At 37.4% G+C, this 279,112-nt stretch overlaps 4 protein-coding genes across 17 annotated transcripts; 3 read left to right on the top strand and 1 right to left on the bottom strand.

Annotated features, from left to right (window-relative positions):
• Positions 1-4,740: 4,740 nt before the first annotated feature.
• On the top strand, positions 4,741-31,304 carry LOC128015854 (RING1 and YY1-binding protein B). Of its 2 annotated transcripts, none has more exons than XM_052600065.1 (5): positions 4,741-5,102; positions 5,737-5,862; positions 24,498-24,764; positions 24,848-24,943; positions 27,902-31,304. In XM_052600065.1, exons 1-5 carry the CDS (start codon positions 5,077-5,079, stop codon positions 28,149-28,151), a joined length of 765 nt encoding a protein of 254 aa, XP_052456025.1. In that variant the 5' UTR covers positions 4,741-5,076; the 3' UTR covers positions 28,152-31,304. The 2 variants fall into 2 exon arrangements, with proteins under 2 accessions (XP_052456025.1, XP_052456024.1); XM_052600064.1 differs by lacking the exon at positions 4,741-5,102 and adding an exon at positions 5,163-5,373.
• A 30,861-nt stretch (positions 31,305-62,165) lies between these two features.
• LOC128015156 (toxin MIT1-like) lies at positions 62,166-66,113 on the top strand. The gene is made up of 3 exons (XM_052598837.1): positions 62,166-62,454; positions 63,792-63,917; positions 63,987-66,113. The coding sequence occupies exons 1-3, from the start codon at positions 62,383-62,385 to the stop codon at positions 64,110-64,112; spliced, it is 324 nt and encodes a 107-aa protein (XP_052454797.1). The 5' UTR covers positions 62,166-62,382; the 3' UTR covers positions 64,113-66,113.
• Positions 66,114-67,717: 1,604 nt separating this feature from the next.
• Positions 67,718-69,944, bottom strand: LOC128015853 (probable G-protein coupled receptor 173). Its single transcript, XM_052600063.1, has one exon. It carries the CDS (start codon positions 69,479-69,481, stop codon positions 68,366-68,368), a length of 1,116 nt encoding a protein of 371 aa, XP_052456023.1. The 5' UTR covers positions 69,482-69,944; the 3' UTR covers positions 67,718-68,365.
• A 15,845-nt stretch (positions 69,945-85,789) lies between these two features.
• Positions 85,790-258,099, top strand: LOC128015851 (forkhead box protein P1-B). Of its 13 annotated transcripts, XM_052600055.1 has the most exons (22): positions 85,812-86,105; positions 104,758-104,861; positions 116,231-116,267; positions 121,932-121,971; positions 140,923-140,987; positions 147,846-147,986; positions 161,973-162,139; positions 194,384-194,479; positions 215,733-215,870; positions 216,899-216,991; positions 222,797-222,938; positions 229,211-229,403; positions 233,782-233,889; positions 240,771-240,858; positions 242,175-242,258; positions 244,516-244,720; positions 245,111-245,187; positions 245,919-246,020; positions 249,231-249,352; positions 250,570-250,639; positions 251,310-251,476; positions 255,047-258,099. In XM_052600055.1, exons 7-22 carry the CDS (start codon positions 161,984-161,986, stop codon positions 255,189-255,191), a joined length of 1,986 nt encoding a protein of 661 aa, XP_052456015.1. In that variant the 5' UTR covers positions 85,812-86,105; positions 104,758-104,861; positions 116,231-116,267; positions 121,932-121,971; positions 140,923-140,987; positions 147,846-147,986; positions 161,973-161,983; the 3' UTR covers positions 255,192-258,099. The 13 variants fall into 13 exon arrangements, with proteins under 13 accessions (XP_052456014.1, XP_052456013.1, XP_052456009.1 ...); XM_052600059.1 differs by lacking the exon at positions 147,846-147,986 and having other exon boundaries at positions 85,811-86,105; positions 216,902-216,991; XM_052600052.1 differs by lacking the exon at positions 147,846-147,986.
• The last annotated feature ends 21,013 nt before the right edge of the window (positions 258,100-279,112 follow it).

Genomic DNA, 279,112 nt, shown 5'->3' with positions numbered 1-279,112 from the left:
GTCTGCTAGAAGAACTTGAATCATTTGCATGGTTCCCAGCATCAAAGGTATTTTTATGAGGTAAACTGCTTATTTACGTAACATTATACTTCATGTTGTTTTCTAAGTTTACCTGTGAAATGAAATTCTCGTATTACTTGTGTTGTATATGGACATGAATTATTTGCACAGTAGTATGTTATTTTATCATCAATTTCACATGTACCCACCCTTAAATGGTATGTAAAACAAACTGTGGTTGGCCCTAATGTCATTCAGACAGTTTAATGTCTAGCTCTGCGAGACTCAGGTCTCCTTGACCACACCGGGTCATTTACAGTCCTCTGGATAAACTGCTCTTGTTAGAAGTACCACATAAAAGCATTACAAAGTCCCTCAACCTCTCATGACTTCAGCTAAAGGTGGCCTGTTCTCAAAGAGCTTGATTTGAGTTTTCTTCTGATAGTAAATGTGCCACAATTCTTGGTCTGTCATGCTTTATTGTTTTCAAGTGACTTTGATAAACCTTTTAGGAAGGTCTTTAACTGTGAAGAGTGACAATTTGAAAGATAAGCAAATGCTCTCCTTTTCAAAGAGAGAAACGACATCTGAAAGTGAGAGCGGCTGGCAGCTGATGCGAAGCGTCTCGTTTTCGTATTTAATGTTACAGTGCTCCTCTGAGTTAACAAACCATGGGATTGAGCCTCCCCATCATGCTGCCTGTGTGCATATGCATACTCCCCTGCACACACACTTAGCTTGCAGGCCTTTGTTCTGCAACCTTTTGTGAAGCTTGCCCTGGATTCAGCAGAGCTCTGTAGAATGAGACTAAAGGAGTCTCTCTCTCTCTCTCTCTCGTTCTCTCCCCCTTCGCTCAGTCTGGCTCTCTTTGTCATAATTTTTTCAGTCTCTTCACCTGACTTTAGCAGTCTGCCTCTTGCTTTCTTTCTCTAACAAATAAAACGCTCACACTCTGTGCGTTTGCCAGCATTTGCTTGGATAATCTACCTTCCTGAAGATTTGGCTGCACTTCTCCTTATCGCTGTGGGCTCATCAGAGCATAAGCAGCTCTTGGCTCTCTACCAGAGTGAGAGAACCACTTTCCAAACAGGAACTTATGGAGACATTCCTTGTGTTAAAAGGAAATCATGTCTTCCATTTCCCAAACATTCTCCCAGCACACACACATACAAAAAAATGCCTTGCTCTTTGACTTGACATCGCTGAGAATCTGACCACCAGTGGATATTTAATATTCAGAAGCACTTGTTGTATGAACTTTATTACTCTGAGTGTGTATATTAAAACATATGTACATTGTAAGAACAGTCCATAAAATATATTGTATCCGTAGTTTGATTTATTGTTTTAGGGTTAAAGAAAAAAAAAAAAAAAAAAAAATATATATATATATATATATATATATATATATATATATATACATATGATAAATGAATTAGGTAATCAAAAAGTAGTCTGATTACAATATCTTAGGTAGTTATAATGGATTACATTACTAACTGTATTTTTTGTCACATAAATTGGGACCAGAAATGCCTTTTTTAAGTAATCTGCCCTGCACTGCTGTAATAAAAAAAAGTCATATTTAGAAATTTACTAGCTAGCAATGTCTGAGTGAAAATTCCTACAACGTAAAAACTGAAGAAAAAAAAACTTTTGCTTCTCTAATCTTTAATCACTATTCTGAGTCATGGGTGATAGTGTGGGATCTTAAAAGAATGTGCATTTTAAGTACGCCCTTCGATTGAGCCCTTCATTTGGTAGCGTGCCAGCTGAGAGCTCAAGCAAGATTTTGTGTCAGTGCCAGATATGCATAAATGGTCAGCCACATCTGTCTCAAGAGAGAACACGGATTGTAAGTCACTCAAATGTGTCACCAAACACTGTGTTTACTGATCAGTGAAAACATGTTTGAAGTCCAACACAAGCACATGCATACAAAGAGTTTGCCAACAAGAAGCAGCCCTAGGGATGGAATCCAGATGTGTTTTATCTGTAAGGTTAAATGTCAAGTAGAACAAATTGCATAAACTCATTCCCAGTAGCATGAAAACTATCCACAGGGCTGCAGATATGCATCTGATTCTTTTTTCAGGCTTCAACAACATTAAAAACTGAATTAAAAGGCCTTACTTTGCCTTATCACGTCTCTTTTTATAGTTTATACCAATAGAAAAGAAAAGTGCAGCAGTGTGTTAAGTGAGATGGGTATGAAATTGACAACAAAGGTCAGATGTACATTAGAAGTAATTGTTCAATTATTCGTTTGAAACTAATCGGGAAACATGAAACCAAACACAAACAAAATGATAGAAATCTAGAGGTCACCCGATTTGTCCCTGAGGAAAGCATATAGTGCTTTTTTATTTTTAGGATAAATTGGCCCCATCTGATTAAATTGATTCAGAATGTGTTTTATTTACTCTGGAAACACACGAGAAATCATGAAATAAACCATGTTCTTAGTTTCTATTTAATCTGTTTGCTTGATTCTCAGTTCTGATCACTGCGCTCATCTGAGAAACCTAATTCACCTCCTCCCACATCACATCTCATCATCTTGAGATAGCATGTAAGAGCTAAAAATCTGTGATTTCAATCTGGTACCACAAAGGTGACAACCAAATGCACTGTTCTAATTTTAAGACGTCACAGGCCTGCTCATCTAAATTAAGGATCTGTCAGTTCCTTACAACTTTTATCCAAGTTCTCCAGTGTTCATAATCAGACAGAGTGTGAACTTAGTTTGTAAGCTCAGGTAATCAGTGCTGTGTAATATTTCATATTTAGTTTGATGTGATTAAAAACACTTTGACAGCGTCTGTGTTGTATCTTGCATTTACAATTGTGTGATTCTTGTACAATTTTCTACATTGGCCTTTGAAGTTCTTGGCTTTTCCGAACCTTAGATGTTTGTATTCTTAGCTGTCCTGGATTTTTAGGGAACCATCTGAAAAGAGTTCCAGAACAAACCTCCTGTCAACATCAGCAGGTAATAAACTTAGGAGTCTGTCATGAAGTTGCAACAGAGACCCAGCAGCACATGGAGAAAAAAGGGGGCACAGAGGGGCTGGAACCCCGGAGAGCCGCTAATGATTCACATTTCATATCCCCCACAGAGGGGCCCTTGTGTCTGCCATGAGGGGCCTCTTCGAGGGTTTGTTTTCACTATGCAATTCAAAATAAATGGAACCCGCAGATGAGGACTGGACACTTGAGAAATTGAAATCATGAAGTTTGTAAGACAAACAATAAAAACACTCATATCATCGTGTTTTGCTCATTATGTGTGTGTGCTCCTTTCATAATCTCTTTGGCTGTGTGGTGATGATCGTGTGTGTTTCACACCACAAAGCCCCTTTCACACTGCCATTCCGGCAAATACAGCGGTAAAGTGTTCCTGTAATTGTTCCCTGGTCGCTAGATTTGGCACTTTCACACAGCCAGTGATGACCCGGTATATGTGCGTGCTTTCACACACAACCCCTGAAGATCCCGTAACGACACGTGACATCAGCGCGTGACGTGTAATGTACGAGTCGACAACGCTTGGCACGTTATACTTTAACTGAAGCAAGCAAACGATCTCTGCGTCAGCGCGGAAAGTGAGGAACTAACTGATCTCTGCTTCATTACAGTTTGCACATGTGTTTTCGTCGCGAATGTTGATCTTCCTTCAAAACAGCCGGTAAAAGAGTCGCGCGATAACGCGCGTCATCACTTCGATACCGAATTAGATCTGGCTTTTGTTCACACAGCGCTCGTTCCGGATCGATTACCGCAATGTTACTATGTCCCCGACCCGGGTTCGATTCGGTAATCAATTCCGGGACGTGGTTGCTTTCACACAGAAGGCGACCAGGCAATGTTACGGGAATATTGCGGGTCCGACGTGCAGTGTGAAAGGGGCTTTAAGAGAAACAGATGAGGTAAATTGTGTTTATACTCAGAACTTGTTGTATCTTCCATAAGACCACAGTTTATTTTGGCACAATTTAGCCCCTGATCATGCTTGTTAAAGCAGATAAAAAGCCATGACTTACAAAATGTCAATATGTCAGTGACAACAGAATACCATTGCTCACATTCACAAGTTCAGCAAGTTGAGGTCAAAGTTGCATTAAATGAAAATTTGCCCTATTGTTTTTTTCTGAATCACTCTTATTGTGAACGACTGATCCATGTGTTTAATTTTTACTTCAGTGTATGCCATGGTTACAGAAAATAATAACTTAAATAATTAAATAATGAGCCAAAGTTGAAAATAAATTTGTGTTCTTTTAGATATCCAAAACAACTTTTCATAATAATGTTCATTTCATTCTTAATCTATGGGTAATTTATCAATAATCAAACATAAAAAAAATACAACTGGTTCTTCATAGGCTACCAGTTAACACTTAAAATGAAAATGAATAAATATGGTATTGGAATGAATAATAAAATAACTGTTGCTGGTAAACTTGTTGCACAGTGAGATCAGACGGGCATTAAACTGTGGTTATGTGATCATTCAATCCCTGAATTTCAATTTGTTTGGTTTACTTTAATATGGCCAAATTATACTATGGCTTGAGATGGTGAGCCATAAGACAACGTAAACGCCTATATTTTAGTCATTTCAGTGCTGCGATGTCCCAAGTTGAACTTGACTTCTCTTCCCATACAGCCCAGTCAGACGCACACTCCCAGGTGCTGCTGTTGATATATAGCGGAGTCATTCGGTCATCGAGTCAGTCTTTCACAACTGCTTTCTCTCAGCTCGACATGCACACAGCCTAATTACGTTTGGCAATCGGAGAGTAGTGTAGTACTATCACTCTATCCGTGCCGATTATTTCTGGCGAGACTTTTAATCCGACGACAGCGGTGATTGGGCGGCGCAGTCACGGGGTCCGCAGTCTCTTCGCCCTGCCTAGAGTCAGTCAGTCAGTCGGGGGAAGGCGAGTCTGCCTGCAAGCGCTTCTCTCTGTGTGGATCCACCATACACACACGTACACACTCGCGCGGGCATTCACACATAATTATTGTTAATTACTGAGCCCCTTTCGGTCTTCTGAGAGTCTGTTTTCCACCATGGGCGACAAAAAGAGCCCAACCAGGTAAGAAAGCGTCAACAGACGGTAGTTTCCGAGGCGATTTTGGTGTCCGCGCGGCTGGTTTGTTTTTTCGCTCGGTGGATATTCGGATGCTTTTCTCGAGGAGTGTTTCTCCTTTCTCTCAGAAACAAGCGCAGCTATGGCGGCTTTCTCTTCTTCACAGAGGACTCTCAACACGACTCAGTGCCACTCAGACAAAGAAATTGTCTTCCTACGGGATACGACTGGCCTCTTCGGAAGGGGTTTTTAATCGAAGTTCACTGTTAAATGGACGGTTTGTGACATTCAATTTCACGGCGTTTACCGACGCGATATCTTTAGCTCACTGGCTAACGCTAGCTGCAGTGCCAACGGACACCAATCTAGAACCTTAAAGTGTATTATTATATCTGTTAAGCCCGGTGACTGGGAGCAGTAAAGAATAACAGTGGCTGGTTAGCGTGAATTTCCAGTATTTTCCGGTTCTAATAAACCGTCCTCGCACGTCATGGCTCGGATTTTCTGTCACTTTTCTGTGCCACTTAGGTTATGTTAAATGCGTTCGAGACAGCTTAAGTCAAGGTGTAAGTTAGGATGTTAGGGGGACAGCATGTAAGTTGACCTTAATAATTTGGGCTTTTTGTTGTTTTTATTTAAGACCGAAAAGACAAGCCAAACCGACAGCGGACGACGGATTTTGGGACTGTAGCGTGTGCACTTTCAGAAACAGTGCCGAAGCCTTCAAATGCAGCATCTGTGATGTACGGAAGGGCACGTCTACCAGGTATGGGCATTTACACTGGACTTCTGCAGCATTACAATCCTGATCTCATCACTGATGCAGCTGATGTCGATGCTTTACTTCTTGATTTGCTCTTTAAGATTCAGAGAAACGTCATTCTTCTCCTCCAAGTTAAATGTCATTTATTCAGTCTGATGACTGGCACTAGATTGAGTGTGGCAGCCAGCCTGTGCAGTCATTGCAGTGGCAGGCAAACTTTCTTTGTTCTGCATTAGCTTGGACACAATTTATTGCATTGGATTTGCCTGCAGATGCTTGGACTGCAGCTCCATGATCATGCATGCCTGCAGATGCATGCTTGCTATTTATTGCACTGCTGCAGTGATGGCTCCAGTCAGATTTCACATTAAATGCCATGGATGGCATTTGTTGGGTTTGATCAAAGGCATTTAATGCCTGGGTGTGTTTTTATGCTGTCAAGCTTTTATAGATACATTTGCTGTTCAGATTCAGATCAGGAAACACATTTTCTTGGGGTTTTTTGGCATTTTAACCTGGTTAAAACCTTTAAATGTCAATCAGGTGTCAGAAATTCTTCTAAATGTGACATTTATGTTGTAACAGGCCTGCAAGTGAAATAGTTTCTGCTTGTTTTAAGAATTAAAGTAACATGCTGCCCATTTGTAATATCTGTTTAGCTAAAGCAAAGAAACCAACGTTAATGTTGTCTTTCTGGTTTGTCTAATTGGATGATTGCATTGCTCTCATGTTTGTGCTGTTCAGTTAGAAGCTGTCACTAACACGTCTGGGTGTACTCACGAAGCTCATTTAATCATGCGGTTCTCATTCTTTGTCCTGGAAGACTCTACGTTTTGGAGGTCACCCTTATTTGACCCCTTATTTAGAATGTCTGGTTGGTTTTTAAAAGCAGCACAGATGCATCCTTCGCTCCCAAGAACGTAATGTAACGATGAGGAACAACTTTAATGATACCTACAGCACTTTATCACTTCCTGGCTTACAGTTCTCTGCCATTTTGCCATTTAAAAGGTTTTGAGCTGTTCATGGGATATTCAACTGCCTACTGGCTGCACACTTCAGTATCAGTATTAGGCCTACATTTCATTCTGTTGTAGATTTTAAAAAATAAAGGTTCTTTATTGGGAACTATGGAAAAGCTTTAACATTCATGGAAGGCTTCCATTGTAAGAAAGGTTCTTTGAATTTTTTTAATTTTCTTGACATTCGTCGCATTTGCTCGCTGTAAGGTTTTTTTTGGGGAACCAAAATTAATTCTTAAATGGCATTGGCTTGAAAATCCTTTTTTTATTTTTATGACTGTACTGTGTTTTGCCTAATATATTGCATGGGAAATATGTCAATAGCATTTTAAATATGTTAAATAAGTGTGGAGTGCTGGGGTACTCAAGAACCAGGATTGAGAACCATTGATTAAATCAGCAAATGACTGTGTTCGGTTTGCCTGAAATGCCATTGTGGTCATATTCCTGTAAGCGAGTGTAGCTGTGTATCCTCGGTTACTTATGTTCTACGTCTGTCTGGGCTGCACTGCACTTTTTTTTTTTTTTTTTTTTTTAATGTGTGAACCCGCCAACACTTCTCATTAGCTGACTGATGTGGTGTGAACTGATGAGTAATATGTGACTGCACACAGTAATTCATTTTCTCTTTTACATCCAGTGCTTTTCTGACATTTGAGGGAAAGATAGAGTTGTTAGGAGAATTCAGACAGGGCGTATTTGTCAATAACGATTAGTGCGTTTATTCCCTTCGAAACCGAGCACAGCTCATGGATCTGTTCGGAGAAAGCAGGCGTGTAACGTTTGTGGTAATGACAAAAAAAAAAAAGATACCATGCATGTCGGGACGGAAACCCCTCGTCTCACTTTCACTGGCAGCAGTCCAGCTTCTATCAGTCTACTAAATAGAAAACACACGATATTGGTGATGAGAGCTGCTCTGTCTCTGTTTGATCTACACTGTCAAGCTCTGATGGATGCGATTGTTTGCTGATGTAAGAAGCCTGACTCCCTTTGTAATGAGGACTAATTATCCATCTTGTCCATGTTTGATGTATTCCAGTGGTGCACAGGAGGGAGCGTGGGGCACTCACGGAGAAAAGATGCGCTCCCATACAAGTGTGCAGTGGTTTATGCTCCCATCTCAGCACCTTTTATCTCTGTTTCCCCTCAATGAATGGGTCTTTGCGGTGTGATAACACATTCCACTCACCAATTATGTCATCTTTGTTGGTCTTTGGAGTTCAAAGAATGCAGCAACCCCCTGTGCAAGGATGTTTGTAGATTAGCAGTAAATGTTTTTTGTCATGTAAAGAAGGTCTGTTGAAGGCACCATCATGATTAATCTGATTACTGAGCACATTGGATTAGAGCTGATCGATTGTTTTCATGCCGCGTGAACTTGGCCTCTGTGGACTTTTGTAATGATAATTAAAGACAACTTTTTGGGAAAAATGTTAATTAAGCACAAGAGTCTCTTTTGCCCAATTGACTCCCTAACAGATCTCATAAAGGTTTGGGTGTTTACTTGTGGACTGGGCAATTTGATGCTTGACATTGTGCTAATTAGGTGTTGAATGAATTATATGTGTTGTTGCTTTCATGCTCGTGTATCCGCAACTTGCAGGATTGTATGATTTGGATGACATTTTTGCCGGAGGGCATGTCTCTCACTTTTTTTTTTTTTTTTACACACAGCAGCTGCACACTTCATAGACTCATTCAGTGTTTGTTTCCATGGCAGTAGAGGTTATCTAGGGTCATGCTACTGTCAACCTGGCAGAGTATAATAAACGATTATTTTTTCGATGCATCGATTAATCTAACGATTCATTTTCAGACCGATTCAATTTCGATTATCTCCCCATTAATTGAATACTAACAATTTATACATGTTGATTTACGTATCTGAATGAAAAAAACATGAATTCCTTAACATTGCAATATATGTTTATTGGTCTTAAAATTACAAAATAAAAGACTGACTAAGAATGCATTACTTTGCACTTCTATAGAGATAGCATTCAATAAAACCTTGAAGCCTTGAAAACACATAGCTTACTGAAACAAGCTCACTGAACACATAGGGCCTAGCTTACTGAAAAAAGTACTTTCAGATGAAAATAACAACAACTTGATGTCTAACATTCAATAAAAATGTTCACCCGAAATACTTTAGAGCAATTGAAGGAATACAGTAACCAATGTAAACTTGAGGGCTTTAAGCTAATACAGAGAGTGCTTTTCCAAAAAAATAAAATAAATTAACACTGGGAGCCAGCAGCCTGTCATGGAGAAAAAAAAAATCTCAGAATGCTCCATGTGAAACTTTGGTGTTTCGCCCTTTTTGTATCGTGTTTAATGATTTTGATTAATATGCACAAGGGAGAGAGAGAGCAAGAAGCGCTCGTGTTGTTTGAAGACTGTGAGTGCGCGCGCAGCCGGTGCTCTCTCTCTCTCTCGTACGCGCCCTGTCATTCTACATCACTCACCGATTAAATAAGGCTTTGACAGCCGGCAAAAAAAAAAGCTCAATGCAGGAAAACTCTGGATTGGTTATATAACGTAGGACAGAATGTTGATCCGACCATCGCGTATATTCAGCGCACATAAGGTAAACGTTTTGCAAACGTTTTTTTAGAGAAATAAAAACAGGTCGACGAATCGATGCACATATCTTGCGTCGACGTATTTTTTGCATCTACGTCATCAATGACCTCGACACGTTGTCCCAGCCCTATCCATGATATGTAAGAAGTGCGGTCTCTGAGCCCGTCAAAATCAAATTTCCTCAAGCAGCATTGCTTACAGATCTTAAAGCTTCATGTTTTAATATTACATTGGAACAGGAGTGAAGAATACGACACCTTAGTTTCAGTATCAGATTCTGTGGTTTCTGTGTTCCAAGATGCATATCAGTCACCCACAGGTTAGAGGGAAGAATCCATTAGGGGATTCTTAAGTTGATTGATGTGCCGGATCAGGGGGGACTGCCATTTGGCCTTTGTTACCTTGATCTTTAGAGCGAGTGTACTTTTACTAACCCTGAAGCTCCCTGCCAGGTTCCAGCCAAAGTTTTTCCTCCTTTAAACAAGTGTCCAAGTAGTTTTTTTTATAATCAAATGCAAAGCCACACAACCCTCTACAGACACACAGGCAATTAAATCACCATTGGTTAGTACATTTATTTTGTTTGTTTACTCGCCAGACTGATGTACTATATATGGATATTTATATTATATATTTATATTATTTGTATTTTATTTTACAAACACATACACATATGTTTGTAAAATGGCACAGCTTATTAAATATCTGAAAGTACACTTAACATCAGTCAAGCATTATAATATGATATTATGATAATCAAGTATCATTTAATGATAGAACTTTAGTAATTTGACTTAAAACTTGGTAACCATATATATGAATGCATATTAACCATTTTAACTAAACTTAGTGCTGGTGCTTTTTTGGCCTTTCTGTTTTTATCTGTAAAAAAATTATAATAAATAAAATAATAAAAATAATAATGATATGAATTCCACCTATAAGAACAATATAAAACGCAATAAGGATTAATGAGCTGCTGGATTTATGAATATTAATCAGGTTGTGTGCATTCTTTTAAATTGATTTGCTCAAAACAGGGACGATAATAGGCGAGCACTCGCCAATGAGATTGTCATTTTCGCATTATTTCTGCCCACTACCAGAGAACCCGGCAGTTCTTAAAAGCTGAAGTATTTTGACAGGAAAAAAACAATAAAGAATATTGTTTACATATAGCTTGTCAATTCTGCATGTTATATAAGACACTATCGCTCGGTCTCTCTCTTTGCATGTGAGGGTAAAAAGCAAAGTGAATGAGAGTTGTGCGCCTTCACAATAGAGTTTACTTAAAGAACTGATTTTGCTCTCTTAGATTTCCCTCTCAGTTTCTCCTTGGTGTTTTGTCCAGTTTTCTTATTAAGCTTTTTATATTTTAACACACTCAGCAATAGTGCTGGGGAAAATCAATTCACAGATGCATTGCAATTCCTTTGCGGTTCTGAACTGGTCTGCATTAGATTATTAAATTATAAAACATTCTGTTTATTGAGAGCTTACACAGGACAAAATGTTAGCAGCCTGTGTACTTTTATATTTAAAGGGCATATATGTGTTCACTTAGTGCATCACATACTCAGTAGTTGATCTACAGAAAACAAGACATACTGATTACCATAGTTTAAAGTCATTCTGATGTATTAATTTACACTGAATTAAAGGTTGGAGACCTGCCACTTATCGTATTTCGAATATTGATTGGTCTGACCAAATATTTTACTATGGCTTTTTTACAGAATCTTTTCATTGAATTTGACATCTAGTCTCTTTAACTCACCAAAGCTTTTACCTTGTTGAATTATTTTCTGAATGGTCACTGAATCGAAATTGAATCTAAATTGTGAGATGTCTTAACATTGCATGTTCAACAAGTTTCAGTTGTTGACTGTCTCTCTCATGTGTCATGTACAGGGAGGCACATTGAGCAAGCAGATTGATTATTAAGTATGTCACAGCACAAAAAGTCATAGATCTGTTAAGATGTTCTGGTTCTTTCCTGATTCGATTGGAAATTGAGGTTTTAAGTGCCTTTTTTCTGCTTGGAAAAACATAATATTGTCTTGACACTATTGATTTGTGAAATCAACAAGGATGGCTTAGATTCGGTGTGTGTAATTGAAGCAGAGATTTACAATCTAGTAATTTTCTCTGCCATTGCTTAGGTGCAGATTGTTGAGGATAATGAAATTACACAATCAGGCTCTGCTAACACTGTGTCAAATTCTTCCGTGCATCAACAAATGCATTTAGACACACTTTTCGTATCCACAGTTATCAGCATTTAGACCTGCTTTATACCACAGGCATAAGCTTTTAATCTATACTAGTGTGTTAACTGAGTGTTTCAAACTTCTTAATGAGATTGTAGACATTTAAGTGTATTAGCACAATAGTTGTCTTTCAGTGAAAATAAGAGATCTGAATACACAGATGAGATTTTGTATCTTTAAGAGTTTAGATAGAGGTAATGAATAGTGGTGGATTATTAATATATTTGCCAGGCTGATGTCAAACAATATTTGGCCATTGTGTTATTTGGAATTGGCAGTTTTATGAAGTTGTATGAAATGAGATCCAAAAGTCTGAGATCACCAGTTAAATAGCTTATATAATAAAAAAGCTTATAGACGGTTTCAACTAGGGATGTCAAATTTCGATTATTTCCATGATCGATCGTCGTTTAAATTAACGATCAATTAATCGATTAATCGTTAACCATAATACTGCAAAATGCGTCTATTGCAGGCACGCAGTCAGCGGTATGACAGGATGTGCAAAAGCCACACACACACACAAAACGCTTTCTCACTTGAATTAAAGAGGTTTTAGTCTGAATAAAATGCTAGTAGCAGGATTATAAAATGAATAGATGCGATTATGATCATTTGATAAAATGAAGAGAGCGTGCCATACTTTTGAGGTCATTTTACTTTGTTGACAGTTTCCAATCCCGCACGGAGAACGCTGAACGCGCATCTTTAAATGGTTTTGTGGTGCTCGTTGTTGTATTTTAAAGCACAATTGCAATGTTTTCAACTGACATTATTGTATAAAATTATCCGAAATGTGGAGCGCGTGTGACTGCGCTGCACATTAAGTGAACTACATCGGCGCTGCTGCACCAAAACACAGTTGCTCACATTAATTTGATCCTGCTGGATTCTGTCCTAGAAAATGTCAGATTTTTAAAAATCCGGCATACAGCGCATTAAATCGTGACAGTGCATGCGTGCAGACGAGGATGAGCGAGCGCGGCTTTGGCTAGATTTATTTGGAGGTTATTGCTCATGTCTCATTCGGCACAAATCAAAATGTTTCCATATTCGCAATGTATTTGAATGTTAAACTATTATTTATAATGTAAACTAGGCTTGTACTTAACACGCATTCGCATATAGACGGAAAAGATGATCCTCTTCATATGAGCAAAAACGCGCCCACACTTCTGTTTTAAATCCGTTAATCTTAATTAGCCTATTTAAGTCGGATATATTTCGTATAGCCGATTTAAAAAAAAAAAAAACATGAAAACAAATTGTTATTTTTATTTTGGGCCTATTACTTAGTAGGCTATACATTTTCCTTAAAGCATCCCATTTTGTCCCAGGGCTTAGAACCTGTGCCCTAGTCAGGTCCATGCAGAAACTTGTGAACGATGCTCGGCGTCATCGTTTAGTGACAGCAGTGAATGCTCCAGGAATGTGTCGGTCACAGCGCCTATTAATCGCTGTTTTGAATCCAGCAATTATTTATTTAGAAATGATAAGATCTGATTATGACAAGTGTGGTATAAAAGCTTTGTTTATTAGAGGAATAATAGGTTAACTGGAAAATGTTAGATCGCGACCATGCTTTTGGACCCCAAAGTCTTCATTTACGCGGCTTTGTTCTGGTTTGCCGGTTGGTCACGAATTTCCACAAATTCAGTATATTTAGGCATTGTTTCTTTTCCTAAATCTTCATAGTCTAACCCTCTAATTTCCCAGGTTTATTTTATTATCTTTCGCTTTTAATAACTGTTTTTGCATCTCTTACTGTGGTAAACATGGGAAGGGAAATTAAAGATTTCATGAATTAAGAATTCGTTCGATTTATTAATTTGTTCCCTTATTTCACTTAAATCATGGGTTATTTAGGGAACAAAATTAATGAAACATGGACAATTGCCACATTAATAATTCGTAGGAATGAATTAACAAGTTGTAGGAATGAATAGACTACCTGTCCTGTCACTGTGCCCCGCAGCCCTGCAAAGCGCACGATATAAAACAGTTATCTGATGAAATGATTAGTAACTACATTTCTATTGCATTTAATGTTGAAGAACTTTTATGTTGTTTCTATTTTAATGTACTTTAAAGTTTAAATCACATTAAAAGCTTAATTTGTACATTGTGAATGAATGATGATGCTTTTATATATCGTCACCGTCACTCACAGCCGCTCACACGTGTTGAGTGCGCATGAGCCGCACGCAGCCCAACATTGAATCGGTTAACCGACCATCGACAGCCTTAATCGATTGCATCTCTTATCGACAATTAATCGATCATCGATTAATCGTTGACATCCCTAGTTTCAACGGCATCAACATAAACAAACGTTAATGCGCGTGAGCACTTTTGTGGACCTAACTTAACTTCCGGTAGACACCAAATAGAATCAATAACAACAGTCAAGTCCCTCTAGAGTAGATATTTTTTGATAACAAACAAAATATGTTTGCTGCGTGGATCAGGCGGACTTAATGAAAATGCTAATTCATTATTTGCCAGCAGGAGATGTTTAAAAGCATAGACATAAAGCGCGAGAAATACAGGTTTCCCCAGTAACAGCTGTAAACAAAGCAGAGCTGGTACGCTCATACGCTGCTTTATCAGGCATATAACATGCAAGTCCTACTTCAGAAATACAGCGATATAAAAACAACTGTGCCTAGTTTTGATTTTTAAACATAAATGTAAGGAATTATTATTATTATTAAACGTGCAGTACGTTACGTAATGTTACGTCACTCATGTTTATTTAACGAAGCCTTTTTGAAAATCGATCAGTTTTAAAATTGTGTCGAGTCTCCAAAAATAAATAAATGTATGGGAAGCACATCCCGCAGCACAACCACCTGAGCCCAACTTCAGTCTACTCATCACCTTGGCTTTAACTGCGTTTGTAGATGGCACCGCAGCCAGACCGATATAACACAGACCGGAAGTTAACTTACGTCCAGGCGCGTGCGCCCGATGAAACAGTCTATATGACACCAACATTTTAGATATTAATTGTATTAAAGAATTCTAGATTCTAATTTCGATACCACAGCAAAAACTGCTTCCCCCCAGTTTCTGAAAAGGCTTAAGCCTTGTCCCAGACTAAAATGCATGTGTGGACTGTTTTAAGTGAAGTGAGTGAAGTGACATTCAGCCAAGTATGGTGACCCATACTCAAAATTTGTGCTCTGCATTTAACCCATCCGAAATGCACACACACAGAGCAGTGAACACACACACACACACACACTGTGAGCACACACCCGGAGCAGTGGGCAGCCATTTATGCTGCGGCGCCGGGGGAGCAGTTGGGGGTTCGATGCCTTGCTCAAGGGCACCTAAGTCGTGGTATTGAAGGTGGAGAGAGAACTGTACATGCACTCCCCCCACCTACAATTCTGTCCGGCCCCAGGCTAGAACCTACAACCCTTCGACTGGGAGTCCAACCCTCTAACCATTAGGCCACGACTTCCCCCACTAAAATAAACTTACTGAAAGTTTAACTTACTTAAACTTTTAACTGAAATAAACTTACACTGACATAATTTAAAATATGTTAGTGTCATTGTTTTGTCTCAAGATGCACACCAGTGATGTTTTTTTTTTATGGCACATTTATAATGTACTATATATTTATACATTTATAACAGATAAGGGATGCAATAAGAGATGCTCTTGATATACATTGCAATACAGTTCTTGTAAATTCCTTTTTGTTCGTTGTCTGTCTTTTCAAAGCTTAAGTTACATAACGTTTATTATTATTATTTTTTTTAATTTGCCTAACTATTGACCTGACCTTTTTTTATATTATTATTATTATTATTATTATTATAATGGTGAGCTTACACAGTTGGCTAGAGCAGAGCTGATTGGGGAGAACGGAGGTAAACTCACTCTATTGGTTAGTAAGACTGTCACTGAAGGCTGACAGTCATGCATATGCTCTGGAACAGTGTAATATCGCGTCCACATTGCAGGCTTTTGCGATTAGCAAATTGCAACGTCTCAAATCATGATTTCGATTAATCGCACAGCCCTACTGCCCTCTGTTAAAGGCTATTTACAGACATTGTAAAATTTCCACACAAATCACATTTTGAAAAATTATTGTATGCTTTTGTGCAAATCTGGAACAGAGATCTATTGAAATAAAACAAAAAATGGCCAGTTGACAAGTGCATCTGTACTCCACTGTTTAAATTAAATGGAGATGAATCATTGTTAAAGTTACAAAGTTACTGGCCAATAAGGATATTTTGGCAAACTTTTGCATTCGTCCATTCAAGCTCTGTTTGCATTTCCATGGTTGTACCGAGTAGAGTTGTCTTGCTTGAATGTTTTAAAATCTCTAGAATTTTTTTATTGGTAAGGCTTAAAAAGACATGCAAATGATAAACTTTTGTTACGATACAGCAGTGGCCCGATCGGCCAGTGACAAATTTGTAAACTGTCCTATGCATCTTTCACACTGGGCCCGGAGCCATTGGGCAGTTCTTATTGTCGAGCCCTGCCACTGAACCCCATCCTCCCTACCCTGGTTGATGCTTCGTATTGAGTTTGAACCGTGTGTGTGTGTGTGTGTGTGTGTGTGTGTGTCTGTTTGAGTGGGCTGAAATTGGCCTGAAAGTGATTTAACGAGAGAAATTGCTGGCCATGTGATTCTGAAGGGAGGTAGATGCCAAGGCAACAGGGAGGAGATAAAAAAGGAACCAAAAGAATGGAGAGAGTGAATGAATGTGAGTGTGCGTGTTGTACGTGTGTGTGCTGTGAGGAGGGGGTTGTGGGCCACTGCATGCTGAGTTTGATGGACGGCTCTGTTGGGATGTGCTCACTCAGCCAAGAGCCTCTCAGAGGGAAGGCAGAATGGAGCACATCATTACCCAGTGCAGGGAAGCACTGGGCTCACCCTCATTCAACTCTCTCTGTCTTCCTCCTCCTCGTCCGCCACATGTCATTCAGTCAGTGGAGCAGAGGAGGCTGCCGTTTGCCTGACTCATGCATATCACGTAACCACAGTCAGTGACGTTCGGTGACCACACTTAATCAGCTAACTGAGTAGGAACTGAAGTTGTTTCGATTGAGGAGCGCTGACTCACGGTAGTCTGCGAAGCCGAGCGCTGATGAAGATGGTAAGGCAGACAATAGAAGCCCGACGTGACTGACAGCTCGTCGTGATATAAGCTGGAATCTGCTTTTGCCAGAGGAAATATACAGCCTTTCCAATCTGCAGCTCTGGTTGTAAATAGATGTTAGTGCTAAGAGGATTATTCCGCTTGCTTTATTGCTTGCTGATGTGTTTTTCTATGACATATTGAAATTCTTCAGAGCAGTGAGGGCATGGATTCACAGATAACGTATGAAGGTGATTGCAAGGGAACGCTTCATGTGAAGCTTTTATTTTACAACAGCATGGTCTTCTGGAAAACATGGTCACTTTAAATCACATGCAAAATATCAAATCAAGCAACATCTGCAAACAAATCCAGCCTCCAAATATGATTTTTTTTAAATAACATTTTCAAAATTTTCACACTTATTTTCTTTTTAATGCAGTTTTCTTGGTTTTTCTCTCAGTGCAAGAAGTCAATCACAAAGGAGTAGTTCAGCGCCACAGCGTGGTTTTCTATTTGAGCGCTTAACAAAAAGTGCTTCATTGTTGCATTTCCCCTTATTAATTTAGCAGAGCAGACTAGTCTAGACATAAATATTCAATAAATTGTTGTGTTGAAAAGGGTGCACATTGCACAGACTTTAACTCATTCATACTGAATCGAAAAGTGAGCTGTAATTATACAGGTCAGAGGCAAGGCAGCACTCAAGGGAGAGAATTGGATAGAAAAAGGATCACTCTTTAAGGCCGTTATGTGAAAAGAAACATGACAAGCCTGTGCTGATAGATAGATCCTTATGTGGGCTAAACACAAACATTACACCTGGGTTTGCAGTGTGAGTGATGAGGGCAATAGTGCGGTTTCCTTTGGTGAAAGGTCAGACAACACAGGAAGTCTTCTCTTGGATGGATCAAAAAGAGAAAGAGATGTTTAGACAAAAAAAAGTTCTTTTTATCGCTCTTTTTTTTTTTTGCTACTTCTAGACAGGCCCACACAGAAGCTGTGCCCCATTTCCAAATCCAAAATGCTAGTCATATTTTTTTTAAATGACACTGGAGGAACAAATCCCTTGATTGTGTTGAGGAAAAAGCCCTGTTACTTGCAAATATCTTTCTTTTTCTTTTTTTCTTTTTTAATTTAATTTTGTTAATATTCATTTTGATGTCTATTAAACAGTTTGTGACATTTTTTTATTTTTAAACATTGCTTAGAAATTGTATTAATGTATGAAATTAATAGAAAATTAAATTTACAAACTATTTAGTTTGACCTCCTGAGGGGTGATCAATACTTTTCTGCTTTCTGCTAAAATAAAATATCCCACAGATTGCATTTGTTTCACTATTTGGTGCTTTTTATTTTATACACTATGCACTCAGCTAACTGCTGCGTTTTCATATTGCAGTTCACGTCCATGTCTAAGGAGAGCAGTTAGATATCATGGCTAGATTTTTCACCACAGCTGAAATCTTCTCCCCAGGGAGCAATTTCCTCAGGGAAGAGAGAGGGCAGAATCCTTCCAGAAGGTGGAGATGAATGTTTAATGTCCTCCACCCAGTCGAGAGCGACAGAACAAGAACCCAGGGCCTGTTCTCTAGGTGCTCGCTTCGCTATCTCCGTTCTGTACAACAGGCACAAAGCCATTAATCGCTTAGTAGAATGGCTTATGGGAGCCCGGTCCCAGAGCTTGTTCAACACACGCACACATGGCAGCTTCATCATCCCCCACCAGCAAGACACATAATGCTGCTACGCCAGAGGATCAAGGCACTCTGCGAACTGTCACTGCTCATAACTGTCGCCTTTGCCATGATGTAAGAGGTGAATGATGTTAAATCTAGTGGAGAATCTCACGAATGCTGTCAGGAAATGTCGAAAAAATGTATAGAATTTTTCGGACAAATATGAGTGCTTTGCATTTTTTACATTCAGAGTCCTCCATCTGAGATTAATTAAATCCATAGGCTCAGTATAGAGTCTGGGTTCAGTTTAAATAGACTTGTCTTTTAAATGACAACAGATTGCTCTTTAGATTGTAGTCTGCCTGTACAGCCATACATAAGTAGCAGATATGTATCCCATTGACCCGATTGTCCTCTCTCCAGGCCACTTTGTGCCCCCATAGCTTGTAAGAGTCACTGACAGTGATTGCCTGGTTATGCTGCACTTGAAATGGAGAGCTGTGTTAATTGAGCACTTTTTTTGTAGCCTCTCTTCACTGGAGCGTTCTCTCATTCTGTCTTGCTTCTACAAGCAATCTGTTTTATTTAACGCCACTGTAATTTACTGCACCGCTAACATTTGTGTAACTGAAGCCTAGACTGGAGTCTCATGGAAATGCCAACTGCTCCAGGAATTAAAGAGCCTCCATGTGCGGTGTTATTAATTACTTTTCAGACCAAGGCTTGTTTTTGCGCACTCCTACATTTAGAAAATGATCAATTATATCATGTAATCAAGGTTTAGTTTGGAAATACGATTACATCTGAGTAACACATTCTTGAATATTCAGCAGAAAGGGCAATAGCTGGTTCCAAAAAAACATTTAAGCAAAGAAAACCCTACATGATAACCTTTAGTTTTAAATAAAACAAATTATTTTGGCTTAAGGGGCTGGTTGCAACTGAGCCTGGATATTTTGCAGCGAGAATGTTGTGAAGGGTTTCTGACTTCTAATGACCCATGCATTTTCACTTGGTTTAATCTTGAAGTTGAAGTTTCCCTTTTACTCGTGTTGGTTTCTGTCGAGGGCCGGTTGAGCATGAGGACTATGATTGGAATGGAATACTAGCACCATACTCGCGGTTTACTACATAATTAATGCAAGTGGCATAATTAATTTATCTACTGGAAAATGAATATTTCACATTTTAAATAAATTTTTGTATAAATTATTAGGCTAAGAACTAGATTAAATGAATCAAGGAGATGTTGTTGGCTAAATCATGATGTTTCTATCAGTTTCATGGTCAAATGGCAGTTACATGGCAGGACAAGGCAAGTCAAGTGCATTGCACTGCAATGTGGGATACAGTATTGTACAGTGTTCTATATTGAACTGCATATTTTGTCAAATGTAGGTCATCTGGGTGTTCTATGTTTAAATGTACTTTGTACAGTATACTATACTGGAAAAATATGCATCATTTATTTTGATGCAAATGAAAATAAGCCTGTGAGGGAGAGAGATGCCATCCATTCAGTAGCTTGCAATATTTGTCTTAATGTGTAATTTTCACAGCACGTGTTCCCTGTGCTTTCTAAATGATGGAAACCGAAGCATACAACAGTGCATTGTCCCTCACAGCCTTATTTTCATTCAAGCCAAATTAAATGTGACATATGCCCTGATTGATCCATAGTAAGAGTAATATGGTTTTCCAAAACAACCACAATGGCCTGTCTCACCAGCTTCATTTAGGTTTCCCTCGACTTGGCATCGTCTGTTCGGTAATGTGAGTTTGGTCAGTGTCCATCTCAAACTGTGTGCTGTTCCACTGGAGGGATGCCACCTGTGTTCATACACGAGAACCAGTCAACAGGACGAGGTTGGGATGAGGCGGTCATGTGTCGATCAGTAAATAATGCATTGTGTGGTTTTTGTCGTGCTTAGGGAGTGTTGACAGCAGGCCTCACATGCCAGTGAGCTCTCGTGGCTGAGTTACAGCTGGCAATGAGTCGTAGCTCAACCGCTCGGCCTGTTTCTGTCTTGCTGTACTGCCCTTGATACAAATCTCCACTGAGGGGAGGTTAATCAAATCAATCACGGGCCTGTCCGGCGCTAGACTCCAGGGCTAACCTCAAGTTAGAAGGGATTTTTGGATCCCCCTCTGAAAGTTAAACTAAGCCAAGTCCCTGTTAAGTGGAGGAGTGTGTGCTTTTGACAAATCTCTGGTCTGGATTAGAGCGAATTCCAACAGCGCTCAAGGTACTACAGGTGATGGACGGATGTCTGTGGCTTTCAGCACTGGTGTGTGATGAACTGATGATTCTCGTAGGCCTTAGTCGGGATAACAACTTTATTATTTTTGACAGGAATGAAAATGAGACCGTGTAGGATTAAAATACAGTCCGTTCAATGGATTTGTTTTTACTGTTGGTTGACAACATATAGAAAGTTCTGGTGACGAAATGTCTTTCTGAAATATTTCAGTAGACAAAAACTCCATAAAACAGTTTCAAAGTTGGGAGTTGTGAAAGTTATGTGACTTAGGACTTTTACACAGTGCATGTCATTGTAAAGACTGTAGGTCCATCCCTGACAAACCCCTTTACATCCACATTATATTCAGTATGGTGTCTAACCTGATTAAGATCTATACAGTTGTTAACTAGCTAATAAATGTGTTGCCAGAATAGTTAATTCATAGATACTGGCAGATATCTGTGACATCCATCAGACACCTAATTAATAAATATTAAGAGAAAAAAAAAAATATATATATATATATATATATATATATATATATATAATTATTGATATAATACTATTTATATAATTTATTAAATTAACATCACTCTTTTTGCCCTTAATGAAAGCAGTAAGCCATGATAAGCTTTTCATTATGGTAATTTCTTATCATGGTAAAGAGCATTTTAGACAGTACTTCATGGCAAAACCATGGGGGGAAAAACACTTTAATGCATGACCTCTCGTGGCTTAATTCTCTATTACCACTCATGGCATGATTTTTTTTCATCTTCTGGATTGGAAATGTTGCCCGAATAGCATAAATTTAACCATGTATATTTCCACTTTTTAAATTGTTTACTTTTCCTCTGTTATTCTGCAGTGTGATAGTTCCTGATCTTTGTTTTTCTTGCCTTGACCAGCACAGACCCAACACATACTATTCCCACATGCTCTGAAAGATGCTGTGCAGTATCTTTTGCCAGCGGGCCCTGAAGCTCATCTAGATTTCTCACAGAGGTTGTATTGATTGTAGTTGTGCTGGCCTCATGAACATGATTCCCCATTATGAGGGATAGATTGGCTTCACTTTGGCCGGTCTCTTTGAGAAAGGCGGCTGTATCCCATCAGTCATAGGGAGTGAAAGAACCATCGCTATCTAAGGGCCACAAGTTTTCTTAAAACCTCCAGTAGACAGCTGGGTCATCTATTGGTTTTGAGTAGAAGGGCATCAGCAGGACCAATGGGTCTTGAGATCACTAGAGCGGCTTCAATCAGTACTTCCAACTGTATTCTGATTTTTTTTTATTCTGTGACCACTTACGCTGGTAGCCAGGTACAACATGACATGATTCTAGTGACAACCTGTTGCGACAAAGGCTGTGCTTTGTCATCACTTTCCAAAATGTAAGAGCATGACTTTCATTGCATTCTCAGCCTTATTTTCAGTGGTTAAGTACACACAATGGCACAGTGCAATGCATTGGCCAAGCATGTTTGTGCACTTGTATAGATCATGTGTCTGGCCTTTATCTTTCATTCGTGAGTTTTAGAAGTCTAACCGCAATCTAAACCGCTAAACATTCACAACTGTGATTGATCTGAAATATTGAGGTGAAGAGGACTCCCAAGTCTAAATGTTTAGACAAAGCAAAAACACTCGTGGGCTTTGGCTCTTCCCCTATGATCGAAATCCTGTGTTACCCCCAGCTGCTGCCAGATGTTGGCCATTATGCTTGAGGAACGTGAGCTGGCTGAGGCTGCGTGGTGCTCTGCCTCAGATCTCAGACACAGCCCCTCGGCTTTTAATTAACTCCACACCACACTGAGGAGAGAGAGACTCCAGCGCGCAACCATTATAGAATGTGTGTGTGAGCACAGAAGCACAAGAAAGATTTCTTCAGCGACATAGATACTATTAGTAAAGGTTCTTATACATCACTTTGTAACTGGTAAATGGTGTGTTTATGGTGCATATGAGAATAGATGAATATATTGTGAAGTTTCTTCTCAGCCTTTGTTTCAGGTTTGTGCTTTTTGTAAATAAAGTTCAGACACTGAGAAAAAAAAAAAAAACAGTTGACCCGTCACAAAGACCTGCCATCTTAAGACTGTTTCTATGTCCGACAAGCTCTCACGCCACACACCAAGTTCTCACGCAGTGAAAAATACATTGCGGAGCAAAGAGGAAATTGACAGACAAGACTTACCTCAGACCTCAGTACAAGCATCACGTGGAACGATCATCTCTTCCTCTTTACTAGTTATAGCACTGTCAATCAATCTCCTGGGCGAAGGGTCAGTTTACACTCAGAAATTGCGAGTGAAATAATTACAAAAAGAAAGGGCATCTAACAGTTTAATTAAACGTGATATTTTGAAGTTGAAAAACTGATAGTATTTTCTTGTAGAACACAGCTATATTAAAAAATATTTTTCATGTGTATCATGAAATCGACAAGTTTGAACTTTTAAATGCATAAAGGTTATCCGAAAATAAGTAAATACCTGATATAAATATATGATTTCAGTAAACGGCTTATAGTTGGGTCTGATCCGCACACAAAGCTATCGTATTGCTTACGTAATACTTGAGATCAAGTCATATTGACTGTTTTTATGGCTTTTTATGACAGCCTGTGAGTGTAAAACGCTAATAATAATGATGTTTTTGACCATTTGAGTAAACTTTTCCCCCTCTATGCGAGTTTTGATGGGGCTCGGCTTGTTTGTTTCAGAGGTCTATTGGATTGAAAACCGCTTTCTTTCTGGTTTGTGGCAAATGAGGCCAAACCTTCTAACTAATCTGATTAGTCCCTGTCATGCTGCAAATGTCCCACCCTATGATCCTCACAGTCATTTATTAAAGGAGTAGAGTAATGAGATTACACATTCAGCAGTCCCACACAGCTGGCGATGGGTTGTCATCACATTCAGGAGACCAGTGAAAGGGGTTTAGTCCCTGAAATGCTTCCAGAGGGCTTTATCTGGCTAGGTATGTCTTAATGCCCTCACAACAATCCAGAGAATCTGTGCTTTAAAATGGTTTTGTGTAAACACTGGCTGAGGTGGATTACATGTAGATGTGTGATGAAGAGCAGACGTGTTTTAGTACTGTACATTATTCCAGTGAGAGGTGCTTGATATGACAATTTGAGTGCATTTGAATGAAGACTTGACCACTAGTTAGAAACTTTGCTGTGATCTGACATAGATTTTGATTCATGAATAGTATGTCATCCAGTATTTTTTTCAAAAACAAATAAACAAGGTTAGTTTTCTTACCTTTTCCAGTTGTTTAGTGATTATTTATCTGTTCTAGATGAATGAATATCTAGTTAAACGTAATACAATTCTGTAAGTTTGCTCTAAGCAAAAGAGCCTCTTTCTCTTTCAGTCAGTTTTTAGTGGTTTATTAAAAGCATGCATTTTGATCACTCTAATGTTCTGTTGACATGGATAATTTGAAGAAACATGGCTATACTTTCAGAAAATTTTGTATTTTAACGTGTATCCTTGCTGAGTGCATTTCACCATAGATTTCTGCATTACTGTAAATGCATTGTTTTGCAGAACAGAACATTAATTTAAAAAGGATACATTACATTACTTCAGACTTAAGATATTGCATTTCTACTCCATAATCTCCAGACTCTGCGGTTAAGTGAAGAGTTTACTTGTTTCAGTGGAGTTAGTGCTGCTCTGGTACTGACTATTAACTCGGTTCGCCCCACAGAAAACCCCGGATAAACTCCCAGCTGGTGGCACAGCAGGTGGCCCAGCAGTACGCCATTCCTCCTCCACCAAAGAAAGACAAGAAGGAAAAGCCTGAGAGGCCTGAGAAAGATCGGGCCGAGGGGGAGCGTCCTGATAGAAATCCGCATGACAGCGAACACACGGACATGGACAAGAGTGAGAAGGAGCAGCCTGACAAAGAGAAGAAGGACCGAGAGAAAGAAATCACCCCAGCCGTCATCAAGAAACCCAACAGCAAAAAGAACAAGTATGTTAGTCACCAATAAGAATGTGAGAAATTCAGATGTTCTGCTTTATGGCATTTGTAACCAAAAAAGTTTCTCTTTACAGACCCAAGTCAGACAGCCATCAAAGCCCACCCAGTGAACGCAACAGCATTCAGTCCGGCAAATCCACAACCAAGACCAAGAACTCCCACATCTCCAGGTATCTCACCTTTATCTTTGTATGCATTCTGTAATGACAAATCCGCACTGTCTCTTTCTCACTGTTGAGAAAAATCCTGAAAAAACCTGTCGACTGTAAAGTTGTTTAGTGTGTGTTGCACAACACAAGATGTATAAAATGAAATCATATTTGTTAAATTCCCATCAAGTTGAATTGAGGCTGTTCTTGGCTAATGCTGTAGAAAGGCTGGTATTGTAAATTCATATTTTCTAATGTATTTATCTATTTTTACTCTTTTGCTCACTTTCTTTTACTCCCTTGTTCTTTCACTCTTTCATTCTTCCTTCCTACTTAATACCTACATACCGACTTGCCTACCAGTCAACCAAAATAATTTATTTTTACACATTCCTGCTCTCTACTAATAGTTTATCAAATTAGTGTAACATGTACATTACAGTTTCAAATGTTTGTAGTCAGTATAAATTCTTAAATACTTTTATTCAACAAGAACACTTTAATTTGATCAAAAATGACAGCACAGACATTTATAATTGCACAAATAATTTGTTTCAAATAAATGCTGCTCTTTTGAATTTTCTATTTATCAAAGAATAAGGATAATAATCTGCTGTTTTAAATTCTCAAGCTCATTATAGCAGGATTGATTCTAATTGGGTGTCAGTGTTTTTACGGAGTGTCTATTTACACTAAGTGCAAAGAGCCCGCCTTGTTGGTTGAAGCTATCTGCACTAACCCCGCCCACCAACACTGCAAAAGTCAACCGATATTCATCAACTCCAGTGGCACAGATGGTAAAATGTGTGACGTATTCATTTTGATGCGGTCGATCTGGGTTCAAATCTGCCTTTTGGCAAACTTTTTTTCTCCCTTTTCAAATTTCAAATCATATCAGAAAAGCATTTATTTTCAATGAAAATGAAGAATATATTCAAAAAGTTGAAAATAAAGTATTGGGTAAAATTACAATTTACACTCAATAAGTTAATATTGAATCTAGAATCTATAGCTATTTACACTTAGTGCCGCTGCAATGTTTTTATCATTTATCAGCTGGAAAAAATCATTCTGAAAGTGATTCCAACGATATTGTTCATCTGTGCCTTTATCGATATAGCTGTGGTGTGGACCAAAGTCCTTTTAGGCAAGTCGTGCCACTCGGCCATCATCTTGGCATCGCCTCCGGGCAGCTATTTCAGACTAACAAGACCAGGCTCCTATCTAAATGAATGGGCATAGAGTCAGAACTGCACTTTCACTGGTCACCGGGACATAAAAACTACATGTATAGAAACAGCAGTAAAATATGATAAAAATTGCTGAAAATTTTTGATTACTTTGCCCCAAAATAAGGTTTAAAACGCCATTTTCCCCACAGGTTATACTTTTTCTACGCATGCGCAAGAGTTCCTCAACTGTGCGCATACATCAGTAGAACCAGACGATAGGCTTAAATGTTTCCCAGCTTGACTGTTAAGAGCAGATGATTGGCTTTCCAGCGGGAGGGGCGGGACATGTGCATACAAGCGCCATCTTTGCCGTTACGGGTTTTCCTTATAATATAAGGAAAACCCGTAACGGCAAAGATGGCGATTGTATGCACATGTGCACCAGTGAAAGTGCAGTTCTGACTCTATACCCATTCATTTAGATAGTTGTATTGAGGATTGAGGAAGTGGAATGTCTCTTATAAATTGTCTCTGTGTGGACTCAACAATGTTTGGAACTATATCTTTATCCTTCTCTTTATAGTTATCATCCTTGGTTTGAACAGGCCTTAATCCTTGTAGCGTTTTGGACTTGTGGATCATTCATGTTGGCTCCCTACTCCACAGGGATCCAGACTACAACAACAAATTTGCCAGCATTAATTTTGTTACAGAAAACAACTGAGAGTATAGCTTTCTGTGGTTTAATTAGTCATTTTGAGGGTGCTGTTCAGGTGCTGGTTATTATTTCTATTAGCACTAGTCACTTTCATACAGATTTATAAAGATGCTTGATGCAGTCATTTAAAAGCCAGAGTAATGGTATTGCAATAATAATAACTGCTTTTGAAGGTCTTGCTTGAGAATGTGTTGTACGTCACACTGAGAGTGAACAAAGCTGGCAGACAGCAATGACGAAAGTCACTGCAGAAAGTGCTCTGATTTCACAAATGCCTTTCTCTCTCTGTCTGCATGTCTCTCTTTCTGTCTGAATGAGCGAGTCGTGGGCTGATCTCAAATGAGCAGCACAGTTTTACTCCCACACACGCCCTGTTGGCTGCCGTCCCACCGTTCAGTTTCTGTCTGCTTCTGCCAGCAGAGCTCACTGTGTCACATTGTCTTGGTGGCATACTAACAACTAAGGCTAATGCCAATCAATGAAATTTAGCTTTGTGCTTTTGCCATGCACACAACCCTGGAAATATGTCTCCATTTTTTGACTGATTTTGAGGTGGGCTTTTTGTGTACATTTGTGTCAGTTTGGGTAATATGTAACGTATGAATTTATTAATGCTGTTCAATGTTAATCTTGTTGATCATGGTTAATCTTTGCCTGCGTTCTTAGATTCTGATGTTTGGGAAAAACGTTTCTTTTCACCTCAAATTTTTGAATACTAAACCGTGTTAAGGAAATGTTATTCCTAAATGTTACTCATGTTAGTTACTTTTGTGCAACGGCCATACCCCTGTCCTTTTCAGCTTTTAATATCAAAATCATGCAAATACTGTGGAAGGTGAAATGCTGGACCTGCCCCCCATTATCCAACCATAGAATTGTTTGTTATGGACGTGACCAGAGAGAATCTGTAATGTTTTTATTTGCAGAAAATTTGCAAAGAAGACATGAAACAGGAATTGTATCTTCATTTGATAAATTGAAGCCACAAATATAAAGCCATTATCTTTTTTTTTTTTTTTTTTTTGCGTTCTTTGTCACATTACCCTCCTGAATATTTCTCTCACTCTCTCCCTATCTCCTAACCTGCAGGCCCAAGCTGAAGAACATTGACAGGAGCACAGCCCAGCAGCTGGCCATCACCGTGGGGAACGTCACCGTGATCATAACAGACTTTAAGGAGAAGACCCGCTCCTCCTCCACCTCGTCCTCCACAGTGACCTCCAGCACCGGCTCTGAACAGCAGCACCAGAGCTCTGGCTCCGAGAGCATGGACAAGGGCTCATCCCGTGCTTCAACACCAAAGGGAGACCTCTCGGTCGGGCACGATGAGTCATTCTGAGCACCTCGGACGCTGTCCAGACAGCAGGGATGTACTTTGCCTCCACTTTCCCCTCTCTTTGCCCTGAGTCAACTCGTATTCATTTCTATCACTGAAACAGGGATCTAAGGTCCTTGTACCCACACACACTCAACATACAACATACACAACATTTTTGTGAATGGTGCAACCATGGCGGACCATGGATTTTCCCTCCCTGGAGACATCCCACTCTTGTATGTATTGTTTTATATTTGTAAGTGGATGTGCAGCCGAATCAACATTTTTTTGTTTAAAAAAATATATATATGTAAATGTCTGTGGTGCACAATAACCACCAACATTTTAACTATTTTGGACCATTATTGCTCTAATTTATTATGTTGCATCTTTGTACCCTTTTTTTTTTTTCGGATGGACCGTTTTTCTCAGCTAAAGTAGCCAACAGCTCCCCTTCAGTGCTGAAATGATTTTTCTGAAGATTCCCGAGAAACTTCTCACAATGGTGCTAGATACACTGTGAAATGATTTCACACCATAGAAACAGATCCCTCTGCTCCTGGAAACAGTGGAAATATTTGTGTCCTGGTGTCAGGCTGCATTCTTCTGTTGCTTTGTTTTGGGATTTTTTTTTTTTCCTTTTTGCAACTGATCTGGACATTTGTGCACTGACGGTCCTGAGATCTGGTTTCGTCAACATACTGAACGTATGGTGTTTTGCATCTGGCGTATTATGGAGAAAACATCTGCCATTCACAAACTGCAAGGAGACATTGCAAGCTTGATGTGAGCTATGGATTTGATCGTTCTGAGGTGAATTGAGCTTTCTCAACACTCACTTGGCTTAACATCCTTGGCTTTTGTTGTCCTTTATGGTCTACATATGATGTATTTTAAAAACACTAAAAGGTCTGTAGGCCTTTAATTTTGAAGAACTACTTTTGTTTTATAGGTATTTTTGATCGAAAGATACAGATTTTAATCTTAGGGTTTTACTCTGCCTTGTTTTTATCTGAATACAAACTTTTGAAGTTTTTTTTCCCATAATCTACAGAAACTTAGATGATGGTAAGCAGTGCAGTATTTACTAAAACAATCCCAACTCTAGAAATAAGTGATATTGTGCTGAACGTGAACTGTCACTGAATGCATGGGAAATCTCGCAAGTAAGGGTGCGCGATAAATATCGTACGATAATTAATGCGCATCTCATCGGTTCTCTAATCAGCAGTAAACTCCCTCAGGTGCGTGATTTCACATAGAGCAGCTGTTACTTCATGGAGCCATTGTTAACTGAGAAGATGCGCGAATAAACGATGATAATAAACGTGGATTTGCGCAGCTAATCCGTTAACAATGACTCCTTGAAGTAACAGCTGCTCTATGTGAAATCGCACACCTGATGGAATTTACCGCTGATTAGAGAACCGGCTTTACTGACGAGATGCGCATTAATTATCGTACAATATTTATTGCGCACCCCTACTCGCAAGCATTCAGTAATAACATTTTTTTATTTGTGTCACAATAAGTTGATGCAAGCATGATTTCATACAATATTCCCGCTCCCCATTAACGCAAGATGTCTAGCAGGTAGTCCCACAAATCTCAAGGTCAGCACATCTTCCCTTTTGAAGTGTATTAAACTTGTACAAAGTATGTGTATATGATATGAGTTTTATTTATTGAAGGACCAAAGGAATTTGATATTGATGACATGCTAGACAAATGAATAATTCAAAATGTAATTACCATATGTGTGATATAACATTTTAATAAAGTCTAATATAATCCATTTCAAATGTGTAATTCTTGTCCTCTTGATATATGCAGAAGATTTGTATACTTGTAAATTCATAGAAATTCATGTCAAGTCTGTAAAGACGAAACGGACTTTTGTCACTGTACTGCGTGTTAATTCTGTAACAGCATAGAATTATTACAGTGAACTCCCATCAAGCTGTTTTTCCCTTCCACAAATTGTGCTTTTAAGCCATTGTGTTGTTTTGAAAAGAAGAGATAAATGGACATTATTATTGGCTGGCAACTTTAACGCTTTGAATAGGTTACTGTTTTTGTTAACAGAAGTAGACAGACTAAAGCATTATGTATAAATGAAGACTTCACTGGGTTGTTGTTTTTGTCGAGGGTAACCATGTGTCTTCTTTATATATTTGTGATGTTAACCAACCAAACCGGTATTGATTGTTGGATACAAAGCATTTAAGTTGTATTGATCCAATTCCAATTAGATCAGTGCAAGATTGACACTTCGTAAAATCTTCTTTTTCTTACAAGTATGCAAAGTAATAACCAGAATGGGAGATGTTTGACAAATCACAAATCAATGGGGTGTTAATTATTCTGCATTATTCTGATTACTGAGATTTTACTACATTTTAACCCCAAACGTCATCAAATGTGCAATGTATAGCATAACGCAATGTTTCGTAAAATTGTATGAATATAGCCATTTTTTCACTTGCCTTATCCGCTGTCAGAAACAGTTACCTGAATTTTGTAAAACTGTAAAGAAAAAAAAGAACAATGAATTGTGTTTAATTTATTTACATTTGAGGAGAAGAACAATTGCTGAAATTAAACCGTGCTTATGTATAATTCAAATGGTGTAAAAGCCAACGTAACGGCTATGAATGACAATGGAGTTTTTACGCGCAAGCAGCTCTGTTCTTGTGTACGACTAGTAACCTTAATTTACTGTGTAAAGATGGTTACTTTTTTTTTTAGCTTTGTTTGTCAGAAACCCAAATATAGAATGCTTGTTTGCATATGCTTTAGCGTTAACATTGTGAAATTACCGTGTACCTGTATAGTCCTGGTTTCTTAAATTTTGTCAATGTCTTGTAAAAATGCCTTTACAGTTTCCTTTTGCATAAGAAGTTTTAATTTTGTAAGCAAGAATCTATTTTTCTCCTCGTTTTGTTTCCTTGCTCCTTACTGTTATTGAAAAAATTGTGTGGAGCTCATTAATTTCATTTTTTTTAATTGATCACTGCTCCTTGTCTATAGCTAATACAAAGCTAGCATTCAACAGACTTCTGGCATGTGCACGACTTTGCTTTTAGATGCTTCTTCATCATATCCCTTGCTTCCAGTAGAAATGTCTATTGATGCATTTGCTTGGTTTTTTCCACAAATAAAATGTTCAATTTATCAATGTGTAGATTTTGGTCTTTTTCATAGTTCATTTTCAGCACACCCAGAGCTAAAATAACTGATTATTAGAGTGACTGTTTTGTATTTTATCTAATGCAATGACATTTATACATGTTAAGTGCAGCTTAAGAGTCTGGATACTTTTTGAACCACTGTAGATCTCCATACTACTGTTCTGTCCTCTGATGACATTTTGTAGGAAATAATTTGGCATGCAATATAAAAACTTCTTCCTCAGTATGTTGAGTGATGTGTGTCTGATAGTGAGTCCTGGTGCCCCGAGGGCTGCTGGGAGCTGTCTCATCTGGGATGGAGATGTCAGAATACAGCTCTCACTCCTCATGTAAAGCACTGACACTAGACCCAGAGGGGTCAAGTGCTTTAACCCAGCTGAGATAATCAACTCCTTTTCTCTTCCTCTAGTTAAATGACTCCCACAAGTGTTCCCAAATGCATTGAACTGTACATATGGAGGCTTCACAAAGCTATGGCCCTACCATCTGAACTGCATTGAGTGCACTGAACACACACTTCAATCGTTGCTGCTGACATGTGAAACAGTCAGGGATTTCCAATTTTTTAAGACTAAAATGAGACAGACTTGTATACAGACACATTTAACCTGAAAAAGTGTAATTCCTGTGACACTTGTACCACAAAACAACCAAACAAAAAATCTATTTCCAAATATGCCCCCATCAGCCATTGATTGATCCGAAAGTGTGCTGCAAAGCTGAAAGAATTTTGGCTTGTCACTGAATCAAAATGTGCTTAAGTCATAAAATAGTGTTACAAACATGTATTATCCATTTGTGTACAGCAAAAAGCATGATCTCAGTTTTTCTTCATCATCATTGTTATTCAGCACTGTGTATGACATGTGATCCATTACATACAGTAGATTAAAATATGCTAAACCTTTTCACATTTTACCTCAAAAAACACCTTTGTAAACCTAGCAATCTCATAACATCGTCTTAAGTAATGTTACCTGCAGACGCTTTTAAAATATGTCAAAATAGCATGTGACGCTTGTGTTGAGTGCTGCGTTGAGGCCCTGACAGGTGAAAGGGGTTTAATGCAGCTCTTTGGCTCTTCACACGTGATAATAAGCCTGAATAAGCATGTAAAAGTGGTCAAGTTTGACTTTGCGCCTGATTATTCACGGTCTCGAAACCACTTGTCTCCATCATCACCCAAAATCTGCCATAATCCTTCAGCTGCATTCACTAAGCATGTCTGTTCAGCACTCGTGCAGTCTTCAGTGTCTTTCATTAAAGGCAGAACCAGTTGTCATTTTAACTCCTCTCCCTGGGCTATCCGGTGACTGGCTCTGGATCGGGCCGCTGTGTCTGTCCCGACTGATGCGTTTCCAGACAAGCCCATGGAGAGTCCGGCAGAGACGGGGGAACTTATCTCTACCATTACCCGCCTTGTTCCCACTCCAGATGGGTCTCTTCTGGAACATTCCTTCCTTCCAGACCATAGGGTGAGGAATTCCATATGTTTGGGAAGGGGCTAACATCTGAACATCTGCAGGTAAAGGAAGAGCTTTTAATACGAAGAAAAAAAAACAGAAGCTTAGTTAAGAGAAATAGAATATGTGTTTAATAGAACAGTAAATAGGATTTTCAGAAGTGCTGTGGTGAAATCAATGTATTGTTTGTACGGTTTTCATATTGTATGCATGCTTTTTGATTTCTGGGGGGGCGGGGGGGTTTGGGGGGGGACTAAAAAAAAAAAAAAAAGGCTAAAAGATTGCTATTTTTGGCTCGTGTCAGTTTAAATGTCCTTCCTAATAATTTTCATAATGCATGCATCTCACATTACTCGATGTTTCTTAGATTACTCTGACTTGACTCTTGTTACAAAATTTACCACAGAAGTTGATTCATGCTGTCACAGAGTGTTTTTGTTACATCTTTCTGTAACCTGTGACATCTATGAGATGTATTTGGATTGGTAACCTATGACCAATATTCGATTGTTTACACGCACAGAAATGCACTCACAGATCTTACCAAACAGCATAATTCTCTGGCTTCCACATGTCGGTCTTCCAGCAGAATCAATAAAAAAATCATTTACTCTGATGAGTGCGAGCCAATATAGCATTGATCTCTATTTTGCAGGAAGGAATTGTTGCCTGCTTTGAATTTGAGCTTCTCTTTGTTCAGTCCGGCATGACTTCCATGGTTTGATTAATGAAAGACAATAATGTTTCAGAAGGTTTGAAAGGATAGAGGAGCAGGGGAGATTTAGACAGCTACTGGGGTTTGTTTGGTTAAGTGTTTCCATCAGTTTTATTTTTTTGCTGAGAAGCTTTTTCTCCATCCCTTGCCCTATCCATACCCTATCCTCTACTAACTTCTGTTTATATATATATATATTAGTGCTGTCAATCGATTAAAAAAAATTAACTAATTAATCGCACAATTTTTTAAAATTAATCGCGATTAATCGCAATTAAAAGACTGAAACTTTTTGGATATGTAAATGTAAAATGTAAATAATTAATGTAAACTCAAGACAAAGAAACTATTTAAATTCAAAATATGATTGTTTATTGGAATTTTTGTTTAACTTGTAACACAGATTTTCTTATATAAACAACATACCTGCAATAAACCATCAATATCCTCCAAATTAACTGTTGGCTTGAAAGCCATATTTATTACAGAAATAAAAACACAGGCATGTAAGTACCATTTGAATTTCAAAACAATCAATGCCAATAAAAAACAAAAATGATTTCCATGTTGAATTCTAAGTGGACTGCAAAAAAATTCCAAAGTAAAGTCATTGTCAGTGCTTTAAGTGGGCCGGTACGCACCTGTACTCAGTACCGCCACTTCCAAATATAGCTCTTGAGCGTACCGCCACCTCTCCGTGCGCCCAGAACGTGCTTGTAGCGTACCGGTACGCTCATTTGGACATCTGTTTTAATAGAGGTTTTAATTGAGCGCCCTTCACAATGCAAGCTTCCTAATTCATCCCACCGAGAGCAGAAACTACATTACCCATTCACCCTTAAGTTATACAAGTGAATAGCGCATGTGTCGCTTTTCCCACTGTTAAGTGTCAACAACTCGACCTGGCCGGAGAAGGTGTGTGAAACTCATTGTGAGTTATACTAAAGCAAAATCTTGAGTATTTATTGTCTGATAAACATTAAAAACTGTCTGCGGAGGTTGAGTCGTCCTGCAGCTCCCGCTGGCTGTTCATTGGCTGCAGCATCTTTTTTCTAAGTTCTAAAAAAATACCGTAGACGGCAAGGCACAAATTTAGATATTCATTTATGTAATTAATCTATAGCCTATGCACAAAGACAATATGATCTTTTTGTCCCCTTTTTGTTTTAAAGCTTGATGAAGAGAGAGAGCGCAAGTTGCTGCAGCTGAGGAGGACAGTAATGCACGCGTACAGGAGTGATTGACAGTTCGCGGCACTGTGTACAAAAAATACTCCGCTACGTTGCAGAATACGATACTCCGTTACAGAAAGGTCTGATTTACGCACTGTTACAGTCATTGTTTTTTTTTTTGTTTTTTTAAACAATGACATTGGAGTTCATGATTTTAATGTTGCTGTTTCTTGTGGCAGACTAAATGAAGAGTAATGTTCCTTGTGGCAGACTGAAGAGTAATCCGGCAGAGTTTTATACTGAAACTTTCCGTCTTCCTTGGTCTTAACCATATTTCTTTGCACGTTGAACACACATAGGCCGCGTTAAATATTTCAAATTAATCGAATGCGTTAACGCGCTAATTTTGACAGCACTAATATATATATATATATATATATATATATATATATATATATATATATATATATATATATATACACACAGTGGGTACGGAAATTATTCAGACCCCCATAAATTCTTCACTCTTTGTTATATTGCAGCCATTTGCTAAAATCATTTACGTTTTTTTTCCCTCAATGAACACACACGCCGCACCCCATATTGACAGAAAAACACACATTTTTGCACATTTATTAAAAAAGAAAAACTGAAATATCACATGATCCTAAGTATTCAGACCCTTTGCTCAGTATTTAGTAGAAGCACCTTTTGATTAATACAGCCATGGGTCTTTTTGGGAAAGATGCAACAAGTTTTTCACACCTGGATTTGGGGATCCTCTGTCATTCCTCCTTGCAGATCCTCTCCAGTTCTGTCAGGTTGGATGGTAAACGTTGGTGGACAGCCATTTTCAGGTCTCTCCAGAGATGCTCAATTGGGTTTAAGCCAGGGCTCTGGCTGGGCCATTCAAGAACAGTCACGGGGTTGTTGTGAAACAACTCCTGCGTTATTTTAGCTGTGGGTTATTGGGTCATTGTCTTGTTGGAAGGTGAACCTTCGGTCCAGTCTGAGGTCATTTTCCCCTCGACTGCAACCAGTTGTCCTTTCCCTGCAGCTGAAAAATACCCCCACAGCATGATACTGCCACCACCATGCTTCACTGTTGGGACTATATTGGACAGGTGATGAGCAGTACCTGGTTTTCTCCACACATACAGCTTAGAATTAAGACCAAAAAGTTCTATCTTTGTCTCATCAGACCAGAGAATCCTTTAGGTGTTTTTTTTAGCATACTCCATGGGGGCTTTCATGTGTCTTGCACTGAGGAGAGGCTTCCGTCGGGCCACTGTGCCATAAAGCCCCGACTGGAGGACGGCTGCAGTGATGGTTGACTTTCTACAACTTTCTCCCATCTCCCGACTGCATCTCTGGAGCTCAGCCACAGTGATCTTTGGTTTCTTCTTTACCTCCCTCACCAAGGCTTTTCTCCCCCAATAGCTCAGTTTGGCCGGACGGCTAGCTCTAGGAAGGATTCTGGTCATCCCAAACATCTTCCATTTAAGGATTATGGAGGCCACTGTGCTCTTAGGAACCTTAAGTGCAGCAGAATTTTTTTTGTAACCTTGGCCAGATCTGTACCTTGCCACAATTCTGTCTCTGAGGCAGTTTCTTTGACCTCATGATTCTCATTTGCTCTGACATGCACTGTGAGCTGTAAGGTCTTATATAGACAGGTGTGTGGCTTTCCTAATCAAGTCCAATCAGTATAATCAAACACAGCTGGACTCAAATGAAGGTGTAGGATGATCAGAAGAAATGGACAGCACCTGAGTTAAATGTATGAGTGTCACAGCAAAGGGTCTGAATACTTAGGACCATGTGATATTTAAGTTTTTCTTTTTTAATAAATGTGCAAAAATGTCAACAATTCTGTGTTTTTCTGTCATTATGGGGTGCTGTGTGTAAATTAATGAGGAAAAAAATTATCATAAATGATTTTAGCAAATGGCTGCAATATAACAAAGAGTGAAAAATTGAAGGGGGTCTGAATACTTTCTGTACCCACTGTATGTATGTATATATATATATATATATATATATATATATATATATATATATATATATATATATATATATATATATACACACACACACACACACACATATATCAATCTGGCACAGATATTATGGTATGCCTGGGTGTTTACATTTTGAAGTATCCAGAATTTAAAGTGCTTGTAATGCCTAGTTACCAATGAATGTGCCTATGATGCGTACAGATGATATAGATAGGTAGCTCACTGAGTTTTGACTGGTTTGTACATGCCTATGATGCCCAAAATGCTGTCTAGATAGGAGTGTCTCTGGGTTTTAACTGTTTGAATGCCTTTGAATGCCTTTGAATAAGTACCCACTAGTTTCGTTATAGTTTTTGATCGTACTTCTTATAGCCAAAATACTGTCTAGATAGGTATATCACTATGTTTTCATCGGGTTTACATACCTGTGCTGTCCAAAAGCCACAACCTATATATATATATATTTATTTATTTATTTATTTATTTATTTATTTATTTATTTATTTATTTATTTATATATAACAATAGGTTCAAAAGTGCCTATGATGACCCAAAATGCTGGATCTTAATTTCAAATGTGTCTATGATGCTCAAAAATGCTGTGTAAGTAAAGTAGGTAGCAGATTAGATTTTGACTAGTTTTGATCGTGCCAAAAATGTTGACTAGGTAAGCGGCTCAATAGGTTCACTAACCTATGGTGCTCAAGAATGATATCTAGATCTACCTTTTAGGTTTAGGCTCGGATTGAACAAGCATATGATGCTTTAAAAAAAATGACTTCTCCTAAGACACGGGATGTGTTTACTTTACAAGAACAGCAGTGAAGTTAACACTGTGTGCTTGGATAATCTGCCACTCTTATCATGCTGAGCAGCCAAGTGTGCTCTCTATAAACTTCATCGCTCAGTCTTTGTTTGCCTCTAACTGGGTGCTTCGATGAGCTGTGATGGAAAATGATGACTAGAAAATGTGTGCGAGTGAAAAAAGGGCCCGTGGAGAGACATCATTTGCATGACCAAAGTCATTATGTTTGAACAAGATAATGACAAACAAGGGAAATGTCTGACAGAAAGAGGAAACATAGCATAAATTAAAACGCATAGTTAGAATTTGTTCAAGAACCAGCCTGAATACTGAACTAAACCCCCATTATTAATAATTGATAACCTGGGTGCCTTTGAGACAGGCATATCTGCCGGTCTGGAGTAATAACTTGACTACTGGTCAAATCTTCATTTGTCTCACTTTGCTACAGCTCCCGTGGGCTCGTCTTTGTGTCTGCTTCAAGAGAAGACATTCTGCGTTGCTATTTCAATTCTAGAGAAGAACCTCTGGAGGCTTGCAAACTGAGCAGCTATGTTAAAGCATTTCGACTGACATTATCATAGGAAGTGATGCGTCTGAAAAAAAAATCTAAAACAACCTCAGAAACATCCACTCTGGTCAATTAGTGCATGGATATGTTTGTAGTGTATTGTGGTCTGATTTGACCTCAGCAATGTGAACTCCTTGCACGACTGGCAGGCAGAATTGTTGCTAATTCTCTTAATTTCGCAAAGAGGGACTTTGCATTTGAACCCTCTCTTTATCATGTTTAATGCAAGCGCTTTATCATTTCAAGTAATTACCATTCAGCAAACGCTTTCTCGTTGCCAGCCAGTGCAATGTGTAATCATTCCTGACCCACTCGGTGATCTGCTCCTGTTAAGTATCTGAACTGCATAATGTGAGGCCCTGGCCGCTAAATAATTAATGAGAATAAATTGCACCAAATGCAACCTCCATTTGTCTGAACGCTAATAACTTAGATTTTAACCGCCTGGCTCTAATGTCATGGCTGGGCAGCAAGTGTGTGTATAAGTCCACAGAACACACACACACACTCACTACATATTAAAATTTACCTCTTCATTAATTGTGCAAATGTGAATTCAACAGTCAGAGAATACAGAGCCACAGAAAGTATAATAATTTATCTGTAGATATAGCTGAATTAGACCATTTTACATGTGCATTTCAAGTCAGTATTTCCATATCAATAAACGACTGTATAAACTGGGAATATTTATGCAGTTTTCATTCTTGCTGCTGTGACCATGTTTTTCTTTTCTTTCTAAAACCCATTAAGAATGTGAAAGAACCTCCATAGACTTGCATCAATCATCAATATACGTAGTCAGTCTTTGGTTGCATATTATATATTTAAATGTCAAATCATTCAACTAAGTTAAGTCTCTGTGTTTATTCCTTTATTATTAATTTTACTTAAGTCACAGGGACACAAATAGCACCATTTCCTAGAGCCAAAAATCATTTTATTCTTGTGAAGCAGGAGTTGCTCTTCATTCATGTATGGTTTATCTCTCCGTGGCTGTATCAGGGCTGTACCGGCATTAAATCACCATTATTCTCACTATATCACGGCTATAGGAACAGGCAGCCCACACTATATGAGTTTCCATGTGAGTCATTTCCAAACTAAACTTCTCTGAACCTCAGCCAAGAAGGTCTCATGAGTTAGGAAAGGAGGAGGAGACAAAAACGGAAAGGACGAGGAACTGTAAGGCAACATAAACTCATTCACTCCTCCCTCAGGGAGATGGGGGTTGTTTGTGCAGCGCTTTGCTCCTGTGAGGGTGGCCTGGGCTTTGAGGACTAACTCTGTCATCTTCAAACATTTTCAACAAGCCAAGAAGAAAATGCTATCTTTTTTAAGCATTGTCATATGATGTACGAAGAAGATAAGGAAAGCTGATTCATACTACAGGTTTTCATAGATATTACGTGCAGCATAAATGAAAACTACCATCACAATCTTAAGCACCCATTCCGGTGACCTTGTCTCTTTTGTAGTTTGTTATCAGTTTTCTTCGACAGTCCCATTGTACTTTTTCTCAGTGACTTTATCTGCAGCTCTCAGGAATATGCTAATAAGGAATGTGATGGGATTTTGCCCTATGTTGACCGTATTATTCTTTGACCAGCTCTGACCTTTGATGGGAATGGCTCTTATCATCTCCAGGCATCACCTCTCTTGGGGCCCTTTAGGATTTCACAGGCATGCCAATCATCTGCTGTCCAAGGGAGGGAAGATTTAGGAGACAGTTATGCTTACAATATTGGGTGGAGAGTTATAGCTCTAATTTGTATTTGGTCTTTTTGTATCTGGTATTTTATCATCATGTTTGAGAGTCCCTGTTTATAGTTTGGAACTCATTGTATGCATCACTTATTTGAAGATGATGGCTAAATTTGACTGAATATTGATGTACCTTAAACTATATAAAAAGTATACGATTGAAGATTTTGCGTTGACATTAAATGAATATCAGATGTTGCATTCTTGCATTCTCTGAAATGATATCTGCTCCTAAGCAGTTTTGAGCCACATTGCTATTGCTCTCCAAGCTGAGAGGGGCCTTTACAGGGTCGGTTTGAAATGACATGCAGAATGGTGTGCTCATTTCTAGCTCTGTTGAGGTCCGTGGGGCCCAACAATAGTTTGCATGAGGATTTGCAGGAACTGTTGGCATGGAAGATGGCTGTCTGAAATATCAGTACCTATGAGAGCAATGTGTTATGCCAAGCTGCCAGCTGGCATGCCCACTGTAGTAGTAACTCTACAGAGTAAAAAGTTCACTACCATAACGCCCAGATGGTTGAAAAAGCATCAAATATGAATACTAAAATGTTGGAACAATATTTATTTTCATTTGATGTCAGAGTGAGCTCAGATTTTCATTTACAGGCCTACGCAGCTGCTGATCACGGTTGTACAATTCAGTACAGCATTGCTCTTCTTTCATTAATACCAGACGTTAAAAAGAAAAACATTGGACTGGATGGTCAAAGTCAATTAGTGTTACGTTGACTGATTCTTTGGGTCAGAATTGTGTTTTGCACTCTGGAGTTGCTTGAATTGTTCACATTTTTCACTTCACTTATTTATTTATTAATTTTTTTGTCACACCATCTATTTCAATATCCATGGGAATGCCATTATTCCATAAAAGAGCTGATGGAAGGCACACAGAGAAATGACCCACCTCAGGCAGAGTCTTTTCTTTCTCAATCTCTCTCTCTCCCTCTGCTGATCATGATGCACAAGAAAAAGAAAAAAAAAACATCCCCATTCCCCTCACCAAAACAGCATTAAGCGAATGAGATGTCTGTTGGCTTTCAGATAGAAATTGGCAGGGCTTCTGGTATATATTTCATCAGTGGTCCAGCCTCGCCTCCATCCCAGGAAATTAATGACTGGGATTTTCATGAATGTGAAAGCAGCACAGCTTGGTAACCACACACAGTAACTGAAGATGTGTGAGCATCTTCATGTGTATGTGTGTGTGTGTGTGTGTGTGTGGTCGGTCCTGGTATTCCCTATGTTATGGTGAACAAATGTTCCCATATGTGTAGTAATACCAGTAAATTCTGACCTTGTGGGGGCACATTTTTGCCCCCATGAGAAAAACAGCATATGAATCATACATACATGCATATATATATGTGTGTGTGTGTGTGTATTAATATGTACAAATTCAGAAGATTTTGTGTGAGAGGTATATAGGGGTTGGGTAAGGGGATAGAAAATATAGATCATACAGTATAAAAAATGTCTCCATAAAACATGGAAACCCATCATGTGTATGTGAGTCCATAAAGGTGAGAGAGAAAGGGCAATGGTGTGAGATATTCACAACAATTTTTTTTATTATTTCAAATGCTAACTGGATTTCCATAACCTGATTAAGACAACGTTGTCTTTTAGAAATCCAGTAAGACAGCTGGCATGTGGCATATTAATCAGGATGTCTGTCAGGTTTGTAAACATCTTACAATATTAATTACTTATTTATACCTGCATACTTGCTCATTCAAGTATGAGACACAAAAAAGACAAGCCATTAAACACATTTTCACAGATTCTTTCATAATTAACATTAAAATGAACATACATCAGCGTACAAATAGGTGAAAATTCTGACCTACAGTTTGCTACACTTTTAGGTGCTGTTGTCAAGAAGAATTAGTGAATCAGTTATAACAAATACATTTAAATAAATGGCTGTTCATCTTTCCACCAGAGAAAAGCTGATGCAAAAGGCTGGTTACAAGGAATACAGGAAATTTCCAAAAGCAGTGAAGCATTTTATTTAATTTGTTTTTCATTGAAAAATTATATACATGTAAATGTGGTACAATTCCAAAACTCCAAAGCGATTAAGCCAATGGCATGAGTTTTGGGAAGATGGGAGGAGTGTGTAGGAAACCTGTTTGGAAACAGTTTAGTGGCACAGAAATCCAGCAGGTTTACAGCAGTTGTAGATTCAGACTAACCAGTCCTGAAAGCGTGTACAGGCTATTATCGGTCTTTATTAACCAATAACCAAAAGTCAGTCCCCTTGTCTCACGCGAAATGCTTAACCGTAGCAAAATATAAAGATATAAGATGTAAATATTGTATTGTACCTTTAAAGGACTGATAATGATTTTAAACAGTTTAGGACGCTCCGATGCTTACGTCGCTAGATGACGTCCAATTTTCCCGTCTTCAACGTAACACAAACAAGGTAAAACTCGTTATTGCAGTTAGTGAATAAAACTGCTTTTGTTTTTTATCAGTACTCGTTTTAACTGTATTTTAGGCTGTATTTGGATGAGCAGATATGCGTTTTATTTGTGTTTGGAAATCTAGTGAAAGCTAAACAAGTGTCTGTCAGTATTACTTCTCGTGTTTCGATACTGTTGTTCGATATTTCATTTTTTTTTTTATTTTTTTTTTATTATTCTTTTAACTTTTATACCCAGTGAACGAGCTGAGGGAAAACAATATTTCAAAGGATCTTTACAGATGATGTGGCTGTTTTTTCAATGGTATTGTTCTGACATCTAGTGGTCACAATCCGCAAGTCTGTTTTTGTCGTATTCCTCTCTTTGGTTTTGGGGTCAGGTTTTTGCCTACATTGTACAGTAGTACTAAATGTCCTTACAAAAATATTAAGACCTGAATTTACCTTTTGAGGCTAACGCTACCCACAGGCAAATTAGCTTAATATGAAGACATGTATCTCTGTCTCAGTTTGTTTATAAGCACATGTATTACAGAAAATGTAGAAACACAGAAAGGTTTGTATGAGGGTAAGTTCTCTGAGTAGAGGTCAGGTTAGGGGATAGATATATAGAAGCTATAATTAGCTCAGTATAAAAACAAAAGAATTACTGTTCCCACCATCATAGAAGAACAAATTTGTGTCGTCTTGTGAAAAAGTGTGACAGTAGCCACAATCTTGCTGCATTAAATCATTGGTTGTGTCGTTCGTCGAAGCATAGTGTGAGGTGACGTGATAGCTTGTGACACTTGGAGGTGAATTTGTGACACTTATAGCTTGATTCAATTCATTTTCATCCTCATCATCATATCTGACAGTCTTCTGTTTAGCTACTGCATTAAAGATACGGCAGACTGCTTTTCCGTGGCTCCTCGCCCACCCTTAGGCACAGACAGTTCGTGAGCCATAAAAGCCAGTGTGTCTATCCTCATCGGAGCTGACATTTACATTTATATGTATTTTCTAGACAGAAATGCTAAGGAGATTTAAAAGACTTTGAGGCTAAGCTGGAAAGATGTTGCACTCGGAGATCATCAGGAGCATGGCAGCTGTCTTATCACATGTTAATTAACACCTCATGCTGCTTTAGTATATAAGAAGACCAAAGTGGTCACTTTTAGTTAGATTCTTTTGCATTGTCATCTGATATTAGTGATTAATATTTCCATTAATGCTACTACAGAATGTAACAGTAATGCATTTGAGTATATGTCAGTCATATGTACATAGATGGCGGTCAGTGATTTTGGCAGTGCTCTGAATTTGCTTTAATTGTGGAAAGTCTGTAGGTGGCGGCACTACTTTAAGCACATGAAGGAGTCTATACAAATGCTATTCCCCCCAGCATTCAAAGTGAAGTTTACTCTGATGACAAACGCTTAAAGTTACAATACACCTACTATTTTGCTTTTACATGTGACTGTTAAATTATCTGTTGTGTTGGACTTGGAGCGGTATTGGTATAAGACAATGGACAGTGACTGTCAAACTCAAAAAAAAAATAATAATAATTTTATTATTTTTTTCCTTCACTCAAATCTCATTTGCACATATCAAAACTTGCAAACTGTCTCATCCATCGAAATTTTGTTGAGTCAGATTCTAAACAATTTATTTTCAAATACATTCACTATCTCAACAAATTAGAATATGGTGTCATGCCAATCAGCTAATCAACTCAAAACACCTGCAAAGTTTTTCCTGAGCCTTCAAAATGTTCTCAGTTTGGTTCACTAGGCTACACAATCCTGGGGAAGAGTGCTTGATCTGACAGTTGTCCAGAAGATAATCGTTGACACCCTTCACAAGGAGAGTAAGCCACAAACATTCATTGCCAAACAAGCTGGCTGTTCACAGAGTGCTGTATCCAAGCATGTTAACAGAAAGCTTAGTGTAAGGGAAAAGTGTGGAAGAAAAAGTTGCACAACCAACCGAGAGAACTGCAGCTTTACAAGGATTGTCAAGCGATTCAAGAATTTGAGTAAATTTCCCAAGGAATGGACTGAGGCTGGGGTCAAGGCAGCAAGAGCTACCACACACAGAAGTGTCAAGGAATTTGCTGAACCACAGACAACGTCAGAGGCGTCTTACTTGGGCTAAGGAGAAGCTAAGGCCCAGTGGTCCAAAGTCTTCTTTTCAGATGAGAGCAAGTTTTGTATTTCATTAGGAAACCAAGGTCCTAGAGTCTGGAGGAAGGGTGGAGAAGCTCATAGCCCAAGTTGCTTGAAGTCCAGTGTTAAGTTTCCACAGTCTGTAATGACTTCATTGTCCAGCAGGATTTGGCACCTGCCCACACTGTCTAAATCACCAAAAGTTGGTTTAAATGACCATGGTGTTGTTGTTCTTGACTGGCCATCAAACTCACCAGACCTGAACCCCAGAGAGAATCTTGTCAAGAGGAAAATGAGAAACAAGAGACCAAAAAATGCAGATGAGCTGAAGGCCACTGTCAAAGAAACCTGGGCTTCCATACCACCTCAGCAGTGCCACAAACTGATCATCTCCATGCCACGGCGAATTGAGGCAGTAATTAAAGCAAAAGGAGCCCCTACATACTTTCCAGAAGGGACATGCCTTTTCCACGACATTCTAATTTACCGAGATAAACCTGTATTTTAAAATGTAATTTATTCCTGTTTTGGCAAAGCTGAATTTTCAGCAATCATTACTTCAGTCTCCAATATGCCATAATCCTTCAAAAATCATTCTAATATACTGATTTGGTGCTTAAGAAACATTTCTTATTATTTTCATTTAGTGAAAACATCATATTTTTGTGGGAACTGTTATACATATTTTGTCAGCATTCTTTGATTAATAGAAAGTTCAAAAAGACAGCATTTATATGGAATGCAACATTATAAATGTATTGCATCCTTACTGAACAGAAGTACTACTGACCCCAAACGTTTAAAGAGTAATGTATGAGTATGTATGATCTTGATGAGATGAAATGAGATAATCAAATGTTTCCTGTAAGGTCTTGTATTCTGAGAAATGTAAATGGATGAACGTGGAAGTCAACAGGACTGTCTGTGTTTGCTACATCATACTGCAGGGCCTTGCCAGGATATTTCATTAAAACGGAACAGTATTTTTAGGCTATCTGTCTGAATAATTTATCTGAAAGTTGAAAAGACTCAGGCCAAGAGCTAGCTAGCGAGACTGCACAAAGCCTGTTAACAGCAGGCCTTTCTTCAAAGGGGAAGCACAAAGCAACATATTTTAAAGTGGGGAAAATTGCAGAGAGGCTTGTGTCTCATTCATTTTATCGTCTGATTACTTTCAGTAAATGCATATTTAGGAGTTTGGGGTGCTTCAGTTTTGCCCCATGCATATTCCTCAGATGATATTTGTTATTTTTGTTCATTATTGTGTGTTGTGTGTATGTATATATATATATATATATATATATATATATATATATACATACTCATACGAAAACTGTTTAGAATATATATATATATATATATATATATATATATATATATATATATATATATATATATAGTTCCCTCCTTCAATTTAATGATTTTATTTATTACCAAAAAAAAAAAAGAAGTGATGGAACTAAATTATTATCTAATTGTCTGCAAAAATATCATTTTCATTTCATTATTTTATGATATTTTGTTAAATTTAACTCTGCCGTGAAACCTTGGTGCAGATGGTAATCAAGCCTTTGAAATTGGTCTGCGTTTGACTGTGAGAAGCACTATGCAATTGCAATATCATGAAATGTCACATAAATATTGAGTATATGCTGAGCTACGCCTGAGCTGGACAACAACAGCTGTGCTCTTACAACTTCATTCGGATCCAACTGCATCACCATAATAGTGCAAAGATGGTAATACGGCATCTGTTGCCTGGAGTCATCTCATGCTCTGACAGTTTCTCACATGTCTTTTCTCTATCTCTGTGGTATTTCTCTCGGGTCTGATCTGCCCGATGAACTCAACATATGGCTCTGAGATGAAAGAATACAGAGACGTTTCGTAAATGATTATGATATATGAAGGTGTTGCTTGAAGTGAGTGTGAATCATCTGTTGCTCATTCGTTGGCTGAATTTTTCACTGTACTGCTTAGTGAAGCAGGAAGGTTGATATCAGGTGAGGTTTCGATGGGAATATCCTCCTGTGGCACTTTGCGATAAATCTTTAAATCCCTTTTAAGCTATTCAGCCCCTCTCTCTCTTTGAAAAGCTTCTCATCTCTCTCTTATGGGAGAGCTATCAGCCTCCAGGCAAACTGTCTGTCTGATCTCCTAAAGCCAGGAAAAGCCACACCGCATCTTCAATACCTATTTGAAACGATCATTAAAGTTATTTTCATACCTTACAATTGGCAAATGTTGATGGCTGATTCAAGAAAAATGGTGAATCAGCTTGTCTGTGCATGTATGTATCTGTGTGTGTGTGTGAACATAAATCATTTTTTTTTTTAGAAATAGAGATTCTATACCCAATTTTGGACAGCAGACAAAATCTTTATTACTGAGATTTTGACTGTGAAAAAGATGATCATCTATAGCTTATATAGCATGTGTAACAGAATATATTCTCACCTCTCGTGTTAGTAGCTGGTGCTTGAGCTGCTGGGATGTCACGGTCATTCAAGTGAAAACCTTTCATTAACGCCTCGTGAGGAAGAATTCTCTCCTCAATTAAGTGCTTCAGCTAGATGTGATGCAGACGTGCGTGGTTAATGATCGTGTTCTGCTGCCCACATGCAGGTGTGGGCAATAGATAGAGCAGCATGAGGATCAAAGATTCCTCTGTGTTGAAGAGGAATAGGAATAGGCAACCTTTGAAATGTGCAACACGGTTCCCTTGGAGCATGTGTCATCAAAGAGAGCTAAATTGTAGGGGAAACCAAACCAGGCCTAGTTTTTGATGCCAGTACATATTTCTCAGTTTATTTTTGAAAGTCCGTTTCTGTCTGTATATCGTTATTGCAGAAGAAAAAAAGATTCAGTTAATTTAAGACATTCACCGGAACATGTTATCACATCACACTGAGTGAAGTAAAATGTAAAGAATGGAGACTTCTGGTTATTTAAATTTATTGAAATCTTTATAATTATACTTCAATGCTTTTGCGTTAACTCCCAAAACTCTTGTATTCCCCAAAGAAACTTTGCATCCACTTGCAAAAATCATTGAAATATAGTTTTTCTATCCATTTCATTTTATTTTCATTATTTCCAGTTCCATCACTAGTTACATTCAGTCTCAAAAGTTTTGCAAAGAAACAAAAACCTTTTGTGGGGATTGGAGAACTTTTGCAAGTGAACGCAAAATTAATTAAAATACTGTACCATTTTTGTGAAATGCAATCTAAGGTTCAACAAAAGCCATCTTCCAACATATCTGTATCATAGATGCCTAGACGGCTATTTCATTGCTTTTTTGAAACTTGATTTATAGTAATACGGCAAAACAATTATGAAACAGCAAAAATACAATACATTTTTTGTTAGGGAAACTACCTTGAAACTGAGCGCTTCTCTTTTGAACACAATTAATTTAATTAACCAAGTGAACTAATTCACTACAATGAATCATTATGTCTTTACACTTGGTAGGGTTAGATAGATTAAAACGGCGGTGATTACTTTGTTATTATCATTTGATAAGTGCAAACTCTGCTGGGCCTTGGTACACACCAAATACCCCTGAAGAGGTTGGTATCAACCCCCTTCCAAACAAACTTCGCTGATATATGAGCAGAAAGTGGACCAAACACATCTAAATGAACAAAAAAACTGAATGTGATATCACAAGATGCAACCCTAAAAAGAAGACATAATGATCAATGATAGCTCGTTCTTCTTGTCATAGGAGCTGGCCAAAAGAACCAAGAGAACTGAACTGAACACAACCTTATTGTTATGCAAAGTAGTGAATTGATTTCAACCATGAGATTTTCCAACCATAAACTAGGTGATTAAACTGATAATTGAGCTTTTGACTCTAAACCCCTGAAGTTGCTGAGATATATCCCTTGTGCCCTGAATTCTTTTATAAGAATTAATTAAAATTAAATGTCACTTGCTTACAGATATAGAGCCAGTGTTATCCATTTGAAACTTTACTGTGCTATTGTGAGTTTTAAAATATTTTAACTGACAAAAACGTAGACTACCCGTCCTGTAAACATCATTGGCATTTGCTGTTAAATAAAAGATAATAGCATCGACTTTGCGACATTGGGGACTCGTACAAAACATCACAACATATAATATTCATATCCCCCAACTGCACAGCAATTCAAGTGCATCTGAGGGCTTCTGTTTGTCATCAAACATGCCTGCCATGCCTGTTGCATCACATAAAAACAGCAAAACTGCTCTGTCGGTGCTGTTAACACACCATGATTCAGCCGAAGATATGCACAGTTGAACTCTAATGACGAGAGACATTGGACATCTGTTTGAGAGATGCATGGTAAACGGCAATATCTGATGCAACTCACAAAACATTAGCATGCTGGGAAAGCATATATATTCATTGTAAATTTAGGTTGAGTGAAAATGGATCTGGTTGTTTCGTGAGAATATAGGGCTTGAAGAACTGAGAATAGTGCTGACTATTCACTTGAGCAAAGAGTGCTGCTAAAATATTTATATGTAGGTTTTTGGTTCCGAAGGCAATGGGAAATGTAACAGTGAAATCTCAACTCTGAAAAAGATAAATTACATAAACAAAACTTGTTGTTGCTGGTCTCATAAAAAATGGATGTTTAAAAATGTGCAAGTAAATTAATGAGATTTTGAGATGTAAGTTGGGTGTGAAAAAATTTTAATTGAAGAATTTAAATGTACGCTACTGTTTGTGTACATTTTTTAAAAATAATTTTCTTCAGCATTTAAAATTAAACTGAACAAAACTGCAAGATCAAATTAAAGGTACAGGTTGTAGGACCTGCCACAAGAGGGCGCACCATCAAAACAATAACAATCACGTGGTTTGATGACGCTAAGAAGGAGCGTGGAATGATGGGATTTGTTGTCTTCTAACCAAACGCTGACGGCCATCAATTGGACGGAGGGATATATCATGGATTTAACGCGAATACAACGATTTGCGCGAGTAGATTACATACAAAGTCAATGCAAAGACGCGATCGGACTATAGATCAAATGCGTCCTCGTGCAGGTCTAGAGACGCGATGCCCTACATTTGGCCTGTATGCCCCATAATGCTAATCTTGTTGATCGTTATAATAGCATACATTTTGTAAAGATACGAATCAAAACAACTCACCTGTCGTGTAAAACACAAGCGAGATCAGCATCTCTTTCTAGTTGAACTTTGTCGCGAAGCTACTTCCACATTTGTCCACGACACTGTGGTCATGTGGTTTCTAAGTCAGTAAAGGCGGTAACAAAGGGTAACTAACGTCATTGACAGGTGACTGCACTACCCCGTGTCACTGTTTAAAATGGGAATTTTCTCATAATTTACAAGTAGTTGAAAACATTAGAGATATCGTTAGTAATCAGCTGGACAAAATATATAACACTAGCCTAGTGGTTTTTGGATATTTTACTGCAAATATCTTACAAATTGTACCTTTAAACTGAGCAAAATTTCCTTTTGCTTTGGTACTATATATATATATATATATATATATATATATATATATAGATAAATACTTAAAATAAAAGCTGTTCTTTTGAAAAATCTTTGAAAATTTTTTTTGCTGAAAAATATGGTTTCCACAAAAATATGATGCAGCAAAATTGATTTCAGCATTGATAATAAAAATAAATTACATTTAAAAAATATGAAAATAGAAAACAGTTGTTTTAAATTGTAATAATATTTCACAATATTAGTGTTTACCCTATTCTTGATTGAATAAATTCAGCCTTGCTGAGCTTAAGATACGTCTTTTTCCAAAAGAATTAAAAAACCTTTAAAACAGTAGTTTACTTATAAACTTATGTTCTTTGGCTTTAGATTTGGAATATAGTACACAAGATATGTTAACTACTTTAATAATAAAAGTCATACAGTACATGTTTGAAGCAACATGGAGGTAAGTAAATGCAGGAAGTAATGTATGAATTCAAATTGAAAGGGGGGATTTTTTTTTTTTTTTTGCTGGATCATTGCCTGTACGCAAATATGATTACTCAAAAACCCTTACAACAGTAAAAGTGTGCTACAGCTCAGTTTGCTCTCATCATTCATTCAGCAACACGCTGCATGTTTTTAACTGATAGGCCTGACAGATACAAATGCTTTGGCCACCACTAACTTTAAACACTCGACTGATATCATTTTCTCTCTTCCAAATGATATAAGCTTTTTAACCATTAAAATTCAGAGAACAAATCTGACCAAGACTGTCTTGTGTCTCATAAAAAAAGAACTGTCAGCTGGGTCTCTATTTTTAGCAAAAATGCCTTTGCAATTTAGTTGAACAGTGTGCACAAATGTATTCCGTGTTTCTATGGGCTTTGGGTATGTTTTCTCCATGAGTTTGACTTTAGGCCTCAGATGTGTGCATGAAGTGTGTGTGTGTGTGTGTGTGTGTGTGTGTGTGTGTGTGTTTTCGCCACTATATTTAAAGAACATGTCCATTAGGACCTTCCAGAAAGAATACAGAGCATTTAATAATAGCTACATCTTTTTCCTTCCATTTTTCTTTCCTGCTTTTTTTCTATTGCTGTGTCACTGAAAGATGAGTTGATTATCTCTCTCTCTCTCTCTCTCTCTCTCTCTCTCTCTCTCTCTCTCTCTCTCTCTCTCTTCCACTTTATTTAACAGCATTACTAACTGAGCGTCCTTGGGAGATTAATTAGAGGGAACTTCTGCTGGCATCCATATTTCAACAGATGTATGTGTAATTATCTTTTTAATTAGTACCCCATTACAAATCATCAGCCTTCACCTTGTGTTTAAAGACTTCTTTGTGGCTAGTGTAACGTCTTAATTAAGTGTCACATATAAGCAACGGATGAGATAAATGTATTTCAACGTTGCATTGTTTAAGATAGACTGCTTGTTTAGGTTATATTTTGGGGAGTTTGTTTACATAATTGTGTGGTTCCGAAATTTATCAAGGAGTATTTATAATGCCACTCAAAGTGGATATGAATGACATTGTAAGTAAACCCACTATATAGCACAAGACAGTGCAGTAAATCCTTAAAGAGCTGTTTAAGCAGCCATTTTTAGAGACAGATTGGAGATATTTCTCCAGATGCCTACAAAGGCTACATTGAAAAATGAGATGAAGCCCAATATCATGACATTGACTAAGAACCAGGAAGTGAGGTTATCAGCTACAGAACAGAGGTAATAAAGAAGCCGGGCCTCTGGCAGGTGAAATATCACAGAGGGACAAGGATGAAAAACTAGTTGATGCATGTGTGCATGTGTGTCCCTGTATGTGTAAAGATGTTTGAGATCGAGCGTGGGGCACCGTTCTTTCTTTTACCTGAGGTGTTTGGCCATAGAGGAGAATAGATTGTGATGCTTCATTGCCTGGCTCAAGCAAACATCCATCATTACTGCCCCATACAGGCACCCACAGGATTCCCTGGTAATATAGGTCACACACTGTGGCTGTGACTATTCAGGCCATAGATTTGCATCATTTGCAGATAGAATGACATTCGTGTAAATCATTTTAAGGTATAGTTTACCCAAAAGTGAAAATTCGCTCTTATGTCACTTCATACATACATTTCAAACAGGTATTTCAAGCCATTTCCATTGGCTTCCATGGCATGGATACTGAGGTATTCCTCAAATTATTATTTTGTGTTCCACAAAAGAAACTCATACAGTTTTGGAATAAAATGAAGGTGAAAAAATAATGGCAGAATTTCCATTTTTCTGTGGAACTATCCCTTTAACAGCAAAGATGTGAGATGGAAAGGTTTCAAATGTTAAAGCAAATGAAACGGATGCATTTGGATGCTGTTGCAGTTCCATGAGTTCTTCTAAACTGTCTCTGTTTCTGGCTTGGCAGCTTGGGATATGTCATGAAAGGACAGTGATTTATTCCCACAAATCTCAGTTAACTTCTCTCTCTTTCTCCCTTCCTCGCACTTTTTCTCTCCCTGAGTATGGTATTATTCTGCATCAGCTGTCAGGAGTGAGAGAGAGCGCTTTCCTTTGCCTGACTCAAAAGGAAAGAAAAAGGAGGTGCAGTTTTACCTTCCAGCAAAAAAAAAAAAAAAGCAAAGTGTAAATATCAGAGTTTCTGCTTCAGCAGCATTTTCTAAATTAGAGAAAAGAGCAGAGGCCTCCCCCAAAGACGAAGGTAATTTAATAATGTAACATGGAATACATTATTCTTTCACATTATTACATCTTCGTTAAGTTATTGTGGTTATGAATAATGACACTGTGAAATATGGCATATGTAAAATAATAGCTGAATCTCCTTTTTTAGCCTCAAATTAGGACTTCATGTGGTTAATTTTGCTCACTATCTGTGAGAATGAAATAAAACCATGTCATCGAGATTCAAATGAATGCAGATGCCCTACATAATATTTATGTTTAACCCAGTAAACAGCATAAAAGGTCAGATTGTCTTCCTCAGACTTCAGGCTTATGTTACAGTTGTAATATTACGGTTATGGCTTTTTAACATGTTCTAGGGACCAAGTTTTTTTGAGTGTTTTAATTTTCACACGGCTGCTACAGACAATGTTAACACACTGATTCAAGAAAAACCAACAATCACTGCAGGTATGTGTTGATGTTTGTCCAGCTAGTCTGAAAAAATATATACAATTATACAAATACTTCAAAGTTTGGGATTTTTGTAGAATGTTTTTAAAAGATGAAATATAAAAAGAGCAAATATTTAAGAACGAGTTCCCGGAAGTTCTCTCTTCGTTGATATTTCTGTGGTGCTGTTCAAGCAATAATTATCGAACATTCCTGACATTTAAGAATGCAATAATAGAATTTCCCAGACATTTTAACACGAGCTCCCAAACACAAATACATAGAAAATTACATTCATGAGCTGGCTATAAAATGAATAACATACATGCCAGTTTAACCAGTGTCACTCATAGGGAATCAGTGTGTGTATGTGCATATCTGCGTGTTTGGGGACAGTAATGTCATAATGCCTCTGGCTAACCTCTTTAATGAGGGAAGCTCCTTATTACTGCCGTATGCTGCGCATCTGCCAAGGGGGCTTGTGTCAGGGGTAAACAGGCTACAGAAGAAGGGGAAGGCACTCAAATAGAGAGATACAGGAGAGAAAGTGAGAAAAGGGATGAATCAGTTGAGTTTGATGACTGCTTTCCAGTGGAGGGATGGTGAAGCTGTGACCTCACGTTGTGAATAGTGCTGTGTGTTAGCAGCAGGCTGAGAGGTTTGTGTCCCTTTTAAGCCTTAATGGTTTCACCATCAAGCAAGATTTAATGCCTCTTTGCTTTTTTATTTTTATTTTTTGCTTGCTCTGACCTCAAAATATCAGTGCAGTGTTTTCTTTGGAGATATGATAAAATGATAATAACAAGAAAATCAATTTTTTTTATCTTTTGAAAAGAAAGAGCTGTGTTAGTTCTAAAAACACCACTGTAAGTCTCTGATCTCAAAATTAAAGTGGTTTGAGTAAGTTAAAACACATGATGTCCATATTAGGGTGACCAGATGTTGTGATAAAAGTAGGACAGTACTGTTTTTAAAAAGCCATGCCACTTCTGACGTAGTTATGGATATGGTGTGAAAATTGCATAATACACTTGCAAAATTTGTAGTTAACAACATCAGAAGTAATAACTACCAGTTTATCTTGACTCCATATTTATTTGGACTGCCAATTTTTTTCAGCAGTCATTACTCCAATCTTTCGTGTCACATGATCCTTCAGCAAACATTCTAATATGCTGATGTTGATCAAAGTATGCCACCATACTTGGCCTCACGTCACGTCACTTTTTTCATTAAAAAAATCATTAAACATTTGCAGTGTTACCGGACGCTTTTACTGAGTTGGAGTAAAGTTTAAAAAAATTCCCAGGATGACAAATAAACGTTATATGACATGTAGTTTATATCCTACTGTTTAAAATGTTCTTCATAAAGTATTGATTGACGATTTAAATAAAAAAAATTAAAAAGGCATACAGTATATACTGTGTGGGAAAGCAGCATGTTCTATTGCATTATTATTCCATTATATCTCAGTATCTGCTCTCTAAGCACGTTTGCAATGCATCATGTGAATCTACCATGAAGTTGCATTATTCCTGAACATTATAAATACATCCAGGATTCAGTAGGATAAAAAATTATATTATATTAAATTATATACCATTTATACAAAAAAAATCTACCTGAACCATAGAGACCAGAATATAATAGAGACTTAGTTATGGCCTCCTTTATCATCGCGGGAGCTGTCAATCACACAACATGAGTTCATATTCAGTGATGCAGTCCACACTGCACAATATCTTATTTACATTGTGTTTGCCACTGTTAGTTAGTTATGATGATTTGTGAAAATGCAAAACTGAGTTGCAGTGGTGAAATTGCGGCAACCTTTTTTGCAACAGGAGTAAATCTAAATATAATGCTATAATCAACACTCTCCATGATTAGATCGATAGCTGTAATAGTAAAAACATAGTATACATTTTTGACTATTTTCCACATGTAATACTTATTACATATGCAAGGATATTAGCCAATCACAGCAATGGGTGTTCCCATTGAAGTCTCACAGCAGACATGCCCCTACAAACAGAGCGTTTAAAGGGTTAAAACCACGGTAGAAAATGTCAATTTATTTCTAAATTTTGATGTAAAAATCATACAAACTTTATAAGCGTACTCCAAAAATGTTAAAAAAGCTGTTAATAAAATAAGCAATCCAATAGATTTATACTGAAAAAGCAGCCTGAACCGTATAGAGATCAGAATATCATAGTGACTTGGGTATGGCCTTTTTTGGGCCAGTAAGAATTGGAAAAATATATGAAAACTATGATTTTCAGTGAATGTTTTGTTTAAAAAAAGCTTTGAATTTTGAATTTTTGGTAGTTCTTTAAATTCAGCGAGCTTCTGATTTGCAGACTACATTGCAATTGGACAGATGCTTCAGTGCAGTCAAGGTCTTTTTGTTAATTAAAAATGTTTTGACCTTGTGGGGGTGTTGGAGACATTAGCATCATATTGAATGTCTTGGCAGCAAAAGGATAAGTTTGAAACATCTCAAGGGCGCATATTTTGTTATGTATGAGAGACTTTGTTTGGGACTTTTTTTTACATTTTGAAAGAGTGCCACAAGCCAGCCTGAGATTATTTCTACTACAAAAGTGCAAATTGCTTCACTTTCATAAGCATGGCCTTATAACATCAAGAGCATTGCATTTGACCTCCAGATTCAAGTAATTTGTACATCAAAATCTCTTTATACTCTTTAGAGTATAAAGTATGCATTTTAGTTATCAAGATATAGATCTACGTCAAGGATTATGTTGCAGTGCACATTTCATTTTCATTTTTTGATGGTGATTAAAACCTATTTAAGCCCACTGGTAGCTATAGTTGCCGTAGTTTATAGATGTCTTTTTTCTTTTGAAGGTGTTTTTCTAGACGTTATCCATGTTTTATTTTCTCAGTGACATTCAACCAAACAACCAAATATATTTAAAAAAATAATAATTCCAGGAAGCATGGCGAAGGCAAACCCTCCCAAATAAATATAATTTTTTGTTGACATATATATATATAAATATATATCTACATAATCATGAAGGTCTCTAAAATTATTCATCAAAAAAAATCTTACGGGAGATTTATAGTTTTTTGTATGCTTAGTCAAAAGTCCAAGCTGCAACTATAGTTGCCTGTGGTCACATGACTTGTAACTGCACATCAAGGGGAAATGGGGTATACTATGTTTTATTAGGTTAATAAATCAAGGTAATTGGTCTTGTTATCTGCTTTTTGCTTTCATAATATCCTGCCTAAAACATAATTTAACCCTTTAACTGACATCTCTACTGCATAGTGGACCTTAATTTAATTTGGAATAAATCTGTCAAAAGTAAGAGATTGAGAGAGCAGTCGTTCCACAGCTGTTCTGCTCCACTTCTGTGTCTGCTTTGGCCGTGGGGAGTGGAGATTTACAGTTTTCAAGTGACAGCGGCAGTTTACAAACTTCAGTCAAGTCAGTCACACAAGAGAAAGAATGGTACGATAAAAAGCTAACACATGGGATTAATTGCTGTAGATTATCTTTTTCTCCCTTTTATGAGATTATGTCTTTTAACGGGCAAAATATTGAGGCGCCTTTATCCAGTTTGGATGCATTTCATTCCAACTGGTCCAGGACCCTAATTCTTTTTATGACTAGTAGCTTATGATTCCATTATAATGTTAAAATCCAGACAAGTTCATATGGTAGAGCATTGCGTTAGCAGCACAAGGTTGTGGGTTTGATTCCCAGGGAACACATGTTAGGTAAAAACTGTTAGCCTGAATACACTGTAAGTCACTTTGGATAAAAGCGTCTGCTAAATGCATAAACTTAATTTAGACCTTTTTTATTTTATAGATGTGATATTTTCTAAATTCTATTATTTAGTTATTTTGAGTTAGATGCCAAATACTCTCCTCCTATTCAAATTTGACATTGGAGGGGTGCATACAACATTGTTGCGCATTTTGCAACATATTTGAATATGATTTTCAAGAAAAAAATTAAATAAATAAAAAACCTGGGGGAAATAAATGCAGAATATGTTCACATAGGACACTAGTAACATATGCATAAAAACCATTCAGAAAATAATTGGCCACAAATGGGTTAATAATGATCGTCTATTTCAGTTCAAGATGAACATGTGGCATTAGAGATTGAGTGCATGGCGTACTTTAATGTTCACTAAAACTTTGATGTTGCAGCTGTTTTGGAGACCTTCATGATGTCTTGTACATATTGTTCCTCTGTTATGACAGCAGAAGCCAAGGCTGTCAGGATCTCAGCCAGGAGGACATGAGCTACTACCCTTGCAGAACTAAACGTTATTTCCATGGTGGATCTTTCATATTTATGTCTTTTAAGGACTGTGGCATGTCAATGCAGGGTATAGTCTAAATCGTATCATTTCCCAAGCTGAAAATTATATTTGTTTATTATCAGTCTCATAAAGGATATATAGCACAAAACCAAAAGAGTAGCTTAAGTTTAGGGGGTGAATTAAATTACAAATAAAATATCCTCCCTGAAATGCACAGTAACATACATGCACACAAAAAGATTGCTATTGTGCACATTTTGCTTATTAAGTAATGAGATGCTAATTTTACCCAGTGTCCATTGGGTCTTCTTCTACACTTCTTTTATTTTCTCTTTAGAACAAATCTTGCAGACATTGGGTTTATTGCCCAACTAAGACAAAGCAGTATGTGTTACGAAAACTGTTACAAGATTTAAGATGGTACCTTTTTCTCAGGTCAGGCCTATACTGATAAATTGTTAATTGTGGTCTCACTGCTAAGCATGTAAATATTTGACATGTATAACAGTTGTATTAATTGTATTATATATCTTTGAATTGTATAATTTTTTTCATCCAAAATATGCACCTTGACACTGTAAAATAAATGGGCATCTAAACATTTTAAAATGAGCAGAGTCTCAGAGGCAAACTAAAATTTAATTAAAGTCAAGCATTTATTTAGGTTATTATAACTTTAACTGAATTACAAGACAAGTAAATTACTGAACCTCAGAACCATTTATAGAAAGAAGAAATTGCACAAAATATGATGCTATGATCCAAACGTAGGCCTTGTTACAGGGAGAAATAATTAGACAAGGCGACCAGGGAGCCAGAGAGCATCTGGCTGTGCTATTTGAAAGAAGCTGAAGATTTTTTTATTTCTGGATGATGCCCTAAATATCATTCAGTTAAAAGTTTTATTTTTCTTACTTTCATATGCACAAATAAGGTAAACTGTTAAATTTTAATTAAATTGTGCTCTGGAAATGAGAGAAAACTCAAAACAATATTTTTTCTGCTATTTAATTTTAACACAATGTTCATATTTTCATCAATATTTCAAAGTAGTAGAACATTTCAACATTTTGTTGTATTATTTGTAATATTAATTTGAATGCAATTTAACTTCCTGCATGTGGAGACCAAGCTTACTATGCCTATTGATTGCCTATGGGTAGTTTTATACATTAAGAAATTCACAAACATATATTACTGTATTTAAAAAAAAAAACTAAGTTACCTTTCTTATGACGAACAATTCATTTTTATTTGCAATTCAATTAAAATTTGACATGCAAAAACTTTTTAGGCATAAAAAACATTCAAGGACATAGGAGGGTAAAGTCTGCCATCCACATTTAAAACACTAAGAAGTGGGTGGAATAATTGGTGTTGGATGTAAACACATCCCTGCTGGTCTTTATTGTTTCAATCATTTCTGTGTTCATGAGGTTTTACAGTGCGATGGGGCACTCGGTAATCTGATATGACACCAAAAGACACTTCTACACTTCCTCTGCATCATTCCAACTGTCGCACACCCACACAAAGCCATTCTGATGTGGGGAACGCAGCAAAAAGAGACTGCGTTATATGCATGATTTTTTCACCCTCAGTTTGACACCTGCCGAGGGTAGCAAACCAGAACGTGATGGCATAATATTCAAATGCTTCCAGAGAAAGGTGTTTCTTTCATTGGAGTTTCTATTTTAGTTCGAGAAAAACAAAATCTTTTCAATATTTAATAAATCTGGGTTTTTGAGTCGGTCTGTGTTCATGAATTTAGTCCCTTGCATGTAGTAAGAAAACATATGCAACATAAATGAATTCCAAAATGTTCTTTTACATCCATCCATCTGTATGTTGTTTTATTGTTCCATCCATCCATTCATCCATCCATCTGTATATGTTAATCATTATATCTAGCCATCCATCTTTCCATATCCATATATTGTTTTATCATTGTGTACATCCATGTACAGTATCAGTCTATAATCCATCCATCCATCCATCCATCCGTATATTGTTCTATCATTCTAGCCATCCATCCATCCATTCATCTGTATATTGTCCCGTCAATCTCTCCTGTCTTCCAACTGTACTATATTTTGTGTTATCTGTTCATCCATTAGTCTGTATATTGTTCTGTTTATCTATCATCCATCCATCCATCTATCCATTCATATATTGTCCTGTCATTCTAGTCATCCATCCATCCATCTGTATAATGTTCTGTAATTCTAACCATCCATCCATCTGTATATTATTCTATTGTTCTATCATCCATCCATCAATCAATTTAAACATACATTTTTATTTTGTTCTATCCATCCATCCATATATTTTTATTTTGTTCTATCCATCAACCCATCCTATTCATCCACCTGTAAACTGTTCCATCCTTGCATCCATATAATACAGACCACTAGCTTTTTGAACTTTCCTGTCATGTTATAATTACAATGATAAACGAATGATCGATAAATCTGAACCTTATGTTACTCATCAAATATCTTTAAAAAAATGGATGAGTCAGAACTCTCTCTTCTTATTCTCTTTCTCATTTGAGACCTTGGCAAATCTGTTTTTTTTTTTTTTTTTGTTAGGTTTCTGTTTAGCATTAAACATTTATTCTCCCCACTAATTCTTTGTAAGTCCTTCATAGGCCACAAAAGAGCTGCTATGTAATCATCTCTACCACAGTTTGCTTAAATCCCGTCTCTAAACCATCTGCTCCGTTTACTCAAGCATAATAAAGGATTATGGCACTGGATTATGGGGGTCTTGTTAACAAACCAGGATACTACAGAGAAGGCTTTGATAAACGTGTATAGCTGAGTTTTACGATGCAAGACTGCAATTCTGGACCTCTGCTCATATGGTCCTCTTAAACCATTCTCATCACTCTTGGGCTGTAGTCAAAAAATGCCGGCACTAATAGCTTAGAGATGATGTAGAAGAGAAGCAGTGTGGGGGAAGAAGGCCAAACACCTGGCACACAAAGAGAAATAGAAAGAAAGAGAGGCACTAATGGGATATTAATAAGTCCTTAATGAGGCTGAAATTACATTACTGTGCTGGCAACAATGTCCACTATTTTGAAAGCAGAGCTGAGGTGTTTTTAAATGGACTTAAAACTACATTTTTGAACTAAATTGTGCAAACCACAAAGAAGCAGAAGGATGTGCTTGAACAAATTGCTGCTGCTATTACCTGCCTATTCAAATGTAATGGGCCAGTGGCCATTGCCAAGTCAGTTGTAAAGCAAATATTTGGTGTTTGTTTTACTCTTCAGGCAGATAGGTGTACAAACAAGTGGGTGGACACATAATTGGCAAAACTCCATAATGAAATGAAGGGGTCAGTCCATGTACAAGAGTATTTGGACACTTAAGCCAGTGTCACACTTATATGGGCACTGCTTAAACATTACAGACTTTTTATTTCCCAGGAGTTATTTATTATTAATAGATTTCATTATTTTTGCTACACGAAGGTCACTTTAAAGGATATTTTATCAGACCTTTTATGGTTGCTATACTTTTCAAATGCATATGCATAAACTTATTTTTTAATCCTTTTCCCAGCGATGCCTTGTCCCAATCTTTAAATATTAAAAACCATCATAAAAAAATGAATTATTACAATAAAACTAAAAAAGTTAAAACTAAAACTATGATATTCTAGAGAGAGTGAAATAAATAAACCATATAAATTGTGAGAAAATAATTGGTTTTATTTATATATTTATTTATTTAATAGTTTACCAAAGAGAAAGATTGAGATGAAGTTTGAAGCATGTGATGTGTGAAGAAAACTGCAAAATAAGGTAAATATTACTTATGAACAAAATATTATGGTACATAAATTCTAATCAAGCAGCAATTTTGTCAAAATATGCAAAATGTGTAGAAAATATTATTTAGCACATAAAATATCTACTGTACCATAACCCTTGACTAAAGGCTAATTTAATCATCACTGTCATTTCCAATACATCGTTCTTTTAAACACAGTTTGAGAAGTGGTGTAAAGGACACCATAGTGGGAATTTCCATGGTTTTCAGAAGATGCTGTTTTGTGTTTTTATTTGTCTATACCCAAATAGAAAGTGTATCTTTTTGGGTGCTTTCTAAATTTCCGTGATCACAATTTGACAGGCAGCTGTTTCACATTACTCACTGTGCGTAAAGGATCTTTTCAACTTCTTCTCCACCTTGAACCACCATTGTTAATGCTCAAGGACATTTCCATCTGACGTTGCCATCCCTGGCCTGGTGAACCAACACCATTCATAGCATTTTTTCCCCTCACCATTTTTCATTGCCATTTCAGCCATTCATTAGAGCAAGTATTGAATAAAAATAACTGAAAAAAGACCCCAGGAGTGGGGTTTTAAAAATATATATATTTTGTGTGGCACACATCATTTTTGACAGATTCGTGAAATGAAATTTAGGTCCAAACAGGTTTGCATGCATGGGGAAATATTGTTGCTTTTACAGGTCAACTTATTATATTTTAATATAACAGTAATTCATAAAAAATGCACAACATGCACAAGGACTTTTTAATTCTAAAATTGCGTATTATTGTTTTAAATGCAAATAATATATGCATTTAAATTGCAACAGACCAGGTTGGGACAATGGGAAATATATTATTAGGTATACAGGAATGTTATAATTGGGATGCGAGGGGTGTAATGTGTGTCAGGCAGATGGGAGTTCAACTCTATTACCTTGGATTTCTTTGTTCCTCTCTTTCGTACTCCATCTCTTTCACGTATGAAGACGTGACTCACTGATAACTCGGAATGAAGGACAGTGCTTATAAACCATCTGTCCCTCATCAGAACAACTGAGAAGCTGCCTCTATTCCCATTTTGGAGTATACAGTACATACATATACTCACATATTTCGTGACGACCATTTGTACCTGTGGGACATTGCCACCTGAAGAAAAACTATACCTTAAAGTATTTGATTGGTGTGTCTGAGAAGAAGGCAGTTTGTTGTGCTTGGACCCCCCCACTTCAGGGGAGAGAAACCTCTGACACCAGCATTTGAAGACCATGACATCCAACATTTCGATCTGTCTCTGCCTGTTGCTGGTGTCTTGTAGTTCGACTGCAGTCATCACCGGGGTGAGTGACCCTTACTTGAACTTGAAGAGCCAGTCTGGTTAACTGGATTGAAAACTATAGAACTATTACTCTAAATGACTGCTTTTATCTATTTTTTCCTAGTAGTAATGTATTTTGGAAGTCAATGATATATATATTTGATTCATATTTGATTGAATGATTGAATATTACACTTCATTTTAAGGCATTTAATTATTTACTGCATCTATAATTTATTTAGACCTCTATAAATGCCGCGCCATTTAAGTGTAATGCTTTGCTGTAGATCTTTTTTTCACTATAGCATTCTGTAGAACAAATTATAATATATTTTTTGTCTGCAATGTGGCACTATCATTGGTGTTAAACTGAGGGGAGAGTTGTTTATTATTTATGTATGTGTGTATATTTAAATTATAGTTTTATATTATATAATACATATTTGAGTATATTTTAGATTAGTTTATACATCCCTTGCAGTAACTATGTTAATTAAATTTTAGTTTAACAAAATAAGAGGCATAATATATATCTATATCTATATAGATAGATAGATAGATAGATATATTATGCCTCTTATTTTGTAATATATACATATGTGATGCCTCATGATTTTTTAATTATTATTTATTTATTTATACATTTTAATTTGGGGGGTGGGGGTTGGTGGTCTTTAACTCATACACTGCCATTAAGGGTGTAGCCCATATATTTGAATATGCTAATTCTGAATTATTCAACAGAACAAATCAAAGTCCTGCTTTATTCTTTTTAACATTACGTTTCCAGATTTTAGTGCAATCACACAATTAAATAAAGGGATGTAAAAATAAAACAATAAATGTAATATTCCAGTGCACATATGCACAGATTCTTACATGCATAAAACGGATTTTCAATACTAAAGTTTGAAACTCTCTGAGCATTTCTTAGGGTCAGTAGAGATGCCGTGCTGTTTGACATGAATGCGTTGGGATGCTGAAATGCATTTCCTCCACACCTGTCAGTACAGTAAAGCCTACAGCACTCCCAAAATATTTGAGAGTGCTGTCAGAACACCCCAGGCCTAATGGAGATGGCAGCATGGCATTTTCACACATACTGAGACACTCATCCTACACTTTCTGTCAAGGCAAATCAGTTGCCTGGATCCACAAGAGAAAATCCCATGCCACTTTTGGCCTCCTACTCACTACAGGGCTTTAAAAATATTTCAGATCGGTCATATAGTGCTATTTTACTGCATGAGGTGGACACACTGAACATTTCAACACTGATATGTTTTCTAACTAAAGTCGAAAGTAGACATGCTGTTGTATTTATAATGAGTAAGGGCCCTAAGACCTGTGTGTGTGCAGGCATGTGAGAAGGACTCTCAGTGTGGAGGTGGCATGTGTTGTGCAGTCAGCCTGTGGATCCGGAGCCTACGAATGTGCATCCCAATGGGTCAGGAGGGAGAAGACTGTCATCCAATGAGCCACAAGGTTCATTTCCTCACTTTCATTATGATTTTTTCTCGTCTTCCTGTTTTTTAATCTTTCATTTCTGTTTAGGTGCCCTTCTTTGGCAGGAGACTCCATCACACATGCCCTTGTCTGCCCAACTTAGCCTGCATCACCATAGCTGATGGCAAGTCCAAATGTCTCTCGCCATTTCCATTCCAGGATCAGTACCTGTGATGAAGATGTTTACCTGTATACCATGCAGATGTTTGTACAAAGTGTATAGTTGCAAAAGTGTTTTCTTGATTGATTTTAGATTCATTTTATTGAATTTATTTAATCTTTATGGAAAATGGAAAATAAATTATAAGTATAGTAAATAAGTAAATTATGGCAATGAGATCATAAAATGCAAGCGCTATTGCCAAAATGTCAGAATATGACCAAATAAATAAATATTACAATTATTATTTTGGTTGTTTAAAATATTATACACTACGGTAGTATGATGTAAGTATATAAGCCATTAACTGTGTTTTTTAACAGAAAGATGTGGGCCACTGAAACTTTGGTTACAGGTCGTAATAGCTATTTGAACCTGACACTAAGATAAATGCTATTAAAGTATAGCATACAGGTATGGTCAACGTGTGGTGGTTGTTTTCAGAGCGCTGCGCAACACCTCTTTGACAGTTCATTAGTCAAGGACTAAAACACAATCATTTAGTTTCTTACTGAACCCATTTTATATTTTTGATAATGTTTTAGCAACACTTAAAGGTTACATAAATATAAATCAGTTCTATTATTATCAGGTGATGTACACTGTAATTTCATTTCATTTATTATTACGAGTTATGATTTCATGCCATTTAATTTCACTAAATTGCATGCTTTCAAGAGCCTTGGTACCTTTGTAGAGGAACATTTCACACTTGCAATTTAGAAGTGGGTTTTTGAAAGCCTTCTAAGGTTAGCAGCGTTTTGGGAAAGAAGTGGCAAATGGTGATGGAAAACGCATGAGTTGGACTTAAAAAAGAGACTTATTCCATCCTTGTAATGTTCTATTCTTATCCTTACCTTTATAGTCTGAAAAGTCCATTCAGGAAAAACTAGAGCTCTCACGTAAACAATGATGCTGACAATGCAAATATTCAAAAAAGAACAGGGTTTAAGCATGTGAATTGTCATCTTATGAATAACCAGGAATCATTTTTAACCCAGGGTAATTTATGAGCATGGTGAAACAAGGTAATGTTGGAATCGGTTTACTCTGAGTTTAGAATGGCCCACTATTTCAAGTGTGGAAAAAAAGCTGTAATGATTACCATATTTATATATCATATTCTTTATATGGTATTTTAAGGTACTTTAAAATAATAGCATGGTATTAGTGTGGAGCATATACAAAAATTGGCACGTTCAAAATCATTTGTGGTACTACCATGGTACTTTTTTTTGTTGGTGCACTCAAATGTATTGAATACAATTAATAGGTATGATTTAACTACTGCAAATAACAATATATAAAATGCTCTGTATTATATAATTGTGTATTCAACTGGTCCAATATCCAAGTAGTCTCTTGCATATTTTCTGGATTACTGTGTGGGCCTGTAGAGAACATGTCAAACTACTCTACAAAACTATTCTTAAAAATGCTTATTATAGTATTCTTTTCTCACTTAAGTGTGTCACAGTGAAGAAACTGTCCTGGGAAAAGGACCACCATCACTTTATTTACCCTCTATTGCTGTACTGAAGAACATTGAGAGTGCTGGAGCTGGAACACTGTGTAGAGCCATTGTGTCATTGTTAAATAACAGGCATGCTTCTAGAGCAATTATACAAACTTTTCTCAAAGGTTTAAACAGGCTTTTTCTTTTGAAAAACCATTTGAGTCTCTGAAAGCCCAATTGCTTGAACAAAGCAAACTGCATATTGCATCCATAAGTCTGAGATAAGTTTACACTGCGCTGCATGATAAAATATTCATGGCCTGCTTTTCAAATAAGTATGTATTTCCATCAGACTATAACTGCTGTTTTAATGCACTAGCTGGAAGGAGGCCAGAAAGAAGGCAGTATGTGTGGTGCATCTTTACACAAGGCGGGAATACAGGGTGAATAATTTTTTTTTTTTTTTTAATAAAGCAAGTGCTTCAGTCTATATGTTTTCCCTGGGCACTGCAGCTACCTTTCTGATTAGTATGGCAGCAAATAAAGCAAGTCTGAAACTGTTCTAAATTGTTTGTTCATATATAATAAGGTAGTGTTAACAGCTCAGCAGATTGTGGCCTATTTCTGTCTCTCCTATGGGTCTCACCTGGATGACAAAGTACGTTCAAATAAAACACTACAATTAGCTGATGGAGGTTTTCATTATATTGCTAGATGCAGAATGATCACAACAGGGGTCAATAATGCAGTTTCTTTCTGTGAAATGATTTTACCATTTGACTTTCTCATGTCATTCCAATCCTGTATGATTTTTAAATGATGAAAGATTTAATTATTTGGTGACAACGTTCTCCTGTTAAAGGAATAGTTCACCCAAAAATGAATATTTGCTGAAAATGTAATTTGCCTCAGGCCATCCAAGATGTTTGTTTCTTCATTAGAAAAGATTTTGAGAAATTAAGCATTGCATCACAGCGAATGGGTGCCATCAGAATGACAAGCCCAAACAGCTGATAAAAACATCACAATAATCCACGACTCCAATCCATCGATTAACATCTTGTGAAGTGAAAACCTGCATGTTTGTAAAAAAGAAATTCATCAAGACATTTTTAACCTCCAACCACTGTTTCCAGCTAAAATACAAGTCATCTATCCATAATATTTCTTTGTGGAGTGAAAAAGTAAACTCTGAATTAGGAGAAAATATGCACAGGTCACTGTTAGCAAGCGAAAACTGTCCAAAACAGTTCTAAATGGATTTTGATGTGAGAAGACAATAGAGGATGGACATTTTCACTGGAGAAAGTTTGAATATGGATTATGGACTATGGTGCCTGAAAGCAACAGTTTAAAGTTAAAACAATTATGATAGATTTGTTTATTACAAACATGCAGCTTTTCACTTCACAAGATGTCCAATTTATAAGCATTTTATTTTATTTTTTTGGGTGAACACTTCCTTTAAATATATATATATATATATATATATATATATATATATATATATATATATATATATATATATATATATATATATATATATATATATATGAAATGTCTTAAAATTCTTTAAGTAACCACATGACCAGGATTGGGGGATCTAGTGTAAAAAATTCAGAACAGACTGTAGAAAGAAAAGTTTTGGTTGACTGCTAGCCTAAATATTATGGACACCTTGTCACCTTCAATATCTATGGTGGCTATGGTCTTGTCTCTTGTATGTTTTAACCCGAAATATTTCCCTCTTCAGGTTTCCCCCGCTTTTACATAGAAAGCAGCTACCCAGCATGCACTGTTTACATTAACTGAAGATAAATAATCTTATTTCGCATCTCTAGTGGCCTGCAATGCACCAGATCACATTAATGTAGAGCTGGAGTTGTGCTGAGGTTAGGTTCAGGAAAAAAGGGCTCTGTATTATATAACTGCCTGTTTGAAGGGTGGGGGGGGTTTGGGTGGAAACACAGCCAAAAATTTCTCATTGAATGAGCAAGTCTGAAACATCACATAAGGCTTAGCGAAATATATACAAAACCAGATGTTTAACATCAGTTTAGTCTGACACGACAACAAAATCCCTTTCTTGTAATGCCTCATTGGCCTTTTGCTTGCATTTGTTTTTGCATTTGATTCTTGTACTGCTTTAGCACACCAACACAGTGCATTTATAATCATTTATTTTAATTAAAATATAAATCAGTCTCCTCAACACTGACCCATCAAATCTGCTTGTGTCCACTGAAAACAAATTTCCAATAGCAATTTAAAGGGACTGTGAGAGGGACTTGGTTTATTCACATTTAGTCCATGTGATAGTAAAAAGACATTGGCCATTTTGTTCACACAAAAAGTCATAGCAAATATATTACATATCAGTTATAAAGAATTCCAGAATATAAATAAATCATATTTTTACATTATTTACATCGATATGTGGATTGCATAAATATGGATGTGGATCTTCATAAACCTTTGCCTCATAAACCTTAACTTAACCTAAACTTAAAATATAAAAGATTTATAAGGCAAAAGAATTTTGATGGAACAGTTGTCTATGTTTTATGTATGTGTGCGCGTGTAAGTGAGTGAGTCCTTGTTTTCAATGAACGTTATAGGGTGGCTTGTTAAAGCAGCACTTTTTGTGAAGAAGTATTAGAATCATAAACAGCTTTAATTTGAAGCAGACAAATATAGGAATGTAAAAAGAAAACACAGGTTTGAACACTCATAGGTCTCTTCTGTACATTTTGGAGCCACTGTATGTTTGACAAGCAGACAGAGCCAATGAAAATAAGTGAGAAAAACACTTCAAATCACGCAGTATGGCTCCATGGGTGTTTGAGTAGTCAGGCAACACGGCAAACATGCTCTGAACCTCATTCTCAGCTCCTTATTGAATATGAAACATATGATGGGATTCGCCCCCGCCTGGGCGAACGTCAACCACACGGCCGCGGTCTGGTACACCTGAGGAAGCGCGTTTCCCTTCACAAACACCCGGATGTAGCACGAGACAATATAGGGCGTCCAGAGCAGCAGAAACGCCAGCGTGATCATGTAGTACATCTTTCCTATCCGTTTCTCCATCTTGAACTCGTCCAGCACGAGCAGCCTCCGGTTGGCGTTGTGTGACGCCTGCCTGATGCCCACTAACGTCGGCGGCGTCGGACCGCGTCCAAACCCCGCGATCCAGTTGGCAGCGGCCTGGCCCGTCGCGCCCGGTCCGTGGAAGGTCCAGTTCTGGCTGATAGCCGGAACCAGTTGCACGGGTTTCATTTTACGGTGGTCGTAAACAAAACACAGCATTTTGACATACACGACGTGCGTCGTGGCCACAATCACGGCCAGCATGAGCATGAAGCCCAGAGTGTCGTTAGCTTTCACGTATCTGTGCTCGAATATGCACTGCTCTTCATCGCGGATAAATTTGTAGGTCCCGACATCGAAGACTGGGGGAAATGCCATGGCGACCGAGAGCGTCCACACCATACATATCACCGCGACGCATGTCCATAGCGTCATGCGTTTGGAGTAGAACCGGTGGTGCGCGATGGCCATGTATCGCGTTACGCTGACGCAGAAAAGGAGAAACGCGATGTGGAAGCAGAACAAGACGGCCACGAACGCGATGATCTTGCAGCTGATGATGCTGTAGCTCCATACGGAGCCGCTGTTGATGGAGATCATCACGAACGGGAAGCACACGGCCGAGCGGATGATGTCTGCCACGCACAGGTCGAGGAGGAAGTAATATGGAGCCTTGTGGAGAGAGCTGTCTTTCAGCACCAACACGGAGAGCACGGTATTCCCGAGCAGGCTGATGCAGGTGATGAGACCCAAAGACGCCAGTTTGACCGCAGACGCAGTGATGGCATAATTCTGGAGTGAGGGGATGCTTCCCCCTGGATCACTTGTGTTCGCCATCTGTGCAAGCACAACCCAAGCTGGGCTTTGTAATCCGACATTAAGCAGTCCTTGTCCCCCAGTTTGATGTACAAAATCAGCCCTTAACAATCAGTCGACTCTTTTATATGACCATACCTCGAGCCTTTTGGAGATCCAAGACATCACGTGCATCGTTTTGATTATAACAGCGTCGTACGGTTCTTCATTCTTCAAACCAGATGCTGGGTAATCCATTATTTGTCGAAGAAAAACGACGTGTATTACACAATAATAGACACATATCCGTCTCTATTAATCCGATCGCGGTCGCGTAGGCCGAAAACAATCCAAGACACTTCAGCGAAACATAATTTCTGAATAAATACCAGCCTGTATATGTAAGCATCCAGTCTAATGTGGAGGTCGCGTTGGAGCACGTAGCCGTCTTGTCTAGTGCGTTCTTGTTTTTTTTTTTTTGGGGGGGGGGGGTAAAATGGGAACCTCCGGTGACAGCAAGGGTGGGTCCGTCTTAAGGGAGAGCGGCGCGATCCTGACACCGCGTCTATACTAGAAGCGGCCGATGCCTCGCGACGCGCCGCGCCGCAACGCAACGGCTCGAGGCTGTCTACGCCGAAGCTACACGTCATCTTAAAACGTTCACTATCGCGGGCCAATCAGCTGTAACCTCGATTACTTCAGTAACGCTTAATGAGTGGATATCTGTATACAACTTTATATAGGCTACATATCATGTACAACATAAAATTGTGTGTGTGTGTGTGTGTGTGTATAACACTTCTAAAAATAAAAATAGTTTTTTAGGCTTACTAAGAATCACAACAATTTCACTCTCTATTAGTTACTTATGTTTTATTAGATTTTTAAAAGGTGTTAAAGAACCAAGTTGAGGCACACATTTCCTTTAGACATACAATAAAATTGTGAATTAAATAATTGCAACACTGAATGAAATGAAATAAAATATTTGGAGACTTAAATTACCCTTTAAATGTCTAAATGTCATTGCTTTAGATACAAAATGTCAAACCAATCGAAAGTTTAGGGCTTTTCTCAGATCTAACTTCAATTTTGTAACGTTTAACAAACCGGTCCCAAGGTGATTTTTAGTAGATGTACACCTAGGAGTATTTGCATCTACATTTACTTCAGTCTTAACACATAGTCCTGGTGGTCGTTCATGCAGTTTCACTCTGGCGAAGCGCTGTCCGTGGTGCTGAAGTGCAATCGTGACTGATAGCTGTCAATCAGAGCGCTGCTGACCTGATAAAATCACCCAACCTAAGAAATAATATTGACACGAGAGAGGTTTTCTATCTTAACAAATGTCCAGTGAATCGATGGTATTTTCATTTCCAGGCCAGAAGCAGCCCCAGTCAGTTTTGTGATGAATAGCGTCATCTAGTGTTTAGATATGGTAATGCAATTAAGGGCAATAATAATAATAATAATAATAATAATAATAAAATAAAAACCACGACAATAAAATACAGAAATTAAACATCATATTAATTATAAATACTGTATGTGTGCAGGTGAATGAGGGACCATTATTCCTAACCAAAATGGAGTGTATGGAGTGAGATAAATGTGAAAGGCTCCCTTAACACTTGGACTCTTGTGAAGCAACCGAACAGGTATCTCACAAGAAGCTTTTAATAATTAGTATTGTAAAGTTGTTTTATTCTGTGTGCTTATTTGAAACCCTTTAAAATGATTAGAAAGCATAGATTATTTGACACTACATTTAGCAGAACAAATCAAACAAACTGTTGGCTGTACCAGTCAGTAGAAGGTTAATTATGAATAAAATGTGCAGTGCATGTTATACATTCACTAAAATTCACAATTCTAAATAAAAAATAAATAAATAAATAAATAAAGACTCGGAAAAGGGAAGTTAGATATAAGAAAAACTTTACTGCAGATGCCACTTGGTTTAAAATTTAATGTAATGCAGTAACATGAAATTCATACTATAATTGTGGCAAAAGGTGTGCTTTTAGGCCACTGTAATAGCTAAAGTGGCTTTTTTGATGCACCTATTTATAAGTGTTTAATTATTGAATGTTTCATACTAATGATAACTTCATAACCTATGCTCTTTGCTTAACATAGAGCATACCATGCCAATGTTTTTGTTGTTGTTGTTGTTTGTTTGTTTTTCTTTAAGTTAGGTAAGATGAGGAGTAGGCTCTTTGCATTAACACTTGTTTGAGAGACTCCAAGGTAATTTTAATAGGTCAAAAAGTTTTAGTAAAACTGATTATCAAAAGGCTTTAACTTTATAAGCAGTAATATGGAGCCTTGTGGAGGGAGCTGTCTTTCAGCACCAATGCGGAGAGCACGGTATTCCCGAGCAGGCTGATGCAGGTGATGAGACCCAAAGACGCCAGTTTGACCGCAGACGCAGTGATGGCATAATTCTGGAGCGAGGGGTTGCTTAAAACTTATTATTAAAAGACTTTAACTTTATGATGATAATGATGGAAATATTATATATTATCAAATTTGCATAAAACATGAAAAAATGCTACAGTCTTAACCTGTAACAAAAATTTTACCTGTTTTTATATATTGTTTTTTATTTTATATTTGGCTCCACCTAGTGGTCAATTTCGGAATGAATATAACCGCTACTTTGAGTAGTTCTCAATCATAACAATGGCAGTGACATGTTAAATTTAATCACTTTCTCACTCACTCAACTAAATAAAAAAATAAAGATGTAGATGAATGGTTACAGTATAAATATAAATACAGACTTTCCCTTATATGCATATACAGTTTAGCTGAAAATGTTGTTTGTTTCTTCTCTGTGGTGTTACATGATAATTAGTCATAATTAGATGTCATACTTAGATATGCTATTAAAGATCTATTCTTTTAAATGATAAAAATATTAAGTTTAATTTCAATTCCACTGGATTTTCATAGTAGATTAGGTGTATTGTTGGTTATATGTGTTATTATATTTCATTAAACTTGCTTAATATGCTAACAGGAATGCCTTTTTTGTGCTCTGCAGCCTTATTATGTATAAATGATAAAAAATAATAATAAAAAAAAAGATTTCATCTTATTTTTCAAAGGTCAGTAGTGAAATTGTCCCACCTGTGTCATGTCAGATTGAGATAAAGGGCTCTTTGTCTTTTATACAATAGGCAAATACCAGCTATTGTTCCTTTCTCAGTGTGTTTTAAGAATCATGGACGGATATCATTTCTGAGCCAGACTTATGAAGAACAGAGTCGTCTTGTTTCATTTGCTTAATTACCTAATTAACACAACTCTAATTACTCCCCTTTTGAGCATGAGTGCATATTGAGATAATGTTACATAATGAATAGTAATTCTCAATTAATTTTTTTAAAGTGCTACTTTATCACAACAAAACCAGATCCACAGTGCATCAGAAAAGCCAAATCTGATGTCAACACAATCCAAATAACATTGCTATTGTTTTCCTTTTGAGAAACAAACTACATGTCAATCTCACATGGATTTTACTCCAATAAAGTTCTTCAGCCAATTACTGATGAGTTGTGTTTTACAGTTTTTCTCAGTTGTTCTGTCGGGCCACAGATTCTCATCTACATCACAACAAATATTTTCCCTCGCAATGCAATGTGGAATTGAAGTCAAGTGAACCATCTCACTGTCACAGTGTCTGGGTTGTTGTTCCCCGGGGTTCCACTAGATGTCCTCCTTCTCACGGTGTCTGTCCCAGATCACTTCCTGTTCCCTTATATGGTCACCTTCCTCCTTGTTACGTAATTGATTGTTCACCCCACCTGTCTCCTGTTTCCCCATTATCCTTCTGTGTATAAATACCCAGTCTGTCTTAGTCTATGTTACGGAGTCCTTGTTTAATGTTATGTATTATTCATGTCCGTCAACTCTCGTCTTGCCTTGCTCTGCCTTGCCTTGTGTTCGTGTCTTGTTGTATGTGGATTGATGTTTTGGTTTTGACCCCTGCCTGGACTGTTTACCCCTCTGGATTATCCCTTGAAATAAATCATACTTACCTGCAATTGGTTCTCGTCGTGTTTCAAGCGTCTCGTAACGTGACAGAAGGACTCCGTCACAACAGAGAACCAGCGGTATGTCTACTCATGCTTCATCCCCAGCCACCGAGCGGGACAGAGGCGGTTTTGAGGGAACTCGCCTGGTGGTTTTCCGGGGGACCAGGGGAGGTCGCCGAGGAGGAAGTGGTCGAGAGGAGACTCGTCATCGCTCTCAACCATGGCCTCCCTTTGACCCGGGGCTCGTGTGGGATGGATCAGAGCCACCCTCTCACCATGGCGAACGGAGAGGTGAGAGGAAGCACACACCCTCCATGGTAGCGCCACAACCCAAGATGGCCGCCAGCCCAGCTCCACAGCACCAAGTGGTCGCTAGCCCAGTACCACAACCCAAGAGGGCCGCTGACTCATTCTTAGATTATTTCGCTACACTATCAAGGATCCTAGAGGTTCCCAAGATGGTTCATGTCATGGCTGCTGAGCCAGCAACTCAGCACAAGATGGCCGCCAGCCCAGCGCCACAGCATAAAAGGACCGCCAGCCCAGCGCCACAGCACAAGATGGCCGCCAACTTAGAGCCACAGCACAAGATGGCCGCCAACTTAGAGCCACAGCACAAGATGGCCGCCAGCCCAGTGCCACAGCACAAGATGGCCGACTCAACGCCTGAGTCACCAGTCCAGGTGCCACCGACTCACCGTCATAGAGGACGGAGAACGAGGAGACGGGCACATACCGTTCCTCAAGGCCTGGAGAATCTTCCCGAGCGGACCGCTGTCGTCCCCGAGGACTTTCCCGAGTGGGCCGCTGCCGTCCAGGAGGACATTCACACTGTCGTCTCCGAGGCCGTGCCCGAGGCGGTGCCCGATGCCGAGGCGGTGCCCGAGGCTGTGCCCGATGCCGAGGCGGTGCCCGATGCCGAGGCGGTGCTCAGCGCTGTTCCAGAGGTCGAGGCAGTGCCCGTTGCTGTTCCAGAGGCCGAGGTGGTGCTCGATCCTGTTCTGGAGGTCGAGGCGGTGCCCGAGGCTGTTCCCATTGCAGTTACTGAGGCGGTGCCAGAGGCTGTTCCGGAGGTCGAGGCGGTGCCCGACGCTGTTCCAGAGGCCGAGGTGGTGCTCGATCCTGTTCTGGAGGCCGAGGCGGTGCCCGAGGCTGTTCCCATTGCAGTTACCGAGGCGGTGCCAGAGGCTGTTCCGGAGGTCGAGGCGGTGCCCGACGCTGTTCCAGAGGCCGAGGTGGCACCCGATGCCGAGGCAGCGCCCGATGCCGAGTCGGTGCTCGATGCCGAGGAGGTGCCCGATGCCGAGGCGGTGCCCGATGCCGAGGCGGTGCCCGATGCCGAGGCGGTGCTCGATGCCGAGGCTGTTCCCGAGGCGGTGCCCGATGCAGTTCGAGAGGCCGAGGCGGTGCCCGATGCGGTTCCCGAGGCGGTGCCCGATGCGGTTCCCGAGGCGGTGCCCGATGCAGTTCCCGAGGCGGTGCCCGATGCAGTTCCCGAGGCGGTGCCCGATGCTGTTCCCGAGGCCGAGGCTGTTCCCGAGGAGGTGCTCGATGCTGTTCGAAAGGCCGAGGTGGTGCCCGATGCAGTTCCCGAGGCGGTGCCCGATGCAGTCCCCGAGGCGGTGCCCGATGCAGTCCCCGAGGCGGTGCCCGATGCAGTCCCCGAGGCGGTGCCCGATGCAGTTCTCGAGGCGGTGCCCGATGCTGTTCCCGAGGTCGAGGCGGTGCCCGACGCTGTTCCAGAGGCCGAGGTGGCACCCGATGCCGAGGCAGCGCCCGATGCAGTTCCCGAGGCGGTGCCCGATGCGGTGCCCGATGCAGTTCCCGAGGCGGTGCCCGATGCTGTTCTGGAGGCCGAGGCAGTGACCAATGTGGTTCTGAAGGCCGAGGCAGTGACTAATGTGGTTCTGAAGGCCGAGGCAGTGACCAATGTGGTTCCGAAGGCCGAGGCAGTGCCTGATGTCGAGGCAGTGCCCGAGGTGGTTCCAGAGACTTTGGCAGTGACCACGAGGACGTGGTGGTCGTCCGCTCCGCCCTGGGGGACTCTGGCGGTGACCACGAGGATGTGGTGGTCGTCCGCTCCGCCCTGGGGGACTTTGGCTTTGACCACGAGGCTGTGGTGGTCTTCCGCTCCGCCCTGGAGGGCTCTGACTTTGACCACTAGGCTGTGGTGGTCTTCCGCTCCACCCTGGAGGGTTTTGACTTTGTCCACAAGGCCGTGGTGGTCTTCCGCTCTGCCCTGGAGGGCTCTGGCCTTGACCACACGGCTGTGGTGGTCATCTGCTCCGCCCTGGTGGACGCCTCAACATGTCCTTCATGGACTTCTGTTTTGTGTTTTTTGAGTTCTGTTTCTGTCTGTTCCCTTTAGTTTAGTCTGGCCCTCCATCCCTCCCCCTGTACCTCCTCCGGTCCTCCTCCCTCCTGGTCTCCCTGTTTTATGTTTACATTTCTGGTGTTTGTTCCCCATGTGTTCCTTTTCCGGCCCTCCGTCCCTCCCCCTGAGCCTCCACCTGTCCGCCTCCCTCCTGGTCTCTGTGTGGTGTTTTGTCTGGGAGCCGCTCCGTAGAGGGGGGGTACTGTCACAGTGTCTGGGTTGTTGTTCCCCGGGGTTCCACTAGATGTCCTCCTTCTCACGGTGTCTGTCCCAGATCACTTCCTGTTCCCTTATATGGTCACCTTCCTCCTTGTTACGTAATTGATTGTTCACCCCACCTGTCTCCTGTTTCCCCATTATCCTTCTGTGTATAAATACCCAGTCTGTCTTAGTCTATGTTACGGAGTCCTTGTTTAATGTTATGTATTATTCATGTCCGTCAACTCTCGTCTTGCCTTGCTCTGCCTTGCCTTGTGTTCGTGTCTTGTTGTATGTGGATTGATGTTTTGGTTTCGACCCCTGCCTGGACTGTTTACCCCTCTGGATTATCCCTTGAAATAAATCATACTTACCTGCAATTGGTTCTCGTCGTGTTTCAAGCGTCTCGTAACGTGACACTCACAACTTCATATATAAGGATGACGTTAGCTTCAACCTGACCAAAAGCAGAAGTCATGGTTGAAATGTCATCAGCCACAGAACTACTGTTGATTTGCCATGCCAACAGGGAGAAAATATCCATTGTTCGAATTTGTAACTCTTTTTGCAACAGATTTGTCCTTTATATATATATATATATATATATATATATAATGCTTTTCAATTGAAGGTTCATGAGATGCACCTTTGAGCCATTTCAGAGAACTGGTTTACCATTAGCTGATCTACATTCTCTTCATTGGTGAAAGTCAAGATTCACCTGAACAATTCATGGAAAGTTTACAAAAAGTAATAGAAATGTGTAGAAAATATGCTTGAAAGTTTATGACAACTAGATCAACCATTTTGCAATTATGACTTACACAATGAACTAATGCCTAAATCAGTGCTTCCCAAACTGTCCTGGAGGCCCCCCTGCCCTGCACCTTTTGTATGTCTCCCTTATCTAACACACCTGATTCCACTCATCAGCTTGTTAGCAGAGACTGCAAGAGCTAAATTGGGTGTGTCTAATTAGGGAGACATACAACATGTGCAGGGCTAGGGGTCCTCCAGGACTGAATCTGGTGACCTCGGTCTAGATGTTTTTGGGGGTAAAACGGTTGCACAGAAAACTATAGTACATTTTAAGTAACATGACATTAGCAAGTGATAATGCAGGAAGCTGCAGACAAACATACATAATCAGTTGCATGAACGCACCAAAGTAATCACAACTTGTTCAAAAGAATTAAAAAACTGCTTTTATGATGTGAACAGTTAAGTAGGTGATGTGGAGGTTGAACAAGTAGTTTTGAGAATTTGATTTCTGATCTGAGAGATGCACCAAAGTGACTATTACAGCGGTGACCTTTTGACCTCAAGCCGAACATTATATGATCTATTCATTATCATCTTAAAAAATAATAATAATAATAATACACACAGACATTGCCCCATTAAAACCTGACATTAGTCAGAAGACAAAAGTCAGCAAAAAATGTTATTTGTGTTATGTTATACCGTTGTGTCACCAGAAATAATGTCTGTAAATTCATGACAGACTGCACTAATATTAAGGTAATTTTTTAATGAATAAAATACTGATGTAATTAACCAAATTGACCAAAAATTGCTTGGAAAATCATTAAAAATGTATGCATCATTTGTACACTTTTGTGACCTCTTTTAAAATAATTATTATACCTTGATGAGGTTTTTAATGTTGCTTTTACATATTTCAGTAGATGTCTGTCACTTTCTTGAAAGAATCCTTTGTTAGCGGCAGTGGACACGAAGCAGAATAATAAGTCAAAATGGAGTATATCTCCATGATGGGTGTGTCTGTGATTGATGTATCCGTCTCATGCCTGTAGGCGTGCAGTTTTTCTGGATAAGAATATAGGCCAGTGACGCCCCTTGGTGCCCCCTTTCATACTGTGAGCAATATGACCAGGGACAAAAGCATTGCAATGCCTCTCTTTGTCAAATGTCAAAAGAGTGTTGTTGAAGTGCAGTTGCTAATGTCATGTTGCTCAAAATGCATTATACAGTTTTCTATGCAATAGTCTTACCCCTCAAAACATCTAGTCTTTAAAGGGGGGGGGGGGGGGGGTAAAATGCTCGTTTTCACTCAATATCATGTTAATCTTGAGTACCTATAGAGTAGTACTGCATCCTTCATAACTCCAAAAAGTATTTAGTTTTATTATATTCATAAGAGAAAGATAGTCTACCGATTTTTCCCAGAAAAACACGAGCGCCTGGAGGCGTGACGTGTGGGCGGAGCTAATGAATCACGAGCGCTAGTTGCGTTGAGAGCGTTTGGAAGCTGTGACAGCTGTGAAGGCTGAAACTGAACTAGAGCAGCAGCAGCAAGGACTCGCTCCGAGCGGGGCTCGAACCCGGGTCTCCGATGGGAGGCGGACGCACTAACAAGGAGGCAGAGATATTTTAAGCAGTTTTACTCACCGCCTGCGGTTCCAACACACGATCGTGACCCTTTTTCATTGGGATTGCATCATCCTTAAGAAATAAACGATACGCAAATCCGTCGTCAAATTGGGCTTTGTTTGTAAAACAAGCATTTTTAGAAATGCAGGGAACAAACACAAACACTTGCACAACTCCGTTGATTCTCTGTAAAAATAAACTCCATCCACTGGTCCCTTAATGCTGTTTTTTCTTTGGTAATCTGTGCTGGGTTGTCTTGCCCTGGCAACCAAAAACACACTTCTTTTGTGACATTTCGCGACGCTCTCGCTCTGATCAGTGATTGTCTGTGCACAGGGTCCGTGTACGTTTTGATAGTTTGTTTTCCAATTTGAAATGAAATAAGCAGAAACGAGAAAACGGCCCCTTTATTCGTTTTTCGTTTTTTTTGAAAAAAACGAAAAACGAGATTACGGCTTGATTTTTCGTTTTTTAGTTCAGAGGCATAAAACGAATAAATGACTTCAAAATTCGTTTTCCACATGTGGGCGGTCCTAAGACGCCCCCTTCCGCCGATTGGTCAAGCAAATCTGGGCACGTGACGTCATCAGTTGTCGCTCAGGTCTGTTCAACAAAATAATAGTCCTCTAACGTTACTATGGCTACCGATTCTTAAACTGTGCAGGGCAGGTCCTGTTGGGCTTTCTTCTGTGCAACTTTACGCGTTTCACAGAAATCTTTACATCAGAAATATTAAATATTAGTGTGCCACCAGCCCGTTTTAATTAGCGGTGCGGAGTTAAATCTGTGTGGTGAAGTTGCGCTAGACAGCGCCGAGCGGGAGAGGATCAATGACCAGTGTTCGGTCAGCAGTCAGAACTTGGGTACCGATGATGATGAAATACATTTTTACTGAAAATGACCCGCGAGTATGATTGACAGGACGATAACGGAGACAATTAAAAGCGCAATATAACGTCTGTTAACAAAAAAAAAAAAAAAAAAAAAAAAATATATATATATATATATACAAACAAAAAAGAAGGATGTGTTAATTTATTCAATCTTTCATTAGTTGGTGACCCGGTGTGATTATAATAGCATAAATAAAAAAAACACGTAATAGGCTATGTATGCCAATAGACAAAACACATCAGCTTTTCCTCTAGATCACTTTACAGTGTGATGGAAATAAACTTTTCTTAAAGCGTGTTGTATATCACCACAGCTTTATTGGCACCTGGCTTTAGATGTACTTTACACACTGTCTATTGCAGCTCAAAGGAGGCACTGTGAATTTACATTGCAATTTCATTCTAAGAGACTATTAAATGTGAAGTGACAACATGAAACACTACTTTTAATATATATAAAAAATAAAAAACACCAGCAGTTGGTGGCAAGTCACCCTGATAATGTTTAAATACCAATTTACTCATTTAGGCTCACAATAAGCAGATTACATAATTATACCATGAAAAAATTAAAATAAATATTTATGTGTGTGTGTGTGTGTGTGTGTGTGTGTGTGTGTGTGTGTGTGTGTGTGTGTGTGTGTGTGTGTGTGTGTGTGTGTGTGTGTGTGTAAAAGCAGGAAGTCCAGTCCTGGCTGTATAATCAAACAATAAAACGAGAAACAATGAATGCCATCAAGAACATTTTTTATTCCACAGGAACTTGATCCAGTTCACTTGTTAAAGGATACTCCACTTTAAAATAAATTCTGTCATCATATACTCGCTCTCATGTTTTTTCAATCCTTTATGAATTTCTTTCTACTCTCAGTCCAGCCTCTCTCATTGTTAAATGATGGTTTATCACATGAATGACTACTGTAGCCCTAATCTCATTCGAGACCACTCTTCTTGTTCCTTGTCCTCCATTTCTGACTCGTCCTCTTCCTTCCCTTGCTCCCCTTCCAACTCCTATTAGTCAAACTCGTCCTCTTGTACTCTGTCTGCATTGTTTGCATCCATTATCCAAAACCTATTACTTGACCTTTGGCCTATTTATGGCCACTACTAAAGTTATGATTGGTTGTTGTTAGGTAAACAAGCAACAAGTGTTTGCACATGTGAGGAGTTAGTGTGAGGCACTGATGAATTAGTGTGGCATTTTGATTGGTTGTGTTTATAAAAGAAAAATCAAGAAACTTCCTGTCAGATTTTTGTGTGTTGTATAGAAAATTGTGTGTTGTGTTTTGCAAAAAGTGTTTAACGAAATTGAAAACTGAGTAAAAGGCCAAACATTTGTGTATGGTTTTGCAGATTTAGTGTGTGGTTCTGGTGTCTGAGTGTCTTTAGAAATTGGTTTTAGAAATTGTGTGACATAATAATTTTGTGTGTAAGCAGTTGAAAAAAAAAACTGTAAGCATTTTAGAATATTCCCTTGCTTTGATAATAAATTCTTTGCTGAAATTTATTAGCTTGTGGCTGATCTGATTGATCATAAATGGGCAAGCAACCACAATTTTATCTTTTTTACAAAGTGTTGTTTTCATTTAATGTTTGCATTAGGGTTATTTAAATTAGCATTTAGCTTATTTAGGTTAAATTTGTTTCTTAAATCTGAAACTTATACTTTTTTGCCATATTGCATGATATTTTAATATACATCACAAAGATTGAAACTTGTCATTAACAAAGACAATTTTTTTTAAACCTGTTCTTTATGGCAATACTATTAAAAAACTTGAACCTTAAGTAATTACTGTGATATGAAATGTTGATACTTGCACATGCCTATTATATAATTCACACTTGCACCACACAGGCAAGACCAACTGTAGCATCCTGACAAGATAGTGCAGACACGCAATAACGTGTCAGGTCATCTTCCATGTCCAGTTCCTCCTGGTTCACTAATTGCATCAGTTCCCCTTTCACTGGATAATTCACTCTGTTATTTACTTCAGGCCATATTCTTTCAATTGTGTGATTCTGTTTATTTAAAAGGAAAAAAAAGAAAACAATTAGACTAGCACAACAGCTACATACAGTTAAGGAAGTTAGTTTATTACATACAATCTTGGACCTCTAGAGCAGTGGATCTTAAATCTGGTTGCTTTAAGGAGGTATTTCTACCTGATTCTACATAGAAATTCTAATGTCGTCGTTGTGACCTACTTCAATCAGTTCGTTGAAACATAAAACAGGGAAAAGCCGTTATAACCTAATTGAGTTACATTGACTTAACATACAATTTCCATTAATGCTTGCTCAGGATGGACACATTCGACACATGTGCACCTGCTCATGAGTTCAATCAAAGTGACAATCACAATTGACAGCAATACTCTTCAGCACAATGGTAACCACAAAATTTTATGACAGAAAAAATTGACAGAGTTGACACCCAATTAGATGTATCTGGAGTTGACCCTTTTCATTAACCATTTATGACAGTTAATGTGTCTGTCTCCCTTTTGCTATTTTTAGTTCAAGAACGTTTCCTCTAAAAATTGTAATGTTGAAAATCTTTGGATGTAAATTATTCTACAGCGCATTCAGGAAAATCTAACACTTTTGGCAAATATTATTTCATGATAGGCCCTGTTAATTATCGCAGTAAATCTTACAGAGTACAGGCATATGTAATTGAATCAATCGACTGCCAATGTAAATGCCACAGGCCATGACTGTGTCAGAGTCAAGAATGCCTCCGATTTTGTAAATTACCTTCTATCATCTGTTAAAAGTCCCTTTCCTTATCAAATTACTGAAATTATGTTGATAAGATACATATTCTTTTGTCTAATTATTATTATTATTATTATTAGAAAAGGGGGTTCCTTATGTTTTGGCTCATGGAGGATGCCAAAAGAGAGAATCTGTGGATCTTTTGCCAAATGCAGTGGAGGCTGCAGGCTGGTATGACCGTGAAGCAAGATCTTCATTGACACCAGTTTCAACTTTTGGGCAGTATCCATTTCAGTCAACAGAGGACCAGGTTGCTGTGGAGATTCAGTTCTCTATGCAGTGTCCTGACATTGCGTCTCTTTTTGAACGATGAGGGGATGGTGTTGGCGCAGTAGATAAGACACATGCCTTTGGTGTGAGAGACCCGGGTTTGAATCCACTGTAAGACACCAATGTGTCCCTGAGCAAGACACTTAACCCCTAGTTGCTCCAGAGGTGTGCGACCTCTGACATATATAGCAATTGTAAGTCGCTTTGAATAAAAGCGTCAGCTAAATGAATAAATGTAAATGTAAATGAACGTGTTGTCAATTTCCAACAAGAAGAGTTCCAAAATGCTTTGAAAATACTAATTGATCTTGTTCGAATTCATGCTTAAGAAAGAAATTCATAAAGGATTGAAAAAAAACATGAGAGTGAGTATATGATGACAGAATTTATTTTAAAGTGGATTATCCTTTAACAAGTGAACTGGATCAAGTTCCTGTGGAATAAAAAATGTTCTTGATGGCATTCATTGTTTCTCGTTTTATTGTTTGATTATACAGCCAGGACTGGACTTCCTGCTTTTACACACACACACACACACACACACACACATATAAATATTTATTTTAATTTTTTCATGGTATAATTATGTAATCTGCTTATTGTGAGCCTAAATGAGTAAATTGGTATTTAAACATTATCAGGGTGACTTGCCACCAACTGCTGGTGTTTTTTTTTAAAATATATATTAAAAGTAGTGTTTCATGTTGTCACTTCACATTTAATAGTCTCTTAGAATGAAATTGCAATGTAAATTCACAGTGCCTCCTTTGAGCTGCAATAGACAGTGTGTAAAGTACATCTAAAGCCAGGTGCCAATAAAGCTGTGGTGATATACAACACGCTTTAAGAAAAGTTTATTTCCATCACACTGTAAAGTGATCTAGAGGAAAAGCTGATGTGTTTTGTCTATTGGCATACATAGCCTATTACGTGTTTTTTTTTTATTTATGCTATTATAATCACACCGGGTCACCAACTAATGAAAGATTGAATAAATTAACACATCCTTCTTGTTTGTTTGTATATATATATATATATATATATATATATAATTTTTTTTTTTTTTTTTTTTTTTTGTTAACAGACGTTATATTGCGCTTTTAATTGTCTCCGCTATCGTCCTGTCAATCATACTCGCGGGTCATTTTCAGTAAAATGTATTTCACCATCATCGGTACCCAAGTTCTGACTGCTGACCGAACACTGGTCATTGATCCTCTCCCGCTCGGCGCTGTCTAGCGCAACTTCACCACACAGATTTAACTCCGCACCGCTAATTAAAACGGGCTGGTGGCACACTAATATTTAATATTTCTGATGTAAAGATTTCTGTGAAACGCGTAAAGTTGCACAGAAGAAAGCCCAACAGGACCTGCCCTGCACAGTTTAAGAATCGGTAGCCATAGTAACGTTAGAGGACTATTATTTTGTTGAACAGACCTGAGCGACAACTGATCTGATGACGTCACGTGCCCAGATTTGCTTGACCAATCGGCGGAAGGGGGCGTCTTAGGACCGCCCACATGTGGAAAACGAATTTTGAAGTCATTTATTCGTTTTATGCCTCTGAACTAAAAAACGAAAAAAATCTCGTTTTTCGGTTTTTTCAAAAAAACGAAAAACGAATAAAGGGGCCGTTTTCTCGTTTCTGCTTATTTCATTTCAAATTGGAAAACAAACTATCAAAACGTACACGGACCGCACAGCCTCTCTCTGCTCTGCTATACTCTTCCGGCAAACATGCCCTCAGGACCCATATAAGGAAATTCCGCTCCATCTAACGTCACACAGAGCCATACTCGAAAAAACTTTCTGAAACTTGTGACAAACCGGAAGGAGTATTTTTTGGAACAGAAATACTCCTTCAAACGTACAACTTAATTTTTGAAACTTTGTCCATGTTTAGCATGGGAATCCAACTCTTTAACAGTGTAAAAAACTCAGTATGCATGAAATAGCATTTCACCCCCCCTTTAATTCATTGTATAAGTCATTAAATGCAAAATGGTTAATCTATATGTCATAAATTGCCAAGCACAATTTTTATTTTTATTTTTACACATTATTATTAGAATTTTGTCAATCTGGCATGAATTGTGCAAGTGAATCTTCACTAATGAAGAGAATGTAGATGGTGAACCAATGATAAACCATTTCTCTGAAATAGCTCAAAGGTTCATCTCATCTCATGAAAGCTTATACTGTATAGACAGATGACACTAGTAAAAGTGTAATTGGGAATTCTATCCAGTCTCTTCCAATCAATATCCCACATACAGTAATGTGTAAATTTGTACTTTTGAAATGGATATACAGTATGGCATACATAAGCATATGGCATACTGTTCAATACAGTAACTGTCATCCAAAATGTTGCCATGGTTTACATCAGAGCATCCCCCCAGAGTACACTGTTACATTGACAACATGACGAAGCAATTTGACAGTCTTATCCGTAATCTATGACACAAGGATTTATTTTTGAGAGATGAACTAAGGATTTTGAGCAAGAGACCTCAAAGGTAATCCTTGGTGTTTTGCTATTTGTACGAGTTGTTTTGAGAAGTGCACTTACTGTTTTGCAAATGTCAAGAATGATTCGGGAAATGTACCAAAGCAACTGAGAAAAACTGTAACTGTTATTAATTTCACTATAACAATAATAATATATTTTTTTCTTTAGCAAATATTTTTATCAGACTTATTTTTATATATTGAATTAATTTTAGGACAAAATTCAGTATAAATTCAGCACTACATGCCTGCAGGAGACACAATAGTCCAGGGGGTGGCGCTCTATATCCGTGAAACACATCAACCTGGGTCCTCTTTCACAGTTACTTGAACTGTGCATTTCAGTCCTTGATCAAGGACAGTCAGACTCTCCCTTATTCCAGAATTGTAAGTTAATGCTGTTCACAATGAACAGTCACCAGCGTATTCAAACGACCAATTATTATACGTTCTCTCTTATTTATTTATGAATTCATATTTTTAATCAGTTATTCTAATTCTATATATTATAGGTTAACTTCACACCTAAATATATTTCACTGTATACAGATTTATATCCCCCCCCCCCATACTTTCCCTTTTAAATACATGTAAAATCTCCATGTTTTACATTATGTCAACTACCCTTATTTATTAGGCCAAGGAAAGTTAACTGAGTATTATTGTGTGAATTTGAATTCAGCCTAAATCTGGTTATAAGCACTGAGTGGTTCGTAGTCTTTCACTTTTTTTATGGAGATATTTTGACTACTATTTTTTTTATCTCATATCTATAATCTAACTTATGTATCTGTGACTTTTTTGACACACTTTTGTTTTGCATCGCAAAGATCCGCATGAATGTTGTTTACCCAGCAGGTGGATGTGACGTCACGGGCGTACAACTCAAGAAAATAACAACATCCAAATCCGCGATTCTCTCCCTTTTCTGTGTGAGTACAACACGCAATAAAGTGTAATATCATCCGAAGCAGCTCCGCGGAGAAAGGCGGTGTAAACCGGGCTCGAAGCGGCGGCGTTGTTCCCAGTACAGTGTTTGCAGCTGAAGTTAGTGCCGCTGGCGGAGTGATATATTTGTTGGTTATTTACAGTACGTTTTATACCACGCGCTCATGATATACAGATCTCGTGAAGAGTTGAATTTGTTATCGTTCACAAATTTCCGCATACTGTCACGTCTCTGTCAAACCACGGTAAGTTCACTCTCCTCCAGCATTCTGCAACATTTTAGGTTATATGGAGTTTGTCTTTGTTATCTTATTGTTTTAGCAATAAGATAATTAGCAAACTAACAAACAGTATTATCGGTCGCGTGTCTAATAACTAATGTCCGGGGGATGAATTTTATTTTTCAGTCTTCAAGTACTTTTTCTGAAGTTAGCTCTGTGGCTAGTAAGTTGTTACGCTGTTCATTTTTGTTTGTAGAAACAACATTGTATCGCTACACGTTTGACAGCTCTGGTATGACGAGACGCGTAAAAACGATGTATTAAAATCGCTGTGCGTTTGTTTGTCGACGGAGTAAAAGTTTGCGAGCCGAGATTTCTTTCAGTGATACAGTGTTGAATATGGGATTTTTCCCCACGTGTTCCCTCAACCACAAAAAAAAAAAAAAAAAAAAAAAAAAAACATCAACAAACACTTATACTGGTGAATCCTTTCGTTTGGAATTAAATACAACATTATTTATGAGTACGAAAACTGTTTAGAATAAAAAAAAAATTCTGTGCATTAAAAAAGTTCAGTACAGTGTATCATCCGGTTGGGCTAGAGAGTTGAGAGAAATAAGTTACTCACTCCATCTAGAGTCGGCTGCGTTTCAAAACCTAGTAAGCTGCCTAGATAGGCAGCATTTTTGAGCATCACTGATATCGACCGTTCGAACGTGCCTGTCAATTCCTTAAATGTTGTCATGTCAAGTGTAGCTAGTTATAGTGAGATCGGCTGCCACCATAATTGTGTTGTAGCCTAACAAGTCAGTTAAATGTACCTAACTGCTTGTAATTTCGGATTTTGAGATAAGCAACAAATGGATAAACCAATCTGCTATTAATAAACAATTATAAAAGTCTAGCAAAAGTTATAAGAAGTGGAGGACAGAAACCTTTAAACTGATGCAGTCCTTGTGCACATGAACAGAATAAAAGTAGCACTTTTCTTTTCTAAAAGTTTAAATTTTAATACTTTACATTTATAATTGACCTGACATTTTCTTCACATAATACTATATTTGGTCCCATTATTGCTCAGCTTGTTTTATATTTATATAATTTATTTAGCTTATTTTTTTTTACATTTACAAATTAAACAAACAGAATTTTTTTTTTTTATACCATAGATACATAGCCATAAATATATCTATTTTTAACATACATCACACTGTTATGCATTTGCATAATTATACAAACTAAATGGATCCACATGTAAATCATTTAATGCAGATGTTTTATATTTATTTTGGAACTGGCAAGGCAAAAGAAATGTTGCTTTTTGCGTTTGTGTGTAAATGTATATTATTATACTAATTGATTCTCATAAATGTAACTTTTAAACGTCTTTTAAGAACACATTTTAAAATAGGAAGCAGCAGCAGCTTTAACACCCTGCGTTGGCACGGCTCAGTTCTTAGGATTAGTCATTGTCTGAGGGAAGAAGACCCAAAAAAAAAGAATGCTTTTTTTTTTTTTTTTTTTTCGGTAGGAGAAGTAAAGTAAACAGCCTCCAACAAGCGAACCTTGACAACCCAGATTAAGGAAAACACTGGAGATCAAACAGTACTGCTGCTGGGCCGTTGTCATGAGCTGCCTGAGAGGGAGAGACAGAGAGAAGGAGGGAGGGAGAGAGAAAGGGACTATTTGAACAGGCACTGATGTTTGTGTGCTCATTTATGCAGAAATGGACCTCTGCAAATGCAGGCTGACCGAGGATTAAAAGCACTGACTGAACTTTTCTTTGCAACTTTTCGGCCTTGGCGCTCAATGAGAGCCTGAGTTATTTCTCACCTTATTTCACTACTGTGCTTACCAACTACCTGTAGTGGAAAAATGCAAATCTTGAGGCTCCATTCAAAGGTTTTTCATATAAAGTTTCCCCAAAATAGATTTGTGATAAAATGTAACTTTTTCATTGTATTGGAAAATTTTGCATTTTAGAACTGATATTTTTAGATTTACTTCGCGATCTTGCAAAAGAGGTTGATGACTCAGATGTGTGTGGTGGTTATGGCACAGAAAGGTTATTAACATATTACTTCACTGAGGTACTGTAAACTGAGAATCGTAGAGGTTATAGACTGCCTGCCGAATAATGCATGAAGTTGTGATGTCTGGTTCATAACGTGGGATAGAGGTTGCTGCGTCCCGTGTCTTGCTGTGTGTTCGGGCAGCTGTTGTCCCTCTTTACTGTGTTGCTTTCATACTGGGTTGCCTGACTGGAAAGGCAGGCCATTGGCCAGACACTGGATGACTTAGGTTGAGGATGCAGCCAGCTTCTTGTTTCTATGGCAACTCTGGACGCTGTCAATGTGTGGCAAAACGTTGTTTAGAGTTTATTATAGCTTTTTGTTGTCACACCAAAGTCGCAGAGGAAACCAAGTACTTTATCATTTGCATATTTAAAGCCATTTAAAAATGTGTCACTTTTTTTTGTTGCTGCAAATGTGTAGATGGACATTAACTTAAATTTTCAGTGCCATTTTATGTGTATGTGTTTGTGTGTGTGTGGGATTGTAGTGACCAAAAGTGTTAACTTATATTAAAGAATCTTCAAATTGACTAGCCTTTGTTTAGATTCTAACTGGGATGCTTTTGAAATGAAATAAATTTTTTCTTTTAATCCTGGACATTTGACCACTGCTTTTTTTCCGCTGTCGGTTAATTTATTATAAAAATGCATTTATTTTTATGTGTAGCAAAATTTTAATTTATCTGCTAAAATAATTTCAATCATTTAGATCAAATATTTATAAGATAATGGTACATTTAAATGAATTCAGCTGTGTCCAAATGTTTGACTAGAAGCAAACAGTGTGCTAAAATTGAATGGAAAGAGTTTGAATCCATGATAAAATGTTTTAATGATCAAGGCTCTATACAGTAAGAACTCACCGATTTGTTACCATTGAAATAGTTGATTTATAGCCATAGTCATTCTGGGTATGTTTTATTGGATTGTAAATCCAAATGGATTGGATTAGAGGCTGGATTAAATGTTGAAATGGTGTGATACTTCCAAGTCCCTTTATGCCAGCTGTGAAGTTGACAGCTGAGCTGGGATCAGCTTGTTGGATCAGTTTCTCACTGATCTAGCCCCGAAGAGCTGAAGAGCAGCAGTAAATGCTTGGATTCCGGAATTTTATAGCGAATCCCTAAGCAATAGGATGCTGCTCTTTCCAGGAATTCGAATCATTGGATTTGTAGACCTTTATGTGATACATAATGTGCAAAAATACTTCCCAGACTTTTTTTTTTTTTGTGCAAAAATTGCCATACATATTCCTAATTCAGTTTTAATGGAAAGAACCAGAAAACTCCGATTTTTACACATAAAATGAATTAATCTGATACATTTTATTTATCTATTTAATTTATTTTAATATTTTATTATTTTTATGTGACAGAATTTTTTTCCCTTCTATAAAATAGTATTTATTTATAAATAAATAACTTGTATTGCATTGATATCAGAAAATTGCAGCTTATGTTATATGACTCCATAAAACAGATTCATAATCTCATTTTCATTGGAAAACAATTGCATGTTTTAAATATTTTATATTATTGTATCTGATGTTTTCAAGACTTTTAAAATGTTGATAAAACTTCATCCGCTAGATAAAATCACCTTGGCATTTGGCAGATTCAACAACATTTTTGAAGTCCAAATGTGTATGTTTGAAAGGCATACATTGCAGGCACATGATCAACAGATTTAAGCCATGCACAAATAAATCTTAAGTGCATCATTATATTCGATCCATGCATTCGGTCTTAAACAGGCAACAGCCTATAAATACCTGCTGTTTCATAAGCGCCACCTGCTGTCAGAGAGTGACACTTGTGTCTCATTCACAAAGCTAAAATCAGACCATTCTGCAATTGCATTCTTGCAATTATACAATCTAATTGCAATCAAAATAATATGTATTTAGCATTGTTGTTTGGATCACGAATGAAATGCAGTGGTTGCCTCTTATTTTAAATGGAAAAAACATAGCCAAAGCCTTAGTTTGTTTATATGAAGAGATTAGGGGTGCTCCGATCACGATCGGCCGATCATTAATGCGCATCTCGTCAGTAAAGCCGGTTTTCTAATCAGCGGTTAATTCCATCAGGTGCGTGATTTCACATAGAGCAGCTGTTACTACACAGAGCCGTTGTTAACTGAGAAGATGGGCCAATAAACGCTGAAAATGAACGTGATTTGCGCATCTTCTCTATTAACAACGGCTCTGTGTAGTAACAGCTGCTCTATGTGAAATCACGCACCTGATGGAATTAACCGCTGATTAGAAAACCGGCTTTACTGACGAGATGCGCATAACGATCGGCCGATCGTGATCGGAGCACCTCTAGAAGAGATATATTTTATTTGTATTATTTAATTATTTGATTTGGGATTAGTTTTATTATTTGACATTTCAATTTCACAAAGAAATGTGCAGCATTTTGTCTGAGAAATAATATAAGGATACCTTTTCATTTAAAAAAAAAAATTGTGAGAAAGTTGTATTGTGAAATCAGTATTGTGAATTGTATCAATATGATCCGAGACGTGAGTTTTGTGATCCCTTGCACCCCTAATCTCTTGACTTGTCATTTGAAGAAAAAAAGCAATCACTGAAGTTTTTAAACATGCAAATTTTTCCACCGTTAAGTTCAGCCAATGTCTTTTAAAACAAATTTATATATATATATATATATATATATATATATATATATATATATATATATATATATATATATATATATATATATATATATATATATATATATATATATATTATGTATTCTATATATTTTTTATATTTAATATGCAGACTACTTAAATTCATTTTAGGCTACCAAAATCTGAAGAATGTCTGCCCGAAGGGTTATCGGAGATTTTGAAATTTTGCAAGCACTGCAGCTGGCTATGGGAACCTTCACACCAGTGTTTTTCACAGAGTCAGTTCAACATTTACTCATCGTAACCTTTCTAGGACTCATTATTGCACTTTTGAAATTAAAGCAGTGTTGCTGCACTAAATAACAGAAATATACACAATAAGGATATAATATATTTCACTGGTTGCTTTAACATAATATTAACACTTTATCTTGACAAAAGAATTTACATGAAAATTTGATGCCATTCCATTTTCGGCTAAAGCTGAACAATAAGGATTTTTTTTTTTAAAAATGTGTGTATATGTATGTATATATATGTATATATATATATAAATATATATATATATATATTATATATAAATTTTTTTCTTTTTTTTTTTTGCAGACCAAAATTTCACTGTAGCTTGTTCTGGCTATATATATATATATATATATATATATATATATATATATATATATATATATATATATATATATATATATATATGTATATATGTATATATATATAATATATCCGCATGATCTCAAGTGATAAAACCAAATAAGCATATTGAAGTAATTGTTTTAGGATAATTTGACACTGAATACTGGAGTGATGGCTGCTAAAAAATCTGCTTTGCTATCACAATTAATTCAATTGTAAAATATATTTACATGGAATATTTTTGATAAATTAAATGCTGCATCGTTGAGCATAAGAAACAGTTTCTCAAAAACCTAAAAATAATTATCACAAACTTTTGACTTGGTGTAAATGGAATGTTTTATTACTTTATTATGATTGATATTTATTTAATTATACTTCAACACATCAGAGTAATAAGTTCTGAAAACTGTGAAAATATCCTTTAAAAAGCATTGTAAGTATTGAAGAAACATGATGGATAAAAGATAGATTAGTTGCCAGTATTGTTGATTGGTAATGAATATGAAAATTTGTCCCAGCCTTAGAGTTGTTTTGTTTCTGCTTATGTGATTGTGAAAGGGACATCGTTTAAGTGGCCTCCAAGGGAATATACTTTTCCCTCCCTCTCAATAGCAGCATGCTCTCAATTGGAGTATGTTTAATCAGGAAACCAGCTCAAGTACTAATTACCTTATCATAGCATGCATGTTAATTAGTTTTGAAAGAAGGTTTCTTTTTTTCCCAATTGAATGTTCAAATGAATTCAAAGGCAAAAATGATGGATCTTTTCTTTGATCTTCTGTTTACATCGGTATGTGTCTTTCTATCAAAATGCGGCCTATTTGCTGGTTTGAACTTTGTAGCAATTCGGGTGGTCTTAATTGACGTGTTGCTGCTTGTTTATTTGATATAAGTAAGGCTTTATCAGATGGATCATTATAAAAAGCACGGCAATTATCTTAAACGTTCAACGCTCAGTGCTCAACTAGCAATCCTGCCTCATTCACATGAAAGTGAATATGTACAGCCGTTTTTTGCTTGCTGATATGAGAAACCAACTGAAAATGAATCGGTTTGAGTCATTGACACCTTACTTCAAGAAGCTGTTTGAAAAATGCTCCGTGCAGATCTTGATGTGTGCTCAAGGCTGGAAAACATGCTGAATTTTTGTGCTTCTGACACGCTGTTGTGTCCAGGAGTTGCCATACAGGTGGTTTCACTCATTGTGCACCAGTTTACCCAAGCAAATTGAAATGTTTACTGAAATGCCATGACAACATTATTTAAAGTCCAGAAAGTCCCTGACAAAAATCCAGATGCTGTCTATACACGTACTTAGTCAAACAGGTGGTGATATCCAAGCTCTAAAGAAAAAAAAAAAAGAAAAAATAATAATCTAACTGGAACAATAATGCACCATTTGTTGGTTCTTTGTTTTTTTTTTTCTGGTGCAGAGCAAAGCCCTGAGTGTTGAGAAAGAGGCTGTACTTGGGGACTACTGAATATTTATCTAAAAGCATTTTGATGATATGAATGAGCATAATCTTCTGAAGTACGGATTGATCAGTTGGCATTGCCGAGTGAACTTCAAAGTTTGAAAATCAGAGAATCAATCTTTTGATTTATATTATAAAGCAGCAAGATGGGAATTTCTATGTACTTCATATACAATTGTTGACAGATTATATATTTGAAATAACGAACTTGAGCACACAATAGAAGCAATATGTGAACGCCACTGCTCAGAAAATCAAAATGGCTTGATAATTGAGATTGTATGGTGGTTGTGTCCAATAGTGTTGGGCGATATGGTCATTTTTCAAATAGTCATATCGTCAGCCCGTGATGATACACAATATTATCGTGCATGGGTGGAGCGAGAGAGAGACTCTTTGTTCGGGTCATAGCATAACTATTTGGTGTTTTAAACTGCGCATGTGCATGAGAGAGAGCCTATGGAATCACCAATAATCCAAAAGATATAATTTCAAACATACTGATAAACTAACGTTAAATATAGAAATACTGTATTCAACACAGCTTGTTCATATATAGTCGGATGCAACTGTCATATCGCACATCCTGTGAGAAATCAGTAGTCTTCTGAAGTACGGACTGAAGTACGGATTGATCAGTTGGCATTGCCGAGTGAACTTCAAAGTTTAAAAAAGAGAGAATCAGTCTTTTGATTTATATTATAAAGCAGCAAGATGGAACGAACAGGCTTTGCTGACTACCTACCATCAGAGATTGGAACCTCGAGTGCGGTTGCATCTCGCTGCATACGAGGACACCATCGGGCTTGAACGATTCATCCAGCTGTCCATCCGCTTCGCCACTCGCATGCAGTCATGCTTAGAAGAGCACCAGGGCCAAGCAAGTTCTCCTCGTCCCATGGTGAGTGCCATTTTCCCTTCAAGATACCAAATGAAACCACTCACCACTGTTGTGACACTTACTGCCACTGACATGTCTCTTCGAGTTTCCGCCCTCCTCAATTCTGGGTCAGCCGGCAACTTCATCTCAGGCGCCCTCTGCCGTCAGCTCAAGCTCCCTACCATGGCAATGCCGTCCGCCTATCAGCTCCACACTATCATCGGCAAACTGCTAAGCAGGAGGTGCGTGCGCCACAGTGTGGGTCCCATATCCCTCCAAACCGGACTATTCCACCACGAGGAAATCCATCTGCTGGTTCAGGAGGAATCCACCGCTGACGTGATTCTAGGGCGTCTGTGGCTGGAGCAGCACAACCCCGTAATTTCCTGGAAAACAGGCGAAATCCTGAAGTGGGGTGAGGCCTGTTTCAAGTCATGTATCTCCGGTTGTCCAGTTTCAGTCACACCTTCCCCTAAACCTCTTCCACTCTATTCCACATCCATTTAGAGCCCAGTGGAAAACCAGTCCATCGCAATCCCTCACTGCTACGCCCCCTTCAGTGACATCTTCTGCCCCAATTGGGCCTCCAAGCTGCCTCCACAACGGGCATGGGGCTAGTGCAATAAATCTGCTGCCGGGTGAACCAGTGCCAAAGGGAAGGATATATCCCCTATCCATTTCCGAGGAGAAGGCCATGGAGGATTACATCAAGGAGGCGGTGACCCAGGGTTATATTCGTCCATCGACCTCCCCTGATGCTTCAAGCTTTTTCTTTGTGGAGAAGAAGGACGGAGTTTGCATTTATAGATTACAGGGCTCTCAATAACATTCAGATATCCACTTCCCCCCGTCCCCGCTGCTTTGGAACATCTCCCTGGTGCCACTGTATTTACCAGGTTGGACCTCCGCAGCGCCTACAACCTCATCCGGATACGTGAGGGGGACGAGTGGAAGACTGCCTTCATCACCCTTACTGGCCACTACAAATATTGTGTAATGCCATATGGTCTTGTTAACGCCCCCTCCGTATTCCAGGATTTCATCCACAAGGTGCTCTGGGAGTTCCTCCATAAATTCGTCTTAGTCTATATCGATGACATCCTCATCTACTCCCGGAGCCTGGCAGAACATCAACGCCACGTTGCGGAGGTCCTGCAACGCCTGAGGGCCTACCAGCTCTACCTCAAGGCCCAAAAATGCTCCTTCCATCAGCCCTCAGTGCAGTTCCTTGGCTATAACATCAGTAGCAGTGGCATCCGGATGGACGAGGGGAAGGTTAACGCCGACAAGGATTGACTCCAACCACCATCAAGGAGTTACAGCGATTCCTAGGCTTTGCCAACTTCTACAGACGGTTTATATGCAACTTCAGTACCATCACCAGTCCTCTTACCAGTCTCCTCCACAATAAACCTAAGTCCCTATCCTGAACTTCTGCCACCACTGAAGCCTTCCAAACCCTGAAGAAGGCCTTTACGACCACCCCAATCCTGGTCCATCCCGATCCCGATCGACCCTTCGTAGTGGAAGTTGATGCCTCAACCACCGGAGTGGGAGCGGTCCTGTCTCAGCAGAAGGGGAATCCCTGCTGTTATTCTTCACCCGCTTCCAATTCACCATCTCGTACCGCCCAGGGGTGAAAAACGTAAAGGCCGATGCCCTATCCAGATGCTGAGCCCTCAAAGAAAAGCCTGAGACTCCGGAAACCATTATTCCTGAAAGTATCATTGTCTCTCCTATTACCTGGTCCTATGAAACTCTTCCTCCAACCAAGCCAGCTACCAACACCCCGCCGGGTTGCCCACCGGGACACCAATATATCCCCAGGACACAGCGGACTCCACTCATCCACTCCACTCATACATCACTTGGCACTGGTCACCCGGGGGTCAATGAAACCCTCTCGTTGCTGAATGAGCGCTTCTGGTGGCCCAACATGGCCTCGGATGTCAGGAGGTACGTGAATGGACATCTTCCATCTGGCAAGCTCCATCCTCTGCCCGTTCCCAATCGCCCGTGGTCACACCTAGGGGTGGATTTCTTTACAGATCTCCTGCCTTCAGATAACAATACCTGTATTCTAGTCATAGTGGATAGATTTTCTAAATCCTGTCGTCTTCTTCCTTTAAAGGGCCTACCCACAGCCATGGAAACGCCTGAACTACTATTTAACCATGTCTTCAGGGTACTTTGGCATCCCAGAAGATATCGTATCGGATCGAGGCCCCCAGTTCATCTCCCGGGTATGGAAGGCCTTCCACTCCCTCCTAGGAGTGCTCTCCTCCGTCAACCCACCACCGGACTCACTCCTTTCCAGTGCGTACTCGGCTACCAACCACCTCTATTCCCCTGGTCAGGTGAACCCTCGGATGTCCCCGACATCGACTACTGGTTCCGGGAGAGCGAGAGGGTCTTGGACGTGGCACATCACCAACTCACACGGGCACTGCGCAGACAGAGAACGACAGCTGACCTTCGCCGATCAGAAGCCCTGAATTACCAACCCGGTCAGAAGGTCTGGCTGTCCACCCGGGACATCCGCCTGCACCTACCCTGCCGCAAGCTCAGTCCCAGATTCATTGCCAATTCACCATCATCCAGCAGATCAATCCGGTCACATACAAACTCCAACTACCCCCTGAGTACCGGATTCACCCCACATTCCATGTTTCCCTTCTTAAATCTCACCATCCTTCTGTCTCTCCCTCCACAGAACCTGGCGAAGCCGAAGCCCCCCTTCCTCTCCTCCTAGATGACGGCGCAGCCTACACAGTAAAGGACATCCTGGACTCCCGGCAGCGTGGTGGGCAGCTGGAATACCTAGTGAACTGGGAAGGATACGGTCCAGAGGAACGTTCCTGGGTCCCACGCAACGACATCCTGGATCCTACCTTACTCGATACCTTCCACTTCAATCATCCCAACTGACCAGCTCCCAGGGGAAGAGGACGCCCACCATGTCGTCGGGGTCCCCGGCCCTCAAGAGCGGGCCGTGGAGAGTGGGGTACTGTTACAAACATGCCAGGTTCCACCTCCACGCAATCACGACGCACACCCTCACCGGAGTTCTAATCACATGCTTACCTCTCTCCAGCGATTCTCAGAAGACCCAGATCCCCAGTGTGCGTGGTTCCCCTTCACTCCAAGACATCTTCACCCAGCCTGCACGGATCCATCCATTCATTCAGCCCTCACTACCTGCTCCTCTGCTTGTGTCTGTTACAATAAACATCTTAATCTGTTACTCCTCAGCTTCCCGAGTGATCTGTAACAGTGACCTCCTCCGTACGATTTTTGGATAAACTCAGTCGTGACCTGTGAGACAGCTCAGGATGTTCTGACCTTAAGAATCGCACCAAAAATAATAAAAAAATATTTAGTGGGGAACAAATATAAGTGAATAAGTGTAGGGCTAAATCTGGTAAATTTTTTATCATTGCTCTTTGTATTGTGGTAAAATACATTCATAAAAAGCCAGTCATTTATTTAGCACTTATGCGTATCCCGTTCACAGAATGATGCACTTGAAGCAAACATAGACAGCAACGCAGAGTAACAGCGCGCAATGCTCCGCATAGAAAAGTTCAAAACGTAAAGGGGAGAGGCTTTTGATGTGTAGTGTATTATATATGTGCGATAGTTTATTGAACCTTTTCTTTCAGCAGCTTTAAATTTCAGTTACTATGGGCATGAAGAACTATTCATAGTGCTCTCTATTCCAGTGTAGTGATCTCGAACAGATGCCCAGTAGAAAGTAACATGGTTTAGAAACAGCACTAAACTCCAGCAAGATAAAGTCATTTTATGCAAAACCACTGATCTTTATCTCCAGCTCAAGTACAATAATAGGAACATTGAATCTTTGAGAGAGTTTCATCGTCTTGACTGTTATAACTGAACACGACACTGTTTGATTGCTGAATGGCTGATGACAGACAGCCGCAGCAGAGAAAAGAGTTTAGAGAACTTGAATTTAATGACTTGAAAATGAAATGGTCTCAAACAATTGAAATATAGTGCACAAAAACTTTATGATGCTTTATAAAGTTTTTGTACCCTTTGTTATGCTTAACAATAACACAGACTAGTATCCACACTATATAGTATTTGGATTTGTCTCCTCTGACCAATACCTCAATCCGGAAGTAAATGCCAGTATTGGAGCGATACCGATACTGAGTATCTGATCGGTGCAACCCTAATGAGACAATTCTAGAAGAAGTCTTTATTTAAAATAGATTGCCGGTTGTAAATTTGCTTACAGAGATGCATTTTCACATGGTAAGACATCACAGACTTGCCCTTTATCAGTGTGTTTGACAGTCTTGCAATGTGTCGCGTGTACCGCACAATTTGGATGACAGTGGTAACTTGCAGTCAAATAACCAAATTATTTAGTCATGGGTTTTAAACGGGCATGGCAGCAAATTGATGTCAAGTAAATGATGCAATTTATTCCCCCTTTCCTCCTCCTCGCCAGGCGGGCTGCCATGGGACTTCTGCCAGCCTTAAATAAGTGTTACCCAGATGGCACTCACATGACGCCCACTTGGTTACAGAATTGTTCCACGGGAATAACTCTGCTTGCCACAACAAGCAATAGGTCAATTGAGCAACGAGTGCTTATTGCTTGACCCATTTTGCATATGCAAATCTGCTAATGTTGTGTCATTTCGGTAAATTCCAGGGGAAGGCAGGCTCTCGGGGCTTCCTAAATGAATTGGAAAGGAGCCCAGTTAATGAGGGTGGATGGGAGAGAGGTAAAAAGGAGAGATGTATGCTTCCTCTTCTCACTTCCTTTTGAGAGTACCTCATTCCAAGTGCCTCTGCTTTGCGCGAGCTGTGATAAAGGGAAATGTCTGTAGTTAGGTTCTCATAGTAATGGGATAGTCCAGTGGGCACTAGGGTCAGTGATTTTTCACCCCTCTCTCTTGCTTTATGGTCTTTTTGACCACAATTCTTTTTTAGGAGGTATGGAAGACAATGCTGTTGTGTTTTCTCTTTCATTTCACTCCCCAAGCTCTCTGCCTCCCCTTTTGATATCTATTTATTTATCTCTCTTTTTCTGTAGTGGTTGCTTGTGAGATTGTACAAAATTAACCTAGTGAAGGCTTTTCAGACCTTTGTCACAATTAGCAGTTTTGAGAATCCTTTTTGATGCTTATCGATTTAATTGAATTTGAACTGCAAACAGGATGCAGAATTGAAATTTAAAAATTGAGAACAATAGATTGATTTGTATGTAGTTTGTATATTTCCTTAATTATTTAATAATTGGACCATGATGCAGGAACACTTTAGCAGAATGCATTACATGAGTTGATTCTCTTTTAAGTTAGTCTAGTTTAATTTTTCCATTAAAAACTGTTCCATTTGAACTTCAGAGTGACCAATTTAATTCAAATTCCAGCTCATGAAACATTTTAATGCTTTATCAAAAGTGTGCTTTCTCAAAAACGAAAGTGAGCATGTTGGTGGGGATATTTTTGTTTGTTGAAATGCCTTCATATCATTAGTGTTTTATTAACAATCAATTTGAAAAAGTAAATTTGCCTCTGAATTTGCCTAGAAAGGAGTCCAGTTTGGGCTTTTCTAAATAAATGCATGTAGGGAGGAATAAGTCAAGGGAGGATTGAATCTGTCTGTTTGCATTTGATTTTGCAGTCACTGCTTTGTACTGTAAGATACCAGTGTTGCTGTTGTTTTTTTACAGGTAGTAAAAATTATTGTTTTAACACCTTACAAATAATTGGCAAAAACAGCAATAATTGGATGTGCATATAACCTCAATCATCAAAATGTAAATGTTGCAGATTCTCCTTTGGAATTTAATTATATCGCAGCTTGTAATCGACTATAAACCCAAACAAAACAATCAAAATACATATTAAAAGGCTCAGCATGATAAGGAAACAATCTTCTAAACTGAGATAAACCATCTCATAAATTCCTCCAGCAACCCCCCTCACATTGTATTTGCAATTGTGTGATCTCTTTGAAAGCATCAAAAGATGCAAGTGCTCTCTAATGTTTCTCTTCCTCATGCCCAGAGAATAACCCCTCGATCACACTGCCAACGTTCTTTTTTAAAAGCTCAAAGAAAGATGAATTTGGGCCATAAAGGCACGTATCACAAGGGCTTTTTATCCTAAATGGTCCTTAGAATTGTTATCTATAGGGATGGCGCATTCCCAGCACTGTCGTGTTCAATCAAGTGTCCACTTAGCCGCGGCCAGGAGTAATTGTCCCCAAGTGGGCCACACACTGACCTGTTAATGTCTGTGTTGACCCTCTAACCTTGTCAGCACGTCTAAGAGAAGAGATCTAAATCATTCTGATCTCCTCCAGCTCTTCCCATTCTACCAGGTCAAAAGAGAGATTGCAGCATGCAGACCACTCCCTTAAATTGTCCTGTCTTGGGTAGGTCATTGTCTTGAGGATGAGGTCCAGATTCAGGATTCACACTTCTTTATTGCTGCACAATCATGGTGGTGGTGGTTCAGTACTGTGGAGTGCAATATCAGCTGAAACACATACTAGCTAAAACGTAATTAACTGTACAATAACATGCTATAGTAATACAGTAAAACAATTAAAACACAGTATAAAGAGTTTCTTACTGTGAGCAGAAGACTTATAATTAAATTGTTTGTATGACTTGCACTTGCATATGCAAAACTTTCCATCACATTGCTAGTTATTGTGGTTGGATGCAAGAGCATTGCTGTTTGGTTGCTAAGGTGTGGCTCATGTTTACCCACTGATGTTTAATATTTAAGGGTTGGGGTTTTGAAAAACCGCAACTGTGGTTCTTTTCAACACCTGAGTTTTTTCTTATGTCTTTTATCATGAAATATTTTGCACCGTTTAGGGCCAGAGAGGAGATGGTCCAGAATTTGTATAAAAAAAAAAAAAAACGTGCATTATCTGATTACAAGAAGCACAGTTTATGATACCATTGTTTTTTAGATATTATTCCTGATTTTAAATGTTTCATTTTATAAAACAGTTTCCAGTTAGGTCAGTTAGTTTTTTTTTCTATCCCATAAAACCAGAGCAGAGGACATGTGAATGGCAGTGAAGCGATGCAAATTCAGTTCAGTAAAAAAAGAATAATTCATTGAATCATTCATTCAAGCGGTTCATTCAAAAATGCTGATTTATTCAGGAATGAAATGCAACTTCTGAGTGTTTGCTTTGTTTGCAAATATATTATTAGTGGAAATAAAGTGACTGGCAATAATGCATCTAAAATGTAAGTTACTCTGTATTTCCTTTTCGTTTATAGCAATGTTGTGTAAAAACAATATCACATGTGCAATTGTGCTGTGGCTAAGAGCATAGCATATCAGATGGCATTTTAAGATAAAATAATTCCATTGCAGGCTTAGCTTATGCAGAGACAACTAGGAGTAAGCAATTTCTAGGAGATTCTTGATTACCTATAAGTTTAAAGTTTCTTTGACTATGCCGAGTCCCAACTAGCCTGGCATAGCAACAGCGGCAACCAGTTGTGCAAGTCTGGAACAGGGATAGCACGCCAACCAAGGATTGTTTTGAGAGATCTGTGTGAAACTATTTATTTGGTATGCTGCTAAATGATCTGAATTAGATTGGAGAAGTTTGTTTTGTAATAATGTCATGTGAAATATTAGGTTGCAGGTTTAAATTTCTCTGTTTTGTTTTTATTTAATTATGTGTCTACTTATGGTGGATGGGTATACCATATATTTGAGATAAAGCAGAAATAATTCTGTGAGTGTAGTGTGTTTTTATCACACAGTGTGATTTTTCACTAGTCGTTTCACAGTTGTGGGAAACTTGACACACAAATAAGTGGCAATTATCAAACTACTCTAAAGTGGCTGGTAACTGGTTTCTGTCTGACACTGACAGAGACGGCAATTTGTGTGAAATGCAAATTAAACCACATGTTGGAGATGCCGAGGTGTGTAGCTTTGAGCAGTTGGTTTGCCACCAAAATTATGTCGCTGAGTCAAACCTGTGTGAGTTCTTGTGTGCCCTGAGGAAGATATTATTACTTTGAGGCTGCTCAATACTGCTGCTACATATATTTCAACATTTGTCTTTTGTGTTTCTTTTCATTTTCCTTTGGCATTTTGCACAGTTATAATTTTTGCATAATGTATGGTGCAGTTTAAATTAATGCTTTAATTCTGGATACTTTAAATGTATGTTAGACCCAGTTGTTTCTAGGAAGTAAAAAAAACAACAACATACAAATAAAACTGTTCTTGACTTACAGCTATAGTTTACAACTATAAAATAAATGCAGACTTACACTGGATGACTAGTTGTTCAAAAGTCAGGTAGTCGATTAGTAAATAAGTCTAATTTGTGACCCTGGATCACAAAACCAGTCTAAAGTGTCAATTTTTTGAAATTGAGATTTATAAAGCACCTGAAAGCTGAATAAATAAGAGTTCCATTGATGTATCGTTTGTTAGGATCGAGAGACAACTGTTTGAAAATCTGGAGGATGCAGAAATATCAAAATACTGAGAAAATCAGTATATCAGTAATCAGTAAATAAAGTTGTCCAAATTAATTCTTAGCAAAGCATATTACTAATCAAAAAATATGTTTTAATATATTTATGGTAGAAAATTTACAAAATATAATCATGGGTTAGGGTATGATCTTTAGTTAATAACTAAATATAATCATGGAACATGATCTTTTGATTTTTTTTTTTTTTTTTTTTTTTTTGTGTGTGTCTGTAATAACTTCATGGCTGAATAAAAAAGAACTTGAACTTGAATATTCTAATGATTTTTGGCATAAAAGAAAAATCGATAATTTTGACCCATACAAGGTTTTTTTTTTTTTTTTTTTTTGCCTATTTCTACAAATGTAACCCAGCGACTTCAGACTGGTTTTATGGTCCAGGGTCACATTTATCCTGGTTTTTAAAACTTTTCCTTGTTGAGAGCCGTACGCATTCAGACGGATATCTGTAGTTGTGTTTTACACCATCCTCCTGCCACAAGATCAGAGTTGTTTTTGTTTTATTTTCCTTCCTGTTGGTAAAGATGACATTTTAAAGGTTAATCTAAATGTGGCTGTTTTTTTGTTGTTGTTTTGTAACTTCCTCTCTTTCAATGAAGATCAGACCATCCATCTCTATCACTTTCATGTGCCCTAGCTGCTCTTAATACAACTACTACTCCCTCCTCTCTCCCTCTTGTTCTCTCTCTTTTTACCTGTAGCCATTTCCTCTTGCTCCTCTTTTTAAACTCCCTATTTTTGGAATTCATTGATGTGAGAGTCATAAATACCAGCGAGGGGGCAGAGGGGTCTTTTGGGATCATGTATTTTCTGCAGCAATGACAAGAACGCAGGAGACTAATCATAGCGGCTCTTATCTGAAGCTGCTTTGCACCCGACGCGGAGCAAAGGAATGTGGCCAGCTAAGGGGGTTAGCTCTAGCTGAATTCCACGCAGATGAATTACATGGAGATGAGCTATAATGCAAGGGTTGATTTTATTGGGTCTGTTGGGGACATAATGTGAATATTTGGCCTCTAGGAGGGGACAGGCCAGAGTTTGTATGTAATTCAGAGTTTTGGAATGTTGAAATTGTACCATGTGGATCTGATGTGACCGATATAGCTAAATACTTGTGAAGCTTTTTTTTTTTTTTTGACATTTATTTTTGGTTATATTCAATATAAAGTTTATTGATATTTACGTAGTAGTTCTTAAAAAGCCTTTTTTTAATCAACACTGTTTTAATTATGTAAGTAAAGTATGGAATAAAGTACTGAAAATGTGAAAACCTAATTTTTTTTTTTTTTTTTTTTTTCACCAAATGAGCACAAGGAAATATTTGGAAATTATATTATTATAGTATTATAATTAAACATTTTTGAGTGATTTTTGAGTGATTGTAAGTGAATCAGTGAACCGATTCATTAAAATGGACAAAAGTACTAATTTGCAGAAATTAATAAAATTTCCAAACTCGATTGGGATTGGGACTTGTTACTCATGTTTAAGCAACATTAAGATATCTCTTGTTGTGAAACAAGTAGAAGGTATGCCGTGGTATTTTGAAAATCTAATGGGCAAATAAAATGTTCATTAAAATAATTGCTATATTCACGATGTTAGTTAATTTTGTATTGCCATCAAAATACTTCCAAAAACATCTTAAATATTCAGTCTATTGGCCAGCCTTCTGTTAAATAGCATTGCGAATTTAGCTGAGCAATTTTCCCTTGCACCAATAAAACTCCACCTTGCAGTTCTGTGTCAGGTTAACAAATGACAGACACTCCTCTCCCTCTTTGTCACTTTCTGTTTCTGTTTTTTTCTCACCTACTTTTAACCCTCCGGATTCTTTTGCCCCCTCATTTTTCTGTCACTCTCTCTTTTTGTCTCCCTTTCGCTCCTAATGTGAACACACTCAAGTAAATGCTGACCTCTGTAATAAGCATTTTACTATGCAGATCACCTCCACTGATGTTGATTGGTCACAGCTATGTGTCACTGACTTACGGGATCTGACAAAATGTTCCAGAGAATTCTGTCAAGTAGTGTGTGGCCACAGCTTTTCCTTAGATGAGTCGTCCCTCGAGTCACTGCCGTTCATCAGAACAGCAATGCAGATTTGAACTGATTATCAGACGCTCTGTGTAAATATCACAAGTGTCAGAAATGCTTGCTGTTGAAAATCTGAAAATGTGTTAAGATGCATTTAGGTCAGTTCTGGAATTAATTTGTCACCAAATTAAGCATTTGTGGTTGGATTTCATCACGTTTTTGCCTTTTTCCTTTCTCATTTGAGTCATCATCCAGGTTTATGTGGGTTGAGTGAATTTAAGGGACTTCCCCCACCTTTAGAGAATGGTATCAATTCCTGTTTGTAATTTTGCTGAAGTTAATATGCACTTGTGTCTCTCTCTTGTCTTTTTTGCTCCTTTTCTATTTCAGATTGAGTTTGGTGCACCATATCCAATGGTTCCGCCCCTTTGTTTCCTTCTCTGAATTCTGATTGGAACAATGGAACATCAATCCCGTCTAAACAAGTGACTGTGGTATGTTATCTTCGGAATTGTTCCTTGAAATGATTCAAATGTATGTTTTCTGCTGTGCCACTTTTTTTCTTTTTTTGCATAGTAGTAAAATGGATTTACAGTATGTATTATACTCTGTATACAACCATTTTTTTTTTCTTCTTTTGGTTAGTGTTTCATATTTCAGAAGACTTGTTTTATCATGTTTTTATTGAATTATCAAATTTTGATTTGGAATTTTCTCATAAAGTTCCTTGGATAAATTTAATTTGATAGAAATGAAGCTGGTGTTGACTAGTAAGTGTGTTTTGGACAAATTTGATGAGAAATGTTCTGAATTCATTCTGAAATCTCTACTTTTCAGAACTTGTTGAGGTGTTTTCTGAAACTCTAGATGTCCACAGAGTCTGTATGTGATCTCCTTGAATTATTATATGTGGAACAACTCATATGTTGTTTCACAAATATGATAGTATTTGTAGTGCTATACTTACAAAATGTATTAAGGATTGATGAGGTGCTGGGTTCATGAATATTAATCACTGTGTCAGTGTTCGCTCTTAGTGATTTGCTGAAATCAAAATGGGGATGATAATAGAGGAGCGCCAGCCAATGAGATTGTAGTTTGTGCATTAGTTCCGCCTAATACCAGAGAAACGATCACATCTTCTGCTTGTTCTTAAAAGCTGAATAATTCTAAATTAACTCCATTATTTTGATAGGAATGATATCCATTGAGCTGAATTGAAATAGAACGTAAATCTCAAGCTCTCAGATTGTTCAGCAAATGAAAATGTATCTATGCTAATCTTGTAATTAGCCTTTAACACACCGGTGAGTAAAATCTAAGAGTTTATTAGCAATGGCTAATGATAGACATTATTTGGTTGCCCAGAGTGAAGATATTGTTACTTATGCAAGTGCTTTACTCGCAGTGTAGATGGTTGCTGTCCCTTCACACTTATGTATTTCTGTCAATGACTTCCTGTCATCTTCACTTTGCAGCTTCGTATGATAATGCTTTTATATTTGCAACTGACAGAACACTTCTGTGCCATAAATCTGGCACGGTGCCAGTCCCCGTCTTTGCCCCAATTAGAAGCAAATATGACATTTGTGCTTAGGTAATGGAATCCTTGCACAATTAAAGGGATAGTTCACCCAAAAATGAAAATTATTTAATTAATAACTCACCCTTATGTCGTTCCAAACCAGTAAGACCTCCATCTTCGGAATACAGTTTAAGATATTTTAGATTTAGTCCAAGAACTCTCAGTCCCTCCATTGAAACTGTGTGAACGGTATACTGTCCATGTCCAGAAAGGTAAGAAAAACATCATCAAAGTAGTCCATGTGACATCAAAGGGTCAGTTAGAATTTGTTGAAACATCGAAAATACATTTTGGTCCAAAAATAGCAAAAACTATGACTTTATTCAGTATTGTCTTCTCTTCCGTGTCTGTTGTGAGAGAGATTTCAAAACAAAGCAGTCTGGATATCCGGTTCGTGAACGAATCATTCGATGTAACCGGATCTTTTTGAACCAGTTCACCAAATCGAACTGAATCGTTTAGACTGTTCGCGTCTCCAATACACATTAATCCACAAATGACTTAAGCTGTTAATTTTTTTAATGTGGCTAATGTTATGAGCGCGGGTAAACCAAAGGCTTGAATCAAGGGCAATCATCGCCAATGACGTCATTACGTCGAGCGCAAAAGAACTGGTGAACTGTTTTCTTCAACCGGTTTATTGAATCGAACTGTCCGAAAGAACTACTGGTGATCCGATCCAATTGGTGAAATGGTTCAAAAAGATCCGGTTACATCGAATGATTCATTCGGGAACCAGATATGACAAACTGCTTTGTTTTGAACTCTCTCACAACAGACACGGAAGAGAAGACAATGATGAATAAAGTCGTAGTTTTTGCTATTTTTGGAACAAAATGTATTTCCGATGCTTCAAAATATTATAACTTACCCTCTGATGTCACATGGACTACTTTGATTATGTTTTTCTTACCTTTCTGGACATGGACAGTATACCGTACACACAGCTTCAGTGGAGGGACTGAGAGCTCTTGGACTAAATCTAAAATATCTTAAACTGTGTTCTGAAGATAAATGGAGGTCTTTCTGGTTTGGAATAACATGAGGGTGAGTTATTAATGATTTAATTTTCATTTTTGGATGAACTCCCTTTTAAGTCTCTGACTGTGAAGTGAAGTTGCTCCTTCCGTCACTCTCCTTTTACTTTCATCCGCAGGAGGGAAGGCCGTGATGATGAGATCATCTCAGCACGTTGCCCCTTTATTCTGCTCTCTGTGTCACTTTTTGTTTTTAACTTCTCCACATAAACATCTCTCCGCCTGGCAATTAATTACCACAAATGTCAATTAACTCCCTCCTTCTTAATAAAAAAAAATATTGTAGGAAAATTACATTTGAGGGCGGCAACATTAAATTGCTTTAATGAATTGTGCTGAAGGTGACAGTTGTTATTTTGCAGCCTGTCTTGGTGGGGGACCTTCCGCCTGCTCTGATACAATGTGAAGTGGAGGATGAATAGAGGAAAACAGAAGGATAGTAATGAAATGCGTGTTTCCTGCCGTAATGGCAGCCACTGTACGTAATGCCTCATTTAAGGGATACAGCGTGCAATGGCGTGAATCATTGTTCTGTGCCAGCAAAAGAGAATGTACTTAGGTGTCTAAGTACACTCTTTCTCTGTCTATCTCTTCCTCTCGTCCTTATTTTACTTGAACAACTGCTGATGGTGCATTTGCCCACCAGCTCCAGGTCCGTTCCTCCATACATTATCATATTTAAAGGAATAGTGCATGCAAAAATGACAATTGTCATCATTTACTCATTTACATCTTTTACCTTTATGTTGTTCCAAACTTGTATGACTTCATTTCTTCATTGTACTAGTTCTTTTCCATGCACGTAGTTCACATGGGGGCTGGCACTTTCGAGTTTCAAAAAGGATGCAACGCAAGGTGAAAGTATAAAAAACATGGTTCATATGAGTCATACACTTTGATTCAGGTTTTCTGAATTCATACGATTAGATTATGTGAGGTACAAACCAAAATATACATCACAAGAAAAAAAAAAACATTACAAAATTAAACTTCCTGTGCAGTGAGCTGTTAATTTGATAATGATTCATTGAGTCGAATTCAAGATCAGTTCAGTTTGATTCATTAACGAGTCATTTAGTCATTTAGACTACTGATTTTGGCTCAAACGAGTGATTCCTTAATGTGGATGTTGAAGAGAAGAGTTTTGTATTTGTCTGCCACACTATAAAATGGCTCAAAATATTTCTCATAGACTTACATTGTGAATTGGTAGTGGGCTCTTTTGACTTGGACCATAATTTATTGTATAAATTGTATGTTCAGAAGCTTCACTCTTACTTCTTACATCTACATTTATTAAATCAGTAACTTACAAATGAGGAATACAACAAATTATCATAAAGATGTAATAAACACAAGAAGTGATATTAAATGCAGCTAGGATCATTTTAGTTTTAGTCTTGTGTTTTGTTACATTCTTTGTATCTCAGACAATTCACTAAACAAAATCATAGTATGCATATATGTGTATGTGGGGAGACATAAATAATAGCTCACAAAATAGAGATGTCACCAAACCATTTATTTTTCCAGTTAAAGGTTAATTTGAAGAAACAATAAAAGAAATGTTACCATTTCCTCATCATCTTTTGTGGGTAATAAACTCTGGACTGTCTCAGCATATCCCTGCACTTGAGTTGGACTAGTCGAAGACATCGGTGATTAACATCTCACATTGCTGACAATGATTCCTTGGTCAGCTGATTGTGATGTGATAGAGAGTATCTCTTCACCTTGATGCTCATCAGAAGTAAATTTCAATCTTTAGGAAGAAGAAATTGCAAATTAGATCTCTTTATTTGTCATTCACAATGGAAATAGAAAGTGACTTTTGACACCTGATAATCAGGCTTTTCTCTGAATAAACACCCCTGAAATCTCACACGTACAGTATTTCCTCTAGAGCATTGGTTCTCAATCTTTTTGATTTAAATATTTTTAGGCACCCCTGTTTTGGCCAATATGTTTCTTCTCGTAATTCATTCTGCAGTTATGACAATTCTGCTTGTTTTCAGACTTTTTTATTAACATTAAATTGTATTGTTGATGCAACTTATTTTGTGATTTCTATAAGAATCAAAATTCTGATGCTATTTTTCCAATAAAAATAACATTTATTGAGAGTTTTTTTTTTCATTTGATGCCCTGTCCCCCATTTGAGGTGTCACTGCTCTAGAGTTTCAAAATAAATTTCAACAATGTTTAAAACTTTTCTCAGATTTGTTAACATATTTGTTTACAATCAATGGTCCGAGATTTCAATATGAACTCGAAAAACCAAATATCTGCTCTATCCTATAAACATTAATATATTAGCTTTCTGCACTTATTGTATGATGACAAATTGTGTCTATTTTCATTCTAGGAGCAACATCTGAATTTTCGAAGTCGAACTTTGATTAAAGCATAACTTAAATAAGTCTCCAAAGCTTAAAAAGATCAACCCTTGAGTAATAAAATTTTCCTCTTGGATTGGTAGGAAAAATATATGAAGCAAATTATTGCAATTATTATACCATTTCACATCAGTCAGTTGGGCAGAAAAATGCTGTTTAGTGAATTGAGAAGATTGAATTGTGTTTTGGCCATTTGCTTATTTGAGGCTTTGCAATTAACAACAGCCTCGCAGACTCAAACACAGTTCAATACCACCCCGACAGGCATGGAAATGCAAGTACTGTGTGATGTTGTTTTTTTCCAAGCATCTGCTCGTTGACTGCCATCCACAGAGCCGGACATATAAGCACACATTTAGATTTGGCCTGCAGCCCCCTGACCATGCGACTGAAACTCAACCCTTATTTAGCAGTGGCTCACTTCACAACTTAACACAGCACACACACACACACTTAGAAGTTCATTAGATCAGTATGCTGTCTTAATTGCCTCTGTGTAACACACACCACAGGCTAATGCAGGGGGTCTCACTGCGGGATATGTCCACCAGAGCTGTTTTAGGAATGCCTTTGTGCACCCATGTTGTTTGTTCCCCATATTTTATTTTCTCATTTAATTTCACTTTTCCTTAGTAAGACCCCAGATGATTGATAAATAAATCTGCTTATATACATTTTTTAATATGTGTCATCTTTTAAAAACTGCTGAAACATTTAATTAGTAATACATTTTCTATTGTTTTCTATTCTAGATGATCAATGATTTTTGTAACAATGAAAATTTTTATTAGACCACAGAAGGTTGTCTTTAAAAAAAAAATCTCAGGGGACTTGGTCCATCTGACATTTAAGCAACAACTTTGCCTCAGATGTTTCTGTCTTCACACTGAGTATATTGGTTCTGTTTTTCAAGAGATCTCATTTGTGACTTTCTTTTCCTTGGGTGTGTTAGATTAGGCCTGTATTATAACACAATACAGACATACTTTAGTGAAGTTTATTCACTGCGGTCTTATTCACTCTCTCGGCTCTCACAAAAGCTTTCAGTTACACCTAGCTTCCTAACTTCCTGTTTGCTAGGTGGCTGGCTGGCTGTGGGCCGATGTCGTAATGGTGAGTATCAGGAAAAGATCATAAGTCCGGGATGGAGTCCCAGGCAGCTGGCCCAGTGTGTGTGTGTGTGTGTGTGTGTGTAGGAAACAGCAGAGCAACTTGCAGCGAGTAGCAAATGAATGCCCCATGTCCCCTATCTCTCTCTCTCTTTTCACTTTCCTGTTTGGACTTTAAGTTGATTGGAGGCATAGGCTGTGAGAGTTGATGGAAGTAGGGAGTGAGAGAAAAAGAGCAAATAAAAGAGAAAGCATTTATTTACAGTGTGATGATGCTAGTTAAAGATGCGGTTTCACACAGGATGTGCTCCCTCTGCTTAGGTCTGACAGGGGCAGGCTGGAGCTCGGGGTGGTGGCCTTTATTGTGAAGCTGGTCTGGATTTTGGGCTGGACCCATTAGCACGCTCTCAACGCTGTTTCCTGTCTGGGCAGAGAGATGAGAGCAGCGCAGGTCACTGCGAAAGAGAACGGAGGGGAAGGACAGTCGAGGGTGTGTGATTGTGGCGGGTGTATAATTGTCTCAGTTATGTAGAAAGGTCATGTGTCGGGTTTTTTGGGGCCCTTTACCTCTCTCGTCACCGCAGTGAACCAAACGCAGTCCCACAAGCAGAATCAGTCATCAGTCTGCTGTATAGCATTGTATCAGCAGTTAGCATGTGCCGCCCATAGTCATTTGAGGTGTTTGTAATTTACAAACCATAAAAATGATCATCAGGCCAATGTAAATCAGAAATACCCTTTTTTTCCCCTAAAACCTCCTTCAATTTCATATCAGTGTTTTTCTTAGAAAATGAGAATAGTGAGTGTTGTTGTTGTTTTTTTAAGATAAGCACTGTGAAATCTAGTCATGAAAACAAAAAACAAGTCAGAGACCAAGTGACTTTGACATTAACATCCTCCATCTAATAATATAAGGTTAATGACTTTAATGAAGCCTAAAAACGCAATGAGACACTGGATCTACTTTTTATTCATGGAACGCTTGTCTAAATAGGGGAAGTGGCCCATTGACCGTTTAGCCTTGTGCTAATGACGAATGCTCAGAAGTTTGAGCTGAGAGAGCAGACTTTGGGTAATGATGAAAGCTTTAGTATAGATATATGCTGCTTTGATTCAAGGTGATATAATTTGTCCTTGTGAAACTACGTTCTGATTGCTTTTAGTGGGTGATGTTGTGTTTGATGTAATACCTGTTGCTAGATTTTTGTGTATTTAATTGGATCCAGAATTCCTACAGAATAGTATTTTTCAATTCTTTCATATTCACAAAAGTTGAAAACTTGGATAGTTTATGGTCAGTTAGATTTTTTAAAGAAGTATTTTAATGCAAGAAGGTGGAATTTATTTGACAAAGACAAAAACAATTATTTTTATTGCAATTAGTATTGGTTTCTTTTTTTATGGATTATGGATTAGGATTTTTTGATGTATAGAAAGTTTAAAAGAACATCATTTATTTGAAACAGAATTCTTTTAACATTATAAATGTCTTTACCACCATTTGTTTAAAAAAATATATGACTGACCTTGAACCTTTGAACTGTATTGTACTGTATATATGTGTATATATCACAGAAAATAACTGTGCTGTAAATGTGTATCCATCAATACTAGTCTAAATCTTAATTATACATTGTAACCACTCAGTATGGTTTAAGTTTAAACAAGTTCAGTTGATTTTCAGAGGCGCTCTAACTTTTTTTGTGAGTTCATTAAGTGAAGAAATTGTCCTTTTTCAGAGCATTTCTGAATTACTTATTAGAATCAGCCCTTAGGAATTATTTGTTTGTGAATTGGTCCACATTGTGTTGGTCATATCAACACATTGGTCATACTGTAAAATAAGATTTTTCTTGCCTATACTTTTGTAACTACCTGTTTCTATTCTATAATATTACATATATAAATGAAATGAAACTGTTATTCAGCAAGGATGCATTAAACTGATCAAAATTGTTAGTAAAGACTTTTGTCATTCGTCAAATCTATTTCAAATAAAAGCTTTTCTTTTGAAGTGTCTTTAGAAAAAATAAAATACAATCCTGTAAAAAAATATTAGGAGGCCTTTTGAGAATAAGTTTTTTACACATTGATAATAATAGGAATAGTTTAATATAATATACATGCTTTATGTAATTAAATATATATATTTGTATAATGCCATTTTAATCAGTCAGGTTTATTATTGACATTTTATTTGAATGGTACACTAGGAAGAGCCCCAAAGAAGAGGGGCAACAGCTTTCAAAATTACACCAGCAAGGCTCAAACGTTCATCGCCCCAATGTGTGAGAGCATGTGCACTGACTGCTAGGTTACGGCTCCAGTAGAGCTTCATGTAGCTGACGTGCTCATGCCTGTCCCCTTGAGAGCAGGAACAGGAATCAGTCCATTAAAGCAGTCTCTGAGAACACTAGTGTACACAAGGCCAGAGGGGACAAGAACAGTGAATCTGTGAAAGTGGATCTAGACCTGACAAACATGTGCAGAGCTGAGAAACACAAACAAACAACAGGCCTGTTTGTCTCCCTGTCGGGTTACAGAAATACACACAAATGTACACCCACCCACACACGCGCACACAAATACAAAACACTACAGCTTATGCTTCCTGAGTAGAGTTGTTGCATTTCTGTCTTGTGGCTCTTTAGTTTCTACTCTTGTAAACACAATTCACGTTTCTGTGTTTTAAGTCCATTATCTAACAGACCCAACAGTCAGTCAATACAGTCTTGTGGGTCACACCATTCTGCATTGATAGATGTATGTATGTGCTGTATTCAGAAAAGAGGGATGTAAACAGGCATGTCAGTGAACCTATAAGTTGTATCAAGCTACAGTTAGCTATTAAAAAGGGCTAATATCTGTGGCTGGTTTAAAAAAAATAATAATAATGTTAACGTGGCATTGTAAAAGAGATGGGTGGTCTATGTGGCAGATTGATCAGTGGGTAGAGACCCTATTATCTCTTTCCGTGTTAATTACAGTGTGCTCAGCTTGCATGTCAAAAGACGGATAACTGACAAAGGTAAAAGACCTTATTTATGCTTTCGTATTCCGTTGGCGACAGCTTTCCCCTCTCTTTTTTTTCGCCTCCTCAGCGCTGTATATTTATCGTCCAGTAATATAACACTGTCAAAGACGATCATCTCTGCGGAGATATTATTTGCTATCGTCACCTTCACAGCCATCCATTTGGACCCGCTCGCTCTCAAGTTACTGACTCTTCCTCTGCATGCAGAGTGGCTGAACAAATTTGCGCAGAGATTTTTGGTCATCCCCTGGGATGCCAGAAAGGTAATTCAGGTTGGGTAAATCAATATGTGGGCAGCCCAGTCATACCACAACGCAGAGACATGGCACCCGTCTCAGAATGCCCTGACGTTTTGTGGATTTTAGTGGGGTCACATTTTGCTAATGGAAAAAAACAAAAGCAGAAAAACGCAGGGGGGGAAATTTCAGTCTCATGCATCCAGACGAAGTTGATGCTCTTCTGAATAGCTTTAAACCAACTAAAATAGCAATTTGAACTACTTTCGAAATGAATCATCATTCGTACATAAATATTTGGGCCTTGGTTATAAAACACAAAGCAGGATGTGTAAATTGTTGTGATGATTTGAATAAATCAATTTAGGTAATTTTTTGCTCAGGTTTGTTGATTTTAAAAAAGTGCGTAAAAATACTACAGTTAAAACTTGTTAACTGTAAATTTAAATTTTTGAAAATATATGTAAAATGTATGCTTTTTAAAAGTAAAATCAATAAATGACCATTATAATTTATGGTACAAAAACATTCACATGGCATTCTAAGAGGCCCTGCCTGACAAATCGTATATTGTTTTTTACATTTATTTTATTCATTTTTCTTATTAATGATGTACATTAGTCTTGTGTCACATTTTATGTTATTTAGTTCACGTTTATTGAATTTTGTGTGTTGCCCTGTTGGTGGTGGTTTGTCTTTGTGTGTATGACTCTATGTGCCAGCTATGTAAGATTGTTGTTTTTTATGGAGGGTCCACCTTCAGTGAACTCATCATGTGGTTTTCTGTTTTACCACCTATTATTATAGTGGTTATTAGTAGATTTTACAGTAAAAAGTAGATTTTTTTTTTTATGTTGAATTACTGGCGAACACATCTGCCAGTTTTAACGGTGTGGTTTTGCTCTTTGAAATTAGCCCAGGTACATCAAAACAAACCTCAGAGTCTAAAAATAATAATAGAAATAACAAATTGGAAATTTTTGTTTAGCTGGGGTTTCATATGTTGTTGACTAGATACAGTAGCATTTATTGTGTAATTCGCTAACAAAAGTTTTTAGCTTGTATTTAACATGTATGTTAGATACGTAATGTTAGATGTCAACAAACAAAAAACAAGACGTGTGTTGTTGAGAGTTTGCGAAGCTAAACTGAAAACACTCACGTAGCATAGACCTTACACCGAGATCACGAAAAGTGTTTATTGTTTGCGCTGTGTGCTGACGGGCCCCTTCTTCTAAAACACACAGCAGTGAAACCCCCATGAAGGGACTTTTCAACCCCGCGTTACAGATCTTTTTTCCTTTTTTTTTTCTTCTTATCACAGAGCGTGTGGTGTGAGAGGTAACATCACAGCAGTCTTTCCTGTGGTTTTGTCTGTGAGACCTGCAATCCTCAGGCCTGTGTTTGCATCTCACCAGAAATAACACCCTGTTATGAACCCTCACGTTCACACGCATTCTTTCGCTCACCCTTTCAAAACCATTTATGCTTTTCATCATTTCCTGTCTGTTGACCAGACTGAAACAGTTTTCTGAAAGGCTGTCTGGAGTCAAGCTTGAGAAACAGTAGATTCTGTGGTTTTCTTTGTACAGACAGGTTGTTCTGCCCAGGACTGTGTGAATTCAATATTGTGCAAGGTGATTGTCATTGTTCTGTCATTCCTACGATGATAACGTTATCGCCAATTACTGCACGGTGTCTGAATGAGAGATATTTTGGTATGTTGTGTTGTAAAAAGGAATTTACTTGATTTTATGTGTGTTGGAACTTGAAATATTTGTGTATCCATGTTGTGTAAGTGCATTCGAGTGTTATAATGGCTATCAGGAGTCAGACATTACAGTAAGATGTCAGAGCATCACCTGGTGGACTAGCTCAGAAAATAGGCCCTTGTGCAAAAACTCACGTGCAGTATAACTATGAGAAATCATTTCATTCCACATATTGACACCTCTCAATTGATTTCAACTCAGTTTGTCTCATTAACATTTGTCAGACCACTCCCCTTCATCTTCTATTGCGTTAAGTTGAATTAACACAATATTCTGAAATTACTATAGAGATAATGTGTATAAAATTTGAGAGAAAACATCTACATAAGGTGTACTTATCACATAAATAATGAAAGAAAAAAGTTATATTATTCAATAAAGAATATTTTTTGTTAAACTATATTTAAATATATTTTTATTATTGAGTATTTATAATTTTTGAGTAAATTCATTGCAAAGCAACATTGCAAACCATATTCAGTAATATATGTATTTTAAGATAGCATACCCATATACATTCCAAACATGTACGATACTACTAGGCGACACCTCCAACATTAAACGGATAGTTAAAAAAATAAAAAATAAATTCTGAAGATGGTTGGTGACCAAACCATTACCATTGACTGCCATTGTATGGATGAAAAAACAAAATTCTGAGACACTTCTCAAAATATTTTCTTTTGTTCCACAGAAGACAGAAAGTCACTCAGGTTTGGAATGACATGATGGTGAGTAAATGATGACAGAATTTTTATTTTGAGGTGAACTGTCTTTTTAATAGGAACATTCTAATATCTTATAAATGTTTATGTTTGAAAAGTGAAAAGTCTCTGTATAATAATATTGTGGTAGTTCAAGGTCCCACAATAAGATGCAGAACAAGGTGTGGGGGGGGCGTAATCAAGAAGGGCGTAATCTTAACAGATGCCACCTCACGTGTAACTTCACCATCCACACAGCTGCCACAAACCACCATCCCAGTGTATTTAAACGCAGCACATATTAAAAACACTCACAGCCGCCTCTTATCAGATTACCATGCCTTATGATTGGCCTTCCATTGGCCTCTTTATTTAATATAAGGTTCCTTTTTTCTTTGAGATGCCATAGAGTGTTACATCACTGCGCTTGAGCCCTGTTATCTATGTTGAGGCCTGTTCTTGTAATGGGCTTTATTGATCTAAACAACATCAGGCTGGCCGTGATGTTATTAAGGTGAAGATAACTTCACTGTAACTTCCACTCAAACAATGTATTAGTGTTTTATTAGGTTTAAATAACTTTGGCTTTTAGACGCTAATGTAGCCGGTTAGTCACCCTGCTCTTTTATGGCTTCAGGATCTTAATAAAGCTTTCCTCTTTACATCCTGCTGTGTGTTGAGTGTGTTTGTGTGTGTGTGTGAGAGAGAGGACAGGAGATGCCAAGTGCTTGCTGGGAAGTTTCTGCGCCTTTAGTAAACAGCAGGAACTCTCAATAATCGGAGTAATTATACGTTGGCATATTAAGCAACGCATTATCAAGCTGTACTTCTCACTGACCTGGACCTTTAAACTTGATCTACAATGCTGCCTTTTTTCTTTGTCAAATTATGTGGTAAGAATCATTTGTGGATTTAGAGTCATTTATTAACTTTTAAAAATTGATGTTCAGATGTGTTTTTTTTTTGTCTTCCAAGGGCACACTGAATCCAATATTTATGAAATAACGATCCCATTCATCTACAAATTTTCTGTGCAAAATTTAATTTTGCAGCTATTTAAAGCCATGCATTTGATAATGAATTATTTTGTCATCCTGCCTCTGATGAGATTCATCTTTAATAACTGTAACAATTATTTTATTAAAAAAGAGGAGGTCTCAGCAAGGTCTACAGTGAACGAGGATTCTCATTAGGACTGCAGGGATTTCATTCACACTACCTAACTTAAATTACAATGTGTCAACAATGTTTGCATTAAATTTAAGCAGTCATATTTACCAAGTTTTCCCTCTCTCACTCCCTAATACTGACACATTTAGATGTATTAAAAAGATAAAATGCAGTTTAAGATTTGATAGGATGGCTTATTGAACGTTTACCTCAATGCTGAGTTTTAATAATGCAATAATATTGAATTTGCATGCCCGTTATTTTTATTTAAATGTTTTTGAACACTGTAGCAAGGCATATCGTTGTCTGAGAAGTTGAAATTTGTTTTTTTCTTCAGTAGAACACAAAATAAGCTTTTTAAAACTACTGTTGTGTTTCACAGAATAAAGAAAGTATACAGGTTTGTAGAACAGAAAAGTGAATAAATTATGACTGAATTTCTTTAAGAATTCCTTTAACAGTGGCCTGACAACCTCTCAGAAACGGATTTGTATTGTAGCTAGTTTTGCATGGGCAGTCACTGCAGTTTTACTCAGAAAAAATGTAAAAATCTATCTATTTTGGAGAATATAGTTTTGTCTAGCAGCAAATGGGCTAAATATCAAATAAACATTAGACCAATGCAGCATCACTTTCTTTTTTTGAGAAGGGGCTTTTTCATGGAAACTTATCTAAAGGTGCATTGTGACAAAAATCGCAGCTGTGCTCAAAAAAGCCAGGCATTTTGCATATTAAAGGCACTACTAGCATTACTCTATGACAAATGTTGCAATTTCTGTTCTTCAGTCTATCAAGGAAGTTGGAACAAATGCCATGTATTACCTATTTTAATGCTTCCCCAGTTTTTTTGCTGATGCCTCTAAAAGGTTCCACTGCACATTGAACCATCTGCGAACATGGAAACCAAACGTTGTAGCCTCCGTTCCGCATTTTACTATGCCACACTGTACACAAACAAACTGTTTATGGCTCGCTGAGCTGAACCAATCCTGGCCAGAGACAGAAGTGAAATTGCTGAATGTGAGGTAATCGGTTATTTCAGTTTGACCACTTCCTTAAACTCCTGCTATTATTCACAGAGATATATTTCCAAAGAAAACCTCTGACCCTGTAGGCATAATGGTTTGGTGGATGTATGTAAATCTGATATTTAGCTGGAATTTAGAAGTAAAGTGGAGACTATGATTAGCTGTACCTGGAAATTGCAGTTTCACTGTAATGGAGTGGCAGAGCAGTTCGTCTTTAAAGTCAACCATTTTAATATCTCTTTGGTTCTTTTGAAACACTGAGAGACTAGAATATCAAAAATGTAGGCTTTTTTGTCTTGGGACAGTAAGCCTCCACCCATGTACTGTGCAGCCCTAAAGCAATGATGCAAATAGTGATACACTGTAAATTTCAGAGTGATTTTAATGTGCTGTGTGTTTGGCCATTAACTTTCCATAAGGATGTATGATTTATTTTTTACAATGTTTGTCTCGTAGCTTTAGATTATGAGAGCGATTAGACTAAGATGGTTCAGCAAGTCTCTGCTTCATTTATCTATTATATTGAATCAGATCGAATGTCAATGATTTGTTAATGCTCTGTAGGAGACAGTTGTGAAAAACATCACAATTTTAAGCAGTTTTTGAGCAAGTACATAAATATTGAGATTAAATATTGAAAACCTGCTGGTTTTAAAGGGTGTACTGTTACTCAACAAGCAAAAAAATATATATATAGATATATTTTTACCCCATTGGCAATTTGTCTTGTTTGTTTTAAGCATAAACCATTTTTATTTTAACTGAAAAACAAAATCAAAATACGTTTAAAAGAAATAATAATAATAAAGTGTTGTATCGATACACATATTGACTCTTGACACAGGTTATCACATGATCTTCATTATCATCACTCCATCAGAGTGAAGGTAATCTGCTAGATGTAGCCACCTCTCCCAGCATATTACTTGAATGTTTAACCCTTTTTTTCCTTCTTCAAGGACATATGGTCTAAGTGCTTGCAGATCTTCGTGCAAAAGTCCCTGAGCTCTCCTGAAGCAGCAGATCCCTTTTCGGCACCAGCTGTTCTTCCAGATAAACTCTGCGGCACGCACGCAGATTCGCTTAATATGATTCTGCAGGGTCGGGCTCGGGAGAATAGACGCAAAACAAGCTTGCCAGGAGAAAGGGAGTGCTGAATTTTTCATCAGCAGGCCCTCATACTTTTTTAGTAGGCGGCCGGCTCATTCATGAGCAGATGTTCAGTGCAGGTCCAAGCTGTAGTTAGCGTGAACTCTGCTGCCCTCTCAGCCGTTGGCTGCAAGGACGTTGGCAGCAACCCCAACATCTGAGAATTCATTCCCGGCAAAAGCACAGAGTGCCGCTTTGCCCAGACCCCTTTTTTAGCCATGTTGCCCAGCCCAGGAGCCGACCAGAAATGGAGGAGGGCTTTTCTTTTGACAGGCCATCAGTCTTCGCCTTGACACTGATGAAAGACTCACCCTGGTCAACACAAGGGACTGGCCCTGAAAAATCCGGAAGACAATTTTGCTAAAGTTTATCATTAACGTTTTATGACATCCTTTGTATGAAAATAAGCCACCTGGCACGAAAACCAAAACAGAACCTTTTGGGAAACAAAAGTAGCTTTTTTTGTGTGTGTCATTTGCGTGAAGGTACCCTTGAAATGGGGAATTGCTATACCAGATTAATGCAGGTGGTTTAGGGGAATGCATTGGTCAGGTTGGTCGCTATGCTAAAGCCCAGCTGCTGCTGTGGTTAGCCAGGTGGTTCGGTTAGCATGGTGACCTCAATACACCCCAAGAGACTCAAATAACAACCAATACAGATGAAGCATTATCGTGTTTCATTTACATAACACCATTATGTTGCAGTAGGTCCATGTAGCCTTTTCCCATGAAACGACTGAACGCCAAACCGGCATATGTTCTGCAACGGAAAGTGTGAAATGTTATTCTTCTCTTTCATTGCGGTGCATGCAGAGCTGTAATTGAAGGATGATGAGGTTTTGTCTTTTTTTTTTTTCAAGCACTTGTTTCTTCAGCACGTCTCTTACTTCACACTATCTAATTGGCCATTTTCAGGTTGGGTTTATGAGAGCAAAACTAATTAGTGTTTCTAAATTCAGAGAGCAAAAAAAGAGGAAGGAAAAAAAAGGAAAACATGGTTGAATGGATTGTTCTGGTTTCCTCTCTGGTGTCAGGCTCAGAACAATGAAATAAAGAGTCTAATCAGTTTCAAACCGCTGTTTTTTTTTTAGCCAACACTGAATGTCACTTTCTCTCCTGGCATTTTGTTTGGCACAATCACAGGCCATGGAGAAAAGCGAGCGCTTGCTCTCTTTGCAAACTTTTCATTTGTAATTAATGGGAAGGCTTTGCAGGGGGAAAAAAACAATGCGCGTGTTTTTAGGTGGGGTTGTTTATTCTTTAAATTCGAACGTCCTGGTGAAAGATTGGGGGAGGGTGGAGAGTTTACAGTAGCGTAGACTTTTCACCCGTTACCTTGATTCAGAAAGCTCCAGCTGCAGCACGCCCTCAGGAAGGCCACCAAGCCACACACACACACACGCACGCCCGCCCTCAGTGTGAAAGAAAGCCCTGTTTGAGTTGGCACGTGCATCTTTTGCTGCGCCTGCTAGAAAGACACCAGCGGCGGTCGCGCTGTTCAAGCGGGCCATCGTTCTTCTAATCAGGATGTGTCTTTTGCACCTCTCTTAGGAAACACATTTTTGCCTCTCCCTCCTCTCAGCGGCAAAAAGCCGAGGGATGGATGGGAGGGAGAAAGTCGTTGAAGATGAGTGACAGGATTGGAGTCTGGGGGGGATTGGGCTAATCTGAGTTTAGTAACGCTCCCTCAACACCTCACCCTCCCAGCCTCCACTGGGCTTTCATTAATATTGAATAAAAAAGTTTATAGGTCAGTTCAACAATATGCTATAAAACTCAAACTATTTTTATTTTTCCATCTCTCCGCCGGAGGGATTTGCGTGGAGAGGGCCAGTAATTAAGAAGCTGTGAATCCAGGGTTAGGGAGGAAGAGTGTTTAAATGCAATTAGAGCATCTGCTCGAATCGATTTGAACCCAATTACAGTTTTCTTGAATGTGCTATTATTTGTTTAATCAAGGGAATTTTGCCCTTTTAAGATGCCAAAAACTTATCGCGAGATTATTTAAAGGCGGTGTGAAAATAAACTCGACGGAAGTGGGTAATGAACAATTGTTTCAAAGTGACCTCTCTCCGTGTGCCCTCCCTCATTACCTTGTTCTTCCTCTGAAAAGAAAACTCCATTTGAGTTGTCTGGAGATAAAGCTATCACAATATCGGCTGGATAATTAGCACAAAATCCACATCAGTTTTTTTTGGGAACTGGATGTGGAGCACCAGTCTCTGATGATTCAAAGTTTCAGTAGATTTCCTCATTTCTCACTGATGTTTTTCCCTGTCTGTCCTTCTCTCCTCTCTATCTGCCTTCTCTTCCACCAATCTTTCTACCTGCTGTCTGTCCTGCAGGCAGGAGCGTGCAGTGGTCCAGCCCTGTGGATGCTGAACAGTACATCTCGCAGTTTTAACTATATGTGTGTGCTTAAAAAGCATTTACACACTCTAGCCAGACTTTTGAATTAGTTTCTTTGCAATAGATAACTAAATATTAAACCAAGTGGAATTTGCAAGCAAATGATGCTAGACCATTTCTCAAAACTGCATTTTTAATCCATTCTTATAATTACTTTTAACCCAAATTCATTTTTAGTGGATATATAAAGTCACCTCAAGTTATATTGTTTGTTATACATTCACTTCAGTACATGCATATGCAAATTTAGGACATGTGTGGTAGTTTTACTCTAGTTTATTCTTTTTAGTCTGTAAACATCAATTCTGTTGTTTATAATTCAAAGCCCAACAAACATTTTATTTATTTAAATACAGTAAATGGCACTTGGTGTAATTATGAATTAATGTGTTTGCTTGTTTTAAACCATTTGCACTTGGTTTAATATTTAATTTGTGTCTAATGCAATTTCATGTCTTTATTTGTAAGTGTGAATTAATTGTCGAGCCTCTTTCAGAACACATCTGTTGGAAGTTGCTCACAGTTTAGATGGCTTTCGGGCATGCCAACAGCATGTCCATAAGGTCTGTTCTAGCTAATCTGAATTCTAATGCTTTACACAGTTTGACTAGTGTACCTCAATAATCATTTTTGACTCATGCCTCTTGTGGCCCTCACTTCCTGTGTGAAGTGTAAACACTACAAACAAACCATGACACTGCCCACGTCACAGTGCCAGTCTGTGTTCGGATCCTGCTGTTTACAGTAAACATTCATATATATTCATGACCTTCAGTCATAAAAAACAACCCTTTGTGGCACATGACATGCCATATTAGTGCTAATTAGCATATTGATTCTCAAACAAACTATGCTCAACAAACAGTAACCCACGTATATTTTGAGTGTTTCTAAATGTCTCAACTCTGTCATCAATATTGGATGTGAATAATGATTTTTATTTGTAATGGAGCTCCTACAAAGTCTGTATTCCTACCAGCCTGGCCAGGCAACGTTTCAGAGGAGTGCTTCTAACAGTAATGCACGCTTGAAAAACTGTGTACGTTACAGATTGATAGTAAATGGAAAACATGAATGTAAATTGTGTCATTTGATAATGTAAATGGAGTGCCAAGCTATTTTCCCCCACCCCCATAAAGAAATCAGCCCTATTTACATAGTCAGTTGTGCTTATGAGACTTATGGAAATCAATCTCTTGTCATTTTCCAACTACACAATTTCACGTTAGTTCAGAGATCACAGATTTGAAAGTCAGTGACAGCTCCATGTTAGCAACATAAATTAAACATAACAAACAAAACAACACACTCTTCTGACAAACTTTTAGATGAGTTTTAATGCATTCATCTTTCACATTGCATGCAAATGAACCCACATGGCATGGTAATGTAGCACTTATGAAAGTCCAAACTTTTGGCACTCCATATTTGTTTAATTGGAGTTTATTTAGTTATTCAGATTCATGGCCATAACAGAAAGCGACAGCAGGTGGATTCAAGTCAATTAAAGTGTACTTTGCAGGGTCCGGTTTTAAAGTGGCCAGCAAGGCAGCTATGTCAAGAGTTATTGAAGAGGGTCTTCACTTAAACGTCTTGCCAATGGTTTACCACTTTCTTTAAAAGCACCTTTAAGACTCATAATTGCTACTTACATGTTGCAGATGGGTTATGTCTAATGAGAGGACTACATTTATGACTCCACATGAGGACATGAAAGCTCTCCTTGCTGTTGAATTTAACCTTTTCAATATTGTCTAATTATTTAGGTTAGAAGAGATCTTAAGACGCACTGTTACTTTAATACATTCCATTAGTCGACACCTTTCAGAGCTTTTCTACCTTAGTTTTTAACATCTTGATTGCGATGCCTTGCACACTTGTGCAGAATATGACATTTAATAATTGAACTGTACTGGTCTGTTGACTGTAAGACATTTGAGTTGCGTTCACACTATGGCTAAATGTGGGCCAAATCTTTTTTGTTTCCTTTCTTAGTGATATTTGAACTGTAAAATATTAAACGGATATTTGTTTTTTCAGAATGTGAACAGTCTTGTCAGAATTGCGTTGTTTTATGTGACTTTAGGTTTGATGCCTGTTGCATGACTAGTTTTTGAGTTTTGTGGATTTTGTCAATATATGTTGGTTTGAGGTCATCCATATACCAATTTACTAATACAAGTAGACAGAGCAGACTTCTGAAAACTATTGTCCATTTTAAAAATGGATTGCTCTCTTATGTTCCGCCCCCAACTTCCTGTGTAAATAAGAAATATCTCAGCACAGGAAAGAATACTGTGCTCGGCAAGCTATTTCTTTAAAAGATCATGCGAAAAAACCTTACAAAAAAAGAAATTGAGCTGATATTTGGACTTGCACACTGTGGTTGGTGCTACCAACTTAACTTAGGTTTCACACATACAGAGTATTATTTTTCTCTGTTTTTGTTTTTGTTTAAAAGTTTGGAGTAGGCAAGGCTGTTTTTTGATAAAGAATATAGTAATATTACATTTTAAAATAACAATTTAATTTAATATATTTTAAAGAGTAATTTATTCCGATGATGGCAAAGTTACATTTTCAGCAGTTTTCAGTGTATTGTCATCCTTTAGAAATAATTGTAATATGCTGAATTTCTGTTAAATACACATTTCTTATTGTTATTATCTTTTATAGCATTATAAATGTCTTTACTGTCACTTTTAATCAGTTGAATGCAGCATTAGTAAAATGGTTCAGATTACTGATTCAAGCTGAAATCACTTTTTTCATTGTTAAAGTATTGCATTTAATTGACAGCATGCCTCATCTTTAAGTAATTTAGAACTTTAAATCTCCAGATTCAGTTTTTTATACACACACACACACACTTTGGCAATGTCATATTGTCCAGAATGGTGATCCCCATCTCTCCCTCTGCTGGGTGGTGTTATACGCCCCTGCTTCACACAGCTCTGCCAAAGCGACTCACCCCAGCCTGTTTGTGCCCTGTCTCTGTTTGTAAATACACAGACGGAGGACACGGGTGCCGCTCGGGGTCATGGCTGCCTCATGGACGCTCCAAACCCAATGTGACAAGCAACAGATGAGTCACAGCACCCTGAATCTAAAAAAGCCGACATTTTCTCTCTCTGTCTCGATCTCTCTCCCTTTGGGTCATGTGGAGATTAGTGACACCTTCGCTGGCATCCTATAGGCCTCTGCCGAACCCTGCCATATCATCCTGCCTCAGTGCCATTCCCCATTCCCTTTTTCTGTTTATCTTTTTTCTTTTCTGGCCCAGTCATATTCAGAGCTGTGTTCTCTTTTAAAGATCTGGCTGCTTTTTCTGTTTGCCAACTAAACATGAGGGATGTTTCTTTGTATCAGTTTATATAAATGGAGGTGGCTGTCTCTTTTAATATTTAAAAAAACAGATATTTTATATTTATATTTTAATTATACAAAAATGTATAACAAATGTACATACATATTAAATAAAGTATTTAAAAAGTATTTAAAAATACTGGAATATTTGTTAAGATTTTTTTTTTATATATACACATTTTCTTCTAACACACATAAATATATATATATAATTAAAATGGGGGACAAATGACCCTTTTTGTCACTTTAAATACGCAATTATGGTAGAAGACAAATTAAATACATTTTACTTTCTTTCTTTCTTTCTTTCTTTCTTGTGGCACATTTGAAGGGCTGTATCTTTTCACTGCTTGTTCCTAAAAAATATGTTCATCATGTTCACACACTTATTCTTGACATTTTTGTAAGATATTCAGTCATATTTTTTTCTTTAGAGAGAGATAGACAGCAGCGAGTCAGTATCTCCCTCTCAAAGTCAAAAGATCAAAGCATCTCTCATCTTGTCTTTCTCAAAATCTGAAAATCCAGCTTGCCTTTTTTCTCTCCAGCTGCACAAAGTAACAAACGCTTGCCGGCGTGCTTGGCCTCAGGATTACGATCCTTCCAGCATAATCTGTCCATCTTTTTAAGCAAATAACATGGCCTTGCATAACCGAGGAGAACAACAGCATATGTTGTTCTTCTTGACCCGATGAGGGTGTTTATAGGCTAAATTGGATGGGATGATAAGCCTGAAATCTATTTGCCAACTTTAACTGCTAGTTTGTCCCTGCAGTGTTGTCCCATGCGTGAGAATCCTTTCCCAGGTGCTCTTGTAAGCAACCTGTGCTTAGTTCATGTGTGTCTCCAGGCTGGTTTTCGACTGTAATCGCTCAGAGCTGTGCAGTTATGTTATATGTAAATGTAATATTATCAACACGTCCAATTTGGTTAAATGCTAGTGTGGGCGGCTGTTTTGATCCTTATAGCCACAACACTTAATTCAGACTTTGGGCACTTATTGTGGTAGTTCGGTGACCCTGTGTTTCTAAAAAATGATGTTACAGTGATTGGAATGTGAGTGTTTAGTATGTATCTGATTGATCTTTGGAAGGCAGAAAAAAAATGACAAACCACTATCATGTAGTGTGTGTACCTGTTTCATACTCTTATGGAAATTGCTGCCATATATCTAGATCTAAAGTGAAGCATTTAAATATTCAAATACAGATCCCAAAAAATTTGCAATCATTACTATGCATAGAGTGTTATTTGTTGGTGTAGAGTGTGTTGGAACAAAGAGCGAACACTGACCGTCAGGAAGCAGAAACAGATACAGCCTTTTCTCCGAATTGTGGGAGAACATATGCATACTGGTAAGTTTTTTTAATGGAAAATATTGGCTTGTGCTTTAAAGCATTGGAGAGTGGTTATATAAGCATTTTTGTAAAAGTTAAATTTTGTTATTTAAATTTTTTTTATTTTATATACTTTTTTGAACTTTGCTTCAGCTGCAATTGAAATTTTAAAGAAAAAAAAACAATTCTGTCCTAATTAACTCTCTCATGTCGTTCCAATCGTGTATAATTTGCTTTCTTCCTCAGAATATAATTTTTTTTGCGGACGGTGTACATGCTATTTTCCATGCAAATACAATGGTGTGTTTAAGAGTCAAAAATTATGCAAAAGCACCTTAAATGTCAGCACTTCAGTCATTATTCACTGAAAATCTTGACATCCTGTCTAGGTTTCCTTTGTGCGTCTCATGTGAGAAAGTAGCGACATCTGATTTATAAATGAATGATTTATTTAGATCTTTTGAATCTATTAATGATTTGTTCACACATCAATGTAATTTGTAGCTTTTAACTCAGTGACTCAGTGGTTAAATTTTCAGTTTATCACACAAATAATAACTCATTGGGCATACTCTATGGACAACTTTTGTGATGCTTATTGTTTTTTTGTTCTTTTTCGAAGCTTGAAAGACATTGCAGTGTACTTGCATGGGCAACTCTGACCTGCACAGACTTCCGAATTTATCCTACCGTGTTCTATAGCAAAAAGAATTTCATACCCATTTGCAATAACACAAGGCTAACTAAATGAAGACAGAATTATCATTTTTGAGTAAACAAACCAGTTTGAGAGTTCTTATGTTGAGTCCACGTCACTGCTGAGATGAAAATGGCCCTTAAAACATCATAATTTCTCTCCACATTTCAACACAAAAGACTCTATTGTGACCACGCTGTGCAGATGTTTATTTAAAGTCTCCTCTCTCACACAGTAACATACGTTTCACCCAAGGAAAACACACCACCCCCCTTCTCGCTGTGTATGTGAGAGTGTGTGTCCGTGAGTGGGAGGGAAAGAGAGGGGGAGAAGGGAGAGAAAGAGTGGAATAAATTAAGAAACATCAAGTGGTGATTTAGTGGGAGAGATAGAGACAAGACAGAATGTGGTGGGGATGGGACCGATAGACAAGCAGGTGAAATAGAGGGGGTTAAGAGGCATGAGATGGAGAAAGAATGGAAAAAAAAATAGACCGCCTGAATGTTTGACAGGGTTAAACACTGTTAAAGATTATCAGAAAAATCTAAGACATCTGTAGCGAATATCAGCTTTAATTATATTTATATATTTAGGTATAATTTGTGTGTGTATATATATATATATATATATATATATATATATATATATACCAACAGTGGCTGATTTCTTTCAAATTTCTCACCTTGACCCCTAGGGCCATGAGTCAAACAGGGACATTCCAATCTCCATTAACTATGTCTGATACGTGCTCAAAATTCATTGGCCAATGGAAGGCATGTTTTTAGAGATACTTAAATGTCCTTCTAGACACTTATGGGAATTTGGACAAAGACAAAGCATACCAATTTCCATGTTGATCAGACAAATGATTGCGTAGTTATAGCCATTTTTTATAAAAAAAATAAAAATCCCTCTTATTATTGATACTCACTCTCCAGAAAATCTTTCTGCACTGGTTTGGTTCTGATCGAGTGAAAAACCTAGAACTAGTTTTAAGAGACTTTTAGAACTGGTTTTACAATAGTTTCCATGGTGGTTACTATATGATTTATGACTTAAGCATGCTGTTTTTGTTTTGTAAACCTAATAAACCAATAACAAGGAAAGGCGTTGATCTGCATTGATTATTTAAAGCTGCTTTAAAAATCTCCCATCATCTCCAAAGATCATTGCTTTTGTTGAATAATTGATTTTTACTCGCATTTTGATTTGATTAATATCTGATCAAATTAATATTAACACTGCCTGAAATATTTATGATGAGTGATAAAACTATGAACTATCCTCAGGATGATAAATGGCAAAAATTTCCAAATTAAGATCGAGCCATTAGTCTGTTTTTCATCTCAAGTTTAAGAAATAAACGAGGGAATAATTTTTCCTAATTGCACAACATGTTGGACAGAATAAGGCCTAAATGAAGTAAGGAATCTGCAACTCAAGGGGAGATGAGTAATGATTTCATAAATGTGTGTTTTTAGCAGTTTATAGCAACTTGGTGTTACTAAGTTAGAGAGAAGGATGATGTGACCAAATGAAACTTTTGCAACTTGTTTACAGTTTTGAAAGGTATATGTTCAAATGTAAAAATTTTGTAACATTGGCTTCTTTATTTCCGTCATATGATTTATGTTTCTGACATGACTGCAAGGGACAAATCATTTGGAAGCTTCATTTATACATAAAGCAACAACGAGAGTTGCCGACTGATATGAACTTTACATATCAACATTGGATGACATCATGTCACCCATATGATACATAGTGGATTAGTGGAGATAAACAAAACTGTATTCAAAGTAAAGAATAATTAAAGCAAGCACTCAGCCTAAAGCAATGCACAGTTAATGTCCGAGTTGTTCTGAGATCTAGCTCTTTTAGGCGTTGTGTGATAGAGAATGTTCAGCCATTTGAAGGCTTTGCTGTTGTTAACATTTACTGTTTACTTACTACACTGTATGTGCATCATAACCAAATTAGAATTCAGTGGGATTATAAATTATTATACACTGTAAACATTTATATGATCAGTTATTCTATACAACATGTGTTTTTCCATTATTTTAAATCGTCAAAATAATTTGACAAATATCAGCTTAATTTTTAAGCCGTGTGTACACTGTCTGTGTACAATGTAAATTCAACTTCCAGTTTCTGTGACTGTTTGAATGGGATTTATGCATTTATGGTGCGGCAGCTCTCTTGGATATGTTTGCATAACAATGTCTTGTCAGAATTAAATATTCATATTTCTCTGAAAACAATCCATGGTTCGGTCCAAAATGATAGTTGCTGTAATAAATATAGTCACTTGTAAGGATGGTTGTGAATTTTAATGTCAGTTTATGAACATAATAAAGGCAACTTGCCATTCAATATCAGATAGCCAGGGAGAAGCAAATGATTTAAAATATTTGATATTGAATAATTTTCAAATGAACAGAGAAGTGAGCAGAGAGAAGGGTGAGGAATTTCCCCCGGTGGTCCTTTGGGGGCTTTGTTTCTGTGGCGTTGCTCATTAGTGTAGAGAGTTCATAGAACCCTGAGCATGGCATCGACGTGGCATACTCGCTCTTTGAGGGAAGGCTGACCGAGAAGCTGTCCTGATTAAAATGACAATAGTCTAATTAACTCGACCTCTATGTCAGTGCACAAAACAGTTGCTTGGCCTGCCGATTTCTTTCTTTTTTTCGCACTATTTCTATGTCTTCCTCATTCCAGAAGGAAGAGGTTTTTCTCCTCCTGTCACAGCGTGGTGCTCCAAACCGTTTCCAAGTTGTACTAATGGCAATTATTTTCATAACCTAGTTAAATCCTGGGCCTTCTAGCTGCAAATCCTTGAGGGACTTATCTTAGGTCTAGTGCTGCAAGCACATTTTAAGTAGCAGCTTGTTAGTAATTGAGAAAAATATATACTTCTAAATATATTAATAAAAATAAAAAAAAAAAACTTATAAAATGTTTGCATTTTATCTAAATCTCAAATTTGTGAAATTGCTCATTTAAGTCAGAACCAGGGCGACTTAGTGGCTAACCTCCATCACCCTGTTATTCCCTGCTAAGCCAGATAATGGCGAATCTTTAAAGCTCTCAAACAGACACCATTCTGAAAGTTGTATTTTCCTCTTGCCCCCACAATCTGTTGCCAATATTTGATTGGTTAATCTCATCTGAGGGCGGAGAAAAAAATAAAACAAGTGGAAAAAAAAGAGAGAGAAGAAAAGAACCGCTTAGATGAGTGGAGTGGAAAGTGCTTTCAGTTCTATTATCCTTCTTTTGGTGATTGCGGCCCATAGGGAGATAATTACGCTTTAGTCTTGAGTTAATGAAACGAAAACTTTCGTTCTTTTCTCTTGGCTGAAAGGGAACGGTTGATCTTTTGTGCCACTATCTGAAGACATCTCCCACCCTTGACAGGGGCACATTGAAGATGCGTTTTGTTTTAGGCTGAAAAAGCCCCCCCTCTCCCTGTACGCACACACTTGGGCTGTCAGTTGAGCAGCGATATGACACATCCTTCAGCATATTGAGTTGCCGGTTCCTCTCACTTCAGATGCTCTTCCCTGTAGCTCTGCTGCTAATAAAATACACCCCAAAAAACAAAGGAGAGAAATGCACTCAACATAACACATAGCCTTTACTCAGTAGCTTAAAGCAGAAACAACTTTTTGATGCAATACAATAATGCAATTTCGATTGAACAAAATAACTCAAATCTCATGAACAGCTTTTGTGTATTAAGCAAATTACAATTAGTGTAATTTGGATAACTGTTCTTTCAAACTGGAGCTGTAGCCTATTAGTTAGTACATACTGTTTATATTTAGTCTTGTTGCTAGTGGGGTCCCAATTGCGTTCCTGCATAATAATAATAATAATAATAATAATAATAATAATAATAATAATAATAATAATAATAATAATACTTTTATAACTATAATACAAAAAATATACAATTGTTATTACTGTTGTTTATTATGAATTGTTAATGTACTTGTTGTTATATTTGATATAATAATAATAATAATAATAATAATAATAATAATTTGTTCTTGTGTGAAGCTAAATGTGTCTAGTGATGATGATAATAATAATAATAATAATAATAATAATAATAATAAAATTTTAACCCTATTACCTATTATTATAAATACTTATTATTATTTGTTGTTGTTTTGAATCTAAGATTCTGGCGATAATTGTAATGTAATATAAATATTTAAAATATATAAAATAAAATAATGTATTATTATTAATAATAATAATAACAGTAATGTGCTGCTGTTGATGTTGTTGTTGTTTTTGGACTTGACAATTATAGCTTGAAGTCATCATCTCATGATGATGTTTGTAGGGCATTTTGTTTATTGGTGTTAACAGTGTGTGAGAAAAGCAGGTTTGAATTCTGATCAAGTCCTGGTTATAATATTGGCCTCTCTCTCTCTGCTGTTTTATGTGAAAAAAAAAAAAATAGAATACTTTTTATCTTTAAATCATCTTGTGTTTGTGCGGCAAGTTTGTGTTTGTGCACCGTCCCTGCAAGTCCACATCTGGTGTGTGAGGCTTTAGGATTGGGAATTCTGACCCCTCCTCCTCCTCCTCTCTCACATTTCGTCATCTGTTCTGCAGCTCTCCACTTCTCACTCACTCGTTTTTTTTTTTGGCCTTGCTGGATCCATCTGCTGTTATTATTTGCCTCTGATAATTGGCTTGAACAATGGAATGCTTGTGTGTCCCCCTCGCCTTTGAAACAAGACACCCTGTTTATTTTCTGGCGGTTCTGTCTGTGCTCCCTCTTTCTTTTCCTTTCTCACTCACCTCATCTGTCAGTCTGTTCCCTTCCCCTTTTTCTCTCCCCATCTTTTTCCGTCTCTCTCCCTGAAAGTTTCTCACTCTCTGCTCTTTTTTTCTTTAAGTGAGTTGTTAAAGTCACGCATGTGAGCGTGTTTATGAATGAGTGTCAGGCTCAGGGATTCTTTGCAGGAATGAGTCGTGATTGCTCAGCTTGCCATCGATCATGTGACATTACATCTCTCAACAACCTCTTCGAGGGAGAGAGAGAGAGAGAAAGGGAGAGTTGTAAGGGAGAAAAGTATAGCACTACATTATTGAACTAGACTGTCCTTTTCACCTCCACTGTTTGTCAAAAGTTGTTTTCATTCCTAAGTTTTACAAATAAAATAAAGTATGTAAGAAAAGTGGAAACATCAGATGCAAATCAGCCAGAACCAATATTATATTGATTTTTATATATAATATTACTTTTGTTGATATTGCTTGAATTTAAATGTGTATAGCATAAACCAAAACGGCCAGAACTAATTTTTTTATTTTTATTTTTATTTTTTGTGAAAAACTAAATATTGTAGAAGAAACTATTGTACAGTGTAATCAAGCCTAAATCATTTGTAAGAAATGTAAAAAAGTTGTAACACTTCAGATTAGTAAACATATATTCACTATTATTAAGAGTTTTACATGAACAAAATCCTAATTCGTTGCTTATTAATAGTTTGTTTGGTTGTTGTTAAGTACGGGGTAAGGTTAAGGGATCTAGAATGTGGTCATGCAGAATAAAGCATTAATATGTGCTTTATGAGTACTAATAAACAGGCAGTACAAAAGCAGTATACATGTTAATAACCAACTAGTTAATAATGAGAATTGTCCTTATAGTGTTAGCAAAAAATTATGAGCTGAAGCTTTTTGAAGAAGTTGGAATGATCAAATAGATATCATTATATCATTATCAGATTATAAATGATTTTGTAAATTCTTACAAGTTAGTGCTGAACTTTTTGTTAGAATGAGGAATTAGTTTTAGTTGATCTATTGAGTTATTAATTCTTAATCATATATATACATACATTTTTTTTTTTTTTTGCACTTACTCATTTGGGGATCATCAAACCGAACATTTGTCGTTTATCTCCAGTGTAGTCCATGTCTTCTCTGCTGTAGTTCGATTAAAGTATTCCAGGGTCAGAACGGGATAGGTATGCATTTCCCAGCAGGCAGTGGTGCAATCGGTGCCAGCCCTTCATTTGTTGAGTGTTTGTGTTTATGCAAACGGAGGCCCTCTTCCTGCGTATTCAGTCTTCGACTCAGGCTTTTGTTGTGTTTAGACCACATACCTCCAGCCCCCGAGACGAGAGTGCATGTGTGTGCGAGCCAGAGAGCGCGAACGGGGCAAGGCTGCTGGTTGCACACTGCTCGCACACCTCACTTACTGCTTGATAAAGAGGCAGCTGCTAAAGAGAGGACTTTTGTTATAGTGCAGATCAAAGTGTGGGACGCTGGAATTGTTTGGATTTGGCGCACTGGGTTATGTTAATGGGTAAGTGTTCACAGATTTTAAGCGATACATCAATTCTCCCCCTTGCTCGCTGGGCTAAAAAATACTGTCTAATACGCTTAGATTTCTGACTGTGCACTTCGGATCCCCCTCGTTCTCACTCTCTCGCGCTCTCTTTCTGAGCAAACCACACGGTATCTGCCTCCTTTCTCTACTGTCCAATTAGATCTTTGCCTCAAAAGCAGAAGTGAATCTGAATTGAGAGATTTTGCTCTTTTCTCACTCCCTAAGCTTACTTTCACTCTGTCTCTGAACAAGGAAATGGAATGTGTTGGTTTATTGGTATTAATAGTGCACAGGATCTGAGGTCAAAGGAGAGAAGAGTAGGATGAGAAAAAGAGAGAGATCTAGAGAAAAAGATGGTGACCGGTGGGGAGAAAGAGGAAATATGATGTCAGAGTAGATGTTAAAGCATGGTTGAGATCATATATATATATATATATATATATATATATATATATATATATATATATATATATATATATATATATATATATATATATATATATATATATATTATATATATATATATATATTATATATATATATATATATATATATAATAAAAAAAGAAGTATGTGTAATGGTTATCTATCTGTCTGTCTGTCTTTCTTTCTCTCAATCTATATATATAATGATCGGACACTCTTCTTTGTCTTCAGTGTCACATGGTACTTCAGAAATCATATATGCCAATTTGCTGAAACATTTCTTAATATTATCAATGTATAAAGCAGTAGTACTGCCTTTTTTTTTTGTCAGAACAGTGACATTTTTTCAGGTTTTTTTATTAACTAGAAAAGTTCATAAGAACAGCATTTATTTTATCCTTGCTGATTAAAAAGTAGTGTTATTATTTTTTTTTAATAATGAGAAATAAGTTAACAAAATATTGGTTTCTCTCAAACTTTTTAATGGTAGTCTATATATATCGGCAAGACAGATTGTAACTGGCAGATATTTGGCCATTTCTACTGAAATATTTGGGAACGGATAATGCACATTTTATTAGCTTTTTAAAATGCATTTTGTATATTTAATTTTCTCTTATTTACTGTTTTGATTTTGTGTATATCTTATTTCCTATGTGTAGTGTAATATTGAACAGCCCTGCTCTCTAGATAGTGGCCATGGCAGCAGCAAATCATCAATGTATAATGCACATGTATCATTTTGTGTTTTCAAATAGACATTGAGTATATATCATGGAACTTATGTACGATTTTGTGTGCATCATATTTGTTATTATTATATTACATCGCTAAACCTAGCCACTAGATATCAATATTGTTGTTGGTCTTAAATAAAACTATAATATAATATAATATAGGGTTTCAGTGTTAACCCTCATATCCTTAGTGCTTAGCTGTATAATAGTCATGTCAGAGGAAGTGAGAATGAGAAATCACTCTACAGTAGTTCCATGCTCTCATGGCACTGGTCTGCACTCCAAAAAGTATAATCCAATTACAAAAAAAGGAAAAGAAAGAAGAGGGGGAGGTGAGCTCAGAAAAGAAAACAAGTGCAGCTTTTTATTTATCTTTTGGATGATTTCATTAGAACGTGTTTTGAAAGTCTGGCTGGGCTGTTTCTGGTATCCAGAGTGAAAGAATGCTCTATTCAGCCTGCGCTCTTGCCTGTTAACATTTAAATAGTGTAAAGAAATGCACTGCCTTGTTTGTTTTGGGATAGGAACGAAATACCGCTGCCTTGGTATTAAGACTGTGAAAGCTATGTGTGTGTGTGTGTGTACTCTGTGTACTTTGTTCTTAGCTCAGCAAAACGTGAGGGCAGGTCCGAAAAAATGTCTAGACTCAGACAGCCTGACATTCAACAGACTATGTACCGACTTGCTCAGCCTCCAGAAGCTCAAGTGACCCACGTACAAGCCCAGATAAATTAGATTTTGTGTCTGTTTGCGTGTCGGAAACCGCCGTTGTTTACACGAACGTGGATGTGCAAAACAATGGGCGAAGCCTGCTTGTAAGCGAATTACAAAAGTGACTTTCAGGTTTTTGGAAATAGATTAAATGAATTAGGCTCTGGTGAGAGAGTGAGTAGGAGAGAGAGAGAGAGAGAGAGAGAGAGAGAGAGAGAGAGAGAGAGAGAGACCTCAGTTCAGTCACCTTTTTGTCAGGCCTTTGTAAACAGCTGCATTTGTCTCAAAGTGAGTCATGCAACTTTCCTGAATTTCAGAGCACAGACAGTGACTTGGAAAATCATATGCACACACCCTAAAAACAAACACAAATGGACTCAATATAGATATCACAGAATGTCCTCTGCAGAGTCTCTCATTCGCTGTTTCTCTTTTTCTGTTTTCTCCTTTTCAATTGCATGTGTCCTTTTTTAGTTCAGCGGTTTAAGGTTTTTTTTTTTTTTTAAACATACGTTTAAAGTTTAATAAAAGTTTACCTAGAAAAGTCCATGTAGACATTTTGAAGAATATTCACTCTTTATTTTACCCTTCTTTTTCGGCCGCAGGTCCATATGATTTGAGTCTTTTAAAGTCATACAGGTTTGTATGATATGTAAAAATGAATAAAACTACTAAAATGGATGAAAATATTATGTACAGTTAAAAATAAATCAATCTTAAATATTCTAATAGACTACTTATTTATAATCAAATAGACTACTTTTATGGTGATTATTGTTATTTTATTGTTTTCATTTTACACGAAAGAGAAACATGAATGTTCTTCAAATTTTCTTTTCTTTTTTATTGTACGAAGTGAACTGTTCCTCTAATAGTTTACAACACCATTCTAAAATATTTTGGAGCAGTGCTTGTCAGAGTGCTTGACACTGGATACATTTGCTTCTTTGACCAATAGTGGAGAAGAAGAGCTGGTCACAGCCTATGAGCTGCACTCAATCGCTGCATAAATTAATATGCTAATGAAGCAGGAATGTTCATTTGTGACCCCGCCGCAGAAGTAGCCACAGATATGCTATTTAAGCATTCGCAAACCGATTAATGGAATGGCTTTGCTTGGTGGTAAATATTCATGTGCTCTTGTGTTTTTGGTGAAGTGAGGAAAGAGATGGTCCATTAGATGGACTGAAGAGGCGTTCATAATGACCACCGGGCCTTTTCCGTTAGGATTGGCCCGGTTTTAGCCAGGAAACGGATCGAGTGTGTGATTCGACAGGCTGTACGATGCAAATGCGGTTGAATAAGAACAATATTCTGCAGAAGTCCTCTTCAGGTCTGGTTTTACAAATTAGATTGTTGATAGTCATGTGCATGATATAATTTTTATATAAGGTTTTTTGTTTTGTTTTGTTTTTTTTGTTTTTTTGGACACCAAACTTTGAACAGTAGTATATATAATCTGTGAACAAAGCAGAAAAGAAATCAGGTAAATATCACTTTGATGCAATTATAAAACAGTGTAAAATATACAATTATAAAAATGATAAAAAAATTAGTTAATTAGGTCCAAAATTGTCTATAGTTGAAGAAACACCTTTACATAAGAACTTAAAGTTGTTGTTTTTTCCCCTGTCTGTTTCTTTGCTATCATCTTCAGACAGTATTTAGCCCATGTGCTCATTTAGTTGTCTCTCTAGTTGCCGTGTATCCTTCATAACACCCCTATGAAGCCGATCATCCCAGCAAGTTCCCTGAGCACCAGAAGGCTGGTTCTTTTCCTTCTCCAGCTGGGTCTAGCCACATGAGTGCATTTATTCACTCCCCGGGCCTCCACCACACCGTTGCACAAAACACCAGCATTGCTTCCAACATCATGCATTCAGTCTGGACCGCTGTAGATTTAGCAACACATTACGGTGCTAAAAACTGAAAGGTAACTGCTGTTGTGCGTCTTTCTCACCCCCCCTTTCTCACACAATCTCAATGCAAAACGTTCTCGTCATTAGGACGAGAGAACGTTTGTCTAAATGAGCATTAGGCATTTCAGTAAACTCATTTAGCACCTGAGACCTTCGCAGGTGATTTTAATAAATTATGTTTAGCTTTTGAAGCTGAAAAATTCATCACCTGTCACCAAGAGCTATTGATTCATAACAGCAGTGATGACGTGTTAATTGAAGTCTAATGAACTGGAATCAACACAAGATACATGGAAAATGCTTATGGTCCTTGTGGTTGCTGGTGTTTTTAGTTTCTGTAAATGCTGACTACCCACCTTAACAAGGGCGTTTAAAAGATAATTGATGCAGGCACCATTGTGTTTTATCTGCGCTCACTTTACCTGAGATAAACAGAATCACTCTGCAAGAATGGCCAGCCACTGTTTTGACTGCCAAATGTAAACTGCATATTTTTTCAGATTAGCTTTCATGTTTTTATTCAAATGGCAAAGGGATTCTGGCCTATAGTATCTTTCTCAATAGTCTAGCATGAGAATTTGCTCTTAGCGTACATTGAGACTGTAAATGCAAGCTTGTGACCTCTTTGTCTCGCTGTCTTTTAGGAGGAGGTACTTTATAAAAAATAAAAAAATAAACATTGTGACAGATAATATTATGATACTTTGAAACTGAAATTCATGTATTATGGTTTTTATGTTGCTCTCCATGGTCTTCCAAGAATACCATGGTATTACCATGTTACGTGTCCAATACTTAATGGCAGTACTGTGACACCATGTCCAAAACAAAAATAAATAAAACTTTTTCAAAAGATTTCTATTTCAAATAAATGCTTTCTATTCATCAAATAATCCTGATATTTTTTTATAAATAAAAATGTGATATATATATTTTATATATTTTTTAAACACGATATGGATTTTGACGTATCGCATATATCGATATATTGTTTATATTTAATTCTGATTCCGTCACTTTGCTTGTTTGTCTTCTCTGTGCTGTGCTCGCCCCATAGACAGTAAAAGAAATGGACACAGCGACCCCATTGGAACTTCCGTTTAACGTGGAATGTCACGGAATTTGTCAAATTTTAAATGAATTATAAAAAGTAGGTCATTACACTCATATCAAATCACGATATGGACTAATATCCACAAATATTAAGGTGGAAAAGTCTATTTAAATATGAATCCTGCATGTTCTGCGTGTCTGTGTTAATGAATGGCGCAGAAGCGCGTCTTCGTTTTATTACAAACCCGGAAGCGCGCGTGATGCTCCGGTGATTTCAGCTTCTGTCCTCTCACCAAATAAAGATGTGAACACATGGACAATATCTCCAAAACTGCACTGAGAGTCACTTCATGAGCATTTGGCCGTTTGATTTGAGTAAAACTAGCGTCATATCACATCATAAACCGTAGTATCACATGCACAGAACTGTAAAGATAAACCTGTCAAAATAAAAGTATTTGCCAGAAATCTGTTACTAGCCTATTGTTCAGCAGAATGTAATAAAAAAGTCTACTAGTATAAAAATGAAACGAACATAATTTAAAGAATAATCACACAACATTTCTTCCATGAATTATTTTTAATAGTGAATCCCCTTTGTTTACCCTAAAATATAATTTGCTTAATTTTCAATAATTAAAAGATAAATTAAATGAATGTTTTATGTCTTCACTTGATAACCAGAAAAATGTGAATACACAGAACTTCAATGGGGAAAAAAACATTTTACATAAAGCTATTTTAAATGTAACAAATTAAGTTGTTTTTATGCATTTAAATAATTACACTTCTTTTAACACAGAATTAGGTAACAATAAAACATATAGTGAAGAAAAAAATAAAACATTTCATAGGGCCCTAAACATGTAATATTTGGCATATTTGTTTTTACAGTAGTTTTTGAGGGGGTATTTTTCCTGTAAAGATATCGAGATATATATCGTATATCGAGATATAGCAAAATATATCGAGATATATTTTTTGCTCCATATCCCCCAGCCCTAATATATATATATAATGGTATCCAGAAAAATATTAAGCAGTGCAACTGCTTTCAACATTTAGAATATATAAAATGATTCTTGAGCACCAAATCAGAATTAGAATTATTTCTGAAGGACCATGTGATCCTGAAGTCTAGAGTAATGATGAAAATGTATCTTTGCCGTCACAGGAATAAATTACAATTTAAAATAATAATAATAAAAAAAGAAAAAATATTGAAATATCTTACCCAACCCCAAACTTTTAAACTGTAGTGTGTATGTCCAAAAAATGGTATTGGTGTGATGTCATGTTACTTGTTTTGGTGCGTAATTCAGTTTTAGCAGCAGATTTATTGTAAACTCTACTGTCACTTCAAATAAATGTAAAGTTTAACCCTGAAAATGAAATGGTTTGATAAGGATGATGAATCAGACATTTCTGTATTGTTGTTAACAGTTTTTTTAGTAATGCTGTGGATAAAAGTGATTTTTTTTTCTGTTCTCTCAAGTTCTGTTAGGTTCCAGTTGTCATGTCATAGCAGTAACCAAATCAGCATACTATCATTTAAAAAACATTGCAAGAATTAGATGTTTTGTTTCCAGTCAAGACTTGGAGAAACTTGTTCATGCCTTTATCACCAGCAGGGTGGACTATTGTAATGGGCTCCTCACCAGCCTTCCCAAAAATACCATTAGACAGTGTTCACTGAATATAAACCTAACAGAGCACTCAGATCACTAGGATCGAGTCAGTTAGAAATACCAAGGGTTCACACAAAACAAGGGGAGTCCGCCTTTAGTTTCTATGTCGCCCGCAGCTGGAATCAGCTTCCAGAAGAGATCAGATGAGTAAAACACTAGTCACATTTAAATCTAGACTTAAAACTCATCTGTTTAGCTGTGCATTTATTGAATGAGCACTGTGCAATGTCCGAACAGATTGCACTATATTTTCACAGTTTTTTTTTTTTTGTTTTTTTTAATGTAAAATCATTTTCTATACGTTTTAATCATTTAAAAAGTTTTAAAATTGCTTGTTTTATTTTTGAAATTATTTTTAATGATTATTTTACTTTCTTTTATGTAATGCACTTTGAATTACCATTGTGTACGAAATGTGCTATATAAATAAACTTGCCTTGCCTTATTAGATGATACTAATTCGGTATGTCCACAGTTGAGTCCTCATTAGTTTGTCTGCACTATCAAAATAGCTTATCAAAATTGTTTACTTTTAATGTCATTTACGTTACGCTCAGAGATGACTGATGGTTTGTGACAGCTGCAGTAATTTTAACATCTACAGCTTTTTCTCTGTGCTTGTTGTCTCTGCAGGGCAGGGAGGTTAAACGCAGCGCTGGAACTGAAGACAGCCGCAAATAAGCAAGTCCTTGGAGAAGGTAAACACATGATTGGTTATTAGACTCCAGTGGAGCTGTGTATGTGGATGCACGTGTTTGTTGATGGACTAGAGAGGGCCGGACTTGTGCTATTATTCTATATCTAGTTTAATGAATCACTTGATTTCTTTCAGCTCTTGTGTTTATATACTTTTCTCAAGGTTGAGAGAAAAGGAGCGGTTGTTTATTTGTATCAAAGTTTACTGCTAAACAAGACAGCTTATTTGCCTAGCTTCACAGGTCTTTTATTCCCTTTGTTTTTAATCTGTTCCTCTGTTTTTGAGGAAGGATTTGGCTTTCATCAGTACCTGTCGAGTTGCAGAGAAATCAACATTTTTAAAACAGTCATTGTCAATTACTAATTATACTTTTTAAATGATCCAGGTATTACAACTAGAAAAACTTTGTCATTAGTGGCATCAAACAATATTTGGTATAAAACGATAGTTGGTTTCCAAACAGGTTTCCCACCCTGTCTGCTCCAGAATGGAACAGCCCTAAGCAGCTAACATGGATACTGGAGCAAACCATAGAAGTGAAGTAGGGGTGCTCACGTATAGTATTAGGGCACAGGGTGTGAGAGGGTTTGAGTTTGTCTATCTGTGTTCTATCTCTGACATTATGGTGGATAAGGAAGGGACTTCCCATCCTTTCCCATGAGCTCATGCTTACAGACACATTCACACACACCCAAATACGCAAACCTAGTTCACTATGTCTGTATTTGTTTTCTCTTTTGTTTTTCTTACCATATAAACATTCTTAAGAAGCTACTCAAGCCTTCTTTCTGCCTCTTTTTTTCTGTTGACCTCACTCTTTTGTCATAATTCACTACAAACACTGTATAAAATCTTATAGTCATCAGTATCTTTGTCTTCTTTTTCATTAAAAATATCCATGAAACTAATTTACGTACATTTGTCCTGTAATTTAAATTTGTAATATGATTTGTTTACATTGGAAAAAACTTAAAAAAAAGACATTTTCTTTCCCCAGTTTTTTTTCATTATTTAAGCATAAGTGTTTTTTTAAGGTATATGCTTAAACTAATTGAGTGACATTACCAAAGAAGTTTTGCTCTTGGTATGAAAGTAAGTTGTTTATTATTATTATTATTATTTCAGCTACCCAGAGTGCTACTGACTTTGACAAGATTTGATATTTTCCTGGAAATAAAAAAATCATAATAATAGTGTTAATTTACTTACTTTATTTACCTGCTTTCCTGTCCACCTATCCTGTGAGTTTTCTTCAGTGCTTTTGCACAAATGGGCATTTTGGTGTTTTTTTTTTTTTTTGATTTATCATACACTTTGTTCTAATGCAAAAAGACTTAAAGTACCTATATATTTAATTCAGCCCACTCCCCGGCAGAAACACATTTACTTCTATATGGATGACTGATATAGTCCTATCCCCACTCAACCACACTTCCATAAGTTAAAGTAAGTGTATGTCCACAGCACATTTTCAGAGAGCTAAACAGCAGGGGAAAATATGATATTTGCATGCTGTGTGCTGCCTGCCAAGGGCTAAATTGGAATGCCTCTGACGATCATACACTTGATTATTTACTTTATTTGCCTCATCCTCTCGTTTTATGGCAACCACAAAGATGGAAATTCTGAGGTAAAACTAAATGAAAAGTTGTATATTGATGCATTTTAGGGCGCGGGGGGGATTAGGGTCTATGTAATAGCTCTTCTGAGTACATTTTATTGCTTACTACAAAAAAAAAAAAAAAAATGTAATTGTGTGTATCAGCATCAGGTTGAAAATTGCGTTGTATTAGCATTAGCATTTGGTAAGCCCTTAATTCCCCTGTTTCTACAGCTGAGTGTGTTTCTATGCATTTACAAGTGCTTCCGATTCGTAGGAGTTCACTTAAATCTCTTTTTCTGCCAAAGCTATGAACATAATAAACAAGCCAGCATGGCTAAAGCGCCACACGGGGGAGATTGCTAAGGAGAAAGTTAAATGCTTACGCTAGTCACACAGTTGTTTATGCGCCCATGTGCATTACTCCAGAGAGGTTTATATAACTGCTGTAATAAAAATAATTTTTAGAGCGGTAACATCTGAAACGAAAGAATTAGTGCTAGCTTCTTTTTTTTTATCTTGAAAGTGTCAGCATTTTCTTTTAGTGTTCAAGTTTTTAATGATAATACCTTAGAAATACTGTATGGACGATTACAATAATTATACATTTACATTCGATTTACATTTAATCATTTAGCAGACGCTTTTATCCAAAGCGACTTAAAAATGAGAACAATAGAAGCAGTCAGGTCAACAGGAGAACAACAACAGTATACAAGTGCCATGACGAGTCTCTGTTAGACTAGTACAGAACGCATAGCTAGTTTTTTTTTATTAATTTTTTTATTAAATGAACAGACAAGAAAAGGAAAAGTGCTAGTATTATTTGGTTAAGTGCTGTCGAAAACAAGATGAGTCTTTAGATGTTTTTTGAAAATGAGTAAAGACTCTGTACAAATTGAGATTGGGAGGTCATTCCACCAGCTGGGCACAGTCCAGGAGAAGGTCCGTGAGAGTGATTTTGAACTTCTTTGGGATGGCACCACAAGGCGTCGTTCACTTGCAGAGCGCAAACTTCTAGATGGCACATAAAATTTAACCAGTGAGTTTAGGTATGTTGGTGCCATGCCAGTGGTCGTCTTGTAGGCAAGCATCAGTACCTTGAATTTGATGCGAGTGGCTACTTGTAGCCAGTGTAACCTGATGAGGAGAGGAGTAACGTGAGCTTTTTTTGGCTCATTGAAGACAACCCCGCTGCTGCATTCTGGATCATCTGCAGAGGCTTGACAGTACATGCAGGAAGGCCCGCCAGGAGAGCATTACAATAGTCCAGTCTGGAGAGAACAAGAGCTTGGACAAGAAGTTGGGTTGCTTGCTCTGACAGGAAGGGTCTAATCTTCCTAATATTGTATAAGGGAACGGTCGTTGTAGCAATGTGGTCTGTGAAGCTTAACTGATGATCCGTCACAACTCCTAGGTTTCTGGCTGTCCTCAAAGGAGTAATGGTTGACGAGCTCAGCTGTATAGAGAAGTTAGATATTAGAATTGCCATGGTGTCCAAAACCTTTTTTTTTTCTTCTTTTTTTTCTTTTCTTTTTTTTTTTATTGGTACTGTTGTATAAATGTTGGCCATATATTGAATATAAATTCAACAAATTATGATGTTGTATGATTGGAAACCATCAAAAAGGAAAAAATCTCAAAAGTGGAACAGATCCAAATAACCATAATCTGTTTTTAAACTAGCTTCTTTTCCTTCTAGATAATTCTTATGTTAAATAACATTTTATCTAACATATTTAATGGTTTTATCTTACGGTTTTGTGTGTGCAGTTAATGTAATGCACACTGCTTTGTATGGAACGATAACTTATTTCACAATGGCATATATCAAACATATTGCTTTGGTTGTTGATTTATGCAAATTTCCTACTTTTGGATTACTTTAATGGTGCTTTAAATTAGGATGTCTGATAAAAAATTCTAAACTGGTTAAATTTTTTCTTTTTTTTTTTTCCTTTGGCTTAAAACAGTAAACTGAAAATCTGAAAAAGGCAAAGGTCCTAGGCTGTACAGTTCTGTGCCTCTACTGACTTGAAATGTTTTTTTTTATTTATTTTTTTTAATGCTGTTTATTTACTTAAAAAAAAAGTGTAGAATGAGGCATTTCTCTTAATAAATGCTTCTTAGAAAATGACAATTACAAATCCATTATATTTGTCTTATATTCTGTTCTCCTAGAAGAGTAAAGGCTTTGATGTAGTTGGTCTGCCACTGTGTCGGAGCGAGTTTTCGTGACAGAATCTTTGTACTGAATGGAAGTGATGGCAGTCAGGCAGGCAGCAGTCTCAGCTTCTGTCAGAGTTGTCTTCAGAGAGATGAAAGGGAAATCTGTCCACAAAAACGCTCTGCGAGGAGTGTGTGTGAGAGTGTTTGTCACATATATCACAAAGCTCAGTTTGTCTTCTTTTTATCTGAAGACATACTCTGTTTTTCTTTTTTCTCTCTTATTTTTTTCCATCGCTTTTCAATTTCTTCATCCAACTGGAAAGAGATGACCGTATTTTAAATGGGTCAAATTGAACAAGATCGTGCTTCCAACATCAAATGAATGCATTTGCAGGTTACGTTTTATTTTTCCTCTAGTCGTTTTGTTTTCTCTGTACTAGCAATGCAAATACATCACACAGTTGAACTCACTTTAGTTAGACGAAAGTGAAATCATTAGCACATTGTTGAACATAAGCAGGTAAGCCATACAATATGGGCTTAGTCTTAGCTTGCCTTCCTTAAAAAATATACCTTACAATGATCAAATCATGTTCATAAATCATCTTAAGTGGCCAGCGTTCAATGAAATTTAAAGTATATGCCCATAATGACTCAAATAGGTTGATGTTTATTGTTCTCTATCTGATATTTGTTATATTTATGGTCAATATCATTTTGGCAGTGCCTTTCCGTGGTATTTATCTGAGGAACTAAATCCCTTTTAGGGATGAAGCACCTGGGCCTATCTGCTTAATGGAATAGCTTTAACATTAAGTTAATAAACAGCTTGCATTTGAAAGGTGTGTGTGTGTGTGTGTGTGTGTGTGTGTGTGTGAGAGAGAGAGAGAGAGAGAGAGAGAGAGAGAGAGAGAGAGAGAGAGAGAGAGAGCACCAAATGGAATTGCAGAATGGTTATGCTATAAATGTAATGCAAAAAATGTTCATTTGTATCAAAAAAAAAAAAAAAAAAATATATATATATATATATATACACAGTATATATATATATACACAGTATATATATATATATATATATATATATATATATATATATATATATATATATATATATATATATATATATATATATATATATATATATATACTGTGTATATATATATATATACACAGTATATTTTTATAGTTATTTATATATATATATATTGCATTGGTTGATTTATATAAAGGTTCGACTTAAGTACTGTTTTAATGGTGCTTTAAGTTAGCTTTTTTTCTAAACTGGGTTTCAGGGTGTCAAAAAATCTCTTTGTTGTTTTTTTTTTTTTAAATGAAATATTCAAATAATATTTTATTTGATTGAGGTTGTGGGATTGCAATGTATATTGAGATTGTAGAAATATCATTTGAAATGCTTTATGATTCTGGGCCGTCTGCAAACATTAAACAACAACAACAAAGAGCCTGCTTTGAGTGAAGAAATTCTTCTCTTTCAAACTTTTTCTAGGCTGTAATTTGTAATCTTTTGGAATGAAATACTGTTTAATCCTGAAAAATACCTTTAATGTTATTGTAAGGACGAAATATCATGCATTTTACTAGACTGAAAGGTAATTCAGGCATGTTAAAAGCTGATCTGTTTCCCGTGTGTTTTGCACCAGGTTGTGGACCGGCTGCTTTAGTTGTTATTCATAAACACAGCCCTCCTAAGCTCGGGGGAGGGGAAAAAAGTAAGAAGGGGGGGGGGGGGGAGAAAGAAGCAATGAAGTTTAGTCCAGGACTGAAAACAGGAATGAAAAACACAATGAAATGTCCATCTCATTGCAACAATGTGTTTGTTTACTTTACATACACGTACTAATATGGTTTCAGAGGGAAGGCCAGGGGCCCGGACCAGGGTAGAGGCCTTTAAACTGCCACTTTTTGGGAAACAAATGTCACAGGCCTTGCCTCTCATTATTACATTATTCAACCTTATTCAACCCACGTCTCGGTGTGTGATTGTTAATGATATTCAGGCTTTTCCCCTTGCTACAGCCATTCATATTTCATCCTTCCTTTTGAAATTGGCTGCATAAACATGCGTTTGCTGCATTAACCAGTTTCCTATTAAAACAGGAAGTTTGGCAGACCATTTCAAGAAAGCCAGAAGCCACAATAGCCTTTAGTTTGCATCATGAACAGTCAGTTTCATTAAGTCAAGGGGACATTCAAATTTCAGAGAGCATTTGCTTGGACAACAATTATCATTTTCCAAAAATGTTATTTTTATTTTGTTTTTTATATATATGGAAAAAAATATAATTAGATATACAATATAACACAACTTAAATGTGACTATTGTATTATTAGTCATTAGTCATTATCAATATTTGTGAACTTGGACCACAAAACCAGTCTTAAGTATCATTTTTTTTGTTTTAATTGAGATGTATCAATCATCTGAAAGTTGAATAAATAAGCTGTCAATTGATGTATGGTTTGTTAGGATAGGACGATATTTGGCAGAGATAAAACTATGTGATAATCTGGAATCGGAGGGTGCAAAAATATCTTAAGGCTAGTTTTGTGGGCAAGGGTCACATTTTTGGTCCATTTTCTCAGATTGTATTTTATATTGGCATTATGATGTTTAGGAAGAAATTGTCTTAATTGTCATGAAAATATGATTATAAATTTCTTAATGTTCTAAAACAATCGTTTATTTAATAAAACATTTTAATTGTATTTTATTTTGCATTTATTTTATATTATATTGTTATTATTCTATTTAGTTTATTTTATTTTGGCTGTTAGAATTAAAAAAAAATGCAAAACTTTCATGAAATTATGAATAGGATGTTTTGGTTTGAAAGATTTGTATTAAAAATTTTTATTTCTTTAGTATCCTTAGTTTTTGGGGTTAAGCTTAAGCTGCTTTTTGTACGTATTTAGCTTTTTTCTAGTAAATGGCTTTAATAGTACTTCTCTCTCTTTCGTCTTGTTTCTCTCTCTCCCTCTCTCTCTCTCTCTTGCTCTCTCTTTCAGTCTTTCACTCTTTTGTTTGTTGTGGTTGCCTGTTCACTGGTTGCCTGTGTTTGTCTTGTTTAGGTATATATCAGCAGGGGATAAGGGTTGGTGTGTTTCAGAACAGATTAGTGCAGTCGCAGGTTCTCTCCGCTGCACCCTCATACACGAGACTCCTCAAGCGCTATCCGACCAATCAAGCTCTTTTATTCTCTTCTCTGATTGGTGAGTATATTTAGGAATTTCATTCTGCTCGTGTCTGTAACATGGATAAGAATCCTGTCGATTTAATGCAGGTTTTCAGAACACATAACTTATGTGATTAGTTGAAGTAGCCTTCATCAAAGGGATGAAGAAAAACTTTAATGCCAAGAGAAGGACACGGATCCTTCATTTTTTTGTGTTTTTACACCAAAAAGGAAAGGGCCCTTAAAGGGTAGATCTCTCTTCGGCCTCTTCCTTGTAGGTTAAGGATGTGGCCGGCCTCACCCCAATCCTAAAATCCTCATGCTTATGATATTTACTCAGCGTTATCTGCAGCTGTAGATGAATGGCATTCTGGGACATTGAGGAATGTTGAAGGTCAGCCACTGTAACCTTAGATCTGAATCAGACAGACACTTCAGTGCAGGCTACACCTTATCTATGGCTATCTTTTCATAACATGGCTTTAAATGGAGATGAGATTTTGTGGTGTTATTCCCTGCATTTGAATTACTTTTTACTTTTTTTTCATTCTTTTTTTCCTTTACATTTATATTTGCAAGTTTGACATATATTGTTTCTTTGTGTAGGTGAATATTACGGAACCATGTTATATTCATTTATTAGAAGAGTAATATTCATTTCAAATAATGTTATAATAAAAAAAAGCATGTACAATCTAAAATATGTTTGATAATAAAATAATTTTTTGCCTAAAAACATACCAATAGTTTTTAGTGCCATTATTTTAATTGTGGATTTTTATATTTTGGGGAGTTTAATAAATTGAAACAATAATAATTGACTACAAATATCCATACATCCTTTGATCTCTGTTTTGCTCTATCTCTATATTTCTGTCACATTTATTAATTTATTTGGTAATCAGAGTTGGTAAACGGTGTATGAAAATTTAAATATAAATTTGTGAGTGGTCCAAAAACAGGTTTCAATTTCTTTAAGCATATTATAACATTATGTAGTATTATAACATTTTTTCAATATTTTAGGATTAATTTTTTTTAATTTTTTTGACAGTTTTTATTAAAATATGATATTTACTTAAACAGCTGATTTTATAATTTATATATTTTCCCCCCTTTCTCCCCTCATGTTCCACAAATAGAACTGTTTTTCCTTTTTATAGCAGACAGTAGTGAAATCAGAAACTATATTTTGCTGTGAAGTGTTTTGCTACTTTCAGGCTGGAATAAATTGCTTTGATTAGGTTTGGTTGTGTGAGTAATACCATATGAACAATGACGCATAGATCGAGTTTTGGTTCTTTTTTTCTAAACGCTGTCTGGCTCAATCCTGCCTAATAAGTGCAAAGACAGATAAACTATTGTCACCTCGTAGAATGGAGGCGGATAGAACATAAGTAATCCGTATTGATTTTGACATTACAATGTTGTAAGTGATAACTACGTTAACAGGCGCTATAAAACCAAAGCCCTAATTAGGCCGTATTTCACACTAACCATTAGGTAGGCCTTTTAATTCAATGATGATACCAAAGTGATCAATTTTCCTTGCGTTTTGTGTTTTAGAAAAAGTAATGCACTAAGCCAGCTCGGCCTTTCAGGCAAAAGGGAACAGCATTGTTTTTAACCTTCTCTTAATGAACTTTGTGTGGCTGTTGTTTGCAGACTTCAAGGTTGAATTCGTAGAAATGGCTGCACACTTTTTGTAAACATGTTTACATGCAGACATGTGTAAATTCAGTAAATGTGTACAGGCTCAGAGAGGCCATACCGGTTTACTCGGTGGTGGTGTTTTTTTCTGATAGTATTAGCACGTCATGTGTGCATGAGTCTGTTTGTGCAAATGTCTGTGCGGCCAGACGCTCGTGCACCTGCAAAAAACTATAGTTTCACAACCCCATAATGATGCTTCAGCTCACAATGAGCATCTGTTTGCAATCATGGGCCACAAGTGATCGAAAAAAAGAAGAAAAGAAAGAAAAAAAAAAAAGAGAAGAAGAATGCTTGAGCAGCGGTGGTATTAAATATGAATTAATGGAATGAAGCCTAGACATGGCTGCAACAGAGAGAGAGAAAAAAAAAACATTAATACAATTTATGTTACTGGCACATAGGTACATTTGGACTTGGTATCCTTTAATTAGAAGTGAGATATTAGCATTTCATAGGGATTTATACAGAGTAGACGCTGCCACGGACAGGAGCACTTTCATTCCGCTCTGTTCTGCATGTAATGAGCGGTGTCATTAGTTGATGGAGCGGATTCTGCCCTGACTCTACCTTGAAAGGCACATCATTTACATACTTCTTAGCAATATGGCCTATAATGGATTCCTCAATGAATAAAATAAAATGGCACTTCTTTTAAATTTCAAGAGTAATGTGCACAGGGTCTGTTTCGTTTGTTGGTGTGGTTTGGCGAAGTCAATCCAGACCCAAGTCCTTGGGGGCTGGTGAGGAGAGATTGTCTTATGTCTGAGAGTTAAGACCTCAGATTTTGCTCTGAGAATGGAGAAGTGCATCGTAAATTCGGAATGAGATCAATAATGTGGCGACATGAAAGTCTTAAAGCTATGGATCAAAAATGGGGGCAATATATGACACAAACTGTGTTTTTGTGGTCCGCCAAGTCTGGGTTTGAGGGTTTTTGTGGGATGATTTGGGTTGCAGTGCTGTCATTTCTGGTGCAGTTGCTTTCGGTAAATGGCAGTCGTTAAATGTCATTATTCATGATAATTTGGCTGGAAAGTGGAGGTGTTTTCCTTCCCTTCAAATGTAAGTTTATAAGCCCTCAGATGTCATCCCACCCCCATCTCTCTCACATGCATCTTTCACTTCTTTTCCCCCTCTCCCACCAATTGGATCAGTGATGAAGTGATTTTGTATTTTATCAATGTGCTCCAAAGTGGCAAGTGTAGGAAATAGTACATTTGATCAGCGCATCTCTAGGAAATGGAACCTGAAGACGCATACAGCCTCCATAAGCCTCTCTCTAATCAGGTTTAATTGAGACAAAAACCCTCACCCCACCTTCCATCCCCTCGAAAACACATATTTGTTTTGACTGTTTTCATTGTGAGTGCCGATTACAGCTTTTCATTAGCGAAAATTAGGTATTTGTTTTAAACTTTAACCAATCACTTTGATATGCTAATTACACTGTAATTTTATTTGAGTCCCATAATGAAGATGCCGTTATTATGGACATAAATGATGCAGTTAAGCAGAGAGTAATCTCATTTGCATACTGTACATGCCAGTAAATTAAGGCCTTTCCTGCTTGGCTTCAACTTTAATTTTCCACTTCTGTTCACACAGCCTCTCTCGCAGCCCTCCATCTAATAACAGGCCTTTGCGTGTTTGATGAAGAGAGCCACTGTTATGCTCCAAGTCTAACCACAATATGTAATACATAAAGGAGGCTTGTTAGCACACTAAGTGTGCCTCTAAGATGCTGCAATTAATAGCAAGATGTGGGTCTCTCTTCAGGCTTTTTTCACAGATACATGCCCCCCACCCCCCTCCCCCCCACACACACAATAAATTAACATGTATGTGTTTCTCCTGTCTTCTTGTATTTCCACTTTTTGTCCCCTAAGCAAAGATAAGAAAAAAACAAAACATTAAAAAACTGAAGCACACCATCGGTTAGCGGGTCAGCAGTGGGAGCCGTTGTTTTGATCAAGAAGAACTGATTGGTTTAAAAGGCAATTTGTGTGCCGGTGCATGATACATGGTCATGGGACGAGCAGGGTGCACATCATGTGTTTATTAAATCCCTTTTTACACTATCACGTTTATGTCAACAGCTCCTTAATCCACTCACAGTAAATCCTACAGTGTCACCATCTTAATTCTAGTAATTGCTTCTCTTTTTTTTTTTTGGTTATTTATGTATGTAGTGTACTGTACTGTACTGTGTGTATAAAAAATATATATATTACAAGTCTTACTCATCACAAACTTTGACCGATATTGTGTATGTGTGTGTGTGTGTATGTATGTATGTATGTATATACAATATCAGTAAAATTTTTATGATAAGTTAGACTTGTAATGTTTTTTAAGTCTCTTATGGTAATCAAGGCTGCATTTATTTGATCAAAAATACAGAAAAAAAACTGTAATCTTGAAAAATGTTATTACTATATAAAATGATGGTTTCTATATTAATATACTTTAAAATATAATTTATTTCTGTGATGCAAAGCTGAATTTCCATCAGCCATTACTCCAGTATAAAGTGTCACATGATCCTTAAGAAATCATTCTAATATGCTGATTTATTATTAAAATGATCAACGTTGGCAGCAGTTGTGCTGCTTTTCAGGATTCTTTGATGAATACAAATTTAAAATGAACACCATTTATTTAAAATATAAATATTTTCTAACAATATAAATCTTTGATATCACTTCATGCTGAATAAAAGTTTTAATTTCTTTCAAAAAAAGTAAGAATAAAAATGTACTGACCCCAAACATTTGAACTGTAGTTCATATTGTTAGGAAAGATTTATATTTTAAAGAAATGCTCTTCTTTTTAACTGTTTATTAACTGTTATCAAAGAATCCTGAAAAAAAAGTATCACAGGTTCCAAAAAAATATTAAGCAGCACAACAGTTTCCAGCACTGATAATAAATCAGCATATTATAATGATTTCTGAAGGGTCATGTGACACAGAAGACCTCAGTAATGATGCTGAAAATTCAGCTGTGCATCACAGGAATAAATTACATTTCAATGTATATTAAAAAAGAAAAACTTTATTTTACATGATAATAATATTTCACAATTTAATATTCCCCCCCCTCTATTATTGATCAAATAAATACAATCTTGATGAGCATAAGAAACACCTGTAAAAAAAAAACTGTTCTGCACCCAAACGTTTGACCAGTTTTGCGTGTGTACAGTATGGTAGTCAGGACAATGTATTTTTCATAGTTTAATTGGTTGTTTTGTGTTTACAGTCTCAGGCTTTATTGGTAAACAGCCTCATTGTAAAGTGATGAATAAAACTCTTTTCCTCAAAAAAGGTGATTTCTTTTGGTAATTTAAAAAAGATTCCCCACAAGTCTGTCGCTTTCTCTCTCTTTCTATGTGGAGGGGATATTTTATGGACTTAATGCTGACAATACAATTGCCCTTCAGCACGAATGCTTTTCCATTTTGTACCATAAAGAATATTATTTTCCTGCTAGCCAATTTTCTCCGTTAGCCCCTAATTGGCTCAATAAATCTGGTAACGCAGAGGGTGAGGAATGTTTCGGTGTCGCAGAGTGTAATCCTCACCCTTATTTACCAATTCATTAAGATTCATTGATGCAGGATAGGGTGAGAGGAAATGACAGCATAAATCAGGGATCCAACATAATGACCCTAATCAACTGGGAATTGCAGAAAATGGCATTATGAACTATGTCCTTGCGTTAGTGCCCACTGTACGTTGTCATTGCGCTTGCTTTATGGGTGGGATGCATCTCCATGACACGGACTGTATTTAACACACAAAAAAAAAGAGTTGTTAAAAAGCCGATTCCATTAAAGTGAAAGCAAGGTCTTCTGCCGCTTACCCCCAGCATGCCCTTTACCTTTGGTTTAACTGCTTGATGGAAGACAGGGGACTCAACCCTTTCTCTTTAACTCTTTCAGTATTTTAAAATGTTCATGTCTTGATATCCCTCTTAAGCGCGAACCTCTTAAACAAGAGGTGCATGACACCAGTACTGCATAAACAGATGCCATATGTCCGCTCATTTTGCAACATGCATTTTGTAGTAAACATTCAGATAGATATTTCACTTTTGAACTCTTCAATTTGGCACCGACACCTCACAGCTCTGCAATATCCCTTTCTCGATATTGGCTAAGAATGCAGGATGGAAACTATACCAAGCGATGTTGTGGTTGATTGTGGTGAGGAATCTTTGTTATATAAAACTATAGAGAGCCAATGCGATTTCTGAATTTTGCAAAGTTGTCTTTCGGGGTTCCCCTATGGTTTTTGCTTTTGTTCACAAGACGTGAGCTGCAACGTCAAATGTTCTTGTGCAGAAATTGGGTTTCATGCATGCAAGCTCTGAAAATTGCTGAGATCTACAGCATGTTTATTCCTGATAAAGCCAAATGAACATTGATCAGCATGACCTATTGTGTATTTTGTAATAAAAAAAAAGTGTTTAGAGAGTGATTGTGTTAACATTTTCTTGTCGTGTATTGACAAATCAGAAGGCAATTATGTTTGTTATAAGAGCTTTTGACAATGATTTCTCATGTAAAAACTTCACAGACTGTAACACAGACCTGAGCTATTATTTGCTAAATCACAGTTGACTAGTTTTTTATCTGTAATAATTTTTTTTGCTGTCTTTCTCCCTTATGTTTGAGTGTTTCTTCAACTTTGGGAACTTTTTCTCTCCCAAGGGTTGTTTTTTTAATAAGGTCACATTAAATCTATCTGTGCCTTATTTTAATTCATGTACTTTATTTTGCTGCTTTTCTAATGTCATTCATATGTTTTTTTTCTTATTTGTATCTTTGTCCCAGTCCCAAAGTTAATTTTGTAATTTTGTCAAATTATGCCCAAAATTTTGAAAATATAAATTAATGTTTTTTTTTTTTTTTTGATTCACACAATGCTAGCTATCATAATTTCCAATACTGTACATGATACATGATATATATTGGAAATTACAATGTAACAGAAAAAATTCTTCTTATTATAAATATAAATTATTCTTATTTATATTCTACTTAACATTTTAATGCACTTTTTTCAATAAATGTATATTTGTATAATTACATTCATTTTTAGCAAGCAATATTATGTTGTTATGATATTGGGCCTGTAAATCATGCATTGAGTACCCAGGTTGCTCTGCTTGGCTGTAGTTGTATTGTTACCTTTTTCCATTAATGCCAGTTGACACTATGGCAGTGCAACCGGGTAATTTATGCCCAAGATAATGTGTCTAATATTACAGGCCCTCTCATGGTTTAGACTGAAAATATGAATTAGACAAAGTTTGCAGAGGCTAAACTCCCCGTCCCACATACTGTATACGCGTTTAACACACTTCCTCTGTGCAAAAGTCTACATTCTCTCTACCCACGGGAGCACTACTTGCATGAATTTCGAGTAACAATGATTATAAATATATGGCACACTTTTAAATAATATTAAAACAATATGCACTTTGGCCAGTCCCAGCGAATGCAGGATATTGAATGCCTTGTTTTCTCTGCCGAATGCATGCAGGTGTTTGACAGTTCTAATTTGTCCATTGTGCTGTGGGACCTTTTGAGTGAAGGCCTCCTTTCCCACGGCTCGATGTCTCACATGCGCTCACCGTAACTGACTCTTTGCTGCCATGCTTGTGTGCTAATCATCACAAGCTGTCTTTGAACGAATACTTCAATGTCGCTTGAAGGAGAGTCACTCAAGAGTTTGCCGTAAACCACTCATGTAGTTCCACATCCCAGAATTGGCCTTTCTATCCTGGTAGCAGCTGCATTAAAACTCATTACACTTTTTCTTATTTACTTTGGTCTCTATTGGCTGTTTCGCTAAAAATACCGTGGCCTGCCTTACTTTTGTGTGTTCCATCATAGCCTGGGTACAGCAGGGCCTTAAACGCTGCACAGACTTTGTGGTAAAGTGATTCAGAGGAGACCTACTGTTTTGTGTACCTTTTGAAATTATACATCTATTTAGCTTCTCTGCTGAAGTTGTCTTGCGGTTGACGGCATCCTGATTGTTCATTTCTTGTTAATTTCTCAAGCTTGTAGTGTGATAATGGGTTCATGTTTATTTGAATCATTGTGTGCAACATTACAGCGACGGCATTGGTTAGCGTTGATGGTCTGATGATATGTTTCAATCTGGATTTCACGCATAAGGATCTTATTACATTCCTCTCAATGTGTCATAAATATGTTTAGTCCCCTGTATTACTGGGGTTTATATATATATATATATATATATATATATATATATATATATATATATATATATATATATATATATATATATATACACACACACACACACACACACACACACACACACACACACACATATATATATATATATATAATGTTATATAACGTTATATAATGTTATATATATATATATATATATATATATATATATATATATATATATATATATATATATATATATATATATATATATATATATAATGTTATATAACGTTATATAATGTTATATGTATATATGTTTTTGAAAAAAAACTGAACAAGAGAGAATTTATTTGATTTACCATATAGTAAAAATCCGAAATATTATTGCAGCATAAAACACCTGTTTTCTATCTATTTTTTTCTGTGAGTTCATTAGGCATTACTCCAGTGACACATGATCCTTCAGAAATCATTTTGATGTGCATTTCTTTCTTTTATTAATTATGTTATTAATTATTTCTGCTGCTTAATATTTTTTGTGGAAATTGTGTAATTAATATAAGGTCAAAAGACTATAATAAATATTATATATATATATATATATATATATATATATATATATATATATATATATATATATATCTTTATATATATACATATATATATATATATATATATATCTTTATATATATATATATATATATATATATCTTTATATATATATATATATATATATATATATATATATATATATATATATATATATATATATATATATATATATATATATATATAATATAATAAAGCAGTGTTTACTGTTATTTTTTCACTTTTGAACAATTTAATATACCTATGCTGAATAAAAGTATGAATAAAATAATGACTGACACTAAAGATATTATACATTTTGGCAGATATTATAAAGAATGTCCAAGCTTCTCTTTTCAAATAGATTATGCAGCCAAAAAGTACAAAAAAGCATCATAAAAGTGACCACCACTAAATTCCAGTTATTCTGAAATCATACATTTGAAATAACTTTTTTTTTTTTTTGTTAACTATCCCTTTAAAAGAATAGTTTGTATATACACCACCTATCAAATACTTGTTTTTACTGCCTTAGTCAATACCATTGTGAATGTTTACTGTACAATCAAACTTGACGCTTTGTCATTGTAAATAGACAAGAATCTACAGCCATAATTGATATTTTCCAAGGACTAGTAGTTACTGAGTAAATGACTGATAATGTTTAACAGGTTTTACAAGTTCCTTGCTCCTGATTTCGTGGAGGCAAAAAGAATGATGCTGCATGCCTGTTTGTTCTGCAGACCGAGCCGGACGTATAGGAGGAACGTGGGGTCCGTGAGATCCGCCCTGTTGAGCGACACCCCTCTTCCCCATCTATTTCACATTCACGTTGGCTGTTAGCAGCTGTAGTCCACCCGTCCTAATGCTTCTTTAAATGTCAGGAGAACGACTGTTTGTTTGTCTTGAGATTCTCCTCCGACTGTTTATTCAAGACGGGCTGCATTTGCATTGACCTTGCTGTCCATACATGCTTGGCCGCCTTCTTCCATTCTTTTCGTCCCATCGCTTGCTCTCTGTCTCTGAAGTTTGTTTACATTTCGGCTCGCCCTCTGTGTAACCTATGGGATCTGTTGATCATTCCACCTGGTTAATGTTAAATTGCTCTTTGCGAGAAGATGTGTTTGTTCATAAACAGAAAGAAAAGTCCCTGTTCTCCCCTTGTTTACCGTAGTCATGGCAGCAATCAGTTATTAAACAAATAGCGAGCTTTGTTTGTATGAGCTGCCGGACCAGCATTAGCCCTACAAGGTCTGGAAGCAAACTCGAGAAAACACAGAAGAAAAGACAAAACCCGTCTGTTCAAACGTGGTGGGCTTTTGTTCTCAGAATGTCACCACAGTAGTGTCGAGATATGTTTCTGGCCTGGAGAGGCCCGTCAAGATAAGAGGAGCTGTTTGGTCTTGCACTGAGATCTCCTTTTGGCAGAATGTCTTCGCTGCTGTCATTTCCTCTTTGAGAGGGTGACGTGCAAATCTTTTCCACGAGGGCGAGTCACTAGTGTGTGAATGATTCAAAGTTGCTCCTTGAGGCAGAAGACCCAAACCAAAGGTAACGTATTGCTTGATATCTAGCTTAGATTTGTAACAGACAGACTTTTGAGGAGGATTAGCATCCATCTCAGTCCATTTTCAGTCAAACTTGCATTTCACTTTGGGGCTGAGCACTATGAATCCAAGATTTTTTTTTGATTTAATATTTTTACCCCTGTGATTTTTTTTTTACACACACACACACACAAACACACAACCTTTATTTATTTACCAAGTTTTTCAGTAGATTGTGCATCTAATGTGCTAATGCATCATTTAAAATGTAAAAAATACTAATATATATATATATATATATATATATATAAACACTTGTTAGATGTAATCTAACAAATATCTATCTAATTTAATTTTGCTTGTTTTTTTACCAATTTGTGTAGAATTTTAATATTGTCCTTTTCAAATAATTAGTATCTCGTCGGAATCGGCTACAATTTTGATATCAGTACATCTCAGGTCATTCATGTGATGTGAATAATTTTTACCTTTTGATTTGTGTCTGAGTGTTGTATAATTAAATCTCATAATGCATATCCATTTTTTATATTGTACATTATAGAAGTTGATACCTAAATTCACTTAGCATTTAAAATAATTTTATTTTTAGTAGTATTATTATTAGTAGTATTATTTATTTAGTTGTTATTTTTGTAACTAAATATTAGAGAATTTTTATGTTGTCCATTTGTCTGTTATTGACTATAGTTAAGTAAATAATATGTAAATAATTATCGGCCTAATGTAATCGGCTGTCTGCGTTACTCATCAGGAATCCTTGGGTGGAGAAGCAGAAAAGAAAAACCTCAAGATGCTCTCACAGCTGTTCAGTCGTTGTATTGTCTAGACAAGCAACAAGGTTAAACCTAAACACCAGTGTGATCATGGGGTTTTGTCCTCTTTATTGTGTCTACTTATCTGGTGTGTAAGAATGTCATGCTTTTGTTGGGCGCTTGTGTAAACAGGGGTGGTGTGAGAACACAGGCTTGTAAGAGCAGGTGGGCTTTCAGAACTTACCGGAATGACAGAATCTTTTTAACGCTGATGGAGTCTGCTTTACGGCCTGGTGCACGCTACACACAAACACACCTTATGCCATAAACACGCTCACAGTCAAATCCTGGGAGACAATAAATAAGGGAGAAAGCTGGTCATTTTCTGTATTTGCTCATGCTTTTATGTAGGCCGTGTGGGGTGTGACTGCTCGCAATATCAGATGAACCGAACAAAACATCAACATGTGCAAATTCTGACCTTGTTGTATTATCCGTTGTTTGTTCCAAACATTTGTTGTGTTTAGCAAGCAAGCGTTTTGCAGGGAAAAGGCGCAGACATCTGATGATAGCGGTTTGTTAAGTACGTGCCTGGTGGCTTAATCGCAGGGAATCTCCATTATATTCAAGTTTTTTCCGTAAGTCTTTGTTTTCTTTTTTATTTCAAGAAAACAAACATCCATTTCATGTGAACCCTTGCTGGTTATACATGCGTTTGTCTGTTATTTGTGTTTATATTGCATCCAGAAGCCTTTTTTGTACCAAACATGATAACAGAAAAGCAAACAACTGCACTTATGTTATCAAAGTGGAGAATTCAAAGCTGGAATCATAATGATAAGACACTAAAATAATAGCTTAATTCATAAAGCTGTTGACATTATTAATGCCCTTCCACCTGGTTATATTTTTCCTCCATCTATTTGATAATAGTGATGGATAATGGGCATTTTCTGTAATCTTTTTTTTTTTTCGGGATTTTGCAGCTTTAAAATTATTTCATGGCGAAATTCTATGAGAAAGTAGATTTATAGGTTTCATTTGTTTGTCAATTCCGAAATTAATTGGGTGTTAATTTTAATGGGTCCTCTTCAGATGTGGATGCAGGCACGTGTGCATTACTCTGCATTCGCTGCAGCTCCATGTCTTTATTGTGGGTCACTAGTTTTGCGTAGATTAAAATAGCCCCCCGGTCCTTTCTCGCGATTACTTTAAGAAATGACACGCATGCGCAAATTTACGCCCTTCCTTTATAATTATGAAAATTTAGTAAGGAATGACAGTGCGTACATAATAGCCATTATCACGCTTTGAAAGAAATGAGAGAGAACAAATGAGACCGTAAAAACTTAAAGAGACAGAAAGAGAGAGGAGCTAGCTAAACAATCCATAGCTTGTTTGTGGGAGTACCAGGTCCATTTGTCTCTAATTGAAAGGGTGATTTTGAGTATAGTTTAGTTACACAAATATATTATGTACATAGTGTATTCAAAGTTTTCTTTTCTTTTTTTTTTTTTTTTTGTTAAAAATAAAATAGTGATGAAAGGGGTTAAAAAGAACAGTGTTCCCACAGTCATGAAAGATCTATAAATATAATTTTTTATTTTTATTTTTTATTTTTTGTGTTTGTGAAATGCAGGTATTTTTACAATTTATTATATGTAAAAAGTGCATTACTGCATTTAGAATCATTTTTAAAAATAAATAAAAAAAGTACAGAAGTTGTTACTGTTTTGTGTATATATATATATATATATATATATATATATATAATGTATATGTATGTATGTGTGTGTGTGTGTGTATGTATGTATGTATGTATGTATGTGCCTGTATGTAAAATAAAATAACTAAATTAAATAAGTAATTTAAATATAAACATTTAAAATAATTAATTACCCACACAAAATAAATAATTTTATTTTATAACGTGCCTTTATATGATTATAAAATAATATATAATTTTAATTTGTGATTGTCAAAAACATACCGTTATATATATAATAATTTATATAAAAAATAATTTATATATAAATTGTTTAGTAGTTGATGTGTTTCAATTCATCCCTTCTTGTTTCTAGTACATTAGCCTTATCAAAAACATACAATAAAGATGCAGATGGGTCAATACCCAATGTGTTTCTTTGCCTCTGTAAGCTGCCTTTCCAATCCAGACCTAGTTGAACAATTATTAGGCGCCTAAAGGGGGCAGCATTATAAATCTGAATTCTTTTCAATTTTCACCTGCCTATGTGATTAGCACCCACTGCTTTAAGGGCATTCATTCTGCCTCATATCAATAATTAATAAGCCAAGTTAATTTACTTCTGCCCGACTTGGTCAGCTTCATTAAGATGGTCTGCAATGGAGCTACAAGGCAATCCTCACCAGCATGGGCCGCGGTGAATGCAAAAGATATAAATGTGTTGAAGGAGAAAACTAGACTTTTGAGAGTAATGCAGGACCGGGCTGTTAGATGGGAAACGTTTGGAAGAACAAAAAGGCTTTTTGTGTGTCTGAATAGGCATCATTAAAGTGTAATGTATTATTGGAAATACTTTGGAAGTACATCGGAATATTTTCAGGTTTGTTTATTTGTGTGCGGGCCCAGCACTGTGGCGTTAACTCAACACCCAGGATGCAAACGTTTGCCGAGAAGTTTTGAATTGGGGGAGATTTGTAATCTGACCAACTCTCCTGCCCTGTTTCCCATTAAAAAGCCATCAGGCTGTGGTTCTTCTGGGAGCAATGCAAGTAAATATATCCATTTCACTAAGAACAAGTTTTGTTTGTGAGCGAGTGTGTTTTCTTGGGCCTCTCTGCTGAGACGTGACCGAGGTTGGGTTCCCATCCCATTCGCTCTTTGCTGTTTCTTCATTCTTTTAGGCCCAGCAGAAAGAAGAAAGACAAACGGAAAACGATGAATAGCTTCTTTTAAGCTCGCACCTTTTCAGCCTGTGATGTGATGAAAGATACAAGAAACAAAAGTGTTAAAGTGTTGTCATATTTTTAGTTTATTACTATTATTGTTAAACTGGAGTCATCCTTGCAAACAAAGCAGCACAGACAATGAAAGATGGGAAAAGTGAAATCAAGTGGAACAAAAAGAAATTGACGTTTTCTTGAAATAATTTGACAACTGTGTTGTTGTTGTTTTTTTTTATTCCTGTTTTGTGTCTCCACTGCAGGTTTTTAAGTCATGATGCAAGAGTCGGGGACAGAGGTGACAAACGGAACAGCCAATCAGAACGGCGCCCCACCTAGTGTGGAGGGACACAGAGAAGTTCGATCCAAGAGCGCCACTCCTTCCTCTGACACCACAGCGTCTGACCTCGTCAACTTCCAGCAGCAGCAGGTCTTCCTTTCTTTTCATATTCATATCCATCTTTTCAAGTCCATTCAATCAGTCATTCATTCGTTAATTAATTCTTCCTTTCCTTTTTTTTTTCCCTTCCATCCTCATACTTTCTTTCACTTTTTTGTTGTTTTGTTTGTTCCTTCCTATTTTCATTTCTTTTTATTTTGTATTCATACCTTTCAACTTTTGATCATTTATGTTGTTCTTTATTTATTTGTTACTTCTTTCCCATGTTCCTACCTTTCTGTCTTTCTTTCTTTCTTTCACCTGTCTGTTATTAACGCATGTCACCAGCATCCTTCTCTCCCCTCTTTAAGTGCTTGTAAATATTTAATCGATGCACCCCCTCCAACCAGAGTACATAAACACATTATTATGATTATTTATGTATATTGAGAGCGGTTTGAATTTTTCAATGCACTAAGTGCTCTCTCTGTGATTGGGTTTTTGGTTGCCCGTGTGTTTATCCCTGCGACTCCACAGCATCTGTATTCAGGTGAAATATTTATCAGGCGTGTTGCAATGGACAAATGCATAGGTGCAATGGAATTTATGGACAGTCGTGTATGTGCTGCATTCATCCAAATGCCACAGATTTCACCTGTCGCATTGTAAACACCCCTAACACTCAGGTCAAGATTTTGGAGGGCTTCCTTTCAGAGCACTGGAGTTTGGAGTGTTGCAGCTGTTTTTTTATATACCAAGAGTGCCCAAAACATCCTCACTCACACTGAAATAAACAGACGAGCTCTTTCTGTCTAAGTGTTGCATTTGCCCACATGACAACGTGTTGAGCGGGCCAGCATTGAAAAGATCAGCCAGTCGTGTCTTATCTGCACGGCATGATGGGAGATGTTGTCAAGGGTTGTTTGGTGGGGATGGGGAGCCTCTGAAGTAGCTGTCTGTTGGAGTAACATGGCTGTCGTCGAACTGAAAAGCCTTGGTTTTTACGGCAAACAGGACAGGCCTATGTGACGGTTGGTTTGAAAGCAGAGAACGACCCCAAACTGATTTGTTTTGGTCTTATTTCATACAAGAAAATAGATTTTGTATTACGTTTATTTTGGTAAGTTGTATGTTGTGAATTTGAATGTATATTTTGGATTACGTATAGGAATAAAACCTATTTGACATCTTGATTTTCCCTTCAGTCTGCTTGAGATCAATCTGTAACTAGAGTATATCACCGTCAGTCAATAATCTGAAGCATCTGTGATTGGCTCGGTGATTCGCCTTCCCCGTCCTCTGGATTGCTTCAGTCTGTCGTGCGCTTCTCGGACTAAGCGTGATGTTGTCAGTTCGAAAATCACAAGCATACTGAATTCATTACCGCAGTCGTCATATAAAACCATGGATAAGATTTCAATAACTACAGGCCACAGTTGAGTAAACAGTTGCACTGAAACTTAATTCCTGTTGACTTTGCCTTCATTCCGTGCCAGGGGCTCAATCTGATTCACTCGGCTGGGTTATGACTCTGACAAATGCAAGGAAATGGAGAGAGAAAGAAGGGAGAGGAGAGAGAAAGAGAGAGAGAGGCTGAATGTCAGAGCGGTTGATCCAATCAGGGATGTGCACTTGACACTTTAACAAAAAAAAGTTTAGTTTTTAACATTACTTCATAGTTTTATTATGACTGTGGTGAGTGAAGGAACCATCTTTAGTTTTTTCATGCTTGTTAATGGAGAATAACAATATTGGAGAGCAACTAATTTAACAGCTTTTTGAAAATAGCATATATTAAAACTACCACTAAAAGCTAGTTTTTCTATGTGGAGCATGGTTTCCATAAAAGAAAAGAAAGGAAAATAAAATAAATTCTACCATAATATAATTACCCTTGTGTCTTTAAATATTTTAAGGAGGTTACACTTATTTTTGTACATTTGATAAAAGTCTCAACCGAGACTCGAACCCGCAACCTTTTGGTTATGAGCCAGAGAGCCTACAGCCTATTTTCTACTTTCTTCTACAGTTTCTACTTTCTTCTGTGGAACTGTAGAAGAAAGTCATTTCAAATACGGTTATGAATGGCATGAGGATGAGTGAAAAATTTTAGAATTTTAATTTTTGGGTGAACTGTCCCTTCAAGTTTCCCTAAGGCAGGTCTGCACAGAGCCAATATTCTAGTCCAAATGTCATAGCTTATAAATTATGTTTTGGTTTTTCATCAGTTTTGATCATTATAACCAGCTCTTCATTTTTTTTCCCAGGAAAAATGATTCAGTTATATGATAATTGACATCTTTTATACAACAGACCAGTCTCTTTTCTTGTGTTGTGCACACAGTACCTAAAGTGTGACCTTTTTAAACCTCCAAAAGCCCAGTTTCTCCTCTGACAAGCTGTACAGTTTTATTATCTCTCAATTTATAAACCCCTACGAATCCTTACCTATGTGAAAAAGAACTAACCTGGAGGCTGACGTATCATCTATCCTGATTAGTCGACATAACTGTGAAAGACACTGCTCATTAATAAAGATGGGGGATTAAATAATTGTGATCTGTTTGATCATCTCGACCTTGACAGGGGAATTTGTCTTCTCAAACTAGTCCGATTTGGGAGGAAGTAGACCATAAGCTTCATTTAAACATCTCCATTTAGAAGTCAAATCCCCAGTGTTATTACCTTATTCCAAAGAGATGTGTCCCTAAATGGGTGTTCTCTAGATAGAATAGAGGCTTTAGATTCATATAGAGCCACCTCAAACGGCTTTCATCCTTGTACTAAAAATTTAGGTCCACTCTTTAAAAGCTTTATGCATATAATTCACCAAAATTAAAGGGACAGACCACCCCTGACAGCATTTATGCAAAAGATTTCCATTGTAGCGAAAGGGCCAACTCCAGTGAGCAATTCATCTCTCTCTGTGGTCTGTGGTTGACAAGATCAGGGAAAAAACATGTCTGCAGACGTCCTTATGATGTAGTTGTGATGCAATTCCATGAGAAGCAGTGGAGAAAAGGTTTAGGGCAAATATCAAAAGAAATTGTGTAACAACTAAGGGCATTAATTTAACATGTTTATTAAGGATGGTTTACATATATAAAATAGAAACAAATCACACATTTATTCATGACAATGGACTGCAATTTGTTTTGTTTTTTTGTTTTAAATCAATTGACAGTCCTAACAAAGAACGCATCATTATTATATAATTAAATATTTTATATATTTGTAAAAAAAAAAAAAAAATACTGTGAGCATAAATCTGTATATTTCGTTTTTTATGACTGGTTTAGATGTGTTTTTGTATGGTGTCACATAAGTGACAATAAATATATATATATATATATATATATATATATATATATATATATATATATATATATATATATATATATATATATATATATATATATGTATATATGTATATATGTGTATATATATATATATATATATATATATATATATATATTAGGTTTATGTACTTTTTTTTTTTTTTTTTTGCATGTCAGCCATCGCTCATTGCTGCAGCGAGTGCACCCACAGGAATTTCCCCATTCACAATACAAACATCCTTCCATGGCCACACAACCAAGACAGCCATCTAATCGATTGCATCTCTCATGTGCTCCACATGAAATGTGACACAATTGTGGCCCAAACCTGGAATTGTACTGACCCATATCTGATCTCACACAATGTACGGTACTCTCATTACAACTTAAAGCGAGAATGCCGTCAATCACGCTCTGATTGTGCTCCGTCACAGGCTGTTATTCGGGCCTCTTCAAAGAGCGCGCAGAGTCTTGTCTTGCACTCTGCGAGGCAGAAAGAGAAGTTGTGGTTTTCAGCAACATCTTTTGATGAGGAAGTGAAGATGATCTTGAGAGATAAAGATTTAAAGAAAATGAAGACAGCCTGCTTTTATGCAAGAGCAAAACATTTTTTTGTGTGTGTGTTTTTAGCATATCTTTTTTTTTCTTTTTTTTTTTTGCAGCTTCTGTAACAGGAAGTAAACCTGTGTGAATCACACGGAAATAGCTTTAAAAGAAGGATGTTGTCGATAGTTTCTGATCCAGGCTCAGTTCCCAGGATTATCCCTCTCATACCGCTTTATGCATTTGTTTGGAATAGACTGTTGAATATAGTTGCGGAAGTCATTTCTGATCTTGCATGCAGCGACGACACCTGAAATAAAGCTTTAAAGGGGATGCATATGAGATTATTGGGCTCTTTCTCTTTTCCTTGCAAAAATCTAGATTTGCTCTCCATTTATCTCATTGCTGTGAAAAACTGATTTATTTGTATTGTTAGTTTATATTGCAGTTTTTCTTTCTTTCATTCTACACTCTCACTGATTCCTGATGGGCTATGAGTGATTAAGGAGGTGCATATTTAATCTCTTGCATGTTTAAGCAAGCAGCGGTTGACTCAGACTTGCAGAGGGACTGCCAGGAATCCTGCTCAGCTGTTACTGCCCTTAAATTTGAAATATTAATGCCCTGTCTCATGGCACTCTTTTTTTAATCACATTTGAGAGCACCCTTACTCAAAGGCATACCACCATCATCTCAAAACCACAGAAAAGAAAGCCAACCAGACAGTAATGCTACAGCATGAGTAAGTGCTGTTATTTGATGGAAGAGTAAACTCATCTCAGTTCGTTTAGAGAGAAACATGAGAGAAACAGAGAGATTAATCTGTAAAAGAAAAATCTGAAAATATATATATATATATTTTTGGTATATTGATGTGTATATGTTATTTTAATATTGTATCATATTTTTATATATAAAATAAAATGTACATATTGTTAAATATTAACATATTTCATAACATTAACAATAACATGCCAGTTCAACACCCTATGAGCCCCAGATTATTACTAATAAATAAAAAAAATGATCAAATTCTTAAATTCAGAATTTTTGGCAACCCTACTCCAATGAGAGCCGAGAGAGAGTGAAGAAAAGACACATTTGTGCTCTTTTTCACTCTCTCTTTGCTTTAAGGTATCTGCTTGTAAACTGTTAATATTGTCAGATTGCACTAGAGAAAGGCAGAGCCTCCAACTTATTGCAAATCCTGAGCAGGAGATTGGTGTTATGACACCACATATTGCCCCAAATTGCTTTATTGGTAAAATGCTAGTGCTTCCTTCAATTTTGATAATTTTATGGAATCTCTCGTTGAACGGTTTAATTATGTTATCTCCCAACTGGCAACATCTGTCTTTATCCTGGAACAGGTGACAGTTTTATTACAGGATGAATCTCTCGGCTGTATCTGGCGATTGATGGCCGATCTGATTCATAATCATACAGATGGAGATTGAAATTGTACATTAATGTGCTTGTAAGCAGAAGAGAGGAGGAATAATTATTTGCAAAACTGAAACACGCTGAGCATGAATCTCCAAAGCATGCTACAATTTAAGCATATTGCTTTATATGCAATATATCCCTCTGGCAGCGCCCTTCTCACCCCCCGATACCCCCAAGCAGGCTGTCTGGAATCTGCAGGAAGTGGTTGCATTGTCGCAACGGCATCTCTGATCTCCTTCTCAGCAATGACACATGATTTACCCATGATAAAATGCACCTTCAAGTAGTTTGCATCCTGTTTATATGGTTTGATTGAATGCGAGGGAAGAGAGGAGCTTCTCTGCGCTGGCGTGTGGCAGTCGGTTTGGCGGTTTTGCTGTGGAGAGCCTTTACATTAGAGTGCATACTGGAAACTGCTTTACTAATGGATATCAGGTGAAATGGTCAGCAATGGAGACAAGTACTGGAGTGAGAGAATGTGTGTATGCATTTGAAGAGGCAGCCAAAGTGAGCCCAAATGTGTGTGTCCATATACGTGAGTGGGTGGGTTTTGCATCTCTGCATGTGTATAATAAAGGCGCATCCTATTCTTCCACTTCCCATATACAGTACCTTTGCTTTAAAATGGGGTCAATTTGTATACATGCATACATTCATGATTGCTATGCTGGTACCATTAGTGAGTATAAAGCACATCTTATTGTCTGCAGAGACCCGATGGACTTTGATGCCAGTGTTTGTGTGTGTGTGTGTGTGTGCCTTTAAAGAGGGGAACTTTACACTCTGAGCAGGTGTTCTCAGCAGCTGTCGGACTGTGACTGCACTGGGAAATGCATCCGTGTTGTTTTAGTATAAGATGGCTTATTTGGAGTCCTGAAAGCAGCGAGGGAGGATTTCTTCTTAACGCACCACTTGAGTTTTCTCATGAAAGACTAACGTCTGTCTCTCTGTAATCTTCCACGCTTTTCAAACAATCAAACATCGCTGCGGCGTGCATGCCTTAAAGGAAATGCATGATGACAGCATTTCATGCTTTTGAAACATATTAATGCACATATTCCAGTTTTCACACAATCTCAACATCGTCATTGGATTGGAATGTTTACATACAGGGTCTGAAATTTACACTGAAATTGGGTGGCATGGCACTGTCAAAAGATCAGATAAAATATCAAGTTGTGGACAGGAACATGTCAGGAGATGGAAATGCAAAAAAATTCAAAGGCTATATCAATGCCTACAAGAACACTGAAGTCTATTATTAAGAAGTGGAAGGTATTCGGTACAACACAGACCCTCCCTGGATCAGGACATCGCTCTAAACTGGATGAAAGAGTCAGGAGGAAACTGGTCAGAGAGGCAACCAAGAGACCAACAGCAACTCTGCAGCAGTTGCAGAAATTTACCTTCACCATCAGATTTAACTGAACTTGAGCAGTTCTGCAAAGAAGAGTGGGCAAATATGGCAAAGTCTAGATTTGCAAAGTTAGTGGAGTCACATCACAACAGGGGGTGATCCTTTTTCCAGTTTGAGTTGCTTTTTTACATGCATTTGAAAATGTAACATTCTCCAAACATGCATGTAATAACAATGGTTGATAAATCTGTTGTCAACAAAAGAGAAGCATTTCATATGAGGAGTTTCTATCTGGTTTTCCACCTAAATAAAATTAATAAAATAATTAATTCAGTTTGTTCTGACTTTTGTTTGATTAAATAATGCACATACAGTTTAATGCCCACAGTTTAATGCCCCAGTAAATTTTTTGCAAGTCAGCAGTCATTGTCAGGTGTGGCAAAATGTTAGTTTTGTTTACATACAAGAAAATGAAAATACTATTTAGTGGAGGGTTTTTTATTTTTAATTTTTTTTTGCTAATATGACCCAATTTAGTAGCGATAAAGTTAAAGATGCCACAATATCATGGGGATACGTTCGAGCATGGAGCTTGTGCAATTTTAATGAGTGTTTCTTTTTTTAAAAACTTCACAGAATTAATATGTATCAAGAAATACATATTTCTATATTCATACTTCATATGACCAAAAACTTCTGGGTAATTAATATTCATAGGCTGCGCTTGTTAACAGCCCCAATGCAAATGCAGTGGAGATCCAATTAACATAGAATGGTCCCTGAGGAATCAGGACGATAAGGGTTAAACGAGCTGTTGAAATTGAAACTAGGCCTTTCGGCCCGTTTTTAAAACACTTATTTGTTTCAATAAAACGGTAATCAGTGTAGCTGCGCGTTTTTTCTGATTAAGGAATCTTAGATGGGCTCTTAGGGCTTAGAACGAAGGTACGGTTGTGTGTTCAGGACATGCGTACATTTGTGTGTGCGCTCATGGTGCCCACCCGTCACTAATGCAGAAGTGCTGTATCTGAGGTTGCTTTTATTTCTTATTCATAATCTGCTGGCACTAGGCGGCTAATAGACGTCAGTGTTCATTCAGAGAGTGGCGCGTCAACCAGACTGTGGCTGACAGAGTGAAGTGTTAGGGTTCTACGTGTCTCGAGCTAGCTACAGGCTCTCCTCGTATCATTCCTAGGAATACAGATGAGAAACACACCACTTAATAATGCCAATAAACCTGATTGTTATGTGATTTGATGATGATGTGCTGCAGCTGTTTGTTTTGTTTGCATCTGACATGCACATACTGCCTCACAGAATCAAATCTTCATCAGTGGATTATTACTGTAGAGAGGGTTTAAAACATGCAAGGGACATTATAAAGACGTTTATGGCACACATAAAGATGTTAGAATGCCTTCTTACAGGACAGAATTGTTGCACTTTTGTAGTAATTGCTTTAGGGAGGTGAAGAAATTATCTTTGACATGCAGAAGCTAAATCAGAAATGTACTGTAGTAAATAAGATCCTACATTTGCAACATTAAAACTGTAGTAACTAAATACAGCATGTCTTAGAAAAGTGAATTTATTTTATATAATTTAATAACCCCACACTTTGGGTTTGTGTATGTATATGTATGCATTTATTTGCTTTTATTTTTACTTTAAGAAAATATGGTGATCATCCAATATTATAGTTAACACTATAGTTATTTCTGTTATTAAAATTATTAATTGTTATTTAATCAGGCAAGTCACTGAAGAATGGATTTGTATTTACAACAACAGCCTGGCAGGAGAATATAAATCTCCTAGTGGACATACAGACATACATATCATTATAAACATACAATAAATCCCAACATTACATGAAAAAAAGTTCCCAGAACCATACCATTATTAAGAAATACAAAATCAAGTGCTATAGGTTGTAGTGACATTGAGGGTCCCTTTTTTTGCACGTTAATATTTTTGTCCATATTCCCTGTATAGAAAGTCTGTACATTTGCAATATGTTAATCTGGTAATTTACAGTGAAAATTGTCTAGCTAAATTTATTAGAAACTAATACCTTAAATTTTGATTTCATGGGGTTTTTAAGTATCAAATATCACATGACCCTGTGTAAAAAGATTACAGGAAATAAAAAAGCTCAAATCTCGTTCTGTTAGTCCAGAATGAACAAGTCTGACCCATCTTCCTCCAGAAAACCCAGTTATGTTCATCACAGTCCTCTCGTGCCATCACTCCTGCCAATAATAACCACTTCATAGGTGCGCAGCAGTGCTGTGGCCTCTATTCCAAAGAGAAATGGTGCTGGCCGCTGACTGCTTGTGTACCATTTGGAGAAATGATATTCCCTGTCAGTGCCGTGATGTCTTCCCATAAATATCAGTGATGGCACCTTGCGTTCTAGGAATGACACCCTCCATAAATAGTTCCCCTTTGCACACTGTACACATAAATCCTTCATCCTACCCCCCTTTCCTTTTTTCTTCCGTATGAAAGGAAGGAGGGGAAGAAAAGATGATGTATTATTTACATGGACAATAAAGAAACAAATGTTTTGCAGCATGGAAGAATGCAGAGAGCAATTCCCTTCACAGTGGTGGGCATGCGACCGTGAGACGCTCTGAGCATCAGTGAGCTGTTGTTATTTGCTTGTTTACAACCTCTGACATGATGTAATGGGACGGGCCGTGAAAGCACTAGCTAGCAAATGGCACAGAAAATAAGACAAGGCCTTTATGTCTGCACACACTCACTGTCTGTTTCTTTTTTTTTTTTTTTTTACCCACTGTACTCTCAGATACGTTGTGCTGTTGACTACAGAGATGTGAACTCTGATTATAACTCACTGTTTTTTACATTAGTATCTCCCAGAGGTAAGCAGAGAGGGACAGGGGAAAATATCATGCCCAGCTGTGAAATGCAAAAGTGAAATCTTGCAGAAAGAGATATGAGCATTTTCTACTTGATTTAATGTTCGTTGTGAGCTGGGATAGACAGAGACACCGCGGTCAAAGAGCTTTGCGTGGCTTCTGAACAGATGTGTAGAGAGAACACAAGAGCAAGTGTGTAATTGTTTGAATGAAAACAAGGTTTGGGTGACTGGATTGTAAATAGGAATTGGAGACTGAGGCATCATTGAGTAGTCTTTATTTTCAGATTGTAAACCACTTGACCATTACCGTACTATGTCAAGATTTTGGTAGACAGTTTATTACTTGTTAGATTTATCTGTTTGGCTTTTAGTGGGTGAAAGGATTGTCCAAAATATACTATAATGATCATAATAATAATAAGTAAATACAATACAAAATAAACAATACAAAAATATGAAATGTATCAAAAAAAAAATTTTTTTTAATTATAATATCATTTTATATAAAAAATAATGTAAAACCCCAAGTGAACAGAACAACTTAACATTCTTTTGCCTTGTGACTATTGTCTATGTTTGTTATCTTTTATTTTTGTCTCTAGCTCTTGCTTGCATACTTTGCACAGAAAGCAAGACCATGTATGCAAAATGCAAATATTGTCTTCCTGTTGTTGTTTATTTATTTATTAATTTATTCCAAAAACCATTTAGAATGTGATCATGTGATTGTGTGAGTCTGCTGGTCATGTGTGTTATGGGGGGTTGACAAGGGTTTGTGGGTAATTTCCCTAATGTTGTCCTCTATCAGCAGAACTTCTTGTAATATAAGACCTCTTAGTGAAGTGCTCATATTGTATTTGACTGTAATTGATCTTCATAAATGCTTGTTGTGGTATGATAAACACGTCTGTTATCTTAAGATCTTACAGCACAATAATTCAATTAGCATGAGTAATTATGAAAAACAGCGCTAGTAAATAATCTTTTAATTGCAATATTAATGCAGTGGTTTTGTGCACAAGCAGTCTGTTCAGCTCTCAGGATGGCATATTTGATCCGAAAGCAAGAATGTGACATTGTTCAAGGATCAGAGCATGTGTAAAATTATGAGAGTATGATTAATATTTCAATTTCTCTCTGCGGATATCTAATAATTGTGCTCACAGATAGCCAAAGGCTGTTATTAAACATTAAAATGCAGAAAAAAGAGAAGAAGAAAAAGAAGCCACAAACAAAAAGAAGGAAAGTTAGAACTTCTGTAGGGCACCAGATTAAATAAAGCTAGTCAAGATTTGTTCAGATTGTTCACACTTTAATTTGTTAAGCAAAAATTATATATATATATATATATATATATATATATATATATATATATATATATATATATATATATATATATATATATATATATATATATATATTTATTTTCACTGTTAAAGGAATAATTTACCACAAAATAATAATCTGTTAATAATTATTTACTCACTCCCATTTTTTCCAAACACATATGACTTATTTTTCTCTGTAGATCATAAATGGAAAATATCTGAAAAATGTTCTCGCTGCTCTTGTCCATCTAATGAAACAGGAGCTGTCAACATCCCAAAAATGGCATCTACAACTGGTTGATTCCTTTAAGAGCAAATTGTTGTGTTTTTTTTCTCTATACATTTTGTGTAGGTCCTTGATTGTATTTGAGATGATAAAAAGACTCTTCCTCTCCATCTGTCTTTCATCATCTTTCTCCCGATCCCTCTATCTTCCCTAAATCCCCAGCCCCACCCCCTCCTGCTTAACCGTCTTCATCACTTTGCTCTTACCTCTTAATATCATCTTCATCTCAGATTGCCATGGCACAGGGGAGATGCGCTTGTTGATCAAATTTGGCTCTTGTAACGCTCAGCGATTCGCTTGGCTGAAGTGCATGCGATGTGCGCTGAATGCTGAGGACGAGTGCCGCGGTAGTGCGGTGATTGTTTGATTCAGCCTGTCACGGGACAGCATAACAGCATCAGTAAATACTGATGGAGTAGCTTGCTCTACTCCTCCACAGCAGGCCACAGTGGGGGCAACATGTGTTTGAATGTGCCCTGGCCCCCTCACAAAGTGGGTTATATCGAGAGAGAGGTGTGTGAATGTGAGTGGATTTCACTCCAATGCTATTTATTTTGAATGTCACCCAATAATGAAAATACTGTCACTGTTTGTTCACACTCATGTCTTTATAAACCCCTACAAAGAACAATAAGTACAATTTTTAGTGCTATAACTGTTTCCACACTGGGATTAGAGAGACATGACATGACATGATTTCTGTAGAATACCAACTTAATTAGTGTGTTTTTCTCACCGTATGGCTTTAAAAGACTTTGAGTATAGCTCAGAAGTCATGTGGTTTGAGTTGAAGATGCTAAAGATCTATGGAGCCAAAAGAGTATCAATAAAGATAAATGCACACACTACATTCACATATGCACACATAGGATTCATTAATGCACACACATAATTCATAAATACACACACAGGATACACAAATGCACACAAAATTCACAAATGCACACACAGAATTTAAAAAGCACAGAAGATTCACAAATGCACACAAAATTCACAAATGCACACACAATTCAGAAATGCAAACAACATTTACAAATGCACTCAAGATTCACAAATGCACAGGACAAGATTCAGAAATGTATTTCTGATGCACACACACATATATCTTGATTTACAAACTGCTTGCGGTCTGTGAACTTCACTGCATTTGTGTTTGAATTTTGAGACTCCTCTGACTTGGCTCAACACACAAATGCCCTTTTTTAAACAGGGAATGATCTGCAACCAATCAGATATCTCCCTTGTTTGAGCCAATCACAAGAATGCACCCCACGTGGGGTATTGTTCACTTATAAGCCAATCAGTGAACGACTCACATTCCTCAGCGAACAACTCACTTTCCTCAATCAGCGAACGACTCACATTCCTCAGCGAACGATTTACTTTCCTCACGCAGCGAATGGCTCGCTTTCCTTAGCGAACGACTCACGCAGCCGGCGACTCACTTTGCGCAGCCGGACACCCACTTTGCGCAGCAGGAGACTCACTTTCCGCAGCCGGAGACTCACTTTCCTCTCGCAGCGAACGACTCACTTTCCTCACGCAGCGAGCGACTCACTTTCCTCACGAGTCACGCAGCGAACGACTCACTTACCTCACGAGTCACGCAGCGAGCGACTCACTTTCCTCAGCGAACGATTCACTTTCCTCACCCAGCGAAGTTGAGCGAATGATTCCCTTTCCTCACGCAGCCGGCGACTCACTTTGCACAGCCTGAGAGTCACTTTCCTCTCTCAGCGGACCAATGACTCTCTCTTCATGTAGGGACCGAATATTATAATTAAAGTGACTTCTATATTGCATCCAAAATAATATTTAAATATATTTAAAATATTCAAAAAGGTGTAAAGAAATTTGTTTTACTTTCATTAAAATATTTCAATAAAATGAAATAATTGCCTATTGCAAATTTATGAATCCATGGTTAACTTTTTTTCTGCAGTCACAGTCTGGGCTATATGTATTGAGACATTTTTAAATTTATATTTTGTAAAAAAAATAATAAAAAATAAACCTGAATTGTAATCTAAACATCTGTATTTCCATACAATTTCATAAATAAGTAGGCTATAATATGTCACACCACAGGCATACTCATGTGATTGGCTTATAAGTAAACAACCACGTGGAGTGCATTCTTGTGATTGGCTAAAAGAAGGGAGACATCTGATTGGTTGCAGATCATTCCCTGTTTTAAAAAAAGGCATTTGTGTGTAGAGCCAAGTCAGAGGAGTCTCAAAATTCACACACAAATGCAGTGAAGTTCACAGACCGCAAGCAGTTTGTAAATCAAGATATATGTGTGTGTGTGCATCAGAAATACATTTCTGAATCTTGTTCTGTGCATTTGTGAATCTTGAGTGCATTTGTAAATGTTGTTTGCATTTCTGAATTGTGTGTGTATTTCTGAATTTTGTGTGCATTTCTGAATTTTGTATGCATTTGTGAATCTTCTGTGCTTTTTACATTTTGTGTGTGCATTTGTAAATTTTGTGTGCATTTGTTTATCCTGTGTGTGTATTTATGAATCATGTGTGTGCATGTATGAATCCTGTGTGTGCATATGTGAATGTAGTGTGTGCATTTACCTTTATTGAGACTCTTTTGGCTCCATACAGATCTCATTTTAGGTCCCACAGAAGGCAGAATGTCATAAAGATTAGAAAATTCCACGAAAGTATGTAATGACAACATCATTTTTGGATAAACTACACGGTCTCAATAATATAAGGAATTTCTTCTAAAGACAAGCTTCCTCAAGGTGGTCTTATTGACTGGTCTCAATCTTGATAAGCAGTACTTTAGTCAGTGTTAACCAAATGCTCTTTTGCTGGTTTCTCCCTCATTAATCAGCTGCTGATAAAGCCATGTTTGGATTTGGCAAAAAAAAAATGACACTATGTACAATAAATTAGTTCTTTATCTTCTTAATAAAATCAAAGCAGACATGTGGAATGGTTGAGGTTATTTATAGGCCATTGGGGAGATAGACAGACACTCTTGAGACGAGAGAGAAGTCAAAGGGAAAGGTCTGGACAGGGTGGCTGGAACTGAAAATGGTGTCCAAGGGAAATATCTCTTTTTTTATGCTCTTGATGTGTCTTTCACTCCCTCTTTCTTTATAATTTACACCCACACTCACCAAAAGATGAAAATTCTGTCATCATTTACTTGTGTCATTTCAGTACTGTATGACTCACTTTCTTCTGTGAAACACAAAATGTCTCAGTGTTGTTTTCGTCCATATAATGTTGTTTTGACACCAGTGTTCTTCAAAATGTCTTTTGTGTTCTGCATAAGAAGAACAGTAAGCTCCAGATATTATACATTTAAACTGACCCTTTGTATTGGTAAGGACCATTTTACACTTTTATAGTTTAGTTCAAGACTTAAGCAGCACAGTGAAATGTGAGTATATGAGAGGCTCCATGTATCCCACAATCCTGAGCTCTTAAGCACACCTCAGTATACCGTTCCTTTGAAGCATTTCAACTCATGCAATCTATAAACTGAGGGAAGAAAGTGAGTTTCCACAGAGTGTGGATGTGTCATCTGTTACTAAAGCCAGAACCACACACACACACACACACACACACACACACACAACAGCACATATTTCAACCAGATGTTGAAGTTAGGAGGCGCACTGGATCCCGCAATCAAAATAATTATCTTTACAGCCCAATGTTTATAAAGTGTTTATGCGACAATAAGCATTGGGTCTCTCTGAAGCAGCCATCATGTGTTAAACACGTTAAATCGCTTGTCAGTCTCCAAACACCTTTACACTGTCTAGCCTTAGTTATTTATTGTTATTTGAAGAAAAACTTTTAGTACACTGCAAACAATTTACAATGCCATTTTCCACATCCGTGGTCGTACCAGATTTTGCTGTATAAATAATTGTTAGACTTTTCTTTTTTTTAGGAGAGTAGAAGAGACCAAGAAAAGTGTGGAGGAAGGGGTGATGTGAGACAGATTCAAATTTGTATTGTCTGCATGAGCACCGCTGCCGTACATTTACCATTATACCACAGCTTCAACATTTCTTCAATATTTCTAAAGCACAAATTTAAATTAAATTGTCTTTTGTGCAATTTTAACATGCATAATTTTTCTCCACCTGCTTTTTTCATTGTTCCATTGAATCATCTCCCTTTTTAAAGACCTTCTCTCGTCTGTTAATGAACACACACATTTGTTGAGCAGAAAACCCAAAGAACTTCATATTTCACACCAGCAATGAAACCGTACTGCGCTTTTCACCGCCACCAAAATGATGCACAATATAAGAGCTCGTCGTAATAAAGTCAATTAATTCATGCCTGTGGCTATAACGTGGACATTGTGTATAGATGGAGATATTTAATTTAGGCCAGCAGTCCATGTGTTTGTTCCATGGGGATCAAGGGACAGTGGTGCGTCCCGAATGAATCAAGCAGTAAATGAGAAGCCGAAAAATAGGTAATTATGTTAATCTCACAAATGAATGAGACGCTGACCTGATTTTATGCGCCTGAATTGTATTTATCTCTTTTGATATATTTTTTCCATTAACATTTCTGATGTAATTAAAGAGGTTTTATTTTGAAGGAAATTAGCCCTGGATGCCGGCAACCATTAAAGGAAGAGAGTCACTTTTATGCGACGTTAATGAGACAGCGGCGTGTTGGCGGCGTTTTAGCGGTGCTACGCTTGCCCGCACAAAGACCTTAAAGCTTAAATAGCCCCTATTCTTTAACCTTAATCACCGTGTTGGCTTGCCAGATACTCTGCCTGACCGCGTCCGTGTGTCCCTTCGTGCGCACCCTGTGTGCACTTACACCCTTTCCAGTTTCTCATTTTTGCACCTAATCAGCAAAAAATTAAACTGGCTGTGGGCTTTGCTCCATATTAAATGGGTGATTATTGGTAATAAATACTTTTTTTAATGCTCACTTATTACATAGGCAGTTTTCTTGCTCAGTTAATGAGTGTAATTTGATTTGCTTGAGAGATTACAGTCCTCTCAGAATTAATGCGGCAATCCCGTGCCTTAGATTTAAAGACATCTCCGATTCTTCACAGCTTCTGTGAAGCTTCCTCTCTCACATACAGTAGCAGCTAATGGAGTTGAACAGCAGATTGTCACTTCACTATATAGCCCATGTGCCCTTGGTTCCTGCCGAGCTCCGCTGTTGTGTAAGTTTTAAATGGGTTTACCAAACTGATTCAAGTTGATGCTTCGCTGTATTAAGGTTTTAGGGAAATCTGTGAGCTGAGCAAGCATGTAGACCAAATGAAGGTGTGAAGCTTGGTGTTAATTGTGCACAATCAAACCACAAACAGTACTTAAATTCCTCAGAGGGTGGCACAAATTTCTTTCTTAATCTGGCAGTTTCATATTTTATCACACGTCTGCTAGAACGCTTTCGGTCTGCTGCAAAACTCGCCTTCAGCTAGTGCTGATGGAGTTTTGATGTTGACCTGATGCTGACAAGCTTTTTGTCACTTTTCTGATGGCTAAATGTTTCTCTACATAAGTATGGCCGAGACACTTGACACTTGCTACTGAAAACATACAGGAAGATTGAAAGAGCCATTGATGTTAAAGATTCTGTTGCTCAGAAGTATTAACCAACTTCTCAGGTGCGACTCCTATAGTTTCTGAAACAATCTCAACATTGTCTCGAACTGTGCTTTGATTTGCTAGATACTAAAGTCTGAATTAGTAGTAAAAGATTTGAAAGTGCAGTTGTCTGACCTCAGTAAGATTGTTTTGAAAGAAATGTATTATTTTATTTAGCAAGGATACATTGAAAAGTGACTGTAAGAAGACTAAAGACATTTACACTGTAACTAAAGAATTATGTTATAAAATACATTTTTGACATTTATCAGTGTCATGAGAAAAATGTATCATGGTTTCCACAAAAATAATAAGCACCAGTTTTCAACAGGGATGAAAATAATAAGAAATGTTTCTTGAGCAGCAAATTAGCATAATATAATGATTTCTGAAGGATTTTATGATACTGAAGACTAGAGTAATGATGCTGAAAATTCAGCTTTGCCATCACAAGAATTAATTACATTTGAAAATATGTTGAAATATGCTGTACACATTTTTATTGTAATAATATTTCACAATATTAGAGTTTTACTCTTATTTTTGACCAGATGAATGCAGCCTTGGTGCGCATACAAAACCTTTAAAGAAATCTTTCCAATCCCAAACAGTGCAAATGAAATCTAAACATTTCTCATCAAATTGCTTGTAGAGAAAATTGGCTTAGTTGTGCATATTCATGTTAATTTCATAATTCAGTGTTTATTGTTTCAACAATGTGTCATTTGCATATTTTTTTATTAGTCCACAATATATTTTTAGAGAAACACCTGAGACAACATTGCCTCTTGAATAAAATATAACAGTAAACACCAGGTATCCCCCCCCCAAAAACAAAAATCCCTGAATAGCACAAACAAATTAAATAATAAAATAATAATTCTTTCATCTGAAAAAATACCTCTTTTTATTGTGATTCCTTACTTTTTTAGACAATGCGGCAGTCCATCCCAATGCAGTAGATGCCTTCAGCATCTCTTCTTTTTTTTTCTTTTTTTTTTACGTCAGACAATCTCATTCATTTCCCTCCCTTCTCTCCCTCTCTCTGTCTCTTTGGGATAACATTACCCAAGCTGGAATGACTTGAGTCGAGTCTGTAATTCCCATGAAGCTGCTCTCTCTCTCAGCAACTCAATCCCAGACCGTGGCTAATCGCACGGTGATATATCAAGAGCTTTCTCTCCGGCTTCACTGCCTAATGACACCAGGAGCTGACCCTTTGTGTCTTCTTCAACCAAGAGCAGCACACACACACACACATTGATAAAGCTGTCTTCAGGTGAGATAAGTCTATGAAAACAATACCACAGAGACTATGCAGAGGGGCTTTTGAATGATCGTTCCTGTGTGTTTCTTTGTCGGTAACAGAAATCAACAGAAATTCCTTTTTTTTTTTTTTTTGCTTTAAAGAAGGTGTATTCGTTTTTCTGAATATTACATCAACTTAGGATCAACTTCTATGCCTAGGGAATTAATTGGATTGTGAAAAGTGACTTGTAAAATTGGCAATAGCTGAAAAGGAAAGATGCATGATTTGTTACGTTTTCATGAAAAGCTACAAAGATATATATATATATATTAGGGGTGTAACGGTTCACAAAATTCACGGTTCGGTTCGATACGATACACTGATGTCACGGTTCGGTTCGGTTCGGTTCGATACGTTTTAGATACAGCAAAATGTAAAAACATCTCAACTTTTCAGAATGCCGCAAGCGCACCGCGGGTCATGTGACAAGAACCAACCAATCAGCTTCATCCTTTCCCGTAACAAGGTTGAGAGCTCAGCCAAGATGAAGGAACAGCTGATCATAGTTGTATATGGATTGCAATTTTGAAATAAATTTAGTAGCAGAGCTACTGCAAGCGATTTTTAGAGCTGCAAATCCATTTATCCTTCGCTGAAATTTCCGCGTCTCATGGAGAGAGCACGTCATTGTTGCTTAGCAAAGACAGACGCCTCATGAGCGCTTCTGCCCGAGCGCTTTGGAAAGGAGGAGAAAGACGTGCTTAGCGTTTTCCACGCGTTTTTAGGAGCGATATGTGAACGGCCCCTAAGGCGCTCGCTCACTCAGCACGCGCTGAAGGCTCGTTGCAAAATGTCTAATGCATTTAACAGACCAGAAATATAAGATCCTAAAATAACCAACAGGTCTGGTGTTTGGGTTGGATTCCCTGTAAGCTATAGTGTCTAAATGCTGCAGGGATAGTTTGCTGCGTGCATGTTTCTCCTTTTTTTCGTCTTTTCCCAGATAGTACTGACGCATATATCCCAGATATTCTGACAGGAACTGTTCAACGCTGGTGTACCCTGTCATGTTGCAGATGCGACATACCGTTGTTTTTTTATCCACCACTCTCTTGCCAGCACCATTATAGCTTAAAGGGAATCCTAAGTGCACCCAAACACCAGACCTGTTGGTTATTGGGGGATCTTCTCATTTCTAGTCTGTTAAACGCATTGGCTATTTTGCAACGAGCCTTCAGCGCGTACTGAGTGAGCGAGCGCCTGCTGAGTAGCCTAACATAAACATATAAGATGGTGTTTTTTTCTTCTTCGGGAGTGTCAGGGGCGTTGCCTGTTACGTTGTTTGGGTTATTGGGCTACCTTGTTGAACGCATATCATTATATTTCTATCTCTCTCTTTTTTTTTTTTTTTTCCAAATATAATTAATTACTCCAACGAACCGTTCGGTATACATAATGCGTACCGCGTACCGAACCGAAAGCGTCGTACCGAACGGTTCAATACGAATACGCGTATCGTTACACCCCTAATATATATATATATATATATATATATATATATATATATATATATATATTTTTTTTTTTTTTTAAATAATAAACAGCCAATCACAATAGGATTTGATTCAATTTTGAATTTGTTGACTTTTGTCTTTCTGTGCACCTCAAGCTGGTTTGAAATCTGGCCAACTAGTCCATGCTTGTGCGTATACTTGTGAGAAATCTGACAATTTTCCCTCAAATTAGTCAATGCATTTACATGCAGAATCCCTTTATTAGCTATATTTGCAGCTTTTTCTAACAGCAACCAACTACTTTCACTTTGACTTGCTACTGTAATGACAGAGAAAGACCATCCTTAATATAAACCCAGTTTTGAATCAAGACAAAATCAAGGTTTGAATATCTAATACTAATTTGAGTCAGCCATTGCTGTGTTTGCTAACACCTCTCACACCCCCTTATTTTTTGTCTCTCACCATACAATCTGATGCAACATCTTGAGCATAAATGCAATAACAAAAAAAGAATAGGTTCCTATATTCCAGATTCCCTCTGAATCCCCAGCGCTGTTGGCATGTTCTGACCGTATTCAATGTTGACAAATGGATTACCAGAGAAAGCAGTGGCAGGTTTACCTGAGAGTTACGTCCTCATGGAGAAAAGTGAAGTCAGGTGGCAATTTGTATGTTTGTTTGTGATAGAAATGTAACTTCAGGTTGCTTCTCAAGTTCCCTTGAATCACTCTTCTCAGGCTTCCCAGCAGGGTTGTTATAGTTCACTAAAGCTAAATTCTCATTAAGTGAAACCACACTTCCCACACTTGGAAATGTTAGTGAGTCTTATAACTGTAAAAGAAATAAATGAGCAAATAAATGAAACAATTTAATCTACATTTTTTTCTAGAAGTTATTCTGTGCTTAATTGTTTAATTGGTTCTTAGCAAATATTTTAAACTTAATCTGAATTTTTATTTTATTTTATAAATTTAGTCTGATGATAGTGAAATTGAGACTGGATATGGTAATGTAAAGACCAGACTCAATTCAATCTGTTATTCCATCCTCTATGGTTTCGGGAAGCTGTTTTTTTTTTTTTTTCTCTCTCCTAGAATGTTGTAAGGATGTAATTTTGATGTTTAGTCTCATTTTCTTTCATACCAAATGAAATTACCCATCTACCCTGAGTGAAATCCATCTGCTATGAGTTAGCACACATTGAGCTGCAAGTTTGAATTTAGCGTGCATCATATACTGTTCTGCCCATCATTCCCTGGCCTCTCTTTATGCCTTAGTCAGTGGTGGCAGTGCTACACAGACTCCTCTTCTCTAAGACAGTGGCATCATAATTTCTTGCATTCAGCCAAAAACACTGATTACTCTAAAACCTTACCGCACTCTTAACTGCGCATACTTTTGTATGACAGATTCCCCACGCCTCTCATTTCTTTCTAATATTTTTCTACTTGTGTTTAATTCATCTATTCTTATGAGTCATTTAGTTCTTTAATTACCGTCAGCAGCAGATGCACAATGGCGTATTAATGTGAGTGGGTTTTAAGGCCACTCCATCACCACGAGCCTGTGAAGTCTAAAGGCATAATTGAGGTGGAAGAGAGCTCAGAGACAGCGAGGCGATATTTTGCAGATGGCTTTTCTTGTATGCTAGAAGGATGTTTATGCGTTTACATCACACTACAGGGGCAATAAACACAATCATAATTCAATAACTCTCCTGATAGACGAAATCTAGCTTTGGGTGCTGGATCGATGTGTGTATTAAATGATGAGGGGAATTTAAATGATAGGAAGTGTGTGTGCATGTATGCAACAGTGTCAATGCATGCTTGTGCAACTAATCATCCAAAAACCAACTCCTTGGTTAGTGAGGTCAATGAGTGAATTATGCTATTTTACAGATGGACCATGTGTTGGTACTCTATCAGATATTGGCTGATACCCCATAATTTATCTATATAATCTATATAATTTTATTGGTAAAAATGCAATGGTAAGAATCAGTACAGTAAGTTCCCTTAGTGTAAACAGTGGAATACTCTAATAGATTTAATGGGACATTTAAGTCATTTTAAAGCAAAATACTGTTCAATATATATGCCGTCTTTGAAAGTAAAAATGAACGGTCATCTTATAATTAACCCTTTGGAGTCAATTAACTCATATACGCGTTATGAGGCATTTTCTCCTGATAACCCCAAAAAGAACTTAAATTACACTTTCAGTTTTGATCTTACAAATAAGAGTAATACATCAATCGAATCTGTAAAGGGTCTACTTTTTTTTATACAGACATAATAACAACAAAACTTTGTGCATTTATAAAATAAAGATAACAAACAAGGTGTGCTGTCTGCAGCCTTTGTCTGCGCTGATCTTCATAAAGATTAGACCTCAGAGCACTGTTATTCACAATTACACAATTCCCTGCTTGGGACTTTACTTTTACTTGTACTTTGATTCTTTTTTTGTTGTTTTATGGATCCTAGTAGCCCTTTGCAGTCACCTAAGTGTTTCTGGACCCCAGTTAAAAAAAAAAACCTGATTCAGACAACCCATCAACTAGTCTCTTTTGAAAAATATGTCATTTTGGACATCCCTGCTTTTGTATATGTGTCCTTATTTAAGCCAGAGAGAACAAGCCAGCATTCACGCACAGATCTCAGCATGTATCACCTTGTGTGTGTTTGTGTATGTCTCTGTATGTCCGGCTCTATGAATGGAGCCACTCTCTAGCCATCTGTTGTGAAGCTGCTCCTGAGGCGGAGCTTCGGAATGCAAACAAACTGCAAACTGAGGCTGTCAGAGCCGCATAGCTGAGACGACCCCCGGGCTCTGGGTCACACATCCGTACCAGGCTCCACACTGCGCACTGTTTACTCTCCCTATACCTCCTTCTTCATCATCTCTCTCTATTTCATTTCTCCTCATCCATCCATCGACAGTCATGCACCCCCACCTCCTGCCATGCACATGGAAACAAATGCACAAACACACACATGCAAACACTCACCCTTCATACTTTCATGCACAAAACGTTAGTCAACTCCGAACATTACCCGTCAATGAGGAAAACTGGTAACAACATCATTTTTTGTTTAAATTGAAAGACAATGCTTATCTACTGCAATCATTCACTGAGACTTACACGGTTCGAGGACAGCAATTTGAAATGTTTAGTGTTGTCATTAATATTAATAGACTGGTTGAAAAGTGCAGCCATGGGAGGGAGTAGTAATGGTTTGAAGTGGGTATATAACATTGATTTATTTATGTATTCTACATGAATTAGTTTAGAAATCTAAACAGTGAGCTTGTTTCCAAGAGGCTGTGATTCTACGAGCGCCTGTTTTCCATGTGAAGAGGCTTTTTGGAAATTGCATCAATTAGATACTTAACAGGAAGCTGACCGGCCCTCTTTTGCATTGCAGATAAATGTCCAATCTAGAAAATGAACAAAAGGAGGCAGAATTAGCAAGAGAAAGAGAATCTCAATTAATATAAACAGTCCTGATCTTCAGTACTTACATTCTCATGCCAGTGAAGGAGCATTCCCAAATCATATGAATTTTGATTAGGTGACATTGACAGAGGATGAGACTAGCACCGTTATACTTTTTAATGTAGTATTAGTTAGGAAATTAAAGGATTTGTTCACCCACATTGATAACTACAAAGTGTAATTAAAAGATACACATTGTGTTTTCTCAGTGCCATTTTATAACAAATTAATAAATTATTTCAATGTTATTTATTTATTGTGTCATGTTAGTCTAAGGCCTGTTTTTGCATTTAATTTATGCCTCTAAAAACAATATATGAAAAAAAATCACCATTTGCATTATTGTTTTTTCAGTTAATACTAAATTAATACTTTTATTCAACAAGGATTCATTAAATAGTTTAAAAGTGACTGTAAAGACAAATATTTCTTTTTCAAATTCTTTTGAACTTTCTGTTCTTAAAAGAAGCCTGAAAAAATAATAAAAAATAATGGAATAATATTTCACAATATCACTGTTTTTACTATATTTTAGATTAATTAAATGCAGCCCTGGTGAGTATAAGAGACTTTCAGAATCATTAAAATTACTATAAAATGTTTAACGGTAGAAAATATCCTTGTGTTGCACAGAAAAAAGTGATTAAAAGTGTCTAATGACATCCTGAGTGAAGATTAAAGAGTTTTTTTTTTTTTTTTTTTTGGTTGTACTGTTTCTTTAAGGATCACTCCCACAGTCTACTTTATAATTTTGATCTAGAAGGAGATGGATTTAGACTGAATAAAAATAAGCGATTGGGAAAGCAGGAGTGGTGTAGCCAGATGTAATTTCCCTTAAACTTTCCCATAAAACCTTGACAACTTTTAAACCTTCCAAGGAAGCCCTTAGGACCATCCTGCAAAAAAAAAAAAAGTCAATCTAATACCTGTGACATTTAAGAAAAAGCCCTCCAGCTCTGTGGAGAACAAGAAGATGTGTTTAGTCCACGACAGTGTGATGCTCTAACTTATTAGCAGTCTTTTCTGTGGGTCATGTCTGGGAACCCCGATCTCCAGCCCTCTTAACGCTGTGTAAACAGCCCTTTCTACTTCACAATGGCTGCTGGGATAGAGTTTCACCTGTACGCACATCTCCCACCAATTAAAGGCTAGATTGATCTGAGCCATTTCACATTCAAGGTCTTTCGCTGTCATGATGAGGGCATGATGGTGAATGGGATGACAGATAGAGGAGCTGCTTTAGAAGACCCTGCACAAATAAGCACCATCTCATTTCTCATCGTCAGGTATCCCTTCAGATGCACACAAAACCAGAACCTCAGAGGTTAACATGAGCTATTGTCTTTACATCTGTCCAACATTTACTGTCTCTTCCCATTTTTTATTTCACTGGTCTACACTATATTTTTTCACCAGCATTTAACAAGTAATTTTATTTAAAATAATATTTGTTATTTTGCTAATCTCATCTTTTTGTGAGTGAGGGCTCCCTGAAGGGATATAACAGTCTCATTGGCTACTTACAATACCATATCACTTCTAGTTAAACTGTTGTGAAGGTCTTTCAGTTTTAGTTTGAGCGTGTATTTGATGGTATTATTTCTCAAATGAAACTTTATAAAGCTGGTGAAAGTGACTCTCAGAGCAGCTCTGAAGATGAAGTGCGTGTGTTCATGTCCTCATATATTGAGACGCAGACGCTGAAAACACTGCGAGTCGAGTGTGTTTGAGTTTGTGTATCAGATGAAACTACTCCATGCTTTCACACAGACACACAGAACATGCTGACTTATTAGCGATATGCTAATGTTACTGACTGGTTGCTGTAACACATATTTCTGTAATAGGATGTTAGATTAATCCATAACAAGTGAAAATGTCCAGAGCTTATCATCAATATTAACAAAAATTTTTTTATCATATAATATGATGTCTCTATATGATGTCATTTATTGCCCCACGGTAATTTAGGCTATTTATTGAATATGCTTGTCGGGCGACTCATAGACTCCATGTGGGCTACCAGGTGCCCACGGGCATCACGTTGGTGGCCACTGCTCTAAAGATAGGCAATGAAACTATCTGAGAAAGGTAGTTTCTGTCTCACTCATACACTTTGCTATTAAATTTTCACAATTCTGCTGGTGTTACCAATCCAAGATGAAATATGCTGACTTTTTCTGAATTTTTTTGTGATTTTGTATAAATCTGAATAGGAAAAATGCAACACTTCATTGAAAACGTTGACTTTTCTATTTAGCAGGTCATGTTGCTACTACTTGGGGAGGAACCTGCCTTTAAAAAGCTTTTTGCAACTGCATTTCAACACTATTAAAATTATGAAAAATAAAGCAATTTGTAAAATAGCATAAATGTGAACAAATGTAATTTATTTATTTTTTTATAGAGATTTTTTATTATCATTAGATTTTTTCTAACATATGACAAATTGTTACTTTGTGTAAGTTTGGAGGTTTTTTTGTTGTTGTTGTTCTAGCATACAGTAAAACACTGCTAGAGATGACAATTTTATTTATAGAATTTTGTATATATTTTTGCATAATTATATCGATATATAATCCTATTAATCCTTGTGGCAACTTCCACATGTGAGTAGTCCCAGCCTCTCCTATTTAAACTGTCAATGAGATGCAAGATCTTAATTTATCCTTTTCCATTTCTTTCAGGGTAAAGTGAATCCACATATTGGGATTTGTGTGAGAAGTGTAGCAGGGCTCATACAGCAGGAACCCCTAAAGCCTGTACATAATCCACATGTGCAAGTGACGCATAAAGACACACATGTCCTTTCGGTATCACTGGAATGTGTCCCTTGTACATGAGTACTGGTTTAGATATTATATGCTAAATTTGATTGCATCCCAGAAACAGATGCAGATGCAGAACGGTGCTGTGAGAGTAGGGGAGGACAACCAGAAAAAAATATTGTTGTCACTGTCAGCGATTACACAGGGGGCCTTGTTGGGTTCTCAAGGGTTGTTTTCTAATCACAAACACCTGGAGGGGTTATCGTTTGTGTTTATGTGTGCGTCGGCGGAGCCATGGCTTCAAATAATTCTAACAAGGAATTTTAATGAAGGACTCACAAGACATCAGATGTCCAGCGCTCAACGAGTCGCATTAGTCACTTTCAAGCAGTGTTATGGCGATAGAATTAAAAGGACCAGACAGCCACCGCTGACCTTTTCTTTTGCATTAAGTGATTTTAATGAACGTGTTTTCTTTTGTCCTATCCACTATCATCAATATGTATTTTGGCTGATTAGCATCAAGCGTTGCCCATAGCGAGGCACGTTTGTGCTCCTTCAGCAGCTCAGTCATCTGTTAGCATTATCTGTCTTTGAACCATTTTTGTATCCGTTCAGTTCCACCTAATACGTCTCTTGATTCGCTATTGTAGCGCCCAGACAGCACGTTGTTCTCCTCACTTTAAACGCACCTTCAGATGCCTGGCCTGTCATCGTCTGGCAGTTTATCGTGCTTGTGTCTGGAGCTGCTTTTAGCCTAGTGCGTCTATCAAACCCCTGCTACCTTTGAATGCCAGATCAAAAGAAGATGAATTCCAGGCAAAGAGTTGGAAAGGGGGAGCGCAAGGGGGCTGTTTGTGCATGTGTGTGTGCAGGGAAACATCACAGTGACAGCTCACAATGGGTCGCTTTAGTGCGACGCTAACCCTCCGCCAGTCGCTAGCTTGTTAAACAACAAATAATTCCTTCACCCGGGGCCTGTGCTCACCTCGGAAATGGTGCCAAGTCCTCTCTCTTCTCATTAGTTTTGATCCCGACGAATCTTTGAATCATCCCTGCGCTGCTCTTTTTTCTTTAATTGCCTTTTTTCCCCGACATATTTAAAGAAGACGTATCTTTTAGCTAGCTGCATTAACAACACAAAATTTGTTATTATTAAGCCACGTTTGTGAAGTCTTATTTGATATAAGATGTTCTCCTGAAAGCGTTTTTGACAGGAAGCTGTCTCGCGGTTAGCGTAGCCTAATGTTGTTTTTTTTAGACCTCCGTATCTCCTGATCATCTGGTTTGTTTGTTGACAGCCTTTCTGACGCAATTAACAACTGAAAGCAGCTCTTTGTACTTCATGTCCTCATCTTAGAGTGTCTCAATATCACATCCTGTTGACTCAAATATCCTTGTTCCCGCACTGGCTCAGAGCACAGCAAGTATTTTTCTGTCGTTAAAGTTTCTGTGTAAACAAAGCGCATGCAGTGTTAATGTGCTCGTACAGTAATCTTTATCATATGGAGCGTGTTTGACCTTCTGTCTGGCATAACCACCAGACCTGAGGGTGAGAGGACGAGTCGTAGCAAAGTATTACAGGTTCTAAAGGAAGTTTGACTCATTTCAACACACTTTCTCTTTGGTCACATGGGAATCTGTAGAATGCTGAGAAAGAGCACCTGAAAGGAAATGCATAAATTAGTCAAATATACATCTGGTTTCTTGGCATAAGATTATTATTATTTATTTTTTTAAAGAATTGATTAAAGATTTGGGTAACACTTTAGAATAAGGTTCCATTAGTTAATGTTAGTTAATGTATTAATTAACATGAACAAACAATGAATAATACTTTTATTACTGTATTTATTCATCTTTGTTAATGTTAGTTAATGAAAATACAGTTATTCATTGTTAGTTCATGCTTATTCACAGTGCATTAACTAATGTTAACAAGCACAACTTTTGATTTAAATAATGCATTAGTAAATGTTGAAATTAACATGAACTAAGACTTATAAATGCTGTAGAAGGATTGTTCTTGCTTAGTTCATGTTAACGAAAGTAGTTAACTAACATTAACTAATGGAACCTTATTCTAAAGTGTTACCGAGATTTGACACAACTTAGACTGAAATCTTGTTTCCACTGGTTTGCTTTATGGATCGAAAACATTAAGTAATATAATCATTTAAGTGTTTTATAGACACTTTATATGTGAAATGCATTTATTTAAATCACAATGAAATTATTTACTTGTATAAATACATAAATATGTACTTTTAAAAATATATAATTATATTTTATACTTTTATATCAGTATGTATGCAATGTCGAGCTATGGGGCATAAAATTTATGTAAAATATAAGTGTGTGTGTGTGTGTGTGTGTGTGTGTGTAAACAGTTAAATGCATTCATAATGAGCATTCTATTAAATATTAATATAAAATTATTTTAAATAAAAAAAATATATATATTATCAACTTAATGTTTTTCCATACTGAACTTTTCTAAATTTTTGCTTAAAAAAAATACATGAACACAAATTCTCACTTGATATATCCACCTGTCCCCGTTTTTCACATTTCTGCCACTCACATTAAATGTAGAGTTTCTGTCCATTCATGGCACTGAAAGACTTTAGTATCATATTCTCGTGTATATTTAATTAGGCTCCTATAAATATATTTTTCAGCTGCGTGAGGGCGCCTGGTCGGTCAGTGTGTGGGAGGGGGAGAGCATGACAATGGTGGTTTGATGAGAGAGAGACTTGGGGACTGTCCCTTTCATACTTAGGGGGCCTCAGGTCAGCATGGAAATATCACTCAGTTATTTATTTGATGAAGAGGTAGTGAAGTATTTTTTCCCCTGTGATATTACTACAAAGATGTTGGAGGGCAGAGGAGCCACTGGTATTTTATCCATTGTTTGCGTGTGTTTTTTTTTTTTGTTGTTGTTGTTGTTTTTTAGATCCACTTTTAAAAATCATATTTTAGTTTTTACTCTTTCTCTGTTACTACAATTAATCTACACATTTTTCTTTCTTTTCTATCATTTTTTTTTTTTTTTTTTTTTTTTTTTTTTTTTTTTTGCTGCTCCTGCATTCTTCATGAAACGCCCCTTTTGCATGAGAAATGAGTAATGGTGCCCAATCCTGTGCTTGACGTGTCACATACATGTGTCTTAAGTCACTGGAGTTTATTTTTTGCAATAGCCAAAAAACATTGTATGGGTCAAAATAATGGATTTTTCTTTAATGCCAAAAATAATTAGGATATTAAGTAAAGATCATGTCCCATGAAGAGGTTTTGCAAAAATATATCATAACTTAATTTTTGATTAGTAATATTCATTTCTAAGAATTCATTTGGACAGTTTCAAAGGAGATTTTCCTCAGTATTTAGATTCTTTTGCACCCTCAGATTCCAGATTTTCAAATAGTTGAAAACGAGAAAAAAAAAGAAGCTATTTGCCAGTGGGGTCACACTAGTTTGGGACTAGTAGTCACCCTTAACTGACTTTTACCTAAAACTTTTACCTCTATAGATTCCTAGTTTGCTGCTCATAGTTAGTAAGGTAGTTGTTGAGTTTAGTTAAGCAGCCAATATGTTAGTAATATGCATGGAAATAAACAACTTGTTAATTATGAGAATTGGTCCCTAAACTAAATTGTAACTACCTGTGGTTTATTTAAAATTAAAACTTATATTCTCTGAAAATTCCATAATATTTCACAGTATTCCTTGTTAATTATTCACTATGCACTGTTTCAGAAGTAAATTCATCTAATTTATGGATCTTCAGTATAACTTTACTATGGAGTCCAATTAGTTAACATGAACAATTACCAAAACATTTGCTACAGTATTTATTCATCTTTTTAAATGTTAGTTAATAAAAATTAAAAATAAACTTTTTATTGTTACTTCATATTAGCATTAGTATGAGTTAATGCTGAAATAAATATATGATCTAAGACTAATAAAATATAATATAAATATAATATATAAAATGTTTTTTTCATCATTAGTTCGTTAACTAATGTTAACAAATGAAACCTTATTGTCAAGCGTTATCGGATCTTCAGATACTTTTTGTTTGCGTTTACTTGGAAACAAGAGAAAAATGCTGAATAATAAAGTATTTTTGCAAGATATCTCAAAACTTCAAAGGAAAAATAACCCTTTTACTTCTGTGGTGAATATATGTTAATATATAAGTTGTATTGTATGTAATATAGTGTGGTATAATTTCTGTTTGTCCATACCATAATGATGACGGTCAGTGTCAGACGGCACTGAAGTGGCCCCTCTGTAGCCTGTTATTATATTCCTGCCTCATGATGTCATCCCACAACTTCAGTGCATGAGAAGGTCACACACACACACACACACAAACAGCTGGCTTGTCTCAGTGCCTCAGTTCTCATCTCCACAGCTTCTTTATTGAGTTCTTGGAGAGCAGGACCAGACAGTAACCCTTTACTCTCTAATACAGACCCATCCTATTCATCAAAAAATAAATAAATAAACACACACACACACACACACACACACACACACACATATATATAATTCATCACATTCAGTGCAAATCCAAGAAGTCACTTATATCATATCATAGAGTCTGAACTCCACCCACCGAGAAGCCCAAGGGTTTTAGATGTTCCTGCGACTGTTTGTTGAATTGTGGGAGTTTGGTGTGATGAGCGTGGAAAGAATGAAGCGGGTTATTTACTCAGATGGTTCTCTGGTGTAGGTGTGAGTCTGCTCCTGCTGTTCTATGGGAACACGCTGCTTGCTTTTCTTGGTATTGGTGCCTTTTTTTGCTCGACTGGAGAACTTTTTTCTTTTTTCCCAGTACCGCTGTTGCTTTTGTTTGCTCTGGATGGCATGTCTGATTATTTATGGCGGGGGGAGGGAGTAGTCCAGCCAGTAAACATGTGACTGCACTGTATTCTGTTTTCCACTCAGAGGACTGTGTCCTTTTACTGATATTTTGAAGACTAATAAACTTTTTATTTGCTTTATGAATGGGGGAGGGAGGGGGAGAGAGACAAACAGATAAACCATAGCAAGAAAGAGAGGGGTTGCTTTCCGCATACCACACTGCCATATTACTCTCTCTTTGTAGTATGAAAATGCACTGTATTATTAACATAATTGGTATGGATAGTATAGCCAGATCATCTAATACAGCTGTCTAAACTTACAGTATGCAACAGAGTATACTGTGCTGGGTACTGTGTCCCACAATGCAATGCACTTTTCATGACCTTTTATTTCCAATGTGATAAATGAACCAGAAGCAATATCAGCTACACTTTAAGTTGTCTTTTTTAATTTTTTTATTATTCGATTAATACCCAAGACACACAAATTTAAATATGTTTTAATTGAAATATTAATACTTAATTATTATATTAATGTATTTTATAGCATGATATATTACTAATACATTTAGATTTAATTTATTATTTATAAATAAAACATTTATTAGCAGATTTTTGCCTAAGCAGGTGCATCATTTACAGAGATTTTGTTTTGTTACATCTTTCTTCTAAATTGGTTTGTTTTGGCAACTGATGTTTGCACATTCAACTTTATATAACAAAACAAAATAAGTTTTTTTTTTTTTTTCTGAGTTGATAATTAAACCCAATTTGCTAAATTAAACATGTAACGTACAGGAGCAGATGTTTAATGCATAATGTGAACTGTTAAGTTTCTTCAAATGAAAGAAGTATACACTATACAGTATATTGTTACAAATGTATTATGGAGTGTATATACAATGCACGAGGAGGATATAAATCAAAATAATATTTTAATTATCATGGGAGAAGGGGGTACATCCAACACAAATCTTCAATCATCAGAACATCAGGTACATAACATGTTTAATCGCGGACCAGGAGGGTATTTAAACACAAGGAAAGTTATCAGGGGAATGGAGAACAGGTGTGGATCAGTCAGTTAACAAAACGAGGAATGGGACATGACCAAAATTGGGAAACGGGAAACACAAAAGGAACAGAAAGTTCACGATCGTGACATATATACAGTAGTATGCAGTATGCTATTATTCTGTTATGAACATATTCTTGTGTCTTCTCTGTTCCCTGTAACTGTAAGCTACTGTATTCATCAAAAATATTTTGTTAACTGTCTGTGGTAACTGTTTTTCATAACTGCTTCCTATCACCTTATTTTCACCTACTTGTTTGTTTTGGCAAATAATCATTGCATGCAACCAAATTAAGCTGTACATTTGTTTAAAATGACCAGGGAGGGAAAAACAGTATCTTGCCCAGCTGTTAGAAATTGCATCATTTGGAACACATATTTGACGCCAAAAAGCAGTAGGGTCATTCTCAAAGGAGTGTCATTCCCCAACACAAAAACATAACAATACTGAAAGTTTTGTTCGTGAACTTTTGTTTTCTCACATTGTTTTTTCCTGTCTTTTTTTCTCACCCAGGCCTTACAAGTTGCACGACAGATCCTTCTCCAACATCAACAGCAAAGCAGTGCCCACAAGTCCCCAAAAAACAATGACAAGCAACCTCCACCACAGGTACTGTATGTGTGCACACGTCAAGATCAGATGTTCTTCAAATGTTGCTTTTAGATAGCTCAGGAGACTAAATGGAGTTCGCAGAATGTTTTAGTAGAAACCTCAACTGTCTCAGATGCTTCTTCTTAATTTCCTAATGAGAAATACAACAGAAGGGAATGAGAAAACTGAAATGAACATAATGTTGTAATGCTATGATGATTTCATTTTGGGAAAATATAATCATATAATTCATATAATCTTTGAGACATTAAAGTTGCATTGATCTTTTCTTCCATATTGTAACATCCGAATGTGCCAAGAAGAAAAATGCAGGGTTTGGACTTGGTTCTATGCATCGATTGTTAACTGGATTTTGAGATGTACTGTAGATGTTGCACTCAAAGGTGGAGGAGGAGGTCTTTGATGAAACATTTCAAGGACAAAAAAATTCAAATAAAACATATGCATGGATAAATTGTTCACAATTAGATGCATTTAGAAAATAGATAGGGTTCATTTTCGTTTCATACCAACTTTAAGATCACTAAACAAACAAATAGCTCCATTTGTTTCTCATTTAATCTAGGAGAGATCTATTTTTCATCTTTGCCTGTTGAACAGTACTGGTGCTGACATAAATATATTTGTGTGTGTATGAGTGTGTGTTTATATGGGTGATCAGACATTATTTGTTTACATTCATACGGACGGTTGGTGGTACAACATGTACCTGTCAAAGCTTGACAAACAGGAAACTAATGCAGGCAGGGCTGAAGATTTGGCAGCACGTTAGCGTAGTGCTCTTTCATCACTCACAGTAATCTAACAAATCACGCTCAATGAAATCCTGTCAGTTTTAGCACATCAAGAGTGTGTGCAAGTGTGAAGAGCAAACAACATTAGCTTATCGAATAGAAGTACAGTAAGTATGAGGACCTCTCTCTCTCTCTCTCTCTCTTTATATTCTGTCTGATTTCACACTTACCGTAATTCTGTCAGCAGCAGTTAAAGGGGGCGCCCGGGAGCAGCCAAGCCTCCTGTCTAATCCTCCAGGCTTTCTATTTGCCTACCCTTTGTGATGCAAAGCAAATCCGGCCCTTTTCATTTCCCCATCCGCGCCCCTTTAAAAGAGAGCAGCTAGCCGTGTCTGATGCAATATTTACGTTTATTTGAGATCATTCTCGCTCAGATCCTTATCTCTGTTTGAGCAAGGTGGATGCTGTTTGTTTCATGGCGGAATCGCTGGAGACCAAGGGGCATATTTGTTCATTAACGCACATCCCTGCTTTGTGCGAGCCTGTTTGTGCGTGTAATGACTGTATTTTTAGTGGTACTTGCTAATGAATGAACATAAGTGGAACCGCAAATTGTATAGCATTTGAGTTGTTAGTTTTGTAGCATTGGATTTTCATCCTGACAGATACATGGAAAAACATACATTATACACGCATACATTAAAAACATACATCCATTGAAGGAGGGACCTGAATATCATAGGGAATTTTAGCTAAACTAAAACACCCTAGCACTCACATACTGTAGTAACACCCTGGTAACATGACACAGGTTTTGTACAACCTAACAAATCTTCATCTTCATAAAATGAAAAGTGTTTTTTTTGTTGTTGTTTTTTTTTTTTAGGTGTTGTGGTAGGGCTGCAATATTAATCGAAGTGTGGGACTGTGTTTTCTAACACATGAGCAGTTAATTATCCAGTGTTTTCAGTGTCTCAGAGCATCTGCAGTCTCATTTCTTCTCCTTCTTTTTATCTTCTCCTTCTTCTTCTTCTTCTTCTTCTTCTTCTTCTTCTTATAGTTGTTTTATTATTATTATTATTATTTATTTATTTATTATTATTATTAAATGCATTTAATACAATTAAAAACATTATTATTACTATTATTATTATTATTTTAAAGTCATTTTGATATATAGTTGCATCAACTTGACCAAATTGTTCAACCCTACAAACATTAAGCTTTAAATAAATTGCATTTTAAAATGCAATCTCAAAGTTTGTCAGAAAAAAAATGTACTTAGTTTTTTTTTATTATTATTATTTTTATCATACAACCATATGTTGTGGCATATCAGTATCATGTCATGCAGTGTAAAAGAAGTAGGATTGTGTAGATATCACTGGAGATAAGCCACAAGGGAATACATGCTTGTGACCTTTAGATTCTGTGTGAATTTGTTAGAAAGTGAGATAAAGCCAAAAGGATCGAGCTAAACAGCTTCACTCATCAGGATGAGGGGTCAGTGGCCAACAGATTCCACTATCCAGACTGTAAGTACGTAGAGGAGGAGCAGACCAGGCCTCAGCACACAAAGACGGAATTAAAATTCTAATTTATTAATGTATACAGAGAGTATAGCCAACCTGTCACTCACACCACTGAAAAGAAAGCATGTGTGTTTTTGTCTTTCACCCTCATGCTCTCTTCTATCTTTTTATCACGGAGTTCAAAATGGAATCCTAGCATACTGCATACGACTTTGTGCTGTATACTGTCTACTGTTTAAAAAAAAAAAAAAACTTGAATCAGTATGTAGGAACGATCATTTCAGACATATAGCCTACAGTATGCTTTGTTATGAATCAGTTTAAAAATTTATTTTGATATTTTACCTTTCTTTTTTGTAATCAGGGGTGGGGACAACCGCTCCACTAGGCCTGTCGCAGTTTTGCATTTTTATGTCTCTTCATGGTGCAGCAGAGTTTTTTTGTTGAGCGCAGTGCATTGTGGGATATAGTACCTAGTGTATCACGCTTTTTTTTATAGACTACTGACCATTTTGTCAATCTTTATTAATATGACACACAACATGGAACACAATAAGCATATGACAGACCGGAGCAGAGGCTAAACACACTCGGCTGGTCAGAAAAGCACAAGTAAATCACCAACAAAATGACATGTGTAATTAACAGAGTCCATGGCTTTTTACCACTTTACACCTACAGCAGAGAACGAGAGAGAGAGAGATCGAGAGAGTGCAACTCCCTCCTTGCTAATTACGGTTATCACTGAAATGGTAGGGCTTGAGTCATTAGTTCCATGTGCATTTAATTAGAGGCAGTCTGAAATTGGATTTAACTTATTACTTTTTCATGGATCGCTTTCTTGTCATCACTTCAAATTGGATTGCAACCCCAGGTAACTAATTATGCCCACCACAGGATCAGGAGTGGAGAAATAGGTAATTAGGAACAACACTTGCGGACCTTCCTTGATAGTCCACCCTCTCCATGGAATGAGAGAAAATGAAGAAGGTTGAAAAAAGAGTGAGGATTATTTGCAGCAATGCTGTGAAAGCAGGTGTGCTTAACTGTGTGTTGCCACTAGATGATGGGTAGGGAGCTGCCACCTATGGAGGATTACTTTGACGTGCAGCTGGGTTGACAGTGTTATTTTGACAAGATTGTGGCCCATTGTCTTAATACCCCTAGACACATTATGGTTTAGTTGATCATTGCAGAGTGTAAATGTCATGCCTGTCCTCATGCACTTGTGAACTTTTGCCGTTAAAGGCCGCTTGAGCGTAAACTTTTGCCGTTCACGCTTGAGCTGTCAAGAAGCTATGGCAAAACAAACGTGGTGTCAATAGGCAGCCTGAAAAGACAGGTTGTTTGACGCTTGTTGAGATTCGCAGATTTTTGGTGGAAACAAACTGGTGTCTTCCAAACATGTGCGAATCATCTGGAGGAGTTTGTTGCTGTACAAAAAAAAAAAAAAAAAAAAATTGATGGAGAAGCTTTAGCTTCTTTGTGAAGGCGCTTGTTGTGAGAATAAGAAAAAAAAATTATTAAATGATTTTAAAACATCTCAAGTCAAAAGGTGTGGGAATGATTGATCTCTATAGATAGATAGAAAATTAATAATAACCCAGACAAAAAAAATGGTTAGAAATATTTATTTCTTTACATATTTACGTATTTTTTATTTAACTAACTTTTGGCAAATTAATATTTGACCTTGATCACAGAATTCCACTCCCACACTAAAAAACTAGCGATTAAAGAAGCATTTTCCCTTGTTAATGTCCTCTGTGGCGAACAAAACTCATTCGCTCAGTCCTCAGTAGTCAAAAATGTCTTTTTTATTTTCAGTGTTTTGATGATGTCACAGGAAGTAATCAGCGGAGATGTTTTTCTCCTTCTGTTTCTCTTTGCCTTTTTTTCATGATCATATGCAGTCGCAGGGAGGGCAAGTGGAGGTCAAGCGATAATGTCCTCTCACTTTAACAAACGATGAAGGGCCCGCAAACCACCCCCCGACTTTCCATTCCACACACACACACACACACACAGACAGACAGACAGAGTGCAATTCCTCGTCTTCATAGAGTGCTACATGAAATAGTGCAGACGTCAGGCTTTGGCTTTCCTTCACCAATATCCCCTATCTTTTCTGCAGTTTTTTTTTTTCTCTCCAGTCTTTTTTTGGACTATAGTTTTTTTTTTTTTTTTTGGTGGAGACCCATGGCATTGTCCTGACACATGTATACCACAGTGCAACAATCTGTAACTCATTAGCGGTGTGGTGTGCTGGGGCTCGCTGGAGCTCGGCCAGAGCTTCCAACCTCTCTCACAGACAAACCCAGCACAGCGTAGAGCAATCCCAGCCACGAGCAACTCACCGTGAGACAAGGAGTCTCTGTCATCCCCTGCTCTGCTCTGGAGGTGACAATAGCTGCGTTTACATGGACAGTACTAATCCGATCGTAATAGGACTAGAAGCACAATCAGAAATAAAAAAGTCACATGTAAACACGTCAGTCGGATTGAATTGGCCAGATCCGACTAAAATTTTGATCGGATTGTAAGGGGTGGTTTATTCCTTCCGAGCGAGAGGACATGTAAACACTTGATCGGATTGAAAACCAAAACTGGAAAGTACTGCACATGCGCAGCGACTTAGAAATAGCGTAGTGACGTATGACGCACGGAACGAGCTGGTGAATAAAGTGTCATAAATAAGTGTCCTGTCATTATAAAACTCCCCTTTCACTCAGCATATGTGAAGTGGAACAGGACCACATCCCACCAGTAACGTTAAGCAGCACAACAGTTCATGTGCTGGTCGTTGCCTAATTAGGACCAGAAATAGATAAATATCACGTGTGCTTTTTAAAACAGTATGCAACAGCAGCGGGAAACTCTGTATATTAATGCAGTGTGCGCATCAAAAGAGTAAATCTGATCAGAAGCTTGTGACATGTAAACGCGCACATCAACCCGATCACTTTATTCAGCATTAATGTAAACACTACGTTCAGATTCGTCAATGAGAATGAATTCATTCCGATGGAAGCAAAAGTGTCCATGTAATCGCACCTAATATACATAATAAAGACATTACTATTATTGCTATTAAAATAACTGTTTTCTATTTTGACACGTTAAAAAATAATAATAATTCCTGTAATGGCAAATCTGAATTTTCATCACCCATTACTCCAGTCTTCAGAAATCATTCTAATATGCTGATTTGGTGCTCAAGAAACATTTCTTATTAATATCGCTGTTGAAAAGGTTGTGATTTTTGTATTTTTTTTGTGTATTTTTTTTAAACATTTATTTGATAAACAAGTCAATTTTAACTTTCACTAAATAGAAGCCAAGATATTATACAAAAATTGACTTTTTGTGTCTGACAGCAGAAAGTCAGATGGGTTTGGCAGCATGAGGGTGAGTAAATGATGACATAATTGTCTTTTAAGTTCATAATTGTTTTTGCTGCTTTTTTTTCGCTCCGAGGGAAAACTGTCTGCGTATTTCTCATTCCTTCATCTGCAGCTGTATCCACGTATCATTCCTGTTCTCTTCAGCCGTTTGTTTTTCTACTCATATTGTAAGAATGCATTATGTGTAACGTGTAGATGAGAAACAGGTTTGGATGATGCTGTCACGATGAGGTCATCACGCTTTTTTCCAGACCGTCTGGCCCAGCCAGTGAGTAACGTCCAACCATCAGATCGCTGTCGCATCAACTCCGAGCTCCGAGCCTTAAAGCTACAGTGCCATTTTTGAGACCTTTTCAATTCAGTCATGTTTCTTTTCTACCCCGAAGCCGTCAACCACCCCTTCTTCTTGTCTCCTCCCTTTCTCCTCTCGTCCCTCAATTCTTTCCATCTTTTCATCCATTTTCCACCGTGGTATACAGATGTGTGGTCCATGTTGCTATGACTGATTCATTCGTCCTGTTGGGAGTTTATTGATATATGTATATAGGTCATATTTGAACTCCAAAACACTAACAGCTATATGAGAAGCTTGGGGAAGTCTCTTGTGTGAAGCCACATCTGACGGCCTGTGGGTTCACTGGAGAACTGACAGTTGTCAGCGGTTAGCATGAGATGCTTGGGACAGAGGAATATGGGCTACTGTGATCAGTGTGTGTATGCTTAACTGTTTGAGTAGTTCAGCTCTTTCTCCCTCTTCTAATTTTTTGCTATGAGCTAATGTATTAAAGTTGTCATTAAGAGTAGACAAAACACACATGGTGTTGGTTTATATTTATTACAGATGTTAAAATACCCTGCTGTGGCCTAGTTCTGCTTTGTGTGTAAAGGTCGACTGAGTTTGGTAAAGCAAAGATGTTCACTGGATGCTCACTTGTGTTGAACATTCACTAAGCATGCCAGTCATTTTTTTTGTCTCTGACGCCATTGTGTTATTTTCGAGATCAGACGACTCCTGCTTTTGAATCGCTCTCGCAGTACTTTGATGTCATACACCGATCGGTCTGTGCAGTACCAACGCATATGCCAATGGTTTAGTGCGCCAATTCGTTCAAAACGTGGAATTAGAAATGAAATGCCGCTGTGGGTTGCTCTGAGAAAATTTTTTAGTTCTGATTTGTCTTTACCCTATGGTTGGCAAAATTAAGCAAAACGGACAATATTGTTGTCTAAAATAACACAATATTATAACACAATAATATATATATCGTCGGGGGGGCCCGGCGATCTCAACCGTCTGGCTGAGGCTAGCCTAAAAAGACTATCAGGACAGTTGACAGGCCACTGCTGCTTGTCGTCACGAAAGCTTATCGTTTTCATGTGTTTTTAAGCCTGACCACTTTCCAATTTAAACATTCAAGAGATTTAAATCATTCAAACACAAGACGCGGAAAATCTCAACTCGCGCTCTGTGTTCGGTGCGCACGCATCTCACAGTCTCAGAACCGCGTCTTGCCGACAGCGACACTAAATCGAGCTCTCCTTTGCGAAGTTCTCCTCGAACTTCCTCCTGTACCTGAACGAACAAATATAAATCGCAGTTTTAACAAACAGAAAAGGATGTGATTTCAGCACCACAGTGTTCTGGTGTTCAGGTCTCACACAGAGAGAGGCGTCTTAAAACACGTTTTAACACAGAATTTGCCTCTTTTTGATCTTGTACCGACAAAAACATACAAAATATGTCAAAATACCCGTCTTGGAAAGTATGTTCGAAAAAACTGTTGGTTATGTCTTGAGTGAAAGTAAACAGAAAAATATCGGATGTGTATTATATTGGATGGTTCATCGTCTCTTAAAGTGACCGTGCCTAATTTAGCTACTAGCTGCTGTAATGTTAATCCAAGAAAATGAAAAAAATAATATATATTTTTTAAGTTTTAATAGTAGGTGCAGGACACTATAATTAATTTAGGTAACAGAGTAGCAAAATAAAGCGAGCTGTGAAATATTATACCCAAAAAAATCTTCATACATTGGACTACTAGTAAAATTGATTAAAAAAATAAACAAAATGGGACCAAAAATTATTCAGACACTTTGACCTCACCAAGTTTTGCTTACGTGTTTATTTTTTTTCCTGAATTGCTAATGCAACCTTTTCACACCACAGACTGAACAAAATTAAGCATTGCTTGGTAATTGTTCAACAAAGTATTGATAGTTGTGCAAATATTGTCATAACAGTTGTCTGAAGTTTTGGTTGATTGTAATCCATTACATATCTTTCTATAAAAGTTATCTGACATTATCAAGATTAATTTGTTCTGACAGTTTCAACTCTGAGTTCTTGTCATATTTTATTACCATTTTTAACTAGAGCAAATAAACTGTGATAATGTAAGAAATGTTTAAGGTGTCTGAATACATTTTGGTTTGAGTGTTAATTACATTTTTATTGTGAAGACTATGCAGTGCTATTTTATATGTAATTATTTGTTTTCTGTACCTGGACACTTACAAACATGAGACAACTTAAACATTGTGGAATTAGCACAAATAAATAAATAGATTGAACATATAAATTAAACTATTTCAAACAGGGCCCACTGGTACAACCTGCACCGGGGCCCCGCTTACCCCAGCTACGGCCCAGTATATATATATATATATATATATATATATATATATATATATATATATATATATATATATATATATATATATATATATATATATATATATATATATTAGTGCTCATTAGAACTTGTAACACAGATTTTCTCATGTAAACAACATACCTGCAATAAACCATCAATATCCTCCAAATTAACTGTTGGCTTGAAAGCCATATTTATTACAGAAATAAAAACACAGGCATGTAAGTACCATTTGAATTTCAAAACAATCAATGCCAATAAAAAACAAAAATGATTTCCATGTTGAATTCTAAGTGGACTGCAAAAAAATTCCAAAGTATAGTCATTGCCAGTGCTTTAAGTGGGCCAGTACGCACCGGTACTCAGTACCGCCACTTCCAAATATAGCTCTTGAGCGTACCGCCACCTCTCCGTGCGCCCAGAACGTGCTTGTAGCGTACCGGTACGCTCATTTGGACATCTGTTTTAATAGAGGTTTTAATCTTTTACCTGCACTGCCGCTTTTCAGAGCGCCCTTCACAATGCAAGCTTCCTAATTCATCCCACCCAGAGCAGAAACTACATTACCCATTCACCCTTAAGTTATACAAGTGAATAGCGCATGTGTCGCTTTTCCCACTGTTAAGTGTCAACAACTCAAAGTGGCCGGAGAAGGTGTGTGAAACTCGTTGTGAGTTATACTAAAGCAAAATCTTGAGTATTTATTGTCTGATAAACATTAAAAACTGTCTGCGGAGGTTGAGTCGTCCTGCAGCCCCCGCTGGCTGTTCATTGGCTGCAGCATCTTTTTTCTAAGTTCTAAAAAAAATACCGTAGACGGCAAGGCACAAATTTAGATATTCATTTATCTAATTAATTTATAGCCTATGCACAAAGACAATATGATCTTTTTGTCCCCTTTTTGTTTTAAAGCTTGATGAAGAGAGAGAGCGCAAGTTGCTGCAGCTGCGAGGAGGACAGTGATGCACGTGTACAGGAGTGATTGACAGTTCGCGGCACTGTGTACAAAAAATACTCCGCTACACAATTATTTCGTTATTTTCGTCTAAGCTTATTAACGTTAGCGTTACAGAAAGGTCTGATTTACGCACTGTTACAGTCATTTTTTTTTTTTTTTTTAAAACAATGACATTTGAGTTCATGATTTTAATGTTGCTGTTTCTTGTGGCAGACTGAATGAAGAGTAATGTTTCTTGTGGCAGACTGAAGAGTAATCCGGCAGAGTTTTATACTGAAACTTTCCGTCTAAAAGTCCTTCCTTGGTCTTATCCATATTTCTTTGCACGTTGAACACACATAGGCCACAACTGGAAATAAAAAAAACTGCAACCGCGTTAATTGCGTTATTTTTTTTTAACGCGTTAAATATTTCAAATTAATCGAATGCGTTAACGCGCTAATTTTGACAGCACTAATATATATATATATATATATATATATATATATATATATATATATATATATATATATATATATTAGATGTTGTTTTTTTCTTTCCTGTCATCCAAATGTTTTGATGACTCCTCCAAAAATAGTGTCTGACTCAAAAAGGACCCACTCTGAATCAATCACAATAGCACATAAAGAAAACAACGTTCCCCCACCCACTTCATTTATGTCTAAAGTCAGCAACAAAAGCTCATGTTTTGACTGAAGGCAAAGCCGCAGCAAAGCGCAGACAGTGGAGGCACAGTTTTCGTTAACGTATCAGCGCGAGATTAATCAAACAAGATCTGCTCAATATTAAGCCGACTCGTCCCATAATGCAAATTGCTAAATGTGCATATAGTTTGTGGCGTCTGTAGTGATTGTCTGTTCCTCCAATACCTGTGCTAAATATCAACACCGCACATGTACTGTACTGAAACTGCTGGTGTCATGATAGACAAGAGGTCAGAGATGACTGTTTGGTCTCTGCTCATTCATTAATAGAAGTGACATTCAAGATGCTTGCACCTCTGTGAGTGTGTGGCTCCTTCAAAATGAAGGTTGTTGCCCACAGCACCAGCTGTTTTCTCTTAACATCACACCTGTTCGGCTAAAGCCTGTCTAACTAACAAAACAGATTATATTTAGTCACAGGACAGCATTACAAATGAGCTTATTTAGACCCGCTCAAAGGTCTAAGAATGCTCTCAGAGCAAGGATATCTCCGTCATAGTAGCAGTGCTAGAACCCGTCAGGTCTGTAGTGGTTTGGCGATGACTCTTCACAAGAGGATTTGTATGACTGTGTGGCTTATCTCGAATCAGTTTCCCCTTGGCCCAGTGTCACCCTGACAGTCATACAGGGAACCGCGGAGCTGATCTGAGATGGAGTGCATTATTTTTTGTGTGTCAGCCTCGCGAAGGAGTCAACCTGTGCTTTCCAATTATCTGTAACAAGACATAAATGAATAGTGTTGGTTCTGTGACTCACAAAGTGATGGAGTGAATAAACAGCAAGATCTATTAGACGGCTTGGATAGAAAGAGTATGGGTAATTATGGCGTACAGGCCCGAACACAGCACAGATAGATGTGGAAAGATGGAGAGAGAGAGAGAGACAAGAAGAGGAGGCTGGAACTGTATGTCTGCTAAATTTATCATGAGCCCTTTGGGAGCAGTGAAATGAGAACAGTGGCCTATTACTGCTAAGACGGTGTTTTATTGAGAATATGCCAACATTCTGCCCAGGGGAGACGGCATAGGAGAAGGGGGTATGGCCAACTGGTGTGTGTATGTGTGTGTTAGTTCATGTGAGCGGCTGCATACGTTATTTGTGCATACTTGCACGGCTGCTTGCCTTTTTGCCCTTGCTTGAGGATATGTGTACGCACTTCTGAGAGTGTTTGTCAGGGAACCAAAAAAATATTTCATTATTCACTAAATACAGTAAGTCATGTATAGACCTTTCATTCTTAGGTTCTTTAAGTCAGTAATTAATACAGCTGATATCAGATGGGTTACAGAAATTGTTGTTAACAGCCTCACATACAATTACACGCAACATACATTCCACTATTTGAATATGATAATTATTTAATGTCGTTATGTTAGAGTAGAGTACCATGGTATTACTTTGTGATGCCGCCAGATTACTTCTTTATAAAGGTATTACGTCTTTAAAAAAAAAAAAAATATATATATATATATATATATATATATATATATATATATATATATATATATATATATATATATATATATATATATATTCTTTTGCAATAAACAAATAATGTATATATAAATAAGATCTTTTTTTAATTATGTATTTTTAGTGTAAAATTCTTTTTTTTTTTTTAAATCAGTAATGCCTTTTCATGTTTCATTTAGATTTTTAAATGTTCATAATATTTCATGTTTTAAATGTTTCATTAATGTAATTCAAAATATTTAAAAATACATTCTTGCCTGGACATCATATTTTCTTAATTATGATAATTATTTAGCATTGTTGTTTCTCAAAGTACAGTACCATGGTATTAATTTGTGATGCAACCACAGTATTTTGTTATATGGTGTTGTTTGTTAAATAGCATGTATGTATTCATTATTAATTAACAGTTTCCCCTCAATAAACTCCTAATTAGCTGCTTATTAATAGTTACTAAGGTAGTTGTCAAGTTTAGGTATGGGTTAGTGTTAAGGGATCTAAAATATGCATGCCTTATCCATGCAGAACAAGGCATTAATATGCGATTTATTCGTATTAATAAACAATCAATATGCTAGTAATATGCATGCTAATAAGCAGCTAGTTAATATTGAAAATTGATCCTTAAATTAATTTTATTTATCTATTTCGTGATATACATTTTAGTAATTTGGTAATTTTAACAGTAAAAAAAAAAGACTATTAATGTGATACAAAATCTAAAAATCTAAAATAACCTTGCTGAAATTTCTTGCATGCAAAGAGAGCAAGAAAGCATTTCCTTGCATTCTTGCATGCAAAGAATTTGCAATTATTGTGTCAACTATTGATTAAGTCAGTAAGGTTAACCTTTCTCTCTGGGTTTTGAACATGTAATATAAAGTTTGCCAATAGGGGGCAACTTTTCTGTGTTTTTCCCCCCTTTTTTATAATGAAAAAAGTGTGAGAAGGTGTTGATGTTTTAATCACTTGCTAGCGCTGGGCACTTATGTTCTAACTGTTTGCAGCAGAAGTGGGGCTGCAGTGTGTGTTATTTTATGTGGGAAATTAGTGGATTTGGATCGGAGAACTGTGAATTAAACCCACACACAGAGTCAGTCTGTGAATGGAAACTGTAGCCTTTTCCATATTTGAAGTTTGTGACTGGTCAAGTAGTTTAAAAGGTACTCTTTTAACGACTGCAACATGTTACAATTATTGTCAAATTGAATTTAAAAAGTCTAATTTAATGTAAATGTATTTTGCAAAATGTAATATTTATAGGACTGTCATTATGTTAAAAAATAGAAAAAAGGATTGAATCTTCTGTATTTTTTGTTTTTAAAATGAATGGCCAAGATTGTGTTACCATAAACGATTTCACTTTATAAGAACAATAACAACTTGCGGAATCTCTTTGTTTTTCCCCTCACTCTTTCTCTCTGTCAGATAGTGTTTGCTTATCTGTTGTTTAATTAAAGGGTTTCTTTTCTTCACCCTTCTATTGTTTCACCAGCACGGACAAAACCTTTGCTAGGGTCAGAGGGTTAACAGCCATCAACTGTGCTGCTTTTTTCTTTTTGTTTTGTTTAGGTCCTTTTTGTTCTCTCTCTCTCTCCCCCTCTCTCTCCTTTTTTTGTTTTATAGGGTCCCACACAAAGGCATTGCTTCACCTGACCCCCTCCCACCCCAAACACACACACACACACACACATGGCCTGCGACGGCCCCCGGCGGCCCCCGGCGGCCCCCGGCTGCTGCTTGTGTCGCCATTTGAATTGATTATGTTTAGAGGGCTGCTTGTGATTGGTGGAGAAAGGGCGTGGTTGATTGGATAGTTTTGTATCTTGTCAGCTAGGGAGCAACATCGCGCGTGCAATCTGTCCATAACCCCGGGAAAACAGCTTGAGACGCGGCAGCACGCGCACAAGCTTGCTGTAAACGCCTCTCTCTCTCTCCCTCTCTCGCTCTCTCTCCCTCTCCGCTCTACGACTCGTGTCTCCTCATCTTCCGCGATCCTCCAAACGGCCCAGCTTCTCTCTGTTTACCCTGCCAGCCAAATGGAGTTTGTCAGGTTTGTCAATATGATTGATTCTGTCATTTTTTTGTTAAAGAGCTGTTTCTGTTGTCGTGGAAAAGTTTTACAATGCAGTACGTCTAGGGGGAAAGGAAGAGAGGTTGATTTCTCTGCACGCTGTTTGTATTAGATTCTATCATGCTAGTTGATTAGGAGACGTGTAAATGTGTGTAAGCTGTGATGTGATTATAAGTTGCTGTTTGAAGCTTCTCCTGTGAGTTGGAGCTTACAAGCACAGAATTTGAATGTGAGGCATTTGTTAGATGTTATTTTGTGTTATACATTCATATTTTTAGTTGAAAACAATTATAGTTATGCAGAAACTTGTGCAGCTTTTTTTAGTCAATACATTTTTGTAAAAAGGTTTTTTAGAATACGCGCAGTGTTGGAATTGTTTATTTTAATTTAGATTGTTCCGTTTTGTATTTTATTCTGGTGAAAATGAGTGGCGTGTGTGTGTGTTGAGAAAGGTACGCTCCTCTTCATGGTTACCTATATTTAAAAAGGGGCAGGAACACACTCTGATTTGACACTTGTGTCATGGGCCCTCTGTGTGTGTGTGTGTGTGTGTGTGTGTGTGTGCGTGTGCGTGCACGCAAGAGTATAACCATATTTCACATGCCAGGAGTGTGATCATTGAAACTAAGTTAAAGTTTTGACACTCTCCTGTAGTTTATGTGGGCTGTTCATTTCTTCACTTGCTTGTTTGAAATATATGTATGCTGAAAAATAATCATTTGATATTTTATTGATGCGTTTAAAGCAAATGGCTTGAATGCTGATATGATCAGAATGCAAGTTTATGGTTGTTGTCCTTATTTAGTTTGTGAAGTTTGGGACTCAAGGTCGGTGGGGTTTTCGGTACGAGGATGGCAGGAGAGGACAGGGAGAGGTAACGACTAGACGTGTGGAAAATAAAGGCTAAAGAGGGAGCCTCGCGGAGTGTAATGCCGCACAGCTGTGACCACCGGGCCCCTTCTTTTAGAAAGCAAAAGAGAGGGGTGAGAGCTGATTGGGCTGACAGTTTGTAATCAGCCTTGATTTATTGTTCATTAGGAGTGCATTAGGGCCCGCTCTGGCTGGGGCCGAACCACATTCATGTTGTGCCCTGATAGGCCGAGAGCCTGCCAACACCTGTCATTTCTACCGCTCGACGCGTATTAGCAGTGACGACAGTGTTGGTGTGTGAGAGAATATTCACATGTGTGTGTTTACGTGAGATGGCAGAACAAGCAATCTGTGTGTGTGTTCAATAGATAGTTCCCATGGGAAAGTTTTTTTTTTTTTCATCAAGATTAAGAGGAAGAAAAGAGTTGGGGGTTTCTGGTTAGCCGTTCATGCAGCTGACCTCTTTCACAGACATCTTGCTCTACATGATGTGGTAAGAGTGGAGAATACTTTGGTGATGATGACACACCGCGTTACCAGCTGTTCTCTTCTGTTGTCTTTTTCCTTCGTTCTCCCACAGGAAAAAGATAAAGAAAGAAAAAGTTTGCTTGTTTTTTTTTTCTAAAGATGCATCTCTTCTTCCTTTTCTTGTACTCAGCTTCCAGAAAGCACACCAGGTGAGCATCCTCTCAGGAAGAAGCAGTGTAGTGACGAATTGCTCCAAAAGACACTTTTATGATATACTGTATAGCAAAAAAAAAAAAAAAAAAAACATTGCGGCTGCTTTTTCGACTCACATCTGCAAGTTTATACTTTGAAAACTAATTTTAGCATGGAACAGTACAAATTTAGAGATTACTGTATATTCAGTTGAAATATTTGACCCTTATAAGTTTTGATTTTATTTAACAAATTACGTCAAACTCATTTGTGTCTTCTTTTCAGAATTAGCTCAAGTGCTAACAGTAGCTTTAACCAATATTTATCAACTCCGGTGGCAAACATCACAACATGACCAATCAAAACATGAATTGCAATTCACCAAAGACTTTATGTGATGTGATAGAAACACAGATTAGCGTTGTCGTTGTATGGCGTTGTGCAGAATGGGACTCCTCCTATGCGAGGATGTGACGACCATTGTCTCAAATAAATTCTCAATTTGAGGAGGATTTGTGCAACTGTGATCTTAATTAAATCTCCACCGACTCCAATAACACGTCTGAAGGCATGCGCGACGTTGCGTAACCTCGCTGAGCTGGTAAACTATAAATCATATCAGCAGGATGAGTAGAGCGAGAAAGAAAGAGAGAGGGTGCAGGAGGGAGGAAAGGGCGTTAAGGTGTAAAGTGGTCGAATGCAGTCTGTTGACACCATTGTTTTTAGTGGCACATGTCAGACTGGGTTGAGCGGGAGATGTTCAGTGGTCCCACATTATTTTAGTATGCGAGGAGAATCACGTCAAGGGTCAACTGGGGTTGAATTTTGTGAAGAGAAATTATTATTGCTGCCAGTTATGAGATTATCGCCACCTCAGTGACAAATTTACCAGTGGGAAGCTCTTTGAGCCTTGATTTTTGTGAGTTTGGGGCATGTTATTTAAGGCATCATTGTGGTTGCTAATTGGTTTTTATGATGAATTGTAATTGTAAACATGTGTACTGTTGATGAAAAATAGCTATTTAATAGTTCAAGCTTGATGAAAATGAAAAAATGAATAATTTAGTCTAGTTTTTAGTTAAACAGAACTACTTCGCATCATTCTTTGTTGCAGCATAACAATGAATATAACGTTTTAAATAATGAATAGTAATACATTTGAAATATAGTTTTTTTTTTTTTAATGATGAGTTGCTAGTGATGTTCCTCATTTGTAAGTTTCTGCTAAATAGAAATAAAGAGATTATGCATTTATTGCACATCCTTTGCTTTTTATGTACTTGCACTAGAAGTAAACAGTCAGCCTTTGCTGGAAAGTGAAAATGGGAGAAATAACTGAAATTGCCCAAAGCGCCCATTTAATTCTGACCGCAATCACATCATAATTACGTTTTCCAAACTGTAAAGTAGGCACTTTCCAGGAAGACTTGAAGGCAGTAGATGTCAAGGGTCAGGATATATTTAATATAAAATATAAATATAAATTCAGTTTGCTGGTGAGAAACCTCAGTAAAATATTTTGAATCTGCGTTCTAGTTTGTGTGCTTGTGTATTTATTTTTTGTGTTTATCCAAGGCACGACACATGCCCGTAGCACATCCATAATGCACCCATCCACAGTTAGTGCACGAGATCAAGTGAATATCCCCGAGCATCAGCTAGGAGGTTCCTGGGGCTGATGGTCCACCCCTTCGGGACACCCACCTGCAGTGGGGTTGAGTTAGTGTGGGAAAGGCAAAGCTGAACCTCATGCTCTCCTTCGCCCTTGCTTGTTTGTTTTACAGCAGAGCGGGCCAGCTCTGCTGAGAACTTGTTTGTTTGTGGTTTAGAAGTTAATTAAAGCGCAATCTGGATTTTTGTTTTTACAGTTGCCTTGAATGGCCGCTTTCCCCCCGCAGAAACTGCTCGGTAAATGGGCAGAAAATGTGACTATGATTATCCTGTTTATGTGAACTGTAAACGGGCTGCGAGAGAGCCAGAGCGAGGAAGAGGGAGTGGAATTATTTGTAGTTCAGAAGAGGCTGGGGAGATGGATATATCTCCGCTTCTGCCCCAGTGTGTTTTTGCTTTCTAATAAAAACAATAATAATAATAATTGTATGTGCATGTTTTCAGAAATGCATAAATATTAGACAAGAATATCTCCATTTAATCTATTAGGAATTGAAAATTTGGTTTTCAAACTGTGTTTTTAAAACGTTCTACTCCGATTTACCCTTTTTATTAGCTTTTTTTTTTTTTTTTAAACAAAACAGAATTTCTTGAGATTACAATTGGGCATTCAAATAAATAATTACACCATGCATGCAATAAGAAATCTTTTTTTACGTGGCACGCACGCACGGACAATGCTATTCACTGTATCTCTGGACAAGGTAAAGCAAGAGGCTTCAAACAGACCAAACCTCCTCTGATTTCTCAAGGGCTTGTTATTTTGTACTTCTCAATTCTATTTGATGTCCTGACAAAACAAGATGACACTGGGGAACTGGCTTTAAAATTTGATTTTCTTTTTTTCCTGCCCTCTTTCTTTCTTTTTCTGCAACCTGTTTCCGTGCGGCCAGTTCAATGTAAGAGATGCTCTGATTGAAGTTGCCCCCGTTCACTCTTCATCTTAATTGCCTATCTCTCTTTCCCTTTCTCTCTCTCTCCCTCTCTTTCTCTCGTTCACTCCATGCATGACATTTTGCTCTCTCAGGAAGAATGCGTTCTTTATTAAGTCAGCATCAGTATTTCTGAGGTTCGTCAGATGTTTCCTCGTTAGAGCCGTATTCTTGGATGCCGTTTCCTTCTCATAGTCATACTGAAGATGAACTGGATGATGGATTTGAGCGCTAGGCTTAAATGAGCTGGGTCCGCAGCTGTTTCCAGTACGCCAATCTCCCAGCTGGCAGTGTTCTGTTGTTGTATACATTGAGATTCAACACCTTCAAGTTTTAATGATTAATAATTTACTGATGAATTTTATGCCCATTAATGTGGGCAGATTTACATGTGATTAAAAAGGCAAGATGTATTTTGTATAATGATTGTTTTTAATTACATTTTTGTTTTGCTTTGTCCTTTAAAGTCTTTTTTAAAAAGTAAAAATTAAATGTTTAACTTTTTTTTTTTTTTTTTACATTTAACAATATCTTGACTTTTTTTTTTTAAGTGAGTGTGAGGATTACTTATTATTATTATTATTATTATTATTATTATTATTATTATTATTATTATTATTGATGTTTACATGTGTTGGCATGTAAATGATGTGTGTGTGTTTTGGGTAGAGCCAGTGGACAGCATGCCTGCGCTAGCTCCTTGCCTACAGTCACATAGCAGCTGTTTGAGTATGTTACAGTTTCCTTGTGTGTGTATGTGTGTGTGTGTGTGTGTTAATGTGCTACACTCGCACCTGGCCTACACCTCTCCTTAGCTAAATTCATAACCATCAGCTTCTTCCAGTTTGCTCCCTTTCCTCCTCTCCTAATAGTTCTTTCTTTTTCTGTGCAAACAAGTCTTGGTCTGTTTAAAACTGTCCAAATGACAGCTGAAATATGCATTCATATATCAATATCAATTTCATTTTGCACACTTCCACAATACCGGCCAGAGGAGAAGAGTGAACAACTCTGAGCAGTAAGCAGCGGTATCCCTCACTCCTCTTGAGTGCTGCTGATATAGTGGCCAGGATGAGATTCTTCTGCTGAAGTGCTTCTCTTCTGCAGCAGGCCTGTCTTAAAGTGATTCCAGCTCATTCACCAGTGGATTAAATGCTAGTAGTTACAATGATCAATGGGTTAAGAGGAGGCCCATCCCTCTCCCCACTAATGACCTCAGTGGTAATGGGCAGTAAAATGTGAGCTGTAATAGGTTTGGTAGAAGTGGACACACACACACATACACACATTCGTGAGGTAAATGAGGGTGTGAAGTTGGTGTCAGTGTGTCTGTAAGGTGTGGATTTAAAGGGTTTAATTGGAGTAGGCTGGTGTTGTGATTTGTCATGGCCCGAGAAGTTAGTAAATGTTTGTTACTTCTTTTACAAAGCATTTACCTTTACGTCAGATATGTTTTAAAGTCTTTATTTGGTAGTTGGAACCGTTATAAAATCTATTTTATAAAGTTGCTTGGTTTTAAGGATGGTTCCAACCTTTACAAAAATATTTTGAGAAACACAAATTGTTATATATATAATTATTATTATATAACATAACATCAATTTTTTTTTTTTTTTTGTACGATAATTTCAGTTACGTTTTTTTAAGAGTTAAAGTTAGTTTCTGAATTTGACAAACAAAAATGAAATCATAAATACAAAGTCTAATTCAATTTGTCTTTATTTATGCATTATAATTAAGAAAAAAGTTCAAAACCAAACTCAACAGTAGTTTACTCAAAACCGAAGATCAATCAAACATTTCTGAAAATTTTAGAAAAACACATTGTTTGTGTTTAAATGTTATGTTGTAAATTTAAATCTAATCAAGTCAAATTAAATTAACTTTAGTAAAAATATCAGCTACTTTTATAAACATTACATTTCAAAAACCATGTAGACATTAAATAATAATAATAACAACAGCACTAAAATATAAATTAAAACTGAAAAAAAAAAACATTTTATAATATTCATAAAAACTATAATAGTATCTCTATGATAAAGTCAAATTAATCAAATTAGCAAGAATTTCTTAGCTAAGTATAAATGTACCCGTGCCTGGTGTCCGTGTGTTTTAGCTTGTATTGTCTCACCACCCACCCGTCTGCCTCTTTGACCTTCAGAATAGTTCATCAAAATTAGTGGCGCTGAGAAACAAGGACATGAGTGCATAATGACTGTGAAATGAAGAAATCAAGGGGTGCAGACTATGCAAATGGTGCGCTAAGTCATGTGAAAAATGGGTCGCATATTAAGATGTAACACCCGTGTATTGGGGTGTATGCATGTGTTTTACTTTGATCAGAGCACCACATCCATTTTGGTGATGAGTTTATAAAACATTCAAGTCTTTCTTTGTAACACTGTGTGTATTTAGGAAGTTCTTTAAAGGTTTTTTATTGTTATATTCAGTGTGGGCTGTAATAGGCGGAGACAGTGTGGAGGTTAACCCCGGTCCTCACAGAGGCAACAGACTCAATTACATTCATCAAGACGGGAGAAATTTAAACGCGTGTCAGCGGTTCTGAATCAGATGCAATTGGGGTAACCTTGGTGAAGGGAGACTGTCGCCCTAATGTCTGGCCAATCAGGAGCAGATGTGAGACATACATCTGCGATCTCGCACACGCTCGCTAAAACACGCTGGGGATATGTTAACAGTTGCAAATGCCCGCCGCTATCAAGTTCAGCACAGACGTGGTTTGTCACCCAATGTCACAAAGGAGATTTTAATGGCGTGGAGTATCAGAGAAAAGCTGACACTGAGACACACACGTACACTGTATTCATGCAGCCTCTTCTCTAATTAAAGACCCCTGTCAACAGCACGAGGACCCTCTCAATGTCATCACACGTCATTTTCCTTTCCGGCCATAATATGTTCTAGTTTTTTATTCAGCTTGAGCTTGTTTGAATGCCCTTTAATGTGTTTTTTGATATTTCTTTTTTTTAGAGAGGGGGGATTTTTTCCCCCTCCATACTCATGAATTGTTTTTGATGAACTAACAAAGGACACAGTCGACAGCGTATCCTGCATTTATTCGTGTTAATTGATATTCAGCGATTTTAAGTTTATAAACACTACCGAGAGAGGTGTGACCCATTTTAGTGAAGTATCACAGGGACAAGACGTGGGGGCAATCATGAAAGAAAAATGAAAATACAAAATGTATTCACACAGTCACAAGCAAAACATGGACAGCACTCCAGAATAATGGCCTGTGTGTGGCCTTGTCAGTGGAGTGGGACGTTTGATGATGGGGACGCTCTGTGGTTGTTCAACTGTGTTTGTGTGTGTGTGTGTTTTGTATCTTTCAGTCTCCTATCAGTCAATGCAGCTTTGGCTTCTCGTATCAATGCTTCTAAAAGCTCCTCAGGTGGTTTTAGAGAAACAAATCTTGATCTTCATCTGGTGACAGGTTACTGACAGGATATGTGATATGTTATCTTTAGTGTATGTGTTGTAGAATATGGGAGTATTTTGTGATTATCCAATTGCCATTGTATTCATATGTCTGTCCTCTTCCTGTGTTTGTGTAGGTCCCAGTTTCTGTTGCTATGATGACACCACAGGTCATAACTCCTCAGCAGATGCAGCAGATCCTCCAACACCAAGTTCTGAGCCCACAGCAGCTCCAGCTGTTACTGCAGCAGCAACAAGCACTGATGTTACAGCAGGTGCGCACTGTCTTTCTGTTTCAGACCATGGACAAATGTTTAAATTTCTTTTATTCTGTTCGAATAGAACTATTAAGAGCCATTGAGGGTATGTGTGTCACAATGGGCGCAATGTGAAGTGGAATTCAGTAAATAAGTAAAAAAATAACTAATTATTAATTTGATAATTTAGATGATTATCATAATATTTTGTATAATTATTGATATTATTGTTATTATTAATATCATCATCATATTAATACAATAAAAATGAATACAGCAGGTATTATAGTCTGTTAGTCTTGTAGAAACATATTGGGCATATTTCAACACAGTTTTGTACTGTAAATATCATTATTATTATTATAACTATAATAACTTAATACAACAGGTAAATATAGTCTGTTCATTTTGTCTGGTTCGTTTTAATATGATGTGCATATTTCAACCATTTTACAATGGTTTCAACAAATCAGAGTTTAGAGTTAGAACTATTATTTATTATTTAATTAATTGGCAAAAGAATGCCCTACAAACAGTTAATTTATTTTACATTGCATTGAGCATACAGTACATCCCTCTCTTTAATCTGCTTTAACTGTTGTCTACATGACCAACAAATGGGCAAGAAAAAAAAAATATTGTTTTACAAGAATTTGAAATATTCCAATGAAACAACTTGTACAGTTCTATGGTAAATCTGTGACAGATGACTCAAAGAATTCCATTCATTCTGAATATGAGCTCTTTACTGTTGGCTGTTCCTGATTCTCAGGAAATGTTGGGTTTTGAAATGAGAGTGAGGGATCTGTAAACAAACTCCCAGATGTTCACAGTTTGATGTTCAACTTCTGTTCTTATTCAAAGCGATTTAGAAATAATTGTGTAAGTATTATTATGCCACAAATATTTAATATAGAATAATTTAGGTAATGTACTGTAACAAAATGTCTTAATTCTAACGATCAGAGTGGAGGGAAATAAAAAAGAAAACATAACAGAAGTACTGAAGAGGTGTCTTTAGTTTATGACTCTGTGTGACTTTGCAGCAGCAACTCCAGGAGTTCTACAAGAAACAGCAAGAACAACTCCACCTTCAGTTCATCCAGCAGCAGCATGGCAGCAAACAGCAGAGTAAAGAGGTATGCTGGCTGTATTACTTTACACATACTGTACACTCAGCCCTGGTGTTCATTACCTGCTCCCAGTGCATCCAGCAGCAGAAGAACACAAGCAAAACCATTCCAGGCCACTGTTGTGTTATTTTGAGTTTTGACAATGGGAAGAACCCTTTCCTGTTCTTCTATTTCTACACCAGCAATAAGCGCCAACATCTTTTTCTGTTTATTTTGATATTCTGTTTTAAACAGTTGTGATATTAAATGTATTTATTTGATGTTGCCCCTCCAATATAATATATTTTTTCCAGAATAATTAGAATTTAGATTTTTTTTTCATTCTTTTGGAAGGAAGTCACTTGCATACTGAAGAGGATTATGGCCAAGCAATATTAATAATAATAATAAAAAAAAACATTTAGATATTAAAGTCATTATAATGCGAGATTAAACTCATGTGATGTCTAAATCATTAAATCATTAAATTGTGAAAAAAAAGTTTTGGTGTTTTGAGAAAAATCTGTTGAGAAGAAACTCATTAAATTACTAGAATAAAGTCGAAATACAATTCTGAGAATAAACACACTTGTGTCATGTTAATTTTATCTCGTTGGAATGCTTTCATAGAGAGCAATGCTTGTGATAATAGCATGTGCTGTCGACCAGAGTTGGAATCTGCCTTTTTCCGAACTTGCGCATCTTCCTTTTTTCATCAAATATCACATCGGATGCTATTAACACTGAGTGAAAATAGTGATATATTCTATTCACTCTAAGTGACAACAGCAGCATTTTTAATGATGTGCTATTTACGCTAAGTGAAAATAGTGAATTTATTTACGCTATGTAAAACTAACAGATTTTTGCAATAAGTGTAAATAGTAATTATATGCTATTTATACTTATAAATAGTGACAGATACTATTTCCACCTCAGTATTGTTGTACATTAACAGGACACAATAATAACTTGTGTAAAATATTTTATTTATTAAAATTATTCAATAGAATCTGCCTTACTGTTAAAAAGTCTTCCCTATAGCCTACTAACCCCTAAACCTACCCAATTAATACATCATTATTAAACAGTCATTGGCAAATGATTTCTATTTTCTGATGTGATATGTGATGAAAAAAGGAAGAAGCGCGAGTTTGGCAAAAGGCAGATTTGAACTCTGGTTGACAGCATAGGCTTCATTCACGAGCATTGATCTCTACAACCTGTGCCACTGCACACGCTGATCAACACTGTCCATGAGATAAATTAAACATGACATGAATGTGTTTGTTCTCAACAATTAATTTCAGATTTTTTTCTTGAAACACAATGACTTTTTTCTTGAAATTTTATGAGCTTATTCGGAACATTTTATTTCAAAATTTTTCTCAAAATTTAACAAGTTCAGTTTCACATTTTATTATTGCTTGTCCCTAATCCTCTTCCGTACTTACAGTCGCCAAGGCAGCATTTGTTTGATCAAAATACAGTAAAAGCAGTGATATTATAAAATATTATTACAATTTTAAAATGTAATTTATTCCTGTGATGGAATAAAGTGTCACATAATCCTTCAAAAAAAAAAAATTGAAGTTCAAAAGAACAGAAAATCTGTGTAGTTTTGTCACAGTTAAATGTATTAAATCAGTCTAAAAGTACAATTTTATTTGCCAAAATATTTAATAAACACTTGTGATTCAACAAGAAATTGGTGCGCAGAATCCGAATAGATTATTTCATGAGTGCTCTGTGTATTTATATTTATGTGTACAATATGACCAGATTGAATGCTACATGAGGCTTCCCCACTGACAGAAATACAGCACAGTTGTAGTATATCTGAAGTCTTCTACCTCTTTGTCTTTCTCTGTCTTGTTTCATTTTAAGGCTGTATCACCAGCTGTGTTTCTGGCTGCTCTAATGACAGCAGGAGAAGCCAATGCTCTGGACAAAAGAAGCGATTATCGCACGGTCAAAAGCTGTTCAGAGACGATCAGAGTTTCACTCTTTAACTTCCCCACCGAGAGCTTAGAGCTCAAACTGTAACAGGAGAGCGAGTGTATAAATGAAGGCGAACGTAATAAAACACACACGCACACACACACACGCATACACATGTTCTCACATGCTTACTTCAAAGTCCCCCAACTCGCTAATTAATGAACTGGGGGCTTCAGTTTGGACAAGTTGTGGTGTGTTGCCTCCATAAATCAATGCAACAGGACTGTTTCTCTTGCCTCTGACAGAAGCTGTCACTCTTACTCTCTTTCTTTCTCTCGCTCTCTCTCTCGTGTCAGAAGGACAGATGAGGGGAAGGGGCTCTAAAATAGGAGGGGGGCTGAAAGAGAGAGGGTGGCACCGTCAAAAGAAGAAACAATTGATCAGCTGAATGGAACGTGATGAACAGGAAGAAAAACACCATTTTAAAGAGTATTATGTATGATCACAGGAATTTGATGCAGCCCTCAAGAGGCTCTCCTCCGTCTGCGCGTGTTTTTCTCTGTCTCTCTCTCTCTCGCACGCCCGCTCCTTTTCTCCCCCTCCTTCGGCTTTCTCTCGTGCAGTCATCAAAAGATGGAATACGAATTGTTGCAGCGACTCCCCCCACGGGGGTCGGACAATAACCCCCTGCTGCTGCTTTGTGCCTCTTTTATTTAAAAGACAACACAATTTCTTAGGTTTTCAAAGATTTTTAACTTTGGATTAGAGAAGATGCAATAAAAGGGCCTGCCAGCGTCAGTCTGGATCATGTTGTCATCCTCTCTGTTCTTGCCATTCTCGCGTGCCACTCCGAGTTAACCTCCCGTTTGCAAGCTGGGCCGGCATTAACACTTCGGTTAACACTTGTGTGCCAAGAAAGATCTCGAGTGGTTCATGCTGACATATGTATGGAAATAAACACACTTTATAATGTGGTGCAATTTTTATCACAAGCTGATACTCTAATAGTGTCCAATCAAATCCGAATGGAATCAATTGAAATAGTTTTTTTTTTTTTTTTTTTTCATGTAATTTTGAGCCTTTTAAAGTTAGAAATAGATCTCTTACATAATTTTATTTGTAAAGAGTATTTTACATAAAAGTCAACATTGTGTTTTCTGTCAATTTCCATGGACTTTTTGCTTTTAATTGTCCTGGTAATGAAAAAGAAGACTAGGGTAATGTGATCAGGACACGACCTGGAACTGAACCTGCTTCTCTGTGGGAGCACCACAGCATGCATATGTTGCACTACCATTGCGCTAACCAATGACATTAAAACAGTTGTATGTCCAAAGCCTCATGATTAGAGTTAGAGCAGGGAGAAAGAGAAAGAGAGAGAAAAAGAAACAGACCTTTGACGATGATGGGTGGACCATAAATGAGAAAGGAAAAAAAAAAAAGAGCGAGCACTTTATCAGGCTGTTTCAGATCTGTTCTGGGTCTAAAGGTTGACCTGTTCACTGCTGTGCTTCGGGACCTTTTTTGTGTGCCTTCTGTTTGGAGAAATAAACACAAAGTGAAGCATCCTGTGTTTGGGAAGAGGGTGCGGCACACAGCTTGGCAAAGCTAGTTTGCACTTTAATGTACCAACAAACATGCACACACACACACACGTGACCGTTGGGTCCATTTATTTTAACTCTGTCCCTCAGAAACCTTCAAAGGAACTGTCCTGTGATTATGGCTGATGTTTAGCCATTGTTATAATGCAACGAGGAGGTCATGAACAACAATGTTAACATTGAAAGGGGTCAACAGAATGGGTCAACAGCCCTGCATCTCCAACACATCTTCCATTTGTTTTGACTGAGAGGTGACTGGGGATGTTAGATAATTTCCTCCAATTTATCGTTCTGACAACGCAACAGTCCGTTCGCCCATTCCTCCCTCTTCTTCAGTCTTTCAACACCCTCTTCTCCCTATTTCCCTTCCACTTTTACTAACACTCCCCCCTCTTCCTCTCAAAATTTCCCCAGTCCTATTTTACTTTCCTTTTTCTTGAAACCCCATTCCATCTGTCCAGATGTAAATGATATATTACCGTCTTTGAATATTCAATAAATGTGTTAAAAAGAATGTTAATGGAATCTTAACCCGTTAAGGCATTAACATGAAAAGAATTAAAAATATGTTGTGAAAATTAAATAAATATTAATATTTAAAATATCAATGCATTGAACCTTATTGTCAATTTTGTAACAGTTCAAGACATTCAATCAAATTTGACTGTGTTTATTTTATGCATAAATATCTTGATCTTGAATATCTGGCACACTTCACATTATAAAAAAAAAAAATAATAATAATATCCATCCATCCATCCATCATCTTCCGCTTATCCGGGGCGGGTCGCGGGGGCAACAGTCTAAGCAGAGACGCCCAGACTTCCCTCTCCCTAGCCACTTCTTCCAGCTCTTCCGGGGGGACCCCGAGGCGTTCCCAGGCCAGCCGGGAGACATAGTCCCTCCAGCGTGTCCTAGGTCTTCCCCGGGGTCTCCTCCCGGTGAGACGTGCCTGGAACACCTCCCTGGGAAGGCGTCCAGGAGGCATCCGAAATAGATGCCCGAGCCACCTCAGCTGGCTCCTCTCGATGTGGAGGAGCAACGGCTCTACTCTGAGCTCCTCCCGAGTGACCAAGCTTCTCACCCTATCTCTAAGGGAGCGCCCAGCCACCCGACGGAGAAAGCTCATTTCGGCCACCTGTATCCGGGATCTTGTCCTTTCGGTCATGACCCACAGCTCATGACCATAGGTGAGAGTAGGAACGTAGATTGACCGGTAAATCGAGAGCTTTGCTTTACAGCTCAGCTCCTTCTTCACCACGACAGACCGGTACAGCGACCGCATTACTGCAGAAGCTGCACCGATCCGTCTGTCAATCTCACGTTCCATCCTTCCCTCACTCGTGAACAAGACTCCAAGATACCTGAACTCCTCCACTTGAGGCAGGAACTCTCCACCAACCTGAAGTGGGCAATCCACCCTTTTCCGACTGAGAACCATGGCCTCGGACTTGGAGGTGCTGATTCTCATCCCAGCCGATACACACTCGGCTGCAAACCGTCCCAATGCACACTGAAGGTCCTGGTCTGAGGATGCCAACACGACAACATCATCCGCAAAAAGCAGCGACGAAATCGTATGGTCCCCAAACCGGACACTCTCCCGCCCTTGGCTGCGCCTAGAAATTCTGTCCATAAAAATTATGAACAGAACCGGTGACAAAGGGCAGCCCTGCCGGAGTCCAACATGCACCGGGAACAGGTCTGACTTACTGCCGGCAATGCGAACCAAGCTCTTGCTCCGGTCGTACAGGGACCGAACAGCCCTAAGTAGGGAGCCGCCGACCCCATACTCCCAATATACTGTAATGAGAGAATGAATCATACAGTATACAATATTAACGCACACACATTGCTCAACTCTCCTCTTATTGCACGGTTAACCTGTTACTTCACAGTCCTGATTTATCCAAAGGAGACGATTGGTTGGCTCCCCTGGCTCTGCACTTAGACGATGAAGAATATTATACAGCTCTTTTCAGACACAGGTTGTTTGCGGAGTTATGAATGGCCATAATTAAAATCATGTGGCTCGTATTAGGAATGATTAACAACATTTCATTATTTGTCATGAGCCTCCCTGACTCCTCGTTAATTAAGAGGGGACTCGAATGTGGGAATGTACCTGTCCATGCCTCTTTGTGTGTGTGTGTGTGTGTGTGTGTGTGTGTGTGTATCTTTAGCAGCCCTGAATGAATAAGTATGTTTGTGCATGTGTTGACGTAATTGTTTGTGAGTGTGAGGATGATATGTAGACCTCTCATCCTCTCTCCGTCTCCCTCGGCAGGTGTCTGCGCAGCAGTTGGCGTTCCAGCAACAGCTGCTCCAGGTTCAGCAGCTCCAGCAGCAGCATCTCCTGAGCCTGCAGAGACAAGGCCTGCTGTCCATTCAGCCCAACCAGACTCTGCCCCTGCACTCCCTCACTCAGGGTAAGCACAGACACATCCATCACCCCTTAAGAGGTTTGTCACACTGAGAGCAACAGGAATTACAGATAAAAAAAAAAAATGTACAAAAAAAAGTGCAACAAAATTATTCACAACATGAATTTTCAGCAGCCTCCAAGAAAATATCACTTCTTATCACACTGCTTGGAGTATGCTTTATTTAATTTTTTTGCTAAATTCAGGGGATGGGCATTTAATGATCAAAAGTTCATATGAATACATAAATGAAAAGGAAAATGTTTTTTCTTTTTTTGCAGTTAGTGTTGATTTTTTAACATTCTACACAAGCATGCGAAATTAGGGGAAATATTGTGCTTGGTGAGAATAGGCTTTTATGTTCTTTTAACATTATAGTTTCTGTTGCTTATTTCTTTTAGAACCAGAAAATGTTCCACACTTCCATCACATATGAATCCAGTATTTCTCTCTTTTAACTCTAATGTCTTATGTTGGCTCTCCTTCAGCCCTAAACATACTAGCACCATTGTTTTCTAACTTCAGCCCACTAAACTAGTCAAAGATTAATCACTTCACAAGCAGTCAGTGAGTCAAAAGGTGTTTTTCCAGGAGGTGTATTGCTTTATTTTCTTTGTCATATTTACTTAAGGAGCAGCAACAGAATGACAAAGACTGTATTCATACTGGCTTTGTTTTGAGCTTTGTTTTTGTTTCTTTCGAAAGCTGACTGTACTCTCTCCAGGCTAAGACAAACAAGCCCATAACAAGATAAGGCCGTATAAAGGTTGGGGAGTGGGTGCTTGGGTAACACGCAAATACAAACTGTGTTTGTTCAGTCTTGTTATTGTTTGATCAGGGCATACTCGGAAAGCTGATCCACTCCACATACCCAGGTTGCCTTGGGGCTGGGGCGAGGCGATGCTTTATGATGAGAAGCCACAGGCTAGTGACAGACAGGCGGCCATCTTAGTGAAGAATTATTTTTTTACTCTAACAAGTGATTGGATGACATCTCAGAGCAGCCGTTACCCAGGGAACATTGCAAGCATGCAAGGCCCAATCAGTGGACAGTTCTGAAAATGGGACAGGACACATGCTGATGTGCATATATAAATGTGCTTGGCAGTGAAGAGTACATTATTTCCTAGTTTAGAACCTGGTTGTCTAGTATTAGTCCAAGATAGTGGATATGCCTGATTGGGTAAATAGTTTTAGGATTCCTTGAATCGTATTGGTGGTTAAGTGATAGGAAACAGAGTAGAAAATAAACTTCTTTTATTAGACACTTATTTTTGAACTCACTTTAGGTTTTTGTTTTCTTTATTCATCACTAGAATCAAATGAGTTTTTTTTTTTTTGTGTTTAAGCAGTGCGATTTCTTGTTAAAAATGTCAGTTTGAGATATCTTACAGGTCACCTGTTACAGTGGCTAGTAAATTTGGGCCCAGATTTGGCTGGAATGGGGGGTAATTTCATACCCTGATTAAAGCACTTGTCAGTGTGTGTGTGTGTTTGTGTGTGTGTGTGTGTCCTGCCCATTTTCTGCTTCACTGTTAAAAGTTATTGATGACCTTTTTTTTCTTTCACAGTCCACTGCATTCTTTCATGCTCCAGCAGCCCAGTTTTCCATTCGCGAGATGTAATCTACAACATTCAGTAGTTAGCTAAGTAGTTAGCATTGGTGTGATAACTTGAGTTAGCTCCTTATGTGAGCGTGGTGATTATGTGCTTGGGCAAGCTACTAAGCAAGATTACTCAGCCAGCGACATGGGCTGAAATTGGCTTATTTATTGGACCCTTTGACTTTGATGTTTAAATAAAAATCTTTTTACATCACAGCTTTACATTTAATGTACAGGCACATCCAGTCATTTTCTACTAGATTTAAAAGACTGTTTACAAGTATGCAAGCTAGCTCTCTGGCACGGGCGCAGACATCTGAGACTTCAATCAAAACAATGTGTTTTAGATCGTTGTATTCGAGGTTGGATCACTTTTTGGACTTTTTGATGTAATTTTTTTGGAGAGGGTCAACTGAAGTCTGCTATGAATTATAACAATGTGTTGGAGGAGATAAAAATCATAAACTGGGTCCAGTAAGAAAAAAAAGCAGTGGACTTAGCAGTTTGAGTAATAGAGTGAGAAAATAAACAGAACAGATGAATATTCAAGTAATGCGCACAGATGAGGCGTAATATACAGTTAAACCATTTCTCTTGTGCCACGTACACAATGCAAATTTTTGGGAGTATCAACCATTTAAATATGGTGTGAATCCTCTAAATAGTCATTCTGATCATTCTGATTTTTTTTTTTTTTTACTTATATGTGACAAAAAAGATATTTTTAGTGACTTGTTAATTATTTTAAAAATATTTAATTTAAAATTTTACACTTTTTAGCATTTCTTTATTATTATTTATCTCTGTAGTTTACCTTTTTAGCATTTCGCTGAAATTTGATGGAAAACTAAAAATTCCTTGTTAAAGCGTCAAATTAATATCTGAAATTTTTGCTTGAGTAAATTACACTTGTGAAAAACTACATTTTTTGGTAACAGAATAGAATTAAGGCAAAAGAAGCTTGGTCGTCTGCATCGACGTGGCTGCCGCATGTGTGTTTGTCCCTCATCTTCCACACTGTTAGCCCACTCTCATCTAAATCTGTACCCAACCACACACACCTTATGAATCCCTCTAGTTCTAGAGTCCATTCTCATCCCCAGCCGCACATTAGTTAAGTTGTCCAGTCAAGGGCCACAGGATACCGACAAGACAAATTTGCCACTAATATGAAAGCAGTGAATGTGACCAGGCATGAAGTGCGATGTGACCCATCAGGGGACTCCGGCCCTTCGTCCGGCCTCGCTGGCAGTGATTGATTGACTGGCTGTATGGCACTGTTTAATAGCTTCTGTAGCATTAGGGAGGAACATATTTTAGGCCTAAGGGCTGCATATCAAAGGCCCCGGTGATCATAACCCCTTTAACAGGAGGGAGAGAAGATCTCTGCCTCACAGAACAATAAACTAATAGTAGTGTCAGTTTGCCCCCAGTGGCGTGACGGCGGTCTCCTCGAGAAAGACCTGAGCGCGACAGCATTTTTTTATCAGGCTGCTGATGGGCCACAACTAATGTGGTTGTGAACCTTAAATCAACTTTCCGCTTGCTCAAACATGGTCACCAGGGTACCGAGGTACAAGGACAGGAAAAGGTTGAAGCGAGAGTTCGGGGCCCCTGTCTGGGTGTCGCCGCTACCTGCTGTGGTAAAAATTGAGTTGCATCACCAGCGATCAGTCAAACGTCTCAATGACATCCATTTTTTAAAAGCACACGTGTGTATCTTTGGCTTTTAATGAGAGGATGTGTACCACTGAAAAATGACTTTAGGGCTGTTAAAGCGATCTGGAGTTTGAGAGATGGATTTGAGGACAAAGAATTATCATGTATTATCTGTGAAACAAATCTGCTACTAAATGACGATAATGCTGTGATGTTTGCCAGATTGGTTGAGAGGTCATGTGAAGATATATGCAGACAATTTTGAGAGATGCATCTGTGGGAAAGATAGAGACGGGGATGGAAACCAAGACATGGAGATACAGACCTACAGAGGAAAAAGGTTTATGAGGGGTGTCAGACACAGCAAGACAGCTTTGTCCCACTCTGTTAGCCCTCTCATCAGCTCCCCCTCCTTCGTCTGGCTTGGATTCGTTTCAGTAAACAGTGGTGTCGGGGTCACCTGGACTTGTGCGTAATTGAGGGAGAGTAGGCCGCCCTGTCAAGCACGTCGGCTAAAAATACATTGCACACTGTCATTGCACACTAAGTGGGGGGAAAATGATTGTTCCCCTCTATGTCCAAACCCAAAAACAATCACCAGCGCCGTGACCTTCTTGAATCCACATGGGCAAGTTTTCCCTCCCTCACAATGACAACTGCAAAGACAAAAAAACATTCCAGTCGATATCTTTGGACATCGCTGTCAGAGTTTCATGAGGACGTTAAAACACTGCAAAACGGCTCAAAAAAGTCCAAGGAAGCAAAAGATGGCACGTGGCACGTGGGAAGGTTATTGATTCGTCCTGCAATAATTTCCGCTGGCTCTTTTATATGCAAACGATCTTGTGTGAATTTATGGCAGTTCTACCAGACTCATTTCACAGTTTTTAGTCTCTCTCGCTCGGTCTCTTTGTCTCCCCCTCTCTGGAGTCTTAGCCGCCTCATTAGCTTACTGTTCTCCATTACTGGCATAATTAAAATCTTTAGTAGCTTATCAAATTAAAAAATATTTTCTGCTGATCGTATTGAGATCTTCACCTCGCCATTATTTTGCCACAACAGGAATAAATTAAGACTAAGCGATTCTTGCACCAATGTATTATGCTGGAGTGCTTGAAAGAGGCCAGTTCTGGTATCTGTAAAGAGAATTATTATGATGGAGAGAGTATGAGAGAGCGAGGAGGGAAGGAAAACAAGGAGATGAATGAAGATAACCAAGAAAATTTTTTATCTCCATTTGCATTTCAAAAATCGATTTAATTGTGATGTTAAGCGATTGATCCCCCACCGCCCAAAACAGCCCCTTCCCTTTTAATGTCACAAAACATACAAAGAACTTTGTAAATTCACACAATTGGTGCGTTCTATTCAGAGATCACATTCATCTTTTTTAGATTTGTCCAAATGCATATATTTGTGTAAATATCTTTATATTATACAGTACTGCTCAAATGTTTGGGGTCACCAAGATTTTTTATATTTTATTTTTTTTAAAGAAATATATACTGTTATTCAGCAAGGACACATTCAATTGATTATAATTGACAGTAAACTAACAAAAATAATTAATTATGTTTTTTAAACTTTCAAGTCATCAAATGGCACTTTTCCACTGCATGGTACAGCTCGGTACGATTCACTTTTGAGGGGTTTTCCACTCGGTACAGTACCTGGAACTTTTTTTTGTACCACCTCGGTTGAGGAACCGTACCATTACCAAAACTTGACATGTAAACTCGTCACTACCTTCGTCACTTAACTTGCGACACAAACACAAAAGAACCACTAGATTTAAATCAGCACAGCCACCCAAGGATCGAACACAATTTTTTTGAACAAGCTCACCTTTTTTAAAACCCAAAAAGTTTCATTGTTGAGGAAGTACAGACGTTCCTTTTCAGGAGTCGTGGCAGTAGAGGCGGTGCGACTATAACCATGCTGAGCTGAGTCGTACCACGCAGTAGAAAAGCAGCAAAAGACTCCTGAAAAAAGTACTGTTTTCAACATTGATAATAAGAAATATTTCTTAAACGCCAAATCAGCATATTAGAATGATTTCTGAAGGATCATGTAACTCTGTAGACTGGAGCAATGACTGCTGAAAGTTCAGATTTTCCCTAAATCACAATTATTTTGGCTCAAACAATGCAGCCCTGGTGAGCTTAAGAGACTTCTTTCAAAAACTTTAACAAATCATACTGACCCCAAAGTATTACATGCATAGCATCATTTCATAATATTTAAATAAATACAAATGCTTCTGAATATGATGTAGGTCCTTTAAGAACATGGCTGCTCAAGTAGGCTAATTTCAGTGTTCGCTCTTCTAATTCTCATCCTGGTAGCGCTAGTCGTAGAGTGAGCTCCATGAAACACTTTGCGTATGTGGGTGTGCATGTAAGTGTTTGTGTGCGTCTATCACAGAATTGAAGCAACATCTTGTCTTCAAGCTATTTTTCTTCCCACTTATCTTCTCTTTTTTTCAAAGGATGCATGAGCCGCAGTGTGCTTGACTTGTTAAATGAGGTTTAAGTCGTCTGTGTCAATTGGAGGCGGTGCAAAACTTTAAGCATTTTGCACATTAACATGCTTTCGAGAGTATTACCCTGGGGGCTTGTTCGTTCTTTCACTTTCTCCCTCTCTCTCTCTCTCTCTCGCAGAGAGGGATGTTTTTGTGGTCTTGTTTTGTGTGTGTGTGTGAGAAAGAGCTGGCAGACTTCCTTGTCAAAGAAATAATGGTGATTATTCAGATTTCATGCCTTGTCTGTATGCTAATTATTTACTTCAAGCATTAAATGTGCGTGAATGCCAGGGAATTTTTGTACACAAACACGTTTCGCATAGCACGTAGGGGAAAATGGCAGAGCGAGAGGGCAGGCACCGCGTATCAGCCTGTAGTGGAATAATTAATTCCCCCCTTTTTGTTTACTGAGCCCTTGTTTTTTATTTAATTATGCCATGAGTAGAACCAGATTAGCTGTTAATTGATTTAATTATCCAATTTGTTTGTGGCAGGCATGATTCCAGCCGAACTGCAGCAGCTGTGGAAGGAGGTGACAAACAGCCATGTGAAGGAGGAGATCAGCGCGACTAATAACGGTCACCGGGGTCTGGACCTGTCATCTCCCTCCCCCGTTCCCCCCAAAAACCACAACCAGCATGCATCCACCAACGGCCAGTACATCAGCCACTCGCTCAAGAGAGAGGGGTAAGACCGCCCAGACATTGAGCCACTGGAGAAGAAAAGTTTGTTCTTCACTTTTGGTCACTGACTTCTTAGCACAGTTTGAGACACTGTTGAAGTCTAGAAGAAAAATGATTTTTATATATTCAATTATATTGACTTCTTGGCATCGTTGAGGCATCATTACCTCTGTTGAAGGTGGACATCCCTTCAAGGGTAGCCAAATTGATGGACAGGTACCCACAGAGCAATTCCTCTATGTGAATATTAATTTATCACTTCGAAGTAGGCATTTTCATTAAGGACCGGGTCTGTCTGATTAGTCTTGTTCATCAGGGAGAGAGAATGGCACTGTTAGAATGGTTAGATTACAATCATGAAAATAAAATCTCCTTTTTAATTATTATGACAACTGCAAATAATATTCATTTTATTTTTCTAATAATTCATTTCATTTATTTATGATATCAGTTATTATATAGCAATTATTCTTTAAGTGATAATTCTGAATCGATGCCTTTTGTGTGGCAGAATGTGAATAAAGAGCAGGTAATTCAGTACAGTTGTATGTAACAGTTGCACAACACAGCACAGCTTTGCTAAACACTGTAAAGCCTCTTTAAAGCTCTGACACAAAGATTTATTTGGAGGAAGCATTGCATCGCTCTGTCTTTAAGGAAGAGATTAATTTAGCTTATAACACATTTGCTTGTTTTCATGTGCTCAGGCCTGATCTTTGAACGGCTGGTGCGAAGCCTCCAGGCACTGTGAGCTCATTTATTTGTCTCTCTCTCTCTCTCTTTACATCTGACTTAGATTTGGCTGATCAAAACCAACGTGTCATTATGAAAGCAATGCGTATGAAAACACATTTAGTGCTGCAAAACAAGCTTAAGCTGAAGATAAAGGGAGAGTTCATGTATATGTATAGCTCCTTTTTCAACTAGTGAAGAGCAGAATGGAGTTCATGACAGGTTCAACATGGCAAGGGTTATTTAAACTAGCAATAATGTCACTGATGCTGTGTGGTAATAGGCACTCTTTCTTTTTTTTCTTTCTTTCTTTCTACAATACAATTAAACTCTACTCTTTAAAACTAGAATGATTGTTTGCTTTGGCTTTGACATCATACTAGTGGACAGAAAGGTTCCCCTAATTGAATAGTCACCCAGTTATGCTTTCTAGATAGGTAGCTCACTAGTTTTTTAATCAGAGCCACTCTATTATATTTTTCTAGCTCTTTTTCTCTCTTTCTCCCTCGAATTGTAATAGTCTATCACCCCGTTTCCTCAAAGTGCATAAACAACTAGTGCTCCATCACAACACCACAACTTTTTTGTGCCTTAGTAGGCTTGAAACACTCTAAAATACATGTTGGAAAACTGTTTCACTCCATGCCTCTCGCTCTGTGTCAGAGATTAAAGAAGACGTCAACCGCAGTTTAACACTAATGCTGTGAAGAAGACATTTTGTAGACTGAGTATTTCAGATCTGTCAGAAAAAGGGAGCAGGTGATCACCCCTCGGTCTTCCATCCGTTAGCTGACAAATTAGTGCTGGAAATACATCCAAATCATTACTATTCACATACAAAAGCACATTAAAGAGACAGTGCTAATAACATGGCACTGTGATGATTTTCTGTGTAGTATTAAAATCCATGTTCTTTTATTAGCAAACACATGCTCCATCACTACACCTTACAGGGTATCCAAGAAAATTTAATACATTTTTAATCTGTAGAAGCTTCGTTGCTTGGAATCCAAGGTTTTGAGTGGAAGAAATGAAATGTCATCCTTCCACATGGACGTTAATGAACTTTTAATTGATGCGGTTTTCCCAAGTCCCTCTTTGTCTTGAAACAGGCGGGCGGCTGTGCGCTGATGGACTCTGCCCTAGCTCTCTCAGATTGGTTTACCGCCGTGGTCTTAAGCACCGTGCAGGCCGTTTCATGTGTCATATAAAATCTGGCCAGTCGCTGCGACGCCTGCAACTAAAACCTTAAGTGCATCCAGCGGCATCATTCACTGTCTTTTCACTTCCGTCTTAAAGGAAGGAGAGAGAAACTCAATCACTTTGTGCATGTTTAGACGTGATGCTCCCCTGCTTTTAGCAGCCTCCATCGTCTCCCGCTGGTGCCTGCACAGAGACAACCACCACATGCACACCCAAATATGATAAAAGCCTTCGACGTGTCAGTCCACCCGACCCAGCACTGCTCAGATAAGGGACAAAAAGCACTCATGAACCTGTGTGAACCTTTCTAAGGTGATTGGAAATTCGGTGTGTGCTGTCTGACCCAAGCCCACTGAGCCAATAGCTCATTTATTTATTTACTTTCATTTTTCAGGCTCTGGGACTGGTTTAATAAATATACAGATGGCTTCCATTTAAGCCATTTTTAGTTGTTGTCATTGGAAGGGAAAGAGTGTCACCCTGTTTGAGTCGCCCCACTTCATTCTCCTCCCAGAATCCTCTAGGAATGCGACACTCGGGGGAATTAAAACCCAGACAATTTGTTTTAAAAAGATAAATAATCAAACGAGCCCCTTAACCTTCCTTTTAATTGATCTTCAACTCTGCAAATGATAATTAAAATATTTGATGGGGGTTGGGAGGGGACGTTTGGTTGGGCATACTGTAGAGGATTGAGTCGGGGGTCCGGGGATTCGCCAGTAGACTTAGAGGAGGAGTGTCTTTGATGATTTCTCCCCACATGATGGCGTGAGCCAGAGTAATAGTGTTGTGACAAAGTGCTCAGTTCCCATCTGAGCTCTCCAGATGTCAGACCTCTCTTCTTTTTCTTTAGGTTGGCTATGATGATACTTAAATGCTCAGTGCATGATAGTACAATCCTAAACCGTAATGTAATGAAAGATGATAGGACAGAGCCGAACTGCCTCACAGGAAAGCATTTAGGCTGTTGCTGTTAGAGCCAATGAAGGATCTAAATGCACATGTGGTGGTGTTTTTGATGCGCTGGGACTTTTTTTTATTATTTATTTATTGTTCCTTTTTACTTTTTAACCTTGAATGCAAGACAGAGAGCACCTTTTTGCTTGTATAATTTAAATATATATCCAAGTTTGTCTTTTTGTGTTTGTCTTATTTTTAAATAAAGAACTGGAAAAGTTACCACACTTACACACTTCAACAGACAGACAAGATCACTGACAAGCTTTGACTCTTTGTATGTGTTGTTTTATGTATGGAATGAATGAGGTCAGTGTAGAAAGAAAACTAAAGGTGTCTTTCAGTCTTCCTCTGAGTTATCATTTAAAACTTTAGTCATCCATTTTTTCCTGAATCACAAGCCTTCAAACTTTTCAAATTTATACATCTATAGGCTACGTTTTCTTAGACATGTTTCTTGTTTGAAAGAAAACAGTTAGATATTCAACATATATTTTTATTAAAAATGAAAATGGTTGCCTTAATATGTTAATGCATATGTTTTAGTTTATTTTAGTTTTTTGGCACTTTTTATATTTTAAATCAGAAAATATAACTGTTATAAGATTATTATCTTGAAATTGGTATGTTTTGTCTTTTTTGTATTTCACTGCATTTATAAAACATGTTTTATACCTATTTTGTTAAAGGTCTTTTTTTATTAAATCCTGATAAGTGAAGCTATTGAGTGTTTGCTGTTTGAATAGGTCTAAGCTTTGTTATATTAATTCAGGAATATATTAAATTCTACTACGTTTCAAATGACGCTTATGAAATTGAGAGAAAAATAAATAAATAGGTGGATCTTCGCTCCTAAGCTTTCTTGTGCCTGCGGTGTAGTTCATATGAAAGCATGCTGCACTGATCTGTTGACGACGCTGTGTAAGCGAATAAATTGATAACAGGTGGGGTGTGTTTACTGTTTGCGCTTGGCGGGAGCAGCCAGATGGATTTGGGAGCTTCCTGTTGTGGAAAACACTTGTTGCTCCAGGTGGATGGAAGGGGCCACGGTTCAGTGGTCAGGGCTAAAGGATGTGCTGTCTCTCAGAGCCTCGTGCTGACTTGATCAAAGCATTCCTCTGTGTGCATCAGAGGAGACCCATAATTGGCTATTGATTGGCCAGCACCGGGAAGCTCAGAGGCGGTGATAGGCTGACAGTTCCAGCTATGCTGAAAGCAGAGATCACATGGTTGCACTAATCACACACTTCCTGTTGTAGTTAGTGGTCATGTCAGAGTCAGTGTGTGTTTTTGTGTGTGTGGAAGGGGAAGGTTTCTTTATTAGTTGTCATATTTTAGTGGATAAGTCATTTATGTTTAATTAATTATTATTATGGAGATGAATTACCCTTTAGCCTCTTTCATAAAATGATTCCAATGATGCGTGAATGTGTTGTGTATCGAATTTTAGCAGCCTTGATATCACACTAATGTGTCTTTTCTTCTTGTAGATCATCGTTGGATGATCATTCTCCTCACAGTCACCCTCTCTATGGCCACGGAGTCTGCAAATGGCCAGGATGTGAAGCTGTGTTTGAAGACTATCAGTCATTCCTGAAGTAAGTGTCTCACATACACACCCACACCTGGAATAAAAAAAATTGTTTACAGAATTCCATTTGGAAATATTCTTTTGCAATTGTATATGGAATTACAAACCAGTTTGGAACCAGTCTTAAAGGATGGTAATTTGATTTTTTTTTTTTTTTTTTTACTAAAACTAAAGCTGGAGCTCTTAGAACATAAAGTTCCCATGTTAAACCATTAAGATTACCAGCAGGATAAAATTACAATTGGAACTAAGTACCAATGTGTTCTCAAGGATCCTACTCTTTTCATTTCAAATTAGAATCTTTTTTGTTTGTGTTCTGTTGGAATCATATGAGGAAATTAGCATTTAGATCCATTGGGATTTGTTTCTAAATCGTACTTAAATTGAATCCTGTGCACATTTTTGTCTAAATGTTACACTAACATTTTGTATGGTTTTACATAAAAAAAAAGTCAACCTAGTGTCCCGTAACAGTACTTTTTTCATCCCCTTGCCTGTTTTTTGTCCTCTCTCTGTGTGGGCTGGGTTCTTGACGTGGGTGTGCGGTGAGCTGCTCTTTGCCTGCTCTCTGTGGTGTGGTTTTCCTCAGGGTTCTGTGCTGCCTGCGATAACTGCGGTCCCCATGGTGATTACTGACACTTTGTCCCAAAACAAACACGTGGGTATGTTTATCTACGGTAGCCCACATTCTGAGAGTACAGCGGGTTTGCCCTTGTCTGCCTTTTTACAGACAAGAAGAAGAGATTTTCTAGTTCTTTCCCTCTCTCTCTGTCCGAGTCTCTCTCTTTTTGCATTTAGAAACACACTATTGGTGCTTGCTATTAATATTGCTCGCATTGAAGGTTTAGGCATTTGAACAAACTTTTTGACATTTACTAGCAAGCATCCATTAAAAAAAAGCCCAGAACCCCCTAACAGGCACATATCAACACCCAGAAACCACCCGCAACATACGGAAACTGTGGGAATGTGTTGAGCCATACTGTTTTCTAAATCACATATGTTTACATTTTAAATTACTTTATTAAGAGGTTTTGTGTTGTTGTGTTATGCACACAAAAAATGGGGTCTGTAAGATTCTTTTAAAGATTTTGTTTGTTTGTTTTTTTTTAGCAAGGATGCATTAAATTGATCAAAAGTGACAGTAAAGGCATTCATAATGCTGCAGATCACAGAAGATTACTAGAGATCTATTTCAATTAAATGCTTTTCTTTTGAACTTTCTTTTGAATGACAGTTTCCACGCAAATTTGAAGCAGCAATACAATGATAATAAGCAGAAAATAGGCAAATTAGAATTGATCAAATAAATGAAGCCTTGGTGAGCATAAACTCAAAAACATAAGGCTTCTCATTTTTATTTCTTTTATTTTTAATCTGAGTTATTTTATGTGACATATAGTAGAGATCTGGAGCAGGCCACTTGTGCGCTAACCACTGCACCACAGCTCCTACTGTTACAATGATTTTACCTACAACCAGTGTCTGTTCACCTGCCCACTATGTATTAACTGACCCGTTCATGGTGTTAAAGTCCAGTCTATACTGCCCAACACTAGGGGTGGTGAAAAAAATCGATTATTGATTAATCGCGAGTATGTTATGGACGAGTATGAATCGATTATTAAATTTTCAAAAATCGATTTTTTTTTTTTTTTTTGCATTATTTTATTTTGTAAAAAAAAATTATACCGGGAGTTGAACGTCACGAACGCGCCCAGTTCCAGTTAGCAAGCAGCCAGAACAGGTGTGTAAAATGGAAAAACCAGGAGCGAGCAACCAACCGAACCACCCAGCTCCATCTGGGCTCAAAGCAAGCGTGTGGATTTATTTTGGTTTTCATGGCAGGAGCTCTAACCCTCTTGGCACCATGGTCGAGTTTACTCGACAAGATGCGGCACTGAATAAAACGGCCGATTTTGTCAAATAGGGTGTCAAATTTCACGCGACCTCCCCTGCACCAGATAGCAGACATGTAATACTTAATCTCTGACTCAAAAAAACGTAATGCTCCTTAACAAAATATTCGAGAGCGCATTGAATCAGTGCGAAAAAAAAGCGGAGCTACTGTGAGAGTGAGCCATTTTATCTGACCAATGTTGTCAAAGTCAGCGAGTATTGGCATTAGATTATTATTATTATCATTATTATTTTTATTATTATCTAATGGCATCAATAAGGCTTCAATAAACCCGCAATGAAGTGTTGGGACTTCTATTCGCGGACACTGATTCTGAAGGGGAATATCTGTATCCAGAAGATGACGGTGATATTGAAAGTGAAAGTACACCAAGCACAAACGGTGAATCCTTTGCCCAATGTAAATGGTCCTTTGCCAAATGTCAGAGGTGTGAACAATGTTTGCAGGGGTCGGAGTGTTCATTGCGAAATTAGCAGGCGTGTTAGAGTTGCGTGGACGAAGCGGGAGATTTTTTCCGCGCTAGACATGTATATTTGTCTTCTGACCGCACCTCTCCGCAATCGCGGTGACAGTATTGTAGTGGAAACTTTGTCTAATGCCTCTGGGTATGTTAGACGAGGTCGAAGTATTCATAGGACAGTTAGGAGGCAAGGTGGGGAGTCGCAATGACACTGACAGTAGTCCGAGCTGTGCACACTCGGCGCGTGCGCGAGGCAGATATGGTCGCGCTGCTCATAGCAGAAGCAGAGGCGATGTGACACGGGGCATAGATTTTGAACTAAAAAGGTCTTGTCTACTTGTGTTTGTGTGTCATATGAATAATATATATGTGCCCCATACATGGAATCAGAATGCCTGCTGCATGTAGTAAACTGAAAATCCCAACCGCTACATGCATTCGGTTTGTTTCTACCATTTATTAGTAATGATTTACACAGTTTGTTTACTACTTACTGTTGTGAAATGGAAAATCAATAATCGTTAATCGAGAATCGTTAATAATCGAAAATCGACTGTAATCGAATCGGGACTTCAATAATCGTAATCGAATCGAATCGGGAAATCAGACAGATTAACCACCCCTACCCAACACACAGCTCCACGCTCCTTAAATAGCACCTTAACCCAAGGTCAGGCTAAAGGTGCACAGTTTAGACAGCATTTCCCCTGATCCATGCTCTGAGGAAGACCTGGTCTCACTTAATCTCCACTGTGTGTGTGTGTGTGATGAGATGATGAAAACGTGCTGTGTGGCAGCAGATCAGTGAGTGTGTGTCAGGCTGAGATTACTCCCACTCTAAACAAGATATGGCACTTTTCCATTATTTTGAGATCAAACTAAAATAAGCCAGACTCAAAGACCCACAAGCTGAGACCAAAAGGAGAAAAAACGAGTGGTAAGCAGAACTACAGCTGCACTCCTACCAGTTTTTTTTTTTTTTTTTTTTTTTAGTCTTGTGCGTTTTTGTATTATTTTCCACCTCGGTTTCTTTCAGGGTCGTTGCTCATGTGCTTCTCTTGCCAGTTTATTTGAAGGCATTTTTAAAACCAGCCCAGCCTCAGTAAACACTTTTACAGATAATAACATTATCTATCTCAAAACTGTGTTTACCTATTGAGAAAAATTTAAGGAAGTGTATTCACTCTCCATGAGAGTTTAGAAAGAACGTTTGCTGCCCTGTTTTTTCTAAACCACGGATCTGTTACGGTGTGTTTTTGGATTGTGGTTCTTTTTTCTATTGGCCAAAACCCTGATTCATCATTTGCTTATTTAAATAAGAGAAATTAGCATTTCAAAACTGAAATCGAGCTAGAGAGTGAGAGAGAATTGCTCTCTTTAAGTACACTCTGCAATGTTTACACAAGTGTTTTTATCATGGCAACATCTTGTTTACTTTTCTTGTCTGCCCTAAACTGCTTGGAACATGTTGAGAAAACATTTGGAGACTCTACAAAGCCGCTTTTGTAAAAAGCGAAGCTGGGTGAGAGTTCAGCTGGCAGGCTGAAGGTGTTAACCGTCCATGCGCTAAACATTCCCACATGTACATCCTCCACTCAAAGGGCCAGAAGAACCATAAACAGAAATCAGGGAGTAAATTGGCTGGATGATAAGAGTTTTCTGGGTAGCTAAAGATGGGCCCCTGGGCGGACGTGGCAAGGAACGGTGAGAGATGCGCACTAATGTCACATGGATCTCCGCAGGCTGAGCCAAAGGCAACAACCAGTGATGTGCAGCGGTGTTGTTTTAAATCATACGGGTATTTGTTTTGTCTTTAAATCAAAACTTCTCATACGTAGTTGTGCTGGATGATAAAATTTCCAATAAATAAAAAGGAAGCGGTGATAAACCAATTTGTGTTTTTCCAGTGGGACAGGAAGGGTGGGCCAAAGACTTATAGAACAGCTTTTACAGAGGTCAAGGCCTCTTTATGACATGGAATATTTGAAAGGTCAAACTCAGTAGTGCTGCCATCTAGGTGCAAAAGACATCCTATGTGTGAGTTTCGGTATTCATGTTTTTTTGTAAATCACTTTACTTTGTAAATTCAGTTTCTACAGTATTAGTCTTAGAACTGGTTTCTTCTTACGGTTAACTATCGCAAACACGCGTGTTGTAGTTCCCATCCTGGAAATTGTGTTTACCCATCAAAGACGAGCAGTATGAGTAAATAAAATCAGTAGATAAGCATAATTCTTTTTACGCAGTGTGAAAAGATAAGGAAAAACAGACGGATGTTTAGCTATTGAAACGGCTGTGTGTGTTTGGGAATAAACAATAGCTCGTCCAGCCGTCACTATAATAAAGACCTTTCAGAGCATCAGCCTTCCAGAGCATCATTAAAACCTGGGCTAAAGGACAGCTAGCTTCACTGATCTGTAAAATGCTGACTGTTTAAGCAATGTCTATTTAACTTGTTTTATTATGGCCATTTACATTAGGGACTGTCATCCTGCCAGAAAGTTTTTAAACAGCCCCCGTTTGAAGTCCAGAAAGTGACACATGCCAGCGCTCATAGTCTCTCCCGACGTCAATTCTGCCATTCTCCGGAGCTCCTCTTGTCCAGACACTCTTCCGAGAGGCTGCATTAAGGGCCATTTGAATATTTCATTTCTTATTAATTATGCACTGTGACTCTACATGTCATTAGACGGAATGGAGGAGAGGACAGGGGGGGGGAACGTCCACAGTAACAAAGGATGAAAAGAGGAAGCGGGGGCTCGCAGGGTGCCGTGAACTACGAATTCCAAAGCATGTCACATCCAGCCCCATTCACTGAAAATGCGAGATGCCCTGTCCCTATTTTATCTCTCCACAAATGAAAACTGGGTGGTTGTTTTGAAATGTTTACATGATCCCTCTTCAACCTTCCCTGACTTCAAAAGCAGCTTGTTTTTAGTTGATCAATGTTGGAAGCTAGAACAGACGCAATATAGTTTTAAACAAGGTGTGGATGTATCGTGGCCATGTTAAAACACTCGCCATCCCTAATCCTTGTGTTATTTTTACGTAGCAATCAATTCAGAATATCTTAAAAGGTGCCTTCACGCTGTGTCAATGTTCAAAAAGACACGTGGTATTTATATGCTCATTCTGAAGGCAAACAGAGTCCGTTTTGACACACGTTTATGTCATTTCCCTTTCAAGGTTGAGTGCTCCACTTCCGAAGTCAAAACTGCTCTCCGTCACGAGTGTTGTTAAGTGTGTTTTCACCACATGTATTTTCAGCCGTGCTCGTATGTTGTCTTTATTCTTAATAATGGCGCCACTGTCATCATGTCATGCCACTTCGCCAAATTTATTAGGCCATCAACATCAGTTCTGGCTCCCCTTGTCTCGGCCCCTGCTCAGGTCCAGGCACGACACTTGATTTGCGGTGGAAGACAGTAAACGTGCATTTAGAAAGACGAGCACGTGGAAAATGCAAGTGTTCCATTCAACCAGCCTCTGCCTGGTGACAGTGACCTACATGGTCAGCGAAGATGTGATAAAATTTATGATATATAATATATTGGATCCATTAGTGGGCATAATGAAGTAGTGAAATGAAAGGGTATTTGTGAAATCAGTTCAAACATCCTGCACGGATTATGATTAAATGATTAATGAAATGCCCCTGCATAAGCATTTTCAAACCATAATTCATGCGAGGGCTGATAAAAATCCTCCAATCATATTTCCTTCACTAGTGAGTCTTATCTCCACCATTTTATATAAATCACGACAAAAAAAGGAGAGGTAAAAAAAGAAAAAGAAAGAAAGCTTTGCCCGCTTTGCAGAGGCCAGCTACTTATTTAGATTAGTTATAAACGTGCGGGGGAGAAAAAAAGGTCTTGGCAGTATAAAATAATCATGCATAATTATATTCATAATTCAAGTTTATGACAGATTCCATCTCTTTTCTCCTTGTTGTCCTTTGCCTTTTTTCTTCTGGCTTCATTTGAGTTCTCTTAATCTAAATGACATAATTAACTGCAGAAGCCACTGAAAAATAGAAGAATCCATTTCACTTTAAAAGCTGGGAGGGTTGCGGAGTGCACGCCTGATGATTTCTAGTATGTTTTTTTTCTTCACCTGAGTTTGGCAAGGCGCTTCTCTCATCAGCCCAACTTGGTTTCTGTAGGTTTGCAAAGAAACGACCAGTTTGTGAATTATGCATGAGGCGTGTGAAGAGCGCTTCTATTTCTGGTAATGCAGAGATCTTGTTAAAACACTCTTCATTTGTGTTTGGGGGAATTTGATATCTGTGGATGTGTGGACATTGGCTTTATTTACTTTTTATCATTTTAGTATATGCGTATCTCGGGCCATTTTCACTTTTCCAATATGGAGAAATAAATGACTGCCCTGCAGAGTGTGCGGATAATGTAATTCAATATTTTACCATGAAAGTTTTATCAAATGTTTAATAGATGGCTGTAAAATATGGTACTAAAATAAAGGCTGCTCTCTCTTTCTCTCTCTGTAGACATCTGAATAATGAACATGCCTTGGATGACAGGAGCACGGCTCAGTGCAGGGTACAGATGCAAGTAGTTCAACAGCTGGAACTGCAGGTAACATCTAATGTCTCCTCATTCATCTCCTTTTCTGACTTCTTCAAAAGTTTGCTTCTTGTCTCTCTCTCTCTCTCTCTCTCTCTCTCTCTCTCTCTCATTTACTCTCAAGTAGCAGCTCAGAGATAGAGGAGGGAGGGATAAAAATGAAATTATTTTATACATTTGTGAGTAACCAGTCATTAAAAATGTGTTATGTTCGCATGACAGCCAGGCAAAGATATATGGAGTGCCCTGGGGCTAACTCCACAAGATAATTACATTTCCAATTTTACTGGGTTTTAAAGTCGTTTATGACTTTTAACTATTTGGCACCACAATAAAACACTTTGTGAAAAAATCGAGTCACACTTTCGAATGTGGGTGATCTACCATTCATTTCAGTGAATTGATTGACTCATTTTGTTTATTGTATTGCATCACTTGCTAATGCACATTAATCGTAACAAATGCTCACTGATTGGCATCCCAGAGGTGGGGATGTATGGGAAATGAATGAGAAGTCTTGGTTTTAAGAGAAAATTGGGAGATAGATATACTCTTAGATTCAGGCTCAGACCATTAAAAAGAGCCTGAGTTATTGTACAGTGGTCAACACATTGATCTTTGGTTTGATGTCAAATCTAGCTCAATATTTATGATTAATATTTTCATTTCTTAATGTATGCAACACTCTTATTTGTGCTGGAAGAATTCACCCCTGGCATCAAAGTGCAATGATCATTCTTTATATGCATGCTCATCTGTCCAATCATTAGTCATTTATGCTCTATTCCAATGCTTGAAAGTATGTCATGATGCCAGTACATTTTTCTTGGCTACTGCCCTAATACAGAGATCAAAGAGGGCCACACATATAGATTCAGAAGTACCAGCTGAGAGGAGCAGAACTGGGATGCATTTCCCCAAAATCATCATAAGCCTAAGTAGATCGTAGAGATCATTGCTGCCAATGGTTTCTATGATCAGCTTATGCTTACAATGTTATTGGGTAATGCAGCCCAGATCTGGAGATCTGGAAGGTCTTCTAATGTTCAATGTGGATTCACTTTGGCTGAAGTAACCATGACTGAAGACTATAGCTTGTGTGTTCATTTTCAGTAGCTAATAAACCTTTAGAGTTTTGTCTCTGTATCAAGTGTAACGGTCACAATTTGAGTACATGTATGTCAGGAATAACCATATGTTTGTCAGTTGTCCTTCCACACTGGGTTCTTTATTTTACTGATAACAGAGAATATTGCACTACAATGAAAGTGCTGTATTTTTTTATTATAGTTTACATGTTTTATTTTCTTCTGTTTTTCTAATTAAAGTTAACGAAAGACAAAGAACGTCTCCAAGCAATGATGACTCATCTTCATGTGAAGTCTACAGAGCCCAAACCTGCCCCACAGCCAGTGAGTAAAGCACTCTTGACATCTGAGCATCGACTCGTGTCTCAGTTTGCATACTGTCTGTAAATAGCACATGTGATTCTAATTAGTGCACACCAACTGATAGTATGTTGTAAATAGTATGCCAAATGTGCATATATTAGTGTGCATCTGTGCATGTCACAGATAAGAGTTGTTTATCATTCACTTATGCTTATGACTTTTCATATTAAAAAACAAGGAATGTAAAGTATATATATATATATATATATAAAAAAATCTGTTTTTATAAATATATAAACTTAAAATTCTAAAGAAAAACAAGAAAAGGTTAGTTGTTAGTCTAATATGATACTTGCACACTTAACTTAGAAGCATATGGAAGTACTTGCCCCGTGGTGCTCAGAGCTGTTGTCCTGGGACAGTGGGTGACAATAGTTCATTCAGTGGAGCTTTGCCTTTGTCACATGCTGATTGTTGGAATTAGCATTTGTACAGATATATCTGACACCCTAACGCTTGTATATGAAAATTGGTCTCAGATGCTGATATTGTTGTTAGTCTGTTTGCACAATTTGGTCAATAGCTTGGCTAATGTTGGAACGTGTGTTTGGTTTTAGATTCACGCTTTAATTTTATGTTTTAAAATATTAGATGTTTTTCCTGTGTAATATACTGCTCATTAATCTTACCCCAATAATTGTAATATTTATAAACAGCTCATTTTATATATATTAATTTCAAAACAGCTTTTTCACATTTCTTGCTGCATTTTATTTAACAAGAAAAATTGAAAATCAATGGCAAATAACTCCTTTGTCTTCTTAAATAATACAAATATATAATATATATATTAAAATATATATATATAAAAAAAATGAATCTACAATCTTTCTTTAAACATTTTTTTTCTATAATCTCCAAGGCAGTGCATTGATTTACACAGTAGCTAGGTATCATAAATGGTACTATATGGTATATTTTAGCATAGCTGGATCTCTATATAGACCAGTCAGCATATAGGACCCAAACTGTTTTATAATATAAATATATAGCACCAGAAACCAATTAACAACAAAAAAAGAGAAAAGAAAGAAAAAAGGTTTAGGCATGAAGACAATGGCATGTCAAGGATGAAGCTTCTGTCAGCCCTCAGATTTCTTTATTATGTACCTGTCTATCAGACAGAGCATCTGTATGGTAATGACCGTTAATAGGGTGTGTGGTAATTGCGTGGCCTGAGACGTATCCGTGTGGTGGGGCCTGGGTTAGATGTTAAACACTGTCTGTTGGTTTTCACAGCCTCATCGCCGTCTGCACTGTCAGCAGCAACATCATAGATTAAAATTGGACATCTGATACCTCCAAAGCAATTGACAGCCTTGACATTTCATTAATTCACTCACCCAATCTGTCGGTGAGTGTGGCCCATGATGAAAAAACCCACCTCCGCGTGCCCTTTTTTTCTTTTCTATCTGTTTGTCCTTGTATTTGTCACATGGTCTCCCTCATCGTAGACCGCAGATTGGCAAATGAGCAATTAGATCAATTTGGTGGGGGAAATTTGTATATGTGTCATTAGGTTTTTTTCTCATCTCCTACAAATTAATAGCAGGATCATTGGGTCAGCCTTGCATTTTCCACTCCAGTAAAACAGGAAATGTGACACTGATGACTGCAAGCAAGAATGCTCCTTAACTAACCCACTGGTTAATTATTTTACCTTATAGCCATTATTACTAGTTCCCTTCCTCGTGCCACTTGATAAGGGAGGGAAAAAAACTAACTATTTCTCCAGAAGAACCATCGTATGCCAAACCTTTGGGCTGATGAGGGTCATTCAGATGTGACATTTAATTGTAGTATCACCCTCATAAGTAGCAACTAATTAGGGTCCTTACTCTACTATTTGAGCCTGTAATTAGTGTAGATTGACCTCTCTCTGTCTGCAGCTTATTAGGAACCTCTTAGGGCTTGGTGAGAAACTCATTCCATCAAGCCAGCAAAACTGCTACCGTCTGAGAGCAAAGAGAGTGAGCAAAGCATTCTGGGAGCACGCCAGCAGACCAAACAAAAGGGCAACCGGGAGATGTACTCTATTTGCTCACAGAATGATGGACGTGGAAAGCGAAAGCATGGTGTTTACAACTATTTACAAACCAACATGCCACCAATGTTCCTCTGTGGTGCAGAGATTGATTGGGTGGTATGTTAACAATTAGCATCCGCAGGCATCAGCGGTGACTAACAATGCGCCCCGTTTTCACTCTGTTCTTTTCAGCTGAACCTGGTCTCTAACGTCACCCTGTCCAAGACGGCTCCTGAGGCTTCGCCACCCCTAAGTCTGCCCCAAACGCCTACTACCCCGACGGCCCCCCTCACGCCGCTCTCACAAACCCACTCCGTTATCACTCCCACCAGCCTGCACAGTGTCGGTCCCATGCGCAGACGCTACTCGGACAAGTACATCATGCCCATATCTCCAGGTACAGCCAGACTGCTTGGAAGCTTCATTGTGACATTCAACATACTGAATCATCAGGATCAGTGGGCAAATCTTACAAACATATGTGCAGATTTACCCTAAAATAAAAATAATAATACATTTTTGCATTATTTTCATGGCAAGTAAACACATTTTTTCCCCATAAATTTTCAGTAATGTAACATAACATAATTTAAAATAGCATATGACTATTATTTGTTTGATTTTTATATTTTAACTGAGTAATGAAAATGTGATTTTGTTTAAATGGAACATAGCTTCAGGTCTTTTTTGGTTACAATTTGAACTATATGCTGTCTTTTAATGTAATGTAAGGTGTGACCAGGTTTTAGTTCATTTCTTAACATTTGTGTCTGGTCCATGTGAACAGATATTGTCCAGAACAAAGAGTTCTACATGAATGCTGAAGTACGACCTCCTTTCACATATGCTTCGCTAATAAGACAGGTAAGACCGCAGCCACTTTTGCATGATATATTTAACTCACCTACTGCATTGTAATTGAGCATCTTCACATTAGATGTTACTTGCATAGAATTGTATGTATGTATGCAGTGTAAATATTCAGCATTAACAAATTCTTTAAAGACAAACCGATAAACCCCCACCATCACAGCCGTTAAATTTCAGATGCAATTTAACAGCAGAGCTCAAGATTAGCCATCTGCAAATGAGCGTGAGAGCACTTGGTGTTCATAGAGGGGGCAAAAAACGCCCATATATAACAATTGCTTTTGATTAAGTATTATAGCCAATGTGATTATTACGGAATTCATTTCACACAACAGTAGGAAGAGGACGTCTTTGAGATGCCCAGTCAATTATCATGCCTGAACTGGTAATCTGTGATAGCACAGGCATTAAACTGGACCCGGGATAATTGCCACTTTATAATCTGGCTATATAAAATTATTTATTTTATTTTTTTGCCGTTTAACGGAAAAGGATGTACTCAAATTGGCACATTTGCATAAGGAAGCGTCTAGTAAACAAAGTAGCTCCCATTTGAGAACGGAAAAACGTGGAGCTGTTTTACATGCACCCTCAGATTAACTTGAACTTTACAAACCATGTGCATCTCACTTTGTTTTTGCTCCAGGTTTGAACATAAATGGAACTTTTTTTTGCTTATCAGCATTTGTGTGTGTGTGTGTGTGTGTTTGTGTGTGTTTTTCTAGGCAATACTAGAGTCGCCAGAAAAACAGCTAACACTAAACGAGATCTACAACTGGTTCACGCGAATGTTTGCATATTTCAGACGCAATGCAGCAACATGGAAGGTGATTTCACATTTCCTGTTTTGTGTTTCCTGTTTCAATAATATACAATAAATGTGGAATTTTCTCAGTAGTTGACAGAATAAAAAACATCAAATGAAGTAGAAGACAAAAAATTAAAAAACTTAATTGTTGTAATAGCAGTAGAAAACCACCCCCAGAATGTATTGCACACCTCTCTTAATGTCCCACGCACTTCTGAGCTCATGACAAGCATATAGATATAAAGGACATACAGTGGGTTCCAGTCTGAGACTGTATTATAGATCTGGGATTTAAAATCTAGTTTAAACCTAGAAATGTAGTTTTAGAATTTTGATTAGAAGAAAAAAAAAAGTAAGAACAAGACACATGGAAAAAAAGAAGCAAATTTGTGACAAGTATTGTTGCTGTTTAAAAATAATGAAATTAGATCAAATTATAAGGCAAAACAGATTTTTTTTCACTTGTGATCTCAGACTTTTAGACGCCACTGTGTATTTTAGTTCTTTAAACAAACTGCTACTGACAAACATATTTCTAGTCCCAGATATTAAGATATCATAACATTATGAACATAAAAAAAACTATTCCAAATGACACCAGAGACACAAACAGAAACCATGTAAAATTGGTGTAATTTATGCTATTTTGCCCAGTGGGATTTAGTCAACAAGTTCAAATTACCCAGAGAAGGTATGCATTTTCCCCCAGATATGATTTATTTCACTTAATGGTCCTTAGAAGTCCTTAATGGTTCTTTCTGGAAGAAAGTCCCTCTTCATTTGAAAGTGTTTTTCGGTTTACTCTGGAAGAATTTCAACAGCTTTAAGGGGAAATCTGGTCATTTGAGTAGGATGTTTTCCCCTGGTATTTTGTTGAGCGTTGGCATTTAACTCAAGCATTTTCAGTTTCCGTTTTTGAAGTGAGGCAGAAAATGATGAACTATCTGTGACTTCTACCAGAGCTGAATGATAAAGCACCAGAGTGACAAACACCCACACAGGCCTCCATCAATCAATGAGGGCTTTATTTACTAAATATCACCCTCATGTTGTACAAATGGCCTGATGAAAGTGTAATTTATAAGAACGCAACAAGCAGAGCATGTTAGAATTACATCCCTTCCCCTCATTGTTCAGCTACAGTGATAAAGTCATAACTGCCAAAGAGTCAGGTTTATCAGACTGTTTGTGCAGTCTGGAATTTTGTTGGTAGTCCAAGGTGCTGGTTCTTCAGCATTGTATTTCTCTGTATAAGAAGTTTTTTTGGAAGAAAACAAAAAGGCTTAATACACAACCATTTAAAGTTTTCTTATGCTCACCAAGGCTGTGTTATATATATATAAAATTTAAATTATCACAGAGATGCAGTCATGCTGCTAAATATTTTTGTTGAAACCCTTGATAAAAAAAAAATTATAATTCAGGATTGATAAATACAACCGTTTAAAAGAGCAGAATTTATTTGAAAAATACATATTATGTAACAATATAAATGTTTTTACTGACACTTAATTTAATGCATCACTGCTGAATAAAAATATCTTATTGACCTCAGATTTTCAATGATAGTGTATATAACGTCAGATCTAACTTAAAAAAATCTCATAAAACTGTGCAAAAAGACTTGTTGTTTTAAATATTGTGTGAAAATAATGTTTAATATGTTGCTTTTCAGGTGAATTCATCATGTTTTAATGATGTTTAGATAATTTTATTGGAAAACAGTAGAATTTTTGGTAACACTTTATAATAACTGCATGCTATTAATCATTAGTTAAGCATTAGGAAACAGTTAATTAATCATTTATAAAGCATTAATAAACATTTATAAGCAGTTTATAAATACACATATAAATGCTTTATACCCGATTTAAAAGCATATCTATAATCTGTTTAATAATTGTTTTTTCATACTTTATTAATGATGAATTTATCATTTCTAAATTAAGTATAGCATTATTTACACACCAGTTATTAAGGAGTTGTCAGTGGTTCATAAGATCACTTAGAAATTGTAAGTAAATGATTAATAAATTATTTAAATGTGCATTCATACATCTTTTTATTCAGACATATAGTAATAGTTACTTATAGTGTTAATAAATGGTTTATTAACATGTATTTCTACTGTAATTCAGGGTTAATTCAGGTAATTATAAAACATATGTAGTTGTTAGTTAACTATTTTTGTGAGCTCATCTAAAGGGAGGACTATTTATGCCTTGTAAAGCTTTTACGAATGAGATTTAAAGGCTATTAATATTTATATGTTCTGTATCACTGTGTTGTGTTTGTTTCCGTTTTTTGTTTAGAAGATAACTGAGCCTTTAAATATCTTTTATAAATGCTTTACAAGGCATAACTAGTCCTCACTTTAGATGAGCTCACATAAATAGTTAACTGACCACTACTAAATGCTCTATAACTACCTGAATTTACTACATTTCTTGTGATCTTATGAATCACTGGCAACTCCTAAATATCTGGTTTGTAAATAATGCTATACTTCATTGAGAAATGATAAATTGATCATGAATAAAGTATGAAAATACAATTATTAAACACATTATAGATATGCTTTTAAATCAAGAATAAAGCATTTATATCTGTATTTATAAACTGCTTATTACAGTCTATTAATGCTTTATAAATTATGAATTATCTGTTTACTAATGCTTAATTAATGATTAATAGTGTGCAGTTATTATAAAGTGTTACCGAATTTTTAAAATCCTTAAAGTAATAATTCACTTAAAAATGAAAATTCTGTCATCATTTACTCACCATTGTGTCATCCCAAACCTGTATGACATTATTTCTTCATTGAACACAAAAGGAAAGGTTTTAAACAATGTCCTTGCTGCTCTTTCAAGCTCTACATAAGTGCCATAAAAGTCTGAAGTTATATAATAGGTTTGTGTGACAAGCAGACCCATATTTAATTCTTAATTGCCTTGCCTTCTTAGCTATCAAATTTCAAACTCCACATTGTGATTATTATGTGATTTGTGATAATCATTGCTGTTTGGTGCCATTGGCAGCCAAGAATTCAGCAAAACATCTAAAATCATGAGTAAACGGTAACAGAACTTTCATTTTTTTATAGAAATGTATAAAATACAAGAGAATGTGGGTTCTATAAAAATAAAAAATAAAAAACTTTTATTTTATTCCAGCACATTTGTTTTTTGCACTCATAGCCTTTCTTTTTCTCTCACACCAACTGCAGAACGCAGTGCGACATAACCTTAGTCTTCACAAGTGTTTTGTGCGGGTAGAGAACGTTAAAGGGGCGGTATGGACCGTCGACGAGCTAGAGTTCCAAAAGAGAAGGCCGCAAAAGATCAGCGGGTAGGTGTTCCAGCGCCACCCATGCAGTGTTGCTGACCAAACCCGTGTCTGGTGGTGTTGATGGATGGGCTCCATGTCATTGTCTCTGTGCTGTGCTGCCTATTGACCCCCCCCCCCCCCTGCTAGCTTTAGCGTGCATCTATGTGCCTGAATGTGAGTTATGTGCTGGCTATGTGCACCGTAACCCCCAATCGCTTGTGCTTCAGTCATTCATTCATTTCATATCCTCTTCTCTATCACTGTCTGTCTGTCTTGCTGCTGCTTGTCGCCCCATCCCCAAACCCAGGGTGCCGTGCGCACCAATCTCTCCCTGCATAAATGTTTTGTAAGAGTTGAGGATGACTTTGGGTCCTTTTGGACCGTAGACGAAGAAGAGTTTAAACGCGGTCGCCACATACAACGAGGTCGCCCCAGGAAGCACTCGGCTGATGAAAGCTGTGACGAGCTGCTTGTTCAGTAAGCACCGCCCTCTGCCCCGCCCCCTCCCTGCATGCTCTGCCTCTGTGTGCTCAATCATTCTGTATGTAGCCTTTCATATCTTATGCTTTTTTTCATTTCTGTTCTTCATAATACATATATTGCTCATGTGATTGTGTAAAAATATGCAATGTTAAAATAAAAGATAAATTCACACTCTGTCCCAAAACTTAGCAAGCTCCCTTGTTATATATGGTCTACATAGGATACTGGTAGCTCTTACCCTCATTAATGCTGTGAAGTACACAGACATGTCATTTTGAGATTTGATTGATTCATTTATTGATTTTGCTTCAAATCAAAGTTGTGATGATATGATTCACCATGCAGCTGGTAGGTTTTAATATTGGCTCTCTGACTCTTTAACAAAGAATCCTTTTGAAAAATCCTTTTGAGACAAATGAATGGGAAAAAAATGTCTGGTACAAAGGCTGCTGAAAAATACTATTCCATAAGAATACATTGGCCAAAAACAAGCTATATTAGATGGCAGCATAATTATTTTGGAACAGCCTTTTCATTGGAAGTGAAGTAGGCAAGTAGGCATCTAGTTTTGGGACAGAGTTAGACAGATTGTGTTAAACACTGTTTGATAGTTTAGTGATTTTCCTTCTGAGTTTCATTGGAAATCAGATTGTACCCTAAATACTGACTTCAGTGTAAAATCAATCTGTTCAGTAGACTGGAGACAGTCGTTTCTGTACTGAACTGAATGTGGGTTTATATGGTTGTCTCTACAGAAGTCCAGCTCTAGTAAAGAACATCCATACCACTTTGGGATATGGCCCCGCTCTTTCTGCAGCCTTCCAGGTAAAATCCACAATCCTGCAGCATCCAGTCCTCATCCTTTATTTATATGCTTTTATTTATTCATCTATTTAGTTGCTGCCCTCATGCAGTCATTGACTGTACAATAGAGTAGTTTGTATACAGTTGATGAGGAATAACAATAAAGCTTGTTAGAAATTACTACTCATTTAGCTTGTTTATAAGGTGACTTTAATCATTCCCTTGTGGCACTATCAGAGTGCAATATATATATATATATATATATATATATATATATATATATATATATAAGAACACAAATATATTGACTAATTATCCAGCACACACTCTGGAAAAAGGAAAAAAAACTAAATGTAATTATTTAATTCACTTGAAAATGCATCATGTCATCATTAAAATGATAGTGTTCCTGTAGCTCAATTGGTAGAGCATTGTGTTATCAAGCGCAATGTTGCGGGTTCGATTCCCTGGGAACACATGATAGGTAAAAATTGATAGCCTGAATGCACTGTAAGTCACTTTGGATAAAAGCGTCTGCTAAATGCATAAATTTAATTTAATTTATTTTAAGCACATAAAAAGGTCCAAGTGTGAAAATGAATAAATGGTTATTTATGTTGGATGAGCTCAAGTATCTGAAGGTTTTGTAGGAATTTGTCTCACCAAGTTCATCCCCTCCATTCTGTTTAAGGCTTCAATGGCAGAGAACAACATACCTCTATACACTACCGCTTCCATCGGAAGTCCCACTCTTAACTCGCTTGCCAGAGCCATCCGAGATGAAATGAATGGGGCCATGGACCACGGGAACAGCAACGGTAGTGACAGCAGCCCTGGACGCTCACCCCTGCCAGCTATGTGAGTGGCTCACGTCCCACCTTCATAGTGTGTGTGTGACTGAGATAGGGACGCAAGGTAAAGGGAGATGTCCAGGACTCATTAGGCTCGTGCGGCTTAGGTGGTGGAAATTTTCCACCAGGTCACTAGGAGTTGAAAATAGTCTCCGAGCGCACAGTTGGGTTTGATGTACATTACAGTAGATGTTTAGCCAGCCATGAAATTATATAGAAAACTGCAGTTTACAGAGGAAGTAGGAATTGTGAATGCAGTCTTAAGAGGAAACCCCACCTTTGGCCGGTTTCTACGTTGGGGGAGCTCATAAAGAAAATAGTGTCTCTCTGTGTTATTTTGAGGAAAGTTTCTAAACTTGTTTTTATTATGGGTCAATAGTGTGTGGTGTACTACGCAGAGTTCCTCCCTAATTATTGCCTCCATTTTGTTTAAATATTTACAAAACTGGTGAATAGAAGATGACAGAACTGGCCTCCTTTTTCCAGCCAGACAGGACTCGCAGCACGTCCGAAAACTCTGCGAGAAAACAACGATGGGAGGGGTGGGGGTTCGTAATTAGCCTCGACGAAACCGCTCCAAGATTTCCATGTAGCTGAGCTGCGGTCGGGGCTGGAAACCACAGCTCCCCATACACTTGTTGTATGGGAGGGACCGCCGTGGTGTTTGAAGCTTAAAATAATACGCTGCAGACAACATGGTTTCCAGATGTCGGCGCACAGAATGGTTATTTGTTGCTCAGCGAGATTTATTGCCATTTCTGTGAAATATCAGCAGATTGTTTTAAAAGAAATAATGGTGTGGTAATGAACTCGTGAAGATGTGGGTGAGAGAAGTTCTAATGGCTGGTAACATAGCTGCAGGCCTGCCCCATCCGCAGGATACAGAGAGATGTGCTCTGAGCGTCCAGGCATTTGCCAACTTAACACACTCAAAAGCAAAGATGTTGCCCCAAAACACAAGTTGTACAAAGTATTAAAATATATGAGCATACTTAAAACATTAACATAAAATGCACTGAGGTTTATTAGGTTTACCAGATTTATGGATCACGGTACATGTTACATAGTACTATGGTAATACATGTATTTTACCATGGTAATTCCATTTCTATGAAGTGTGTTGGATTACCATGTAAAAGCTATAGAGCATGAATATTTGAAACACTAACTACTGTGGTATTATCATCTGACACTGCTACTGCTATAAAAATGTAATGGTACCACCACATTACTTTGTTGTAAAGCATTATCCCGAGTGAAAAAAAAATCCTTATTCCTTTTGGATTCAAATGTTTGTATAAGGAGTTTTAAATGGTGTATAATATAAATGTCAAATATTAAAACGATTACACCATATTGCCAGTCCATGTATATAATTCTTTGTCTTAACATTCTACGAGGTAAACCAGGCCTGTAATTATGAGATAAACACATTATTAATATAACCGCTATATACTAGCTTTATTTTTTTTTTTAATTATACATTCTCCAATGATTTAGAATCACAATTAATAACATCTAACAAAAGGGTTTCTATAGTGTCTGCACCTGTGTGTATTGTTGCAGATTCCTGCAATCTGATGCTTCAGTCCTAATTACAATGAAGGCTAAAGCAGAGTGCAGCTGCATATTAATAACAGCTTCATGTTTGCCCTCCAGCTAGAGATTGAGAACCGCAGGCCATGGGATACATGGAGACGCTTTGATCTAAAACCGATAGAATGGAGAGAGTTTTCTAATTATTCGCGCACAAAATATGATAACTTGTTAGCACGACTGCTGTTTTAACAATCGTGAATGAGAAGCGAATGAGAGGAGAGGCTATTTAGGGAGGGAAAATATCCACCTTATTTTTCCTGTAAGAGCAGGAGCGGCCATTTATAAATTTGATGGGTCTGGCTTCCGGTGTCATTCGCTTCCAGGTTTTTTCTACTGCACTCTACTGTTTCCATATTATTGCTTACTATATTATTTTAATGTATTATCTTAATTATGAACACACTGGTTTGTAGTGCGAAGAGTTTGACCATTTACTGCTATTCTTGTTGTTATTTCCCTACGATGGCTAATGAACCGGAAGTCTTGCACATTCACAGAAAATGGCTTACTTTCTCATCAAAAAGGTGGATAGTTTGCCATGTGCAACTAATTAATTTAAAGGCTCTGCCACAGCCCCTTTCGGTTTTGGTCATCTTCGCCGGTACAGTCAGCACTCGCTCATTGGTGCTCTAGTCCTGCAGTGTTTCTGTAATGAGAAATTTGGCAGATCTCATCGCTGTGGACAATCCTGTGCCCAGACTGTGGGCCGGGTTCATGTTTTGCCTTGTTTACAACTGACAGCGTTATTATTCTTGTAAGGGCTCTGTTTCTTATCACTGCCGTTTGTGTTGGGCCCCGTCGTCAGCACCTCCCCCTTCCCTTCTCGTCTCGCACGCCTCTGCTTTTCTTCCCCTTATTGACACTTTGGTTAGAAGTTGCATTAATTTTGCGTGTTTTTAAAGCGTACGCTGCGCTGTCTGGTCACTGTGTTGTGTGGCTGTCTTTTTTGCATGCTTGAAGTTGATTAATGACGAAACCTTGTGCAGGGTTGTCCTCTAGAGACCCGCCTCACAGGTTGTGCATGTTAACGAGCGAGAAGAGGAGCGCGCGGAGCGACACTGATCCGACGCCACCGGGAAGCTAACAGACAGTCCGCTCGCTCGTTGGTGCGCCTGCCACCGCTCGACGCAGTCCATTCTCTCGTCGCCACGTCACACGCTGTTAATCTCCCTCATTTATCAATTCAAAGTGAAAACCCTGTTGTCAGGCCAGCTGTGGAAAATAAAGCCGGCAGGTATCCTGGTGCTGGAAGAACTGAAAGAGAAGTGGAGTTATCAGGAGCGCTGTGTGTCTTTCATTAGAGAAACAGCTGGTCATTACACCAGTCTTTTTATTTTTTTGATATTTAACCAGTAGATGGTAGTGGCTCCATTGCACAATTATTGGCTACTTTATATTGATATGTTATGATTTATTATTATTGTCTTGATGCAGAGCCATTCACCTGACTTGGGGACAAAAATATATCTTTTTATATAATTTGTCCCCTTGTTTATTAATCAGTTCCCTCGTTTTAGTTAAACCATTTGTTCGCGTATTTTATTAATTTGTTCCCTCATTTTAGTAAATCGTGGCCCTGTTGTACTAATGTGTTTCCTTGTCTTGATTTGAATTAAAAAGGGAACTTTTTTAGTACAATGCGGCCATGATTTACTAAAATGAGGGAAGAATTTAATTAGTTGTGGCCACTATGTATGTATTTAACTTATGTCTTGTTTGTTTGTTTGTTTTTTACATGTTTTTATAGATCCCATCCAAAATTGAAAAACAATTAAAAAAGTCAAATTAAAGGAAAGAAAAAGCCAGCACAATATATCCTGAGAAAACCCCTTCAAAAATATTAATTCATTAAGAATTATAATTATTTTAAATAATATATTAAGTTAATACATTTTGTTTTATTATTATAGCTTTTTTTCTGAGAATGAAGGCTTTTGTGTGAAAATAAATTGTCATTCCTATTTGGTTTTACTTCCAGGCATCATATCAGCGTAAAAGAGGAGCCACTGGACCCCGAGGAGCTCGAAGGTCCCCTTTCCCTTGTGACCACAGCCAATCACAGTCCAGACTTTGACCACAACAGAGATTATGAGGATGACCACGATCATGAGGACATGCTGTAAGCCTGGTTTCTCCCAGGTCCTCTGCTGAAAAGGCCATACTAACTGCGGTCACCTGTGAGACCACTCCAGAAATAGCGAGCCCAAGACTGGATTCCCAATCCTCTTGCTGACAGCTATTAAAATGTTCCAATTTACTCTTAGTGCCATTAAATACGAAACAAAATATGAGATGAGAAAATCTATTCCATTTGGAAGTATTTTTGATTTGTTTCTACTTTTCGGTTTAAAGACGAGAAACGTACGGTTCTACTCATCGCCTGATGAAGAGTCGTTTGGTACTGGGGCCTGCTTTTACTTCCTTTTGGCATAAGTGTCACTGAGACCAGAGCGGACATGAAAACACAGCTGAGAAAGACTCATTAATAAACACTGATCACAAACTCTCACACACACAAATCATAAGCGCTCTGATGAGCGTGCAACTCACAGTGTGCGTGTACGTATTTGACTTCATTCTCGAAAGGACCGTTCCCCCAAAAATGAAAACTCTGTCATCATTTACTCACCCTTATGTGGTTCCGAACCCCAATGACATTCTTTCTTCCATGAAACACAAAATGATTCGTTTTGAAGGGTATACTTTGTTGCTTTTTCATATAATCAGTATAATGAGAGTGAATGCTCTCCCTGAGTTCATGAGAGAAGTAGGGTTGTCTGAACTGTGAGCGAATCACTTCAGATCAAGTCAGATCTTTTTAGTGAAGTAGTTGATGAAGTACAAAAGCAACTGATTCTTGACTTCAACTCACTGATCAGTGATCTGCTCATGGCTCAAAGAAAGGGAAGGTTTTCAGTGAATGGTGACTTGCTGTAGATTTTGGATTCTTAGTTTCTTACCTGGAATTAAAGAAAACGATATGGAACCCCTTTATGATGCTTTTATGTCGCTCCACTTCTCATTAATTGTAACTGCATGAAAAAGAGCAGCTGGCACACTCTTTAAAAATGTCTTATTATGTGTTTTATGGATAAAAGGAAAGTCATACAGCTTTTGAACAAGATTTTGAATAAATGGCATTTTTTTTTTTAAGTGCACTATCCCTTTCAAATTTGCTGTCATCACAGCTGGAGGATATCTGTCTGGTGTTTTGAGGGTTCCTGGGCAAATAATTTAAACGTAGTGTCTTCTCATCACTCTGTGCTGTTAGCTATATATGGTTTTTTGTTGGGTTTGTTTGTTTTGGTAACTGATCAGACCTCATGAATAATGGCGTGGAGTTATGGCATGCTTAGCACTGGATGAATGTTAAGGCTTCTCATGCTCTCTTTTTTCCTTCTTTCTTTCCTTTACGAAATTGAAACAGAATGTCACATTACCTTGTAGTATTTTTCTGTCATTTGCTGCAAGCGTTTCGGATCACTGCTTTGCAGTCACATTGCCCTTGCATGCTGACACACAAACACACACACACTCTTTCCTGCTCATGAAGTCCATCTGCAAATGCACTACTCGTAATGAAGGCTCCCTCTCCACGCACCAATGAAGTTTAATTTTCACGTGGAATGAATGACAGAGAAATCAACGCAGGTTAACGTTTATCGTTGTGAAATTATACTTTCAAAATCCCCTTTTGTGGTGATGCATGTTAGCATCAAATCGCTGATCGAAACCATCATCTGTACTGCAAAATGAAAAGTAAAAAAAAATTGAAATAAGCACCAGGGAGAGGATTGTTAGACAAAAGCTAATTGTGATTCCTGAACGTTATTGTCGGCGTATATGAAACTTTTTGCCTTTTTATTCAACTCTTGTCTAAAAAGACTTTAAACTGCATTCCTCTAGTTTCAATATCGGTCTCGCCACATCAATGATAAGCTCAGTCTCTGTTTTTAGTTACATGATAATACTTACACACGGGATAAATGTTAAAGGGATTATAAACCGAGGCTGACGGCACAGCCATGACCACTGAGCATTACAGCACTGGGGCAGCCCACTCTGACCATTCGCTTCTTGCCACATCAACTTGGCTGTTCCAACGCAGGCCATTTGAATCCAGGAAGCAGCTCCGAATTGGAAGCTGCTGTCACTGGCTAGTTTTGATTCAAATTTCGGGACTGCGCAAGGTTGAGAACAGACTTTAGATTAGGCTTCTACAAATCATACTGACTGCGTTTTGTTTAGTTTTTTCGAATGACTGCAATCAACCACTTTCTGTGTTCTTATTTATTACTTCCAATTCAATTGTCATCTTTGTGTTGTTTTTTTTTTTTTTTTTTTTTTTTTTACTTATGTTGATGTTTATGTGTCTTATCTGTGACTACCAAAGATACAAGATACTACAAGTTGATATATTCTATGTTCCATGCAATAGCTAAACGAAAGGCCAAATATCCTTATAGTGTTCCCCGCACTGGCAGGACGCAATGTCTTTTACTGTGTCTGGCTTATGTTGAAGAAGAAGAAAAAAAGCCAAAGGGTTGTTCGATGGGCAGCTGTATGTCTTTGCCTGTGACCAAAATAGTAGAGGAGAGGCAGAGATCAAGACCAACACACGACCAAATCAAAGCTATGTTGTCTCTGGGCCAATGAAAAGGAAAAAAGGGAGTGTTCTATCAGGAAATGATGGCTATAAAGGAGAAGGATATGGATGAAAGAGTTTAGGACTGTGTTCAGTGTCGTCACAGGAAATTTCAATCCAGGAAGAGGGGAAAACATTTGCATAACACAATGTGAATTGAACTTCAAACTGGTCCACACAATGAGAGAAGAGTTTCATTTGTTCTCGTACTTTAGATTTTTTTTTTTTTTAATTCTTTGAAAAAATTGTATGCCACTTACATTGTAAATTTGAAACGAGATTCCCAATGTCCTTTTGTTAAACTTGGCAATGCTCTATGATTGTGTTTTTTTGTGTCTGTCAATTTATTAAATTTTATATTAAAAAACACTCCTGTCAACCAATAAGCTGGGTATAATGTACTTTAATGGCAGTTACTACTATTTGTAAATTTATCCAAGCATTTGGTATTGATGAGAAAGATTTTTTGTCGTTAAGATACGGCACTCAGCTTGCTTCAATATTATCTTTTCTTCTATTTATTTTGCGGGAAACTGTTTCCTGTCCCTGATATTTTAGCTCAAGTTGAAGTGGGTTGTACATACACCACATTATAGCTTGCGTGTCCTCATTTTCTCAAATCGCAATGTTTGCTTTATCACAACTGCTTTGTATTTACTATAAAAAAAATACGGAAAGACAAAAAAATTTGCTAATGCTGTATGTATTCTGATAGCAAACTGCTGAAAATGTAATTGACTTTATAATCCTTGCTTTTTCTAAAAAGAAGAAGAAAAAAAAGGACCTTGCAGACATCTGTGAGTGAGAGGGGAGGGACTGGATCTGGAGATAATCCGCCGTTTTTGGATTCTAAAAACGGTTAAATAGAAAACATTTGTCGCTGTTATCGTTGGTGGAAGAGTTTTGTAAACTCTTTCCCTGCGTTAAGATGTGTTTGATACATTCAAAAGATCCTGCTTTTCTGGTCTAGATTACCAATGAAAGCAGGTGTATATCCTCCGGAGCACAAGGGAAACCACTTGTATGTCTGTAAAAGTAAAGACAAAAGTACTGCATTTCATTTTCTTAATAATTTCCTGTAAAACCATCAGAAGGTGCAATTTTGATGTTAAGTACATTTCTTGTAAGGATTGTAAGACTTAGTTCAAAATTCAAAATAGGAGGTTTGTTTAGAATAAGAAAAGCATTTTGCCAGTGTGGTATGTGATCTAAACAATGAAATACAATATTATAACTATTAAATATAATTGTTCATACTACCAGACAAAATCACTACATTTAAGTTATTGTTCTTTTTTCCAGTAAATATACTGATCAAAAAAAGCAAAGTCTATGAATCATGAACACATCATAATATTGATTCATGTGTACTATTTCTTTAAGAAAACTATGCAGAGCAAAGATGTGTAGACAGTTTATCAAAGTTTTCTTTATGGCCTAATAAAACTTATAGCAGTAGTTTTCACATATTTAATTCATGCAATTAAACCTAGCAATATTTCACCTTCTGAAACCCACCAAAAAGCCAGTTAAAGTTAAAAAAAAATTTTAAATGCATATAACATTACAAATAGTTTTGACAGAAACACAGCTATCTCTGATCCTCCTCCAGCAGACAGTTTCTGCTCTCATACACTATGAATGACTAGATCATGATCATGCATGTAAATCGTCACAATTAATTGTCTTTGCTTTTCATTCTATAATTCCCACTTTTTCTGTTCTAATTTAAAATCTTTTCTTCCTCATCTTGCTGACTATTCCGTTATAGTCAGGGTCTAAAACTGATTCACATGTTCGATATAGACACAATACAAATGTGGTTTGTTTCTGAATTATATGAATCTTTCATCAACTGTGTTGCCATAGTCATACTTCTATGTTTCTCCCAAGGTTTTTTTCTCCATTCTGTCACCGATGGAGTTTCGGTTCCTTCCCGCTGTCGCCTCTGGCTTGCTTAGTTGGGGTCACTTCATCTACAGCGATATCGTTGACTTGATTGCAAATTAAAACAGACACTATTTCAACTGAACAGAGATGACATCAATGAATTCAATGATGAACTGCCTTTAACTATCATTTTGCATTATTGAGACACTGTTTTCCAAATGAATGTTGTTCAGTGCTTTGGCGCAATGTATTTTGTTTAAAGCACTATATAAATAAAGGTGATTGATTGATTGATTGATTGATTGATACTATAAAAAAAGCTATAGATAATTGGTTTTCATATATGCACATATGACATGCAAAGATACGGCTGAAATCAAGAAGAACTGAACTGCATTGATCAGTTTCAGTACAACAGTACTGAGTGTCTTCCATCAGATTCAAGACACAGATATTTGTGCTGCTTGTTATCAAACGCTCATCATGAAGTCCATAATGACCGGCACTATCACGGCAGCTCGCACATTAAATTACCTTCTAATTAAAAAGAGACAGTTAAGCTGTCCTTTACCAACAGCAATTTAGGTAACTGCATTTGAACACCAGCTATAAATTGTTACTGCATTAAAATCCCAGAAATATTAGTGATATGGATTTCTTGATGGAAATTAATGGTGATGATGAGGAGTTTGCTTTTTATGAGGGATGCACAGGGTCATGTTAGCCACTAAACAGCAGACAGAGATCAGGCCTAAGCATTTTTAATCTTGTGAAACAAGCAATTACAAAATAGCTGCATTGATTTGTTAAAAAGCTTTAGATGACAAATTGTTTCCCGCTTAGCTTATTGCTCTGATGCATAAATGTCATTGGGACTATTATTAATTAAAGATGCTAGAAGACAAGATTTAAAGGAAACAATATAAAATTATGGTTAGGCTTTTTGCTGGTAATATTTTATTCCTTATTTGGAGCTTCTTAATTTTATAGCGGTTGTCTCTCCGATATTACATTCTTAAAAGAGCAAGCTAGTTTTCTCCTAGTCCTCTGTCATAATCATAGGTTTGTACCAGGGTTATTAAAGTTCACTACAACTAAAACCATTAAAAATAAATAATAGTAATTAAAAATAAACAAAGAAACTATTTTGTTACTTAAAAAAAGATAAATGTTAACTGAAATAAAATAAATTAAAAAGTGCCAAGGCAATATGTGTGTATATACACACACAAATATATATAAGAAAGTTTATTTTCATGCCTGATCATAAAAATAAAGTGTCCTGTGTCCATTCACGCTATGCTGCTATATTTTGTCTTTGAATAAAATTACAATTCATAATATATCATGTTCAAATATATGTCAAATCATGGTATTAAAAAAAATTAAAACACATCAGATCCTTCATTGCCTAAATTATCATTTCTACTTGTTCATTAAGGTTAAAAGGAATTAATTTTAAGTCAACAGCTAGCATACGCTTATATAAAAGCAAAGTTATGCCATTCGGCGTCAGAATGGCTTTGCAAAGCATGAATACGTTTTGATCTTAAAATTAAAATATGCCTAAAAAAATTATAAAATACATCAGTCTACTTATATTACCAAGTGAGAGTCTAGCCTTTATTACCAAACCCACGCTCTGCGTCAGCTTTTGGAAATGAAATGGACAGATTAGTGTATTATATTATTTACCTGTATTGAATTGCGGTAACAAGACTCCACTCCTATCCCTCGTTTCATTCTAATTAAAGTGTGGCAATGCAACAGCAATCCACACAAGAGCTTTGCTTTAATAGTCAGAGCTGGCGAATTCCCAATCCTGCGACGTGGCAATTAGCAGAGGCGGTAGTGTTTGCTATACATGGTTTGATGTTTTAAAAAAGAGAGAGAAAAAAAGTTTATTAAGATGAGCTGCGTCGGGCACTGGTGGGCAATAGACCTGCTGCAATTAGATTCCAATTATTTGTCAGTTTCTGATATTGTAAACCGCCACTTAGCGCATCAGTTAAATTGACACACTGTGCTGCTTGGATTAGCCTGTAATTAAAACGTTTTGTGTTAATTAGATGATGACCACTTCATTCCAGGGCCTCTTGTGTTTGGAGCTTGTGTTGTGTTGATTTGCATTCGGCATGCTGTTTGGATCATGGGTTGTCAGACGCTGGTTAATCAGCCAGTGTTTTATTTCAATTACAGCCAGCTGTTACAAGCTTCTCAGGGCTGCATATCAACACAGAACTGTATGAAAATTAATACAGGAAAAATGTGCTTCAAGAATAACAAATATAAAAATTAATATAATACTATTTTTAAATATTTCAAATTTTCCATACTCAAGCAACATCTCAACACAAAGTACTGTAACCGTCAGAGAATTAGTACATATATCAAATATAAATATAAAATATTCAGATTTCACTTACTTGGGACCTGTTATAATAATAAAAAAAGGAGCTAAAAGGAAGCCTTTTTTTGTATTATTTTCACAAATTTTCCCTATTCAAGCAGGATATCTGAATAATTTAGATGCAAAACAACATGAATAATTACGAGTCTTAACTGCTTTCTGCCACCATGCATTAATGGAGGTGACCAAGTTTACTTTTGATTTACATATCATGAGTGCAAAAAGCCCATTTGAAAATGCATTAATCTAAGGTCAATACATATTTAACCACTAAAGTAGGTCTGCATGACTGTGACGTTATGTGTAGCATTTTTATACATATATATAGAATGCATCTTCGTGTCTCTGGTACCATTGTGTTTATATACAGTGTCTAATTAAGTAGAACTGTAAGTTCTGAGGTTTTATGTCATGATGTTTCTGTGTTTTACAGATTGCTCATTTCCAGGTTTTAAAGAAATAATTATGGAAAGTCAGTGTAACGCTGAACGTTAGGAAAACATGAAATCCTAAAAGCAGCAGGCCTGCATTTCCCAACTGTCTCATTAATATTTGGCACATTACGGTTTGAGATTAGAGCCTTTACTTTACAGCCCTTTACTTCTGTACATACTTTTACAGATACCTATTAAAGCAGCTTCTGACGGGGCTCTCAGCCTGTGCAACTCTCCGCATCTCTCATTTCAGCCCAGATTAAATGCTCTTCTTCAGAGGAGGGGATGGAAAATAACTGTCATTAAAATCTGTCATGGCAGCTGTTTACCTGCAGTGAACTTTGATTGAAGCAGGTCTGACTTTACACTGATGCCCCTCTAATCTGTATGACTGGCATGTTAATTTCCCCGACGCTGCCATTCAAAAACACAAACATGAAATGTTGGTTTTAGGTCTGGGAGCCCAGCTAGAGTGAATTTCAAGTACTTATTCAAATATTTCATTAAAATGTAAATTTTACATGGGTCTAACGCCTAGCTGTGCACAAGGCATGACTTAAGAAGTTATGAAGTTATAACACCAATCAGGTTTTTTTTTTTTTATTCTGCCTTTCCATTGGCAATTAACTGGCACTATAAATGTCCTTACCTTGTTTTATCTCTCCTAACCGTGTGCCAAAAAAAAAAAAAAAATGCATCAAATGCAACAGGAGTAAGACGGCACAGCTTTGACCAGTATTGGGAAGGAAAAAAGACAGAAGCCAATTAAACATCAAGCTTTGTGCAGACTGATAGCTAATCAATTCTCTTATCACCACAAAGTGCAAATGCACTGATGAAAATTGAAGCTATGCGAGGATAAAGGCAAGCGTTGAGGAATTGTAAATGAGAGAAGGTCCCTAAATGCAAATTCAGGATCTTGATGGTTTGCCAGCGTGGTCTGTCAATGCATATTGTATGCAGTGTGACTCCAAAGACATGAAGTCATTTTCAATATATTAGTCAGGTATCAGGTATTTAAGATTGCAAAATGCTGTTCAGGCACAGAATTGGAGATATAAGAGTGTATTGACAGGAACGATTTGTTCACAATACATCTCAAGCACTAATATTCCTACACCCGAGGTGTGGGCATAACTGGAAATGGCAAACTGATTTAATCTGTCACTTCCTGACTCGCAAGCTCTCGTTTTTTGTGTTTTCCTGCCTGGAACAAACGCTCAAAGCAGCAGGTTCGCAAATTCTGGCACGTCATGTTCCATCTCCCTTCCAGACAACACTCACCTCCTGTTTCTTTATCTACTTCCCTCTCGTTTTTCTTTCATTTTTAACATTCATGGGGAAGATAAAATGGTTGCAGGTGGTGATGAAAATAAAAGCCATCCATCATTATTTATTAGGCATGAAAAAGATACACAATAATGTAATTTAATCTCTCAGCAGACAATTATTTTCACATATTGATAATGCGAAGCGAAAAGTGCCACGAATTCTAATATGATGTTTGCTTTTATTGGTGTATAATACAAGCAGAACAAATAATGTCATTGTATCAGGAAGAGAATGTAATTATTTGCACGTGCTAACATTATAATAGCAATCTGCCTCAGACAATGGTATCATATTATTTTGCTGTTCTTAACTAGTTACAATTTGCATTTACTTATTATGTCTCAGTGGCAATAAAGCCGCCCCCTCTTGTGCTTTATTATTTGAACCCCCGTCTCCAACTTTTGATTGTTTGCAACTTGCTGAGATTCGAGATCATGAAAGTTTAAGTTTACACCCAGGAGGAGTGTCGAGTTTGATAACATCATCTTGCATTGGACTAATTCTTTTCAGGTAGTCTATGCAATATAGCAGAGTTTATTAAAGTTAAAGCATCAAAAACTCACTTTGATCAGTTTTTACAGTATGACTTTGTCATAGTTACTATAGGCTACTACTATACACGGCCTGCACTATTATACCTACTAGTAAAAATAATTCCCAATCTCAAGTCTTGGGGTCTCAGACGTCTCGACCCACAGATTTTTCCAACACAATCACTTCCCAAGGAGAAAGGAAGCCTCGCGAATCCGGACTAAGGCAAAGGCCATCTCATAATAATTCAATGTGACCTAACATACTATGTGAAACAAGAATCCTCCTGAAGAGCAGCCTTTAAACCGATTTTCTTGATTATTTGTAATGATTAACCATTAAACATACATTAAAAAAGCATCTTGATGCACAAACTGTCAGGGCACATCAGGCATGCATCCTTCTCGCCTGTATCTTTAATAAAATGGTGCTCATGCCATATTGAACTACTGACCAGGAGAGTCAATGTAAAATTAGATCAAGCATCCACACTTGTGTCTCCCTGACATTATGAAAATGTTTTATTGATGACTCATTACAGGCCGTCCGGCGTGAGGTGAGGTTTTTTTTTTTCTATCTCCTCGATCCATCCTAATAGAAGATGCAAAGCCTAATAATGATAATGCCTCCTGAATAATTAATCCCCCCAAAACCCAATCCATCTCGACACGGGACGTGTACATATTTTAGCACCTCATTTGCATATTTAGAACAAACAGCAGCACGAACCCATTAAAGGGCCAGTGCTCACCTCTTGTGTTCGATGCATAGTAATGAAGGGCTTTTGAGTGATTGGCTTTTAAGAATTAAGACGAGTGCGGCCAAATGCGTCTGCTCCCATACTGCGTTCTGCATGCATCCTCCACCGGAGGCTAGAGCAGGGTTCTGAAATCATTAGCGATTTGTAAATGATATTTGCTCCCTTGTGACATATCATTTGAAATGCTATTCCTAATAATAACTGATATTAAAAACAACCGTCGCATTTTCCACAAATACGAACATCTTGAGGGGGGCCGAGCACTTCTTAATGTCAATATGAATTGTGATTCAAAAGTGCATCTAACAAATATTAAAGACTCCCTGAGGTTTCTTCTGAACATTTAACCGTCTTTCGCCACAAAGGCGAGAATTATACTGGGGAGATTATGCTTCCAAATTGGCCGAGGAGAAACTTGAGTTGGAATGGAAATGGAAGAGCAAATTCATTCTGATATTTTGCGGCGCGCTCTCATCCATCAAGCTAAAAGAAATAGCATTGTGTCTGATTCCGGTTGCTGTAGCACAACGAATCAGAGTTAGCCAGCGCTCCCTTTGGCATTGTGCGCGCCATTGTCGCCGCCTCAAAACCACTCATTTGAACTGTCACCTCCTTTCTTAATGACTTCTTACAAAACCCACAGCTTCCTGCGGTGTGTCTACTGTCGACTTCTTCACGGGGGTAAAAAGAGAAGGGAAGAGAAAGTGAGAGAGATACAGCAGTTGGCAAGGCATCCTACGCCAGCTCAACCAGAAGCCACACCATTGCCATGGTCTTGTTATACCATGATCGGGGGGAAAAAATGGGCCACCATGCCAGGTAATGCTGCCAATCGGCACCAGACGAACCCCGCAGACCTTCTCTAGATACGCCACTGGTCTTTGAAATTAAAGTTGGCTTTAGTAATCCACAGAAATGGCCCCCTTAGACTGCTCTTGCTTGCAGTTTAGTTTCACCCCGGCTGGTGATAAAGCATGACAGAAATACAGAGCGCTATCTGCTAGTGGAGAAGCCTGATAGATTGTGCCAGCTTATCATACAACACGCAGCTAACCTTCCTTCCTCTGTGTCTGGCCTCTGAACAGAATTGAAGAGTCAATTTACAAAAGCAGTCATGTTTGGTTGTAAATAAGACAGCGAGGAAGAAAAATGTAAGTGCATGAAGCATAAAAAGTTCTGATTTAACCCCGTTTCTACCCTGAAGTCACAGCCTGGTGTAATACAACAGACTGGGAGCGGATGTTAGCGGGAATGCATGTAAATCCAGGCCGAGGAAGGGGCTGCAGATTGACACGGATCTAGCCGAGCGGGTTTCGTCTGTACCAGGGTGGGATTAACAAGCTTAAAGAGGGCTTAAACACCATCCTCCAAGTTTACCTGTTATTCAGCATTACTTCATCAAAGGTCGGGTGCAATACTGCCTTTTAAAACCTTTTTATGTTTGTTCACAGTTGTCAGTCTCGGGAATTAACTCATTTGCAGGGTTAACGCTGGTAATCGGTTCAAAAACAAACCTCAAAGTTCAGGGCATAAGTATTATTGATGTGAAATGGACTGATGTGCGGGATTGTGCGGGCCATATTTTGCCTAAGAAGATCACGAGTTCAGTCACTTCTGCACATCGGGTAAACATCAAAAGTCCGATTTCTGACTACTGTGCATCAGCAGGTCTCAGCCTCACAAAGCTTTGGGTATTTTCTGAAATTTGCCTGGTTTTAAAATGTTTGATCTGTCGAAGTAAGCCAATAATTATATAATGCCTATAATAAATAGGTGTGATGTTATGAATCTATACAACTATAGAAAAAATAAACTAAAAATAAACTAAAATAGTTTATATGCTGAAAGTGAACTTTGGTATCACAACACTAGAAAAGTACAGTATGGAAAATAATACAATTAGTTTTGATTTAGCTTTGATGTAGTAAAATAAAGAAAATGTAGAATAAAGATTTTGTAAAAAAAAAAAAAAAATACTCACAATAATATAGAAGAAATAAATATCAGTCAATATATAGTTATATATCTACATAAATAAATAAAGTAATAAATTATTGATATAGTGTATGGTTATGGCAAAAGTCATCTAATCTAATTTTCAATTAGAATTTAATTTAAAACGTCTAATTAAAAAGATGGTTGAAGAAATATTCAATATAATTAAAAAAATATACATTTAAATTAAATCAAATTAAATTGAACCCCCCATATCCCTGAGATGAATTTGTAAGTCATCTAAATCTTAACAAAAAAAGTAAACAAACATTCATTTGAACCAGTACCAGAATTTATTTATTTATTTATTTTTACTGAAAATACAACCATGTACAAAATGTGAAGAAATACATCATTAATATTAGCTGTCTTTGTACAGGGAATAATCCTTGCCAAATACTTGAATTCTGCATGTTAGAAAAGTTTAAGTGTGTTCATTTTGGCATGGAAGTGGCTCTTGGCACAGGGACTTTGAGCACTAGCTTCAAGTCCCTGCAACTACTAAATTTCAGACCCTACAGGCACCAAAAAAAGAAAGACAACTACAGTTAGCCGAGGTGAAGTTAGAAAAAAGAAAGAAAAGAAAACGCAGAGCCAAGCATTTTCAGTCTCTGTTTTGACTGTAAACAAAAATCCACCAAATAAAATGGTGCCAACTCAAACAAAATGATTTGGAGTTTGTTTTCTGCTTAGAGGTTTAAGAGATTTCTGGGCGGTATTTCAAAGTGGGCTCGCCTAGCATTTTAATATCTCTCAGGAACCGAGTGCCATTTTAAAAAGCACTGCATTTTGTTTTGTTTGGGTTTTGTATTTTCCTTCTAAACAATGATAACATTTTTCTGAACCGGAGTCGCTGCCAATGAAATTAATGGGAGGGTTGTCAAGTGCATACAGGAAGTGAGCTTTTTAAATAAACACATTGTTTCAAAACTAATCCACACCCTTATTGTTTACTGTTGGAGAGCACAGTCTGGGTGTGTTGTACAGACAGCTTGACACTGGCCTCCCCAATTAATCCTCCCTGACAAGGCCATTCTGATTTAAAGGGAGAGAAAAGAGGAAAAGAGAAAGCGGGAACAGGGTGGGGGAGTCAATTGGAAAGTTTTCTATTAATAAATAGTAGATACTGCATATTATAATGATGTAATAGAACCCATTCAATTCACTTATTGATTATTGAGAGACCCCCCACCCCCACACACACATGACTAAAAAACACTTTGGGTGCACAACAATACAGGATAAAACGCTATTCAAATGTATCATTCATTCATTCATTCAAATACTAATAAGTGATAAATAAATATGTGCATTTGTCCATTAACTCATATATCAGCAACACTATAACATTAGATTTAGTAGGCTGCAGGTTAGGTTATTTAATAGTTTTGCTAAATTGATCATCCTTTCAGTTGCAATTAAGTTCTGTTAAACTCATTTGATCATGTTTAGTTTCATCCTCAAATCAACACAGAAAAAAAGCGCTATAGAGAAATGAGAAAAGGCAGCGTGTGAGTATCGTTGCTTTGGAAAGCTTTGTTTCCATGCGCTCTAGAGTTGGCCAGTCTGAAACAAGCTCAAAACCTATGAAACCTGACCTCCAGCACATGAATCACAATGACCTCATCCTCCACTTCTCCTGCTCATTGCCTTTTAATGACTCCTGATTCATATTACCTTAGTATCAAGGCCGGAGTCTTTTCCTTCACCCTGATTCGTTTATTTGTTATTCTGACGTGGGCCAGCTACGCTTAGCTTGAAGTCTTGTCTGGTCCTACCATATGTGCACAAATAGATGGCAACAAGAAATGAATGAAAACAAATAAAAGGAAAATATACTCATCACACGTCACCACAAACTGCTCTCCGAGGCCTTCTGTTTTCCAGCTCCGGCTCCACACGTGGATTGACTGAATATTCAAGAGACATTTATAGGAAATAAATTAAGAGACGAATTCAAACCATATGGCGATGGGGGGTGGGGGTGTTTGTGAAAGATCCTGCATCAAAGCTCGCTCCGGAGATCACTATATTAGCCCTGTTTTTCCAGACCAGCAGAATCAGGGAAGGGAACCACAGCCTTGCTGGCGATAGGAAACATATGAATGTGGACAGCAGACGGGGAACCCAGAACACAGGGTTGAGGACAAGGCAACTAAACGCATTGGTAGAAACCTTTACTGTGTGTGGGGGACATATAGTGGCACGGCTGTGCCATTCGTGTGCTGTGAGTTTGTATTTGTTTATAACATGTGAGCTACTTGTTAGTATATTTGCAGGGTCATATAATGTTACTACAGCATCAGTGATGATCCTTAGAAAAGAACCTGTCAGACAGTTCTCTAGCTCTTTTAATTGTGATGATTTTGGCTAACATTTAATAAAACCCCACCAACCCCAATAAAACCCCACCAATTCTCAGCAAATTAGAATATGGCGACATGCCAATCAGCTAATCAACTCAAAACACCTGCAAAGGTTTCCTGAGCCTTCAAAATGGTCTCTCTGTTTGGTTCACTAGGCCACACAATCATGGGGAAGACTGCTGATCTGACAGCTGTCCAGAAGACAATCATTGACACCCTTCACAAGGAGGGTAAGCCACAAACATTCATTGCCAAAGAAGCTGGCTGTTCACAGAGTGCTGTATCCAAGCATGTTAACAGAAAGTTGAGTGGAAGGAAAGTGTGGAAGAAAAAGATGCATAACCAACCGAGAGAACCGCAGCCTTATGAGGATTGTCAAGCAAAATCAATTCAAGAAATTGAGTAAACTTCACAAGGAACGGACTGAGGCTTGGGCATGTCAAGGAATTTGTCTACAGTTGTTGTATTCCTCTTGTTAAGCCACTCCTGAACCACAGACGACTTCAGAGGCGTCTTACCTGGGCTAAGGAGAAAAAGAACTGGACTGCTGCCCAGTGGTCCAAAGTCTTCTTAGATGAGAACAAGTTTTGTATTTCATTTTGAACCCAAGGTCCTAGAGTCTGGAGGAAGGGTGGATAAGCTCATAGCCCAAGTTGCTTGAAATCCAGTGTTAAGTTTCCACAGTCTGTGATGATTTGTGGTGCAGTGTCATCTGCTGGTGTTGGTCCATTGTGTTTTTTGAAAACCAAAGTCACTGCAACCGTTTACTAAGAAATCTTGGAGCACTTCATGCTTCCTTCTGCTGACCAGCTTTTTGAAGATGCTGATTTCATTTTCCAGCAGATAATAATAATAATAATCAGCAAATCAGCATATTAGAATGATTTCTGAAGGAGCAAATGACACTGACTGAAGTAATGGCTGCTGTTTTTTTCATTAACTATTACTGTTTTAATGTATTTTTGATCAAATAAAGGCAGCCTTGGTGAACAAGAGAGATTTCTTTAAAAAAAAAAAAAAAAAAAAATTCTTACAGACCCATATATACTGTACAGCAATCGTTTCTCTTAGACAGCAACAGTATTTAACAGAACAATTTTTTTATTATTTAAAACTACATACTACTTTTCCAAATAGCAAATAGTAAATAATTTTAAATAATTAAAATGTTCATGTTGTTGAAGTATTTCAATAATATTGTAATTTTAAATGGTTAAACATGTCAGAAAAATAAGTTCCTCACATTTCCATTATCAAACACCATGTCAGCAAAATGCTATTTTATATTGTCACATCATGCTGAATTTTAAAGAATGTATTGTCATCAATATTACCAGTTAAGTCTTAAGTCTGATAAATGATAACAGTAAACCATTTTCAATATCTCTTTGACTCAACTAAGCTATAGAAGTGTTTCTGTTTGTGAATTTTTTTTTTTAAATCTCCTGGTTTGTGTGTGCAGGATCTGTTTGCCTATTGTTTTCATGAAGGACTTCACCCTTACTTCATGTTTACACCTTAAACTGGATATCTTCCAGATTCCAGTCCGATCAGATTTGAAGCCGAGGTGTTGACAGACATGACTGACATAACAGTCCCACAAACCAATCAGAGCAGGTTGCCACTGTCAGCATATCTTGCTGCAATTCAGCCGCAAAGCCTGATTGCACGCATTGTTTACACTCAGCAGCCATGTCAATCACTAGAAATGGCAGTGGCATGTTAGTGAAAGGTGCATACGGGCTTATAGCATCCATATTCCACACAAAGACAGGGCAGAGAGCCAAGGGGAATTAAGAGCGGTTATGCTTCAGTCTAGAACCCAATAACTCACGGCCCTTAAGCATGACTCCTCTGAACACACAAATGCAACACTTTTAAAGTTCAAAGAATTCTTAGAAGTAGGTGTAAACCCTCAAAAAAGGAGAGAACTGTTTCTAACCTGTTGATTTTGGAAGCAGTATAGGAATAAAACAAGTAATGCAAACAGACTCACTTGTCTTCATCCACAATAAATCAACTACAAAGCACAGTTCAATCCTGTGAGGGCTATTTTAAACAGAGCAAAAAATCATGAACCCCCCTCCCAGACTTATCTCACAAGTTTAGCCGCCCGTGAAGTTGTTGAGTCCAGATTTCTGAGTAAGTCCTACATTAATGCGGCATATGTTAATTCATAGCAGTGGTAGCATCAGGAAGCCTGCTGAGAGCCAGTGGGCTAGTTTACCTCAGGACCTAAAGAAAATCACTTCCAGGAATAGATGGAGGGAAAAGGTTTTCATCAAAGCACGTGGCCTAAGGTGATAATTAACTACTGTTTAGTTTTAAATGCGAAAGAATCCGCAGAGATGGTGACATTTATTTATTAGGGGTGCTTGCTTCGTTATTACTATTGCTCGTACCAAATGATCAAGACCCTAACCATACATAGTAAACTTTGCATCGAATGTCATCTCAAATTGTGCAGTTTGTTGAGGAAAGAAGCACTATTAGTTTTCAGACTTTTGTATTGCAGACAATAAAAGATGTGTGATGATAAATGCCATATACTTTCATCGAAGAAGCGAAGATTTATAAATAGGAACCAGAACATCATAAAGATGTAGGCTAGTAGTACACAGTAATATAAAAGTATGTATGTATGTATATATATTAAGAGACAGAAATGTGAAAAATGAAAGTCGACAACTTGCTAAAAGGAACAGATCACCATTTCAACAGATGTTGTCAACAAAAGTCTTGATAGATCTTTTACAGAAAGATGCCAGGTAAAGGGGAAACAAAAAATAGCACATTTTGAGGCACGCAATTTCTTGCATTTCATATTACAAAGAAATTTATACTGTATGATCCCCAGTGTTTCCCGATGGTGCCAACCTTCACAATTTAGGGCTGTTCCTAAAGCTTTCAGACTCCAGCAAAATAAAGTAATTCTTGGCTTTTGCATGCAGCGTGCAGCCCATGCAGCCCATTCTTTCTCCTCTACTGAACTGAAAACTCTGTTCTCCTTCATTCTTTCTGCCTTTTCCTCTTTCTTGTACCCTGTGTGCCACCCGCACATCTGGACCGGTCGTCCTGCTTCACCAGTCTCCAGGAGTCACCTGATTTATTGATATTTAAAATGTTCTGATGGTTTTATGTGCTTTGAACAGATTCAGAATAAAAAGGCTTGGTCAGAAACCTGTATGAAAAACATCTAGGGTAGTAAAAAAGCCTTCAGCACTATAGAATGTACTTCAAGAGAATGGAGAATGATTTGATATATAATGATAATTTAATAGAAAATGATTTCAGCTGAAATATGCACACAAACTTAGACAGATAGCACTGGTTTTCATCTTTTAGACATACTGACCTATTCAAACAAAGCAAGCTTTAATGCAGTTAAATCATTGTTTGTACAAGCAGATAGAGCTAGAGAACTTTTACCCATACACTCTTCATTAGGCTTGTCCCTCTCATTGGTAATTTGTATAATGGCCATGATGGTCTTGTCTCTAATATGTATTTGATTCTAATTCCTGAGATAGTGCTCCACGAAACAAATAATATCCCCTTTGTTGCACTTCCAGATTTATTAAATCACATCCTGACATTTTTCTTGACTTATTATGTTTGAATAACCCTCATTTGCAACATTTTCGTAAGCTTCTTACAGATGAGGTCATTGTGTTTAGAGAATGTGGCTATGTAAAAAAAAAAAAAAAACAGAGATGGCTTTCAGCACACATGTGAAGTTCTGAAAGATATCCATAATTCCTAAAGACCCTTAATTTGAACCAGGTATTTGTGCTGGGTGGGGAGGAAAGCGCTGTTTATAAATTGTCTAGCACAGTAAGTCTGCGTGACGGGGTCCAAGAAGAGAATAAATTTGTTTCTGGTGTACAACTACGAAGGCTGATGGCAGTAGCAAACCGGCTGGTGGGGAGGTTTGGTGCAAAAAGGGCTTTTTTTGGGGCTAGCCGCAGACCTTCTCTCAACATACACAAGTGTTTTTTGATTTGTTTTTTGAAGACTGAAACAGTGATGTAAAAAGTTCATGCATGAAGTGATGAATGTGGACATTTTATAACAACATGCCAAGTATTTAAACAGTCTAAAAAAGCCCGCAACACATAGTAAAATCGAACTTAGAGAAGAATTTGACACTCCGTGCCAATAAAAATAGCCCCACTCCATGCACGTCTGTACATGTCAGTCACAAGCCTGAATGAAAATAAGGCCCTATATTAAATATTTGACAGAAAGCAAAGAAAACAAAGCAACATCTGCTGTTAAAAATGTAATGAGTCCAATCACATGACATGTTTACTTAATCCACGATTGCAAAGGTCTCATTATGGATACAGTATTTGCAAACCAAAAGCTCAGCCTTGTTAGGCTCGCAACTGACTCATTACTACAGACGACCAACAACTCTGACAGGCAAGCGTTTCCAGAGTACTGCTATCTAGTATGCACAACATTTAATGAAATGCACTTTATAAACAAATAAAATGGGGGAAAGCGTCAACCAAATGACAAGTAACTTCGGACTGACCTTTAAAAAGATTGTTTGAAACCGAGCCAATGCTGTAGGCTCTTGAATGGGTTGTTGACAGGTCCGAAAGGCCTTGCAAATGAAAGGTCTTGTTATCTTTAGTGGTAGTAAACCCATTATGAAACATCTGCAAGCATGGAGCCTAAAAAATAAAAAGCAGCAATTGTGGTCAATCATTTGTTTAACAAAACACGTAGGAAAATATATGCTATTAAAACATTGGGAGAATTTGGATTTGCATTACAAATGCAACTAAAAAGTGTCCAAATTTCTGTCAGACAAATAATAATGCAGGAAACCTATATGCGACATGTTCAAGCCGACCCTGTGAATGCAAAACAACAGATCATTGATTTTACCTTTAAAGGTGAGAAAGCTTACCTTTTATTCATCCAAAATGTAAATGTTACTAATGCACTCTGATGTTACTAAAGAAAACGCATGCATTAAACATATTTTGTGCAATATACCAAATGCATTCATATTTTATATGCCTTTAATCAATAATTTTGAGTGAAGAAATTCAAGATCTTGACATAAAGATGTTCTCAGCTTATAAAGGAACTTCATTACTACAATTTCAGTGATGTCAATCATTACTTTTATGACCTCAACATCCTGTTAATTATTCAGTGTCAGAGGTGTAGAGGTGCACATGTACTGTGCAGTACACTATATAGAAGAAAAGTGTCATTTTCTATTAGCTAAAAAACCTCTGAAGGAAAGGCATGAATATATCATTAAAATGAATGAAAGAAAAAAATAAATTAATTAAAAAGTAAAATAAAATGATTACTGAATAATATGAGTAAAAGATAATCTAATTAAATATAGTAATAAAGACAATAATGACAGTCACAAATATTGACCATCTAAAAACAATGACTTATAAACCCCTCGAAAACATTAATAAATAAATAAAATAAGATTGAATAAAAGGAAAACAATAAAATCCTTTCACATCTTAGGTTTAAACATTTAGATTCATGTGTCTTGGGCAGGCCTAGTTGTTGCATGGTGTGGCCACAAACTATGAAAAAATTATGTGTGCTGTTGTTGCATTCTTTAGATCAAAAGCACCTTTAATAAGACCATTATAAATACATCAGAAAAATCTACTCTGATATTCAGCAAACAAGTCAATCCAGGATGCCCACCATTCACTTCTCTTTTACAGGGGTATTGCGCCTCTTCATCGAAGACTGAGAGAGATATAATGAAGACCAGCGCACCAGATTTCAGGTTCCCACTGTGTTCAAAGATGCCTGTCATATCAAAAGTACATTATAATGGAAATAAAGGTAATCTTTCCATCTCTTTGAAACAGAACTCTGTGAAAACAAAGAAAACAGGAGATTTAGGGTTGGAAGGAGAGAATCAAACGGAAGTATGAAGCTCGAGGAGAGGTATGGTCCTCTTACAGGTCAGAGCAATTGGCTGAAGAGGTGTTTGACATTGAAATGATTGCACTTTATGCTTTTTGTGTGTGAGTGTGTTTTGATCAATGCCTGTGCTTCAGCCAAGCATGGTGTTTTGTGGAAATACTGTTAACACAAGAGTCTTCTTCTCTATGTTTGCTCTCAATGTCAGAAGCTCAAGCATTGACTGCTGACAAACACATAAGAGAGCCTTTTGATTTCAGACCTGGGGTGATGTATTTATCTCCTTTACCCAGCCAGAGCAGCTCCAAAGGTGCGCAACACGCCTTATATTCTCATGATTTATTAAGAACCTGTAGTGGGCTGTACATAGAACTTGCCTATGGAGATCAAGTCTGCTGTGTATCCCTTTCTTCCTTTTTATCCACTTGCTAATCTCCCTTTGTGTAGCTTAGCACGTTTGTACATAAGGCCATAGGGAGCCACTAAAGCCATGAAGTTTCATTGCAATGCAATATTTATAGATGGATGGTGGACACTGAAGTAGTGTTCTCTAAAAGCATCTTCATGCAGCAAAGCCTCATGGGAAACAGAAGTGTGACTCATCTGTGACGTGAAGTAATGAATGAAAAATAAAGAGTGAGCAATGTGCATATATGTACTGTATTCACTACAAAAGTTTGGAATCATTTAGAATGTTTGAAAGTTTTCTCATTAAATTAGTACGATTTCCTGTTAATTCAATGGAATGTATGGGAATACTAGGGATTAAAAATTAATACTAGGGATTACCAATATGGCACCAAAGGAGCTTCACTTTCACGACATCATGAGCAATCCAGTTCTCTATTATAGATCAGTGGTTAAAACCCTCTTGCCTGGCCTGCAGCGTCTCCAGGACAAACACTATATGCTTTGAACTTCAACACATTATTGGAAAGTGTGTTTAAACAGCAATTCAATTTTAATGTAGCACCCTTTAGTACATTTGAGAAAGCAAACTAATAAAGTCTTAGAGATGCATGATGTCGCTGGACACTTGGTGTTACACAATATCTTAAAGGCAATATGAATATGTAATAATGTGTTTGTGACCCCTGTGGGGGTGATATGGGTTTATTGATTTCCAGTGATGTTTTTTCTTCTTGCCCCTTAATTGAGCAGGTTTGCTGTGCAGGAGAGCAGGTGTGCTTGGGAGGCTTAGAATTAGAGAGAATCTGCCTTCATCTGATCACAGACTACACAACAACGTATGCAAAAAACATACGAAAAAATATTAAACTCAGATGAGGAGTTGGCTGTATATCTGTGAAGAGGAAATCATTTTTTATTTTCTCCAAATAAAAACACCAATATCTGAAAAGCAGGATCTTCCAAAAGCAGAATCATGCCAACGATCATCAAAAACCAAACGTCTCATATCTTACAAAAACTCAACTCTGCCAAAAGAGCAAGGAAGAACAAAGGGTCCAGGACAGGGTACATTATAGATTGTTTATAAAAAAAATAATAAAACAGGTCTAGAGTGGTAAGAGTATTGATTTTCCTGCCAAAACATAATCTTGTTTTGGCATTGTAATTCTGATGTTGACATAAGAACAAGCCGCTTTTCACCCAAACGCAGCCAAGTAATGGTGTTTACCCCTGATTGGCTGATAGTCACCATGACGATGTACACCACAATTAGACAAGAGTAATCCAACCTTCAAACATGTGTGTAGTTAATCACCTCAGCAGAGATGAAGAAAAAGAGGAAAAGGGTTGAGTTCACAGCCACAGTTCAAAACAGTTTTTCCCCCAATAAAATAAAATTATTCTCCTGTCTGTGTTTGTCAATCTGTATATTTTTCAGTGACTCTTTCTGCAAGTTATATGCCAATAAGTGTTGGCGAGAAAAACAAGTGAATCATTCACTCAACCAAATGATTCAGGAGTGAAACAACCCTCCTGTAATTTTTAATTGTTCAGCAGTTTTGTTTGGAACCATTTTAGTTTGCAGAGTAAAAACAGATAAAGGGCATTTCTTACACAAATAATAACCATAAAGCTTTCATAATTAATGATAAAACCATTGCTAGCCAATCAGAATCCACTTGACTTTAAAGAGCTCAAGTGTTTAAAATGGAAGCATACACTTTTAATAAACATTGTCCCTCAGTGTGGATGCTAGTATAATAAACATTACCATAAGTTCTCATTCTTGGTGTGACCCAGCCTTAAATAGTAATCTAGTTAAGTAATTTAAGTTAGTAATCAAAGTAATTTAAGTTAAGTAATCTAATAGTCATTCTAATAAGTTATTCAATATATAAATCTTGCATACTGAATTGTTTTATAAAATGAATATTGCACTTGTAATTGTGCATTTCTGTACAAAATGTTTGGCTTACAACTAATATATATTATGCCAATTAAGTAATTTCTGTAAACAACATGTTTTCTGTATAAATTACACTTTTTGCCATATTTTAAGCAATTGTTCACTCAGTATAAATCATATATGAAATTATATCAAATAGGGAAGCCTTTTTCCTAAAGATCAACATATCTGCAGTGTTTAAAAACCTCTGCTCTACACCTATATTTCAATCAGACTTTGTATACAGATTGCTTCTGGTACACAGATTGTTCATGAAACCAGCTTCAGACTAACCAAATGAACCAAACTAGAACTCAACAAATAGACTCGGGAGAGAACTAAAACCTCTAGTGTGAAAAAAACATTACATCTTTCGGGTGAGAGGTCTTGCAGACTAAATAAATAATTGGTAGCTCTGCCAAAGAAGCATTTCCTATAAACTGCTGTCAGTTTCTTTGACAGCGTGCTAGCATGATCACTCAAACATATTTCTAGCCTTAGCATCGGCTTTCCTCATGACAAAACAACAGGAAAGGAAAAATAAAAAGCGATCCCCATTGCCCAAAAGCCCACCACAGATGCCATTTACTCTTCCCCTCTGCCGTGTTAACAGAAAAACTTCATTTGGCATGTATTGTTAAAATTTTTATTAATGGCAATTTGTGTCACTCTGACAGGCCTCTTCTAGAGAAAACATCCAGGCCTTGTACAAAGCTATCACTCAAGTTGTCAGAAAAATTTGTTCTCATGCAATATGGATAGGTTGTGTGTTGGCGGAGATCAGGAGAGAAAGAAAGCAAGAGAGAGACAGCATCTGTGTTTGGAGACTCCTCCATAAAAGAGGTCAAGCTGCTCATATCGGGAAAACACAATCACAAACAAATGTTTTATTTAGAGTGCTTAAGCGCTGTTTACTTGCCGCTTGCTCTCTCTTTATCTCCCTTGCTTTCTTTCGATCTCTCTGCATCCATCTCCCATCCCCTGGTGCCTTTCAGTATGTTTTTAACCACGGTGTCATATGAAATGATGATAAACTCATGTTGACAAAGCCCCCATCTATATCCGTGAGGAGAGGCAGGATAAAAGCCACCTATAGTCAATCCTCACAGTCAAATAAAGCAACTATCCGTATATTTCTATTAAATAGCCTTTAGTTTCTAGCTAAATCCATTACCCTAAAATGTTTTATTATACTTCACTTAAAGGTTTCTCAAATTAAAATCTATTGCAGTAGCTTCAGATTAGCATTCCTGAATTTGTAAGAAAATGATCATTAACACATTATCTCCTACAGAGCAAGTGATTCTGAATAATATTAGCCAATCACTTCGACAATCCAGCATGAATGCAACATCCAGGCATCTTTGGCATGCTTTTTTCAAACTGCAATAATTTGGCTGGAC

Source organism: Carassius gibelio, chromosome A6 (genome assembly GCF_023724105.1).
Source record: "Carassius gibelio isolate Cgi1373 ecotype wild population from Czech Republic chromosome A6, carGib1.2-hapl.c, whole genome shotgun sequence".
In the NCBI taxonomy this organism is placed as follows: Eukaryota; Metazoa; Chordata; class Actinopteri; order Cypriniformes; family Cyprinidae; genus Carassius; species Carassius gibelio.
The sequence above is the reverse complement of the archived record's forward strand: the minus strand, read 5'-3'. Positions and strand labels throughout refer to the sequence as shown.

Bases quoted from the DNA above. Each gene is read 5' to 3' on its own strand.
- LOC128015854 (XM_052600064.1), top strand. From the start codon at position 5,189: ATGCTTTTCTCGAGGAGTGTTTCTCCTTTCTCTCAGAAACAAGCGCAG. The intron at 5,863-24,497 runs GTATGGGCATTT...TTCGCCCCACAG, and splicing joins CGGAAGGGCACGTCTACCAG to AAAACCCCGGATAAACTCCC. The intron at 24,944-27,901 runs GTATCTCACCTT...CCTAACCTGCAG, and splicing joins AAGAACTCCCACATCTCCAG to GCCCAAGCTGAAGAACATTG.
- LOC128015156 (XM_052598837.1), top strand. From the start codon at position 62,383: ATGACATCCAACATTTCGATCTGTCTCTGCCTGTTGCTGGTGTCTTGT. The intron at 62,455-63,791 runs GTGAGTGACCCT...GTGTGTGTGCAG, and splicing joins CGACTGCAGTCATCACCGGG to GCATGTGAGAAGGACTCTCA. The intron at 63,918-63,986 runs GTTCATTTCCTC...ATTTCTGTTTAG, and splicing joins GTCATCCAATGAGCCACAAG to GTGCCCTTCTTTGGCAGGAG.
- LOC128015853 (XM_052600063.1), bottom strand. From the start codon at position 69,481: ATGGCGAACACAAGTGATCCAGGGGGAAGCATCCCCTCACTCCAGAAT.
- LOC128015851 (XM_052600049.1), top strand. From the start codon at position 161,984: ATGATGCAAGAGTCGGGGACAGAGGTGACAAACGGAACAGCCAATCAG. The intron at 229,404-233,781 runs GTAAGACCGCCC...TTCTTCTTGTAG, and splicing joins CACTCGCTCAAGAGAGAGGG to ATCATCGTTGGATGATCATT. The intron at 251,477-255,046 runs GTGAGTGGCTCA...TTTTACTTCCAG, and splicing joins CGCTCACCCCTGCCAGCTAT to GCATCATATCAGCGTAAAAG.